At 39.1% G+C, this 288,358-nt stretch overlaps 4 protein-coding genes and 1 pseudogene across 7 annotated transcripts; all 5 read right to left on the bottom strand.

Moving 5' to 3' along the window:
- Nucleotides 1–52,441: 52,441 nt before the first annotated feature.
- On the bottom strand, nt 52,442–168,592 carry si:ch211-1i11.3 (mitogen-activated protein kinase kinase kinase 5). Of its 3 annotated transcripts, none has more exons than XM_039739906.1 (29): nt 168,120–168,592; nt 155,896–156,023; nt 154,074–154,097; nt 143,435–143,622; nt 133,612–133,780; nt 128,262–128,368; nt 123,317–123,487; nt 121,568–121,680; nt 120,707–120,866; nt 116,695–116,845; nt 112,216–112,326; nt 111,655–111,707; nt 110,861–110,956; nt 110,688–110,772; nt 109,515–109,648; nt 109,090–109,217; nt 101,615–101,751; nt 101,362–101,467; nt 100,533–100,690; nt 95,280–95,478; nt 92,045–92,210; nt 91,379–91,544; nt 89,397–89,582; nt 80,074–80,179; nt 79,281–79,518; nt 76,952–77,070; nt 60,394–60,500; nt 58,814–58,890; nt 52,442–53,214 (listed from the first exon to the last, which is right to left on the bottom strand). In XM_039739906.1, exons 1-29 carry the CDS (start codon nt 168,445–168,447, stop codon nt 53,124–53,126), a joined length of 4,002 nt encoding a protein of 1,333 aa, XP_039595840.1. In that variant the 5' UTR covers nt 168,448–168,592; the 3' UTR covers nt 52,442–53,123. The 3 variants fall into 3 exon arrangements, with proteins under 3 accessions (XP_039595840.1, XP_039595841.1, XP_039595842.1); XM_039739907.1 differs by having other exon boundaries at nt 111,655–111,704; XM_039739908.1 differs by having other exon boundaries at nt 143,435–143,616.
- Nucleotides 168,593–173,965: 5,373 nt separating this feature from the next.
- On the bottom strand, nt 173,966–190,027 carry LOC120517915 (ficolin-2-like). The gene is made up of 8 exons (XM_039740427.1): nt 189,895–190,027; nt 189,203–189,340; nt 188,415–188,495; nt 184,521–184,559; nt 183,637–183,764; nt 183,239–183,368; nt 174,466–174,600; nt 173,966–174,235 (listed from the first exon to the last, which is right to left on the bottom strand). The coding sequence occupies exons 1-8, from the start codon at nt 189,977–189,979 to the stop codon at nt 173,994–173,996; spliced, it is 978 nt and encodes a 325-aa protein (XP_039596361.1). The 5' UTR covers nt 189,980–190,027; the 3' UTR covers nt 173,966–173,993.
- A 12,778-nt stretch (nt 190,028–202,805) lies between these two features.
- On the bottom strand, nt 202,806–240,300 carry LOC120517786 (cytochrome P450 2K1-like). Its single transcript, XM_039740277.1, has 9 exons — nt 240,040–240,300; nt 234,500–234,662; nt 226,304–226,453; nt 220,326–220,486; nt 215,144–215,320; nt 212,653–212,794; nt 211,688–211,875; nt 211,158–211,299; nt 202,806–203,056 (listed from the first exon to the last, which is right to left on the bottom strand). Exons 1-9 carry the CDS (start codon nt 240,238–240,240, stop codon nt 202,872–202,874), a joined length of 1,509 nt encoding a protein of 502 aa, XP_039596211.1. The 5' UTR covers nt 240,241–240,300; the 3' UTR covers nt 202,806–202,871.
- Nucleotides 240,301–242,740: 2,440 nt separating this feature from the next.
- On the bottom strand, nt 242,741–244,548 carry LOC120517188 (annotated as a pseudogene).
- Nucleotides 244,549–245,097: 549 nt separating this feature from the next.
- LOC120517867 lies at nt 245,098–274,815 on the bottom strand. Of its 2 annotated transcripts, none has more exons than XM_039740370.1 (5): nt 274,478–274,815; nt 260,844–261,009; nt 257,207–257,246; nt 252,419–252,506; nt 245,098–248,405 (listed from the first exon to the last, which is right to left on the bottom strand). In XM_039740370.1, the coding sequence occupies exons 2-5, from the start codon at nt 260,975–260,977 to the stop codon at nt 247,645–247,647; spliced, it is 1,023 nt and encodes a 340-aa protein (XP_039596304.1). In that variant the 5' UTR covers nt 260,978–261,009; nt 274,478–274,815; the 3' UTR covers nt 245,098–247,644. The 2 variants fall into 2 exon arrangements, with proteins under 2 accessions (XP_039596304.1, XP_039596303.1); XM_039740369.1 differs by having other exon boundaries at nt 257,198–257,246; nt 274,478–274,814.
- Nucleotides 274,816–288,358: the final 13,543 nt, after the last annotated feature.

Below are 288,358 nucleotides of genomic sequence, written 5' to 3'. Positions count from 1 at the left end.
GGCATGTCTTTGGACTGTGGGAGGAAACCGGAGCGCCCGGAAGAAAACCCATGCAGACACGGGGAGAACATGCAAATTACACGCAGGGAGGACCCGGGAAGTGAACCCAGGTCTCCTTACTGCGAAGCAGCAGCGCTATCACTGCGCCACCGTGCCGCCCCCTTTAGTTGTTTCTTTCTCCTTAATTAGCAGCCAAACAATAATGAGACACGAAACAAGCCGCCACATCACACAATATCTGAAAATAAAGAAAGGTGAAGGTCTCAGTAAGGTTGATCTCTCAACTCACCAAAACACTTTGACAATGTCCTTATGAATAACAGAAAATCAACAGTTTTGGAAATGTCGGCTGTGGCAGAATGAGAGCAACAACAAGCCGTGGAATTAAATAACGAGTTTAATTAACAGCAAGAATTGGCTTCTCATTAAGAAACTGGTTGGAGTTTGAAGCCCCAGGTTAGCTGGTCATCTGTTGGCTCATTTCACGTCTCATTTCTGTTTGGCTGTATTTTAATGAGGAAATGAATCAATTCAGAGGACTGAATCCTTCTAACAGGGCTATTAAAAAGTGAATTAGCAGTGAAAACTGGTCACTGATTAGGAAAAGGGTTAGAATGAAAACATGTAGCCACTGCGGCCCTCCAGGCCCGGAGTTTGACACCCTTGCTCTAGGAGATATTTTGTATTCATTTATGTACATTATGTATGATGTAATATATGGGGGGTTAGTATTTGGATGTGTTCTGGTGCCCCCCAAGTCATGGCACCCCCTAGACCAGTCCCTACTAAGCTTTTGCCTAGATTTGACCCTGATTATAAGGAAGCCCCAAGAATCACTTCCAAGTTCTGGAATAGTGAAGTGTGTCCTGGATCCACGGTGTGATCAGCGGACCAGAGAAGGTGCAGGATTTGTTTTTTAACAGTGCGGCTCAGATTTTGAGTGTAGGTGTGTGCAGTAGAGACGAGCAGCCACTGAGCGCATAATGGAGGAACGGATAAGCATTTATGTCCATGAGGGTAATCTATTCAGCCATCCCTCATTAGTGCACCTACAATCACAAGGAGTATAAAAGGTCTGAGTAGGAGAGGAAAGGGAGAGAAAAAAAAGAAAAGAAAAACGAGTGGGATTGATGGAGAAAGCAGAATCAGGCAGTTGAGGCAGTGAGGATGAGAGGAGGTGAGCCAGGTGGAGTGAGGTAAATGACACTCCAGGAATGAATCACTCCTATTGAGCCGTGGGAGCAGAAGGGATCAAGGGCTCTAGAGACCTGCGGTGATGGACTGAAGTGGCAGGATAATGGAGTCTGGCTCAGTGAATGAGGTGGCTGGAAAGTGAGCCAGAAGGTGGTATGTGTTGACTGGCATCTCAGCCCTGCTGCAAGACCTGGAGATGAATGAAAGAGAGAGAAGTACTGGGGCTTAGGGAGATCACTTTGACTTTGATTTCATGCTTCTATTCATCGTATGTTTTAACTTTCTCATGTCACTATTTGTTTGGACCCTTTATTGATGAAGATTTTGAACTGCACTGTACTTTTTACACACGGTACAACTGATAGCACCCTGTGCATCTGTAACTGCTGCTGTGTCTTTGGTTACGAACTGCTGAAGTTCTGGTAAATGAGTGATGCCCATGGCAGTAGGCACCCAGGGCATCACAAGACCCCAGTTTTCTTTTACGGGCCAGACAGACAACATGCATTTTGCTGTCTGAAACATGCAACAGGGTTAAAGAAACAGTACAATGGACTTGCCTCCTGCTATCTGTTTTATTAGGTGATTTCTGTATAATTTCACCTTCTATCATATATTTAACTACACTGATATGTTTAGAGAAACATCCTCCATTGGTGTAAATATTACTTGGGTGCCTTTTCAGTCTGGATCTCTTCCCAAAACAAGTATAAGCAGTAACAACTCCAGGCCTCTATTCCTAAACAAACGTTTATTCTGCGTATCCACAAAATGGCACTCATACTGTTGTTGGCAGCATTGCTTTACTTTTTTTCCTTTGTCACAACTTATCCAGACTTACATAGGATGTACTTATGTACTACCATGGCCTTAGTCCATCCATGCCAACCAATGTAATACCATACGGCAATGCTGTCCATGGACTGTGATTTGTGTAAAAGGAAATGGGACATCTGTCTATGAGGTCCATTACATTTTGATTATGAACTTTCTAAAACACCTTGATGTTTAGATGTTCTTTAGTGGGTGTAGGGGCCCTTATGTTTGCCAGGAAAACATTCCCTATCTCATCCACTGCCATTACTGGCCTGTACCAATAGAATGCCCAATTCTGGTCCTTCCAGAATCCAAGAATCTCAATCTGTCCAACCAAGCAAACAACTTTTTCCCACTCCTCAATTGTCCAGTTTTGTTGCTTGTGTTCCCACTGGAGAAATTCTTTCTAGTTTTTACTGGCAACATCAGCACTGAACATGTTCTTTGGCTGTTTTAACCCTTTTGAAACAAAGACCAAAAAGTGGTGCATTCTGAGGTGAAATTCTCCAGACCAACATCAAATTCAGGTATGATTGGCCTTGTGAAGGCCTATCTGCTTCATTCCTCGTCATTCTTCTTTGACCCCTCTGATCTATAAGCTGTTTTTATCCACCAGATCACCAATCATTGGTAGTTTTTTTGCTTTCTGCACCATTCTTGGTAAACCCTTGAAAGAATTGTGTGTGAAAATCTTGTGATGACAGCCATTTGGGGGATGCTAGAACCAGCACACATAGTGCCAACTATCATGCTACATTCAAAGTCATTGAGGTCACTTGTTATGCCCATTCCAGAGTGCAATTGAACACTAATTGATGCTACAAATGCCAGACTGCCTGATTAATACTATCATGTTCTTATGGTGCAACCAGGATGATTGCCTTGGCTTGAGTTTTTTTTATTGTTCCTTTGATATTTTTGTTTTCTGAGTTTCCATTGTTTGATAATTCTGCTTTTGGTTTGCTTTTATGTTAAATTATGTTTTTCTTTAACATTGTATCATTTGCAAGCATTAAACTTTTATGTCTTTTGTTTAAATTTCTTATGTTTTGTAGGTAGAACCCCAAGAGGTGTGGCCACGCAGACATCACTGCTGAAGGACCGCCCTCAGACGGGAAAGCGGATCCTTCAGTTGTTCATTGATGTTCAAAGAGTACACTTCATGGTAAGCATTGATTGTTCTGTTTCCTGGAGTTGTTGGTCCTGTACAGGGTTTTTAATTTTTAAACTGGCGGTTGGCCTTTTTAAGCATGTCTTTTATATTTTTTTGCCATTTTTTGGTTTATTTAAATGAAGTCTTTATTTATAAAGACTCCTTTTTGGATTTTTCTCTGTAGCCAAAAGTCAACCTCTGCTGAAAAGAACGGGGCTGGACCACTCTGCTATATTTAACTTTCCAAGCTACCTTTTTTGTCCAAACTCTTGGAAAAAGTCATCTACAGTATACCCAACTGAAGTCTTTTATGGACGAACATGCAATTCTGGAAGTGTTCCAGTCTGGGCTTGAAACTCACCACAGCACGGAGTGCTCTCTGTTAAGGGTTTTTAATGATATTCTTTTAACAGTAGACTCTGGTGACTGTGTACTACTTATGCTTCTGGATTTAATAGCTGCCTTTGACATGATAGACCATGAGATCCTCATCTCCAGACTGGAGCAGTGGGTGGGCATCACAGGTTTAGCTCTCCAATGGTTTAGGTCCTATCTCTCAGATAGAAGTTTTTGTGTCAGTATTGAAGATTTTACTTCCACCTCTGTTGCCCTTCCCTAGGGTGTACCACAGGGTTCCATCCTGGGACCTCTTCTGTTCTCCTTATATCTGCTGCCACTCGCTGCTATTTTCCAGAAACACGGTATTTCCTTTCATCTTTATGCAGATGATTGTCAGGTTTATTTCCCTCTGAAGCGCCAAGGTCTGTGTTCTGTCCAGCCCCTGCTTGATTGTCTTATTGACATAAGGAGTTGGATGGCATTAAATTTTCTAAATTTTAATGAGAACAAAACAGAAGTCATGCTATTTAGACCCAATAGCACCAGCGGGACACCCTGCATCGACCTTTCCACTGTGGCTCAATTTGAGAAATCCATGATCACAAATTTAGGTGCGAAAATGGATCCCACTTTAAAACTCGATAGCCATGCGAACGCAGTGGTAAAATCTTGCTTCTTGCAGTTGAGGCAGCTGTCAAAAATCAAGCCTGTTTTGTCTAAATGCAACCTTGAAACAGTGGTACATGCTTTTATAACATCTCGTCTAGATTACTGCAATGCTCTTCTTTTTGGAATTAGCCAGGCCTCCACTGCTCGCCTACAGCTGGTGCAAAACGTTGCTGCTCTATTTTTAACTGGCACAAGAAAGCACATGAAAGCACTGGCACATGTTACCCTGATTTTGGTTTCCCTTAACTGGCTTCCAATTCGTTTTCAAATCCATTTTACGATCCTTGTATTTGTTTTTAAATTCTTTAATGGTTGTGCCCCTCTTTATTTGTCGGAACTGCTGCATCCTTATGTACCGTCTCGCTCTCTCAGGTCAGCAGACCGGATGCTTTTAGGTGTTCCCAAAGCACGATGCAAACTCAGAGGTGATCAAGCTTTTTCAGTTGCAGCCCCAAAACTCTGGAACGATTTGCGGTTGCACGTTAGGCAGGCTCCTTCGCTAGCTGTCTTTAAATCCTATTTAAAAACACATTTTTACTCTCTGGCTTTTAACCCAGTATGATATGTTGGCTAACTGTATAATTTTAATTAAGAATCTCTTCAGTTCTAATCTGTTTATGTGTTTCTGTTTCATTTACCCTTTGGTTATTGTGTGTCTGATATGTTGGGTTTTTATTGTACATCACTTTGGTCAGCCTTGATGTTGTTTTTAAAGTGCTTTATATATCCATCCATCCATTATCCAACCCACTATATCCTAACTACAGGGTCACGGGGGTCTGCCGGAGCCAATCCCAGCCAACATAGGGCACAAGGCAGGAAACAAACCCTGGGTAGGGTGCCAACCCACCGCAGGGCACACACACCCACATACCAAGCACACACACTAGGGATAATTTAGAATCGCCAATGCACCTAACCTGTATGTCTTTGGACTGTGGGAGGAAACCGGAGTACCCACGCAGACTCTGGGAGAACATGCAAACTCCATGCAGGGAGAATCTGCGAAGCGAACCAGGGTCTCCTAACTGTGAGGCAGCTTTATAAATAAATAAATACTCTTTCCTTTGCCATTTTTTAGTATATGCCAGTAAAGTTTCGGGTCAGGCCGCCTGGGAAGAGGACTAGAGATGTTGGTGTCCTGCTGACTACACCTGTCTAGCTAAGCTCAATGGCAGAAAGAGTGAGGCAGAAATTAAACAGAATGTGCCTATAAATTATGGCTGGATTGGACACTTGTCAACTGTAATTAAACTAGTTACATTTTAGCACTTCTACACTTTAAAAGGTGACATTTTAAACATGGCAAAATGGGATTGAGGCTTCCAAAAATAAGCCAAGAACCAGGTCAGGAGCTTCAGTGACCAATGAAGTAGCTCACCCAGCTCAACCCTTAGTCTTGAATGCTGCACTGAATGTGGTGCAAGTTTATAAACCAGAGCACCACTGTTGTGAAGCAGCATGCCTTCTGGGAGTAAAGTCCCTAGCAAGCATGCATTTCATCTTGACAACACAGATATTACATGTTGAAGATTACAAAGGAAAAACAAAATGGTCACATGAAAAACTAAAAATAAATGAACAAATAAATAAAATTCTTTATGGTTATATGGTAAAAGAAAAACATTCAAATGCTAAAAGTTTGTTTAGAGTCTCAAAAAGTCTGAACAGTGCAACAGAAAAAAGTATTTGCAGCAACCTGTTACATAACAAATGGCTATCTTGAAGATTGGAAGAAGTCATTTTAAAGCTATCTATTATCTTGGTAAAGGTTATAGGTAAGTTCATTTGGAAGGAAAATCCCAAGAATGCATAGTCTATAAATCGATAAACCCCACAGTGTGTTTGAATTCAATAAAATGCCTTTTGGTTCACATGAGGAACCTATTTCAGCATCTCATGGTCAGTATGCTTGAAGGCCATGAAAACTGCTATGCTTCAAAATGAGCTAGTCACTACACGTCTCCTACACGTAGTCCTGATTTTCAGAGTGAGATATTTACTTATTATGGGATTATTAATCTACACCCTTCTTCATTTTATGTTCACCTTACTAGATGTGCTTCATCTGTGCACTTCTAGATCAGCTGTACATGACAAGAGAGATCTCTGGATCACCTACAGTACCTTTTTTTTATATACTGTATATATACTATCATGTGTGTGTGTGTGTATAGTTTTTTTTTTTCTTAAACCAAATATTTGTTATTTTAGATTTAAAATGAGGGCTAGAGACAGACTTCAAGATGCTCAGACAAGGCAAGATAATCCTACAAAGAACGACCGCCCAGGGAGTAGTGGGGAATCATGACAGAAATCCTCATTATTCCTCACTTACCGGATTAGTTCCACTGCTTTAAAGTTGTCTGGACCCAAGATATGTGATTCATTTGGGCAGCAAAATAAAGAAAGAAACAAGAAAGAAAGATTCAAATACATTTTCAAAGCTGAGCAAAAATGTCTGGTGCATGAAAAACAATTTCAAAGTTGTTTTCTGTTTCTTCAGTAGAGTCCTAAAATAAAACACCAAGGTGAAGACATTTGATCTCGCTGGAATCCATTATTGCCATAAAAAAGAAAGAAATATGTTGAAAATACAGAGAGCATTCACCTTGAATGACAAAAAAAAGAAAAAGTGGCATGAATTTAAAAAACTGAAAAACTTATTTTACTAAATGATAAAAAATATGTTGGAATTAAAAATATACATTCATTTAACAAAATTGGAAAACACATAGAGAACTTCTGAGCTCCCAAAGACCAGGTAAATGACTGTCTTCTTGACCACAATATGGAGTTATTGACAGAATCAGGGGTTCAAATTTAACACCTGCATTCATCAGGGAATGATGTCCTCTAGTGGCCATTGGAAGTTCTGCATTGCTAGTGATTAAAGCAGCCAATAATTCTAAGGCTGGGTTTATACTCACGAAACGCGACACATGCTCCAGCGGACGCTACTGCTACACAAGCATTGTACTGTTTATACTCGTGCGTGTACTTTATGTAAATCTGGAAGATTCCACCCAGTGGCTGTGCGAGATATCATCACGGTGAGGACAGGTTCGGTTTCGCTGTGTTGTGAATTGCCTGAAACATGCATTAAATTCCGGGGACACCTTGCCACAATTTCTATGAAAAGAATGTTTAATGATTACATCCGTCAATCCAGGGATGTGCCCATTCCAGCAAGCATTGGGTGCGAGACAGAAACAAAATCCCTGGATGGGGCATCAGCTCATTGCAAGCTGAACACAAGCAGACACACACACTAATGTCATTGTAGTGCCACCGAAACCCAAAACCTTCATGTCTTTAGAAGGAAACCGGAGCACACTGTGGAAACCCAACAGGAAAACATGCAAACTCCAGGCAGGGTAGACCAGGGACGTGACTCCCTGCAAGACAGCAGCGCTACCTCTGTGCCACCGTGCCACCCCCCTATGTGTAATTAATAATAGTATTCATTACTTAAATGAAGTTAACGATTTATCTGTAAAACGTAACATACATACTTGAATGCATTTCATCATGAAAGTGATATCAGGTATAAATCTAAGGATTCTAAGTGTGCAGAGAGCTGGAATATCATAAATCTAATGTGTTCTGTGTGGCGATTGCTATTTGCCGCTGCTGTCAGGTCAGGAGGAAGCCCCAGAAGCATGTAGTGATTAACAAGTGGGTCAGTTTTACAATGACGTTTACGATGGTCTACTTTAATAATAAAATAAACTAGGGGGTTAAAGTGGACATTTCAAGATTTAAGTAGAAATTTCCACTTTAATCACAAATTAGACTCTTTCACTGTGTCCTTAATTTTTTTCTCTGTGGCTCAAATGCGCTGCTGTACATTCTGATGCTGTTGTGAAGGTGCATAAAGACAAAAAAAAGACAGCGCAGAAGATGGTATATGTGACTTTTAAAATGTATTGTGTCATTACGATCGGGAATATGCGATGCTTGAATATAAAAGCACCATAAATGCATGTGTATGTCAGCATTTTGCTTCACCACATTGAACAATTCATCAAACATTGAAGCGCGCACATCGATCCTGTAGGATCCGCGAAACGGCTTTTTGTCAAATGTAGATCGCAAACAGAGACCCCGACGTCACATTTCGACTTTTATCACACTGCGCCCCCCGACTTTTTGCTTGTACTGCAACTCCCGCATGCATTGCGTTAATTTCTGAGCACCTGCTCAGGGGACTCGTTAAATGAACACTGGGAACGCATGGCAGCCGTGATGCGTGCGCGTGTGCATTCTGAGCATGAAGTATAAACCGGCCCTAACCTGCTTCTCTGCATTTTACTTTTTATTGTATTCTCCAAAGCCCACTAAACCACTACTGCCTCCTTGAAAGTACTGGATTTTAACATATGTGGGAATATACAGTAGCACACAGTGGTATAAGATTTAGATAGATAGATAGATACTTTATTAATCCCAAGGGGAAATTCACATAATCCAGCAGCAGTATACTGATACAAAAAAATATATATATATATATATATATATATATATATATTTTTTTTGTATCAGTATACTGCTTTGAACACTGCTTTGAAAACTTTGAACACATCAGAATTTAATGGAAAAAAGAAATCCTCCTGACATAGACTAGGTAATGTGTTAGGAACGAAAGGATGCCACATCGTTTGATGGAAATGAAAATGATCAACCTACAGAGCCCTGAATTCAAAGACGCCCCAAAAATCAGAGTGAAAAAAATTATGTAGCAGGCTAGTCCATTTTGCCAAAATTTAATTGCAGCAACTCAAAATTGTACGCAGCACTTTGTATGGCCCCTGTGTTCTTGTATACATGCCTGACAACATCGGTGCATGCTTCTAATGAGATGACAGATGGTGTTGTGGGGGATCTCCTCCCAGATCTGGACCAGGGCATCACTGAGCTCCTGGACAGTCTGAGGTGCAACCTGGTGGCATTGGATGGACGAAAACATAATGTCCCAGAGGTGTTCTATTGGATTAAGGTCAGGGAAGTGTGGTGGCCAGTCAATGGTATCAATTCCTTCATCCTCCAGGAACTGCCTGCATACTCTCACCACATGAGGCCAGGAATTGTCGTGCACCAGGAGCCACTGTACCAGCATAGGGTCTGACAATGGGTCCAAGGATTTCATCCTGATACCTAATGGCAGCCAAGGTGCCTTTGTCAAGCCTGTAGCGGTCTGTGTGACCCTCCATGGATATGCCTCCCCAGACAATCATTAACCCACCACCAAACTGCTCATGCTGAATGATGTTACAGGCAGCATAATGTTCTCCATGGCTTCTCCAGACCCTTTCACTTCTGTCACGTGCTCAGGGTGAACCTGCTCTCATCTGTAAAAAGCACAGGGCACCAGTGGTGCATCTGCCAATTCTGGTATTCTATGGCGAATGCCAATCGAGCTGCATGCTGCTGGGCAGTGAGCTCAGGGCCCATTAGAGGACATGGGGCCCTTGGGTCACCCTCATGAAGTCTTTCTGGTTGTTTGGTCAGAGACATTCACACCAGTGGCCTGCTGGAGGTCATTTTGTAGGGCTCTGGCAGTGCTCATCCTGTTCCTCCTTGCCCAAAGGAGCAGATACTGGTCCTGCTGATGGGTTATGGACCTTCTATGGCCCTCTCCAGCTCTCCTAGAGTAACTGCTTGTCTCCTAGAATCTCCTCCATGCCCTTGAGACTGTGCAGGGAGACACAGCAAACCTTCTGGCAATGACACGTATTGATGTGCCATCCTGGAGAAGTTGGACTACCTGTGCAACCTCTGTAGGGTCCAGGTATCGCCTCATGCTACCAGTAGTGACACTGACTGTAGCCAAATGCAAAACTAGTGAAGAAACAGTCAGAAAAGATGAGGAGGGAAAAATGTCAGTGGCCTCCACCTGTTAAACCATTCCTGTTTTGGGGGTCATCTCATTGTTGCCCCTCTAGTGCATCTGTTGTTAATTTCATTAACACCACAGCAGCTGAAACTGATTAACAACCCCCTCTGCTACTTAACTGACCAGATTAATATCCCATAAGTTTCATTGACCTTATGCTATACTCTGATTAAAAAGTGTTCCTTTAATTCTTTTGAGCAGTATATATATATTAAATTAAATAGTAATAAAAATGCATGTAAAAACAGACAATAACTTTGTATAATGTTAATGTTTACTCCCCCAGGTGGAACTGAAGAGTCACATAGTGTGGGGGAGGAACGATCTGCTCAGTCTGTCAGTGGAGCAAGACAATGACAGCAGTCTATCACTGAAGCTGCTCCTCTGCCTGGAGATGACCCTGTTCAGTGGATGCAGTGGATTCTTCATGATTGACAGGAGTTTGCTCAGCGCCCGTCGCTCTGTTACAGATGTTTAAACTGTCCAGCTTTATTCCTACAATAGAGCCTGCCTTCTTAACAAGTTTATCAAGGAGTGAGACATCCTTCTTCTTTATGCTGCCTCCCCAGCACACCACCGTGTAGAAGAGGTCACTCGCCACAACCGTCTGGAAGAACATCTGCAGCATCTTATTGCAGATGTTGAAGGATGCCAACCTTCTAAGAAAGTATAGTCAGCTCTGACCTTTCTTACACAGAGCATCAGTATTGGCAGACCAGTCCAATTTGTCATCCAGCTGCACTCCCAGGTATTTATAGGTCTGTACCCTCTGCACACAGTCTCCTTTGATGATCACGGGGTCCATGAGGGGCCAGGGTCTCCTGAAATCCACCACCAGTTCCTTGATCTTGCTGGTGTTCAGGTGTAAGTGGTTTGAGTCACACCATTTAACAAAATCTTTGATTTGAAGATTTGAAGCATCACTCAGCTCATGAGACAAAATTGTATGCTCCATTTCCAAGCACCTAGAGGATCTCCATCCTTCTGTCAGACTTTGTCCCCTCCTTTAGTTTCCAAGCATAGGGCTCTGTGAATTCTACATGGTCACAATTCTGAAACAGTATCAATAAACTGGTCTGCAGAGGGAGAAAGAGAGAAAGGCATTAGTACACAACGCCAACCTGTGGAGCGGCGTAAGAATTGCAGTTACTAGAGTCCTTTAGCTGTCCACTATGCACACATGCATGACAGCTGAAATTATTAAGAGTAATGGTGGTGGAGTGATATGTGCCTATTAGGTACACCTCCAAGAGTCTGGGTTGGAAGCCTGACCCATTCACTTTCTGTGTAGAGATTGTGAGTTTCTCCAAGTACTTCAGTTTTCATTCCACATACTATAAACACACAGAGTAGGCTGTTTGGTGACCCCACATTAAGCGTTAGTGGACACTGTGAAGAACTGGCATCTTGTTCCGGATTAACTCTTGCTTTGTACCCAATGCTGTTGGGATATGGTCTGGCTTTCATGACCCTGGACTGGATGAAGTTGGTTTGGAAAGCAATGGTGGAAAAATTTGATAGTCAGAACTGTCAAAAAGAATAATAGTGGCCAAGCAGCCATGTGGTGCGCAGGAGATACAGAGAGTGATGACCAAAGATATCAAATGAGGAATGGAGTGAGAAGGTAGTGAGAAATGGAGGAGTCTCAAATGGTTCATACTAGAAAGTGATGAGGCAGCTGATCAGAGAAGTGAAGCATACTAAGTTTAGGAGGAGGGAGGATTGTGACCATCCAGACTGGATGACATATAGTATCCAATTTTCTTTGAGATGATGGATCTGGAGTGGCATGGTGGCGCAGTGGTAGCACTGCTGCCTCATAGTAAGGAGACCTGGGTTCGCATCCCGGGTCCTCCCTGCATGGAGTTTGCATGTTCTCCCTGTGGGATTGGCTCCAGCAGACCCCCGTGATCTTGTAGTTAGGATATAGTGGGTTGGATAATGGATGGATGGATGATGGATCTGAGCAAGTCACTCAGACAGTTTTGTTCATCATTGAGCACTCAACAGAAGTTCTCTATACCTATGAACTCAGGGACCAGATGGTAACCATTTTGGCTTCAGTCCTCCACTAAGAATATTGAGATGCCTTTCATAGTTTATACTTGTACCAGAGACGTAACTAATATGTCTATGCTCACACAAAGGCACCTGAGAATTATTTTGAGAATTAAGCAGATCAGAAAATGATAAGTGCATGAGAGACCAAACAAAGTCAGACAGACTTAACTAATGAAAAAAAGTTATAGGGCAAACCAAAAAGAAGGAGTCCAAGTCACAACCCAAACTTGAACCATTCTACTTATTTTTGGTGCAGTGGTAGTGCTGCTGCCTTGCAAGTAAGGAGATCAAGGGTTTATGGTTGGGGTCTTCCCTGTGTGACAGAGCATTGAGCACTATATAAATGTAATTAATTATTATTATTAAACTACCAAAATACGCAAGCATGATTTTTATCGACTGAGGGATAACTCTGAGTCGCAACACTGCCATATTTATACTGTAACCTCCATTACATCATTAACATGACAATCAAGGTCACATGACAACCTCATCCTGTGTTGCATAAACACAAAGAAACGTAACATTAATAATAATTAATAATAATAATAATAATAATTAACCTTTAAATGACATGGAAATCAAAAATGAATAACAGCATTGGATACTCCATAAGAATATATTATGCAAGGTTACATAAAACGCATATACAAAAACAACATTGCAAGAATTAAAAATAAATCACAATTATCATTGGGCACTATAGAGTTGAGCTGTACAGCTGAGCAGCTTCTTCTGAAGGAGCTGCTCACAAACTAAAACAAAATCCATGCAATTAAACATAAAATAGACAGAAGACGCCTGCAGCCGCCACTGCCCATGATCTGCCAAGGAAGCAACTGGAAGTGAAACTTGGCAACGGTTGTTTGCCTGTGTGATCCTGGAGGACTTAAGTAACTTATCTGTTCTCAAGTTGTTGTAAAATGAAAACAAACTTTTAAGTTATACAGAGACTTATCACGAAAAGCGCACAAGTCTAAATCAAAATAGTATTCATGTTCAGCAAGCCACCACGCTAGGACTGATCTTCAATAAGAGACTGATTGACAGATACGTCAGAATGAACAAAGGCATTTTAATCATTTACTTACTGTTGAATTAAAATGATCGTGACAGCGATGCCAGCCACTGTACCAGTCTGCTGCCCTTTAATTTAACTCCACTGTCTGAAGCAAGCAATGCAACATTTGGCCAACATTCCAGGTGAAAACCTCTTTGGCTGTGACCTCCACATGAGCCATTGAGATGCCTAGTAATCTTTATTTTGGCCTTATTTTAGTTAAAGCCATTCAGACATCCATTTCTATACTGGATTAACCCAAATTTAGGGGATCACCAAGGTTGCTTGGGTGCACAAGCAAAAATGGGGTGCCAAATCATCGCAGAGGTGTGTCAGTGAAATGAATGCTCCATTTCTATTTGGCTGGTTATCTAATTAACTATGCCCTGCGTAATTAGACAAATCAATAAAATTAGACAGTGGGGTGTTTTTGACTCTGGGTATTGGATTATAATTCACTTTAAAGTGATATCTGATTAAGATAAGCTGTCTGTAATTACAGAGACCACAATTCAATTAGGCCACTGCAGGAAGTGCTTTAATATGATCAGCTGAAGAGGCAACAAACCTCCACATCCAAAGGAGCTGACAGCATCCAGCAGGCTGACCTACCGAGAGACATTGTGCTTGACTTTGAGGGTCCTCAGATTGTTTATTATGTTCTGCCCATTAATCTGCTAATGGAGGTAATTACGACCTTTACATCTGATGGAGGGCAGTCAGCATGACCAACTGGTTATGACATCGGCCTTGAAACAGCAGGGATGCCAGTTCAGTTCCCCCTGCTGTCTTGCTGTGCGGCTTTGATTGAGTCTCTCTCCAGATATGAAAACTGGAAAATACGTGAAGAGAGTTGAACTATTTGGACTTGCACAGAGATTCATTAGGCACTGAAAATATGAAACAGATTATTAATAATTTTCAGGTTACTGTTTGACACTGTGTTAATAGGACAACCCGCACACAGACTAAATAAAGATAAAAATATTGATATGAATAGCATTATATAGGATAGAGTTAGGTATAAAAGGTGCTATATAGATAGAGACATATATAAAAAACAGTATTCTAGATAAGGGTGTCACAGTGGCGCAGTGGTAGCGCTGCTGCCTCGCAGTAAGGAGACCCGGATTTGCTTCCCAGGTCCTCCCTGCGTGGAGTTTGCATGTTCTCCCCGTGTCTGTGTGGGTTTCCTCCCACAATCCAAAGACATGCAGGTTAGGTGCATTGGCAAATTGTCCCTAGTGTGTGTGTGTGTGTGTGTGTGTCCTGCGGTTGGCTGGTGCTCAGCCTGGGGGTTTGTTTCCTGCCTTGTGCCCTGTGTTGGCTGAGATTGGCTCCAGCAGACCCCTGTGTTAGGATATAGTGGGTTTGATAAAGACTGACTGTTCTAGATAGATAATCATATGAAAGGCTCTCTAAACAATATATTTGTATTATCATCTTTGCCTGTGCTTGACTAAGGTGAAGTGAAGAGATATCTGTACAACTTCCCTACAATACTGTGCTATAACTGTGTTCTAGTATGGTAGTCACAGCAGAAAGGCATTTGATAAAACAAAACATTTTTAGTTGAATATTCAGCAGTACAGTGACAGGGAGTGACATTTCACACCAGCCTGGTTGCTGTCACTCCTTATGCTTTCTCTCCTTTTAAAAAGAGCAACTGGTGACAAAAAAGTCTGCAAAATGTGAAGAGCTGAATTCAGAAACTTATTAGCATTCATAGGTGCCACAAGAATAATCCAATGCCAGTTTGCTGTGTGCCATTTCCCTTAGGTAACAGGAAGGTCTCCTTGGCTTACTGGTTATATTAATAAAATAATCTATTTTTTGGTTCTGATCTAAGCCTCTAAAAAAGCCATAGTGTTCTCTAAAACCACAAACAAATGGAGGGGAAGGCCCACAGCCGCTGCTGTGCTTTAGGCATTCCAAAATAGACAAATGTTGCGGGTGTTTCATTACATTGCATTAGCGAGCTTTAAATAAATAGCATCAGCACCACAGGGAAAACACGTCAAAAATATCTTTGTTTGAATATTGATTTTTATTCAGTATACTTTTTCAAAGAGTATTATGAAAGGCACTACATTCAACTTAATCCACCATGCCATTTTGAGGACTCAGTTAATTCAGAATAAGATCTGGTGGGTGGTGGTGTAGGTTTTTGTTCCAACCAGTTTCTTAATCAGTCAGTCATTGTTACCTTTAATTGATCTCATTGTTTAATTAGCTGACCCATTTTTTTCCCTTTTATTTTGCAATTAAAAGAGTGCAGTAGTGTCATATTTACACTTACAGGACATTGTAACATATCTGTATTTATCTGGATCTTGAAATGCTTTTTTTTTTTCTTAATTCTTAATTCACTTTTTCTGTGTAGTTTGCCCCCTTAATTTTATCTGAATGCAGACAGTTAATGTCGAGCAGAGCAGACACCAGGGCAAATGAAAGGAGCAGGTACTTCAGTGTCACCCACTTGTGTGCTTATTAGTAATTAAGTATCTAAATAATCAGAACATTCAAAAATTAAAAATACAAAATAAAAGGAAAAAGAATGAATTCTTACCCATCATATCTTCATTCAGTTAGAATATAGCATAACCAGTTGGTAATTTCAGAATAGTCTCGGAAAGAAAGACTTGCTTAATTTAAGTAGGAATCCATTTAAGAGAAGAAATGGATTGGGAAGAAAAAACTTGCAGCCACACGGAGGGCAGAAGGCTGAATATTGAGAGCCACTGATCTACAGTATGACGTGAAAAGAATGCAGCTGGAGCCTGTAATATTCTGTGCCTCCTCCACCACCCTCTGGAGTGCTTTATGATCTTGAGCTGAGCAGATTCTGTACCAGGATGTGATGCAGCCAATGACAATGGACTCCACCGTCACCTGTAGAAGTCTGTGAGAACAGATGGAGAAATGTGAGCGTCAAGAGGTGCAGGTGGTGCTTTTCTTACAAGAGCTGAAATGTCCTGTACCCACTTCAGCTTGTCAGTGTGTTACTAACTTCAAGAAAATGAAATCTCCTCACCCTTTCGACTGCAAACCTTTGATATAGATGTTAGTGTGATCTGCTTGCTCTTTGGTTTTGCTGACATTAAGGGTGGGGTTATTGTCCTGAGTCAGCAGATAGACCTCTTCTCTGTAAGTTGTCTCCTCATTGTTGGTGATCAGCTTCATGATGGTGGTGTCATCAGGCAGTTTAACGATGTATGTGGAGTTGTGTCTGGCCACACAGTCAGATGTAAATAAGGAGTATAGAATGAGGCTAAGCACACTACCCTGTGCAATGCCTGTCTGTCTGCATGTGTTGAGATCTGCGTGCTTGCAAGTCCAAAATCTAGTAGCAGATTGTGGTGTTGTGTCCTACATTGCTTTGCTGATAAAACGTTTTCAAATGCTGAGCTGTAGTGTAACAGTTTTTATTATCCAGATGTGCTAGACCGGTATGAAGTAAAAGGGATATGATATCCTTTATGAACCATTTGTGATGATATGCAAACTGTAGGCTATCACATCTATCTGGGATATTCTGCTTAATGTGTCCCAGCACCAGTATCTCAAAACACTTCATCCTAGACAGTTATGCAGAAACCTGGTCACCTGAGTGCTTCTTCTTGTCAGCCATTTTTACAGATATGTCAACTGCTGGACCAGTTCAGCCCTTTCCTATGTCAGAGATTGCAGTTCCCTTGCCCTCTGCTTCCCCTCAACTGTCAAGATATTCTGTCTAGCTTGGCAACTGCCATTGCATACTAGTAGGTGTAAAGAACACCTCCTATGAAGGGATGTCACATGTAGGAGTTTGCTGGTAGGGAGGCAACACTGAGCCTTCAGTGGAAGCCCTCAAACTCCATGCTCACTCACACCATCTAGTGAAGAATTCTGGATCTGCAACATTCCCAAATGGCAGGCCAAGCAGTGCTTTTTGGCATTTGGTACTAATTATTTATCCCCGAGGGGAAATTGTCTTTTCATGTGACCTTTGGAGATCAGCGCGCAGGGTCAGCCATTGTGCAATGTCTCTGAAGCAATTTTAAAGTTAAGGTCCTTGCTCAAGGGCCCAACAGAGTAAGATCCTTCTGGCAGGAATGGAACCGGCAACCTTGAAGATACCAGAGAAGATCATTAGCCTTAGAGTCACCACTCCACCTTTCACAGTATACAAGTAAAATGAGAGCATCTTCTGTTGTTTTGCAATTTGGGGAGATGTCTAGAAAAACAATAATCAAAGAAACCCAATGCTCTAGGGACGGAAAGAAACAACAACATTTATTTATATAGCACATTTTCATACAAAAAGTAGCTCAAAGTGCTTTACATAATGAAGAAAAGAAAATAAAAGACAAAATAAGAAATTAAAATAAGACAACATTAGTTAACACAGAGAAGGAGTAAGGTCTGATGGCCAGGGTGGACAGAAAAACAAAAAAACTCCAGACAGCTGGAGAAAAAAAAAATAAAATCTGCAGGGGTTCCAGGCCACAGGACCACCCAGTCCCCTCTGGGCATTCTACCTAACATAAATGAAATAGTCCTCTTTGTAGTTAGGGTTCTCACAGAGGCACTTGATGTGATGGTCATACAGACTTCTGGCTTTTAATCCTTAACTTTAAGGATTTAAAGTTGACAAAAACAGAAAATACAAAAATTAACAAATCTGTCTTCACCCTATCCGTGTTGATTGGGGATCGTGCAAAACAGAAAGGACTTCATTGTCAAATCCATTGATTTTCTAAACTTGTTCTTTGCATTACATTGCTGGAATGAGCTGACATCCCTCAGTGCAGAATTTGGTGTTAATTGAGAACCCATCCTTGATGGGATGCCAGTCCATCACGAAGCACACTTACATGTTGTCTCATCAATTATCCTAACATGGATATTTGGGGGGATGCAGCTAAACCCCAGAGCAAACGGTAAGACAATGTAAACCTCACAAAGTGAGTTATCAGGGCCGGCCTAGAATGGAACCCAGGAGGTTAGGGTTAGGGTTAGGGTTTAGAATGGAACCCAGGAGGTGCAAGGCAGGAGACCAACCATTTATCACACTTTTGAAAGGATGTGAGTACTTTCCTTTTGAAATGTTCTTCTAAGAACAACTCTTATTGGACACACTAAAGTTATGAATGAATAAAGAGTGATCATTGTAGTATGATCTATGGAAGATAAGGGGTGTTGCAGGATTTTGTCTTAAGATAGTGCTTCTCAGAGCTTTGAGTTTGGATGTGTGTGGGAGAAAATGGTCTGCCATGGAGTGCTTAATGTGGGAATTGACAGACTGATTAGGCACATACAGTATATGGGCATGGATTGTTAAGAGGAGCACCTAATCTTACAGGGTTGCGAAAGGTCTAAGTAAGTCAGGGGGGCAAGTGAAAAAAATCAAAGCAGAATGCAAGGTAAAGCCTGGATAGAGAAATGGGATGAAAGGAAAAGGAGAGAAGGGGCAGAACTGTGAGTGAAATTGTCTCCTCGGAATAGAAGAGATCTTTAAGGAGAGCAAAGCCAAACCCGTTCCATTGCAGTAAGGGGCAGAGGAGACATTGTGATCTTGTAATGTTTCTGCAGGTACAGACCAGAGGTGGCTGAGGGAGAACCAAATGGACTGAGTTTAAGGACAAAGGGCGTATCTGCTTACATGGGACAGGACTGATGTGGTGCTTATCCAAGGGGAACGACGGACAGGTGGAATTAAAGCATTAAGAGCAAGGATGCCATATACAGAGCAAGTCTGGAGTCGCTAATGTTCTCGATTGTATAGTGCTGAGAGATGCGATGGGGCACACTGAATACAGGGAATACATTTTTAACAATTGCTGCTCTCTAGAAAAAACAACCATTTTTCTACTGATTTTATGGATTGCCACCACTTTGTTTTTATGGACATTACTTGCACTGCCTTTTTGTTCCATTTTGCACCCTCAAATTTCTTGTTGTGTGCTCACTTTCTCTCTAACATCCACAGCAATGAAATACTGATACCCAAGGCTATGGGTACGGAGAATCACAATGTTATCTGCATACCTAACTTAGTTAATCCCAGAACATACTAGAGAAGAAGGCTGTAATTAGCATGGAGTTACACCTTAAAAAGCCATGAAGGACAGGAGTTCTCAAGGAGAAGGATTGATGTAGTTTCTGCCCACTAATTACATACAATATGACTTGCTGCCATATGCCACAATAGTTACAAAATAGTTAGGCTATGCCCACCACAGTCTTTCAACTTTCTTGAACCCATATAGTATCCAATCCTTCAGAGCTACACATTTGCAAAGCTCATCAATTTTTCTAGAGTAAGAACATCTGCATCCCATCAGATCAGTCAAGTTTTCGACCACTATGAAGAGCTTCAATATTCTGCAATGTGTGGCGAGATATTCAGCCAGCCCACCACAGCATTTCCAGGCTGTTTCCTCTTAGCCATCCCCACCTCTCAATAGCAGCTGCCCTGGCTTGATGCCCATCCAAATGCCAAGTTTGCTCAGTCAGACATTGCTGCACACAGCTGATTCACGAACAGTTATGCTCACCAGCTGATGTGCATTTGGAAATGATTAATACAATGAAATATCGCACGCATGCAGCTGTATGGTACACTCGGAACTTGTCTGGGGAAAATCCTGTTGTGTCAAATGATCCACATGTCTCAAGGCAGGTAGCAGAGATGAAGTATTCTTATACAGCACCTCACATGTCACCATTAAAACCTGTACCAATACAGCAACACTGGGCACAGGACAGGAGACCACTGCCTGTAGTCCTTGTGCCCTTTTTCCTGTAAAGGTGCATTTTCACACCATGGTGCTCTTCTGTGTGCTGCCTGTTCTTGATCAGACTTTCTTCTCCAATTTTAGCCTGACATTTGAAGTGAAGACTTCATATGAGTTACATATCTAAGAATGAGCATCATAGTCAAGGAATTGTGTGCTTTTATTAACATTCACCCATAGCTGATGATGTCTGCAACTGACACAAAGCAAATCCAAAACGCTGATCATAATACGTTTTCCAGATATCTTAAGTCCAATGTCTGTGTTCTTTGGCCCATTTCAACAGTTTGTTTTAATTTGCTAGGTCCAGAAATGGCTCTTTCTTTGAAATTCTGCTTTTTAGGCCAGTGTCTCTGTTTGACGTGTATTAAATTATGAGCAAACGGAGGTTCTTAAACTACAGATTCAGATGTCTGTCTCTTCTTACTGCAGTTGTCCATCTGGGCCTTCGCCTTCTTTTTCTGTACTGGTTAGATTCGATTTGCTTTCTTCTCTCCAGACAGTAATAGACAGCTCTGTATGAAATCTTCAGCCTCTCGGCAATCTGTCACATAGAAAAAATAAGAGACTAATATGTTGTTTTTAAGAAAGTTATTTCATTTTAGCCATTTTTGAACCCAGAACTAAACTTTAGAAATGCCAGTTCCTTTCAACCCAAGTGAACAGAATAACACATTCAGTAGTGCTGATGCAATTGCAAATACACACACACACACATTGGTCTGAACACACACCAGAATGACTATAAAGGAAGAAAATTAAAAAGAAAACACGTCTGACTTGGCAGTCACAGTCACAGTGAAGTATTATGCAGACATATTGCTTTTGGTATAAAGGAGTCCCTGTAGCATTTCCTGACACATGAGATGGAACCAGGTACCTGTGAACCCCAAAATGCAATCAAACAAAGGCAGTTCAGGGTACAAACAAAGGATGGTTTATTAACCAAAAAAAAAATACCTCTCCAAAGTAACTCAAACACAAATTATCTCTCTCTTCCACAATTCACTCCACAATACCTCTACTCTCACCACCACACTAGCTTCCTCCAGCTAAGTGATGCTCTCTGTCCTCCCAGGTCCAAATTGCCTGGATAAGGGATTGCGGTCCCTTTTATTGAGGACTCGGGAGTGCTTCCTGTGCCAGGGCTACGGCCTGATGGAAGCACTTCTGGTTCATATAGAAGTCCCACATATTGGGGAATGCATCTCCCTGCAGTGTTCCCTTGCCGGACAACATCTCCCAGCATGCCTTACAGGTTCCGTACTGGGCACCACTATCTGAGGCCGCTCTCATCAAACGTCCTGAGGGAGTAAACAGTCCTCAGCAGCATTTTCTTCCTTCGGTGGGCTGTCCATCCATCCCTTCTGGCTATTACTTCTGGGTCTGGAACCTTTCTCTGTCCCCTGGCTGGGATGCTTGTTTGCCTGCTAGGAGCCTCCTGTCCGGGTAAAGAACTATCCCTTCTTCTGGTCAGGGTGCCCATACAACCCAAGTGGCATTTACACACACTCCAGCTGAGTAATTCATTGGCTGAAAGTCCTCAGTGTTAGTGTGCCAGAGAGAGGATGTGCAGCATTGTTGATACAGTAATGGCAATCAGTTTGTTTTAATTCTCTCTTTCACTACGACCTTCATGGGGTCCAGAGTGTATCCTATTAATGAGCTTGCCTTTTTAATTAGCTTGTTGATTCAGTGCGCCTCTCTTGAAGTGATGTAGAAAATCACACTGGCCATCAGAGTTATACAAAATTTGAAGGATGTCAGGATAGAATTAAGGGTGTAGAGGTGATTGAACCACTAGGGTCAAGTGACCATAATGTAATACAATTCTCAGTATTTTGTAAGAGTGCAGACGCAAAGACAAAAATTGTTAAGTTGAACTTTGGTAGGGCAAATTTTGAGCAGATGCGACAAAGTCTAAGTAGGATACACTGGGATAAGCTTTTAAATGTGGAGACAGTTGAGGAGCAGTGGAACAGGTTTAAAAATGTTTTACATGTAATGCAGGACAGATACATACCTAAATTTGGAATTAATAGGAAACTAAAAAAACTCCACAGTGGATTAATAAAGATTTAAAAAAGAAGTTGCAAAGGAAAAAACTGCTTTATAAGGCATATAAGACTAATGACTGCAAAGTGAATCGTAAAGTGTATTAAAACATGAGGGCAACCATTAAGAAGGATATCAGGGAGGCTAAAAGACAGTTGGAGGGGAATATAGCAGATAAGGCGAAAGAAGACCCCAAGAGATTCTTTCAGTATTTTAGTAGTAAAAGAACAGTTAAGGAGGAGGTCAAGTTCATCAGGAATAGTAAAGGGGAATTAAAAGATACAGACAATGAAATAGCAGATGCCCTAAACTTACATTTTTCTGAGGTGTTTACAAGTGAGCAAGTGGATAACCTCCCAGAGGTAAACACGACTACTAAGGAGGTACTGAGGGATTTGGAAATTGTAGAGGGAGAAGTGCTGCTCAGATTAAATAAGATGAAATCAAACAAATCACCAGGACCAGATAATATTTATCCTCGTGTTCTTAAGGAGGCTAGTGAGTACATATATAAACCCTTGACGCATATTTTTAGGAAGTCACTGCACTGGAGAGATTCCGAAGGACTGGAAAATGGCAAATATCATCCCATTATATAAAAAGGGTGACAGGGCAGATCCAAGCAACTATAGGCCAGTAAGCTTAACAAGCATCACAGGAAAATTAATGGAAGGAATCATTAAGGATAAGATTGAATAACACCTGGCAAGGTCAGGAGTTATTCTGAACAGTCAGCATGGGTTCAGAAGAGGGAGGTCGTGTTTTACTAACATGTTGGAATTCTATGAGGAGGCAACAAAAGGATACAATCAAAGTGGAGCTTATGATATTATTTATCTGGACTTTCAGAAAGCATTTGATAAGGTGCCACATGAGAGGTTGGGCATCAAATTAAATGAGAGTTCAGGGTGATGTTTTTAGATGGGTGCAGAATTGGCTCAGACACAGGAAGCAGAGGGTGATGGTGCGAGGAACCTCATCAGAACTGGCCGATGTTAAGAGTGGTGTTCCACAGGGGTCAGTGCTAGGGTTGCTGCTACTTTTAATACATATAAATGATTTAGATAGGAATATAAGTAACAAGCTGGTTAAGTTTTCAGACGATATCAAGATTTAGAATCCGTTATATCATTACAGAAGGACTTGGATAGCATACAGGCTTGGGCAGATTTGTGGCAAATGAAATTTAATGTCAGTAAATGTAAAGTATTACACATAGGAAGTAAAAATGTTAGGTTTGAATACACAATGGGCGGTCGGAAAATCGAGAGTACACCTTATGAGAAGGATTTAGGAGTCATAGTGGACTCAAAGCTATCAACTTCCCAAAGTGTTCAGAAGCCATTAAGAAGGCTAACAGAATGTTAGGTTATATAGCACGATCTGTGGAGTACAAGTCCAAGGAGGTTATGCTCAACCTTTATAATGCACTGGTGAGGCCTCATCTTGAGTACTGTGTGCAGTTTTGGTCTCCAGGCTACAAAAAGGACATAGCAGCACTAGAAAAGGTCCAGAGAAGAGCGACTAGGCTGATTCCAGGTCTACAGGGGTTGAATTATGAGGAAAGATTAAAAGAGCTGAGCCTTTACAGTTTAAGCAAAAGAAGATTAAGAGGTGACATGATTGAAGTGTTTAAAATTATGAAGGGAATTAGTGCAGTGGATGAGACTGGTATTTTAAAATGAGCTCATCAAGAACACGGGACACAGTTGGAAACTTGTTAAGGGTAAATTTCGCACAAACATTAGGAAGTTTTTCTTTACACAAAGAACGATAGACACTTGGAATAAGCTACCAAGTAGTGTGGTAGACAGTAAGACGTTAGGGACTTTCAAAACTCAACTTGATGTTTTCTTGGAGGAAACAAGTGGATAGGACTGGTGAGCTTTGTTGGGCTGAATGGCCTGTTCTCGTCTAGATTGATTCTAATTCTAATTCTAATACCCACATTAAAGGAGCACAGTCTCTGTTCTGCCCTTTCTTATATGCAGTAGTTCCTCTGTGAACAGTGGCCAGTCCAACCTCTGATTAATGTGGACCCCTAAGTACTAGCACCTCCATTCATGTACTCCATCCATTATGGCCTCCCGACCAAGTATGAACCTATCCCCAACCCCAGTCAGAATGCCAGTCCATCCAGTAACAACTAAAGTGAGTTCAGCCACAATCTCTGTCCTTGCTTTTCTTTTTTTGTTCTGTCATGGTACGTAAAACACGAGACAACAGACAGACAAGCCTTTCTTCTATGGAGGAATATTTCGGACAAAATGAAATAAATAAATAAATGCGTAAATAAATAAAAATACTGTGAAATGTGAACATAAATAAATAAATGTGTCATGAAATGAGAGCCTTAATAAATAAATATGTCATGAAATGAGAGCATAAATAAATAAATGTGTCACGAAATATGTTTTTCGTTGCTTATTTATTTATTTCATTTTGTCCGTAACATTCCTGCAAACCGTCATGAAATACGACTTGAAATAAAACTGTCACTTTCACTCGTCAAAGTTGAGAGGGTGGGCTCTAACACGCCCTCTAGTTACTGATTGGTGAATCGATAGCACAAGAATTAATTAGAAAAATGCTTACTACTGCCGATGAAATGGATTCTGCCGAAGATATTACGTATTTCAGAGAGAGAATTGAAGATTTATCGGAAGAAATTACAAATTAAGAAAAAATCATACCTGCTTGATCTTGTACGGGGCTTAGACTGGTTAGACTGATTCACTGGGTAGGTCAGACTGCACGACAAAATATCAAAAAAAAGCATGCTGCGATTGCCTCTGGCTCATTAAGATTACGTAAATGAAGTCTGCGACTACAAATTACTGGAAATGTGTATTGTGTAGTATAGCATGGGCTTTAGCAAGCAGCTCTAATGAGGGTAAGTTAGACTCAGTTACATCTGAAATGCTCATTTGGCCCGGGGCTTCCATCATTTTGTCACATAGCTGACTAGAAGAGCCGCCATGAATTGTTGTAAAACACCACTATCCCTATGACATTCAGTGTCTTTGAGCTCAAGTAACATAATGAGTACCTGCCAGAGTAGAAATACCAGAAGGGGTCACAAGTTTCCTAAAAATATTCAAGCAGATGGTCAGCATGTATACAGCAGCTTCTCTATAATTAAAAAAGTCAAAGCAAATAAGCCTTTGAAGAAACAAATAAAGAAACTGTGACTGGGCTGGAGAGAAAATGGTAATTCAGGTAGGCTATCAGGTCCTCATCTGAAGTGAACGTTGAGCCCTAGGCCGTAGAAGTAGCCATCCAAGTGTCGGCACAGAAGCCAGGCCAGCCACAAAATATGCACAAAATTCACAAAAGTTGCCATGCTGATTATAGCTAACAGAAAGACGCCAATGAGGTCACATCATGTGAAACTGCACAAGCGGAGGACTTGTCACTCCATTGACACCATTAGGTGACAGGTTTCACTTGTAACTTCGGGCACTGAGGCCACCAGACCAGCCAAACAACATGTAACATGAACTACCTGCTGGCAGGATTTGGAAATGAGCCAGTGCAGGGCGATTCAAATCTTCTGGACCCCTAAAGTTAGAATCTGTGCTCAGCAGCTTGAAGCACATGTCCTTTTCTACCAATCATGAACTTATTATACTTCCCAACAGTCAGAGTGACCTGTCAAGATAAAAGACCTGGTGGCTGAGAGCATGAACAAGCAATTCATTTTCTTGTATTTATAAAGGTGTCCCCTCTAGGATAGGTTACTACTTTGTTGTCCAGGCTGGTTGGTCAGGCTTCATCATTCACAGATGGGTGAGAAATGGATGGTTGGATGAAAAAGACAGTGATGTTAAAAAAACAACAAAACAAAAACAACAGCATTTCATGATATGCCAAATGGAGGACACTGAACATCCTTCTCATATGCAAATAGTGTAGTTGGGAGACTTAATAGCACTGGAGCTCTCTGGATGGGCAATGATCCATTACAAGAGATACATCTTTAAGATAACTGAATGATGGATATCAGCAAAGGTCCCTGCATTTTGCCTTAAGTGACGACATTTCAGAAGAAAGGATCTGGGATGGCAGCAGGACCTCAGAAGACCCAGTGCGCTACACAGGAATTGGAAGCTACTCAATCCATCTGCCTACTCAAACCGCTTCAATTCAAAGACCTCCAAGGGGGTGGAGCTTATTAAAGGCCAATCCTTAGGAGGAGAGTTAAGTCAACAGGGTGCACTCAACCAATATCGGACCAGTTTAGAGATACCAATCAACCAATCCTGTACAACGAAAGTCCAGAATTTATTACAATAGATTGGAAAAGATCACAAAAGGAGTGCAGGCACCATGCTGATGCACCTGCTTTCACAGACAGCCTTCTTCATGTATGATCAGAGACAATGAATGCAGTTATCTGAAAAGGTTGCAAAACAACAATTGGCCCTGGAAGAGGTGCTTGACCACCAGAGGGTAGAATCACTCATACCAGGCCAATTTTGAGTCAACCTCATCTTCATGTCTTTGAAATACGAGAAGGTCCCCATGGACAGCGGAGACAAAAAAAATGCCACCCAGACAGATTTAGACATGGGGTCTGGAGCATAGCCGTAGCAAATGGGTAATTACAATATTTTAAATATCACTGCTTGTAAGGTTTGGTACAGAATGTGCAACTTTTAACGGTTGTGGTAAGCAGCCCGGACACAGACAGGTAGACATGATTTTATCCCCCACACACGTTTATTTACACTTATTTACAAGTATGAAGCACACACAAACCCAGAGCCGCAGCACCAATCACCCTTAGTCCGGGCCCTCAATGCAATGTCTTTGCCTCTTCAGGTCCGCCTCCACTCCTCTCCTCTGAGTGCTGTCCTCTTCCACTCAACTCCAGCCATCGAATGGAGGGAGGTGGCTCCTTTTATGATCACCCAGATGTGCTCCAGGTGCCTCCTGACAATCTTCCACTAGCACTCCCCAGTGTGGCGCAAGTACCGGCTCTGCACCCAGAAGCACTCTGGATGTCCCTGATCCTCTTCCCCCAGCACTTCCAGGTGTGGTGGAATTGCTGAGCTCCAGGGCTCCGTAGGCATTGGGGTGCCCATTGGTGGTGACCACGAGCCCTAAAAGGGCTGAGTTTCAAAGCTCTGTACCCGTGGTCCCCAAAGCCACCAGGGCAGTCATCCCCGCATGGTCTGGAGGAGGCGTAAGCCCTCCTCCGGTCCTCTTGGGCATCCTGGCTGGGTACCATCCCCAGCCACATGCCACACAGTTAAATGCCGGTAAGAAAAATAAAATGTAAAAACACAAAAGAATAAGAAATATCAGTGGCACTAAGAAATATAATGTAACGTAATAATAGTAATAATACTTAATAATAGTAATAATACTTAATCATAATAAATATTATATGGAATACTCTCTGTATGGGATTCTTTAGAGGTTTGTAAATTAACATTATCTTGGCAACCTTAGAACAGACAGTATGTGCCTCAAATAAAATGTCTCATCAAAACATTTTTTATGACATGTAAGTTACAGAGTTTGCCAAAAGTAACCTGGCCGAGTTCCCTCGCAATCTAGTAGATTCTCATTTTACACAAGAGTAAATTCAAGCTTGTTTCCTATCCACGTACAACAATCACAAGTACAAACTGATTTGCATTTTACGTGAGAAAGTTGATGTCAGATCTTTATATAAACACAATGCCAATGCTGTAGACATATCTTAATGTCATGTGTAAATGTAATGTGACAAAATTACAACTGGATGCAATCCAGATGTAAAGGGCTCCTCCGATTTGTAATTTATTCACTGAAGTGAAATCCTTAAATTTAAGATAAAAATCTGGAGTGCCGTGGTGCTAGAACCTAATATTGTAATAAACTATTAAAGGACATTTACATGCTTAAAGTGCAGCAGTGCTACGGTTTACATACATTTATTGTGTTGTGGAGTGCAAGCGACTTCCTAAGTGTCAAATACAACAAAGTGTGGGCAGAAAGGGAAAGCCTGAAAGTCCAGGAGTTTAGCCACTACACGTTTGTCCAATAATGAGAATAAAAAGGCTGTCAGACCAGCAGAAGCACAGATTTGCACAGACCTACTGCACTGGAGCAACTAATGAATGAATACAGTGCAGAGGTGGACAAGTGGATGTACAGAATCAGGAAGAAGACCAGCCACCTCACCAGGCAGACCAATCACGTTGAACAATGTGCTTGTTCATGTTCTGTATGTTTTGAACGTCTTTAAAAAACTAAAGCAAAACATCCCAGGATGTAGAAATGAAGCAGGGAATGAGAACAAAACAAAGCTACACATCTTCTCTCTGACACACTTACACTGAGGACTTTCAGCCAACAAATTATTCAAAAAAAGTGTGTCAAGAAATGCAACTGGGGCTCTTTTATACTAACAGTAACACATCTGCATAATGCTTGACTGTGACAGCCAAGTCAAAAGTTTACTTTTTTTTTTTTTTATTTATTTTATTAATTTTATTACACTTCATACAAAGCAATCAAGTTTTTACAAAAAGAAAAATAGAGTTAAGAAAGTTTACTTTCTTTTTAAATTTTCTTGCTTTTTAGTTATTCTTGTGTGTATTCAGACCATAGTGTAGATGTACATATACATATGTATAGTATATATAGTACTAGGGGGGCAAGTACCCCTGGTGCCTTCGGCGCCTCAACCTTCAGCTAACTAAATCACCTAAATACAAACGCTGGTGTTATAAATAGATCATTTTTTTAATAGTTTGTTCCTGTGAAAGAAAGTTTACTCGATCAAAAATAAAAACCACACCTTTCTTGATATTAAAAACCACGGCTTTCTTGATATTTTAGTTTATAATTTAAAAACAGAATAAGAATCTGAAAATCTAACAACATCATATTAAAGTTCGATAAACTCTGAAATGAATGATACCAAACATATATATGTATATATATATATAGTGGCCTGCAGGGGGAGCACCAATTCTCCAGACTAACACAAGCAGACATAGACACAAGTTCTTTGACACACACAGGCTTTTATTCAGCTGTGGGAAACGCTTCCTTTTCATTTTCCCACCTGCACCAAAGCACAGTACAGCAAAGCACAATAATTAATGCACACAACATTTCTTTTTCTTCTCTTGACTCTTGTCTTTATCTCTCCTTCCGCCTCCACTCCTCCTCCAGCAAGTTTTATCCTCCACCTCCCGAATCTGTCTTCTGCAGCTGTGGCAGCGGGCTTCATTTTGTCCTGCACCTGGGAGTATTTACGGTGGCCCAATATCATAGTCAGGAAGCAATTCCGGGTGAGGTGGAAACCCGATAAAGTAGGGCTCCACAGTAGCTGCAGCACCCCTGGTGTCACCCACGGAACCCAACAGAGCTGTACCAAACTCCAACTCCCATGAAGCCCTGTGAGAAGTCTCTGCCAGTTAAGGGTCCTGGAAGTCCACCACAATATATACACTTATATATGTTTACTCTCCATACAGGGTGGTCCAGCTCCAATTATGCAGATCCAGATGGTCTGGATGACTTTGATTTATGCGGGGACAATTCCAGTTCTGCATGAAGACGATTCTTCATGTCGTCAGTTCGCACACTTCTCGATGGTCCAGGATTTTTCAGGTGATTTTCTATGTAATAAACTTAATAAGTTATAGCATAATGAAAATTGCATAATTAGATCTGGACCACCTTATATATAAAATCCTAAGCCTAAAATGGCAACGATTTTCTGCAAAAATTTTATGTGACATTTTTATGTCACTTTTTTTGTTGCGCTTTAAATCTGGCTTATTTTAAAACCTACTTAAAATGTGTTTGGTATCATTCTTTTCAGCATTCATCGAAATTTTAGGTGATTTTGTTAGATTTTCAGATTCTTATTCCGTTTTAAAACTATAAACTAAAAAATATCAAGAACTCACGTCCCGTGAAACGAGACTTTGTGCAAAAAGATTTAAACACGCCCGGGGCCGGAAATAACAAGATAACAAGACAAAAAGTAGGACAGCTGCTGTACAGGCTTTTAAATGTTCAAAGCGCCATGCCAGATGCAGATCTTCATGTGGCATGGCAGCAGCCGCAAGCCAGCAGCTGATCAAGCAAATAAAAGGTAAAAAAAAAAAAATATTGTTTCCCATTGTATCACTTTTTAAGAGGGGTTTCGGAGGAGTGACCGCATTTCCTTGGGATGCGTTCAGCCCCCCTCTTCACAACGTGAGCGGCAGACACATGAAGTGGCTGGCGCGTAGCGCAGGCCGGGGGGTTTGGCAAGCAAAGTGAGCAGGGGAAACACCCTAGTATGTATATATATACTGTATATATACACTCACCTAAAGGATTATTAGGAACACCTGTTCAATTTCTCATTAATGCAATTATCTAATCAACCAATCACATGGCAGTTGCTTCAATGCATTTAGGGGTGTGGTCCTGGTCAAGACAATCTCCTGAACTCCCAACTGAATGTCAGAATGGAAAAGAAAGGTGATTTAAGCAATTTTGAGCGTGGCATGGTTGTTGGTGCCAGACAGGCCAGTCTGAGTATTTCACAATCTGCTCAGTTACTGGGATTTTCACGCACAACCATTTCTAGGGTTTACAAAGAATGGTGTGAAAAGGGAAAAACATCCAGTATGCGGCAGTCCTGTGGAAAATGCCTTGTTGATGCTAGAGGTCAGAGGAGAATGGGCCGACTGATTCAAGCTGATAGAAGAGCAACTTTGACTGAAATAACCACTAGTTACAACCGAGGTATGCAGCAAAGCATTTGTGAAGCCACAACACGCACAACTTTGAGGCGGATGGGCTACAACAGCAGAAGACCCCACCAGGTACCACTCATCTCCACTACAAATAGGAAAAAGTGGCTACAATTTGCACGAGCTCACCAAAATTGGACAGTTGAAGACTGGAAAAATGTTGCCTGGTCTGATGAGTCTCGATTTCTGTTGAGACATTCAAATGGTAGAGTCAGAATTTGGTGTAAACAGAATGAGAACATGGATCCATCATGCCTTGTTACCACTGTGCAGGCTGGTGGTGGTGGTGTAATGGTGTGGGGATTTTTTCTTGGCACACTTTAGGCCCCTTAGTGCCAATTGGGCATCGTTTAAATGCCACGGGCTACCTGAGCATTGTTTCTGACCATGTCCATCCCTTCATGACCACCATGTACCCATCGTCTGATGGCTACTTCCAGCAGGATAATGCACCATGTCACAAAGCTCGAATCATTTCAAATTGGTTTCTTGAACATGACAATGAGTTCACTGTACTAAAATGGCCCCCACAGTCACCAGATCTCAACCCAATAGAATATCTTTGGGATGTGGTGGAACGGGAGCTTCGTGCCCTGGATGTGCATCCCACAAATCTCCATCAACCTCAAGATGCTATCCTATCAATATGGGCCAACATTTCTAAAGAATGCTTTCAGCACCTTGTTGAATCAATGCCACGTAGAATTAAGGCAGTTCTGAAGGCGAAAGGGGGTCAAACACCATATTAGTATAGTGTTCCTAATAATCTTTTAGGTGAGTGTATATATATTTATCTATCTATTAATTTGTTTAATGACTTTCTGTAACAATCCAATAGTTCCCCTAGGGATAAATAAAGTTGTATCAATCTACATGTAAGAACAATCACAAGGGAACAAGACAGCATAATTTATTGAACTATTAGCAAACTGAAAGCACATTTTATATATTTATGTTAAATGCCATGCCTCAGGCTTTCAGCTCTAACCAATCTGGTTCGACTGCCATGCTTGTTTTTCTTTGTGAAATGAGATACATCTGTGATACACGGTCCTTGTCACTCCTTGTTTGGTTCATGCTAAAGGTAAATTCAGTTTAAAGCATGTTGAATAAATGGCATTCTCATGATCTTTGTATCAAATCAGGCACTTCTCTTACCTTTTTTGTCCTTTTCCTTTTTCTCTCATCAGTGTTTCTCCATAAGACCTTATAATCATGGAGAGTGTCAAATGGGCCTTGACCGGGGGTCTCATTTATAAAGCTTGTGTCTGCACAAAAAGAGGCTTAAAAGGTGTGTACTCACTTCTCACACAAATGTATAAAGAACTTTTAAAGGAAAACTTAACACAGGAATATATATATATATATTTAACTTCAACTTTGACCACATTTTGGAAAAACTGGGAAGTGGACTCTCTTGAGCAAGTTGGGAAATGCAGCCAAAGCAGCTAAATAATGACTCACACGCATAATAATTCATGTCACTGTGACATTATTATGATTTGCATAGAAGTGACAAATATATTACACCTCAAAAATGATTAAAATAATGCAGACTCTATTTTAGCTATTTTGTAAGATAGCCAATGCTGTGTATTCACACTGAACAGCCTTTTTGTTTTTTTAATGAGTTTACATTGCCCAGCTGCTGCTACGTATCGGGGAACTGGCTGACAGGAAGGCTTCACACCATCATGCCCACTGTCCTGTGAGGTGCTACATCCAATTTTCGTATGATGTAGGTGCATGTTCATATAACATGTTTTTGCCAACATAAAACGTCAATTTGCAGCAGTGTCCAGTTCTCCTAATGTAATCAGAACACTTAACTGCACTCACATTGCAATGAGGGCACCTAACAAAAATGGTGCTGCACAAGCAGTGACACTGCATTAATGCACAAGTCATATGTGATGCCGAGATTTGGCTGACAAATCACAGTGGCCTGGGTCAACCAACAATTCATTTGTTTTGAGGCTTCGAGAGACTTGACAGTACTGTACACGGTGAATGGCTTGTTGGTAAGTTAACTACCTGAACCCTTTGTGTTTTAAATGGCCTGTATGATTCATTGTAGAACCCCAGAACACAGAGGAGCAGCGATATAATGCTGTGTATGATCTTGCGTATCCCGGCAGAAGAGCAAAGCCAGATAGTCTTGATTGAATGTGGTGGGGTCTCGATGCGTCAGGTGGAAGGCTAATTTATCAGCCAATAAAGTTCTGCAGCAGCAAGTCTGCATATGTATGAGGTTTAATTAGCATGCCCCATATATGGATGCTTTAGGGCGGAGTTTGAGGTGTATGCACATCTGCTTATTTACAAGGTGTGATTTATACAGTACAGCAGTAATGTGCAGGTGATAAGTTCCATAAATCTTATTTTTTTGGTGTACACATTTTCCATTTTTTGAGGTAAATTGCATATTTCCACGATTGACTCTACTCAATGTTTTATAAATTAGGCCTCTGGTCATTGTCTCTGTGGACTTTGTACATTCATCCCATCACCATGTAGGTTTATTTATTCATGTGCTCCATGTTTTTCTCCACATCATAAAGATGTTCACGTTCAGTTTATCGCAGCCCTAAACTGGACGGAGATGGGTAGGTGTGAGTGTGGCCCAGTGCCCAAGACATCAGGGTGAACATCTACAATTAATCTACAGTGTTTGTATATTTAATCCATACACACAGACACTCAAAGATCTAGACAGGTAAATATTCTTCTGTATTACACAGTTAATATTTCTCATAAAACCAATTAAAATACTTCAGGAATGTGCTAACAGTGTTGCATCACATGCTATACCTTAAGTTATTGTGAAAATATGTTCAAAAGGTAAAATGCCTGGTATTCCTGGGTAATGCCAAGATGCCAAGATGCCTGTATTTATAATTAATGGTGGCAATCAAGAGGCCGGCACTTGTATAATAATTCAGTAGGACATACCAGACAGTACAAAGTCCCAAGTGCGACCAGCACCTCTAATCTACAAAGAAAAGGCCTGTCACAGCTGGGTACTCATTAAGCAAAAGAATATAAAACATGAAAATGACTACAATTATACATTATTTTAATAATATGTTAGGTCGTACAAAAATCCTTCTATAAAAATCCCCCCTTAGCAGCAGATGTGTTAGGAGGCAGGCCTAGTAGCGGCTCACCACACCAAGCATATGCTAAAATAGTGCCTTAGCTGAACCACATGGAAGGATATGACAATGTGGAGAACAATAAAGTATAAAGCTAATGTGATGTGTAAGGTGATGTGCAGCACTGTTTATGATGGCCCTCAGTTTTGTTTTAACTCTCTCTTTTGCAACAATCTCCTGGGGGTCCAGAATGCATTCTATAACTGAGCCTGCCCTTTTAATTAGCTTGTTGATTTGTTGGGCCTCTCCTGAAATGATGTTACCAGCCCGGCATGCCACAACGTTGAAAACTGCACTGACCATCACAGAATTATAGAAGATGTGAAGAATGTCACTTCCCATATTAAAGGAATACAGTCTCCTTAGGAAGAAGAGCCCGCTCTGCCCTTTCTTATATATAATTCCTCTGTGTTCCGAGACCAGTAGAACCATCATTGATGTGGAGCCCCACGTACTTGTAGGATTGGACCACCTCTACATTCACTCCTTAAATGGTGACTGGACATGGAGGCCCTTTAGTGCGGTGAAAGTCAATAATCGGTTCCTTGATTTTGCTGATGTTGAGATACAGATAATTCTTTTCGCATCAAGAAGCAAAGTTCTTCACCGGACTCCTATACTCTGTCTCATCCCCTTTATCAATACACCCCATAAGTGCAGAATCATCTGAGAATTTCTGCATGACCTGGTGTTTTATTCATAGTCTGTGGTGGGCAGAGTGAAGAGAAAAGGAGACAGGACTGTTCCTTGTGGTGCTCCAGTGTTGCTTACATCCATATCAGAAACACAGTCTTTGAGTCTCACAAATTGTGATCTTCCCAGCAGTGTGTTACCCAGGACACCATAAATCTCTGAGTTTAACTGGGGTGGCTGGGTGGGATTGAACAGAACTGGAGAAATCAAAGAACATAATCCTCACAGACCCAACTCCTGTGGGTCCAGGTGGTCTACCATCCGAGGACTTGTATAGTCCAGGACCAGTCTCTCAGAGGTCTTCATGATGTGAGACATAAGTTCCACTGATCTGTAGTCATTAGCTGAAGATGTGCCAGCCTGGAACAGGAACGATGTAGTTCAGAGGGAATGAAAGATTATTATCATTTTATTTTATACTAGCAACTTGGTGCGCTACGCTGCGTGTTGGATGTCCACAGTTGAAGAACTCCCTGTTTAAACGCATCTGCCAGTCATGAACTGGGTCCTTCATCGCACCACATTTGATTTTTGCATGGGAAACAAAATTTAAAAACAAAACCCATGATTCGCAAAGTGTGGGACGCAGACTAATGAGAATCGTATACATTGTGTAAAAGGTTGTAAGGAAGAGGAGGATGATACCATTGAGGACGTCCTGTGCTTGTTGAGGGGGCATGTAGTGGTAGTTCATTCTGAAGAGCAAAGTGATGTAGGTCATTTGAGTGGTCTTCATTAACTTCGTCAGTGACATGCAGCACTGTGTTATCGTGTCCACCACCTTCATTGCACATAGTAATATCTGTGGAGTCACAAAATCCTGTGGCATTCGAGTGGACAGAGTCGAGTACTTCTTGGTAAACAACGTTCTGTGTGAAGTATTTATTAGTATCTTGTATTAATTTCCCTTGAGTTTTGGAAGGCAATATTTTTACTTTCACTTTTTGAAAACCTTTTCCTCTGGAGAAGGCGACATAGAGCTGGCCATGTGTGAAGACAGGCTCTGGTAGGAATATACCTACAAGATCTAGTGTTTGACCCTGCACTTTATTTATTGTAATAGCATATGCCAATCTGAGTGGGAATTGCCTTCTGTGCATGTCAAAAGGCAGGTCAGAGCCATCCATAGTATCGAGACCTATCCTGGGGATGAAGACGTGTTTACCAGAGTGTTTACCAGTGATTATGTTTGCTTCAAGTAAGTGGTTATGCATTTTGTTTATAATGAGTCTAGTGCCATTGCATAGGCCTTGTTTCGTATCTAGGTTTCGTTGTAGCATCACTGGTGCACCTACCTTCAGACTTAGTGAATGTGGTGGTAAACCTGATGGACATAATGAGTGTAGGAATTCTACAGGATAGTTTATGTCATCCCCATCATGTGTAACCTTAATCTCATCAACACTGAGATAGGTTTTCTGTACACCTTCTAATCTCTGAATAATAAGATCATTCAAAATCATAGTGTCCTTATTTTTAGGCGCAAGTATTGCTCTTTGGCTTATAGCTTTGACTTGGTGAGGCTGAATGCTTGTACCAAAGACTGCATCAATGAGATCTCCGTCAACAATCCATTCAGCAGGGATGTGAACGACGTCATCACCAAGATTGTCTGTATTTAGTAGGGACCCATGGCCAAGCTGGAGTATCCAATTTGCGAATTCTTCCTGAGAAACATCTGCACGCATGTTTCTGTGTAGCCGTAATGTTTTGAAATGCTTCCATAGTGGGCTTGTTTTCAGACACACGCTTACGATAGAAGTCCTGTCACCTCATTTGACAATGGGTAGTGTTTGGCAGAAGTGGCCACCTAATACCATGACTTTGCCGCCAAAGGGAAAGTCTGTGTTGTTCATGAGGTCTCGCAACAAGCTATCAACTAAATGGAGGAGATGCGTAGAAGCCATGGTGAATTCGTCCCATATTATGACTTGGGTATCTATCAGCTCTTTTCCTTTATAAGAAGTGGCTGTAACACTTGACGTGGAATCTTCCGTGAGCTTCAATGGAGCTTCAAATGTGGAGTGAACAGTTCTACCATCAAGTAATATTTCAGCTGCTATTCCAGTCAATGCGACAGATTTGTATTTGACACCTTCGGCGCGGAACGTGTGAATTAGGGCGTTATATGTAAAGGATTTTCCACTTCCTCCAGGTCCATCTAAGAAGAGTGGCTTCTACATTGTCAACTGCAAACTTAATGTGATGAAAGGCATCGCGTTGTTGTTCATTTATCTGGTTGTACAGGTCGTTAGCTATACGCATTTATTCTTCTAGATTGAATGTAACTTGCAGTTGAATTGCTGAGTGTTGTGGAAGTCCCATGTCTATGCAACTTTTATTGTGTAATCGTAGCACTTGTTCAATTTGATTAATTGCTCTATTTTCGCTGTCTTCCTGGTCATAACTTAGCATGAAATCTTCAATCATTGCTTCCTTGTGCAAATCCCACAGTTTTGGTGGGTACGTTGGGTTGCATAATGCACAAATGATGGCAAATAATTGTCTCAATTGGTGTGGCATTTGCAAAAGAGTTGCCTCTTGCAAACATCGTTGCCACTCCGTGTCATCTCGAAGGAGGTCGCACTTTTGCGCTGCTTCTTTGAAGGTGCTACAGAAAACACCATTAACAGATCTAATGGCGTCAAATGATTCTCCTCCTCGTACATGGAGTAGAAGAAGGCAATACCTTTCCGTATCGGAAGGGCTGACAGCGTACATTCGGCTGATGATAGTTGCATGTCCTTTTTGTCTTGGAGTCCACATTGTCGATTTGGAGTTAAATACATAATGACTTGGTAAGTCTTGGTAAAGGTAACCACGTGCAGCAGGAATAGTTTTGTTTAACTGAAACCACGCTGTTAGTGTTGTATTTCTTGCACTTGCTCTAGCACATGCGTCCATTTCCTTTCCTTCTTCGAATACCACACGTTGCTGATTAGGTAGGTGAACTGCGAGACGATGATTGAATGCGATTGGTCGTACATTTTGTGTTCTCTGATTCACCATATCGCTTCTGGAGCACTAATATACCTGCTGACTATGAACATTGATGGTTCGTCCAAACAATAATCATTTGTTGTGTTCTTAAACAATGTAGCACGATCGTGGCCCTTATACACATATTTGAAGAGGTACTTTACACTCTTTATAGTGGAGCATATTTCAAAATTAATATGTCCATTGTATTTCAACAATAAGTACTTATTATACGGAACCATCCATCGGTTGTCTATTTGGTAATTACCAACATTCATATTTGTGCCATCTTGATGTCGTTGGTAAATTGTATATCCACTGACATTGTCGCGAGTTGCAACTGAGAAATCCTTTGGGTATCCTTTAGTGCATTCATGCTTCTCATTCATGCATGGACTTTCCATATTGAAGTCTATCCCACATGGGCCATGGACCATGTTGTTTTTTACTATTTGATATAACCTGGGATTGCAATGTTGGTCAGGTATTTCAGCACAAATGATGTTATCTATGACATTAGTGGTTTTTGGGTTGTCGTCATTAGCAAGGATGAGGAGTAAATGACAATGTGGTAAACCACGTTTCTGAAATTCAATGACATATACATGGGCTACTGCACATCCAAGTACTTTGTTTACCAATAAGTGTCGCATTAACTCTTTCAATTTTAGCTGAAATACTCTGGCTACTAGGTCTGGCCGATCATGTGCCTGTTCGCCATTCTTGAGATTACGCTGTATCTCTGCTTTTGTTTTTTTGTTGTTGAGCTCTGGGGCTTCCTTGAAAAGTCGATGGCAGTATGCATATAGTACCAGGATTTACGCCCTCGTTCGCTGTGAGGTTGTTAAGGTGGTCCATTAGACCTGAGTATAGGTCACTTCGTAAATGTGTCTGATTTTGTCTATGGTACTGCAGTCTATTTCCTTCGATTTTTACGTGCGCATCTACGGAATATTGCTGAAAGAGCTTTCTGGCACTTAGTATTGGATGAAAATCATCTCGAGTTGCAAGTCTATATGAATAGTATTGTAAGTGAGTTATGTGTTTACGTTTCCCATGACCTTGTAGTGGAGTGTCCTTTACCCATCCTCTATCCCCGTAAGGGAATAAAAGTGGGTATGTCATTGGATCAGCATGTTGACTGAGGATAGAAATGGTATGCATGTGTCCGTCTTTCGGATGAACACATATGTCTCATTCGAATGGTGGTTCACCATCACAGGTCTTGAAGACAATCGCTACTTCGTTTGCTGTAGGTGCATTATATCGGCGTTTATCAGTTCTATTATCTTGATGAATCCACATGTAAACGTCCTGAGGAACTCTCCCGGCAACTGCAGCTGACTGAGTTTCTTCGCTTTCGAAATCTCGCATCATTCTGTACGCTGCTACATACGGATTGATTTCATGTAGCAATGAGGCCAAATCATTCATTAGGGAAGGAAGACAGCCAAAGTTTTACAACATACCCATTCGTTGGCGCAATGCGGCGTCCGAGTCAAGTATATAAATTTGGGCAAATTTTCGTTGCTGACTATTTGTTGGGTGTAAACTTGACGTCTTGTGATAGATTTGACCATGTATTTTGTAGCAATATGGTCCACGTCCAGGTACCTTGTCAACTTGTGCCCCCATCGAGGCAAAGGCTAAGGCGCTATTATAGGAACGTATGTGATCTTTAAAGTTTTGAGAATGCTGATGTGTATTAGAAAGTAAACGTTGTATGAGAGGGTGTGTACGCACAGCTGGTAACACTACCTTACCTTTGTGACAACATGAATTAAATCTGCCGTCTTTTGGTTTCTCATCACGGAAATTTTTCGAACCACAAAATTGACATCGCTCAGTCATTTCACCACAGAAGTGTTCTGGAACATGAACTTCCTGAAATGGATGAAGTGCAATCCCTGAACGATGTACCATGGAGACGCGTTGTTGCGGTAATGTCTGTAAGTGGTGAGTGTCAGTTTGAGAGCGTTCACTCGGAATTTCTTGCGAGACCATACGTTTCTGTATATTACGGTTGTTTTGCAATCGTAAGGACCTCTCGTCGGGGGTCTCATTGGCACGCTTTTGTCTCTTTCTTTAGCGATCACGGCGTAATCTGTCTTCTCTCTCTGTAGGGGTTTCAGTTGCCTTTTGTTGTGCGGAAGAGACGCGTCGTTGAGCTAATTTGTGTGAATGCTGAGTGTCCGTTTCTTGCGAGCGACTGTCACGCCTTTGCCTCTTTGCTTCGTGATCACGCTGTAATGTGTCCTCTCTCGCAGCAGCAGGTTTAGTTGCGTTTCGTTTCTGCATTGTTCCGTAAGGTCTCCTCTGTACAAGTGCACATGGGTAGCTGAAGACGGAAAGGCATAGTGGGCATAGTGAAACACACGAATTGGTGACCAAACCATCCGACTCAGACTCGGGGCTTGAAATGCTATTTATAATTTAATTTTTTTTTTTTGTTATGAACTTCCCCAAAAGAGTTGATCCCTGTAAATAGTTAATAGTATATCAATAATATAATCTGTTGTAGTACGGGCGTTAATTAGCGTCACACCTCATAACCTGCATACACCATGTGTTTGGCTGTAACGCCAGATGCGCGGTGGACGCCGTAAGGGCAAGTTGTGGTTTCTGTTTCTTTCGTGATTTTTTTATTTCATTTTATTGATTATTTAATAGGCAGAGGGGAGAAGATGTTAATGTGATGCTCTGTCTATTTCTTTACTTTTGTTTTGAAAAGCAAAGGGGAAAGAACGGAGAGGGGTAAGCAGGAATTCTGAGAGGGGACGGACTGGGGCTTTTCTACGGGGCGGCTATACAGCCAAAAGGAACGCGGACCCGGACACCGCTCTGGGCTTTTATCATATAGATTTATGGGCACCTTTCAAAACACTCAAGGACACTTTACAAAACACATTAATAGCTATAGCTGCAATAGAGAATACATTAAAAAAATTACAGTTACAATAAAACCAATCAGTTAGGTGAGCAGAAGGTATAATAAGATTAATAGAGGAGAAGGATATAAGAATAGAGGAAGGAGTAGAGATATGAAGAAGATCAAAGAGATATAAAGGTGTCAAATTGTGAAAGGTCTTGAAAATAAAAAGCACAATCTTAAAATCAATGTGGTATCTAGCAGGGAGCCAGTGAAGATGCTGAAGAACAGGAGTAATGTGTTCTGTGGAAAGGATTCTGGTAATGAAACGAGCAGCAGCATTCTGAACCAGATGAAGTTTGAGGAGGAGTTTGTGAGGAAGACCAGAAAGAAAAGAATTGCAATAATGAATATGAGATGTAACAAGAGCTTGTACAAGAATAGCAGTGCTATTAGCTGTAAAAAATAAGTGTGGATGGCTAATATTACACGTAGGTGGAAACATGCAGACCGAGTGATATTTTTAATATGCGTTTCAAATTTTAAGGTACTATCGAGAATAACACCTGAACTCTTAACATGAGAGGAAGAGTAGGGAATTATCCATAGTCCAAGAAATATGGTTATATTTGGCCAAAACAGTTTTATTTTCTACCAGAAGAACCTCTGTTTTATCTCTATTTAATTTGATAAAGTTAGCAGACAACCAAGCAGTCAGAGTGAGACGTGGGTGGAAGAGTGGAATCAGGCTTAGTAGACAGATAAAGCTGGGTGTCATCAGCATAACAGTTAAAATGAAGATCAAATTTCCTAAAAAATATCACCGAGAAGCATGAGGCAAATGATAAATAGAAAGGGGCCTACGACAAAGCCCTGGGGTACACCACTAACAACTGGGCAAACTTGTGATGTCGAATATTTTAACTGTACAAACCGAGTACGATCCGAGAGATCAGATTTAAACCAGGCATGTGGAATGACAATGATATCAACTGATTTTTTTTCCATTGGGTACTTCTTTGAAAAATTGTATGTTTAAGAACTTTGAACTCTAATTAGGCACAGAATCTCAACATCCAATCTTTTCACTACTTCAGTTGGACTCTGCTGCCTATGAAAGTGATGTCAGTCATGTCAAATTAAAAGAAATACATTTGCGTGAACTACTGATAGATATAATTAGGTTCTACTATCATTGGTATTTTTGAATACGACTCACTGCTAAAAAATATGGAAAACAAAATTGAGATAATAAACTCGGACAAAGTGGCTAGAAAGTTAAAAAATGTGCCAAATTTCAAGCCAGCTGGCCTGAAGGCCACGCCATGTGTGCATTTCTTACTTGTTTCTGCTGTGGTGTTTAGGTCTGTTCTGCCTCCTGGGCACACAGGACATTCACAGGGCATATTGCCCTCTAGTGGTCACTGCTATCCCAGACAGACATGTATGGAGGTTCTGCTCCTGCCCATGTGGCGCTCTCTCACAATGCTGGAGATCTTTGTGAAGTGGGACTTTTGAATTCCTGGACTTACTCGCTGGCCATCCCCTTCACCCAAATACAAAACTAAAGAAAAAAAATGTAAAGATCTTGTGATTAAAAATAAAATCCAAACAATTTTCTTCTTTAAAGTGAGGTTCTTGTCCATTGCAAAATAAAGGTTACAATGTGCAGGGCCTACAATGTGACACCATTGTTAGAAAATGCACACGCCCCTCAAAAGACAAACAGGAAGATGACACAGCTTGTAACCATGGCAATGTTAAACAAGCCAAAAGAATGCTTTTAAGAATGTCTGGTATGCCCGATTTACACTTGCAAGTCATCCCCAAGAGTGCAGCGCATCTTCTAGACTGCAAGCTGACCTAAATTTCATGATCAGATGGTATGCACTTAGAAATGAGTAGTAAGGATTCTGACAGAAGCTGTACAACACTAACATAATAAATAAATAAATACATACAACTGGCACATCTGGAATCGGCCCCGAAAGAAACGCAGGGAATCAAATGAGGTGCTTGAATTCTGGAGGATGTTACCAATGAATACTTGTTACTCTGCACCAGTGAAAACATGCAGAACTCTGTTGTTATGGTTCTAATATTCAATTTTGAAAACTAAATTAAAATTCATAAAATGTTTCTGTGACCAAAACTCCACACGTCCTTCTTACAAAAGGTCCCACTTGTCACATTTATGATGTATTGTTGTATCAGGCAGTCCATGTTTCTGAACCCTGTGATGGCCCGGACATCTTTCCAATTCTCATTTGTCTGTAACTGCAGCCCTCGGCAACTCTCAACATGACAAATGAGTCATAAAAATGCTTGGATTTGCTATTGTGAACGGTTAAAAGCATCTTTACTGAGAGGCGCTGCTTTCGTTGATCAGTACACTGGAGCACAAGTGACAGAGCCGAGGGGGAGTGTCGTAATGTGGCTCACATCTTGAGGACTTTCAGACCAGGGCGATGAGAGAGGACACAATAACACCGTGTTTAAGGAGGACAGGAGGCTTGCTTAAGTGTAATCATTTCAATATCCGGCCATTCTCTTTGAGAACCACGCATGGGAAGCTAGTTAAATAAGAACACATTATAATAAAGTAATTAATCACATTTGTAAAAACAAAGAGATGGGCTTTGAATTTTTCTTGTAATCAAAACTCACAAGTAAAGGTTCTGAGGTTTTCGATTATAATCTATTAAGGATGTCCTGTTTATCTAATGAGAGGCAAAAACATTGCAAAGTTCTCCAAAACTGCTAGTATATTGAAAGTCTTATTTTTAAATATTTAATGCTTCAATATTGTATATTCACACCCTGGCAGGTCTGTGGATCACTCAAATCCTCAGTAATATTTTTCCTTTTTTTTTCAGGAATGTCCAGAATTAAGAACAGCTAACCCAAAATCAAATTCTTACTGCTAAGGGTCTTACAGTGAAATCCACAAAAGCTATCTACACCTCAGGGGGTCTCGATTCATGACACCAATAACCATATCCATTTCTGACTTACTTGATTCTGCTCCAGATTTGGGGTCAGAAGAGCACTGAGTGCAAAACAGGAGCCAAATCTGGATGGGGTGCCAGGCAGGCAGTGGGGCACAGTGTCCGCAACATTGTGGGTTCAAACTCCACCATTGACACTTTGTGACCATGCACAAGTCACTTCACCTGGTCCAGTTGGAAAAAGAAAAAAAAAATGGAAGCAACTGTATCTCAAATATTGTTGGTTGCCTATGATAAGTGGCTGCCAGTTCATCACTGGGCAACATCCATCTTAATTAATTAAGAAAGACTGGAAACGCTGGGCTCTGTGAGACCCTGTATGTGAAATTTCATGGGGCAAAAATGAATAGAAAAATACATATTTGGCAACATGGTAAGGCACATTTAATTAATAATATCTTTTGAGCTTTTTTAACTTCAATATTTTAGAAATATTACAGACCCTGTCTGGCATCCACTTTTAAAAGATGTATGTAAACAACTGTACCATATCCTGACCCTGAAAGCCACACTGGCTACATGTGCCAGGCCAGCCCAAAGTACAATAATCGTGCTGTTCAGCACACTGGTGTCTTTAAACTCTTTGACAAACTGCTGTCACTCCTGCCAGGAGCTTATACCCCTTGTGGCTGACACAGACTAGCTCAGACACAAGTGTAAAAACCAAAAAATAGTTTTTATTCATGAGATACCCTTCTCAGGTAAGTGTTTCCCACGGCACCAAGCACAGATACAAAGCACAATAAGCACACAGCAATATTTTAGCTTCCTCTCTCTTTCAGTCACTTCTTTCCCTCCTCCGCTCCTTCTGGCCTGCGTTGTCCTCCAGCTGTCGACTCTGGTTGCCCAAATGAGGCCAGAGGGCTTCTTTTATACTTCTTGTGGCCCGTTAGCATGTTCCAGAAGCACTTCCATTGGAGGTGGAAGCCCAATGACGTAGAGCGCTGCAGTGCCCACAGCACCCCCCTGAACCCAAAAGTGCTAAGCCACCAAACTCCAACTCCCAGCATGCCCTGTGGGAATCTGAGACACCACTGCAACCCAGGGGGGCTGCCATCTAGCAATCTGGGAGAAATATTGCACTGTGCATGTTGTCTCCCCTGGTCATTTAACTATGAAGGCATCCTAGCGGGGGCCCTCACCTGGCCCTCCACACACCCTACACAGTACAAGTGTGTTTAAACAGATGCATTAATGGAAGAATGAAAAGGCCCTGAGCTGCAGTGACAGAGAAATTAAGAAACAGATTCACAAGTTTGTTTCTTGAGTGGTGGTGTTATGACTATGCCCTTAATCAAGGCACTCGACTCTGCTAAAATAGTTATGTATGCAGTGGATTCAGAAAGAATCCAGACACCTTCACTTTTAGCACACTTAACTGTGTTGTAGATTTCATTTGAAATTGATCATTTTTACATTTTTGCCCATCAATATACGCTCAATAAACCATAATGACAAAATGAAAACATGAAAATGCTTTCAGAAAGGTTTGCAAATTTATTAAAAATTAAATACTGAAATCTCTCATTCAATTACTCAGCCCTTTAGTTCAGCCCCTTTGTCAACAATTACAGATTCAAGTCTTCACAGATGAGCTTTGCACACTTTGCTTTGGGAAGATTATCCCATTCTTCCTGGCAGATGTTCTCAAGTTACGTTAGAGGGATAAGAAACATCTGTAAGCCACCATCTTCAGGTCTCTCCACAGATACTCTAAGAACCTCAAGTCTTAGGGACAGTTGGAGACTCGCCCCAAAGCCACTCCAGAGCTGCAGATCATTGGACCCTTGTTCCAGTGCTCTGTGCCACATCCGTTGGTACCCCAATAATGGTGGTGTGGTGATGGAGATCGATCACATCCTCATAGGCAAATGCTGGAGCACCCTAAAGAACTGCAGTGTCTACAGAAGTGCCCAGTTTGTGAATTCTGAGCACAGACTTGTTGCTACTCCGAGTATCCAGTTTAGGTCCAGTAGGCTGCCATCTACTAGGAAAATGAGGCTGGACCTGGCCAGACTCCAAGATCAAGCTCTTTCTAATGAGTTTGCACAGTTTGTATGAGGAAGTTGCAGACTTGGGTGCAACTGTTGATCCTAAAATGACATGGGAGACTTTCCATAAGTCCCTGAAGGTTGCTGAGGGTTGTGTTGGGGTTTCATCTCGCAGGGCCCTCTGGATATCATTACGAGGAATTGCAGTGACAAACTTGATGGCAACTCCGGTCTCTACCAGGAACTGAGAAGGATGGTTGCAAGGTCTCTGAGGGCAGATAGGGAGCATTTGTTAGAGGAATCTATGAGCAAGTGACACACCATCTATGGTCTAGTGATCCATGTCCTGCTTAAGGAGCAATCGAAGCATTACACACATCAGAATCTGTTCCTCAGACAGTCACAGTCAGGGTGGTTGATGGGATGGTCATTACGGATGACACTGTAGTTGTGATCGGCTGGGCTGGCTACTTTGAGCAAAGCTGAACTTCTGGTTAGGGCGCTGGACATCTCTGGCTCCATGGTTTTAGAGGCTGCTCCTTTAATTAGATGTGAACCAACCAATCTCACTAAGATTGCACGGGTGGTGAACCAGCTGAGGATAGGGGAGGCTGCAGAGATCTGTGATATCTGGGGAGAACTTCTCCAGGCTGGTGGTAAGGCTTTCCTCCTTGCAAGCAATCTTTGAGAGACAAGAATCATCCCAATTGACTGGAAAACGGGACTTGTTGTCCCTATCTGAAAAGGGAAGGATGGATTGGAGCAACCACAGGCGTCATCCTCAATTGAATCTGTGATCACATGGATGCTATCCAGTGACCTGAGGCAAAGACTGGACTCCTTTGGTACTGTATCTCTTTGGAGAATTCTTGGATACCACTGGATTGACCTGAATGAGGGACATTACCTGCATTGAAAGCGAGAGTCAGTTACGGCACTACGGCCATGTGGTGCGATTGCATGAGGGTGATCATCATTCTTGAGCACCCAAGCGGCAGGACCAGGCCAATGGGACGCCCACGTAACAACTGGTTGTAGCAGATAGATGGTCATTTCCATAAGGGGGCTTGAAGCCAGTGTCTATCTGAGGATTTGCCAACCAGGATACCGAGATGTTTCATCATGTGGTGGGAAAGGCAACATGCTGTACCAGTACATGCTCCCCAACATGACTTGACCTATATATACCGTATGTACACTTACATTAACTTTAATCGTTAATTTTAAACATAAACTTTACAAATCCTTGACTTAGGGCCACAATCCTCATCAGGGTTCTGGAAGTCCAAACGAGAAGACCCAGGCATACCTGCATCAGTTCCTCCACACCAGTCCATAACAGTGTCACCTGGCTTGCTGGGGTTTGCCTTGTGCGCCTACAACTTTGTGGCAAGACACAATTGCCTTCTAATCTTCAAATCGGTTGATGGCGACACCTCCAAAACAGACTGACAACCAAATATAATCATATGGCTTACACTGAAGGGGTTTATGTGCTGACTCAGTGGTGCTGGGACAACAGTCTTGCTCTTAATGACAACAGAAACAAAGTACTGATCAGAGACATCAGGAAGAAGGAGGAAGCCCACACTCTAATCTACTGTACATCTGTGCATGACATTACCTGTAGAAGGAAAGCAGCTTTAAATTTCAATATCTGTGATGACAACATCTCAAGCTGTTAGTAAAGGTAGTTGTGAGCCGCCTTTATTTCTTAGACGTCTCAGGAAGGCTGAGTATCTCCATCAAGGCTCATCAATGTTTATATGTGCACATCTGAGGCTATTGCTCACTGGCGTCATGAGTGAGCTCAAGTGAGCGGCAACGTAGGCACAGAACAGTTCGGCCACACAGCTCCTTCTGTACTGGACATAAATAACACACAATACCTTAGAAAAGCAAACAGTGTTACAAAAGACCTCAGGCCATTCTGGACAGACACTTCTTTCTCTTTTCCATTCTGGCAAATGGTACAGGGTCACCAATACTCGCATCATGAGATTCAAGGACAGCTGTAATCTTCATGTCGTAGAGCTATTTGACAGACACTGAATGACAGCTGCATGAGTGTACCTCAGGGGTCCTCAATCACGGTCTTGGAGGGCCGCAGTGGCTACAGGTTTTAGCTCCAGCCTAATTGCTTAATAAAAAAGCACTTATTGCTCAAGTAACACTTCTGCTTCACTTGAGTTGTCTAGCTTGTAAAGATTTGAACCCTTATTGCTTATTTTAGTCCTAAACAGTTGTATTCTCAGTTTTTAATTGCTCCTACTTAGCAATAACATGCAAATGACAAAAGAGACCAGCATTTCTCCATTTAGGTTGTTTCCATTTACGCCGGTGTGTATTTATCATGCACTATTGGGTTTAATTAAATACTTAAAAGGAAAGTGAAAAGAAAAAAGTGAAGGACTGAAAATTAGTCATCTATTTTAGCCTTCAAATCTTTTGGATGATATTCTTAGAAAGGGGAAGAAAATCTAGGATATGAGAATTACCTGACATAGCCGAGTTAAAGCACCAACAAGCCATGAAATTAAATTATTGGCAAGAACTGCTTTCTAATTAAGCAACTGGGTTAGAACAAAAACCGGCAGCCAGTGCGGCCCTCCAGGACTGTGATTGAGGACTCCTGGTGTACGTGATGTGTATTTCTTGTGTACATCATCTGAGGTTGTATTTAGTGTATGGGTATGCGTTGTGTGGTGGTGATATTGTCAATAGACTGAAGGAAACAGTCAAATTAAAATTGCAGCATACTATATATCCCTACTGCAATAATTCTGAACTTGAAATTGTAAATATTTTTGTTTATGAAGTTAAGTAAACAGACTTTTAGGTTAGGTAAAGAAGAAGACAGTAAACGTGAAGTATAGGACAATGTGTGTTCTATCATATTAATAAAACTACTCTGTTGATCAGTCAGTCAATTTCCAACCCGCTATATCCCAATACAGGGTCACGGGGGTCTGGTGGAGCCAACACAGGGTGCAAGGCAGGAACAAATCCCGGACAGGGCGCCAGTGGCTGAGATTGGCTCCAGCAGACCCCCGTGACCCTGTATTAGGATATAGTGGGTTGGAGAATGACTGACTCATTTGATCAAGAAAACAATAAGTGAAATACTGATGACAGAATACTTACACTTCGACAGAACAGGGTAGGAATACCTAGAATTAATTACAAATTAGCTCAACAACAGCCCAGAAGCTAACATGACAATTCAATGTAGTACAGTATTTGCTTGGTTCAGTTTATGTGAAGCACTGACCTCTAAATAAAAAAGAGAAGAAAAGCTTCTGCTTGCTCCACAGTTTCCATCCAACACTTCAAACCAGCTCACTTACTCAAGTATTATTTATTATACTATGTGTACCACTTCTTTAACAGTTATAGGGGTGGGTCTTTGGTGCACATTTTATATTTTTATTGTTGAAAATTGAAGTTCACAAGCATTTATTCATTTCTACTATGACTTCACTTAATTTCCAATGTCCCGTCCATGAATTCCCCTTTGGTCTTTCACTGCAGTTTACAGAAAATTACCAGTGACTGCTGTTCACCCGTCTTCTTCAACTGCCTGCCTGACATTATACATCGTTGCACATTTGAGTATACAACATGAACATGAATGCGTATCAGATTTTTTGGTGTGTAGTCAGCTTTCTGATACTGCACACCCAACGTTCTCGTGGATCACAATCAATCAGTGCAACAACAATTTCTACTTGCAGAGAGCTCTGTCTCACACTTTGGGAATAGCAAATGGAGTAAGGGCACTGGATGGTCCAGGTAAGCATATTGCATTTCTCCATATGCACTTTAATAAAACCAGCTCTCCTCGTTATTCTATACTTATTTGGATACAAATGATAATCAAACTGATTAGAAAGAGAGTGAGTTTATCGGGTCATTATTGTCACCAGCAATGCATTGATGAATTTCACAATCATTTTTCGTAGCAAATTTACTGGGTTTGCCGGTGACCGTGTTCACAGAATTTTTCCCTGAAAATTCGTCATGTAGCTAGTGATTCAGAAAATGCTTAGTAGATAAAGAAGAGTCTTGAGCCATTGATATTATGAACTCCATTATGGACGTACTTCAATGAATTCATGAAGGCCAGCTCCCTAGAACTGAGTTTCTTAAATTTTTTTGGACTGCGGAGCCCTATGTGAAAAAATTTAAATCCGTGGAACCCCAAATGAAGAAAAAAAAAAAGGAAGTTACAAAAGAACGAGTTATCTGAAAAAATGTTAATCAAAAAGAAAATTACAAATATATGCAGTGTGAACGATAGGGGGCGCTCTCGCTCCCTTGAATCCCTATCCACGACTCCAGACACCAGGTAAAAGTCCTCAAGTTGACTTTATTTTGTCGCCACAGTGTACAAAACACACTCTCCACCACAATACTCATTAAACCAATAAACAATAAATCAATCCTCCAGCTCCCAGACGCGTTGGCACCCTTCCACCCAGCTCAGCTCATTGTCTGTGAGTTCCCATAGTCCTTTTATACTCCCTGACCCGGAAGTGTTTCTGCCCAACAGTCCACAAGTCCTTATTCCTTCCGGGTCAGGGTAAATAGTCCTTTCTTCAACCCGAAGTCCGTCGCTCTTCCTATGACGAACCTCCGGGTCACAGGGCACAAAGAAGCCCTCGGTCCTCCCTGCAGCTCCCTCCTGTGGCCCCCACGGCATCCAGCAGTCCTTTGCATAAAAACTCCATTGTCCGTGATGCCCTGCTGGTCTTCTGGGGACCTCCATGCTGCAAGGAGGGCTTCACCTGGCGGCTTGGGGGTATTGGCCGGGATAAATGGCCGGCCATCCTTCACAGCAGTTACAAAATAAGTTTATGCGAAAAGATGTAACAGTAAAAACCATGTTTCATGCATGATGAATGTAAATGAGATTGCATGACAAAAATATCAATATTTGGCGTAAGGTTTGTTAACGAGAGCCTTAATCTAGGTTTTAGATAATCTATAACCAATTTTGATATTTTGTTTGGATTGCAGTGACAATCAAAAATCAACTTTCACATACGTATTTTGAAGCAAACTGGAGTAGGATCCTAAATGCGTGCACATTTAAAAGTCCACATTCTATATAATTTTTACCTAAAATGTATGACAAAATAAACTTATCTTCAAATTTAATACATCTGAGGAATGATCAATCCACAAAAAAACCTTTGCTTGATGCCTATTAGGAAAAAGTCTTCAAATTTAACTAATGACATTTTGTAAATGATTGATCACAATAAATTTTAGATGATACAAAGAATTGTACTTTTCAATTCCCTTTTCTGCCTTGTTATTTTGGTCAGATTAGTTTTGATGTTGATAAAGAAGTTGTTTTCCATTCTTTGTATGCAGGGTTTCATTTTCTTCTTTGGGTCATCTATTTTTATTATAACTGACAAATATTGTTTTGTGTGTTTCCCGAAGTAATAAGTTGAACTTTTTTAAAAGCTGACATATGTCTGCAAGGTAACAGAACTTCATAAGTTCTGATGAAGAACTGTTTGATAGGAATATAATTATTATTACTCTCAGACCATCACAAAGCCTTTTAGAAATGTAACCATAAAAAAAAAATCAGCAAACATCTATATTTAGCAATAATTAAAAAAAAATATCTAACTTGAGTTGTTTACTCCTGTTAGCAACAGAACAAAAAAAATAACCACAATAATATTAATACATTATTTTAGTTAATGCACACAACTAGATGGCGGTGATGAATGCAACACTGAATCCATCACACAACAGGGACGTTTAGTAAATAACACGTCAGGCAGCACAGCCTCTGCCTTCTGCTTTAAGTGAGCACCGATCAGGGAGGCCAGAGACACATTCAGTGTTATGTCAAATTCAGGCTATTCATTGATCACTGGAAATTCATTATAAATTCATTATAACAGATGGCTCACAGAACTCAAATTAGTCAAACATATTTTATAGATACCAGGTTAGAAGAAATTAGACTTCTTATATGTAAACTGTTATCAGAGAACAAACCAGATTAACCAAACTGCACCCTACCCCTCCATAGTCCCATGATGCTTTGCAAGGCTTGTGTGGAATCACAGAGCTGTAACAGCCAAAGTTGAATAAGAGTGTCCAACCTGCTCAATTTGTGCTGTGCATATGTGAATAATTTAGGTCATATAAAGGCATACATGATGTCATCAGCTGGATTTACATTTCATTTGCATTTAGAGAAAAAAAAAAACAACAAAAAAAAAACACTTCCCTCAACATCCCACAATCTTAATGTGCAGATACGCAACTCATAGCAAATTAATTAGAGAGGTGTATTAGCTGACGATAAAGAGAATATTGTGAAACACTCTGCAGTTCAGTATAGATTCATTGTAAGTTGTGTCTTTACTGTTATGCTCCTCACTATGTAGCGCAGATCAGGTCGCGACAGGGACAACCCACTGAGTATGTAAATGCTGGTAGTTCACTTCACAGACTCTGTGGGTGATGGATAGCTGTTGTGAGAGGAGCTTGGAAAACAGAGAACGAGAACTTGGGGTATTGTTAGGGAAGCATGGTGGCACAGCACTGCTGCCTCACAGCTCAGGACACATTTTTGGGTACAATCAGTACGCCATAGTTGGCAGACGCTTCCCTAGCCCTCAGGGACACTTCAAAGACCACTGCACCATTATAATCCTACTTCAGTTTCTCCTTCCACACTGACTTTAATGATTTCGCCAAGTTCCTGAAAATTCCCAAACCTGTCTGCGTTTTTGCTGAAAGGCAGTATATGATAGATAGATAAGATAGATAGATATGAAAGATACTTTATAATAGATAGATAGATATGAAAGGCACTATATGATAGATAGATAGATAGATAGATAGATAGATAGATAGATAGATAGATAGATAGAAGCAAAGAGAATTTAGCTTTGTACATGTGACATCATTAATTATTATGTATGCTGATTTTAAAGCAAACTTTTAATAAATAAACAGACAAATTAATGAAAGTGTGTAGACTTCATTTCAATTTAAAAAAATATGCTTTTGAACAAGATGCATATATATATCTATGCCTTCAGAAATGAGTCCAGCAATATACATATAGTTGGACAGCAGAATATACATGGCACTTGGGGTTAACTTTAAATAACACAGCATTTAATAGGTAAAATATATTTTCTTCCCATATAAATTAAATATTAGTTATTACTTTAATTCTGTTGCCTGAACCAGTAGGTCCAACACGCATGATATGTACACCAACTACGTGTAAAATCTTACTTACTGATGAAAGCACACAATTTTCTGCCAGTCAGGAGGGCCAGACATGTTTTGCTGAACACAGGGCCTTTCAATAGAGGTCAATGTCTGTAAAATGAAGGACTTGCAGAGCTGCAGTGAATCCATTCAGCTGATAAAACAAAATGTGGATGTCAAATGAAGTCAATAAATCTTGATTTTGGGGTCACTTTTATTATTTCATTAAAATATATTGAAAAGTCTCTATCTTTATGCGTTTCAGTGGAGTATTTTGATGTTTGTTTCTAGCTTTCCGTGGGCTCATCAGAACATGATTCCACTTGCACAGTCTTGTCTCTCTAAATGGCGTCTTCAATTTTATGTTGTCCAAAAGATCTTTACACAATGAAGCTGTCAAGTGGCCTGTGGTGCTCCACTCAGCTCTTTGGTGTGCAATTTTCTGTAAGACTCTATTGTTGCCCACAGTCGACACAGCATTCCACCCCTGAAGGAAAGAAGGTACAACAAAAGGAATTCTTCATTATCCACACTCAATGCCTGTGTTACACAAGTGCCACAAATGTGAGAGACAGAGAAGGAAATTAGAAACACTTAGTGTTGTGTGAGGACCGATCTTGGTTTTTTACCACATTAGATTTGTCAACAATGTGGAAAATGCTTTAAATTTCACCATAAATTTTTGAGAGATGGTATTATCTTTAATATGGATTATCTACAAATCTAAAATGTTTGTGAAATAACCAAGTAATCCATGCCATTACATACTGTCAGAAGCCAGCATAAAGCCCAATTTTGTTTTAGTAAATAAGATAAATGTAACACTTAGCACATAGCAAAACAGAATCTGTACAAAAAGTGAAAAAAAAAAAAAATACAATGCATATTTTGTCACTTCTTCTTCTTTTGGCTGCTCCCGTTAGGGGTTACCACAGCGGATTATCTTGTTCCATATCTTGCTGTCCACTGCATCTGTCACACCCACCACTTGCATGTCGTCTATCACCACATCCAGAAATCTTCTCTTAGGCATTCCTCTTTTCCTCTTGCCTGGCAGCTCTATCTTTAACATATCCAGCATCTCTCCTCTGCACATGTCCAAACCAATGCAATCTCGCCTCTCTGACTTTGTCTCAAAACTGTCCAACCTGAGCTGACCCTCTAATGTTCTCATTTCTAATCCTGATAGATAGATAGATAGATAGATAGATAGATAGATAGATAGATAGATAGATAGATAGATAGATAGATACTTTATTAATCCCAAGGGGAAATTCACATAATCCAGCAGCAGTATTATATTAAATTAAATAGTAATAAAAATGAAAAAAATTAAAATAAAATTAATGTTCGCATTTACTCCCCCGGGTGGAATTGAAGAGTCGCATAGTGTGGGGGAGGAACGATCTCCTCAGTTTGTCAGTGGAGCAGGACGGTGACAAAAGTCTGTCACTGAAGCTACTCCTCTGCCTGGAGATGACACTGTTCAGTGGATGCAGTGGATTATTCATGATTGACAGGAGTTTGCTTAGTGCCCGTCGCTCTGCCACAGATGTTAAACTGTCCAACTTTAATCCTACAATAGAGCCTGCCTTCTTAACAAGTTTGTCCAGGCGTGAGGCGTCTTTCATCTTTATGCTGCCACCCCAGCACACCACCGCGTAGAAGAAGGCACTCGCCACAACCGTCTGGTAGAACATCTGCAGCATCTTACTGCAGATGTTGAAGGATGCCAACCTTCTCAGAAAGTATAGTCTGCTCTGAGCTTTCTTACATAGAGCATCAGTATTGGCAGTCCAGTCCAATTTGTCATCCAGCTGCACTCCCAGATATTTAAAGGTCTGCACCCTCTGCACACAGTCACCTCTGATGATCACAGGGTCCATGAGGGGCCTGGGCCTCCTAAAATCCACCACCAGCTCCTTGGTCTTGCTGGTGTTAAGGTGTAAGTGGTTTGAGTCGCACCATTTAACAAAGTCTTTGATTAACTTTCTGTACTCATCCTCCTGCCCACTCCTGATGCAGCCCACAATAGCAGTGTCATCAGCGAACTTTTGCACGTGGCAGGACTCCGAGTCATATTGGAAGTCTGATGTATATACATTGAACAGGACCGGAGAAAGTACAGTCCCTTGCAGCGCCCCTGTATTGCTGCACACAATGTCAGACCTGCAGTTCCCAAGACGCGCATATTGAGGTCTGTCTGTAAGATAGTCCACAATCCATGCCACCAGGTGTGAGTCTACTCCCATCTCAGTCAGCTTGTCTCTAAGGAGCAGAGGTTGGATGGTGTTGAAGGCGCTAGAGAAGTCCAAAAACAAAATCCTGTCCATCTTTGTCACACCCAACGCAAATCTTAGCATCTTTATCTCTGCCACCTCCAGCTCTGTCTCCTGCTTTCTGGTCAGTGCCACCGTCTCCAACCCATATAACATAGCTGGTCTCACTACCGTCCAGTAGGCCTTCCCTTTCACTTTTGCTGATACTCATCTGTCACAAATTACTCCTGACACTCTTCTCCACCCACTCCACTCTGCCTGCACTTTCTTCTTCACTTCTCTTCCACAATCCCCATTAATCTGTACTGTTGATCCCAAGTATTTAAACTCATCCACCTTTGCCAGCTCTACTCCATGCATCCTCACCACTCCACTAACCTTCCTCTTATTCACAACACATGTACTCCGTCTTGTTCCTACTGACCTTCATTCCATATAATCACCTCTTCAGGGACTCCTTGACCTGCTCCCTACTCTCGCTACAGATCACAATGTCATTAGCAAACATCACAGTCCAAGAGGACTCCTGTCTAATCTCATCTGTCAACCTGTACTGTCTAAGTTTGCTTCTTAAATTCCTTGCTACCATAAAGGGGAAAAGGCGTGTTTTACTTTTAATAGCAAAAAGTGTGGGTGGTTTGAAAAAAAAAATCACGGTATGAAGTAATGCAGCAATTTCAATATAAATCAGCAGAGGGGGTGGACAGGTGACATCACTGGCCTAGTGTTTGTGAACAAATCAAATCACAACAGCTGACCCGGTTAGGGGTTGGGCTGGCCAAGCACACAATTGAACTATTGTTTAATTCACTTATTTATTTTATATACTGTGTGTATGTATTTGTCAAAAGAATATTTTTGACAAGAAAAGCCATTCAGATTCAAGATACTCATCCATCCCTACTTATCTAATTTTTACAAAAAAATCAACTGGGCAAGTCCCCAAGGTAGAATCATTCACACTATTTCATAAGGCATTCCATGTCTGCAGTTCTTGGCGTGAGGAAAACTTTAACGACTGTGCAAAACGTATGCTTAACTAGTTTCCATCTGTTCTTGTGTTGATAAACTCACTTCATAGTAAAAGCACTCTAGTAATTCTTTTCATAATTGCAAACACTTCTAATGGGTTTCCTCTTAACTCCCATTTCCAACCATCCATTTTCCAACCTTCTGAATCCGAACACAGGGTCACGGGGGTCTGCTGGAGCCAATCCCAGCAAACACAGGGCACAAGGCAGGAACCAATCCCGGGCAGCGTGCCAACCCACTGCAGGATGTACACAAACACACCCACACACCAAGCACACACTAGGGCCAATTCAGAATCGCCAATCCACCTAGCCTGCATGTCTTTGGACTGTGGGAGGAAACCGGAGCGCCCGGAGGAAACCCACGCAGGGAGGACCCGGGAAGCGAACCCAGGTCTCCTAACTGCGAGGCAGCAGCGCTACCACTGCGCCACCGTGCCGCCCAACTCCCATTTCCTTATATTGAAATGATTCAGCTCCTTCAATGTTTCTTCATACCTCTCACCCCATGGTCCTGGAATCACTCTAGTCACCCGTCCTGGCTCTCTCTAGTGCTGTTATATCTTTTTTATAACACAGCTCTAAATCGAACATTCTATTAAAGCAAACAAACACATTCCACCTTTTTGATTTTGCATGTCTTTTCTAAATAACGTGCATTTATTTACATTATACTAATCTTCATTTGGACTTGGCCAAGGTTCTGTTTTGCAGTGTTATCATAGCTACATATAACTTCAACTCATTTGTGTTATTGTTAATAATTCTAGCATTAAGGCAATCAGTTTTTGGTGTATTAGTTTACTTTGTCTTGCAAAACTCCCAGTTAGGTTCTGTATCAAAACAATATTATCCTTAAGTAAAACCATAAAGCTCACAATTGCTCAAAACTAAATTTAATGTGGCACCACGGCTGCTGATGCGCACAAATCTGGGACTTTTGAACTGCTACCTCTACTAATCTTGAACACTCCAGATTTTTGCCCACTCCTACAACATCTTGAAGAAGATACACAACCAGAGCACCAAGAGCACCTGCACCAGCTGCATTTCTCTATTTTGACTTTTACCTTGGGTCTTCTGATACAGCCTATTTGTGGACTTATGCACTGAAAGATTCTTTAATACAAGCTAAGCACAAAATTATTATGCGAGTCCTGGTTGATTTGTGGTGTTGTTTTGGTTATTTGTCACCTTAATTCTTTTTGTGGGTTTGCACTTACTTTTTTTTAGAATAAGCAGCAAGGGCAGCAAAGAATTAATTTCTTAAATTTCCCTCAGGATCAATAAAGCATCTAACTATCTATCTATCACTGCCTTTCATGTCTACCTATCGATCTATCTGTCTATCTGCAAGCAATACACACTTTGTAAGTCAGAAAGCTAGCAGTCAAAAGCTGTGCCTTGTGCAGCATGATGCCATAGCTGCTATCAAGACGTACAGTATATGGCTTACCCTCCCCTCCATCTTTTCCCTTAAAAATGTATTAATACCGATACATCAGGTAACACATTGCCATTTCAGCATACAGTAGAGGCTTTTTAAAAATTTTCTAATTAACTAAAAGTACTGTAGCAAAGACAACCCTCAGCTTTAGCGTCCTTGACCTCTGGAATGGCATACCTATCAATATTAGAGAGAGATGCTTTTAGCCTTCACTTTTAAAACAAGACTAAAGACGTATTATTTTAATTTATAACAACTATTGAACGTGGTCTTGATATTACCAGTTCATACTGCTTTTTATTTATTGCAGTGGTTTTCACAGTTTTTAGGTCTTACATATTCGTTGTATTTTTGGCCACCTGCAATGACACTTCATGTATCTTTCTTTTTATGACCTGCCCAAGCTGGATTCAAGTCCAAATGTCTGTTAATGGTGTTTTCACTAGAGAGCCACAATTCAGCTAGCTCTCTGGAACTCTTAGTATTGAACCTGAATTTTACTTTCTCAGTGTAATAGCTAAACGTGTGTCCAGTGGAACTATGTGTGTAAATTAGAGACTGTGGGTCTTTCTTTCTGACAGTATTTCGATATTCCTGTATATGTGTTGTGTTTTGTCCCATGTTTTTAAGCATATGCAGGATTAAAAAGAAGAACACCCAAATAATAAAAAAGATACCACCGTATTAATCCACCCCTCTTACAGCCACCTACCTTTCTGTGCTTTCATCAAATGCTATACATTGCCTTTGCTTCTTGTATATCTAATCATTATCCCCTGATGATGACACCTTGTAGGGTGTCGAAAGCTTATCGATAAAAAACTTTTAAGATGCGACTCATTTTCTCCCTTTGTGATCTCTAGCTACAAATATGCAAACCGTATCACAGACCTTTGTTTCTGTTCCACTGTACAGTATATAGTGAATGAGTATTTCTTTGAATATGAGTAATCTTTTTTATTTGATTGTGCTTTAATGTTGTATTTTATTGCTTTTACTACATGTCATGACCATAGTGTGCGAGTGTGTGTGTTTATTTATTTACTTATTTAATAAGCTTCTGTAAAAAGCCAAATCTCCTCTGGGAATAAATACATTTTTTTTGTTTGTTCATTCATTTGTTCTTTTCTCTCTATCATTTTATTTTAACTGTACAGCATATTTAATTACTGTCCATTTTTTGGGCTTATAAGTGGAAGTGCGCTTTAAAAAAACAATTCTGAATTGAAAAAGATTTTTTAAATGATCTATTAAAAATTAAACACAGGTTTATTAAAAAGGTTAAATCAATGTGTACTTAAAATATTGCACATACTTATTTGCTTTTACCTTATTCCACAGTATTTCAGATCATCCTTTGTGGCAACAAAAAGCAAACTCTGCAGAGTAAATTCATGAGCAAGCAGCTGAAAAACATAAGTGCTTGTTAAAGCTGGGAAATAAAAACATGATTAAAAAACTTAAAATTATCTGAACAAACATTAATGATGTATTAGCTAACTTCATATAGTCCTCTGTATGGCTGATTTAGAAATTCAGCCTCAGTGTTTCCATCTCAAAGAGGAATAATTAAATTAAGACCCCAACACTTCAAACAGTGCATTAGGGTAGTGGCAAGAAATTCATTTGCATACAAAAGCAATTGTGGGAAGCAAATAAATAAAAAAGTTGTCTGGCAGACACCGAGGACTCTCCCCCGAGGATGACGCATTTCATTAATGGCATGCAAGCAAACACATTGTATCTCTTCATTTATTCATTAAGGATCCATGATTGTAGTGGCAAGGATCTTATAAGTTATACCCCAAAGATTAAATTATCATTCTTGTTGTTAGTCAATACAAAAGAAGGAAAACTCACATCTATATAAACCTGTGAAAAAGGCAAAACTTTGTTCTTTTTTTCCTTCTCCATTTAGAAAGACACAGAGACACAAGGAAACAATTCACTGAGTACTGCTGGTTTTGTGCTCACTTAACTGCTGTAGCGGACCTTGTGATGCCAGTTGCCACAGACAACACAGAAATGGCAAAGGTTAAGGAGTAAACAAGGGAGTGGGCAAACTCCAGATTTAAGCTGTGAAAATCTTTATTTAGACAATGTAGTAAATTATACATAAACTAACAAATATAAAGCTGTCATGTTTTTGACCAAAGCCCAAATGTACTGAATGGCAAAATAACAAATTGAAATCCTTTTTCACTCTGCAGACAGAGGTTAAAAGGAGAAATTAAGTGAAATCTGGATTTGTTGTAGAAGCTGGCACTGACAAGAGTTTATTACAGAGGAGTGTTAAAACACATTTCACTACTAAAACCGATCTATTTTTATTTTTATAGCGTATTACTTCCTGGTAGGATGTAACTTGTATGATAGGCCTCAAGGAAAGATTTTTCTGTCTCCATGATACCATAATGCATAGCGCAAAGAGAATTTTTTTTTTTAATGAAACTGAAGCCTTGATGAGTTTTTTTCCTCTGCTCAGTGTTCAAACGTTTACTGGCCAGCGGCAACTTTAACTCCTCATCTCTTAGACAACCCAGCCTATAGGAGAAAATCATCTCAGTTAACTCTTGTTACCCACAGAAATGAAAACTGCAGATACTGAAGCATTGATCCTATGGGAGGAAATGGGTTTAAGTTCCCATGGACTACATTCACTATACACTTTTGTTACCTGTTATCATAAACACATAATTTTGTGTACCAAAAATCAACTAAGCTTATCACCGTGCATCTTGACAAAACTGCTTGCAACCGAGCTGGCTAAAGGTACTGAACAGGATCAAAACAGATGGCCAACATTCCTACTTCGCCTTTGGCTGCCGGGTACATTGGTAAGGCAGTGGGTGGAAAAAAGCAAAACACAAAGAGCATGTTACAGCATGATACACTCCCAATTTTCTTACTCTGGATGTACTGTCTTCATCTGCACCCACAGAAAGAAGCCACTTTCTTAATGCTGAGCTTTCTAAATCTTCTGATTCCTTGAAATGGTTGGACCTGAAGGGAATGTCTGAAAGAAAGAAAATTATCCCAATTACTTATGTTTTTTGTATTCCTCTCCTCCATCGTCAACTTGGCCATATCTCAATTAGAACACTAACATATTTTTTATTCTCACAAACTGTTAATCAAATCAAAACTGCTGTTTAGCCTAGTATGTGTGTTCGTGTATTTAAATTATATACGGTTTAATAATTTCTGTTACTGCATTACAGCTGTACACCTGTGCAAGCAATGAAAATCAAGATGTAGACAACTCATTAAACTCAACAGGGCAGAACACTTAAGAATGAAGACGCAAGACAAAGAGAAAAGTAACTGTTCTTGATTGTATTTGAGATTAAACATTTCAGAATACAGAAGCAGCTATGTGGGCCTGAATCCTGAAACTTTAAGAGTTGAAGTACAAACATTATCAGAAAGTCCATGAGATTTATATAGTAGGCCTTTAACCAAAGAAATGATTTCCACAGCTTTTCAAAACAATAGCAGGGCAATGAAAATATGTTTAAAATAGTAGTCAAAAGAAGGTTATCTGTGGGGTTACACCCGAAATGTAATGAACGGAAAACAAAGTAGCGCAGTGCTGATCAAAGTCGAAGGTAGTCAAAATGTACAAATTCAATGAATCTCTGTTGCATTTTTATATTTCATCTCCTTTACATGATGATCAGGCCAACAAAAATCCACTGCTTGCTAGATGATACTTAATGTTTGCCAAATATCAAGTGAAAAGGGTCGACCGCATATATTTTCAAATGACTTTCAACACTCTGGTGTTGAAATTCACTGTCAACCCCTACTTTATTCCAAGAATTTCCAAAGCAAGTTAGTTGAGATTCTGGTTTTGCATTCAATATACAGTAGCATATATGCATGCACTTGTATCTCATAAAGAAAGCATTTTAAACTTTGTAAAACACTTTGAGCTGCGTTCACTGTAATACATGAGAGTATTTGTTACTATTGTTGAGCTCAGGAATTAATTCTTTGTAGTTTGGACAGGTGACACTGAACAAAATTAATCAGAATGAAAGAATAAATGTCTATGAAGTGTAACAGATGGTTAATAACAAAATAACTGCCCTCAAACTTGTACAATTCTCCTAACTTCCTGAAAAAACACACTAACGTATTCACTGTGGGATTTGAACTTTTAACACAGCCCAGTCATTCTCTGACCTGTAGATATAAAATGACATTCTTAGCCACAGGCATGTCTACTGTTAATTGACTACCGAAAGCATCAATATTTAACCATTAGAGTAATAGTATTTTTCATTTTAATTAGCATCTATTTGCATATAGACTGGACTGTCTAATGATGTCATTAAAGGTCAATCTTTTAAGTGCTGTTTATAAGAAACTCAATATATCTGCAACATACAACAGATGTTTAAGATGGCCGGGGCTGTTTGGCAATATAACAACTAATAAAGCAAGGTGCCCTACAGGAGTGGATTAATTTTATATATTACTATATTCCATTTTTAATTACCGAAAATGATTAATGCTAATTTCTGAAGCAAACAGTTGCCATAGCTATCAGAACTGTGACTTGTTTTTAGAATGAAGGATAAACCACCTTCTCATGGGCTCACCACCTATGGGAGGGGCCAAGGAGGTCGGGTGCAGTGTGAGTTGGGTGGTGGCCGAAGGCGGGGACCTTGGCGGTCTAATCCTCAGCTACAGAAGCTGGCTCTTGGGACGTGGAATGTCACCTCTCTGAAGGTGAAGGAGCCTGAGCTAGTGCGCGAGGTTGAGAGGTTTCCGGCTAGATATAGTCGGGCTCACCTCAACGCACAGCTTGGACTTTGGAACCAATCTCCTTGAGAGGGGCTGGACTCTCTACCACTCTGGAGTTGCCACCAGTGACAGGCGCTGAGCGGGTGTGGGCATACTTATTGCCCCCCAACTTTGAGCCTGTACATTGGGGTTTACCCCGGTAGACGAGAAGGTAGCCTCCCTCCGCCTTCGGATGGGGGGTAAGGGTCCTGACTGTTGTTTGTGCGTATGTGCCGAACAGCAGCTTGGAGTACCCACCCTTTTTGGAGTCCCTGGAGGGGGTGCTAGAGGGCATACCTTTGGGGGACTCCCTTGTAGTGCTAGGAGACTTCAATGCTCACGTGGGCAATGACAGAGAGACCTGGAAAGGCGTGATTGGGAGGAATGGCCCCCCTGATCTGAACCCGAGCAGTGTTTTGTTATTGGACTTCTATGCTCGTCACGGATTGTCCATAATGAACACCATGTTCAAATATAGGAGTGTTCATATGTGCACTTGGCACCAGGACACCCTAGGCCTCAGTTCAATGATTGACTTTGTGGTTGTGTCGTCAGATTTGTGGCCACATGTCTTGGACACTCGGATGATTAGAGCTGTCAACTGATCACCACCTGGTGGTGAGTTGGCTTCGATGGTTGGGGAGGATGCCAGTTAGGCCTGATAGGCCCAAACATGTTGTGAGGGTCTGCTGGGAACGTCTGGCAGAGTCCCCTGTCAGAAGTAGCTTCAACTCCCACGTCCAACAGAACTTCGACCACGTCCCGAGGGAGGTGGGGGTCATTGAGTCCGAATGGGCCATGTTCCGTGCCTCTATTGTTGAGGCGGCTGACCGGAGCTGTGGCCGCAAGGTGGTCAGTGCCAGTCGTGGCAGAAATCCCCGAACCCACTGGTGGACACCGGTGGTGAGTGATGCCGTCAAGCTGAAGGAGGAGTCATACAGGATCCTTTTGTCCTGTGAGACTCTGGAGGCAGCTAATAGGCACCGACAGGCCAAGCAGAATGCGGCTTCGGTGGTTGCTGAGGCAAAAGCTCGGGCATGGGAGGAGTTTGGGGAGGCCATGGAGAACGACTTTCAGATGGCTTCAAGGAGATTCTGGTCCACTGTCCGGCGTCTCAGGAGGGGGAAGCAGTGCTGTGTCATTGACCATTCTATTTTACTGCACAGGCTAGAAAACAATGTTGGGCTTACAGGCCCCGTGCTCGCTTGGTTCAATTCTTATTTATCAAATCGATTCCAGTATGTACAGAAATGTGCAGACAGTACTCCATCATTATACACAGAAGTTCAATATGGTGTCCCGCAGGGCTCAGTACTGGGACCTTTACTGTTTTCACTTTACATGCTTCCACTGGGATCTCTCATTAGGAAACATAATGTTAATTTTCACTCGTATGCAGATGACACCCAGTTATACCTTTCATTTAAATCAAATGAAGTTTCTCCGATGTTGTCTTTAATTAGTTGTGTTAGTGAATTAAAGGAATGGATGAATGAGAACTACTTGTCTTTAAATACAGATAAAACAGAGATGTTAATTGTTGGAGGGAATGACGCTGATCACAGCAATATTTTGTCATCATTTAACTCAGTTGGAATCCCAATTAATTTTACTGAATCAGCCCGCAATCTAGGTGTTATCTTTGACTCTAGCATGTCATTTAAAGCGTATATTACAAAGTCGTCCAAAACATGTTTTTTTCATCTTAAAAATATTAGGAAATTAAGGCGCTTTCTAAATAAACAGGATTGTGAGAAATTAATTCATGCATTTATCTCTAGTAGGATTGACTACTGCAATGCGGTGTTCACTGGCTGTTCAAACTGTTCTCTATACAGCCTCCAGTTAATCCAAAATGCGCTGCAAGAATTATTACAAGAACAAGAAAATATGAACACATAACCCCAGTTCTTAAATCTTTACACTGGCTCCCAGTTAAGTTTAGGGCAGATTTCAAAATCCTCCTTTTAACATATAAAGCATTAAATGGCCAAGGTCCGCTTACTTGTCTGAACTTATCATGACTTACAAACCTGAGCACATTAAGATCTCAAGATGCCGGTCTGCTTAGGATTCCAAGGATTAATAAAATAACAGTGGGAGGTCGAGCTTTTAGTTACAGGGCCCCTAAACTGTGGAATGGTCTTCCTGCTTCCATAAGAGATGCCCCTCGGTCTCAGCCTTTAAATCCCGGCTGAAGACTCACTACTTCAGTTTAGCATATCCTGACTAGAGCTGCTGATTAACTGTACATACTGCATCTCTGTTGTTAGTCATTAGCACTATAACATAAGTAACATGATAATTATATTTGAATACTAACCCTCACCTATTCTGTTTCTTTTCTCGGTACCCAAATGTGGCCATTGGTGCCACGGCCCATCTGCCAAGTTGTTTTCCTGCCTATGGTAAAGTCATCCCTGATGGAGGATCACAGGAATCATGGGAAAGAGGGTCCTTTCATCGGAGCAACGTTTCAGCCGTGGCATGGCCAAATGGAGATGCAGCTAGATGGATGAGGTCTCCAGGACTCTAAAAATATCCAAACCTAATTATGTCATATCATCTACTGTTAAACCGTAATTCTAAAATTTTTATTATGCTGTCTTAAGGAATTGTTCTGTTGTGTATATTGTATTGTATTGACCCCCTACTTTTGACACCCACTGCACGCCCAACCTACCTGGAAAGGGGTCTCTCTTTGAACTGCCTTTCCGAGGTTTCTTCCATTTTCCCTACAAGGTTTTATTGGGAGTTTTTCCTTGTCTTCTCAGAGAGTCAAGGCTGGGGGGCTGTCAAAAGGCAGGGCCTGTTAAAGCCCATTGCGGCACTTCCTGTGTGATTTTGGGCTATACAAAAATAAACTGTAAACTGTATTGTGTCAGCACCATATATGGTGGGGATGGTGCGCAGCTGACCTCGACTCGGGACGTTGTGGGTTGGTGGGGGTTCTCTGAAGACCTCCTCAATCCCACTAACATGCCTTCCAATGAGCAGAGTCTGGGGACTCGGAGGTGGGCTCCCCCATCTCTGGCAGGCAGGGCCCCAGGGGTGGATGAGATACGCCCGGAGTTCCTCAAGGCTCTGGATGTTGTATTACTGTCGACACGTCTCTGCACAATCGCATGGACTTCGGGGACAGTGCCTCTGGATTGGCAGACCTGGGTGGTTGTCCCCCTCTTTAAAAAGGGGGACCAGAGGGTGTGTTCCAACTACAGAGGGATCACACTCCTCAGCCTCCCTGGAAAAGTCTATTCCGGGGTTCTGAAGAGGAGGGTCCGTCGGATAGTTGAACCTCGGATTCAGGAGGAACAGTGTGGTTTTCATCCTGGTTGTGGAACAGTGGACCAGCTCTACACCCTTAGCAGAATCCTGGAGGGTGCATGGGAGTTTGCCCAACCAGTCTACATTTGTTTTGTGGACTTGGAAAAGGCATTCGACAGTGTCCCTCGGGGAATCCTGTGGGGGGTGCTCCAGTAGTATGGGGTACTGGACCCCCTGATAAGAGCTGTTCGGTCCCTGTACAATGGGTGTCAGAGCTTGGAACGCATTGCCGGCAGTAAGTCGAGCCCGTTTCCAATGAGAGTTGGACTCTGCCAGGGCTGCCCTTTGTCACCGATTCTGTTCATAACTTTTATGGACAGAATTTCTAGGCGCAGACAAGGTGTTGAGGGGGTCCAGTTGGGTGGACTCACTGCTATTTGCAGATGATGTTGTCCTGTTTGCTTCATCAAGCCGTGATCTTAAGCTCTCTCTGGAGCGGTTCTCAGCCGAGTGTGAAGCGGCTGGGATGGGAATCAGCACCTCCAAATCCGAGACCATGGCCCTTAGCCGGAGAAGGGTGGTGCCCTCTTGCAGTTGGGGGAGAGATCCTGCCTCAAGTGGAGGAATTCAGTATCTCGGGGTCTTGTCTACGAGTGAGGGAAGAATGGACCGTGAGATCAACAGGCGGATCGGTGCGGCATCTGCAATGATGCGGGCTCTGCATTGGTCTGTTGTGTTAAAAAAGGAGCTGAGCCGTAAGGCAAGGCTCTCAATTTACCAATCGATCTACCTTCCTACCCTCACCTATGGTCATGAGCGAATGCAGGTGGTTGAAATTAGTTTACTCCGTAGGGTGTCTGGGCTTTCCCTTAAAGATAGGGTGAGAAGCTCAGTCATCCGGGAGGGGCTCAGAGTAGAGCCACTGCTCCTCCACATCGAGAGGAGTCAGATGAAGTGGCTCAGGCATCTGATCAGGATGCCTCCTGGACGCTTCCCCGGTGAGGTGTTCCAGGCACGTCCAACCGGGAGCAGGCCCCGGGGAAGACCCAGGACACGCTGGAGGGACTATGTCTCCCGGCTGGCCTGGGAACACCTTGGGATTCTCCCGGAATTGCCAGAAGAAGTGGCCGGTGAGAGGGAAGTCTGGGCCTCCCTGCTCAAGCTGCTGCCCCTGCGACCTGACCTCGGATAAGTGGAAGAGGATGGATGGATGGATGGATGGATGGATGGATGAACCACTGTGCCTCAGGTTTTGTTTCCTAAACGAATGTTGCTGACTAGAGTTCAGGGAGTTTTCTCTCTTTGGATGTCAAAATGGGTAGGTTTTAATTCTAATGTTGATGGACCATATTTTCATATTTCATATTTTCACTGAGGTTATGTTTCACTATATTGTTACCACAATTTGAGAGTTTAAGTAAATATTTGTTTAAGATGTACATTTTGAGCATTGTTGATGTAAATATGAGAATGTGCTCTAGAGCCTATAGTAAAGTTATTAATTATATAGGCATGATATCCTGGTAATACAGGGGAAGATGAAACTATGTGAAACATATGAGGGCCTAGAGGTGTGTGCTTATTGATAGAATGCTATTAACATAATACAGGAGCAACATAATTTGTTTAATTTAGAAATTTATCTTACATTTGAAAAGTGAACTAGGCATTTAGGAAGGTATTAAATAAGAGATACCTGCAATGCTGAAATATCCGTTTCATAAATTTGTTTTACAAAGGGGCTTTATTTACTTGGTTTATCACATCTGGTCCAGACCAGATTTAACAGAATAATATGCCTTTTTTTACATCATAATAATGATCCTCTATCAAATTACAAGAAACATAGCTTTTTATTTAAGAATTTCAGCTTCCTTATTTTTGTATGAATCCATAGGGTAAAATAAACGAATATGCTGTCCTTTTTGCCAGATCAGTTTTTGAAAGTAAAAGTCAAGTTCTTAAGTAGCAGAGTGGTTAGTACTGATGTTACACAGCTCCTGGTTTAGATATCAAGCCCATTCACTGTCTTTGTGTGTAGTCTGCACATTTTCTTTGTGTGTCTGTGGATTGTCAGACACCAGTGCTTATGGAATTCATTTTAGGGCTCTGATAAGATAAGCAGTACACAGTCGATAATACTTTCTCCACCATTTATCTGTGGGAGAACATGGAGACTGGCTAACATCACTTCATTTGTTTCCTCGGAAGTACCTTTTATTCCGGATCCCACCGCATATAAAACCACCAACCATTGGAAGAAGACATTCAATATTGGTCCAGAGAGAGCAGGAGACACAGCTCCTACCTTGAGACAGTTACAAGCCTAACCCTTTTGTGTAAACCAGCCACGGCCATTTATCTTTATAGTGGCTTTATTACTTTAACTGTTTTTCTTCTTTCCTCTTTTAAACGGGGTTCACAATGGAGCTGCCCCAACTCTTCTCTTGTCTCATTCCCTAGTGTTACAGAAGATTATCAGCAGGCGCTACAGTTTTCTCCCTAATCCTGAAAACAAAAGTGTAGCATTTTTTGGCTGCTTCAAACTGACTTTATATGAGTGAGAGTGTGAATGTGCAAGTCCTACAATTAAGCAGAGTTTCAATCAGGACTGTGTACTAGAATGGGGATCCAGCTCCCCATGTTCAGTCTGTAAAAGATAAAGACCCAAGGCTCATTGATGCACGTAGGGAGCAAAGGCTAGTTTGTCTTTTCCGATCCCACAGAAAAGGGACTGCATCACAAATTGCTGAAAAATGCAATGCCGGGCATGGAATAAAGGAGTCAGAACACACAGTGCATTGCGGCTTGCTGCATATAGGGCTGTGTAGCCAAAGACCGGTTAGAGTGCCCATGTAGACCCTTGTACACTGCCAAAAATGCCTACAATGGACATATAAGCATCAGACCTAGACCGAAAATTGTTCATGAATGCAACAAAGAGTCCAAGGTGTTGACATGGCCTCCAAATTCCGCAGCTTTCAATCCGATCGAGCATGTGTGAGATGTGCCAAGGAATCCCCACATTGCAGCTTAGTGGGCTTAAAGGTTTTGGAAACTTAAAGGGTCTGGCACTAATGTCTTGGTGCCAGATACTGCAAGACACCTTCAGAAATTTTGTGGAGTATAGGGGGACAAGCAAAATATTTGATAAGTGGTTAATAGCTATAGCTAACTTTTATGGACAGAATTTCTAGGCGCATCCAGGGTGTTGAGGGGGTCCGGTTTGGTGGACTCAGGATTGGGTCACTGCTTTTTGCAGATGATGTTGCTTCATCAGGCCGTGATCGTCAGCTCTCTCTGGATTGGTTCGCAGCCAAGTGTGGAGCGGCTGGGATGGGAATCAGCACCTCCAGATCCGAGACCATGGTCCTCAGCCGAAAAAGGGTGGAGTGCCCTCTCAGGGATTGGGGGGGGTGAGATCCTGCCCCAAGTGGAGGAGTTCAAGTATCTCAGGGTCTTGTTCACGAGTGAGGGAAGAATGGAGCGTGAGATCGGCAGGCGGATCGGTGCGGCATTCGCAGTGATGCGGGCTTTGCATCGGTCTGTCGTGGTGAAAAAGGAGCTGAGCCGTAAGGCAAAGCTCTCAATTTACCAGTTGATCTATGTTCCTACCCTCACCTATGGTCATGAGCTATGGGTAGTGCCCGAAAGAACGAGATCGCGAATACAAGCGGCTGAAAGGAGTTTCCTCCGCAGGGTGTCTGGGCTTTCCCTTAAAGATAGGGTGAGGAGCTCAGTCATCCGGGAGGGGCTCAGAGTAGAGCCGCTGCTCCTCTGCATCAAGAGGAGTCAGATGAGGTGGCTCGGGCATCTGATCAGGATGCCTCCTGGACGCCTCCCTGGTGAGGTGTTCCGGGCACGTCCAACTGGGAGGAAGCCCCAGGGTTGACCCAGTACACGCTGGTGGGACAATGTCTCTTGGCTGGCCTGGGAAAGCCTCGGGATTCCCTCGGAAGAGCTAGAAGAAGCGGCCAAGGAGAGAGAAGTCTGGGCATCTCTGCTCAAGCTGCTGCCACCGCAAACCCGATCTCAAATAAGAGAAGAGGATGGATGGATGGTTAATAGCCAATAGCACGCATCATCACAAGGTGATTTACAAAAACTGAACAATACCAAAAAAAACAAAACATAACACAGCAATTACAAGAAACATATCAATAACAGGTACATCCTGGAGCTTGCAGTTATCCTAAGTCAAGTCAAGTTGGGGAGCATGCACTGGTACAGTGTGTTGCCGCACACATTATACTACGAAACAACTCGCGATCCCGGTTGGCAACCCCCCCCAGGCAGACGTGCAGTCCAGTCACACCCTCCGGAAATGACCCTCTATCTGCTGCAGCCAAGTGTTACATGGGCGACCCCTTGGCTTGATCCATCCACTCAGGTCCCCAACAATGAGAATCTTACGAGCCAGATCACCCTCAGGGAAACGCGCCACATGGCCGTAGTGTTGTAACTGACGCTCCCTCACAACGCAGGTAATGTGCCTCATTCGAGACTCCATGAGCAACCGCTCATTCAACACAAAGTCAAACCAACAGCATCCAAGGATTTTCAGGGGACACAGTACCAAAGGAGTCCAGTCTTTGCCTCAGGTCACTGGATAGCATCCATGTCTCGCAACCATATAGCAAGACAGGAAGCACCAGGACTCTAAAGACTTGGACCGTCGTCCTTTTGCATAGATATTGGGAGCACCACACACCCCTTTCCAGCAACCTCATGACCCGCCATGCTCTCCCAATCCATCTACTCTTCATGGGTAGAGTTACCAGAGACATGAATGTCACTACCAAAGTAAGTAAACCTCTTGACAAGGTTGACACTCTCTCCGCAGACGGACACACTGCTAATGCCTGTGCCCAAGAGGTCATTAAAGGCCTGGATCTTGATTTTTATTCAGGACACTCGCAAGCCCAGACACTCAGACACCTTGCTCAGTCTCTTGAGCACCCCGATCAGAGCCTCCATTGACTCCGCAAAGATCACAGCATTGTCAGCAAAGTCAAGATCTGTGAACCTTTCTTTACGAACAGATGCCCCACAGCCACTGAGCCCCAGTTGCCCAACACCCAGTCCATACAAGCATTGAACAGAGTAGGAGCAGAACACACCCCTGATGAACCCCAGAATGAACTGGGGAAAAAACACAGAGTTCCTGCCTCCACTCTGCACAGCACTCACAGTACCAGTGTACAGGTCGGCCACGATATCCAGAAACCTCGAGGTGATCCTGTGAACCCTCAGGATGTCCCACAGGGCAGCTCGATCAACTGAGTCGAACGCTTTACGAAAATCAACAAAAAAGCTGCAAAGAAACTCTGTTGAGTTTGCGCTCCATGAGAACACTCAGTGGCAGGATGCGGTCGATGGTAGACTTCTTAGGTGTAAAACCAGACTGCTCTGGTCGCTGGTAGGTGAGCAAGTGATCACGAATCCTATTGAGGACGACCCTGGCAAGGACTTTTCCCGGCACTGAGAGCAGTGTTATCCCCCTGTAATTGTAGTAATCCAGGCGATCACCCTTCGCTTTCCAGATTGGGACGACAAGTCCTGTTTTCCATTCAGTTGGGATGATGCCAGTCTCCCAAATGGAAGCAAAGATTGCTTGCAATGCCAGGACGACAGCCTTACCACCAGCCTGGAGAAGTTAACCCCGGATACCACAGATCCTAATTATCCTTGACAAACTTTAAATGGGTGTATCAAAAGGAGCACATCTAAATCCAAAAGAATGGTGGCAGGGTGCACAGCACTAGTGACACACAAAGTATAATGCATGATGCTGCACAGATCAGGTATCGCTAGAGAGAAAAATTACAAAGTAGGGTACACTGAAATACTAGTAGACAAATTAGTATTAGGTAATAAAAGCAACTATTTCCAATCGAACACAACTACAATATAAAACTACAAGTAGGGTACAAAGTAAAAGAGCAGAGTGACCTTTTTAAGGCTGGTGGACAAATCTATCGTCATGCACTGAAGTAATGGCAGGACATTCACTTGAGTTTAACAGAGCAGGAGCTACAAAGCTGAATGGGTGTTGGCCAAAAGTTTCAAGTAGAGATAAAGACAAAATTAAATAAATTTAAGGATTAAATTGGCAGTCAATATTATCTGAATACTGTGCAAAGCAGCAGGCATGAAATACAGGAAGCTAGACTAAAAATAGCTGTTTCTAGACATATTTATTTATTTGCTAGTAACACTTTAAAAGGGGTGAGACTGGCTTTTTTGAAATGCAGTAAATACAGTTCTTTGAGGTTCTGTAGATGCTGTGTATCCAAGCAAATTTCTAATTACTTATTAAAATATTAAGTTGCAAGTTACTACAGTATTTAAATATATAAGCAGCTAAACATACAACAACAATGTGTTTATAGTCGATTTTTCAGCTGGGGCTGCTAATGATTTATTTTGCATTTTATGTCCTTTCCCTTGAAGAAATTATAATATCTCATCAATACAATCTGTAAAATAAAACAAAAAAACAAAAACAGAGAAACAGATTGGCACAAACATCACAATGACAACGTGGTGAAAAATGCACAAGTAATTTACATTTTTTGCTTTCCATTCAATAATGGGAAAATGTCTCCACCTAATGGTATAAAACAAGAACTGCAATTTTGCACCTTTAGTGCAGGGATCTTCAACCTGGTCTTGGTTTTTATACTGTTTTTCAATTAGTGACATGTTGCTGCTAATTACCTTCTTTCCCTACATTATAATTTAGTTTTTTTTTTTTTAAGATTATGTCATCTGAATTACAAAAACAAGAAGGGAGCCAAAAGATGAACAGCTAAGTCTGGTCTCAAACTCCAACTTATTTCACTTCAACTAGTTTCTAAATTAGAAGCCAATCCCTGCTGTTAATTAAACCAGTTATTTAATTCTGTGGCCTTCTGATGCTCTCATTTTGCCACAGCAGACATTTTCAGAACTGTTTATTTTCCTGTTCTAAGGACATTGTCAAAATGTTTCATAGAGAAGAGCAGATCTGAGACCTTTGCCTTCTTTTATTTTCAGATATTGTATGATGGATACATTTTGGCTCATTTTGTATTTTATTATTGTTTGGTTGCTAATTAAAGAAAAAAGAAACAATTAAGGGGTCAGAGCAGCAAGCCAATTAAAATAAAGGCAAAAGAGTCAATTAGCAGCGAAAAAGGGCCACTAATTAAGAAAATGAACGCCTGCAACCACAGTAGCACTCCCAGACTGGTGTTGGAGACCTATACATTAGTGCAACCAACAGTGTAAAATAAACCAATTTTAAAAAGACAGGTCAAAGATTTACTGCTGAAATTATGTCTCTGTCCAATAAATGTTTTTTAAGCAATGATGTGATTGAGAATCATTTTTAAGCCTGGGTACAGCACACATTTAAAACTACATTGGAAAAATGTTCAGATTTTCAGCATTTAAAAACACTTTAGACAATTCATACAAATCTATTTTCTTTAAGCAAGAAGTTAGCATGATTTCAAAATAATAGAGCGTAAACAAATCCAACATCTGCTCCTTCCAAATGAGGCAATAGTATGCTTTGTCCAATAAGATTACTACTTAATTTTAAATATATTAATATTGAAGACACATTAAACAATTTTTGGCACTGGTTTACAGTATTAAACCATAACCTCTAATGGCACGAAGTGTGTTCTGTAAACTGGCTTTAATTAAAATCAATTTAGTATCAAACATATACAGAATTAGCTGTCCCCCGTGGCTTCGCCTGAGTAGTAGTAAATTAGGACAGTTTAAAAATAAATAATAAAAACATAATTTGTATTGAGAAGAATTTATAATGATAGCTTTTGTATCGGGGGACCTCTTGATATACAATATTTTTGGTTTTGCTATCAGGGGTGAGAATATAGCTGTGATCTCTTCGCCAAAAATGTAAAAAGTTGGCAAGGTATCTCTGGCCAAGCGGAAGGTAAGTACGTTCACATGTCACACTTTGGTACTGTATCTGATCGTGTTCAGCTGTGATGGGAGAGCATCCCCCACATGGGGAGAACAGCACATGGCCGTGATATCTCTGCTAATGAGCAGGTACGCTCTAAAACACATGTAGCTCTGATCTTGCTTGCAAAAACGTCAAACATTAATCTTTAATGATCTTTAAATGATAATATCTGCAGAACAAACCGGTATCGCTAGCTAAGCGGAGGCAAGGTACGCTCGAACACGTGGCGAGAGCTAAAGCAACTCAAATAGAGGCTAGCGATTGAGTGTCCGGCTCCCTACTCCTGAGGTCCAGCTTGCCCCTCCCCTCGGCCTGTAGCATGTCTCTTGGATTTACACAAATGAATCAGTGCAGCAATCAAAGTATAATACTTAACCCGATGAGAAAAGTCGCAAAATCAACCGGAATGTCAAAGCAAATTATACAAAAAAAAAATCAGATCTAAATCCATTATGTAGTTCTCTTAACTACAGACAGATGTTTGATTTTATATTATACTAGCAGAATACCCGCGCTTCGCAGCGGAGAAGTAGTGTGTTAAAGAAGTTATGAAAAAGAAAAGGAAACATTGATGATTGTTAATGTAATTGTTTTGTCATTGATATGAGTGTTGTCATATCTATCTATCTATATCTATATATATATCTATATATATATATATATATATCTATATATATATATATATATATATATCTATATATATATATATATATATATATATATATAGCTATAGCAAAATACCGCAGCAGAGAAGTAAAAAGAAAAGGAAACATTTTAATGATAATAATAAGTAATAATAATAATAAGTAATTGTTTTGTCATTGTTATGAGTGTTGCTGGCATATATATATATATATATATATATATATATATATATATATATATATATATATATACACACAGACACACACACACACATATATATACATACATATATACATATACATATGTACATATATACTGTATATACACATATATATACAAATCTACATATATATATCTACATATATATATTAGGGGTGGGACTCAATTAAAAAAATTAATCCAATTAATTAGAGGCTGTGTAAGAATTATTCTTGATTAATTGTATGTAATCACACATGAAAATTTGCCCCAAATCGCAAATGTTTTTTTTTAATTTAAAAGGGTTTTAGTGGGCTTACAGAATCAAATAATAGACATGGACATGAATATTGTAAACTCAAGCTGTTTTAATTTCTGAAAAAAAAAAAGCTTTTAAACTGCATTTCAATTCAAAACAGAAACAAAAATATCATCTCTGGCTAAAATTGGGCAGACTTAAAAATAAAGTGGTAGTTTAAGTACCTTAAGTACATTTTCAGAATAGTATTGTCTTTAAATAATAATAACCAAAATTTCAACATAAAGTGCAGTTTTCTTCTTAAAAAAATAAGTCAGAAACATAAAAAGTTAATTTGACCAACTTAATCTTTAAACTCTGAGTAACCTTACTAACTAACTTACTAACCTTACTAACGGTCATGGAAGTCCAATGATCCTCAGCTTTCTGTAATGCATCTAATTTTGCTTGCTTTTCAGTGTGCACAAAACCATGCTTTTATCAAGGCTTCGCTCAGGTAGTCTTTTGAAATGAAATTTCCCTCCGATCAGTCGTAGGAACGCGCTTTATTCCGACTCTAACATTTTTGTAGCTGTGATGTGTGCATCAGTGTAATCGATGTACCAGGAAATCATGCATTGACAAAAGTTCCCCTTTGCTTGGAATTGAAAGTTTGATTAAATGCGTTATTTTTTAACGCGTTATGGAGTACATGCATCTAAGCTTCGCAGCTGTGCTTGTGCTAAGAAAAGGAAACATTTTAAAAATAATGTAACATGATTCTGCGTTAACCGCATATTTTTTCATATGTCCCAAACCAAGGAGATGCGAGGGTAAAATGAATCGGGAAGCGCGCGTACATACTCAGTGCATCCATTCTCGGGAATCGAACCTCAGATGTCGGCGCTAGAGGCGAAGCCTCTACAATTGCACCACGGCGTGTGGCTTGTCTATTTGAGAGTATGTAGATCGGGATATATATATATATATATATATATACCCGCATTTCGCAGCGGAGAAGTAATGTGTTAAAGAAGTTATGAAAAAGAAAAGGGAACATTTTTAAAATAACGTAACATGACTGTCAATATACAGTATTTGTTTTGTGAGTGTTATTGAGTGTTGCTGTCATCAAGGATTTGATTATCATTATTTCTTTCAATCAGGTTCGTATTTGTAGGATGTGTTGTGTTCAAGTTACATTCCGTGTTTGTCAATCGTTGTTAAGATAAGAGGTTTCATTCATTGATTCGTTTCTTACTGCATCAATAAACAGCTCGTCTTCCTCTTTATCCGAGATGTGACACACTGCATGCACGGGTTTTTTTTTTACACTGTCTTCCTTTAGCGGGACATTCACTTTTTCCACCGTGTGCTTTGTTTCCGCAGTAGCTGCACTTATGAATATGCTTGTATGTATCAGACGCTTCATATTTTTTTGCTGTCTTCTCAATTGTTTAAATTACTCTTTGGAACTGTTGCTTTTTGTCTGTGCACTGCGTCAGTTCACGTGAGCCGCTTGGTGTTCATGCATCGAAGGTTCCCAGCTGTGCTGGTGCCATCTCGTGTGATGTCCACGGCTGTATGTAATGTTAGCTAAGACCCGGCACTTAAAAGTTTCTCTCGCAGTTTCGCTGAGTTTGTGCCAAACACTACCTTGACCATCTCATCTTCCTCTGCATAAGCACAGTCCTTCACCCGTGAATATTTAGCGGCAGTGTTTCTATTGGATTGCCGCTGACGGACGGCCTTATATGGCCAGGCACTAAATTACAAACGCCAGCAGCAGCCTGTCTATGAACTTAATTTAAACTGTAGGTTTACACCGTGTTTTGTTTCCGAAGTAGCAGCACTCATAAATATGGTTGCATACGTCAGTCACTCGCTTCTTATTGTTTCGCTGCCTTCTCAATTATATAATGCATGTTTTCTTCAGCACTTATTTGAGCTCTTCCTGGTTTTCTACGTACTAAATTGATAGTCAGTTCACGTGATTACGTGGGAGGCGTGATGATGTCACACGAAACTACACCCCCCACGGCCATCCAGCTCAACTCCATTACAGTATATATCTAGTTATGACCATTACGCGTAGAATTTCGAAATGAAACCTGCCCAACTTTTATAAGTAAGCTGTAAGTAATGAGCCTGCCAAATTTCAGCCTTCTACCTACACGGGAAGTTGGAGAATTAGTGATGAGTCAGTCAGTCAGTGAGGGCTTTGCCTTTTATTAGTGTATATATATATATATATATATATATATATATATAAAGAGAAGAGAGAAAGAAGAGCAGCACACTCCAACTCCCACCACTGTGACTGTCCAATTTGAGAACTGACCCGTACCTATAGGAGCGGAGGATTTCTGCCTCTGAAGATGATCAATCTCTTCATCCTTTCTCTTCACCATTTTCCTCAGCAGATCTTGGTATTCCCTTTCTTTCTCAGTAAGCTGAGCCAGTAATCTGCAAATACCATATAAAAGTCTCTTAATTGAAATGAAAAAATTTAAAATTATTTCTTTCAATAACAGGCTCAGACAAAACACTTACAGGCACTACAAGCCTTTTTTATGCTAGGAAATGTATGGGGTCTAGCCTTTAAACAAGCACATTAATACAGATTTGAAAGTTAATTTGCATGAAGTCATATTTCAGATTTATTCCACAGCAAAGAATGAAAGGTAACATTTGCTAGAGAAAGTCACTTTCTATTTTTTATCAGTATAAGGACACAGAGGGTGGCATGTGGCATAAGACAGAACACTTTAAACACCTACAATAAGTGACGGAATAAGGAAAATAATAAGAAACACCAGAAAAATGTGAGAACAACCTTTGACATCAAAAGTACATATTAAAATATTTTCTCCCTGTAAAGGATCATTGGGAGCTCCCAAAATATGTGGGTGATGAATGTGGCTTGGACAAGCAGTCAACATATTTTAGGGCTATACAGTATATTGTATGAAATACTGTACCATTAAGTTCATGCAAAGACATTTATGACATAATCACATTAAAAAGTGCATCAATATAAATAAAAGGGTTATTAAAACTGTGAAAAAAAGCATGATTAAATAAAAATCACATGAAACCACTGTAAAAAGTGCTGGCTTTAAAAGAAACAAAACTGCTGTCACAATGCTAAATAAAAAGTCTTTAAAAATAAGGCCATTTTAAAATAAAATGTACAAAAACTAAATTTAATGTAACTAAATTATTGAATGAAAAAAAAGCATACATTTCTTTTACATAATAATTAGAGGACATTTATTTAAGTATGCCTTTTTCACAATTTAATGTCTATCAAAATATCCTTTCTAAAAGAGGAAAAAATTCCAATATTTTATTTTATTTCCTTCTCTATTATTTGGGCAATAGTTTTAAATGGATTGAAGGTCTTCTTTTCTTATCCCATCATCTGGTGTTTCACATTCTACAATGCAGATGAATCTTCACTTGTAAGAGCTTTACATTTTTGCTTCTAGTAAAACTATAGTTCATCATTTTCTGATATCCTTAATTGAAGTTAATATTATTATTATTTACTACTTCTAAGTTCCTTCCAATATAGTTAGCCACTGTATTCTTTTAAAAAGCGGAAGTTAATTATTTGATGGCATCATTTTGTATGGTCATAAACAATTCATATAAGATTCTATCTACATTTTTTATTTAATTTTCACCTTTAAAATATTCCAACATTAAATTCTAAAATATAAACAAGGTTAGTTGCCTTTTAATGTGCTACTGCAATTAGCAACCTCCTAGGCCGGAGAATGACATACCTTCTTGTGGTTCGGCTATCATTTGTTAAGACTGAGATGTCCTGTATGTGCACAACTTACAAGACTCTGCTTTCCTGCTGAAGAGGCTACTACTGTACCTAGGCAAAGTAGACTGTATAAACCGTAAGTAAACGCTGTGAAGCACAAATAAAACTGTATTGTACCAAGTAGTCACTGTACACGGCTAGCACACATGCACGTGAAATGTTGGTTTTGTTAAAAAATAAAACAGTGGGAGAATTGCACAAATTCTTCTAGTTGATATATCTGTAGGTCACGTCTTAAAAGCCTTTTTGGGTAACAAAATGTAAGTGAAAGACTGGATGCTTTGATATGTCAACACAAAATATAAAGAGCAGACGGACCACAGGATTTTGTTTTATATATTCATGGTTCCTTAACTTTAATTTCAAATGTGCTCATTCGTGGATGTGGATGGTGGCAATGCTGCTTAGTAGATAAAATTCTACCACAGGATTTTTGACACACTATACCAGTCACTTTACCTTCCTCTGTTCCAGTTTTAAAAATACGGTGTAAGTAAATATATTTGGGTGTGTGTTTGTGTGGACACGAGTGAGCTCTACAATGCACACAAACCCGATTCAGGGTCATTTACTACCTTGAACTCAGGACAGCCAGGATAGGCTCCAGTCTACGGCAACTTGAGTTAGCATTTGAAGTCCTGATCAGTGACGTTGGAATATGTTTGCCCTACCAATATAACTAATAATATGTTGAAGAACTTTTGCTAAGCCATCTTCATAACTTTAAATAACCACTGTGACATTTTTAGGGATGTGCTATACACACTTATACAATAGTGCAGAAAATTTTTTGACAAAAGGTCTTGACTAAATTAAATCAATAGAAATGCACTCTTACTTGACTGTTTCTGCTCTAAGGCCATTTAACTGAAGTACCAGTGGGTTGACATTTACTGAGGCACTCTGCAATGTACAGGTACCGACAGTGTCTCCGTTTAACTCATATCGGAGTGTACTGTCCTGACCGTCTTCTATCGGAGAAGGAGAAACTATGGCTTTTTCTTTGACATCCTCATTTTGATCCACTGTTTCTTGATCATCAGTCTCAAAAGACGACTGGAGATGCAGCTTGAGTTCTAAAGAACAAGGACAGACAAATAACACTAGTGTTAATACCTATACAATAAAAATACAGTATGAAGGTCCACAGAAAAAGAAAAAAAAACAAACTTCCAGACACAAAAGAAACACATTTTAAAGAGCAAAATTTGTGTCTATAGTTGGGCAGTGTACAATTAATTTACTCATTTCAGCAATTTTTCACACCTGCTTATTTCATTGCAGGAGAACAAGCAACGGCACTGGGTAATTCAAAATAGCACCAAATTCTGAATGGAGCAGTCACACAGGCACTAATCAACCTAACACACGTTTCTTTGGTAAGTGCGATCGAGCTGCGGTATCTGGAGAAACGTCCATGTAGGCCTGAAGACAATGTCCATAGCTCTGATGTGACCTGAAGCTATAAGGAAATGCTGATCTCTGTGCCAAAATGACACCTTACCTTAATTTAATTGGACATAAAACACATGATTTTATATTCTCCCTTCACTTCATACACATTTTCAGTGGTCAAATTATTTCCCTCCCTTTATAACTGTTGCAGAAATTGAAGAATGATTTTACTATACCTGGGAGGAGAACAGCAATTGCAACTTGTACAGCTTTTCTGAGAAGATTATCCAGTGCAAACATCCAATGTGGCTTAATATTCTGCTGTTTCAAAACCTTCTTTACCTATATAACAATAACAAAACTACATTTTACACCTTTTTCAAATAAAACCCATATACAGCACAGGAATATTTGTTCTATTTGTCCTAACTCTCAATGTATAGCTTTGTCAACTAGAGGTTTGCTGTAAATCAAAATTAAGAAGTCATTTAAAAAAAAAGTCTGTGTCTGGTTAGGACAGGATATTGAGAGCAGCCTGCTCACCCAAGGATACAAGGATTTACTAACAGACTAGTAATTTTAGCAGCAACATTTCCTCTTCTAAGAATGCTAAGTAACTGCTCATGAAGCTGGTTAGTTATGCAATTTGTCTTGTGGCATCGTCACTCGTCAAGTTTGAGAGTTTCGGCAAGACAGATTTTATTCAGGTTAAAGTCAGAGAATAGCAAAAAAAAATGTTTCAGTTGCTTGCTGTCATATGTTTTGTGTGTGTTGTTGCTGGGATGCACTTTAAAAACCTCAGTCACTGTAACCGTACCAATGTTTTCCCTTTATTAGAAGCATGCGACCCTTAGCTATTTTCTCTTCTATTGCTTCTTGCATTTTAGCTATTTCTGTGTTTTCTGTTGAACATAATTGGAAGTCAAGCAAAAGGACACCTTTTATTCACTGTTACTGTGGCTGCTTTTTTCTTTTCTAGCCAAGTAAGAAATTTTCCTTCTTTTTATTCATTCCGATGTGCATTAGGGGTTTAAGGTTTGATGTTTGTTATATTTATTTATTTAGCTTCTCTAAAAGCTAAATTACACCCTTGGTACAAATAAAGTAGTGTCTCTCTGTCTACTCAGAGGGGCACCAGAAAGTAGTTAATTACCAAAACAAATGTGCTATGGACCAAAGAGCAGGACTTGCTTACACACTTTAACTGCTACCTGAACATGATCTCCATATAGGGACACATTTATTTTAAATGTGCGTTGGAGCTGGGTAGTCCTCTACAGTGCATCTTCAACCTGAGCCTGGAACAGGGGAGAATCCTGAGGTTTTGGAAAACATCATGCATCACCCCAGTCCCAAAGGTATCATGTCCTAGTGAGCTGATTGACTTCCGGCCTGTTGCTCTGATGTCACATGAGATGAAGACCACGGAGCAGCTGCTGCTTCACCACCTGAGGCCACAGGTCCACCACACCCTCGACCATCTGCAGTTCGTATACCAGGAGAGGATGCCATCATCTATATGCTACAACAATTCATCTCCCACTTGGACAGAGGTAGTGGTGCTGTAAGAATTATGTTTTTGGACTTCTCTAGCACCTTCAACACCATCCAACCTCTGCTCCTTAGGAATAAGCTGACAGAGATGGGAGTAGATTCATACCTGGTGGCATGGATCGTGGACTACCTTACAGGCAGACCTCAGTATGTGCGTCTCGGGAACTGCAGGTCTGACATTGTGGTCAGCAACACAGGAGCGCCGCAGGGGACTATACTTTCTCCGGTCCTGTTCAGCCTATATACATCAGACTTCCAATACAACTCTGAGTCCCGCCATGTGTAAAAGTTCGCTGATGACACTGCTATCATGGATGCATCAGGAGTAGGCAGGAGGAGGAGTATAGGAACCTAATCAAGGACTTTGTTAAATGGTGCAACTCAAACCACCTACAACTAAACACCAGCAAAACCAAGGAGCTGGTGGTGGATTTTAGGAGGACCAGGCCCCTTATGGACCCCGTGATCATCAGAGGTGACTGTGTGCAGAGGGTGCAGATCTATAAATACTTTGGAGTGCAGCTGAATGATAAACTGGACTGGACTGCCAATACTGATGCTCTGTGCAACTGAGGACAGAGCCGACTATACTTCCTTAGAAGACTGGCGTCTTTCAACATCTGCAATCTGCAGATGTTCGATCACACAGTTGTGGCAAGCGCCCTCTTCTACACGGTGGTGTGCTGGGGAGGCAGCATAAAGAAGAAGGACGTCTCACGCCTGGACAAACTGGTGAGGAGGGCAGGCTCTATTGTAGGCATGGAGCTGGACAGTTTGACATCCGTGGCAGAGCGACGGGCGCTGAGCAGGCTCCTGTCAATCATGGAGAATCCACTGCATCCACTGAACAGGATCAACTCCAGACAGAGGAGCAGCTTCAGCGACAGACTGCTGTCACCGTCCTGCTCTACTGACAGACTGAGGAGATCGTTCAGGCCCCACACTATGCGACTCTTCAGTTCCACTCGGGGATCAGTAAACGTTAACATTATACAAGAATATAAACTGTTACACTTGCCTTGCACGCTACACCTTGCATTTTTTAACTTGCACTGCGCTTTTACTGCTCTTTAATTAATATTGTTTTTATTAGTATGCTGCTGCTGGAGTATGTGAATTTCCCCTTGGGATTAATAAAGTATCTTTCTATCTATTTATCTATCTAAATGCACTTTAAAATGTTTATGAAGATGAAATCTAAAATGCAATGACAAAAATATTAAGAAATAGACAGTTTAGAAGCATCATCTGTAAAGTTTTGTACTGGCAGGCAAACTGATAAAATTATTAGCTAGCAACTGTGTCCTTAGAGTAGCACTGACATTTCAGAATAATATTTCCCAGAAGGGCTATATTAGCCTACTCATGATGTCACAGAGAATTTAAAAGGGGATTCCAAGAATAGAAATGACGGCTTTAACGGAATAGAGGAAGATAGAGTAAGCAAGAAATTGAAAATCTGGTGGAAGAGAGACAAAAAGAGTGACTGCTTTCACTACAACCAACTAACAGAATACAGTAACTGAAACTAACCATTTACAAGATCAGATGGAATGCTTGTATTTGTTGTTTAAAGATTGGAAGTTGAGCAAACCTACTTGAATAAAACAAACACACAGCCAATAAATGAAGGGCTGAGCTATTCATTTTGACTAGTGTCACTGTTGTGCATCTCAGTGCTCACTATATTGCACACCATATAGTATATAGTATACACATCTATGCAAAACTATTGGGTCACGTGTGAAAATGCATAATCAAAGGGCAAAAGTTTACAAGGCTTATTTTCTTTTTAATTCCGTGTGGCGTCACTGTTTCCATCCTGGTGTTAGCTACAGTACTGTATACACATTTATGCAAAAATATTGAATCAAGATTAAAAAAATGAATAGTGAAGGGCAACGTTTCAAGGTTTTTTTTATAGAATAACACCCACATAAAGAAAACCGCTGATACACTGAGTCCTTTTAACAGTTTGGAAACTTAAGTTCATTAAAAAAAAGCACAGTCATGAACTTGAGAGTGAGAAGAAGAGAGAAGAATGTTCTGCGTCTTAACTTTTCTCCTATTGCAATCACCTTTGATAAGTGACCCATTTAAGAAACTGTGTCCTTTTAAAACAGCAATTGAATCAAATCTCACAGATTTGAAGGAGACGAGAATATATAATACACCTTAATAAAAGGATGAGTGTCTATTTGTGTGTCTGTGTATTCGTGCATTCATCCATTTTCAACATTTCTGTTATATAGCTAAAGTTCACTGGGAATATGCCTAACCAGTTTATAAGTGTTTTATGGACTTCGAAAAGAAATACAATCACGTCCCTCAGGGATTCTTCTAAGGGGATACTTTGGCAATATTAGGTTCTGGGCCTGCAGCAGCAGACTATTCAGTCTTTGTACAACTGGAGCAAAAACTTAGTCCACATTGTCGGCAGTAAGTCAGACTTGTTCCTGGTAAGTGTGGGACTCTGATAGGGCTGCCCTTTGTCACTGATTTTGTTCATAATTTTAATGGATAGAGTTACTGGATGCAGCCAAGGAGGGGAAGGTGTCCAGTTCAGTGGCATCTGGATCACATCTCTTCCTTTTTATCAGGTGATGTGGTCCTCTTGCCTCAGATGTGTACTGGTACAGTTTGCAGTGGAGGGTGAAGTGGCCAGGATGAGGATCAGCACCTCCAATTCTGAAGTCAGGGTTCTGACCAAGAAAAGGGCGGAGTGCCCTCTTCAGGTTGGGGATAAGGTGCAGCCTGAAGCAAAGGAGTCTAAATATTTCAGGGTCTTGTTCATGAGTGAGGTAAGAAGGAAGTAGGAGATACAGTAAGTCGTGTGGAAATAACAGAACTGAAATATACAATACTTTACCATGTGGTTTTACTGTTTTTAGAACACTTAATTCATGTATAGGATTACAATGATTTATAAGACTAAAAATCAGCCAGTTTGTAAACAGTAAAATAAAAATTCAAGCATAAAAAATTAAAAATGCAACAAATACACAAAACTGTGTGTGTGACAGTGAAATCTAATAGGAATTAACAACTCATTATCTGCAGAAACACAACACCAACAGAAATATGACTATACTCCTCTTTAAATATAAGAGTACACAAGCACGGGAATTGAAAAACAGCAATATATCACAATCTGTGAGAGTGTGAGTCAAATCCACAGTAGGTTGATGATGATGGAAAAGACACAAATAAACATGATAATACAACGGCTTGCTAGGTGCACTCCACAAATGTACAGCGTTATTACACATATGCAGAATGAAATATTTAGCTCTTTCAAAGGATGAATAACTACTGTTTTTCACAGTTGACTATATTTTGACACTGCAGGGACTGCACCTAATTTTGTTGTATTTGTTACAATGACAATAAAGATATTCTGATTCGGATTCCGATTCTGAGATGACAGTTTAAAAAGACTATCCTGAAATCCTGTTTGGGTTGGTTTATGACTTTACCTAATCTTCTTCTTGCAATTCTAGTTTGAGTTAACTGATTTTGAAAATTAGTAGTGGGACTGTGAATGTGGGTGTGTGAAAAAGTGAGCCCTGTGATATACTGGTGTCTTGTCTGGGAAATGTTATGGTCCTAGATATCTCTGAATTGGATTAAAGGGATTTGAGAATGTTTTGTTAAGTTTATAATTTTGAAATTGCATAAATGGTGTGGATATATTAGCAACAACTGCAATATTCAATTCATGGCTTGGGGAATGCAGACTGCTCACAAAAATTAAAGGAACACTTTAAATAAACACATTAGATACATCAGATCTCAATATGAAGTTGGAACTCTATACAAATAACGACAGGGCAATGTCTTAGGAACAAAAGGATGCCAAGTCTTTTAATGGAAATAAAAGTTTTCTGCCTACAGAGGGCTCAATTGTGTAGACACCCTAAAATCAGGGTGAAATGAAGATGTGGCAGACTAGTCCACTTTTTCAAAAACTTGATTTCTGCTACTCAAAATGCTTTTCAGTATCTTGTGTGGCCCCCACGAGCTTGTATGCATGCTTGACAACGTCGGGGCATGCTCCTAATGAGACGACGGATGGTGTCTTGTGGCATTTCCTCCCAGATCTGTATGAGGGCATCCCTGAGCTGTTGTACAGTCTGAGGAGCAACCTGGCGGCACCTAATGGACCGAAACATAATGTCCCACAGATGTTCTATTGGGTTTAAGTCAGGGGATCGTGAAGGCCATTCAATTGTTTCAATTCCTTCATCCTCCAGGTACTGCCTGCATACTCTTGCCACATGAGGCCGGGCATTGTCGTGCATTAGGAGGAAACCAGGACCTACTGCACCAGCGTAGGGTCTGACAATGGGTTCAAGGATTTCATCTCGATACCTTATGGCAGTCAGAGCACCATTTCCTACGCAGTAGATGTCAGTGCGTCCCTCCATGGATATGCCTCCCCAGACCATCACTGACCCACCACCAAACCTGTCATGTTGAACGACGTTGCAGGCAGCATATCGTTCTCCTTGTCTTCTCCAGACTCTTTCACGTCTATCACAGCTGCTCAGGGTGAACCTGCTCTCGTCTGTAAAAAGTACAGGCGCAGTGGCGGACTTGCCAATTCTGGTGTTCTTGAGCAAATGCCAGTCGAGCTCCACGGTGCTGGGCAGTGAGCACAGGGCCCACTACAGGACGTCGGGCCCTCAGGCCATCTTCATGAAGTCTGTTCCTGATTGTTTGGGTAGAGACATTCACACCAGTGGCCCTCTGGAGGTCATTCTGTAGGGCACGAGCAGTGCTCAGCCTGTTCCGCCTTGCACAAAGGAGCAGGTATTGGTCTTGCTGATGGGTTATGGACCTTCTATGGCCCTGTCCAGCTCTCCGAGAATAACAGCCAGTCTCCTGAAATCTCCTCCATGTTCTGGAGATTGTGCTGGGAGACACATTAAACCTTCTTGCTGCAGCACGTGTGGATGTGCCATCCTGGAGAAGTTGGACAACCTGTGCAACTTCTGTAGGGTTAAGGAATCGCCTCATACTGCCAGTAGAGATAATTACTCAAGCCAAAACTAGCATGAGTGGAAAACCAGCCAAAAAAGATCAAGAGGGAGAAACTTGAAATGACCTCCACATGTAAAACCAGTCCTGTTTTGAGGGTTTTCTAATTGTTGCCACTTTAGTGCACCTGTCGTTAAGTCCATGAACACCAATACAGCTGAAAGTGATTAACAATGACCTCAGCTGCTTAACCAAACAGAAAATTATCAGACAGGTTTAATTGATTTCATGCCAGGCCCAATAAAAAAAGTGTTCCTTTAATTTTTGTGAGCAGTGTATATTGTGGAACTTGCCTTCCACAAAATGTTACCACAGGTTATCAAGTTCCTGACAATGTATACAGCTTCACTTTGTCTCATGCCATTTTCTGAATTTATGACATGTCAAACAAATCTCTTTATGAAAACTTAGTAAAAGAGATCATGAATCTTCACTACAAGTGCACTTTAACTGTGTGGTACAGAAAATGGAATGCATGTATGGCATGAAAAAAATATACAACATTTATCATTTTTAAAAGATGACTTGTAAACCAAAGTGTCTGAGAAGTGCTAAACCATCTGTGAAAACAAGCAAAGAAAGAGGCCTTTCTTAAGTATGAGTACGAAGGTTTATGTTGCAGTGTGAGAAGTACTGGTAGGCCATGAATGAAAGAGCAGTAGCGAAGGATAAAATAAACGTCCATGCAAAAAGAAAACTCTTAGGAACTATTCCTGGCAAAGTAATATGATACCTTAGTAATGGCTGTGAGAATGGTGATCTCAGGAAAGGAGGGTATTCTGGTGTGGAAAATCTTCTAATTTTTAACTGCAAACTGTTTGCATTAAATTTTAATACTTCAAAAGAACCATGATGAACTGAATTTACAGGCATTGCAAGAATCCTTTTGTACTGTACTTGTAATTTATCCATTTGTTCCAGTCAGCTTATTTTCAGTTATTTTATTATTATTTTATTTTTAGTTTACAGCTTGGGAAAGAAATGAGCGCAGAGGTATTTAAAAGATCAAACACTTTGACCAGCGTCATTCGTCATTAGGACAGGACGGTCAATCAAATGTGTGCAAGGTCACATGTCCCAAAACCTAATGTGTGCATTATAACTTAAATATGGCCAGTCTTACAGCCCAAAAAGAGGAAAAAAAAGTGGAGGGAGAAAAACAACAGAAGGGCAACATGAACAATCAAGAGATGTGAGATCATCTCATTTGGACGTCAGAAAACGTAACTATTAACAACCCAAATTACTAAAACAAAAATCGTCAAGAACATCCACCACTTGACACTTCTGATTTTCAGTAAGATTTTCTAAGACTGCTTATATCCAGACTTTGTTATTTATTTTATATTATATTTTCTTCAATTTGGGATTGTTATACATTAAATACAAAGTTGCTTTTATATTTTCTATACTTTGTTTTTTTTATCTACAGTGATTGAAATAGTAAATGGGTATAAAGTGTCAGTTGGATAGCTACTGTGATAATTACAGAGTTTATCAAGGCTATTGAGGTAGCTCCTCAATAATTAAAACAACTGCAGTAAAAGACAGACATAGTTTGGTTAGTAAGTAGCATGTAACCAAAAGAGTTGAGTTTTTCTGCGTGTTTTGATGACAGCCATATATTTGTTACGCTGGTTATCGTGAATCTCTGTATCAAGTATCTTATGCAGAATATTGTGGAGTGACTGGCAATTGACACAACTTGAGACTTTGTCTAGATAGGATTGTTATGTGTGTGTATACTTCTATCTGTGGGTGTTAATCTTCAAGGCGAGAGTAGATGAACCCGATAAGCATTTCTGGTAAGTCTAACAAATTTACGATAAACCAGAAGGGTAACATTTACAGGAGATGTTCTAGGGAGGTGGGAGTAATACTTTGAAAAACAACTTGTGAACCCTGTGCTCATATATCACCAGAAGCAAGTGGTGAGACTGTGAGGATTTCTGAAGTCAACACACTGGCTGGAAAGCTCCACCATGGTGAGGTTACAGCGGCGAATCAAATTCAGCTAGAAATGTGATAAAGACAGGGTACTTTTAGTCAGTCTTGGTTAACATTCTTCTTGAGAGCTACACTAGGAGAAAATTTAAATCGTAACTAGGAAGAATGGAGTGGTGGTCTGCTTTTTCTGAAAGGGAAGACTATTTGAAATATTCCCAAAAAGTAAACACTGATATTAAATACTCCCATGCATCTAATTTAGTTTAATGTAAAACTCTTTAATTTAACAAAAAAAAAAACAAAAACACAAATGGAGACAAATGACCTCTAGTGAAGAAAAGTTCTGTCTACACATTCTTCACTTATATTGTTTTCACCCGAAACTGCACCATGAAGTATGTACACTTTTTTATTTTTTTGCAAACGAGGGGGCTCTGCCCCCTGCTCGTCAACCCCTGGCTTACGCTACACGCCAGCCACTTTTCATATGTGGATTTCAATTTCATCAAATAACAAATCTTTTAATTCTCACGGATATGCCTCATCATTGGAAAGAAACAAATTTTCCCTGATGAAAACATGAATTAGATTATCTACAAGTCTCCGACTTAAAGTTTAAATCTGAACAATATATTCAATCTCTTTTCGCTGTTCTGTTACTTCACTGAGCAATAATTTCCGGTTGTTTGCGCTAATGTGATCTTTACTGTCATTTTTTTAAGACTTTCGAGTTTTAGTACTTTAATTACCTCTAACCTGCTCTGCATGTGTATCGCGTAAACGTTGTGGAACCTCTTTACGATGTTCTACGTTGTCATCTACTCTTTGTCTTTTATTTCCGGCCCTGGTCTTGGCCAAATCTCTTGGCACAAAATCTCATCTTACGGGACTTGAAAGTATCTCTCTAAAAAAGTCACATCTCGTCCCAGGGTAAAAAGTCTCATCTTGCCTCAGGATTTTTTTATATAATAGAGAGATATGTATAAAAATACAGTTAAGTTAAAAACAAAATACTCACTGCATCTTGGAAACTAAACAGCACCACCTGCAGGGAACTGACGGGAATACCATCCATAAACAGCTTTTGATTAAGCTTTTGAAGGGTACCAGTTAGGGCTTTTTGATCTGAGTTGCGGATATACTCCTTCAGGCCAGACAGAAGCTGACTGATGTGTTCTGCAGTGAAGCCAGGCTCCTCTCCTCCCTTTAAGTATATGAATATGAAGCAGAGTAATGTAAAAAAAATTATATAAACATAAGTGTTTCCCACTGATTAAACCATTGAAAGTTTTAACTTGTACATACTTTACAAAAATGCATTAGAATACAAGAATCCCTAAATATTGTGCAAAAAGGCATATTGTTGTGTTCAGCTGTAGTTTACATATTGCTATTCCCACATTCAACATCAGGTGCTAAATGGCATTCAGTAAAATGCTGTATCTGCTGTTGGTTGAGCTTTATTTTAAATAAGAAGTGCAGCATAACTTTCAAAAATGCATTTTCTTCCAGTATGAGCATAGATCACTTCTTAGGTATTAGTCCAATGAACAGTACACTCAAATTTAGATCACCTCTTTTAACCAAAGCAAACACATGCTTAAATGAGAACAAAGGCAGCCTAAAATATTCACATTTGTAGTTGAAGAAGTGAGCCTGCTAAAAAAAGTATCAATTAAAACAGAAGTGACAATAAATCTCAAAAACGCAAACCAGATGGAAACTTTATGCTTTGTGCCACATAAAATAGACCCCCTTGGCCCAACGTAATTAAATTTCACTTACATAATAGTAGCAGCAATTGTGATATGTCTTACATGTTTATCACTAGTGAAGCAGGATACATTTTTGCACATTACGATATCTGTATTTATCCAATTTCATCATTAATGGCTTTGACTTGAAGAATCAATGTGAAGATTAAAGGTAAGATTTTTTTAAAACAGTGGTAAGACCGGCAAAGGTGCATGGAGCTAGAACAAAGGGCAGTGAAAAGGAGTGCAGGAGAAGAAAATGGATGTGGCAGAAAGGAGAATGTTGAGATGGATGTGAGACGTTACAAAGTGAGACAATCAATCGGAAGTACAACAAAAATAGGAGAGATATCTAAGAACGTGCAGAAAATTAAGCTGAAGTGATATGGACATGTGATGAGAAGAGACAATATGTGGGCAAAAGAGTGATGGGAATGGAAGTACAGGGGAAGAGAAAGTGAGAGAAACAGAAGTGGAGGTGAATGGATAAAAGAACAATATCTGAAGGAAAAGGGCTGGACGGGTGAGGCAGTACAAGTGAGGGCTGCATGCAGAAGGTTAATCAGGCAAGTTGACCCCATACAAAAAAGTCAAAAACAGGTGACAATCTCGAAAGCTAATTTTTAAGTGTACTGTATTTTTCTATTCACTATAGATATTAACACGTAAGCAGCTTTTACTATAAGGAATTGCATTAGTCCTTTAATTTTCAAGCTTCTTCTTTCCACAAATCTCTTCTTCGGGTGATGTACATTTTTTGAGAATGAGCTTTGAACATTTTCATTTTTGTTCATTTTACATACTTAGAGAAAGACTTTTTATTTAAGCGACATCTGTCACTGCAGTTGCAGTAGATAGCAATATTACTTATACATTCATCTAAACCTTCAAAAGTATTTTATTTGTTACCCAATCCACAGCAGTGTATAACCTGATTATCATCATTAATCAAACTGAACAGGTTTGTGTATCTACGACACATGGAGTTTGGCATTTCTTAACATAATCTCATATCTCAGTACAGAGCACAATGCAATAAAGATATAGTCGTTAGTTCAAAAAAAGTTTATTTAGTTCTGTTTTAAGACCTTTCAATTTAGCACAACATTATCTGCAGCCAGGAAAAAAATGCACATGTAAAACAAGTCAAGGTCACATGAAGTACCGACCAACAAAAATTTCAAACAATAACTTAATAATGTTAAAGCTGACTATCTATCATGGAGTTAGTAACCAGCCTACATACCTGAACCTGAGATTCAAGCATATGTTGAATTACAGTCCGACTGTCCTCGGAGAGAATCTTGTGCAATGTTGCTCTGCGCTCGCTGTCCTTCCGGAGGATGAACATCCCCAAGTTTTCTTCTGGAGCAGCAGGACTGCTAGTATCATAGAGGGGCTCATCTGGAACACTGCAGATAATCGATTAAGGTTTATATGATACATTTAATAGTGAAAACCCTAAAGCAGTAAATTCTAACTTAATTCAGAAAAAAATGTATATATCAAGTTTATGAGAAATGTGGCAACGCTGTCATGTAATCAAGACTACTATTCTAACCAGAATCGTAAAGATAAAGGACGCATCCCTTTTGAAAGCAATATACTTCAATTTCCCGCACGTGTTGTATTGCAATGTCCATAAATAACGCGCAAGGACAACCACTTAAAGCCACTTGAGTTTACCTGAAAGAACCATACTTTTCACATAGCCAGATATAGGTCACATGTTCCAGAGTAGGATCAGGAAAGAAAACATCAGGGAAAAAGACCATTAAGTGGAAGAGCAAACAACAAGGCTAACATATAATTAAAAGTAACTGTTACAAAATTAGAAGAGTACACTAGGACCTGAATGTACAGTGATGGATATCCCCTTTGACTAAGTAAAAGATGAAGGCATACCACATACCTGAGAAAACTGGGTGAGAGATTATTTTCATTGATAGAAGGATTGGTCTCACATCTTGACCAATTTAAAGCAACTTTTTTATTGTCAAATGATGATGTTTCATTGACAAGATGGGCATTTTGCACCATGGTTCTTGTTGGAACTGATAAGCTTCTTTGATAGTCACCTGAATAATAAATACAATACAACTGTTAAGAGGTGTGTTGTATTACAAATCTAGCAAAACATTATTTCAATATATACAGTATTTAACCACATATATATCATATTAATGATAAGGGTAAAGCAAAGTCATTAATTACATCTGTATTGTTTTCCTTAAAGCAGAGGAGGCCTATCTGGGTGAACTCTGGCAGCAGCTCTCCTCCAGAGGGCATGGCTCCAGCCCTTCCACCTATGTTGCTAGATTACCAGTGAAGATACTGGAAGTCAGCATTCAATCTGGACCCTGATCCCATGGAGGACAGATCACTGCAGCCAAAGTTCATTATAAAAAGATCTACTGGTCAACTTTGTATACATACATACATACATTATACAGGGTGCGGCAGAAATAACTCCCACATTTCAAAGGGGGATTGAAAAAAAATGCTACGAGGCATCACCAAAAACTTTTTATTTCCCAAATATAGATATAAAAATGTTTTTTTACTTTAAGTTTTAAAAATTATATCATCCAAATGGTGGCCTTGACGGCTGATACACATTTGGAGCCGTTCTTGGAAGTTTTCAATCACTCTCACTAGAATGTCGGGCGAAATTCCTTCAATTTTTTCTTGAATAGCCTCCTTTAGTTGATCCAAGGACAGAGGACGATGTTTGAAAACCTCCCGTTACCCTTACTCTTTGAACCCACAGCAAAATTGTTTACCGGTCTGAAACACTTTTATTAGCACGTAAACCGAACCGCGTGCGAAACACCCTCTGCGTCGCAGCTACAGATTCGCCATTTTTGAAAAAACCCTCCACTACAAAGCCTTGATGCTCACCCGACCATGGCATGGTGACGACTGAAAACTTTATTATGTACCATACCTAATGGAACGGACCGCACCCCTCTACCTGCTTTGGGGACCCCAAAGTGATTTTTCGAAATGTGGGAGTTATTTCTGCTGCACCCTGTACATTAACAAATGATAAAAAAAAATATAAAATATCATATAAAACATACAATTGGAAAACAATGCCAACTTTGAACCTTATTAAACAATCTTACAGTATCTTATACCACAGACAGTTGTAGTCACCTCTTCTTGAGACCACTGTCACATAGAACCAATAAATGTCTAAATCTGCGGTTGTGTAATGTTATCCCATTCCTACAAATGTTGTTGGCCATTTTAAGGTTGCAATTCAGAGCAACCCAAAGGTTCTCTGTGAGGTTAAGTTCAGCAGAGAAGACAGGCCAAGGCAGCACTCATGTCTGTTGTGACCAGAGCACCTAGCTATGGCCTGATGTTGTCCTGATGTAGGATTAAATCATGTAACAGATGTCGGCATACAACCACTTACACTACTTACTAAGGACAATAGCATAGAACTTGAACCTCTCTGTTATTTCCATCGAAGCTAGCAGTTTTTACAGCAGTATGGGTTGAAATCTAATGTCTTAATTCTGTTCTGTTGTACTCAGTTGAAGGCAAACATATCTTGGATGTTCATTTGTTCTGTGGCCCAACTAAAAACTTGCCTACTGTCGGCACATAATGGTTGCGGGTTAATCTATATATAGTCTGTCCATGCTTCTGGTTACGTTCAAGGTATTTTGGAATTCACAGAAAACTCCCTAAGTACGTCATCTGTCTAACTTAAGTTTTGAATCAAGGCCCTTTTACAAGTGACTGATCATGCACTGTTCCCACACTGGAATTTCTTAGGTAAAGGAGCACCTAACAAGCATTCACGTTTGGGAAGTTTCAATGCCTCTCTGTACAAGTTATATTGCTGCTCATAGGGATCAAAACAAATTGACAGATGTTTATGAAAACATGCACAAGTTACAACTATGATTGAAAAATGTGCTTCTGTTTCCATCAGTACACACATACAGTAATCCTAAAATATATTAAAACACACTTAAAGCAAACTGCCTCACTCAGAAGGACTAAAAACACGGCAAAACTCATAAAAACGATAAATTATACTATAAAATAACTAGATGGGAAGGAACAAAGAAATACAAATTATAAAAAAATTAGAAGCATATCCCACCATCTACTACCTTAGTCCTATCTGCACACATCTGAAAAAAGGTTGAATAGCTCATCTAAAAGAACCACATCCAGAGGTGCTGTACAATGGCTGGTCCTGCACTCTGACCTCATTTCCCCCCGGGCATTAACAAAGTATAACAAATCAAAAATCAAATTAAACATTTGTTTTTCTCATCTCTGGTCTCTCTCTCTGACACTGGCATTTTTCTCCCACTGGGATTGCATTTGTCCTAACTCTAAACTTGGTACGCCTCAGACTGTGAAGCCATTTAAAAGGTCTTCCTAGTAAGGACAGTGCACTAGAAGGCTCTGGTGGTCAATCACCTCTCAGTCCTAAAAGGCAGCTTGCCTGACCTGTATATTCTGATCTGGGACACCCTGGAATTACCTCCTTGATCATTCTGAAGGGTGGCTCAGGCAAGTCTGAAGTCTCCTGTGTCACCTGCCTTCTGGTATCCTCGGAAAGTATACACTCAGGTTGCAAGTCTCTCTCAGTTGTACTGGCACACAGGCCTATTGCCCTGGGTGATGTGGTACATGCTGCCTCTTACCTCAGCCTTTGGTGACCCATTACATATATAAGTTAAAATAAAAAATAGAACAAAACGGGGAACTGGAAGCTGGGTCATCATGGGGCCTTAAAAAATGCATACTTTTGAACCCAGAATTCCAAATATTATGTTATTTTGTCCCAGCTTAATAACCTGGAACATAAAAACCATAATACCATACACAAACTACTGTTTTTATATTCTGACAACAAGAAACTCCAAAAACCCTGTAGTTAATAAAACAAATGACAGATATAAAGGCAGTGTAGCATGTGGAGTATAGTGCCTATAATCTATTGCTCTAAATACCAGGAATTAGTATGGTATTAAGACGATTCTAATTTTTTAACTTCATTTACATTTTATTTTCCTCCTGCATATAAAACCCCACCAAAAAAAAAGTTAAATTCCAATTCTCTTTATCCTCAGCTCTGGTAATAGCTTGTGTTAAATTTTCTCTGTGAAACGCACCAGCTATTTTTTCATTCAATGTAGTCTGTGTAACTCCTTTATTTTTCTTCCGACTCACTGTCTTCAGGAATGAATCCTGCAGCAAGTCTGTAGCAGTAGTTCTACGGTCAGGGTCTGGCTCAAAGCACTTTAAGATGAAAGCCTTCGCTTCTTCAGACATGCATTCTGGCACTGGCGGGTGGATCTTAAACATTCCCACCTGGAAAAATAAAAGAACCAGCTGATGGCCACAAATCCTTTACATGTTTTCTTTTGACAGAGCACAAAAATGCAGACTAAAAGCTTTTTCTGACCACATGAATCAAAAGATCAGATCCAGTTTATGTTGCTGCATTAATTTGGAAACCCAAAGACAGAAATTATTTCAAACGTTAATGTTACAATAAACACATGTTTAAGGTGCACAAAACTTCTCAATATAGTTAGTTGGTTCAGTGTGATCAGTTATTAAACAAGCAACAGAATAAAGGAAGAGTAAAATATCTTTTTAGTACTGATTTCATGTATAAAGAAACATACAGATAAAAACCACAGCTTGTTTCAACTTAGCTTCAATCTGTATGCATTAAAACGGTATAATAATAATAATAAATATATATATATATAAAATTCGCTCTACACTTTACAGATATTAATAAGAATTGTATAACATGAAAACTGCTTAATCTATAGTAAGTCAGGATCACAGAAAAGCCAACACCTAACCCAGCAGCCAAGGCAGGGAAACAGCACTGGACATCGCACGCCTCACTCACGCACACAACTGCACTAAGCAATTGTTTACCCACTATTACTCCTGTGCTTGTAATGTTCAGTGAGACACAGGATTATACTTTTTAACTGGTAGAAGTAAAGGGTTCGAGGTGTAGTTTGTGCAGCATTAATAAGAGAAGAGGAAGGGTGTTTCAAGCATCGAGGGAAGACAATATGGGCAGAAACACCTCACACAGATTTCTTAACAGTCTACTTAAATAAAACACCAGCTGTCATTTCTTTGCACAAACCTCAAACTGGGTGTGTTCACTTTTTCTTCTGCTTCAGTACAAACAATGAAATTCAACCAGTTCACTAAGAGACAGCTTCTCTCCACTCCTTCAACTATCTACAAATACTTGATTACTTTAATTATGGAAGGAGAATTGGGTATCACTGTACTGGCATATGCTGCATTCAGCTTTCTAGGGTGAGCAATATGATCTACTTTCATAACACAGTATGCTTCAAATACTTTATAATAGGGTTTATTTTTTGAGACAAGCTAGATGATACATACAAAAATTACACTAAATACGATAAATACAACTTATGGCTTTCTAAAAGACTTGCATGCTTAATATTTTGCATGCGTATGTGTTCCTTCTTATGCTACAATTCATATGATAAGAAAAACAAGGGATTAAAAAATAATAAAAAAACTAATTCACTATGAAACACAAACACAATAAACATAATAAAAATCCCTATCTTGACAGAAAGGAATAATTTCACCTGGCTTAACCAATGTAAGGGTTATATGATGGCACAGGGGTTAACTAATTGGCCTCACAGCTTCACAGAAATTGGTTAATTTCTTATTTTGCAAACACAGTGTGTTTGTACATTCTCCCTGTATCAATGTAAGTTTTTTTACAGTTACATTTGATACACACCTACTGTACAAAACTGGGTTTAACCTAAGAGAGTCAAATGAGACTGATCACTAACCAAACCACTAAGCCTCTCACTTTATCCACAGTCACCCATCCTTTGCTCCCATCTTTTAGGCCTGTCAGAAGCTTTAAACACAGTTAATTTTCTGACAGTGTTGGACGTAGCACATACTCATGTCATCACTGGACAGGCAATACTATGGCTCACCTTTTACCTGCATGAGAGAGCTTGTATAGTTTCATATAGTTTCATAGAGTAGTGCTGTGCCGATCAACAGCAGATTCATTAAAGTTGTCAAAGCTGGATCCTTTCCTGTTCATACTACAGTTTGGTCCATAAATATTCGGACAGAGGCAACTTTTTTCTAATTTTGGATCATACATTACCACAATGAATTTTAAATGAAACAACTCAGATGCAGTTGAAGCGCAGACTTTCAGCTTTAATTCAGTGGGGTGAACAAAACGATTGCATAAAAATGTGAGGCAACTAAAGCGTTTTTTTTAACACAATCCCTTCATTTCAGGGGCTCAAAAGTAATTGGACAATTGACTCAAAGGCTATTTCATGGGCAGGTGTGAGCAAATCCGTCATTATGTCATTATCAATTAAATAGATGAAAGGCCTGGAGTTGATTTGAGGTGTGGTGCTTGCATGTGGAAGATTGTGCTGTGAACAGACAACATGCGGTCAAACGAGCTCTCCATGCAGGTGAAAGAAGCCATCCTTAAGCTGCAAAAACAGAAAAAACCCATCCGAGAAATTGCTACAATATTAAATTGGTGGTAAAATCTACAGTTTGGTACATCCTGAGAAAGAAAGCAAGCACTGGTGAACTCAGCAACACAAAAAGACCTGGACGTCCACGGAAGACAACAGTGGTGGATGATTGCAGAATAATTTCCATGGTGAAGAGAAACCCCTTCCCAACAGCCAACCAAGTGAACAACACTCTCCTGGGGGTAGGCGTATCGATATCCAAGTCTACCATAAAGAGAAGACTGCATGAAAGTAAATACAGAGGGTGCACTGCAAGGTGCAAGCCACTCATAAGCCTCAAGAATAGAAAGGCTAGACTGAACTTTGCTACAGAACATCTAAAAAAGCCAGCACAGTTCTGGAAAAACATTCTTTGGACAGATAAAACCAAGATCAACCTCTACCGGAATGATGGCAAGAAAAAAGTATGGAGAAGGCATGGAACAGCTCATTATCCAAAGCATACCACATCATCTGTAAAACACGGTGGAGGCAGTGTGATGGCTTGGGCGTGCATGGCTGCCAGTGGCACTGGGTAACTAGTGTTTATTGATGATGTGACTAGGGCTGGGCGATTAATCGAAAAGTAATCGAAATTGACATTCAGAACCTATAATCGATCAAATTTTTCCAGGTCGATTATTTTGATTACTTTCCCTTTAAAAACACTACCGCGTGTGGAGTCACGTGACCCCGCTCCGTTACGTTACGTTACGTTTTTCCACCGACATGTCGAGCATGGAGAGCTTAAACACTGACACAACTGAGCAACAAGAGCAGCTTGTACCAAAGAAAAACGCAGTCTCTGTCATCTGGACACATTTTGGCTTCAGTAAGGATGACAACGAAGAAAATGAAGTCAGATGTAGACACTGTAGAAAAACAGTTTCGACGCCCAAAAGTAACACCACCAATTTGTTTCAACACTTGAAGCACAATCACGTTACTGAATATGAACAGTGCATGGCTCAAAAAAAACAAAAAGAGACTGACAAGCACCCAGCAACAAGTGCCTCCGCAAAGCAGATGTTGATAACACAAGCGTTCACAAATGCCACACAGTATGAGAAGAGTTCAAGGAGTTGGAAATAACTGACACAATTTGTTATTACATCGCAAAGGATATGACTCCCTTGGTTACAGTGGAGCCAAGCGGGTTTAAACACCTCGTTAAAACTCTCGACAGAAGATACACTGTGCCATTGACATTTTTCTAAAATTGCGCTGCCAGACATTTACAAGACATGTTGTAAAAATGTAGCTGCTGAACTGAAAAATGTTCAACACTTTGCAGCCACATCTGATCTCTGGTCAAATAGGACGATGGACCCATTCTTGAGCCTTACTTTGCACTACATTGACAACGATTGGAAGCTGCGCCAGAGATGCCTTGAGACGACATATTTTCCTGCCGATCACACGGCAGGATATGACTGCGCAAGGTCTGAAAGATATGCTTTCTGAATGGGACCTCGCGGAAGAAAAACTTTCAGCCATTACGACAAACAACGGTGCAGAGATGAGCAGCTATTTGGTGTCCCCCATGCTGGATAGTGAGGTAAATCCACTGGACTGGTAGAGGAAGCATCATGTACACTTTCCCACTCTCTCCCAAGGTGGCAAAAAAGTATCTCTGCATACCAGCTACTAGCTCCCCATCAGAGCGGGTTTTCAGTTCGGGCGGGAACATTGTTACATGCCTCAGGTCCTGCCTGAAACCTGAAAAGGTTAACATGCTCATGTTTCTTTGTAAGAACTTAGAGTAAATTCATGTTCATATAGTGACATGACAAGATCGCTAAGATCACCTCATGCAACAGTGTTTAGAGAGTTCGATTTTCATTACAACAATCTGTTGTTTACATTGATACATTGCACATTAAAATATTCATTGTTGGTTAATAAAATAAAAGAGACTCAAAATTTAAATTTAAAGTCACATATGCAGAAGAGGTAGAGGGCCAGCCTCATTATATGTAATAATGGCATTGACTAAACAACAGTTAGTCAGAAAAATGGTGAGGAGCACAATTCCAAGAATTCAAAGCAGGCTGTCACACCCTTTGAAGCTTGAAGATCACGTATGCAAGGACGAAGTACCCTGCTGTCTTGCCATTGTAAAATTGCTTCTATTTCCATGAACAAAATATTTATGATTGCTTTAGTATAGGCTTTCTTTTGCCATTTATATTTCAGATTATATAACAGAATTGGAAGAACCAGCTAACTGCATCATTACAAGCACTGAGCAATCAGAGGGAATTTAGCTGTTTATACAAAAAAAAAAAAAAAATGAAAATGAAATGCACTGCAAAAATTACAAGACAGCTGCAACAAATGCAACTTGAAGAGGCTTTATGACCGAGTAGGGAGACGCAGCACGGTTGTGCTTATAAAAGTTGATTCATATACAAATGTATGCAAGATGTCTCAAACCAACTTTTATTTAATATATAGTGCCTACTTTCTATAGTGAAACACCATCTAGACATACAATTACTTAGATGTACAGTAGTTCAATGTATTTATATATTTTCTTTAATAATTAAAGCACAGTACATGGTACAGTCACACGTTGACTCAAAGGTGAAAACTGAGCTGGCAGCTTTCGGTTTAAAGGCCAGTGCCTTAGCCAGAAGACTGGACTGTAAGCCTACAAACAAGAAAACAATTTCAATGGGCAGTTTACTTGTAATTCTCGAAAAGCAGCAGCACACACTAAGTACTCCAGCTGATATTGGGAAGTACAGCTCCTGGCATACTTCAGCATAAAGGGCAACAACAGAAGTCATTTATTTTTCAACAAAAACAGTCACATATGTTACACATCCTAAACTGGATTACCTTAAACATTGCTGCTTGTGGGCTCCCAAGCTCAAAGAAGGGTGGCTTCCCCGTTGCCATTTCAATTATAGTGCATCCCAGAGACCAAATATCTGCAGGCTTCCCATAACCTCGAGGGCCCTTGTCAATTATTTCTGGAGCCATGTACTGGAGAGTTCCTTAGATACACAGATAAATTATAAATATACAACACTCCTTAATGTTTCAATCAGAATATCTTTCAGTAAGATTTCAGTAGTACTAGGGTGTTGTACCGTGTTAGCCATTATGAATGTAGAGAAAAGCCAAGCAAAATGACACCTTTTATTGGCTAACTAAAAAGATTACAATATGCATGCTTTCGAGGTAACTCAGGCCCCTTCTTCAGGCAAGATGTAATCAATTACAGTAAATATACTGTATAGACTTTAGCCAATAAAAGGTGTCATTTTGCTTGGCTTTTCTCTACAGTAAGATTTCAGTAAAGTTAAGCACAAGTTGTTTAATCAGTCATTTTAAGAAAACACTATCTAAATTAAATTCAAAAGGAGATGGAGAACGTTAAAAAGAAAAAACAGATCAGACTGGAAGGCAACTATTAAACCACTGGTGGTAGTTCAGTGATCATATACTATTTATACCTGAATAGGGGTACTAAAGCACTAGTGAGAATTAACTCTTGTCCAAGTGGAGCAGCTAGTGTTAAAACAATGAAGGTTCTTTATTCACACTAGCAATATTAACAGCCAGTTATACAATGTTAATTCAGATAAGGGCTTCCATAAATTAAGTTGCCAATGCATCTGCTGACCTAATCTTTTTGCAACTTCTAGCCGTTGTACATTCTAACCTGTAAAGGTCTCCGTGCAAGGGTTGATTCCAGCCAGTCTTTTAGATGTTCCAAAATCTGAAATTTTCAGAAGTCCACTGTAAGTATTAATAAGCACATTGTCACCCTGAAAAAGAGAAATAAAAAAATGGAGCATGTTTCTGAATTTCTAGGACAAGAATGTTATGAACTTTGCACCTTTTAACAAAAGAAAAATGAGCATTCTTGTTAATCAGTAGAATAAACACTTTATACAAAAATCAGTATGCAATACCTTAATGTCTCTGTGTACAATCTGATTGTCATGCAAGTACTTCAAGCCTTCCAGAATCTGTTTTGTATAATAAATAATAGTGGCTTCATTATCCTTAAGTGGTCCCCATTTGGCTCTCAGCAGAGATGACAAACTTCCTGAGAGAAAGGAATCATTATTGCCTCTATGAAGTACAAATTAATCCAAATGAAAAGATATCACAATTTACCCATTTATAGAGCTGAACATGCTCAAACAAAAGACAAACTAACTAAGTACAGAGACTATAAAATGTATATAATGTATATAAGGTTTTTACATTTTATCATTAACAATGAATCACAGGGGATTTAATTTGGCTATTTTGAGACCGATTAATAGAAAAAAAAAACTAATGTCCAAGTGTACACACGGCTGTGCAAAGTGATCCGAATGTGAAATGTGAAAACATCTAAGCAAGTGAATACCTTTACAATATGCACTGTTTAGAGAGAGAGAAGAAAAACACAACTAGGGAATAATGCATTGTGATTAATAAGTGAACATGAAATCAAAAATTCACCTCTCGAACCACAACACATTTTACTAGGTTTCTGGATTATGTATAAGGCGGGCAGTGTGTTGCACTGTCCATTGAGCATTAAATCTCAAGGCCCTTTAATCAATTCCTGACTCACTCTATGACCCTAAGCTAGTCATTTAATGCTCCAACTCTACAAATACCAATATATAAAGAAATAAATACAGTATATACATTACGTATATGAAAACAATTGTACTGTATCCTTATTTTGCAAGTCAGTGTGAACATCAGCCAACCATATTATAATAATACACATATACACACACAATATCTGAAACAATCCAGAAGTATGTTTACTTCCAAAGGTTTTAGTACACAAAATGTATTATGATAGTTTAAAGTACAGAATGCAACAATTCCAAATTTAGCACAATTAAATAAAGTACAGTATATATCAAAGGGCAACTTAATGTATTTTAGGTACTATTTGTGGTGGCACAGTGATAGCTCTGCAATCTTGTAACAAGGAAACCCAGATGCTCCCCAACGGTGTTCTGCAGTTTGCATATTCTCCTTGTGCCTACATGGGTTTCCCCCCACAGTCCAATAATATGCAGGTTAGAAGGACTGACAATGGTAAATTGGCTCCTGATATGTGTGTGTTCATCCTGCAATTGTATATTATTTTTTATATATATATATATATTTATAATAATAATAAAAGGCAAAGCCGTCACTGACTGACTCACTCACTCACTCACTCATCACTAATTCTCCAACTTCCCGTGTAGGTAGAAGGCTGAAATTTGGCAGGCTTATTCCTTATAGCATACTTACAAAAGTTAAGCAGGTTTCATTTCGAAATTCTACACGCAACGGTCATAACGATCGATAACGTTCGACAACGTCCGCCATGTTGAACTTTCTTATTTATGGCCCCATCTTCACGAAATTTGGTAGGCGGCTTCCCTGCGCTAATCGAAACCGCTGTACTTACTTATTTCGATGGTATGACGCCACTGTCGGCCGCCATATTGAGCTTTCCAAAGTCACCAATTTTCAAACTTCCCGTGTAGGTAGAAGGCTGACCCCATCTTCATGAAATTTGGTAGGTGGCTTCCCTGAGCTAGCCAAAACCAATGTACGTACTTATTTCGGTGGTATGACGCCACTGTCAGCCGCCATATTGAACTTTCCAACATCACTAATTCTCCAACTTCCCGTGTAGGTAGAAGGCTGAAATTTGGCAGGCTCATTCCTTACAGCTTACTTACAAAAGTTTAGGTTTCATTTCGAAATTCTACGCGTAATGGTCATAACGGTCAATAACGTACGCCATGTTGAACTTTCTTATTTATGGCCCCATAATCTGGAAATTTGGTAGGCGGCGTCCCTGAGCTAACCGAAACCAATCTACGTACTTATTTCAGTGGTATGTTGCCACTCTCGGCCGCCATATTGAACTTTTCAACAGTCTTTGTTACTTATGGGCCCATCTTCAAGAAATTTGGTACACGGGTTCCCAACGCTAACTGAATCCTACTTACGCATATATATCGTCCATAACCTGCAGCTTCGGTCGCCGTGTGAGGCGGCGCTGGGTCCCCCATCCCAACGCCTCCCACGTTGTTGGCTGCCTGCCTATATAAGACCGTCCGTCGTTCCGGTCTCTACATTCCCTTCCTTGCTTCGCCACGGGATTCACGTCTCCCTACTGATAACTACAGCCTTTTTGTTTAATCCACGGCTTCTCCGCTGTTTTATTGTTTGTTTATTACAATTATAGTTATTGTGTAGGTATTTTACACTTACTTTACATTGCTCAGGTACCCATTTCCTTTATCAATCCAACCCCCATTACCATGTCTATCGAGATGATCATATTGCACGGCCATATCAGGCTCACACTTGATATCCGAGGGAACATTGTGTCTTATGTACTGAATGACTGGGGCAGGTTCAAGGTGTGGACTGATGGCGGTACAGGAGATAATTATACTACACAGGAGCACTATAAGAGTGAAATGCTTAAGCCCTTCACCTATGGTTTTGCATGTGAGTTGATGGCTGCCACTGAATTGTTCCGTTGTTGCTTTCAAGTGTACCGAAATAGCCTTCTCCACTGCGAAGCTCGGGTATTTTGCTAGTATATATACACACATATAAACATATATATACATATATATATATATATATATATATATATATATATATACACACACATACATCCACATATATATATATATACATACATATACACACACACACACAAATATATATATCCATGAAGGAAGAAAAATGAAAAACATTACTTGTACAAAATCTTAATTTATTTATCCATTCCTAAATAATTAAATGGGCAGGCTATTTCGTATCAGTACAATACGCTGTTTGTTAAAATGGATGACTCCCGCTCTTACGTGCAAGTCTGCGAGGATATTATAAACTATCGTTTCTGTTCAAGCTCTATTTTAATTTTAAATAGAAGGAATTTTTATTTAGTCGACAGAATATTATTCCGGAATAAATCAACTCAAACCTTAAATAACTTATAATATTTTGCTCTCCATAAAAATATATCCTGTCTAAATTATACAAGTTAGAAATAAAGTAAACGTTAAAAGAACAAACATTCAAATTTCTTTACTCTTATGTAATTTTATATAAAAATAAACTTAAATTTTAAATATCCCAAAAGATTTTGGTCTCCATAAAAATATATCCTTTCAAAATTATACAAATTCAATTATGAACATGGTGCATAACAAAACCTGGAAATATAAATAAAATTTGTTCTTTTCAGCAATAACAAATCAAATCATTCAGTTGTCTTTGCTCTTATGTCATTTTATCAGAGCTGGACGCCTGGCATCTTTTTTTGGCAACAAGTTCGTTTATGTTTGGTGTGAGGTTCTGTGTTGTGGAGATTCTCAGGATGGACTGCAGGTGCTCATCAGTGAAGCGACTCCTGTGTGCTGTTTTGTTAGTCTTCATGACTGAGAAGAGCTTCTCACACAGATATGTGGCACCAAACATACACAAGGTTCGAGCCGCATGTAGACGGAGCTGGAGCATTTGTGCGGGAATGGAGTGAATAAACTGTGCGGGCCGTGCAGTATCGTACTTTGCCTTCAGTGTGCCATTACACTGCAGCTCAATCACCTCCATCTGAATCTGCACAGGTGCAGTTTCCACATCGACGGCAAATGGGTTGCGAAACAACTCAAAATTATTTTTTTGTTCTTCAAAGTCACCAAAGCGCCGTGCGAACTCAGTGCGCAGTGCGCTCAGTTTATCAGCAAAATGCGTATTTGGGAACACTGTAGTGCCGACTTGGTTCAACATTACTTGGCAACAGGGAAAGTGGGGCAAGTTGCACTGGTGCATTTGTGTCTCCCATAAAAGTAGCTTTACTTGAAATCACTTTGTGATTTTGCACGGGTAAATACGTCTGCTGAAGTGTCAGATTCTTCTTTAACTCTTCTGCTTTCTGTATCTTGTGCATTGCATTCAGGTCTTTCAGGTTATCTTGATGTTTTGTCTCATAGTGCCGTCTTATATTAAATTCTGTAATTACAGCCACATTAGCTCCACAAATGAGACACACGAGTTTACCGGCAATGTCAGTAAACATATACTCAGCCTCCCATCGGTTCTTAAAGGCTCTATATTGAGAATCACCTTTTCTCTTCGGCATCGTGTGGGCTAGCTTCAAAATAACTTGCAGCATCATAAGCTAGACTTGATTAACGTGGTAAGTGTTCGGCAAGGCAGCTGAAGCGCTGCATTATGGGATCTGTAGTTTATTGTGTTACCAGCGCTTCATATCCCCGGCCATTAATAACAATAATACAGTATATAAAATGATCTCGCGGGCCGGATATAATTACATGCTGGGCCGGATGTGGCCCGTAGGCCTTGAGTTTGACACATATGGACTAAATAGAACTTGAAAAGATATATTTTTTCAAATGTGATCGTGCAATTCAGATCGAGTTGAGGCGCACTACAGTACATCGAGCCCGCGTGCCTCAATAAGTTACCCTCCCATCGCTCTTACTTTTTTACCGTTCATCTAATGAATACGCCGAGTATGGCATTACCAAAACAATCATTGATCGCGAATAAAGTATCCATTATTCATAAAGCTTCAATTGGTAATCTGTCTTTCTGCGTTAACTGCATATTTTTTCATACATCTCAAACCAAGGGGATGCGAGGCTAAAATGAATCGAGAAGCACGTGTACATACTCAGTGCATCCCCTCTTGGGAATCGAACCTCGAACGTTGGCGCTAGAGGCGAAGCCTCTACTATTGCGCCACGGCGTATGGTTTGTCTATTTGAGCGTAGCAGTGTAATTTGGTTTTTGTTCAGCACTCTTTGGAACTGTTGCTTTTTGTCTGCGCACTGCGTCAGTTCACGTGAGCCATTGAATATGGTTTTATATGTAACTCGCTTGCTTCTAATTGTTTCGCTGCCTTCTTAATTATATAATGTATGTTTTCTTCAGCGCTTTTTGTAGCTCTTCCTGGTTTTCTACGTACTGCGTGATTACGTGGGAGGCATGATGATGTCACATGAAACTCCGCCCCCCACGGCTTTCGAGCTCAACTCCATTACAGTAAATGGAGAAAAATAGCTTCTAGTTATGACCATTATGGGTAGAATTTCGAAATGAAACCTGCCCAACTTTTGTAAGGAAGCTGTAAGGAAGGCGCCTGCCAAATTTCAGCCTTCTACCTTCACGGGAAGTTGGAGAATTAGTGAGGAGTCAGTGAGTGAGTCAGTCAGTCAGGGCTTTGCCTTTTATTAGTATAGATATATATATATTTATTATGTATGGTAAGCTTGCCAGGCATTTACCCCATGAGCTGGGAACTTCTTCCAAAAGACTAGGGTTTCTGGTGACACGCAATTTGAGGAGGAGTCAAGAGGGGCAAAGAAAAGCGTAAGCAACAGCTGGAGGACAGACAACAACGCAGAAAGCGGAGACAGCAATCTTAGCCTTTGTCTGCAACACCTGTGGGAGACTGCCACACCAGGATTGGGTAATTCAGCCACTCCAGACGCTGCCCACAATAGGACTGATGAAGACTATCCAAGGCGCAACCATTATCTATTGAGATAGACAGATGCCAATGATGTGGGTACTGCACACTACAGCTCGGATCACAAAAATACAGTGGTACCTCGGTATACGTCCTTAATCCGTTCCAGGTCCTTGGACTTATACCAAACAGGACGTATACCAAACAAATTTTTTCCATAAGAAATAAATGGAAAAAATTAATAATCTGTTCCCATTAAAAAAAATCCTATTGTTATTGGCATATTATACATTGATAGGGTTGTATAAAATTTAAACACTGCTTAATACTAAAATACATAAATAAAAAAGCAATTAGATGAAACAAATGAAAATTTAACCACACTTTACTTTTTAATAACGTCTTTGTTTTTCACAATCGTAGATACCGTCGTTCTCTGCATATGGTAGGCAGCAGCTATGTCCCAGATATGTATGCCACCTTCATACTTTTCAATAATCAATTCAAATTTACATGAAAAAACACAAAATCACGTTGTGATGATGCGGGTTTGTTGTATGCTCCCATCTGTTGTCCGGGAGCCCTTGAACCCTACACCGTCGGTAATGTTACCGATGAGCTTAGCAGTGAGGCACAACAAAGAACAGGATGGTGAAGAAGTGCAAAGTGCTTTTATTAAAACAATCAACAGAACAAGGTGTTCAAATTAAAGTTCCAATAAATAAATCCTTAAAATCAGAAGTGAAACGTGGAGGTTAAAAGCAATAGAAAAAAAGTCTTCTTAAAAACAACGAGGTTAAAATACAGCAGGAAGCATTCTTTATAATAAAAAAAAAAGAAAAAAAAAGCAGGTGGCCCCCCTGCTTCCCCCCTCTGGGATTCTCAACAGGGGAGTCACCCTACTTGCAGCTGACCTTCACTCTGCCCACTTCAGCTGTTCAGTTCACCTCTCCGATCTCTGGCTCCAGTAGACCCTCTCCTGACAGTGACTTGTTGATCCACAGCAACCTCCTTCCGGTCAATCAAGCTCCATGATCACTCAGCGGGAATGACCACTACTACTACTATTCCCCGGGTGTCGGCCCAACACCCAGGCTCCCTGTTCAGCTGAAACGCAAGCCTGCCTCTGCGCTCGCGCTCTCTCTCTCCTGTTTCCTCCTTTCTCCTGCAACATTCCGTCCATCCGTTCTTTCTTTCTCTTTTTCTCTTTCTTTCTTTCTTTTTCCTCCCCTTATAGCCGACTCGCGCTTCTGTTTATCAAGAGGGTATGGCAGCTGAAATCAGCAGCCCTAGGAACAATCATGAATGTGGATGGTCTGTCACCTGTATACTTAGGTGAGCAACACCCACGTCGCGAATCGCCCTGAGAACCGCTTCAGCCCAATACTATCCACTTGCAGAGTCACTACTCCCCCTCACTAAGCCACAAACGCGGTGATTATTTATTTTAAAACTGGCCTTTGACGGGAGCTGTGGACCCACTATACCACACACGTGAAAATTCACAAAGAGTTATAGCGCGGGTTGTTCACTGAATGCTAGGAACTGACGCTCATGGGCATACCTTATACCAAGCAAAATTTTTCGCGTCCAAACAGGATGTATACCAAGTTGGACATATGGCAAAGCGGATGTATACCGAGGTACCACTGTATTGAAAACAACAGCAGAATACAACAAATGTCACATGTATTATGCCATTCAATAAAAACAACAACTCCATATTGTCTTTTAATAGATGCCTGTGTATATTTTACTAGTATGTTAGACAGACTTATAACTACTGTAACTAAGAATTAACAGCTGTGTGGTAAAAGAAAATAAATTGGCAAGAGGTATGAAGATAACAATTCATCATAAAAAAAATCTAACAAGGGGAGTAAACAAAAAGATGCAGCAGATTGAATTTATAGTGGAACATACCTCCAGGAACCTCTTCCATAAATATTTTTATAAAACCATCTTGGCTAATGGAGCCCAAATATTGTACAATATTCCTGTGCTTCAAACGCTTGTGCAAGACAATCTCTTCATGAAGAATCTGGGAGTATCTGTAGGTTTCACATTACAAATTTTAATTAAAAAATAAGCTTCCAGCCACATGCCATTCATATAAAGAAGAATCAGAATCGAGGGAGTGCTATCTGTTTTGTAAAAAGGACCAAACCTTAAAATTGGAAAACATTTAAGGATAGAATTAAAAATTATAACTGTGCAACATTAACTATATTTTATAAAATATACACGACATGATGTATTTGAAAATAATATTTTCCCAAATAAAAACAAGCCACAAATTCCCAGCAATAGTCATCAGTATCACAATTTAAAAACGTATCCTTCTTTACCGGCTGTCTTTTTCAGGAATCTCTTTGATCGCAATGCGGACTTGTTTACTCAGATCTCGACCAGCATATACTACTCCATATGTTCCTTTACCCAAAACCACTTTATCACCACTGTCTGTGTACTCATAGTCATACTGCAAATAAAAAATATCTGAAATTAATTCCACTTAAAATATAGACTTGCACTCCTAAGTGAAAACATCTCATTTATGGTCTTTTGGATTGAATTTGATGTGGTGGGTGAGCATAGATTATTGAATGTAATGTTCTAGTAATTAAAATTTATTTTACTGGCACCCAAAGAATTAGCAGACCATATTAAAAAAGGGCACTTTGCTGCAATAATGAGTGATTCAACATAAACACAAACCAGATAAAATGCATACAAAATAAACTGCACAATTCAGGAAGACTCATGTTTTTTCAAAATAATTGAACAGGTCATGGTAAGTTAGGTCAAATGAGAAAATAATAAAGTTACAAACAAAACCACTAGAATGTAATCTATTGTGCATTAAATGGGAGCATGGAAAGTCTCCAGCTTAGGACACATTTAATTTTTCCCTTTCTCTAGAATGTGTTAATAACTCTCCTGCCATGAGAAAGTTTTCAATCAATTGCATCACAGGCTTCTGTCCATTCTAAAAAAATATGGGATTTCTTATTTATTGTGGTATTTAATAAACCACAGGCAAAGTGCATATTTATAATGGAGAGATCAGTTGTCTCAAATGGTCATCTTGGGATGTTGCTATTTGGCTCCATGATTTCTACCTTTTATCTTTATGAAAATTAGCACGACCTAGAGCACCTAAGGCAACAGATTACTAGCTGACCTCCACACTGTTGCAGCTTACAAATGTCCACTCATGATCTCTTCCTTTATTGGCTCTGAAGACCACCCTCTGTTGGGGTACCCAAGTCTTTTGGAAAACCTTAGATTACTACTCTCTGTATAACTTTAAAAAAGAAATGGCACAAAATAATTTATATCTTGTGTCTCTCCCTTTCATTACAAATTATAGATCTAACAATACATTTTAATTTAGTGTTTCCTTTTTGATTGAATGTTCGAGGTTAATTAAGCATGTAACTACAGTATATGTATAATGGCCAGTTATTGTTCAGTTTCCAGTTTATTACAAATTAATTACACAAGAGACAGTATCTCACCTCTAAAATGCCTTCAGAACAATCCCCTGAATCATCCAAACACAAAACATTGTCTTTAACAAAGGAATTTACATTGCTGCAGAACCTAGAAAATAATTATTACACAATGAACGTATTGCATTTTCACTGTTGCTGAAGCTGCACATATGAAACTTTAAATATACCTACTGTACCTTTTGCAGTGCTGCTCACTAGGAAAATAAAGCTGGAAGTCATCAGAGTTTTGCAACACATAGAGGAAACAGCAACGTTCATCGTACTTTGAAATGCTGTGGATGAGTGAAAAATGAAATTTATAACTTTTTTTGTCATGCATGACATAAAAGAACTGCGGTGGGTTGGCACTCTGCCCAGGATTGGTTCCTGCCTTGTGCCCTGTGTTGGCTGGGATTGGCTCCAGCAGACCCCCGTGACCCTGTATTCGGATTCAGCGGGTTAGAAAATGGATGGATGGATGGATGACATAAAAGAAAATCTGAACAAACATAAAGTTCTTCTCAAAGGCAATGAAGTGAGTCAAAACAGGGTGAACAGATTAGCAGCAGTAAATATTGCCTTCAGAAAGTATTCAGACACATTCACTTTTTTCCATATTGATACAGCCTTGTGCTAAAATAAATTTAGAGAAGCACTCAGTAACCAGAATTAAATGTCAATTTATAGCTAAGAGTGACATAAAAGTGACCAAGACCAAAATGTCTTTGTTTTATTCAAATTGAACAAATAAATAACATATTGCTGAAGAATAAGGAGCAACAGACAGGAGATATAAAAGTGTGTGTTTGTGAGAGACAGAGAGAGAAAGACAAAAAAAAAAAATCAGACTATTAGATTATTAACTAAGCAAATATTAAAACTCTTGTATAAAGCTAAAATGGGGAATCAACAACAAATGTTTATCTCTATGTATAACAACTGACAAATAAGGAAAAGATTAACTTCAGATCATAGCAAGTTTATCTCCTACCTCACACCCCGAATTGAGGATGGAGGGAAAGTCCAGCTGTGTGTGCCTTTCTGCTAAAAATAAAATAACGCAAAAAGAAAAATTGAATAAATAAGTTAATTAATTTAAAGGTAGACAGAAAAGCATGAATGCCCAGAGCACAAAACCATAAAAAGATCTTTACAGGATAAACAACTTTGTATAAATATCTATATATCCTCTGTTAAATGTATTAAAATGATTTAAGAACCCTCACTTTATTTCTGCTTTAATTTCACACTCACTGACATGATGAAACTGATAGTGTGCACAGTAATTATTGTTTTATATTAAAAAAAAGATGTACTGTATGTTGGGGGAAAAGTGCAGACCATCTTTACAAAACCAATTTTAGTTACCAATTTTAAAGCCAGTCTTTCTCAACATTTTAAAATATACTAATAGATGATGACTACACACATGACTGTAGGCACACATGCACATGCTCAGGTTTAAATGCACAAATGAAACTAAAATGGAAACAAAGTGCTCTACTCTTTCAAAAGGTAAAGACTGTTTACTTTCCCTTGGGAGGACAGTTACCTTGTCTTGAGAGGAGATGTGCCAGAGTTTCACAGTTCCAATCTCTTTATCTTCATTTGAAACACTGAGGTAGGAGGGCTGAAAAATTTTAGTTGGTTCCAAGATGAGAATCTGCAAATCAATGTCAAGTTATCAGACGAGCAACCCTTATAACTGCATGTCTTTATATGTATCTGTAATTAGTATTTAAAAATGTACATCAAAGGAACACTTTAACTATAATACCTTGACAAATAGTAAATGAGGTAACTACAATATAGATCCAACTAAAGTAGCAATAGCTACAGCAAAGACTTTAAATGGTTTGGCAGCTTTACCGGTTGTTGCAGGCTTGTTAGAGATCTGTGATCTAAAATCATAGGCCAGAATAAATATGGATCAAAATAAAAAGCAAAGTACAACCTTCAAAGATTAAATTAGGAAAATTAGAAAGGACCAATTGTTACTCAATGATTATGCTGGCTAAAGTTAGCAGCAACACAGAATTGTTAACTGTATTATATACAGTATGTAGACTGTATTAAAGTAAATAACAGGTTCACTTGAGGGGAGTTTCCATTAGCAAAGGACACTGCAGTGCTCAATCAATTAGAAAGTAGCTCACTGATAAGACTGATTTACTATGTGAAGACCTTACAGAATATTTATAAATATAAAAACCAGATGGTTGTTTTAAATTCATATTTAACATACTTCTCAGGGAAGCCAAATCTGATTTTTTTTTTGCTGCTAATTCAAGGTTTTCCACTAGAATTATACATTTAAGATTTTTTTTAAATAAAAAGGTAATGCATGTATTGTAAGTGTGGTAATTAAAACACATAATACTGTTACAACATTTAAAAAAAAGTTTTAATTTAAAAAACCTTCCTACAATAAGTATGCTAGAGAAGAATGTCTGTGTAAAACAGGTTTGTGCTTATGATGTTGGGACTAGTGTACTCAAAACAGTGTTACCCTTTGCAAATTTGCCTTAGGGACAAGACCAGCAAAGAGCAATTAAAAACACATTATTAATGATTCTCAAAAATTAATCAAAAACTTAATCTGCAACAATGACTTTGGGTTCTACTCCTAAATTTGGAAATATTCACCAAAGAATCCATTTTGGCCAGATGTCAATGAAATGCGAACAGTTGGAACAAGTAGTTCAAACTAGCAATCCAACATCATCAAATTTGCATCAAATATACAATTGCAATCAGAAGTCTATTTGCGTAACAGCTTGACATTTCCAGGAATTTTCCAAGCAGTTTAAAGGCACAGTTAACAAGCCGTACGTAAACTTGTGACCCACCGGAATTGTAATATGGTCAAGAAACAGTGAAGTACTCTGTCTTGAACATTGTTGGAAAAAAATTACTGCTGCCATGCACAAAGTAGATGTCTTAATCAATATGCCAAATTTATGGTTTGTTAGTATAAAGTTTGAGGAGGGGTTATAAAGTGAGTTTTAAAGAAATTCAGCCTGTGTATGTAAACTTCTTACTTTAACTCTAGGTTGTATACTGGAGAAGAAAAAGCATCTCTTCCTGACAGTTTCAAGAGTTTGTTGAAATCATGCACTGATGATGTGTAAGTAGGTTACCTAATAAAATGGCTATTAGGTATACTGCCACTATTTCCTTTTTAATAGATAGCTCAAAAGAGCAGAATGCTTTTCATACTAGCTAACAGTGTTTCTTAATTTCTTAGTTTAGTAACTATCAGTTCTTCTGTAACTTTTTGCCTGTAGTCCAGAACACCACAGTAAAGATGGCTTTTGACCACAGTAGAAGTTGACAGGCAAAAAGCTGGCTGCTAAGCTTGTCCTGAGCACAGGATGGGTTTTTATCATTTGAAACAAATTTTGAATTAATAGTTTAACAAGTATAAAAAAGGGGCAGCACGGTGGCGCAGTGGTAGCACTGCCGCCTCGCAGTTAGGAGACCCGGTTCGCTTCCTGGGTCCTCCCTGCATGGAGTTTGCATGTTCTCCCCGTGTCTGCGTGGGTTTCCGGTTCCTCTCCGGTTTCCTCCGACAGTCCAAAGACATGCAGGTTAGGTGGATTGCCGATTCTAAACTGGCCCTAGTGTGTGCTTGGTGTGTGGGTGTGTTTGTGTGTGTGTCCTGCGGTGGGTTGGCACCCTGCCCGGGATTGGTTCCTGTCTTGTGCCCAATGTTGGCTGGGATTGGCTCCAGCAGACCCCCGTGACCTTGTGTTCGGATTTAGCGGGTTGGAAAATGGATGGATGGACAAGTATAAAAAAAAATCACAATGACAACTGTACTAATGCAATTAGATCATTTTCTTGCAGTATAATGCTTACAAGCAGAATAAATGCTGTCCAATTTGATTTACAGTGTTCCAGAAACAAATAATACAAAGACTGCTCTCTATTCTTTAAACACAATCAGATTATTTACACTGCTAACTTGAAAGAGCTCAACACCCAGCTTGCAGCATTTACCTCCTACATTGCCCTTTGTACTGAGTCAAACATGACAAAAGCAGATGAAAATGTTTGCCAGACTCAAATGTTGATCTACAGTTGTTCACTGCCATGATTGTTTTGAACCCTGTAGGCCAATTTTTTTAGAATATTTACTTTTGTAATATATTCATCCTTTTCATATCTGAAGAACTGTAAAGAGTCAAAAGCTTAATCCCAGTCAATATTGCCACAGGGCAACTCTGGCAGATATTCCAGTTTACTACTGGGCATATATTCAGAAATGCTCGTATTTATTCCTGTACAGGTCTCAAACAAGTTACTATTTAAAAAATACAAACAAGGAATGATTAATTTCTTTGACTGTCAATACAGATCATTAAAACTCATAAAAACTGGACCAATTTATTATAAATTGTAGTCTGTTCTAACCAGGTAATTATAGGATGGTCATTATAACTAGAATTGCAAGCACATTATGAGAAAGTTGCTATATTAGAAAAACGGGGCAAGGAATTACACATACAGGGGAGAAAGTGGAAGCATTTGGAAAGCTGCCACAGATTTAGTTATGGAAGACCTTATTTTAATACAGGGTGAGCCCAAAAGAAGTACCACATTTTAAAAGTTTATTCTACAAAAACGCTACAAGATAAAATAGATTATATTCTGACACAAGAAAGGGTATACAAAATAGATTTTTTTCATTGTGCTTTAATAATGATGTCTTCAATGTGGTGGCCATCATACACTCTTCAAGACGATTCCCGAACACTCGCATTACTCGTTCAGACATTTCAAGGGGAATATTGCCGATTTCGTTTTGAATAGCGTCCTTGAGGACTTCAAGATTTTGAGGTCGGTGTGTGTATACCTTCGACTTGAGATAGCTCCACAAGAAGACATCACACAGAGCGAGATCAGGCGAATGTGAAGGCCATCCGACATCGCCACACAGGGAGATCAACTTGCATGGATCTCCATGCGATATGAGCTGTTGCATCCATCAAATCGATTTCTTCCAATTGTGGCGACAAAAAGTTCTCTAGCATTTCAATGTAATGTTCTGAAGTGACGGTGACCATTGCTCCACCCTTCTCAAAAAAGTAAGGGCCTACACTGCCAAATTCTGCACTGGCGCACCAAGCCATAACACGCTCACTGTGCAGGGGTTTCTGATGAAGTTCACGAGGGTTGGTTTCATCCCAATAGCAAAAGTTTTGCATATTTATGCAGCCATTCAAATGGAAATGTGCCTCGTCGATGATGGCATCTCGACAAACAGTTTGCAGAATGTTCGCACACAACTCTCTATGGCCCTCCCAGTCTCTCTCAGTGAGTTCCCGCACTACCATCAATTTTTATGGATGGAAATTAAGGTCCTCATGCAAAATCCTCCTGAAAGACGTGTTGGAAATGCCTAAGCCAGAAACATGTTTGCGTGCTGAACTTTCTAGGAGACTACAAAATTGATGCCCTTACAGCTTGGATGTTTTCAGGCGTTTGTACAGTCCAAGGACGGATTGGAGATTTTCTGTTCAATGTTGTACCTGTTTGTCTAAATGTAGCCACCCACTGAAGAATTGTTTTCCGATTTGGGACATCACCAATAGGAGGAATGCTGAAGTGCATTCAGAAGGCACATTGTGTAGTGATGATGGATTTGTTGTTTTTTGAAGAATGCTTTAACAGCAAAAGCACAGTGTGCATCAGACCAAGGCATGTTGCCAACTGAAAACCACATGGGATCGCCTATCAAAGGACTCCCAACCCCAACCCACTCAGCTGCCTCTACCTCGCGCAATGACCTTGAGAAATGTGGTACTTCATTTTGGCTCACCCTGTAGTATGCTGTAGTTTTATAAGGAAGCAACAAAAGCACTCTATTGATATGCTTTACGGTTCAGCACAGTTTTATTAAAATGCAGACATGTAGTCATTACAAATGTTACCCCTAAAATACAGAACAATGCAGCCCAATAGAGTCATTTCATAAATATTCCTGTATAGTTTTTGACCGACCACAAGATTATTACATTTGCCTTACCGGCCATGGCTTTTCAGTAAGCGTAGGCTTGCATGTTTCAAACAAGAGATTCATCCAAAATTCAAAAAGATCCTGTTTGGAGAAATTGTCTTGGGGCACTTTAGCAAACTGCTTATATAGATAATACGTCTCTGTTAAGGAGGCCAGGTACCTGTATGGTAAGTAACAAAAAAAAAACAACAAGAAGATGATACCAAAAAATGCCTTATCTTTATCTTGCTATCCTTCAAACCAGCTTCTTCCTTGTGTTCCCTAATACATTGTTCAAACTGGTAATGCAATCTTGTCTGTGCAGGTTATACATTTTAAACATTTCTATAGTAGAAAGTAATAAAGGTCAGCCCTTGAAAGTCATGGGTTTACAATTTGTGGATCCACCTATTCGTGGGTTTGTTATTAATAGTTAAATGTACAGTAAATTGTTTTGTGAGTTTTGTGATCTAATTGCAAAAAAATTGCAGATGACGTTGTAGCAGCGCTACTTAAATGGACTAAAAATTCAGAAACCCCAGAAGTACTAAGTCATTGGGCAGCTTCAAACAGTTACCATGAGGGATGCTGGGTGAAAGACGGGTGCACTGGTTCAGTGAGCCTTTAGAAACTGACTGGCTGGCAATTGGTAGTGTATTTTTGTTTCAACACTTCACTGCACAACTGGATTATATTACGCCCATTGAATTACAGTTTTGTCTGGATTTATGTTCTTATCTTGTTCCTGTTTTTTTGTGTGATTTTGTTTGTTTGTCTGGGGGCGCTCCAAACGTCTAAAAATCAACACATACATTGGCTTCATGGTAGGACAAACACTTTACATAACTTTTAAGAAGCTATTCACTGGGGATTTCATTTCATAACTATACCACCATCCTTTGGATTTGCAAAACTGTACTGTGTTATGTTTATTGTTAATCATTTTGTGCTTAATGTTTTGTTTGCTTTTTAATATCTGTAACATTAATCCTTTTTGTTGTTTATTACCATAAATATACACACAACTTTATTATAAAAAGTAAAATTTTGTAAAAAGTTACAGTCTGCGGTGGTTGGTGCCCTGTCCGGGGATTGGTTCCTGCAATGAGCCCTGTGTTGGCTGAGATTGGCTCCGGCAGACACCTGTGACCCTATGTTCGGATTCAATGGGTTGGAAAATGGATGGATGGATGAAAAAGTTACAGTTCACTAAAGAACTGTTGAATTATGCACTTTGACTAGTGGAAGTCACGCATCTTTGTCTCAGCAGCCAACCTCACACACATGATTACCATGCACAGTGATCATTTTACCTCACATTTCTCACAATGTTTTACATCTTGTTTAGTGCAATACACTAAGAGTATACAGTAAACATGGGCCCAAAACTTGTTTGTGGGGGTCCCGTGCCCGTAACCCCTGTGAGTTGCAAGGGATAACAGTATTTCTTTTTCTCAACATTCATGTCATTTTGTACTTTATCTGTTAATAACTTTTAGTTGATAATGCATTTTTGTTCAATGGGAACATTTAGTAATATTTTAGATTTGACAAGATAAACTTTATTAATCCCAAAGGAGAAATTCAGATGCATACTGCAGGAGAAACATAAAAAACAAAGATACAGACTCACAAGTCAAATAATACAATCAACCAATCGAGTGATCAACAAATAATAAATGTGTACTGTGCAGAAGTAGCAAATTAATACATTTGTATTGTGAAGAAATAGCAAATTGAGTATAAGTATTTAATCTGGGATGTCGGTTGGGTGGTGCATGGAAATGCCTGATAGCAACAGAGACTAAAGGTCCCCAGAGGAGCTATTTAGCACACCATGGATGAATGACCCTGTAGCTGAAAGTGCTCAAAGAGAACGCTTCCTGGAGGAGGAGATGGAGCGGATTTTTCGAAATGGCACAAATCTTTCCCCCATTCTCTTTTGCAAAATTGCTTCCAGTCTGTCCTGGGTTAGCTTTGTGATGGAGCACGGTTTTGTGATAAATCTGTTCAGTGTCTTTTGAACTCAGGTTGCTTTCCTAGGAGTCCGCCGTGTAGAACAATACTGGGGCTACTATGGGCTTGTGAAACATTTCCAGTATTTGCTGCAGGAAGTACGGAATCGGGTCTCCTGAAGTTTCAGAAAAGGCAGGTTTAAATAAGGATTAGCTTTCACTGATGGAATTATACAGTACAATGTTTTAGTCACATTGTTGTTTAATGTGGACATACTTGTATCACATGCTTTAAATTCACACCAGTATGCAATGTGTTCCTCTTTACCCTTTGTAAAGATTTTGGGAACATCTGTATTCAACCTTTGATAAACTGCATCAGGATACTATTCATCCAAAAGATGCATAATACACAAAAGTCAAAGATCTCACTGTGTTTAAAAGAAAAAACATCAATAAAGATTCAGTTTTCATCCGTAAATCTCATTCAATACTTTAAAAAGGACAATGGTGAGTGGAGATGTCTGGAACTTCACACCATACAACTTTAGCTTTAAAAATATATGGGCAGCTACAAGTTACACATAAATGAATACTGTTCCTTACATTATTTCCTCATCCTCCTGCTGATAAAAAGAAACATCTCAAATTTAGAAATCAAGAAAAAAACTAGATAAAAACTCATTACTAGCACAAGCTTCCCCTAACACCCCACATCCATTTCTGACATTTTTATTAGTTGCAACATTGCTTCCAGTAATTTTGGAACAGGAAATGAATGATCTTCTTGTTAACTATGAGACAAAAGTTGCAACACATTCTTAAATTTAGTGTAATAGTGACTTTTAATAACTGGCTAAGGATTTTATTTTCAGCTTTATTTGTTGAAGGTTTCATTTCCATTAAAATTAGGCACTACAGTACGGTTCTCTTACTCACACACTGTCACTGACACACTTAGGGAGAGTTATGAATGCTAGCAGATATGGAGTCAATCTGATTTTATTACATTTCATTACATTTTGTTTTTTTTAGCTAGATTTAGGGACAGACTGACTGGCCATTACAAGACAACTCTTTGACAGACAAATTACGTGTGTAGACCCTGCCATCTTTGGAAATCCCCAGATACTACAGGTTTTTCATTGCTTTCTGTTAATGTGAAGCTCATTTGTGTGCCTCACTGACAAGTCATTACATGATTTCTGTTTTTAGGATTTTATGAGTTCAAAGTGACAATTCTGAATGAACTGCAGCTTTACATTTTGTTTTTATATGACAACGAGCTAATCCAAGTTCTATTCAAGAACTCTTGTTATCAGAATGATCTTCGGCTTTTTTGTGTTCTGCCTATTTAAAATGAATGAGTTCAGTTTCAACAAGTTGGTATGATGGAATTAGAGCACTGAGCTATTTTCAGGCAAATGTCTACAGTTTATAAAAAAGATGCATCTAATTACTATCAAACCAATGTAGAAAATAAATGAACTAAGGTGATCCAACCCAATAGTAAGTTGCTTTATTTCTGTAAAGTATAAACACAGTGTCATATAGCTCCCACTAAATTCATTACATAATAAAAATGTACATGTTCCAGTAATTGATAGAATGCATGATATTAATCATTCCTTCAGTATTCGTTGGTGGTATGTTAGCCAAAGTCCAGGAGATTAGCTCCAGCTCACTTGTGACAACTCAGTTAGCAGTTTGCTTTGTTACGATGTGTTACAAAATAAGTTTTATAAAGACTGCATTTTTCTTAATTAATAATGAAATATTAAATGTTGTGTGGAAGCATATATTTACTATCTGAACTGAGTTAGTGATGAAGAATATTCTTTGCCCAGTCCTACTTATCCATATTTTCTAGTTGCAAAATGTTTTATTTAGCTTTGTTAAATAATGAATTAATGTGTAATACCAAATGAGCTTCAATATTTGTTGAAAATTTTAAAAGTGCAGAACAGATCAAAATTTAGTCAGTTATGAGAGAAAAAACAATATTAATTTCATTTGGTGTGACCTTACAGTAACATAGCTGCAGGGTAGGAGGTGGGTTTCAATTAGTAAAGTGCAGACTTGCTTACCATACTGGCACTTTTAATCTGTAAAGCTTCTCTGAGGCTTGTATTGCTTTACTGTGGTCATTTGACAGTATGCTAGCCCCAAGGTAGAAGCCAACATCCCAGTAAAATTCCATTTTTTCCAGGCTTCCCTTTCTTCCTAGGAGACTGCTCAACCTCACACCTGCAAAGAAGAACAAACATACATGATTAATTTAGATTTGTGTGCAAGGCTGTGGGTGCATGCATGAATGTACCCAGCAAAAAACAAATGCTCTGCTAAGGGCTTGGATGTAACATACATCTAATGCTGCTAGAAAATGTTATGGTTTCCAACAGGTCCCCAAACGCAGTGTTGAATGGATTTTTCTGAATGCACTATTGTATACTTTACATAAGGAAGACTGAGCATTGTCCCACAACACTGGAGGAGTATCAGGCTCATTTAATGACAGGAACCATCTCCCTCACAAATCCACCTTGCTTGCATTATCTGTCTTTTGATCTCTCTTTTACTTGCCTTGATGATTGCTTTTGTTATTTCACTCTTCAGCCGTCCCTTCTGCTCACTCACATTATTCTTGTATTATTCATCAGTTTCCTTCGGTTCAGCACACTCATTCTACCTCTTGTTCACTTACTCATTTCTGTCAATCTCTCCTTTACTTATAAACAGTCTTTCAAAATTAAAATCATATCTAGTGGTTTATTTACTTGATAAGTACCAATATAGCAAGAAGTCAAATGGCATATAAACTATACGCATCCTAAAATTAAAATTAAAAAAATTAGTATTATAGCAAAGTAAAATTTAAGTATTATGTGCACACACCTAACTCTTCCGGTATACTTCAGTCTCAGAATGCTATGCTTGCAGTGCCTTACCTATTTTACGCAGTCTTGCTGAAGTTTCAAACTGGTGACCAGCAGCTATTAGGAGGACAGCTGTGTTGATTCCCGAATGGAGTGTAGGCTCACTTTCAAAAGCAGTTGCATACCTAGGTCGAGATGGGAGTCAGTCAAAAAAACTACCATTCTTTCTTTAATCTCCATAGAATTACATTTAAAAACATGTAAAAAACATTTTCATTAGAGGTCATCTTTCTACAGTAAAAGGTGCAAAACACCAAAAGTACAAAGTCACAAGTTTAAAAAGTATAATCATGATACAAATAATAAAATGATGAATAATAATATGAAATGAATAACAATAATACTATATATAATGTCAAAATATGTATTTTGCGGGGTATATCTTTGAACGAGAAAACTGCTTAAGTGTACAGTTATTTACCTGACACTGTTCGGCATAACTGCTCGACTCAACAATTCTTTTGATCGTGTCACAATCTAGAAATAACTTCAAGAAAATAAGTGGATCTTGGCTGTCAATGTTTACTTTCATTTCTGACTGCCCCACAAAACCAAAAAAGAGGTGGTGCAGGTTTATTTGAAGCAGGGTCAACAGAAGCCCGAATGCAAGCATCATTTTCAGATTCATCAGAATCACTTTTGGCTTCACTGTCTGTTTCAAATGCACTGCCTGAAGACAGATTCACTTCATCATCACTGCTGATGAGAGGCTCCTCAACGTCACTGCTCATATGAGTTTCAACAGTGTGCAACACCTGGGCTGCTACAAAAAGTTTCTTACAAGATGCCATTATGAGGCTGAGAAGATGCATTCTCCACTGTTGCCCAGGTAACGCTTGGACCTGATGCTTATGTAAGACACACCATAAGACATTACCTGAGTAATGCTTGAGACTAAAGGTGTTAGCATTTACAGCCTGAATTATCCTCGGGTCTAACGCTTACACAAGTTGCGTCTGTACAGTTGCCGGAGTGATGCTCAGGTCTAACATTAAAGATGTTAATATAGCGCCTCTTCATACAGCACACAATCACAAGGTGCTTAATAAACTACAGCATGGAAAACAAGACACTAAATTGTACTCTATGTAAAGCACTAGTGATCAAAAGAATTTTAAACAGACAATATAAAATCCTTTGCTTAATAAAATACAATTAAACATAATGTACAAGAAAAAATTATTTTTCAGCAACATGATTGTTAAACATTTTGCCTTCATAATAAATAATCAATGTAAATCAACCTACATTCTTTTATTACAAGCTTGTAATAAATCCTCTGCAGTGATCAGGGTATGTTAGATACACTGACTGGATATTCAATTACAAAAGAAATGTATATTTACAACTTCAGTTCAGTATACGGTGAAAATGTAATCAAAATATGTCTAAAGTGCAACACCACTAGTGCATTTGACTATCTTGAACTATAAAAGTCAAATCCTAAGCTTTGACCTCAAAATTCATTAGTCTTTCTTTTAAAATCCAAAATACATAAAAAGTATTTTATGAAATTCCAAGAAGTTGTTTGCCATTAGTATCTGCACTTAAAACCTTAAAGATGAATAATTGGAATTCATGCAAGACCTAATCAGCTTATAAGACTATTGAGTTCCAGTCAAGCATAACACTTTAAAACATTTTCTAAGGATATTAAAATGTCTATTTCCACTGTAAGTTGATTTTTTCATAAAAATAAAGCATCACTCACTTATTTTTTGCTTTTTCAACCAAAACCATACTTAATAAAATTTCATTTACCAGTGACAAGCTTTGTCCCTGCTTTCATAGTCTGTAAACCCAGAGCTAATAAACATGTCTTTATAAATTCGTCCACACAGGCAATACAGGTCAGATGCAATCCGCTCCCCATTTTCCACCACAGACAGAATGACATTCAAAGCTCTCATTCTGTCTCCAGATTGATTCCTCCTGGGAGAAAAAAAAAGTTGAAAAACCATCAGAGATTTCTGATCAATGGTAAAGAACAGACCATTAATTATTTCAATAGTGGGCACTTCTCCTTTATCTGTCCACATTTATGAGTTGAAATAAATTATCTCAACAGCTTTTCACTTGTGAGTCATTAAATTTTTTTGCTGTCCACTGAATACTATGCTGCATATTTTATTTCCAATTTTCAAATTAGCTGAAAGGGCAGCACGGTGGCGCAGTGAGTAGCGCTGCTGCCTCACAGTTACGAGACTCAGGTTCGCTTTCATGGCCCTCCCTGTGTGGAGTTTGCATGTTCTCCCCATGTCTGCGTGGGTTTCCTCCGGGTACTCCAGTTTCCTCCCACAGTCCAAAGACATGCAGGTTATGTGCATTGGCGATCCTAAATTGTCCCTAGTGTGTGCTTGGTGTGTGGGTGTGCCTTGCGGTGGGCTGGCACCCTGCCCGGGGTTTGTTTCCTGCCTTGCGCCCTGTGTTGGCTGGGACTGGCTCCAGCAGACCCCCGTGACCATGTAGTTAGGATATAATGGGTTGGATGATGGATGGATGAAATTAGCTGGACTGCATCTGTGTTTGAAAAGTGCAACAGTGATATTGCATGGTGTTACACTTTACTCCTGGACAGCAGTAGCAGAGACCAGTTTCTGTTAGTTAAACTCTAAAGCTTCTTAGGTCTGTCTTTCTGACATGTGGATTTTCCCTTGTCTAGGAACTGGAATAGTTAAGTACGTTCAAGTTTCTCAGATATTGTGTTTTTATTTATTGCCAAATATTTTATTGAAATAGGCACTTTATGTTGAGCATCAAACAAGTGAAAAGTTAAACAGGTTAACTGTCAGTCTCCGTGTTATTCAAATTTCAGTGTTAACAATCAGATGGTTAACAGAAGAGCAGAAATTAAAAGATGATAAATGAAGTTGTTCAAACTTAAAAGAAGAAAGTAGCTCTCTGAATCTTAACAAGTTTGTGAACTAAAATTACAATAAAAGTGTGCATCTTTAGCAGCTGTAACTTCTAATTATGAAAAATGTGAAACAAAAATCTGCAGCCACTTTAGCTTTCCTAGAACCAAAATGTCACAAATTATGTGGTATGTGGTTTTTTTTTTTGGACTGACTATGGGGCACTGTTTTCCTGATAATCCTTGCTCTGTATCAAGTTTCGTGCATACAGTAGAACATGTTGATTTCCTGGATGATATGCTCAAATTCAAGTTCAAATTTATTATAATGTGTACACAGTACAACAAAATTCTTACTTGCATGCCTCCGACAGACTAGTGACGGTAGTGCGATGATAACAAAAATGAATGCAATAGCACATATTAAATACAATAAAGATAATGTACCTAATAAACAGTCACACAGTTGTCAGCAGGAGTGACTGGTTTATTGCCTAATAACCTGTGGATAAAATTGTCCAGGGGATGCTGGAGAAAGGCATCAAAAAAGTTGATAAGACCCCAGAACTTACAGGCAAGGAAGCTACTTCCCAGAACCTAACTCTAAGTCAAAGCCTACAGAGCCAAGGATCAAGAATCACATCCGGAGACCCTAAACCAACTCCAAAGCACACAAGACCACAGGGGAGACTGGAGAGAAAGACAGCAAATAAGCCGATAACTCTAAGGACCTTATCCGCCACCTGTAACCAGATATGGCCTATAGAACAATATTGTACAGGAGTTTACCACACAAAAAACCTAACCTAGTGCTGTGTGCTAATGTTCCTGTAAAATTTGTGTGAAGGAGTAAAGAATCTTTCAAAAGCCTTATTTGTGGTTTAGTGCCAATGCTACAATATATTATACAGTGGGATGCAAATGTTTGGGCAACCTTGTTAATACTCGGGACCACGGTCCGCTATTAGAGCGAAAAGGGAGCGAAGGTGCGATCGTGAGTGCAGATGTGGATAGCTCTTGGAGAGGATTACCTGAAACTGGAAAAGGCGGAGGTCCGCGGCTTCAGTTACGCAATCACGGGACTGGAGCAGCGGGACACCGGCTTCAGCAGAGTCTGCTGCTTCATCTACGGTACAAGAAGGCACATTTGAGCTATCTGAACTGAAAGTGTTGCTCGCTGACCTCAGGCAAGATATAAAGAAAAGCGAAGGCTAATGAGAAAGCAACGGCAAAGGCACATGAGAGACTGAAACAGGAGATGAAACAGGCAATGAATGTCTGCGACAGGAAATCCAACAGGCAAATGAAGGCTCGTCAAGAGGTACAACTGAACTTCGACAGGTGCTGGGTAAAATTGAAGAGCGCATTGAGAAAAACTCGGCTAAACTGAGCACGCTTGCTGATCGATTGGAGCATCTTAGTGAGACATTCACGAATCGGATCGAAATAGCGAACATCTAGCTGCCAGTGCCGAGGAAAGAGCAGTAAATGTCAGTTCGAATGTAAAAACTCGGAGAAAAACTTGGAGACAGACTGGCTGCTTTAGAAGATGGGAATAGAAGGTATAATGTCAGAATTGAAGGCCTGCCGGAGAATCGAGAAAGTTTAAACCCGGTGAAATTCGCAACTGAACTTTTTCTAAAATAATCGGGGCGACTTTAAAGCAGAATCTGAGATAGCAGCGGCTTACGTACGCGTCGGATCAAACACCGTCAGACCCCGACCAAGATCTTTTATAGTTCGTTTTGAACGATTATCATTTAAGTTAGAGGTGATGGAACTCCTCAGGAAAAAAAAGGAAGATATTATATATGAAGATTGCCACATTCGCGTCTTCCCTGACTTCTCTCCAGCAACAGCTATCAAACGCCCGCCTTCTATAATATTAAACAGCGGCTACGGCAAGCCAATGTCAAATCGGCCTCCTGTATCCGGCAAAACTGAAAGTGGAATGGCAGGGTCATTTCTATGTTTTCGCTAGCAAGGAGGAGGCAGAAAATGAGTTAAGAAAGCTGATCCCGGGACTATTCTGATACATAATTGTGAGTCATGGCGGTAAATGATAAAGCTAGGATTAATAATCTACTGTCTGATCTATAGTCATTATTTTCCTGTATAAATCGTTGGTTGTTACGATAAAAAATGTCAGTTAAATATATCATATAGGAGACACACACAGTGATATTTGAGAAGTGAAATGAAGTTTATTGGATTTACAGAAAGTGTGCAATAATTGTTCAAACAAAATCAGGCAGGTGCATAAATTTGGGCACCGTTGTCATTTTATTGATTCCAAAACTTTTAGAACTAATTATTGGAACTCAAATTGGCTTGGTAAGCTCAGTGACCCCTGACCTACATACACAGGTGAATCCTATAATGAGAAAGAGTATTTAAGGGGGTCAATTGTAAGTTTCCCTCCTCCTTTAATTTTCTCTGAAGAGTAGCAACATGGGGGTCACAAAACAACTCTCAAATGACCTGAAGACAAAGATTTGTTCACCATCATGGTTTAGGGGAAGGATACAGAAAGCTGTCCCAGAGATTTAAGCTGTCTGTTTCCACAGTTAGGAACATATTGAGGAAATGGAAGACCACAGGCTCAGTTCAAGTTAAGGCTCGAAGTGGCAGAGCAAGAGATTTTGGATAGACAGAAGTGACGAATGGTGAGAACAGTCAGAGTCAACCCACAGACCAGCACCAAAGACCTACAACATCATCTTGCAGCAGATGGAGTCACTGTGCATCGTTCAACCATTCGGCGCACTTTACACAAGGAGATGCTGTATGCGAGAGTGATGCAGAGGAAGCCTTTTCTCCACCCACAGCACAAACAGAGCCGCTTGAGGTATGCTCAAGCACATTTGGACAAGCCAGCTTCATTTTGGAATAAGGTGCTGTGGACTGATGAAACTAAAATTGAGTTATTTGGGCATAACAAGGGGCATTATGCATGGAGGAAAAAGAACACAGCATTCCAAGAAAAACACCTGCTACCTACAGTAAAATATGGTGGTGGTTCCATCATGCTGTGGGGCTGAGTGGCCAGTGCAGGGACTGGGAATCTTGTCAAAGTTGAGGGACGCATGGATTCCACTCAGTATCAGCAGATTCTGGAGACCAATGTCCAGGAATCAGTGACAAAGCTGAAGCTGCGCCGGGGCTGGATCTTTCAACAAGACAACGACCCGAAACACTGTTCAAAATCCACTAAGGCATTCATGCAGAGGAACAAGTACATCGTTCTGGAATGGCCATCTCAGTCCCCAGACCTGAATATAATTGAAAATCTGTGGTGTGAGTTAAAGAGAGCTGTCCATGCTCGGAAGCCATCAAACCTGAATGAACTAGAGATGTTTTGTAAAGAGGAATGGTCCAAAATACCTTCAACCACAATCCAGACTCTCATTGGAACCTACAGGAAGCGTTTAGAGGCTGTAATTTCTGCAAAAGGCGGATCTACTAAATATTGATTTCATTTCTTTTTTGTGGTGCCCAAATTTATGCACCTGCCTGATTTTGTTTGAACAATTATTGCACACTTTCTGTAAATCCAATAAACTTCATTTCACTTCTCAAATATCACTGTGTGTCTCCTATATGATATATTTAACTGACATTTTTTATCGTAACCACCAACGATTTATACAGGAAAATAATGACTATTAACAAGGTTGCCCAAACTTTTGCATCCCACTGTATTTCCTGATTTCAACTGAAAGCGTTTTTTTTTCTAAAAGATGGACCATACAGTATGTTTTATCAGGTTAATGGCATGACAAATTGAGAATGATTAACTTTAAAAATAGAAGGAATGAATTCAGAAACAATATATGGATAAGCAAAACTCACCTATTTAATGCAAAGGCATACTGAAACTTAACATTGTGCTGTTCAGCCACATCACAAGTTGGAAGATCTTGTAGCATCTCAACCAAATTTATAATGGCATCATAATCCTATTAAAAAAATTCAAGATACACACTTCATGACTTTAATAGAAGAAGAAAAAGTTAATTTGAGTTAGAATCAACTACATTCAGTTTATTCAGTATTTTTCTTCTTCATGACATAAGATTGTGAGGAAAAAGATCTATGTCAGCTAGGTAGGAAAAAAACATAGTTATTTGGCTAAGTGCTTAAAAATTCAAGAATAAACCATACTGCTTACACATAATGATTCACTGTTATAATATTCAGCAACACAACCTAAATCATTCATACCAGGGTAATTTGGAATAAAAACCTAAACATTGACATACTTTCCTTGCAATTTAGAAGAACAATGGAGGCCCATAAGTTAAATGTATGAACACATGTTGAGAATACATACTATACACCAAGGCAGACAAAGAAACAAGTCTGAGTCTACCATTCATGCATCCAGTAACAGGTTGTAAGAGCCACAGCCCATGCAGGCAGTAAATGGTAGAGGTCCATCACAAGCCACAAGCATGCATAACTCTTTGGGTCAGTTGAGAGTCAGCAGTTAATATAACAAGCAAGTCCTTAAGACATGAGAGAAAAACTATAGTAACCAGGAAGAGTACCCCATAAGCATAAGGAACGCATGTGAAATCCATGGAGGCAATGCAAAGGAAAGAATTTCTACTCAAGACCCTGGAGTTATGAAGAAGCAGTGATGGCCACTGCATCCCCATGCTGCTCAATATCATATACAGTATAAACGTAGCTCAAAACAGAAATGTGATCCATGACATATAAATCAAATTATATAGTTAAAAATACAGACACATTTAAATCCAAAATATAGTAATGTATTAAAGAGTAACAAATGATAAGCTGAAAAAATGAACTGTGAAGTTCTAACACTCAGGCAAATGATTGCCAACCCATGATTTAAAAAGTGACTTCAAGTCATACAGTAGCAAAACAATTAAAGAATTCCATTTCAACAGACATTAAGTTTACCCAGTAGGAAAAAACAGGAGTCTATAAACAAAGGGCAAATAATCAGAAATTAGCCATTTAAAGAATCCCACAAACACAAGTTTCAGGTATTGCTTCATGTTCCTACTTGTTGATGACACAATAAAGACCTTTCTTAACTTTCAAGATGCCCCCAGGAGCAGAGATAATGGTATGTGTGAAAGACATAAGTTTTGATTGTAAACGCCCCAGGCTATCCTTTCTTTTTCGTATCACAACTCCACTACAGAAACGAAACTAGACAGAAGACATATAGCTAGGAAAAATTAAGACTGAATGAAAAACTAATTATAATTTGAAGGGAAGTGCATAATCCTTTTTAATGGCTCATTTCTTCTTTAAATTGCTTTTACACCTACCTAGACATTACACCAAGCAAGACGTTTAAACAGATGCTAGTTTTTACAGTTTGGAACTGAAAAGTTTAGCTTACAGACAGGGGAACTTGTGATCACCAGACAACTATGATTCTCCAATGGTGGTGCAAATTATCAAGCTATCAGATAAAATTGTGATTTTACTACTTAGTTTCTTATTGAGTAATGAACATTTGTCAAATCTTATCAGTTATAGGCCTGTGATACAGCTACATCAATACAGAAAATGATAGGAACAAAAAATGAGTTACTCATTTATTCATGATAGCAGAATACCCACGCTTCGCAGCGGAGAAGTAATGTGTTAAAGAAGTAATAAAAAAGAAAAGGAAAGATTTTAAAAATAACGTCAGATTATTGTTAATGTAATTGTTTTGTCATTGATATGAGTGTTGTTGTCATATCTATCTATATATATTGTCAGGGATGCCAGGGGCCATGACCCGGCCGGGACGCCAGGAGGGACCGGAAGAGGGTCAGAGCCCGGCCTGGATCACGTGGGGTTCGCCTTCCGGGTTGCTTTGGGGGCCACGGGTCAAGGGCATGGAAGCCTTTCCCTGTAGGGGCCCGTGGTCACCGCCAGGAGGCGCCCCAATGCCTTGGGGACCTGTTAACCCAGCACTTCCGCCACACCAGGAAGTGCTGGGGGGAAGATTTATGATGGCGCCCGGAGAGCAGCCGGGAGGACAGCCAACACTTCCGCCACGCTGGGGCGTGGTCAGAGAAGGAATGCCGGGAACACCAGGTGCTCATCCGGGTCATCTATAAAAGGGGCAGTCTCCATTCATTCGAGGCTGGAGTCGGGTGGAAGGAGGACGAAGCAGTGGAGAGTGGAGGCGGCCCGAAGAAAGGCTTTGTGGCCAGGACTTTGAGGACTGTTTGGGGTATTGTGCACTAAACTGGGTCTGAGTGACCAAATAGACTGGGTCTTTGTGACCATAATTTGTACATATTGTAAATAAACGTGTGGTGGTTGTGCAAAACAAGATGTCTGCCTGTCTGTGCCCGGGTGCAGTTGACAATATATATATAGGAAAATACCCGCGCTTGGCAGCAGAGAAGTAAAAAGAAAAGGAAACATTTTAATAATAACGTAACATGATTGACAATATTGTTTTGTCATTGTCATGAGTGTTGCTGGCATATATATATATATATATATATATATATATATATATATATATATATATATATATATATATATACACACACACACACATACATATATACATATACAAATATAGACACATAAATACATATATACATATACATATACACATATATATATACAAATCTACACATATATATATCTACATATATATATTAGGGGTGGGACTCGATTAAAAAATTAATCCAATTAATTAAAGGCTGTGTAAGAATTAATCTTGATTAATCGTATGTAATCGCACACGTAAATCTGCCCCAAATCTCAAAATTTTTTTTTAATTTAAAAGGGTTTTAGTGGGCTTACAGAATCAAATAATAGACATGGACATGAATATTGTAAACTCAAGCTGTTTTAATTTCTGAAAAAAAAAATGCTTTTAAACTGCATTTCAATTCAAAACAGAAACAAAAATATCATCCCTGGCTAAAATTGGGCAGACTTAAAAATAACTGGTAGTTTAAGTACTTTAAGTACATTTTCAGAATAGTATTGTCTTTAAATAATAATAACAACCAAAATTTCACCATAAAGTGCAGTTTTTCTTCTTTAAAAGATAAGTCAGAAACATAAAAGTTAATTTGACCAACTTAATCTTTAAACTCTGAGTAACCTCAGCCAAAATTATTTTGTACATTAGACTAAAACAGTGTGATCATTGAACATTTTGTAATTAGATGTAATTAGAATTACTAACGGTTACGGAAGTCCAATGATCCCCAGTAAGAGCCACAAAGTCCACTTTCTGTAATGCATCTAATTTTGCTTGCTTTTCAGTGTGCACAAAACCACGCTTTTATCAAGGCTTCGCTCAGGTAGTCTTTTGAAATGAAATTTTGCTCTGATCAGTCGTAGGAACGCGCTTTACTCCGACTCTAACATTTTTGTAGCTGTGATGTGTGCATCAGTGTAATCGATGTACCAGGAAATCATGCATTGACAAAAGTTCCCCTTTGCTTGGAATTGAAAGTGTGATTAAATGCGTTATTTTTTTAACGCGTTATGAAGTACATGCATCAAAGCTTCTCAGCTGTGCTTGTGCCAAGAAAAGTAAACATTTTAAAAATAACGTAACATGATTCTGCGTTAACCGCATATTTTTTCATACGTCCCAAACCAAGGAGGTGCGAGGGTAAAATGAAATGGTAAGCGCGTGTACATACTCAGTGCATCCCTTCTCGGGAATCGAACCTCGGATGTCGGCGCTAGAGGCAAAGCCTCTACAATTGCGCCACGGCGTGTGGCTTGTCTATTTGAGAGTATGTAGATCAAGGTATATATATATATATATATATATATATATATATATATATATATATATATATATATATATATATATATATATATATATATATATATATATATATATATATTCGCAGTGGAGAAGAAGATGTGTTAAAGAAGTTATAAAAAAGAAAAGGGAACATTTTAAAAATAACATAACATGACTGTCAATATACAGTATTTGTTTTGTGAGTGTTATTGAGTGTTGCTGTCATCAAGGATTTGATTATCATCATTTCTTTCAATCAGGGTTGTATTTGTACGATGTGTTGTGTTCAAGTTACATTCCGTGTTTGTCAATCGTTGTAAAGATAACAGGTTTCATTCATCGATTCGTTTCTTACTGCATCAATAAACAACTCGTCTTCCTCTTTATCTGAGATGTGACACACTGCATGCTCGGGTTTTTTACACTGTCTTCGTTTAGCGGGACATTCACTTTTTCCACCGTGTGCTTTGTTTCCGCAGTAGTTGCACTTATGAATATGCTTGTATGTATCAGACGCTTCATATTTTTTTGCTGCCTTCTCAATTGTGTAATTCGGTTTTTGTTCAGCACTCTTTGGAACTGTTGCTTTTTGTCTGTGCACTGCGTCAGTTCATGTGAGCACCTTGGTGTTCTTGCATCGAAGGTTCCCAGCTGTGCTGGTACCATCTCGTGCGATGTCCACGGCTGTATGTAATGTTAGCTAAGACCCGGTACTTAAAAGTTTCTCTCGCAGTTTCGCTGAGTTTGTGCCAAACACTACCTTGACCATCTCATCTTCCTCTGCATAAGCAGTCCTTCACCCGTGAATATTTAGCGGCAGTGTTTCTATTGGATTGCCGCTGACGGACGGCCTTATATGGGCAGACACTAAATTACAAACACCAGCGGCAGCCTGTCTATGAACTTAATTTAAACTTTAGGGTTTACACCTTGCTTTGTTTCCGAAGTAGCAGCACTCATGAATATGGTTGTATATGTCAGTCGCTCGCTTCTTATTGTTTCGCTGCCTTCTCAATTATATAATCCGTGTTTTGTTCAGCACTTTTTTGAGCTCTTCCTGGTTTTCTACGCACTGCGTTGATAGTCAGTTCACGTGATTACGTGGGAGGCGTGATGATGTCACATGAAACTCCGCCCCCCACGGCCATCCAGCTCAACTCCATTACAGTATATGGAGAAAAATAGCTTCCAGTTATGACCATTACGCTTACAATTTCGAAATGAAACCTGCCTAACTTTTGTAAGTAAGCTGTAAGTAATGAGCCTGCCAAATTTCAGCCTTCTACCTACACGGGAACTTGGAGAATTAGTGATGAGTCAGTCAGTCAGTCAGTCAGTGAGGGCTTTGCCTTTTATTAGTATAGATTTGTTACATGTGAATTTCAGCAGCTATCTCAAATATAATTTTTCTCTGTTAAAACTATTCCCGACACATACCTGCACATCTCTGTAGGACAACAATAAGTTCATAACTATGTCAGGACTTAGAAGCTCCACCGTATCCAGTCGCTGCTGTATTTTTGCCAGCTCTCGACTTAGTTCCACTCCACTGTACCTTTCCCTGGCACTGCGGATATCATTTCGGATCATTTCCCGGAAATATTCACTGTGAAGGTAAGGGACAAAGAGCAGTTTAGTAATATGCAGAGACCAAAATGTTCCTTACTGCAGTATATTTTTGCTTGTCACCTAAAAAGTAAATATGAGGTAAAAGAAATTAAATTTTGTATGTTACATCATTATTTCTAAAAAATATTATTTTCCAAAAAAGAAAACATTTAATAATTTATCTCAGCATGTTTTTGTAATAGCCAATACAGTTAGAAACCTTATACACTGACTAGGTAGATATATGCCTATTTAACAAGTATTGTTTAAGACTTTAGACAGAACGAATTTGTTTTCCAAAGATGACACAAAAATGTTATTTTCTGTTTCTATTTCTATTTCTCTTAAATGTCTGAGATGAATAGTGTTAATTCTATCTCAAAGGAATCTTTATGTAAATAGGTCTAAGGGCTTGTTTATACTTCACGCTCAGAACGTGTATGCATCATGGCTGCCACGTGTTCCCAGCATTTGTTTGGCACATCCTCTGAGCACATCCTCAGAAATTAACGCGACGCGTGCACGAGTTGCAGTATCATCAAAAAGTCAGGGAGCGCAGTGTGATAAAAGTCGGAATGTGAAGTCGGAGTCTCTGTTTACTATCTACATGTCTACTTGTGACAGAAAGCCGTTTTGAGGATCGGTGTGCATGCTCCGATGTTTGATGAATGGTTCAATGTGAGAAGTAAAGTGCCAACATATAAATGCATTTGTGGTGCTTTTAAATTCAAGCGTTGCATATTCCCCAACGTAATGATACAATACATTTTTAAGGTCTCAAATATCTTCTGTGCCGTCTTTTTTTTTTCTTTTTTCACCTTCACAACAGCATCAGAATGTACAGCAGTGTATTTGAGCCACACAGAAAAAAATTAAGGACATGGTGAAAAGTTGTATTTTGTGATTAAAGCGGATATTTCGGCTCTCTAAATGTCTACTTTAACCTCATAGTTTACTTTCTCATTAAAGGAGACCATTGTATACCCAGTTGTTAATCGCTACGTGCTTCTGGGCCTTCCTCCTGACCTGACAACAGCAATCGCCACACAGAACACATTACACTTATGATATTCCAGCTCTCTGCACAATTAGAATCCTTAGATTTATACTTGATATCACTTTCATGATGAAATGCATTAAAGTATGTATGTTACATTTTACAGATAAGTCATTAACTTCATTTAAATAAAGAATACTGATAATAATTACACATGTTGTGGCGGCATGGTCTGCCTCGCAGGGAGTCACATCCCTTGTGTTCACTGCCTGTAGTTTGCATGTTTTCCTGGTGGGTTTCCACAATCTGCTCCGGTTTCCTTCCGAAGACATGAAGGTTTGGGGATTTGGTGACGCTAAAATGACGCTAGTGTATGTGTCTGCTTGTGTTCAGCTGATGCCTCATCCAAGGACTGTTTCTGTCTCGTGTCCAGTGCTTGCAGGAATGGGTGCATCCCTGGATTGATGAATTTAATCATTAAACTTCCTTTTCAGGGATATTGTGGCAAAGTATCCTCGGGATTTAATGCGTCTTTCAGGCAATTCACAACACAGCAAAGATTTATATAAAGTATGTGCACAAGTACAAACAGTACGTTTGTGTAGTGGTACCGTCCTCTGGAGCACACATCGCGACGTGTAAAGTCTAAACCCAGACCCAGCCTACAGCATAACTCAGGCATTGCTACCCACCAACATATCTTTTTTTTTTTTTTAAACAAAAAAAATAAATAAATTTCAGTCAGGAGGCAGTTTTAATTCTTGCCTCCTTTTCTGCCATGACATGTTCTTCTATGAACATTACTGACCCAGGAAATTGTCAGGATGATGCTGGTATTCCTGTTAATTTAGGAAATGGTGTAATTTACATACTTAAAATGGGATTTAGGTACATGATAACCAATTCCAGTTCCATGTGAAGGTCCTTATAAGACACACATTTTCTTTGGAAGTGGAGTAAAAAGAGAAAAAAAAAAAAATCACTACTTGCATGTATACTATGGCTGGATCCAGATCGAAGGCGACTGCAAATAAATGGTAAACAACAAGACAAATTATGCTTACATATTAACCCAGATTGCATTCAACAATAGGATGTCAAAAGCCTTCTTATGCCCCCTGATGATAGTCTGAGGAAAAAGGATACCTTTGATAATCACGTTTAATACCAGGTAGTTAGAGAGATCTTACATTACAAAGGGAGCTGAGAAGTGCCGTCTCTAACAACTTTTATTTCCTAGATTTTGCAGAATTTTCTTGCCTCTGGAGTCAAATGCATCTTTCCACCAACTTTGTCACACATGTACTATATTGAGATTTGTAGTTAACTTAATCATGAAATGCTACCATTGCTTCATAGTACATAATAGGTTGCTGCTCCCTGTGACCTTAAAATTAAACTGCATAAGGATGATAAATATATGAAAAGTAATCTATAGATACTGAATCTCAAATATTTAGTATTTAAGGTACATTGATAGATATTCGATTTTTCACATAAAAAATAAAAAGAAAAAAGTTTTAAGCATGACTAGAGGCCACTCAATTCATGACAGCAGTAATCATTAATATACATAACAAACAGACTGTAGGAATGGTACAGGCTGTCATTAGAAGTTGCTCTTCATGTTTTTAGCCCAAGAGGGGAATGTCCATAACATTTAATTGTGGCATTTGGCTTGCATATGAGGTGTTCCTTGATGCAAAGAAAGCCATAGATTATTAATGTAAAAATCTGCCATTATTCCCCCCAATAGGAGTCATTTTTATCATTCCATTGATTCCAATTTGCAACCAATAAAGCAAACCTTGAGCTTGTGGTTTGCTGGTACACAGTATGGCCCCATATACAGCATAACACCAGCACAAGGTATTTAAAAACCAACTATAACCTCCACCAGACAGACCAGACGCTTCCTTCATCCAGTCTTAATAACAGAGACTATGAACTGTTCAATTTACCATTGCTTGGTATTTTAGCACCATCTTTATGTACATGCATGATGGATTACTGTATTATTGAAGGACTGTTTGGAATCGGAAATATATATTTTATGGGTTGTTACATCAGATTATTTAGTGATGACTGCAGATGTCAAGGCTTTACTGACAACTATATATGGCAGTATTTGGTGGCAGTGATACACAAAAAATTTGGGGACAGAGTAATATATACAGTAGCTCAGTTGATGTCACTAAGAAGAACTCTTCTTGCAACTGCATTGAGAATGTTCCTGCACACGCAATCATAGGAGTTTTCCTGTTAGCACATGGCATAATGGAGCTACTCCTCAGGACCTCTGTTATCAAGACATTGCTGGTTTGTGGCTCGTTAACGCCAGTTACCACAGTATAAATGTCCAGAAAGGGATGGATTGTGGCGCGATTGATTCCATGGCAAGACATTTACAGCTGTTGGCAGAATTTTCACTGTGCATGGTTGAAATGCAGCAGCAGTGCTATGCAAAAAGGTGGGGTCTGCGTAAGAGAGAACTCAGTCAATGTCACCAATAAGAACTCTGCTTGTAGTGCTTAGAAGTAGTCCTTAGCGTACATGTGTGGGAGTTCTCCTATTAGCTCTCAGAATGAATGGAGATGCTTCAGAGGGCCTTTGTAATTTGGACATAGTGTATTAACGGCTGGCCACCAGTAGTTAGCACAGCACAAATAAGAAAAGTATCAACTAGAATACTACGGAAATAGTGTTGTCTTGTGGGATAGACTGGTGCAAAGCCACGGAACAGGAAAGAAAACACCAAAAAGTAAAAGAAGCACACCAGAACAAAAACGCCAGAACATCAGGCATCCTATCCTTTAGATTTTCATAGTCCTACATTGGCTTTAATTAACTGACATGATTCAATGAAATAGCTCTCACCTCCTTGGTAATGACATTAAAAGGTTGACACAACAATTACGAACAATAAAATAAAACAATCATTTAAACAAAATAGTGCAGCCTTATCATGCACATACTGCTTTTTTTTAACCCGTCATTTAATGCTTTAAAAATACACATACAAAAAAATTATGGCAGCCAAGTAGCAAAACAACAATGACATAGGATAAAAGGCTTTGCAACGAGAGCAGGGTGTGATACTATCATACAAAACATCAAAACAAACAAAACAGCAATCTCATTCCATGGTCCCATTTTCTTTAATCCCTAATAATACTCGTCTGAGACTCATAATTATACCACTGAAGAAAGGGCACTTTGACAGCACACTGTACACACACTCAAACCAATTCATTCAGATCTTCAATCCACAACAGAAGCCTTTGGTTAGAAAAATGAAAACTTAAACACTTTATAGTAATCTATTTTTAAACACTGCCTCAAAGTTGAAATCAGTTGGGATACAGTATTTCAAAACTTGTTCATTTACCAGCTAGCTTCAAATATTTAAATCACTTTCAAAATGTTCCACCTTAGACTTGGGCTTTGAGAGAAGGGTGAGAAATTTAGAGCAGGCAAGCCAAAGTCCAGAAGAAAGACTCAGCAGGATAAACTCAAGCAGTTTTAAAAAAATGATGGCTGAAAAGAAAAAGCTTCCAAAAGGGATGCCTTTTAAAAAATTAATTTGTTTTCTGTGGTGCAAATCTGTATACATATCTACATATACACACATACATATACATACAAACACATATATACACACAAATACATATAAACTGCTCAAAAAAATTAAAGGAACACTTTGAAAACACATCAGATCTCAATGGGAAAAATAAATCCTCCTGGATATCTATACTGATATAGACTGGGTAATGTGTTAGGAACAAAAGGATGCCACATCGTTTGATGGAAATAAAAATGATCAACCTACAGAGCCCTGAATTCAAAGACACCCCAAAAATCAGAGTGAAAAAATTATGTGGCAGGCTAGTCCATTTTGCCAAAATTTAATTGCAGCAACTCAAAATTGTATGCAGCACTTTGTATGGCCCCTGTGTTCTTGTATACATGCCTGACAACATCGGTGCATGCTTCTAATGAGATGACAGATGGTGTTGTGGGGGATCTCCTCCCAGATCTGGACCAGGGCATCACTGAGCTCCTGGACAGTCTGAGGTGCAACCTGGTGGCATTGGATGGACCAAAACATAATGTCCCAGAGGTGTTCTATTGGATTTAGGTCAGGAAAGTGTGGTGGCCAGTCAATGGTATCAATTCCTTCATCCTCCAGGAACTGCCTGCATACTCTCACCACATGAGGCCAGGAAATGTCGTGTACCAGGAGCAACTGTACCAGCATAGGGTCTGACAATGGGTCCAAGGATTTCATCCTGATACCTAATGGCAGCCAAGGTGGCTTTGTCAAGCCTGTAGCAGTCTGTGTGACCCACCATGGATATGCCTCCACAGACAATCATTAACCCACCACCAAACTGCTCATACTGAATGATGTTACAGGCAGCATAATGTTCTCCATGGCTTCTCCAGACCCTTTCACTTCTGTCACGTGCTCAGGGTGAACCTGCTCTCATCTGTAAAAAGCACAGGGCACCAGTGGTGCATCTGCCAATTCTGGTATTCTATGGTGAATGCCAATCGAGCTGCATGCTGCTGGGCAGTGAGCTCAGGGCCCATTAGAGGACATGGGGCCCTTGGGTCACCCTCATGAAGTCTTTCTGGTTGTTTGGTCAGAGACATTCACACCAGTGGCCTGCTGGAGGTCATTTGTAGGGCTCTGGCAGTGCTCATCCTGTTCCTCCTTGCCCAAAGGAACAGATACTGGTCCTGCTGATGGGTTATGGACCTTCTATGGCCCTCTCCAGCTCTCCTAGAGTAACTGCTTGTCTCCTAGAATCTCCTCCATGCCCTTGAGACTGTGCAGGGAGACACAGCAAACCTTCTGGCAATGACACGTATTGATGTGCCATCCTGGAGAAGTTGGACTACCTGTGCAACCTCTGTAGGGTCCAGGTATCCCATAAGCCTCATGCTACCATACACACATATATATAAACATATATACATACATATACACACACACATACATACATACATACATACATACATACATACATACATACATACATACATACATACATACATACATATATATATATATATATATATATATATATATATATATATATATATATATATATATATTGTAGTGACACTGACTGTAGCCAAATGCAAAACTAGTGAAGAAACAGTCAGAAAAGATGAGGAGGGAAAAATGTCACTGGCCTCCACCTGTTAAACCATTCCTGTTTTGGGGGTCATCTCATTGTTGCCCATCTAGTGCATCTGTTGTTAATTTCATTACACCACAGCAGCTGAAACTGATTAACAACCCCCTCTGCTACTTAACTGACCAGATTAATATCCCATAAGTTTCATTGACTTTATGCTATACTCTGATTAAAAAGTGTTCCCTTTAATTCTTTTGAGCAGTATATATACATACACACATATATATTTTGACCTTTTTTTTGTACATATATACAATATATATATATATACATATACACACACATATACACACACACACATATATTTGGGGTGCGAGCAACTGTTGCTATATGGGTGGCAGAATCCATGAAGGAAGAAAAATGAAAAACATTATTTGTACAAAATCTTAATTTATTTATCCATTCCTAAATAATTAAATGGGCAGGCTATTTCGTATCAGTGCAATACGCTGTTTGTTAAAACGGATGACTCCCGCTCTTACGTGCAAGTTTACGTGGATATTATGAACTATCGTTTCTGTTCAAGTTCTATTTAAATTTTAAAAAGAAGGAATTTTTATTTAGTCGACAGAATATTATTCCGGAATAAATCAACTTAAACTTTAAATAACTTATAATATTTTGCTCTCCATAAAAATATATCCTGTCTAAATTATACAAGTTAGAAATAAAGTAAACGTTAAAAGAACAAACATTCAAATTTCTTTACTCTTATGTAATTTTATATAAAAAATAAACTTAAATTTTAAATATCCCAAAAGATTTTGCTCTCCATAAAAATATATCCTGTCAAAATTATACAAATTCAAATATGAACATGGTGCATAACAAAACCTGGAAATATAAATAAAATGTGTTCTTTTCAGCAATAACAAATCAAATCATTCAGTTGTCTTTGCTCATACTGTATGTCATTTTATCAGAGCTGGACGCCTGGCATCTTTTTTTGGCAACAAGTTCGTTTATGTTTGGTATGAGGTTCTGTGTTGTGGAGATTCTCAGGATGGACTGCAGGTGCTCATCAGTGAGGCGACTCCTGTGTGCTGTTTTGTTAGTCTTCATGACTGAGAAGAGCTTCTCACACAGATATGTGGTACCAAACATGCACAAGGTTCGAGCCGCATGTAGATGGAGCTGGAGCATTTCTGCGGGAATGGAGTGAATAAACTGTGCGGGCCGTGCAGTATCATACTTTGCCTTCAGTGTGCCATTACACTGCAGCTCAATCACCTCCATCTGAATCTGCACAGGTGCAGTTTCCACATCGACGGCAAATGGGTTGTAAACAACTCAAAGTTCTTTTTGTTCTTCAAAGTCACCAAAGCGCCGTGCGAACTCAGTGCGCTCAGTTTATCAGCAAAGTGCGATTTGGGAACACCGTTGTGCCGACTTGGTTCAACATTACTTGGCAACAGGGAAAGTGGGGCAAGTTGCACTGGTGCATTTGTGTCTCCCATAAAAGTAGCTTCACTTGAAATCACTTTGTGATTTTGCACAGGTAAAAACGTCTGCTGAAGTGTCAGATTCTTCTTTAACTCTTCTGCTTTCTGTATCTTCTGCATTGCATTCAGGTCTTTCAGGTTATCTTGATGTTTTGTCTCATAGTGCCGTCTTAGATTAAATTCTGTAATTACAGCCACATTAGCTCCACAAATGAGACACACGGGTTTACCGGCAATGTCAGTAAACATATACTCAGTCTCCCATTGGTTTTTAAAGGCTCTATGTTCAGAATCACCTTTTCTCTTCGGCATTGTGTGGGCTAGCTTCGCAATAACTTGCAGCATCATAAGCTAGACTTGATTAACGCGGTAAGTGTTCGGCAAGGCAGCTGAAGCGCTGCTTTATGGGATCTGTAGTTTATTGTGTTACCAGCGCTTCATATCCCCGGGCCATTAATAACAATAATATATAAAATGATCTTGGGCGGATATAATTACACGCCGGGCCGGATGTGGCCTGTAGGCCTTGAGTTTGACACATATGGACTAAATAGAACTTGAAAAGATATATTTTTTCAAATGTGATCGCAATTCAGATCGAGTTGACGCGCACTACAGTACATCGAGCCCGCGTGCTATTGTGGTTTTGCCTGTGTGCCTCAATAAGTTACCTTCCCCTCGCTCTTACTTTTTTACCGTTCATCTAATGAATACACCGAGTATGGCTTTACCAAAACAATCATTGATCACGAATAAAGTATCCATTATTCATAAAGCTTCAATTGGTGATCTGTCTTTCTGCTAACCGCATATTTTTCATACGTCTCAAACCAAGGGGATGCGAGGCTAAAATGAATCGAGAAGCGCGCGTACATAGTGCATCCTCTCTCGGGAATCGAACCTCGGAAGTCAGCTCTAGAGCCGAAGCCTCTACTATTGCATCACGGCGTGCGGTTTGTCTATTTGAGCGTAGCAGTGTAATTCGGTTTTTGTTCAGCACTCTTTGGAACTGTTGGTTTTTGTCTGCGCTCGCCAGTTCACGTGAGCCGCTGAATATGGTTTTATATGTCACTCGCTCGCTTCTAATTGTTTCGCTGCCTTCTTAATTATATAATGCATGTTTTCTTCAGCGCTTTTTGTAGCTCTTCCTGGTTTTGTACGTAATGCGTGATTACGTGAGAGGCGTGATGATGTCACACGTAACTCCGCCCCCCACGGCTTTCGAGCTCAACTCCATTACAGTAAATGGAGAAAAATAGCTTCTAGTTATGACCATTATGCGTAGAATTTCAAAATGAAACCTGCCCAACTTTTGTAAGGAAGTTGTAAGGAATGAGCCTGCCAAATTTCAGCCTTCTACCTACACGGGAAGTTGAACAATTAGTGATGAGTCAGTGAGTCATTCAAGTCAGTGAGGGCTTTGCCTTTTATTAGTATAGATTTGTGTGTATGTATGTATGTGTGTGTGTGTATATATGATGTACATAGGTATATATATATATATATATAAAGCAAACAATCAAGCACCGCGCGAGTAGCACATCGTATATCATTGAGGAGTTTTAGTTAATATGTAATACATGCTCTGATTGGGTAGCTTCTAAGCCATCTGCCAATAGCGTCCCCTGTATGAAATCAACTGGGCAAACAAACTGAGGAAGCATGTACCATAAATTAAAAGACCCATTGTTCGCAGAAATCCGCGAACCACAAAAAATCCGTGATATATATTTAGATATGCTTACATTTAAAATCCGCAATAGAGTGAAGCCACGAAAGTCGAAGCGCGATATAGCGAGGGATTACTGCAACTACCAATTATTTTAGATATTAAAAGTATTTCATAGATAATAGATAATTTTATAGATAATTTTGCAAAATGCTTTACAACATTTACCCTCCAAGTTCCAAAACCAATTAAGCTTTATACAGAAACCCAAAATACAAGGTGTTGTGCACGCTTGCACCAGCAAGTAAAATATAAACCAAGTCTCATTTCTACTCACCAGGAATGAATATGGACATCACCCAGATGTTTAATGAGGCGTTCAGAAAGCGATGTGAACAGAGGATCCAGATTAAAGCCAGGCTGGCAAAGATCTGGTAAACATTTCACCATCCCTGCTTCACAGGCAAGGACCTTTCCTTGATGAGATATTATGTAAGGAATGAATGTATAGGTACCACACTGCTCCTTTGAAAAAATAACAGAAAATAAATAGATAGATAATTGCACATTTTTATTACATTAAATGACCAATGAAAACCAATTAACAATATGAATTTAACACAAAGGGTTTTCAGTATGTACTGGTTTTGAATTGGTCTCTCACCTTCAAGTATAAACTGCCATTGATGAGGTACGTGAAATATTGCTTTGTGCTACTAACTCAAAACCAATCTGAAATCCATGAAAGCAGTAAAACATGACTGTACGGCACTATGTCAGTAATTGGAGATATTGAAAGTTCTTATTCTGATGTCACATTTCATGCTCCAGAGGTCTAAAATTACAAAGGAACTGTACAACATATTTTCATATTCGTGTGTTAGATCCGTTTATCACCCATGGTGCTAACATTCAAAATGCAATATTCACTCTGTTAATTAAATCATTTTAGATCAGTATTTAAATTACATTTCTTCTGTTCCTGCCATGTGAAAATGTGAAGACAACAGCCAAAAGTTGTGTGTGTGAAGCCTTATTAGCAACAGCAATTCAGGGTCTGTGATATTTTGTGGACCGTAAGCCTAACCTTTGTGAATAACTAAAATGTGCCAGTGAAACAGGATTTAAATGTGGAAATTACTTTTAAAAAATGTAAATAAATATTAAGAGTTCTGAAAAAATTAATGCTGCTCCCAATTACTTTATAAAAATATAAATTGCCCGCAGGTAGTTTTTAATAACTACAGCCAATTAAGATTAGCATTGACAGCTAATATTGATTTTATGTCATAATTCCAACTGGTTGCTTTGATTTTATGGATTTTATTAATAAAAAATACAGAACATTAGTTGAGACTATTTTCAGATATTTCTTTCAAAAACCTTAAAAACTACTGTCTGACCTCTTCAATCGTATTTTATTAGCCACACATTTATGATAAATTTTAGCCTGCACTTTGTATTGGACAAAGCAGAAAAAAACTCTCTCTTTTGATAGTATATAAATAAAATCATTACACTCTGTCTTTTGAATTTTTTTGATGTTATTTATCCATTTCATATACTAAGGACCTCCTTTCAATACTCAGATCACATCTTATCTGCTTCTTTTGTGGAAGTTCATGAAATTATACCTGTATGGTACATCTAACACAACTTAAGATGTAGAGTATCAAAAGTTTCATCATAAATATGGGGTTCAATAGAGGAAACAACACAAAAAACTATAGTCGTGCTCAGCTTACATGCCATATCAATAATTAAATTATTCAATAAGGCATCCCGTGTATTATGTGGGATTAAGCATCGATTCATAAAACCACAGTACATCAGGAAATACAAAGAAGTAGCTTTCATGGTTCCAACCCAGTAAGGAGTTACCACAATCCAGTCATCCACAAAAAGAAAACATTCTAGGCTCGTGACAGCACAGAAATTAATAGTTATAAGAGAGGTAGTGTGGCTAACCGATGGGACCCTTGCATTACAGCTACCAAAAACAAAACTCATCATTTAAAAAAAAACAAAATATTTGCTTTCTTAACCAAGATACAAACACACCCAGGAAATTCTGGGTACTTTAGCAAGTTAGTTACTGCACATATTCTAGTATACTTAAGTTTATGCTACAGCTTCCATGAAACTTCTTTTTTTATCACATTTTAGCAATGGTAATACTGTAAATACTGAACATAAAAGAAAATAATCAAAACTACTGCAAATGATATAAGAGGTCACCAGAAAAGGCAGAAGCCAAGAAGCAGACCCGAGGAAAAAATAATTCAGTTAAATGAATCAATCAGTCCTCGGGCAAAATTCTCACAGAGATTTCTTTGAGCTCAGCCAGGCAGAACACCAACCCCCATACCCCCGGCCCCCCTCGACCCCAACACACTTTAACAGGCACACCTCTCATACTCAGTACTGAGCAATCTAATCCCATCATCCACTCATTCATATCATCAAATACTGGAAAGTCATTTGTTGCTCCTGAAAATCCAGTGGTTATAACCAATCATATAACTTTTCCTGATTTACCAGAAAGTAACATTCAGAATTCTCAAGTCAAAATGTTTGAAAAGGAAAACAGATGCGGAAGGAAAAGACAATATGCCTTCATAATGCATTCTTTCCAAAAAGTCCAATGTGAAGTGCCACTATCTTCACCAGCATGGCCCTTTCAGTGAATCCTATACTCTAGTCTGATGTTAGGTACAAGAAAAACAAAACCTTAATAGCAATCGGAACAGAAAAATACTCATCCATTCACTAACTCAACAAGAAGGAGAAATAAAGGCTTTCCTCCAAACTACATGGATACTGACTAAGCATATGTGGAGGCATTAAAAACTGTATTACTTGAGCTTGCTAGTGGTAAATCAATGGGTAATGTTTCAAGTTGTGTTCACATTTGCACAAACCATACCCAAAGCTGAGTAGTAGATGGTGTCAGTCTGCTCACATACAGCTAGCTAATGAGGAATCAACAGAAAACACAGATATGGCACGTCTGTACATTAATTTGGTAGAGCAGTATTCATCCAAGGGGGGTGGATAGAGAACTGAAGACCTTTTGCTCTAAGTGCTGCTTTCAAGCTGTTTGTGTTTCTTTCTTTTGAAGGATAGCCTGCCTGTACGCCACCTTCCCTTGAAGGTGTAATGTAATCAAAGCTGCACACATGGAGCAAACATTTAATTACCTTGTTGTGAATTGTAAGGTGGGCAGCACGGTGGCGCAGTGGTAGCTCTCCACCAGCGTCTTTTGTCATCTAAATGTGTTGATAAAATCAGGCTGCGAGCAGATGGCCATTCCATCCCCCCACCGACTTAGAATGTGCACAAACTTCTCCAAGCTCATGCCTTGATTGATTTTCTGGGAGTGAAGTGGAGTTTCAGAGTGGAAATAATAGATCGTTGTTTGGAACACATGCATTTCATGTGTGTTTCGTTTCTACAGTAATCTGTGTAAACACATTGTTAAAACAGAAACGTTTTTTATATTCTAGTAGTAGATGACAAAATGTAGGCATAAACTATATAATGTATGAAGCCTGAAGTATCAAAGAAATACTTTCACAAAAGGTACAAATCTAACACAACAATTGCGCTTTTATTCAAAAATATAACTGCAGAAACAAAAAGCCGCCTTAACATGCGACATTGACACCCATATATTATGACCACCTCCGTAGCGCAATAGAATCAGCTGCCGACTGGGAATCAAAAGGTCGCGAGTTCGATCCTGCACCACTCCGTTTTGAGAAGTAAACTGCTCTTAGTCTTACTATTTTAGAATAAAAACATACATTTGATTTCAGTCTGTAACAGCCAGTGTAATTTATGATACTTGTAAAGGTTAGCTTTGTTTTTTTTTTTTTTTTAAAGTCAGTTTCATTATCTCAGCCGCTTTCAGGAGCCCAAACACACCCCACCCCCGCATCTGATACTGCTGTTTTCACATAGACGCGCTGTAACAGAGGTAAACTTAGCTCCCTTCTACATCGGAGCAAGAATGCACATACCATTGCTTGCACACTAAAGTGTCAGCAGGCACTTTTCGTGGCATTACACACATTTTTGAACATGCCCTCTGCACACTACTTGTGACTTTAGGCTTTAGGAAGTAAGTAAATAAATAAAGGTAAATTGTGTCATAAAATGATTTCTTCAAAACGTCGAATGTTATTTATTTGGCACGGACATGTCTGCATGCACTTTTTGTGGCATTACACGTGTATTTTTTGAGCATGTCCGTGCCAAATAAATAACATTCGACTCCCAGAAAATCAATCAAGGCATGAGCTGGGAGAAGTTGTGCACGTTCTAAGTCGGTGGGGGGATGGAATAGCCGGCTGCTTGCAGCCTGATTTTTATCAGCACATTTAGATGACAAAAGACGCTGGTGGAGAGCTGTGAACGATTTTAAGAAGTGATTTAAGGTGGGACGGATTTACGAGTTTTTTCGTAGGCTCTGGTAATTCTAGTGTTAAACAAAAAAAGTGCATTTAACTTAACCAAAAATACATTGTTAAAACTGAAATGTTTCTCATATTTTAGTAATAAATTAAAAAATGTAGACATAAAATATATAATGTGTAAAGCCTGAAGTGCAAAGATCAAATAAACACTTTCACAAAAGATTCAAGGACGATACAATAGCTTCCGTGGTGCAGCGGTAGGAATTGCTAACTTATAATCAAGAGTCCCCTGGTACAATCCTGACTGCCTCGTATATTTACCGTTTTGAGTAGTGAGTTGCTCTTATCTTTATATATAACTAGCAAAATACCCACGCTTTAGTATGTTAAAGAAGTTATGGAAAAAAAAAAGGAAACATTTTAAAAACAACGTAACATGATTGTCAATGTAATTGTTTTGTCACTGTTATGAGTGTTGCTGTCATCAAGGATTTCATTATCATTATTTCTTTCAATCAGGTTCGTATTTGGAGGATGTGTTATGTTCAAGTTATACTCCGTGTTTGTCAACCGTTGTAAAGATAACAGGTTTCATTCGTCGAAGTGTTCACTACCCAAAGCGGTACTCGTGAATCTAAGATAATACCGGGAATGCCTGTTAAACAAGTTGTGGATTTGCCTGCGAATATTTAGCGGCAGCGTGTCTATGAACTTAATTTAAACTTAAGCTTTACACCTTGCTTTCCTATTGATATGTCTACAAAGGCTTGTTCAGATCCAGAGGGCTGTTCCTTTCTTACTGCATCAATAAACAGCTTGTCTTCCTCTTTATCTGAGACATCACACACTGCATGCACGGGTTTACCTCTCCCAGTCCTGCAAAGTCAGTTCATGTGAGCCACTTGGAGAACATGCATCGAAGGTTCTCAGCCATGCTTGTGCTATCTCGTGCGATCTTGCGATTTGCACGGCTTTATTTAATATTAGCTCAGACCTGGCACTTAAAAGTTTCTCACGCACTTTTGCTGAGTTTGTGCCAAACACTATTCTATCCCTGACCATCTCATCTTCGTTTGCATAAGCACAGTCCTTCACTAGCAATTTTAACTCCGTTACAAAGTGATGAAAAGTCTGATTTATACCCTGCATCCTCTCACTAAACTTGTATCTCGCGAATATCGTATTCGTCTTAGGCATGACAAACGCCAGCGGCAGCGTGTCCATGAACCTAATTTAAAGTTAGGCTTCACACCTTATCTTCCCATTCATTTGCATAAGCACAGACCTTCACCAGCAATTTTAACTCCGTTACAGCAATTTTAACTCCGTTACAAGCTAAGCAAAAGTCTCGGTTATACCCTGCGTCTTCTCATTAAACTTGTATCTCGCGAATATCGTATTCGTCGTAAGCATGACAAACGCCAGCAGCAGCCTGTCTATGAACTTAATTTAAACTTAAGATTTACACCGTGCTTTGTTTCCGCAGTAGCTGCACTTATGAATATGCTTGTATGCGTCACTCGCTTCATATTCTTTTGCTGCCTTCTCAATTGTGTAATGCGTTTTTTGAACAGGTTTCATTCATCGAAGTGATCACCACCCAAATCGGTACTCGTGAATCTAAGAGGTTTAACAGGCATTCCCGGTATTAAGTTGTGGATTTGCCTGCGAATATTTAGCGGCAGCGTGTCTATGAACGTAATTTAAACTTAAGCTTTAGACCTTGCTTTCCTATTGATATGTGTACAAAGGCTTGTTCAGCGGCAGAGGGTCATTTCTGTCCTACTGCATCAATAAGCAGCTCGTCTTCCTCTTTACCTGAGACATCACACACTGAATGCACAGGTTTACCTTTCCCAGTCCTGCAAAGTCAGTTCACGTGAGCCGCTCGGAGTACATGCATCAAAGTTTCTCAGCTGAGCTTGTGCTATGTCGTGCAATCTTGTGATGTCCACGGCTTTATTTAATGTTAGCTAAGACCCGGCACTTAAAAGTTTCTCTCGCACTTTCGCTGAGTTTGTGCCAAATACCAGTCTATCCCTGACCATCTCATCCTCGTTTGCATAAGCACAGTCCTTCACCCGCAAATATTTAGCAGCAGCATGTCTATTGGATTGCTGCTGATGGACGACATTATATGAGCAGGTACTCAATTGCGTGGGAGGCGTGACGATGAGGGACGCAACTCCGCCTCACACAGCGACCGAGCTGCAGGCTATGGCTGTATATACAGTATGTACATAAGCAGGTTCCAGTTATGACCGTTATGCATAGAATTTCGAAATCAAACCTGCTTAACTTTTGTAAGTAAGATGTAAGGAATGAGCCTGCCAAATTCCAGCCTTCTACCTACACAGGAAGTTGGAGAATTAGTGATGAGTCAGTCAGTGAGTCAGTCAGTCAGTGAGGGCTTTTGCCTTTTATTAGTATAGATACGCAATCGTGGCTGTTAATTTGTCTGTCCAGGAATTTAAATCACTTGTAGCTCGCAAACCATTTGAACTACTGACCTGAATTTTGGTACACATATACTACGTGACATCCACTGTCCGCTTTCTAGGTGATGATTGACCTCCAAGGTTATTCCTCCTTTTATTTTTATTTTATTGTAGAATTAACTCTCCGCTGCGGCCAGCAAGGTGGCCGTGCGGCGCATACGTACGGGCACCATTCTCATCCCTGCCACCATCACCGTCACTTCCCCTACCTTTTCATATCTTAAGTCTTCAATCTGCCTCAAGAATGATTTAAGTGCCAGCTTAAGTGAAAAATTAAAGAAAACGTACTAAATAATTGGAACACAAACAGTGACTTAATCAGTTTTAACGTAAAAAGATGCCGATGAAAGAAGAGAAGAAGAGGGCCACTAGGGTGGAGAAAAGAAGAGCTGCTCAGGAAGCAGCAAGCGCATCAACCTCTGAGCAAATGAATGATAAACGTACAGAGAAAGAAAGAGGATGAAAACTAGGAATGGTCAAGTCAAGTGGATTCACTGCATGTTATTGTGTAGTGCGCCGTTACTCGTTGTTAATATTATACAATAAACACATACATTTGATTTGTGTCTGTAACAGCCACTGTAAATGTATAGAACTTGTAAAAGTTACCCTTTTTTTTCACTTTTATTCTCTCAGTCATGATCACAATACATACTACCACCCTAGGGATCTGATGCTGTTACTTTTTATCTGAAACTGGGAATAACTGTAGATGCGAGTGGTGTTTTGAGACAATCGAAATGGAAATTCTCTGATCTGGATGGATAAAAGCTGACACACAAACGCTGGCGAATCTGCCTTATTCGTATCTCATTGTCACTTGATTTTTTTTATTCAGTTTTATTGAGTGTTCCTGCTTACGCTGAATTAGTATGCACCTTATCGCCCGTTATGTCAAAGCTGCACTGACAAAAAATACAGAGACATAGGTATATTTGGAATTATTCATTTTATGACCTTATAGTACATTTCGGAAAACGTTGCAGCACGGATGCAACATTATTCATATTCATTCGCATACCTTCTTGTGGTTGTAATCAGTGAAAATGTTTATTTTCCCCCCCGATCTTGCCCACTCTGCACAGGACTCCAGAACATGCAGAGGAAAGAATGATCCTCTGAAAGGTGAGCCACGAACGCTCTTCTTTTCTCAGTGGTCCCCGTACATGCCTTGCACAGTACATGTGCTTTGATTGCCGGTAGGTCAAGCTTCTTATAGCACAAGCAACTGGCCACATGCATGCTCCTGCTAGCACTAAATAAGCTTACGCCTTCTGGTGTCAGCGTGCAGCACCGGGGAAAAAAAAACGAAAGAGACAAATATATGTAACATTTTGAAGAAATCATTGTATGACCTGAATAGTACCAATCAGAAAACATCATCGCACTAATGCAATATTATTTGAAAACAGGTGGGTATAAATTTGTTACTTGTAAAAGTTTTTCACTTGTTCGTCTCGTTCACGGTCTCCCTCCCGTCCTGATCTGACCCTAACTAACTAACACCGGCAGCTTAAATTCTCAAGAGACGGCAGCATCACAGCTCCAGGATGCTTGTGTTTCAAATGCGCCTGTATTGTGGTGGTGCTGCCGTGAAAAGAAAGCTCCGCTTTGCATTATCTGCATTCAGCTTTTTTTTTCCTTTTTCAGTGAAGTGCTCCCTCACTTTAGAAAGTTTCTTTCTAAATTTTTTTTTCTCCTTCCCCCTCCTCTATCCGACTCGCCATTGCAACCATGTTTATTTTCCTCTACATTCTTCTTCTCCTCAGACGTTCTTCTTCGTTGGTAGGACTGTGTGCAGTCTTGACAAACAATAACAAACGATTCTGCCCCCCTACTCAAGTAGTGCATTGCAGTTACAAAAACCTATGTGGTTCTTTGTGACTGGAGCCTCTATTTAAGGTTCTGCTTAAGACATGTCGACAATAAAAAATCTGCGTCATCGATTTTTTGTAGTCGACGTCGTCGATTACGTCGACTAATCATTGCAGCCCTATTAAGCTGAGGTGGCATGAGTGGTCAAGAAGCAGCACAGAACCTCACAAGTGTCTTCATGTACTGTATATAGGTGCAGACCTATTGACTACTCTGTAGGCAGTGTCAGTGCTAGGTTATTTTGTGCCCTAGGCCAAGATTATTAGTGTGCCAACTAATTGTTCGGTAGATAACTTGTGCGGCTGGGTCACACTCACCCCCCTATGATCTGCACCCTAAGCAAATGCCTAATTTGCCTTAATGGTGGCACTGGACCTTGTCTGTAGGCAAGCAACAAAGATCTTAGCTTAATATGTGTACAGTGTAGATATCTGAAAAAAGGAGTGACGTGCCCACCGCAGGTGGTTCAACACCAGATGTGTTGCTGCATTTTGAATCATCAGAAGCGACTTGATGACATATGTCGATGCTCATGCCAGCAGAGAGTTGCAGTAGTCCACATATGACAAGACTAAAACTTATTCTGTCAGATAAAGTCTGATCTTGCAGATATTGTACAAAGTCAACCTGTAAGACTGAGAAACTGTAGAAACATTGTATTGAAAGAAAGCTGATCATCAACCACCAAAACATTTTCCATGCTGACTTTCCAGGTGTTTGTGATAGTGAGATGGGATTCTGAATAGATGAACAAGTAAGGATAATAAGAAGGCCTGTCTTTGACAGGTTGAGTTGGAGATGGAGTTCCTTCATCCAGCTTGCAATACCAATGGTACATGCAGTGATTCTAACCTATACCATGTGGTCCTCTGGAAGGAACAACACGTACAGCTCTATATCATCAACATAGTACTCACAGGAAAAATAAATAAATAAATCACAGGACTGGATGATACTGCCTATAGAAGAAGCACAGAGAGAAAAGAGAGCCCAGTACTGATTCTTGGGGTACCCCAGTGTTCACCTGTTTCACCTTTGACATTTCTCCACACCAGGACACGCAGTAGGATCTCCCCAAAAGGTAGAACTCAAACCATTTGGAGGAAGTCCTGGTTATGCCAAGATCGGAGAGGGTGACTGACTGTGTCAAAGGCAGAGGAGAGATCCAACAGGATGAGCACAGATGACTTGTTGCTAGCTTTATCCTTGCATAACATGTCAGCAACATATTATTAATACAATTTAGGCAACACTGATCTATAGAAAGCAAACCAAAAAGAAGCGAAAAGGCTAAAATATGACACATGTGCTCTCTGAAACAGACACTGTGCTGTATATGGACCAGTGAATGAAAAATGAATTCTGAGGAGAAGAAAATGCTATTTGCATATGCTATAGTCATTTAAATAGATTGCTACTCTTTATCTGTTTTAACAGAAATAATGAAACTAAATCTTTACTATACCAGCCTAAACAGAACTATATTTGTGTGCGCTAAATGAAGATTGATTTAGCAAAAGGTTCAGTGTAAAGCAGTAACTGACATTTGCTTAACACAGAAAACAAACACTCTAATGACGTTAAGGAGCTAAATTTTAATATGGATTGGTTAGAAAAATAAAAAAAAGATACTTATTTCTATTTAAAAAATAATCTGTAGCTTGAAAAAAAACCTTTAGCTGACCTCTCACCAATAAAACTTCATGTAAGCTATTACCATTCTTCCCATCAAAGAAAATCTTTGAAACATTAACTTACTGTATCACAAAAACATTAAAACTTAGCAATACCAAAGGTCGTTTGACAGGCCTTTTAATTGGACCAGTTTATAGTCACTGGAGGATAAATGCTACAGCTATTTCATCATGTTTAAAACTTTACAAGCACATGATCTACTGTTATTAATTTCATATAACTCTTACTCTTTTCTATTTGAAGCTCTCTGATCAAGAGCAAACCAAAATAAAGAAGAAAGCTTTTTAACAAAACAAACACTAGGAATTTCACACTATGCTTGGTTAATATTTTATAGGGATAAATATTCAAAAGCTATTTTGTTCAAAGGTATAGGTTACATTGCAGTCCTATATGTTTAAAATGCTTTTAACAGTTTCATATTTATAGTATTTCACAAAAAAATTCTAATGAAAGGTCAGTTAAAACAAATCATCTTATTAATACATACCATAATTTTCTGCAGGACATCCTCCTGTAAAACAAACACAAAGACCATAATAAAGCAAACAATTCAGAACCCAAATCAAATTCACATATATAGTATTTTAACTGAAACAACATTCAATACTTTAATGGTGAGTAACCATTATTACCTTTCTCTAAACAAACTGACATTGCACAAGGGTTAGAGCTCTAGAGGTCTGGCTAAATTAATCTCTGCAATTCATTTCTTTAGCAAAATAAAAAAAAGTATAAAATTGCATGTACATTTAGTGTTTGTTCCATTATTTAATAAATATGTTGATTTCACAAGTGGTTTGCAGGGAGTCAAGCCTATCTGAGAGGATTTCTCCACATGACCGAAACACATTCAGGATGGGACGCAGGTTTACTGTAGTGGGAAAACTCTTGCATACAGCCACATATGTCCTCATACACTTTCCAAAAAACCATTTACTATTTTTAAAACGATGCAGCTGGGCCTTACATGTTTGTTTGTTCATAAACGCACCATATAACATTAGAATATGTTTCTGGCTCACAAAGATGGCACTAAGTTGAAAGAAGGTGTTGGTGAGATGTACACGTGATGGCCTTCTGCAGCCTTCTGCGAAGCACAGTTGTACCTCTGCCTAGGGTACATTTTGGAGGTATAGGGCATCTAGTCCAAAATAAATGGAATGGGTCACTGCTAAGAAAAATGTTAAAACAGATTTGATTTCAGCATTGTGTACCTTTGAAAAACTATTTTCTGTATGATTAATGACCCCAAACACAATACAAAGACAACTAAGACTATAGATGAAACACTTATGGCATTAGACTGGCCACTTTAAAGTTCCAACATCAACATAACTGAAGCTGTCGGAGATCATCTGGACATGGAAAAGAACAAAAACAGCCAAAGTCAACAGAGGACTTGAGGCATGTCCTGAAAAAAAGCACTAGAAGAATTTACCATAGGACTTTAAGAAAAAATAGACAGTATTGTACCAAAGCAAAAAGTTGTTTCATTTCTATACCCCAAGTGAGGTTACAAAGTATTGACTTATTTGAAAAACTCAAGGCATACTTGTTACTCTTTATTTTATCATAGTTTACTTGTGCATATTCTCATGTTATATGGTGTTTTAAAGAACAAATAAGCACTTACTGTTCAGATACTATAACTATCTTTAAAAGTAGTTTACTTGGGTGACCCAAAACATAACTGACAGACAAATGTACAGTATGTGATGTTCATATTATATACATATCTAGAATTTCAGTAATTCCATTACCAGCTCTTCAAATTCATTGGTATTAATCAGCATTAATTGCAATCTGATTACACAAAAACAGTTTATAGTTATAGTGACTATGAAACATTTTATACAAAATAAGGGCAGCATAGATAAGAGCTTCTTGCATGTGAAATAATAAGCTGTAAATGTTGTTTGTGAATCATACAGATGCTAGCCTAACCCAGAGGGAACCAATAATTGAATTTCATGTTATTATAGGCTCAAACACTGACATGGCATTGCATGTTATATCTTGCAACAGCACTTAGTTGAGGTTTTATTTAAAGGATTATGACACCAGGTGGCTGTTTTGCAAAATGAATGATGCAAGGCTGATGAGTGAGCAATCTGTCCTATAGGGCTGAGTCAAAATCCCTTCACTTGTGGGCCTAAATGGTCTATCCCCTGTGAGATGCTACTAAACCTAAAGAAGGAACAGTTCTTTGAAAATCTGTGCAAGCAAAAAGGAAAATAGATTCCAAAATTCCTATGCTGGCAGTCTGTGTGTGTGTGTTTAAGATTTCAATTAACTTTAACCTTTCTTACCTTGACAGAATCCTTTTCATAACAATACAAAAGAATATTGTTTGTCATTTGGAAGCTCTCCCTTACACCCAGGTGATAAAAAATGGATGGCTGACAAAAGGAATCACTCATTTCCACCACAGCAACATCTGAAATAATGTTAGAGTTTATGGTTTATTTCCAATAAGTTTGCATAACACCAAATACTAAAAAAGAATTCATTGTTCCTGTTCATTTGACTAAACTTAAAGTCATATTCCTATAGGCAAAAAATGTGTCTGTTTCCAACAACAGGAAATAAATTCTTCATTCAATTCATCCCACTTGGACATTTAAACACGGGAAATGAATTTCAAGTACCTCTGCAGACCTGTCATATTTATAGTAGTTGCAGGACATACTAAACATAATGATTCATTGTCAAAATTCAGCTTCTGGCAAGTCCCTGTGAGATAATTGTTTGTTTATAGTCAGGCTCAGGAACAGTAACTGAGATAATAATGCGTCATATTTAAAATATTGTTTGAATATACAAATGTGTGTTTAAAATTCTTTTGGGCTACATAAATATACATTGACATGAGACAAATTTTCATAATAATTATTAAACTTATATAAACACAGAAAGCAGGTGCCAGGCAAGCAGCCTCACCAATGCATTTACTTCTTCAGATGTCTGAGAAAATGTGCTCCCCAGATTCTATGGGTTCAGTGTGGAGTCCTTCATGACTAGTCTTGGTAATTTCTGGTAGAGTATCTGCTCAAATCAGTAAACCCTGGGCATCCTGTCAATAACTCATTTTGTCTTAGATACATTTTTTTTCTGTTCATTTGTTCTGAATTTTCTAAAAGCCTTATTTTCAACATATGCAGTGTGGTGTAGTGGTTAAAGCTTTGGACTTCAGACCTTTTAATTGTGGGTTCAGATCCCACTACTGAAATTCAACTGTCCACCTTTGCAAATTATTGGCCAGACTGAGTCTGTTGTTGGTCGTTTAAATTCCTAGGGACTACTTTCATTAATACATTAAAATAGGACAAGCACATCACCTCCACCATGAAGAAAGCCAGGCAGAGATTGTTCTTTCTTAAGAAGCTTGGCATATCAAGACGTATATTGTTAAATTGTTACTCAGTCATCATTGAGAGTATCGTGACCTCCTCAATGACCGTTTGATTTCCTTCTGCCTCCTCGCTTTCTAAGGCTCGGTTGTAGCAGGTGAATTGTTCAGCTGAGAAAATCATTGGCTGTTGTCTCCCAACATTAAGAGATCTGTTCATCGCTAGAACAAAAAAGAGCTGGAAAGATTGCAGCTGACTCCATCCACCCCAGCAGCCATCTGTTCATTTCATTTCCATCACAGAGGAGGTGCAGGTCTATTGCGACTTAAAAGTATATTCCATCTCCACAGCTCCTTTCTTCATATTATTCAGATCCTAAATAAACTTGCATAGGGTTACTCCTAACTGCTTTTGCAACATATAACTGGTAACTGTGCTATCAGTCTATTCGTAAATACTTCATAATTGCTCAACTTGTACTAATATCTATATTATTTTGTATAGTTATTCCATTTATTTGAGTTAACTATTGAAGTTTGTAACTGTTGGGTTCAAGAAACTGTTGTATTTGTATAATGGTTTGCACAATGTCAGATTAATGGTGGGATGAATTTGTGTTGTCTTGAGTTGGTTATGTCTTACATCTCGTGTTTTATACCTAACCAAAGTCAATCCTGGTATGTTTCAAATGCTAGCAATAAAGTGATTCTGATTCGGAGTTTGATGCGACCTTGAGTAAGTCACTTCACCTGCCTGTGCTCCAACTGGAAACAATTGGAAAAACAAAAGAAATGCAGCCAATTGTATTTCAAATGTTGTATGTCACCTTGGATAAAGGCATTAGCTAAATACGTTATTAATAACAACATGGCCACATATGTGTGCTAGACTATTTTTTTTACTGAGAAAAATATTAATGTTATTTAATTTTACATGCATTATAACACAAGTTTAAAGTCTCAAGATTTTCTTGAGTTGTATGGACACACTGCACTGTCGCTATGGAATACCTCCCAAGAGGCACTACAAGTCACGTTACAATGGCAATGCTATAAAAATCATTTCAGCCCTCTGTCTGAGATTACATATTTATACCCTGAACAGTGTTAGAGTGGAAATCAGCATTTGGTATTCTGGTTAGTACATCAAAGCCATTCCCTTATGGATTTGATTTATAGTCTCAGTGCTTTGGTTCTGGAAATATTAATGTAGTTTATATATAAATTCCGGCAATTTTTGTTTTAACTTTGTTTAAGGTGTTAGATTCTTGGACTTTGTCTTTGGTAACAAGACTTCTGTAATCTAAAAAAACAATTGTTGTTTCAGTTTCTTGAAAATTTGCACATCTCCAGGATCATTTTTAAAAACATCTTCATAGTTGCTCACAATTCACCAAGAAAGCAGAAAACTACAGATTTGATAGGCTGGTGGCAAGGCCTACCATAATCCTGATGGTGTGAGCACCGATAGATCAGGAAGTTCAGTTGTCCTGTGAAATTCAAATACAGCTCTACTCCAGTGATGTCTAGTCCTAGCACTCTGGCACTGCAGTTGCAAATGTTTGCTCCAAATATCCTTAATTTGAATCAATTTCTTTCAGTAAATGACACACATCACTCAATTGCACATACTCCTCCGTATTTACAAAGTCATAATTTATTATTCTGTAGCACTGAGAAGATATGAGCCCTTCAACAAGTGGGCTGCAGCAGTACCCACTGTGCCACCCTTGATTAAATTACACAGAAACTATAAAGAAACATGCAAGCAGCACTGAGTTATCACTAATGAGGCCCACTAACTTTCACCTTGAGTTCTTTCTTTGTAGAGTACAGCTTTTAATTATTGAGCTGAATAAATAAATTTGACCTCTTTATAAGCTGCATATCTGAAAATACTTGGTATAATGTGGTACTGGTCTTCAAATACAAAACAAGTACAGAAATTATGTAGAAACTCACCAGAAGGAGACCATGTCCATTGATTCAATTTCTAAACCCGCTTATTCCATTTTTGGTTCACAGGGGAGCTAAATCTAAGCCCAGCTGTATCAAGCAGAAGGCTGGAATCATCCATGGAATGAACAGGACTTACACGCTCACTTACGCTGACTGGCCAATTTATATTTGTCAATCACACTAATGTAATTCACACACTGTCAAGATGAGTGCAAAGGCCAGAATACACAAAGGAAACTCTCATAGAAATAGCAAACACATGTGCATTGCACACACTAAACACCAATGAAGCAGCAGCGCTACCTATTGTGCACTCACACAAATGGCCTGAAAGAAAATGACACTTATAGGTACAATAACCTACTGTATATACTGTACATACAAAAAACAGGCTGGGCGCAGTTCAATTAGCTGTGATCCAGAGATATTTATGCATGTAAGAATAATGCCCAATTAGTTGGTGAGAACAGCTTACCCTATCCTTCTTTAGAAATACTTTATTCCACCATTAAACTATTCCTCTTACTTGATATTTAAACACACCACCAAGAAATGAACTCAAACACAATTGTAATTTTATTTTTATACTATTTTTTATTTTGAGAACAGTACATAACAGCAAAACAGAACCTGAAAATAACACAATAAGAACAACAGTGTTCATAGAAACTCAAGAAATTCAACACTCATCCCCACACCCACCATACTGACCTACACAATTAGAAAGTCTTGTCTAAAAAGGCTCTTTTTATACAGTAACAAAGCAAATAAAACAAAAGGATTCAGCATACTCCCAGCATGTTAACATCAGAATTATATTAAGGAGTTCTTGCCAAGTTAAAAACAAATTTTCAACTGCTCATCATGGAGGGAATTTGACTTTTTTCCCCCATTTCAGATAATATAGAACATTACAGTTGCCATTGAGTTTTAGGAGTAAATTGAGTTTTTTCTCCTGAGTAAACTGTTTTTGTGCTATGCAGGCACTTGACATCACTCACTGGATAGATCAGCCTGATGATATTGACAATTTTAGATGAGATATATGTGACCAATGAACAGTTTTAGTTGAATTATGATGCGTTTAACACATACTGAACTAGAGTGTGTTTTGTTAATGACTGAATTTCAATTTTTCAAAAATATTAACTTCATAGTTCAATAGCACTCACAAAACACATCAGCGATAACGGACACCCTTGCAAAGTTCTGCATTTTACCTTGAAATAATTGAGTTCTTATTATTAATACAGACTGAGGCCTCTAGACTTATAAAAAGTACTACAACCTATATAGTAGGACCAAACCTAGATATTCACAGTATTATTAAACAGATAAGCCAACTCAACTCTATGAAAAGCAGACCCCTGGAGATTCTGATTCTGCTCAGTATATATAACATTAGGCGAGTGCTGAAGATCGTATAGCAAGCATCAGATTAAATAAACATAAGCATAAATCTGGCCTGACCTTTTGATAATAAGAGGAATGCACTTATTACTCTTTTGGCTCGTTTTCACAAAGATCTTACAGGCCTGTTCAAAGGAGTGACATGTCATAGGAATGACATAATGAAGGAGTGAAACCTCAGATATAAATTTCAAAGGAGTGACAACCATCCAACCAACCATCCCAGTGGAAGGTGAGGCGACAACGTTTTTTCCGGCAAGCGTTCTTTCAGTTGTGCGTGGTAGGTGACTCGTTATGTCACTCCAATAAACTGTCACTTTTTAATACAGTATTTATGTCACTCCTTTGTTATGTCACTCCTTCGATACAGACCCAGATCTTAACACCATTATTGAGAAGTTAAATTGGTCTATATTTTTCTTTGGAAAGATAGTAATTTATACTTGACATAATCTTTTGGTAGAGATTTATTTGATCGAGCTTCAATAAACATTCCGAACAATGATGGCACAAAACAAGATGAAAGTTTTATTTATTTTTTTTTAATAAACTCCAATGATCAAGTATTTGCTACATTAAAATATTACTGGCTTTTTCTCCCGGTTAATAATGATCCTTATATATAATTTGATACTATCTGTATGTATGGTGTTCTCATCAATACCCCGTATGTATGGTGTTCGCATCAATACCTCGACTCAAAACAAGTTAGAACCATGCAATGGGACTCTGCCTCTGTAGTTGGAACATAACGTGGCAAACGCGGCTAAGAATGTTCAAATGCTTCAGTGATGCCACTGGACGGCCGAGTTTAGTAAGTCAGTGTTGGTTCAAGCAGATAACAGTAAGTTCATTTGGTTTTTGGAACATTGGTTTGGTGGGGTGTACTTTCCAGGACTAACATCGTCGACTGACTTAAACCCTTTGACAGCTTCGGAACCGTAACTAATTTAGAACGTATCGCCATTTGCTTGGTACATCGAAATCTATCTTTGGCCAGTTTGGTTTTGGCATCCGTTCTTCTGACATCTATTGGCAAACTGGGTAATGACGGCTGGGTATTATCAACGGTCATTGTTTAAATTTTAGCCAATCTCAGATCTAAAATGACCACGCCAACATAATTATTACTCCGACTCTGATTAGAGACATAAAATACGGTTTGTCTTGAAAATTTGTTTGCCAGAAAAAGTCAAATGAGGTGCACCGAAGAGCCGAGTTCACGTCTCGCAGCCCAGTTTAAACAGGAAGCTCTTCATTACATCGGACGAAAAGGTCTATTTTAAGCACAAATCAGTGCCATGATAACAAAATCATTTCAAGCACTTAAAAAAACAAATAATTCTTTGCAGAGAAAGTATGGATTTCATAAACGTAGAATTTGTAGCCTGTTTCGATCGGGCTCCCAGTCGCTAGTAATAATATAACTTAATGATAAACTGTTGTGTCATACCACCCAAGTCAAATGATACAATTCCAATTGCAGAGCCAACCTTTTCCTACAGAGCAATCAGGCATAGAAAGCATAATAATCAGCTCCAATAACATTCTAGCCAGCAATTTATTTTTTATATGAGACATAAGAGATCATTTCTCCTCTTAAACCTGCTTTCAGCATTTCTCAGACTGTTCCTGCAACAGTCTCAGAAGAAGTATTGCTCTATAAGAAAACATCATATCTGAAAATGAAATTTATGAAGTCCTCATCACGTATATATAAAATGTATTAACGAACAGAAAGAACATTCTCTCGATTCTGAATAGAGAAATTCCCACCTTTTAGAAAGATTGCAATCTGTAAAGAAATACATGTACTAAACTACAGTCAAAGTATTAGATAGTACTGTATAACAGCAGTTGCTGATGACACAGCTAAGTCTGGACTTAATACACATTTAAAGTGTCCTGACATTATAAGGGTATGAGTGCCATACTTGGAACTAATGCAAGTACCTTAGTATCTGGTTTACATTACCAGGCTGAAGTGACTCAAATCCAATTTTTTTACCTCAATGTGACACAAATCTGATGTTTTCAGGGCTGTGTGGACACAGAAATCCAATCTTTTCAAATCAGATTTCAGTCATTTTCATATGTGGTACTAGGTCGGATACTTATCAAAATGTGGCCATGTGCCATGAATGAGAACAGTCAGACTGGCACTCGAGCTGTTTTTTTTTTGCCTATACACATGGCCTGAATGCTGCCATCTTCAGCCAGCACCAGCAGCATGGCTAAACAACAATGGAGGAACTTGTGACACCCACACTTCTCTTGGTGCAGAAGTGTAGCAATAGCTGTGAAAACAACAAATCCTAGTCATCTGGCTTTTCTCGCCTTTTCGACCTAATCATGTACAGTCCAGAGCAAAATGCAATGCGTACACTAGCTCCTATTCCATTCATTTTGTCAGTTTCAATTCCATAAGTTGTCTCACAAATATGAAGTTTTTTGATACAAATGTATCAATGTGTACATGCACGCCATTTCAGAGGACAGATGCCTTCACATTACACATAGGTACAGGTCACTTGTACTGATGAATATAAACTGCCAAGATAGGCAAATCTGATCTGAGCTAAAAAAAAATCTAAATTGAGCAATGAGGCTTGTAATGTGAACATGGCCCTTAAGTATAAATTCTGTGTCATAAATATATGGTGTGTACACATTTTCCAGAATTAATTTTGATTAGTACACATCCATACCACCATAATATACCACCCTTAGAGACAAACACTACATCAGTGGCTACAAATTTAAATTTCCTTACTTCTGGTTTTTGTATCAAACTTATTATGCAAAACCTGACCAACCGAGTTTCTTTTCAGACCAAAATGATCATCCCTTGTAATGTACGGCTTCTGTAAAAATGCTGTCTCAGCTCTTAAGGATGCGAGGGCACTTTACTTTTCTTAAGGGCATGACTTAGACTAACAAAATTTATTGAAAGATCAGAATTATACCTTTTCTGCCTTCTATAAAAAATGTCTTCTAATATTATATGTAAAAAGGGAGATTATTGAAAATTAATGAAAAGTGAACAGCTGTGATTTTATTCCCATAAATCTCTACCACTGTGTACTATTGCAGTTCTGGCCAAACTAATTCATTTAAATGAACTGAAAGGCCCAAGGTCAAATTGCATACACTGCCTTATAAATAAGCTTGCCACTGCTGTCTCCTGAAAACAAGCATAACAGGAACTGACCTATTAAAGTGTGTATAGAGAAGAATCACCCCCCTTCAAAATATTCACGTTCTGTTGGTTTTTAAGCTGAAATGAAGACACACAGACAAAAAAATATTTATCCACCTGCATTTACTCAATGTAACTTATAACAATTAAGTAAAAGATATAATAGCAACAGTTTAGAAAAAAAAATAGAATCACGGAGATGGTTAAAGGATCACCCTCCTTTGTCAGTGCTTTGTGGAAGCACCTTTTGCTTTGATTACAGCCATGAGTCTGTTGGGATACTCGCTACTTCTCTACCAACTTTACACATATAGCGGGAGAAATATTTTTGTGTGTGTGTCTTCATTTCAGGCTGCGAAGCAATAAAATGTGAATATTTTGAAGGGGACGGGGATTTTTTTCTATACATACTGTATATATGGAGTATGACATATAAGGACCCATGCGTTGGCCTCTGCTTCTGTATCTGCAGGGTCTTAGGGAGAATCAGAGAGCCCCACTAGTATCTGAAAATCATTTGTCCAATATGGGAGTTTCAGCAGACCTTGCTTTTACTGGAAATTACCTATAATGTGAGATTTGGTATATCTGCAATTGCAATAAAATGAGTAAAGGATGATTTTTACTACTGGAAACCAGATGAATGATCCAAGTACAGTACCAATGTATACACAGTTTTATTAAAGAAATATGAACCATCCTTTATAACTACTATATTAGTAGTAAACATGGGCACCCAGTTTATTAAAAATGTGTGTATTATAGATATATTAGTAAACAGAATAATAAGATTGTGTTTTATTGTTGGAGGTTGTGTTTTACTTATATGCTGGAATACTATGAAGAAGCAATAAAAGCTTACAATCAGAAAAGTGCATATGATATTATTTATCTTGATTTTCTGAAAGCATTTGATAAAGGTCCCACATGAGAGGCTGGGCATCAATCTAAAAGAAGTGGGAGTTCAGGATGTAGATGGGTGCAGAATTGGCTAAAGCACATGAAGCAAAGTGTGTGAGGAATCGTATCTGAATTGTGTGATGCAGAGGTGATGCTGCTATTTCTAACACACAAATGATCAGGATAAAAATATATTGAAAAACAAGCTGGCTAATTTTGCAGATGATTCCAAATTAGGAGGGTGGTCAGATAATCTAGAATCTATTGAATTATTACAGAAAGACTTTGGGTAAATTTGTAGCAGATGAAATTTAAGACAAGGATGTAACATATTACATGGAGGAAATAAAAATGTTAGATTTGACTACACAATGGCAGGTCTGAAAATTGAAAGTACTGCTTATGAGGAGGATTGAGGAGTCATAGTGAACTTGTCACTATTAAAATTCCAGGCCGCATTTAGACGCAATGAACAGGGCTACTAGGATGTTAGGTTAAATACTACGATGTGTGGAATACAAATCAAGGAAGATTATGCTTACATTATAACTTCTAAGTGATGCCTTACCTAGAGTATGGTGTTTAAATTACAATAAAACGATACAACAGTGCTAGAGAAGGTCCGGTGATTAGGTAGATTCCAGGACTAAAAGGTAACAGTTCTAAGAACAGAGAGAAGTTTAATCTTTTCAGTTTAAGCAAATTGAGATTAAAATGTGACACGACTGAACTTTTAAAAATTATAATATGAATTAGCAGTGTGGATTCCAGCATTATAATATGAATTAGCACTGTGGATTCCAGGTGTCACTTTAAAATAAATTCTGTAACAAAAACATGGACACATAGTTGGAAACTTAAGGGCAGATTTTGTACAAATGTTAGAAATACTATCTTCATTAAATGAACCACAGACACAAAGAATAAATAACCACGTAATGTGGTAAAGAGTTGATCTTTAAGGACCTTTAAATCTCAGTGTTATTTTGGACAGTCTAAGTGAATAAGATGGAAGAACTTTTTTGTGCTGAATGGCCTGTTCTTGTCACAATTGTTCAAATCATCCTTTGGAGTGTAAAAATGTGATTCTGCGGGATAAATCCATTCTTCTGCTCTCTACACCAGAATTGCCTTTATCAGGGTTACAGGAATCAGCAACGAGAGCATAAAGAAGTAAACCTTGTGGCCCATCAATGTTAATTTATTTGTAGCGCACATTTAATTCAGCATCAGTACCGCTGAAGCGAAAGTGCTTTACAATAAAACATACAATAAACATAAATAAGATAAATAGAATAAAATACAATAAACCACAATACAAACCAGCAGTAAATTGAAAACAAACAAATGACTATGAGGAAGGAGCCATCAGTATCATTGAAGGCCATGAAAAGCTAGAGAATAGAAATGTGTCTTCAGTCTATGTTTTAAACAGTTTGATTGAATTAACTGTTGATTAATTAAATTAATTAGGTAAAGAATTCTTAGATGAGGTGCAGCAGCTGCTAAAGCCCTGTCCCCCTTAGTTTTGCACTTAGTACGAGGGACAACAAGAGACCACTGACCGGTAGATGTAAGCTCTTTGGATGACTGGTGTATAACACACAATTCAGATAAATAAGTGAGATCATAACCATGTACTGATTTAAAAATCAGCATGAAAATTTTAAAATCAATTCTGAAACTAACAGGCAGCCATTGTAAAGAGGCTAAAATTGGAGAAACAGAATCAAACTTTCTTGCAATGACCATAAAATGGGCAGAAGCATTCTGAATCAACTGTAACCTGTGTATCAGGGATCCCAAATTACAACAAGCTCTAGTAATAAAGCCGAGAAAAGATGAAAGCATAAGTAACTTTTTCAAGTTCCCTAGGAGATAAAAAAAGGCTTAACCATGGCTAAAAGACAAAGCTGGAAAAAACAACTCTTGACCACAGAATTTATCTGCTTCTCAAAAGAGAAGTTACTATCAAAAATAACCCCAAGATTCAGAACATGGGGTTTGCAAAAGTCTGTGCAAGAACCAAGGAGTTGAAAACCAGTTTGAGCTTTGGCAGGAGGATCAGCTATCAGCACTTGTTTTATTTTGATTAAGATTGAGAAAACTCTCAGCCATCCAGGATCTCAGTTCTACAAGACAATAGTGCATCCGATACTTTGCTGAGCTACACAGAGAAATATACTCTTGCGTGTCATCAGCATAACATTGAAAAGAAACATTAAACTTCCTAAAAACAGCACCTAAAGGATAAAGGTAAATAGAAAATAAAATAGGAGTCAGAATGGATTTACAAGGAACACAAACATTTAACAGGAGCAGTAGATGAAAAAGAGGAATTTGAAGTCACTGGAAAGTGTCTATCAGTAAGTTATGACATGAACCAGACAGACAGTTAAGAGCAACCCCTTTAAGCCCCACCAGATGCTCAAGGCGCAACAGCAAGATCTCATCAAAGTATACATTCATGCTCATATTACCATTGGGTCAATTTTGTCTGCCAACTGGACTACCTGTCATTTTGATTTTAAAAATTATTACAAAATGTCAAATACACTTTAAAGATGACAGATATACTTTATATTTTGCAAAGTAATCTTTAAGAAGAGTCTACAACTATCCTCCTATTCCTATGACCATTTTATAATCTTCTGGGTTCATACTTTCCACAACAGGGCAGCCATTGCCTAATTTTGGCAGCACTGACCACAAGGCAGGAGTCTACAGCTCACTGCGGGGCACACTGACTTACACCAGCCTACTCTGGAGTCGGTACTTACCATAACACATCTTTAAGATGCACAGGAGAAACACTCAGACACATTTGGTAAGATTATGCAAGATCTACATTGTGGAATGGAGCCCAAGTGCGTAGAGATTTACATAAACAGCGATCGCCAATGTGTCCCACGCTCCTCCATTCACCTTGAAAATGAGTTAATTTATGAAGTTATGCAGAAACTTTAAAAAGACACAAAATGGAATATTCAAACGCATGAACTGGATTAAACCGGATTGAGATCGTTATATTATGCATCTTGAATGCAGGATCTTTCACCTCCATTAACTCACTGGAAGCCCGGCCCCAAATGGATGAATCTGTACTTAGTTTTATATATACTATATTTAATAAATGTATAACAAACTGCAGAGCATGTAAAACAATTTAGGACTATATTACTACAGCAGTATTATATATATATATATATATATATATATATATATATATATATATATATATATATATATATATATATAAAGGTTGACTGCCAAAGTAAAAACGGCGCCATGTCCAGCATACCTGTGCATAGACTCAGCACAGGCAGTAACTGTATAATTATCTGCACCACAATACTGTACACTAGCAGTCCTCAACATGATATTTTTATGTTTACGTTTTCTGTGTTAGTGTACAGTAGTAGTCCTCAAAATTATATTTAGGCTTACATTTTCTAAGTTACTCTACAACTGCAGCACTCCAAGTGATCTTTTAATACTTATTAGCTCTTGGTTAAAGTCTTATTCCGTACCGATCGCAAACAATAGGACATCGCGTCACTTTTTAGTTGTTGCGCTGCTTACGCAAACTTTACAACGATCAAAATACAGAAGTTTCCAAATGTCATCTGCCATCATGTGTGCATAACCCCCCACCCCCTCTTCCCTCGTCCACCAGGTAATTCTGCAGACGGAACACCCCTGACGCCGCTTCTCACCTGCATTGTAAAAACAATCCAGCACCTCCGTTGTCCCCAGGGCCAGACTCTCGAAGGGTATGGCTTTCCATTCGGCGTGCACAGCCGCACAAGCCTCCTTCAGACATTTCAGGGAAGCGATATCCTCCTGTTTCTCGGGCGTCACGCCGTCTTCCGTTAAAATGTATACCACCGTTAATGCTCTCCCTCGGCTCTTGGGGGACAAGGGATTTTTTGAGGTGCTGCTGAACGCAATGGCCAGGGAATCCTGCCATAAACTACCAGCTGCTGCACTATTCGAAGTGTCGACAGGCTGGCGGGGTAACGAGGCATAATCGAAAGCATCCATGTCCCCGCTTCTCTCACCTTTCCTCGCTGACAGGTGATCCAGTAAATGCACAGTTCCCAGCACTCGGGCTCATTACTAATCTTTGATGTCTTCTCAGAAGAACTCTGATATCACGTGGCTCAAACTTCTTCTTTCGCACTTTACTTTTATTTTAGGTTTTCTCGCTCAATCCTGACCTCTACCGTCTGAATAATGTTACTTCCACAAATAGGCGCAAATACCCCGTCAATAACCTGCACCTCACGAAAGAAGTGTGCCATAGTTGTCTATGTACACTCAGTTACCAGGGAAATTACAGACCCTCTTTTAGCTCAGTCTGAGTTTACCCTGCAATGATTAGGCACCCAAAATACGGTGTCAGGACAGGATCAAGTCTAGCATTAAGTGCTGCTGGATTTGGGATAACCAATGAGCCGTCCTGACTCCCTTATGAGCTCCAGTCAGTGCTGCTGGACACACTCTGGCTCACTGTGTCCCTGACTCTGGATTAAATGGATGATAAAAATAGTTTTTACACTTTACTGTATTTACTTGATTGGGTAACCATAGACATATATAGGTAGACGCCGCTTTCACTGTGCTGCCCAGTCGACACGATACGTCAGCACGTCAGCCTTATTGCGAGTGGCAAAAGTGCCATTTAAACTAATACAGGTAGACGTGGAAGCCGGGTTTTCTGATTAAAAAACAATAACGTTTAATACAGTATCGTTTGCATACAACAGATTTTGGCGAATCGCTTAAATGGATTTATTGGATCGATTTATACACTAATAATGGCAATTATTAAATAATAATAATTATTATTATCATTAAATAATTCCTCCCATATAAGTAACATTTCTCGGACTGCCTTCTTCCATCTCCGAAACTAGACTTCGTCCTATTCTTACGCAACACAGTACTGAAGTATTGATTCATGCCCGAGTCACCTCACGTATAATACTGTACTGTGATGCTATTCTATCTGGCATCCCACAAAAACGTATCCATTGCTTACAACTTCTTTAAAATACTGCTGCCAGGATAATAACCTGCTGTTCTAAATCCACTGAACATACTACACCTACTCTCTCTCAACTTCCTGGCTCCCTGTTAACTAACGAATACAATTCAAAGTACCGTTCTTTACATTTAAAGCTCCCCCCTGCCTCTCTCATCTCCTCCAGACTGACACTCCTCTCGCTCACTCAGATCCTCACCTGCAGCTCCACTTTCTGTACCGCACATCAAACTCAGTTCTATAGGAGCTCGAGAGTCTCTCCTATGTTCTTCAACTCGGGAATTCTCTTCCCTCTCATATTCGTCAGCTCAATTGGATAACACATTTTAAAACTGTCCTCAAAACTTATCTTTTCAAACTGGTATACCAATTGTGAATTTTGCACTGTTACTGCCTGTTATCTTTGTTTGTTTGCTAATTATTGCTTTTTGATTTATACTTCTCGTTTTAATTTTGCTGATGTTGTTTAATTTTATTGCAAGGTGGCCTTGAGTGCTAAGAAAGGTGCCTATTAAATAAAATGAATTATCATTATTATTATTGAGACGAAAACTAGACCAATGTCTGAAAGTCAAAATAGTAAGACTGTAACTGGCAGTCTGGTCTTTCTTTTAACAGTGAAATGATACACTCAATGACAAAAATAAACAATTTTATTGTATACAAATTGACTTAATAATTTCTGGAAACATTTCACTCATTCCTCTCTCAATCTGTCTCTCTCTCACATAAATGCACACACACACACAATGTAGTTAATTAAATATATACAGGATAGGATCTAAAATCCATGAAACAGAACTGTCTTACATAGCTTTTTCCATGTGTTGCCACTCTGTAATTTGAGAGTATTCAGTCTGGCAATATGGTGCAGCCTTAGTTTGTGGAAGACAGACAAAACTAAAGACATAAACATGAAATGATGGTTGTCAATTTCAAACTGTGTTTCCTCAATGTGCTTCTTGAGAAAGAACACATCATCTGAACAAATCTCAGTCCGTACAAACTGATTGATCAAAGATACACTGACAGCTTGCCCTAATGTCGACTGTCAGATAACACGCTCAGCTACTTTGACCACCTTGACTGTACCCTCAGAAGGAATCATCAAACCTCCTTTGTTTTTTAATGTGAGCAAGTGGTAGCTTTGATCATATGATGCTGGTACAGCATCTGCTACCAGACTAGCACTTCACACATCACAGGACAGCTTTCTCAAAATCCCGTCTAAGGACTACCTCCCACTGCTTCTTGAGGTGGATTTCTTTGGGAAACCTACAAAGTTTGAGAAATGTTAGCAGCTAACAACAATCTACATAGTTAGTGACTAAATACATTTAGCCAAAACATTGCTTGGAGGCTCACTTGAGCACATAAATGCATAGCTTTGCTAGCTTAGCCTGGCGTAACTAAAGTTAAGACTATAAAACAGTATTTTCTAATGGCAAAATATAACCAAAACAATTGGTTAGCCTAACCAATGAAACGCAATCCCCTGGGATCTGGTTTAAAGCGTACAGTGGTCTGTACAATCCCAAGCAGCACTTGCGTGAGGCATCGTTATCCATTACTTCACTCCACAGCAGTGCCACGCTGCCATGGCAATATGGCAGCGACGTTGACGTACGATGCTGTTGGTCATGCGGCGTCTAGTAATTCTTTGTCTATGTGGGTAACTACTACTTACATCAGGGATCGCAAAGTCCGTTCCTGGAGGACCACTGTGACTGCAAAATTCTAACATTTTTTTTAATGAGTGCCCTGTTTGGGCTGCTAATTAACTTCTTGTGAATTCATTTTAATTGAATTGCCTTTTTACTATTTGTTCCCCTGAATTTCTTCATCGTTCCTCTGAATTGCTTCATTTCTTTCCTTAAACGGCACCCAAACAGAAATGAAATATGAAGTGAGGGAGCCAACAGAAGACCAACAATGTCAAGGCCTCAAACTCCAACCAGCTGCTTAATGAGGTGCCGATTCTTGTTGTTAATTAAACCCGTTCTTTAAGTCCATGACTTGTTGCTGCTCTCATGGTACATTAGTAGATATTTCCAAAATTGTTGATTTTCTCTTTCTAAGAGCCCTGTTAAAATATTTTGATGACCTGAGCAGACCAACATTCCTGAGATCCTTATCTTTCATTATTTTCAGATATTGTAATTTGGGCACCAGTTGTTTTAGCTTAGTTTGTATCTCAGTATTGTTTGGCTGCTAATTAAGGAAAAAGAAACAATTAAGGGGTCTGAGGCTTCAAGAGCAAATCGATTACAATTAGTTCAAAAGAAGTTAATTAACAGCAAAAACAGGTCACTTGTTAAGAAAAGGGTTCAAGTGAAAACCTGCAGCCATGGTGGTCCTCCAGGTCCGGAGCTGGCGACCCCTGTCTTAGATAACATAAAATTGTCAAATTTGTTTAATTCAATTCACTGTTTAAGGGAGCCAAAGGCTACTCTAGCAATGCTGTGCACAAGGCAGTAACCAGCCTTGGTTGGGACACCAGTCCATCACAGGCTCCACTCAGGCAGAAAGAACTTGGAATTTTCAATTAACCTTATAGGACAAGAACAGGCATTCCAGCCAGGGAGGAGCATGGGATATTACCTGGACCTGGACCAATACGAGAGGAATGATGGGATGATTGGCAGGGTGGGCAGAAAGATAACTCTGTGCCCAGTTGCTATAAAATAATGGATGGACCAGTGGAAGCCAGAACTTGGGAGTGGTTCCATTCCCCATGTTCTAGGTGGTAGTGTTCCTTGTATGAGAACCCAGCTGGGACACCTGCAGGGGTGGTAGGGAAATGGAGTCCAAGAAGTGCAGTCCTTTAGGGGTCCCTTGGAATTGGTAGAGGGTGCTGTCGAGGGAGGACCACCCTTTTTTGTCTGTGGCATGGAAGTGCTTCCTAGAGGAGACAGAATGGCACCGGAAGCATTCCTGGGTCCAACATAAAAGGAAGCCTGCTGACACACATGGTTGAGTCAGAGTGGGGAGGCAGCAGGCAAAACACAGCAGAGGTGGAGAAGGTGGATGAATTGTTGGTTTATTGTACCTTATTGTATTATTGTGGCTTATTTTGGGAGAGGTGATTGTGGAGCATTCTTTGGTAGAATAAAAATCCTTTATTTTATTCATATAGTTTGTGCTGTATTACAGTGTCTGTAGTTTGGAGCTCTCTGGTGCCCCCTTCTGGTCACACCTACAATTCTTTTGAATGTGGGAAGAAAACCCATACAGATGCAAAGGACATTTGAAATCTTCAAAAACTGACTGGTGTGGTATTTGAACCCAGGATACTGACTCTGTGAGGCAGAAGTGCTGTCCAGTATGCCATTCATTCATTTATTTTCCAGGCCTGCTTTACTCATTTTGGAGCCATGAGAAACCAGATCCAGACTCTCTGTCAACAGCACCAGGCACAAGGAAGAAAGACACAATCTTGTACAATGTCAGACTTTATTCTCCTCCATTTTGTAACTCATTTATCCAGTTCAGGGAAATGAAGAGCTTGTGTCTATCCTGACAGGTTTGAATACGACGCAAGACCCAACCCTAGTGGGTCTACCAGACCATTGCAGGGTACACCTGCCTAAATGTAAAGTGCATGTCTTTAAGATGTGACAGGAGCCCTCAACAAACTATGTAAATTTCACACTGGCGGTGCTTGGACAGGGATGGCAACTTTAAGGTAGACAGGTGTAAAAAAAACACTTTACCTGTATATAGGGTGGTACAGATCTAATTCTGCAATTTTCATTATGCTATAACTTATTAAGTTTAAAACATAGAAAATCACCCAAAAAATCCTGGACCATCAAGAAGTGTGCAAACTGACAACATGAAGAATTGTCTTCGCCCCAACTGGAATTGTCCCCGCATAAATCAAAGTCATCCAGACGATCTGGATCTGCATAATTAGATCTGGACCACCTTGCATGCTCATTTTAATTAATACAATTTGGTTTTATTGAGTTACCAAGCAGTTCACAAAATTCAAAAGGATATGAATATAAATACTTGTCAAGGACTGGCGTTCCATCTAGGTGTAGTTCAAGCCTTTTCTGTGATGAGTCTGAGATAAGCTCCTGATTTAAAGATTGTATCAGTGAAATTAATGGATGAAAATAAATTGAAAATCTAGTAATTAATTAAAACTCAGTCTACTCTCATTGTCCTATTGTATATAAGTAAGTTAGGAAAATGTTTAAATTGTACAGTTTGCAGAAAATTCAATTTTTAGTGAAACGTTTATTTTTAGTAATACACAATAGAATTATACACATTTTAGGCATATAAATAAACAATACAAGTATAATTTCAAGAAAGCTAAGTAAAAATATATTTTTTCAGCTATGGAAGTATGATAGAAATGTTTCAAAAAGTTTATAGTTATCTGAACTACAGAAAACAAAGAAGCGCAATTCGCCATATTTGTAAAGGAAATGTATTCAATTCAGAAGCTGGCGATCCTATAATGCTTTACATTTTGGCATTTGTTTGTGGTTTCCAAAAAAAATATTGGATGTCAGAACAGCAGGTGACAAAATCAGCGAAACTTCATATCAGTGTACTTGTAAGAGTAGCCGACCCCTTTCCCTGATGCCCAATCAATGCCATAACTGGAAGGCCCTCCTTGGCCCTTCAAATATTTCCCATTTAAATTGGAACCATAGCAGTCTGTGTACCACCATGCTCCACTCACAATGACCGCACAGTTTTGAGTGCCTTCATCGTTATCTTTGTCATATGTGGAGAATGGCTTGTTGTTATGAAGAGCAAGCGAATCACCTTTGAACAGAACAAAAAATAGGTATAATTTACTATATGCACCTTTGAAAACATCATACTGCATGAGGTTGTCACAGCTCTATAATAGCTCACAAAATACAATAAATTAGCCCTGACAAATAACCTAAAAAGAAAGGAATGCTTTACTTTGGACTTGGAATTTATTACAAAAGCTTGGGTTGCATGTCTGTTTTTTTAAACACAGACATTCCTTAGACTGAATGACATACCTACAGAGCCTCCCGTGTATATTCCCAGGCGAAGTCTGTATAGATCTGTCTCCCCCTCCAATTTGAAAGACTCATACTTTGCATAGACTTTATTATTTTCAAAGTCTTCTAAATCCACTCGCAGTTCATAATTACCTAAATAGAAATAAGGAGTAAAAAAGGCCATTTTTTAAGAAAAGTGGAAAGGACAAAAGAACCTACTGTACTGGTGATGTCTGTATAACAAAGGCTTATGAGTACATCTGTCAAATTTCCCTTTTCAGATCTATCCATCCATCCATTTCCTGAACTCACTAAATCCTATTTACAGTAGAAGCTTTACCACCACATTCTGTATGAAACAACTGTTAATTTTACAGATTGTTTAGTGTTCCTAACTTGCAAATCCAACATCCTAGGTTTGAACCCCACATCCTGTTATTTTCACTCCACCTTTGTTTATGTGTGTTTTTTTCCAATACTCAGGTATTAGATCAGTTTCCCAAAGGCCTATGTGTTAAGTTAATTAATGACTCTAAATTGGATGCCCCATATCAGGTTCCCTATCCAGGTTTGGTTGTTGCCTTGAGTTCAGTGTTGTCAGGGATGTTTTGGCCCCTTGCACATTACAATCTAATCACATTTTAGAATTTATCTAAAGTGCCAGTATTGCCATTACTGCCAATGCATGAAGTTATCCTATGCTCACTCTAAGCCAGGCTTTGGAGTGATTCAATTTTGCCTTCAGAAAACACATCCAAGTCAGGCAGAATCTCTATTAGACTGAGGGGTCTCCCTCCTGCGGCACCGAAGAATTTAGACATGGCTGCCCATGAGCCTATAACTCCTATGTAACCCTTTGGGTGCCCAAATGGAAGCTTGATCAGAGGGATGTGGTCACCCAAAGAATGGCCCAGTAGACAGTCTCCTACTGCCCATCCTTTATTTTGGCTTCATGACCAGGAAAGGGATCGCCAACCAAGTCAAGGTGGCCATCAAACCCTGCCGTCCATCCATTACAGTGGCCTCCCAGCTGGGCAAGTATTCTGTTATGTTGGGATCATAGGGTGACCCTTTTCTCACCTTTATTATGTAGACCTTAACAAAATGTCCCCAAATCCTTGTTATATCCCTCATATTTTACATTACCTTTTATATTTTTGACCTCAGGTAGGAAGACAGAGTATCGGAACATGCAGTAGAAACTGTTACACATTTACTCATGTATTAAACATTAAATCTTATAACTAGTGCTATAAACAAAAAGCGAACAGAATGTTGCATTGTATACCTTACAGCTTGATAGTGCTAGATGTGTAGTTTCAGGCGTCACATAAACTTGTAGTTACACTCAGTTGTCTTCTTAGCTAACGCATCATCTGCATTAGGCCAAGCAGCTTGCCCATCTGAATGTGACCACCGAGAGAGATGGTCTTCTCAAGATGATAAAATGGCAGTTAGAGAAATTGTGAGACAAAGATACCAAACTTATGCCAATCCTTTGGTTTCCTGTCACACATCAGGAGCCAATGGGGCATCGTGGTGACTCTCCTGATTCAATAACCAGTCCTGTTCAGCTGTAACTCAGTATTCCAACTCTATACTTCATACCAGCTCTTCTACATTGGGAATGCGGTTGTGTTAGGTGACCTACCTTAGGGTACCCATGGAGACAGTGACGGGATCTGAAAACAAGTGCAGCTTATTAGCCACTAGGTCACACAGAAGTTAAGAAATACGTTTGTGTGATTTAACACACAGCAAAGCAGTCATATACAGTATGTTTATATTATATATATAAAAAAGACAATTCTCTGAATATATGGTCTGTTCTGAAATAGAATGAAGTATAGTGGATCAGACAGTATTCAGACCCCTTCACTTTCTGCATGTTTTATTGTGTTACAGATGGAATTTTAATGGATAATTCTGCCATTCTTCCCATCAATGTACACTCAATAAATCTTAATGGCAAAATGAAAATGCGGGATCAGAAAATTTTATAATTTAAAAAAAAAATCAAAAACTGAAATCCCTCATTTCTATAAGTATTCAGGATCTTAGCTATGGCTCTCCAAATTTCTGTCAAATGAATCCTGTTTGCTTTAATTATCCTTAAGATGTTTCTAGAACTTGATTGGAGTCCACATGTGGCGCACAGAATTGACTGGACATCATTTAGAAAGACACACACACACACCTCTGTATATAAGGTCCCACAATTCACATGGTGAATTGGAAGAAGTTTAGAACCATAGGGACTTGTCCAGCCAAACTGAATACCTGGGCAACAGGGGCCTTGGTCAGGGAGGTGATCTAGAACCCAATGGTCACTCTAACAGAACTTTAGAACATGCTAGAAATATGGCTGTCTCAGCACCACTCCATCAATCAGGTGTTTACTGTAAAGTGGCTAGCAAAAGTCACTCTTGAGTAAAAGGCGTATGAAAACCCACTTGGAGTTTGTCAAATGGCAATTAAAGGACTCTGGTCTGATAAGGCAAATATTGAAGTCTTCTGGCAGAACTCCAAGCACTATGTCTGGCAAAGAACAGGCACTGCTCTTAACCTGCCTAATACCTTCCCTACCATGAGTCATGGTGATGGCGGCATCATACTATGGAGTTGCTCCTCAGTAGCAGGGACAGGAATTTTGGTCAGAGTTGAGTGAAGGATGAATGCAGGGAAATACAGAGAACCTGCTCCAGAGAATATACAGACTGGGGAGATGATTCACCTTTCATAATGACAATAATCTGAAGCATATACAGCCAAGGCAATGCTGGAGCGGCATCTGAATCCAATGTAAACACAAAAATATCCATCCATAAGCAGTTCAAAATGTTATTTAGGAAAACTAATATCTACTCAGCAGGGGCCTCATGTATAAACGGTGCGTAAGAACAGAAATGTTGCGTAAGAACTTTTCCACGTTCAAATCGCGATGTATAAAACCTACACTTGGCGTAAAGCCACGCACTTTTCCACGGTACCTCATGCCTTGTCGACGCAAGTTCTCCGCCGGTTTTGCAAACTGGCGGCACCCAGCGTCAAAGCAATGGTACTGTTCTTGTGTGATTACTCATTATTTTCATGACGCGGCTTTATAAATACACAGAAACTAACCGCATATTGTTTATTAGTGTAATGCATCTGATTGTAATTAACTCGTAACAATATAATGGTCCAGAGAACAGCCATAGTATTCCAAATACCATAACTGCTTTAGTGTTGCTACTTTCACTTCTTCTTCTTCTTCTTCTTCTTTCAGCTCCTCCCGTTAGGAGTTACCACAGCGGATCATCTTTTTCCATTTTACTCTCACTGCACGACTAGGAGTATTTATATCACTGTATCTGAGTGTGAATCACAGCAGCAGCTGATCGGAAAGAGAATTATCGGTATACAGCTTTAAGGGCACGCTGTCTCAGCCACTGCAAAACGTTTTAAAGCCTTTCCTGTACAGACCTCGCAGTTCAGAAACAGTTTCATCCCAAGAACTTTAAATGCACTCAATCAAGTGCTCCTTGTAGAACTGTTGGTACTTATAAGTACAATCACCACACTGTAAACTTGCACTACAGTTATAATATCTCACAACCTGGGCCACTTTATAAAGCGCGTATTTACATATGATGACGATATCATTTTTAAGGTGAAATGCAGCAAAATATGTTTGTTAAATTATACACATAAAACTTTAACTTCATTTAAATAATCTATATTCTTCACTGGGAGTGTCGTGAAGGATAGAATAATTAAACATGTACTACGAAGATATTTCAATGTTCTTTAAACGTTTTGAAGAATCGGCGCTAAGCTTACAGATGGCTTAACGTCTATTACAGAGCTGATTGTGTGGCGATCGGTTACTTGAGGAAAGAAAAGCACTGACTGCAGTGACGGCTACGCCAATATATATTGAATATAAAACAGAAAGAGAAAATAACAACACAGCTAAAAACGCAGCGACAAATTTCGACAAAAGATAAATGCTTGTCATGAGCACGAGGCTCATGAAACACATGTTTAATAATGTGCTTTAGCTCCTATCATCATGAAAATGACATCACGTATACATCTCAGTATTTTAGTTATTCAGAGAGCTGTAATATCACAAATGTAATGGATTCTGTGTCCAGTTGGAGGAAGAGAGCCAGTTTAAAAAGCAAGTAGTGATTCACACACATAGATCACATACGTAGAAGATCAAATACAAAACAAAGCATTTAACGTGCTACTTTAATTACGATGTGATTTGAGAAACTGGTTAATTAAACGATTTTAAGATGAAGTTTATAATGTTCTACTAAATGACAAAATAAACTACGTGATTAAAGTGGAAATGTCGAGATTGAAGTTGACATTTCGTGCTTTTTCCCCACCGTGTGCCTTTTTTCTCTGTACCCTAATAAACTTTCATATGACACTCAGACAGTGGGCTTACAACTCTTCTTTTCACGGCAACTTTGATATGTGACTTCTTTTTATTTCCGGCACTGTGCGATTTTGTGAATGTGAGCTTTCAAGTTTCTCCAACACGCTATGTCACTCGATCAACTTCCTTTTGTTGATTATACCACGGTTTATTTGAACAAATAGTATGTTTTTCCTTTGCCTCCACTTGGTATTCACTGAAATTCTTATATTTTCCCCGTGCTTTTCCCATTGTCTTTTCACAGAAGGCTGCGCTTAAGGGCGATTTATATTGATTTGCATATTCAAATAGGCGTAATTCTGGGAGGATTTGGGGCGTTACATAATGCGCGTGCACGAGCGTTAGTTTTCACGCTGATCGGGATTTATGTAACGGAAGAATGTGGAAGTTGGAGTACGCACAGATTCCTGCATCTGGATTTTTCTGTGCGTAAACACATTTCGGCTTTTGTGCTTACGCCATGTTATAGTGCGAGTTCTACGCACGGCGTTATACATGAGGCCCCAGGTGTTCCTGGGGTCTTACTTGTGACCGCCATAGCCAGATTAAGCCTCAGCTCTTTGAGACACTTAAAAATGACATGTTACTCTTGTAGTTATTATAATTACACACATAATGACTCATTTTTTAATTATTTGTTTTCTATATTACTTTTTTTCTTCAATATTACAATAGATGACATTTAACGTGTCTGTATTTCATCTTTGTCAACATTTAGAAAAGCTTGGTTGTAATGACTATCCATGCTGGCAGACATATGGTGCACACATTCTGTGATCTATGACTATTGAAACTGCTTAATTAAAACCCCACACAAATACAAAATACCAAACTACTGTGGGTTTAAATCCCTCTGCTGATGCTGTGTGACCATAAGCAAGCCAATGTGCTCCCACTGTCAGTCAGTCATTTTCCAAACCCGCTATATCCTAACACAGGGCCACGGGGGTCTGCTGGAGCCAATCCTAGCCAATACAGGGCGTAAGGCAGGGCACCAGCCCACCACAGGGCACACACACACACATACACCAAGCACACACTAGGGACAATTTAGGATCGCCAATGCACCTAACCTGCATGTCTTTGGACTGTGGGAGCACCCAGAGGAAACCCACGCAGACACGGGGAGAACATGCAGACTCCACACAGGGAGGACCTGGGAAGCAAACCCAGGTCTCCTTACTGCGAGGCAGCAGCTCTACCATTGTGCCAACTAGAAAACCAAAATAAATTAAACCAATTGTATCATAAATGTCGAAGTCAGCATGGATAAAGGCATCAGCCAGTTAAGTAAATGTAAATGTAATGTCAGTTAAGTTAATTAATTGAATTAATAATTAATCTTACTTAATTATGTGGCTACTTAACATATATACTCAGCAAAAAAAAGAAACGTCCTCTGACTTTCAACTGTTTTTACTATCAGTAAACTTAATGTGTAAATATTTGTATGAACACTAAAAGAGTCAACACCATAAGACATAAACTAAAAATGTTTCACAATGTGTCCCTGAATGAAGGGAGGCTCAAAATCAAAAGTACCAGTCAGTATCTGGTGTGGCCACCAGCTGCTTGAAGTACAGCAGTGCATCTCCTCCTCATGGACTGGACCAGATTTGTCAGTTCTTGCTGTGAGATGTTACCCCACTCTTCCACCAAGGCACCTGCAAGTTCCTGGATATTTCTGGGGGGAATGGCCCTAGCCCTCACCCTGCGATCCAACAGGTCCCAGATGTGCTCAATTCCTTCGACGATAAACACAAATCCGTCCATCACCCCTGGTGAGACAAAACCGTGACTCATCAGTGAAGAGCACTTTTTGCCACTCCTGTCAGGTCCAGCGAAGGTGGGTTTGTGCCCATAGGCGGCGTTGTTGCTGGTGATGTCTGGTAAGGACCTGCCTTACAACAGGCCTACAAGTCCTCAGTCCAGCCTCTCTCAGCCTATTGCGGACAGTCTGAGCACTGATGAAGGGATTGTGTGTTCCTGGTGTGACTCGGGCAGTTGTTGTGGCCATCCTGTACCTGTCACGCAGGTGTGATATTCGGATGTACCGATCCTGTGCAGGTGTTGTTACACGTGGTCTTCCACTGCGAGGATGATCAGCTGTCCTTCCTGTCTCCCTTAGGCGTCTCACAGTGCGGACATGGCAATTTATTGCCCTAGCCACATCAGCAGTCCTCATGCCTCCCTGCAGCATGCCTAATGCACGTTCACGCAGATGAGCAGGGACCCTGGGCATCTTTCTTTGGGTGTTTTTCACAGTCGGTAGACAAGTCTCTTTAGTGTCCTGCGTTTTTAGAACTGTGACCTTAAATGCCTACTTTCTGTAAGCTGTTAAGGTCTTAACGACCATTCCACAGGTGCATGTTAATTAATTAATTATGGTTAATTGAACATGCATGGGAAACATTGTTTAAAGCCTTTACAATGAAGATCTGTAAAGTTATTTGGATTTTTAAAACATTATTGTTGAAATACACAGTCCTGAAAAAGGGACGTTTCTTTTTTTGCTGAGTATATATTAATAAACAGAAATGATTCAATATGATCTGCTTCTTTTAGTCTCAGCTTTTAAATCAAGACTGAAGTCTAATTATTATAGTCTAGTATACTCTGACTAGAGCTGTGGATTAGCTATGTTAATTGCATGTCTGTTTGTTAGTTATTTGTACAAAAATATCAGCATTACAATAATTATAAACTGCTATTAACCCTCATCTGTTTTGTTTATCTTCTTGCTATTCTGGAGTGGCTCTTGGTGCCACTGCTCTACTGCCCAGCTGTTTTCATGTCCATGGAGAAGACATCTGAGATTTTGGGAGCTTTGGAAAGTTTCTGTTGTCAGACTGAGGGACCCAGCACAGGCTCTACTCTGGAATGCCCAACTAGTTGATTGACTGTGACTGTGACCGTGACTGATTTGATTTTCTCTGTTATAATTGACCATGAACCCAACAGAGGTTGATTTTTCTCCAGGGATGCTGCTGACAGGGAGTTTTGTTTTCTTCTCCTGTTTAACAAACTGGCCTCAGTTCAACATTTGACAGATACTGTATTGCTGGGTTCCATTTATGTTAATCAGTTTCAGACTACTTTGTTTAAACAAATGTGTGTATTTATTATCCATCCAATCCCAGCCAACATAGGGCACAAGGCAGGAAATAAACCCCATCACAGGGTGCACACACACACACACGGGACAATTTAAGATCACCAATGCACCTAACCTGCATATCTTTGGTTTGTGGGAGGAAATCAGTGTACCTGGAGGAAACCCACACAGACAAGGGGAGAACATGCAAACTCCACACAGGGTGGACCCAGCAAGCTAACCCAGGTGTCCTAACTGCAAGGCAGCAGCACTACCCACTGTGCCACCATGCCGCCCCTGTGTATTTATTATATAATTAGTAATTTGTAAAGTTTGGTTTTGTATTTTACCTGAGAACTATGCACTTGCACTCACTGTAGACTGCTATACAAAAATAAACTGAATTAAATGAAAATGAATTAATAGAGCAAGTGTAACAATGAAATGAAAAATAACTAGGAGACCTGATTAACAAGAAAATAATAAATATATTATGATACATTTTGCACAAAACTTGACTATATCTCTATTTACAAAGAAGGATTTAACCAACCCAAATACTAAACGAGTTAAATATTATAAAGGACTTAAATATTAAACCAGAAAGCTATTAATTTCCTAAGCACAAACCCAAAATTGAACACTACAGGCAAATCCTAAAATCTACTGTGAATTGATCAATCTCCTTCTGCTATGTACCAGTTGATGAACTGCCACCGTTCACCTTGCAGTTTTGGTGAAGTGTGGCTTGAAAGCTCCAATCCAAGCCTATTTTAGTGTCATTTTGGGAATCGCTGCTGGGATTGGGAGCATGTTGTTTGAAAACACTAAAGCTGTTATGCTAGTGCATCGTCTGGTGGAACTAGCTACTACTACGCCTTTGAACATCAATTTACCTCTTAAAGGTCATTCTGGGGTCCATAACAGACAGAAGAGCTCCATTTGTTTCTTTAAAGGGAGATCTTTCTGTCATCCACTGAAGGACTGGAGGAGGATTCCCTTAATCCTTTAAATTTCTCCCCTACTATTTGGGATTTGTAATGCCCTACTCTTGTATTATGTCTGTGTTTCCAATGGGTATAATGTTACCCTCTTTACTGGTCTCAGTGGGTTTGAAAACAGATGGATAGGATCATTTGCACATACATATTTACTCTGCATAAGACAATATTAAGCTAAATTTTGCAATCACCATTATCTCTAAGCCCAAAGTTGCACCACCCAACTACTCAGTTTACATAAGTCTACTTCAAAATTATTACCATTTCGAGTCAGAATATGAATGTTTTCATTTCCAAGCCAGAACTCAGATTGCTGTTTTCCAAAGCCAATTTTGTATGGATTCCATTTTCGATAGAAATCCACTGAGCCATCCATGCGTCGTTGAAAAACCTGTGATGATCACATTATGGAAAGCAAAAAACATAATAAAAAGACTTGTTTACCTTCTTCATGGCAGTAAGAAATTAAACATCATTAGCAAATAAATATTTTTTTACTCACCATAATTATTTAATTACAGAATTTTGTTTAATAATATAATAAAATGGGTAAATAGCCTAAATAGCATAACACATTTGATGAAAATTGATACATCCAATTTTCTGCTAACTGAATTAAGTCATATAGCCTTCAGCATTTGTAGTGTGAGAATACTTACTGTCCAGCCTCCACCCTCGGTGTCCATGTCACAGTAAACTGTCACTGCTTTGCAGGTGTCGGAGTACACTGTGTACCAGCCACTGATTGTGTATCCCCGCTCGAGATGCTGCAGGCAGTTCCGGGCACCTGTAATGGGAAGTAAAAAAGATTACTGCAGGATGGCTGTAGCCTGATCTCACGTTCACTTGTTTGATGTTTAAAGACAAAAAATGGAATTCTTTTTTAGGTTTACATAGCACATAAGTGAGTGAGTTTACCATCCATCCATTATCCAACCCACTATATCCTAACTACAGGGTCACAGGGGTCTGCTGGAGCCAATCCCAGCCAACACAGGGTGCAAGGCAGGAAACAAACCTCAGGCAGGGTGCCAGCCCACCGCAGAGCGCACACACACACACACACACTAGTGACAATTTAGGATCACCAATGCACCTAACCTGCATGTCTTTGGACTGTGGGAGGAAACCCACACAGACACGGGGAGAACATGCAAACTCCACGCAGGGAGGACCCGGGAAGTGAACCCGTGTCTCCTAACTGCAAGGCAGCAGCGCTACCGCTGTGCCACCTGGTAGTGAATTTACCATGATTATTAAATTAACATGATTTTTACACTTTAAAGAAATTCTGCTTGACTGAAAAATTACTTTTATGAGTGTTTTTGAGATAGCATTTATTGATTAACTTTACTGTAAATACAGAATATGTGCACTACAGTAGTAGAATGATGGTCCATATTCAGGAAAGAGCTTTATAAAATACTAATTGTCGGATATTTATGCAAACTCATTCAGAGTCACCACATGGCCATATCTTTAAATCCCCTAAGATGACATTCTCAAACCCCGTGGTGCATGTTGAATGTAAAAACTGTCTTACCTATCTGACAAAGAGAATCATTGAAGGTCGCGCAGATTCCTGTGTACATAAAGACAAAAGAAAGATTTAAAATACAAGGTGCCTTTATTTTTAGGATGCCATATTACAGTTTAGAATGTAACACGTATGAGTTTAGAGATACAATATTGAATAAATGCAACCACAAATAAATTCAGCTTTCATTTTCACATATGCAGGTATGTGTATGTAAGTATGTAAGTATGTATGTGTTTATAAGAAAGTTTGTGCAAGTGAGCCTGTGACAGTTTTTATCTCAACATTCAATACATCTTTTAACATGTTAGTTAAAATAAGAACAGTAGATGGCGCTAACATTACAATACTCAACAGAACTAAAAGAAAACTGAAAAACATTTTTTCTAATCTACTGACAAACAATTTTCATTTTTATCAGCTGCTACACTTTTTAAACGATCAGGTCAAGCCATTTCCATTAGCCAGGGTGCAATAACATAACTAGATGATTTTTGACCTTTCCATTCATATATTTGTAAGTTAAAATGCAGCGTACTGTATATAGTACAAAAGATGTTAAGGAGTGAAACTTTTACAAGAATGGTGCAGTGAGCTAATGCAGTGGCAGAGAAGTACGTAAGAGTTGTACAGGATATGTAGAAGGGAAATGTGACCATGGTGAGGTCTGCAGTAGGAGTGATAGATGCATTCAATGTGGAGGTGGGATTACATCAGGGATCAGCTCTGAACCCTTTCTTATTTGCAATGGTGATGGACAGGTTGACAGATGAGATTAGACAGGAGTCCCCATGGACTATGATGTTTGCTGATGACATTGTGATCTGTAGTGATAGTAGGGAGCAGGTTGAGGAGACCCTGGAGAGGTGGAGATATGCTCTGGAGAGGAGAGGAATGAAGGTCAGTAGGAACAAGACAGAATAAATGTGTGTAAATGAGAGGGAGGTCAGTGGAATGGTGAGGATGCTGGGAGTACAGTTGTCGAAGGTGGATGAGTTTAAATACTTGGGATCAACAGTGCAGAGTAATGGGGATTGCGGAAGAGAGGTGAAGAAGAGAGTGCAGGAAGGGTGGAATGGGTGGAGAAGAGTGTCAGGAGTAATTTGTGACAGACAGGTATCAGCAAGAGTGAAAGGGAAGGTCTACGGGACAGTAGTGAGACCAGCTATGTTATATGGGTAGGAGACAGTGGAACTGACCAGAAAGCAGGAGACAGAGCTGGAGGTAACAGAGTTAAAGATGCTAAAATTTTAATTGGGTGTGACAAGGATGGATAGGATTAGAAATGAGGGCATTAAAGGGTCAGCTCAAGTTGGATGGTTGGGAGACAAAGTCAGAGAGGTGAGACTGCGCTGGTTTGGACATGTGCAGAGGAGAGATGCTGGGTATATTGGGAGAAGGATACTAAGGATAGAGCTGCCAGGGAAGAGGAAAAGAGGACAGCCTAAGAGAAGGTTTATGGATGTGGTGAGAGAGGACATGCAGGTGATGGGTGTAACACAGCAAGATGCAGAGGACAGAAAGATATGGAAGAAGATGATCCACTGTGGCAACCCCTGACGGGAGTACCCGAAAGAAGAAGAAAGAAGGAAAGGTGTAGTGAGCTTATAAAAACCATTCCAAAAAAGGAGTGATTGTAGCATCAGAAGATACAAAAATTTTTTCTGCTCAGGATTTTAAACCATTTCATGAACAGAATTGGTGAATAGGGATGACTTATAACAAACCTGTTACATTGGTGTTTGTAAGTGGTATGTGCTTCTTGCAGACGGTAGCTTTAAGTGAGGGTAGTAGAGTTAAGGAGTGAGGGTTTAATGACAGTGTTTCTGTGGTGTTATCACCATTGTAACTTATTAGATTAGATAATGCCTTCCCGGGCTGCTGAAATGTTCTTCCAGCTACACTGAATTGGTTGCTGATTTCTGTAGCCATAATCATAGATTTTAGTCCAGTAGATTCTCTGTTTTTGTGAATATCTGACTGCTTTTTATATGTGTAGGAAATCATAATCGGGAGCAATAGGTCATGTATTTATTATAACATGCCTTTCACATTTATATGTGTAATAATGTCCGTTATATCTATCTATAGCAGTGGATCCCAAACTCGATCCTGGGGACACAATGTGGCTGCAGATTGTTGTTCCAACCGACTTCCATTTTTCATTGGAGTCTTAGCCTAATTAAGTGAGTCATTATTTCCCACTTTCTGTGTTTTGGAGTCAATGTAGAAATTACAAACTAAGTTTGGTAGATTTTTATTAAAATGTAATGAGCAGTTATATGGGGAATATGTAGTTTTATTTTAAGTCATTAACAGTATTTTCAGTATTCTTCTTTTTGAGGTGTTCTGGTTATTTCATTATTTACTAATTAGCAAGTCTGACACTGAAGTCATTGCTGCTTTCATCATTCCGAGTGTCTGCTATGCTGGTTGCTAATTGTCACCATTAGGGTTAAATGAAGGGAGCAAACTGCACAGGAAAAGGGGAAAATAATAAGAAAACAACAAAAGAGAGGAGCATTTATAACTTTAAAAAAAACTGAAATATTTATAAATGTCTTATAAATGTAAAAACCATACTGTTCTGCTTTTCTGAATGCAGAATAAGAGAAGAATAAAAGCTAATTAAATGAGATCAGTTGTTATCGATTATTATCACCGATTGTGAATCTGGTTGGAACAAAAACCTGAAGCCACTGTGGGTCCCCAGGACTGAGTTTGGGAACCACTAATTATATAGTATTATATAGTGCATTTCAAATATGTTTACATTTATCTATGTATTACATCATACCTTTCATACTTACTTGTATATAGTGCCTTTCATATTTATATATTTGTCATATCAAGTGATTTCTGACACCGGAACAACTCATACAGACTACATTTGCAGACCTATAACACTGTGATTATTCATGACCAAAAGAAATTAAAGAAATTAAAGAAATTAAACCATTAACATTTGAGAATGTACATAAATGACTGAAGAAAACTGAAGTTATAGACATTTCCAGACCTTATTATTTGTTTTTTAATTTTTATATCACACATCAGATTTAGTGATTGACTTAAGAGTGAACTTTGAACCCACACCCTCAAAATAAAGAGTGCAAAGCCATCCATCAGACCGCTGGGCTTCCATAAAATAACTTCACTCATTCAAAATAAATAAGTAAAGTGTTTTTGCTCTATCATTTGACAAGACTAACTAGATAATATGCTAGAAAATACATTTTCATGATATATGGTAAAGTGAATTTAGACAGCAGATAACACTCAAGAAAGAAGCACCATGATGCAAAAATTAAGCAAAGATTAATGCATTTTGCTAAATTATTGAACATATCATAATAACCTGTAAACCAGTCAAAGGTCACCATAGGTACACTGCAAGTGGTGACATATACACCTTAGAAAAAAAGTTTTTTACGTGTTTGTTTTGTACATTCTAGTATATCTTAGATTGCAAAAACATAATTGTTGAAATTACCACAAACACTCTTCTCTAAGGCAATTATTTGTGTCACAACTGCAAACAAACACCACGTCCTTTGCAAAACACCCCATAAAGAGCACATGAAATGGATATTTGTGTTTATTTTTATCTCTCCCTTTTCTTTAATCTGAATATTTGAGTTTTAGCCCTGTTCAGGCCATTTTTAAATAACCGGCTCAGCCTTGTGGAGCACAGCTACTTTGGTGGTGTATTTGTAACAATTACACCACTTCTACAAAAGGCAAACCAATTATGAATGCTTAATATTGATTGGGATAAATCAAATTAAAATGATCGAAAACACTGTATTTTCCATTTTCAAGAAATCACTTACCTTCTATCCAGAGCGGAGTGCCCTAAAATAAAATAATTTGCCTTCAGAAATGAAGGCTGCGTTTTACCTTGGCTTCCTCTGTCTCCTTTGTCTCCCTTCTCTCCTTGAGGACCTATCTTGCCGTAGGTACCTTGCTCCCCTTTCTCTCCTGTACCACCAAAAATGACCACCATTAAGATTCAATTCTGTGAGTACTAGGCCCACCATAACAATTTCTACTTTACTTCAACATCACCTCAGTTCTCAATATGTTTCTTGTCCCAACATTTGTACAAGGATCACTCAAATGCAAGTAAATTTCTGCACAATCACATTGAAGAATACGTGTAAAATGGTGGCACTTTATTACGTTTGTTAATGATAGTGACTGCTGTATATATTATCTGTTTAGTCAGGCCTGACAGGCCAGGAGCCTATCCTGGCAACATCAGATGTCAGGCAATAACTAACTCTGGATGTGCTGCCTGGCCATTGCAGGGGACACTCATGCACACACTCCCAATCATTCTCAAATATAGGGCTAATTCAGGGTCACCAATTAACATATCACTCTGGATAAGGGATTATCTGAAGAATATTCAACACAGATGCAGGAGAATGTGCAAATACCACACAGTTTCTACGTCCTGGACCTGTGAGATAGTAGCCATAACCGCTGCACCAATAGAGACAGGCGTTTCGATGTAAAGAAGACAGAAGTTTCCAAGTAAAGTAGTAATATTCACTGGCCATAGCACCAGACAGTGTTGATGCATTGCTTGTTGATTAGAATTTCCCTCAAGTCTGTAACAACATTGATCCTATGAACCTAAGTACTGTGGTGTGTGTTTGATATTAAATTTGCCAAGTGCTCACCTTTAATCCCTGGAGTGCCATTTTGACCATTGCTTCCAGGATAACCATTTTGTCCCGGTGTACCAGGTGTGCCTGCAGACCCAGGGCATCCCTGCAAGACTGTGAATTTTTCAGAGCCCAAGTTGAGCACTTTTACCTCTGTGAAGAAGATTGAGTACACAGTTTATGCATGCTGTATATTCAGAGTGGCTTTCAAGTCTTTTAGACTAACCATCAAAATGGCTTTTCTCCAACACATTCTTGTTTGTCACTGTGCCACATACCATTAGTTAGACATACAAGTAAGAATTCTATTATCCCCTGTACACATGATAATACTAATAGTACTGCTATTATTACTACCTTACCACTTCACCCATACCTGTATTTTTAAGGTGCTAGAAAAACTTGCTCTGCTGTAACACATTTGAATGAAAAAGATAGCTTAAATTTTATTTATGCAGAGCCTAAAAATAACAGCTTAAATAGTCCAAACAGTTCCAAAGGTTCTTTTGCACCCAGGCTCAGGCTCAGCACACATGCGTCACTGTGAATGTGACTCTGGTTTCAAGTTTGTTCAAAATACGACACAGCACGAGAATGAGCAACAAGATACATATTCTATGTTTAATTGTTATTTAAAATATTCAATATAGCCTAACATTTTGTCTTTCATGCAAAACGTCTTTGAAAACAGCACTTTTTATACTTACCTGGACAATTGGTGCCACTTTCACACAGTACAGCTGGAAAAAGTAGAGTAATGACCAGTGTCGTCTTGACCACTTGAAGCTGCATGACTGAAATGACAATATAATCTCAAAGCACGGATCCTCTGAGCGATGCCACCAGCTAGAAGGAGGAGGAGAAGGAGGAGGAGAAGATGGGGGATTGCCTTTTCTACAATAAAAACATTTTCAGTCCTATCCCTTGTTTATTGTAGTGTTTCTCATCACAAGCAATCCATCATCTTCATGACAGCCTATCTGTGTTTTCCCAAAAATGAGTCCCAAGAGCATATTCTTTGCATTTATGTGTCAAGAAGACAAAAAACACAGCAAACATTTTAAGAGCAGAAACCTTTTAAGCATTTTTTCAGGAAACTTTTTATTTTGTAAAGTCGGATATTTCACTATTTCAACTGGAAAACAGGATGTTACAAGTACTGAGTGCTAGTATATCTTAACATGTGCTTAAACTCAGGGCTGCTTCTGGGCATAGGCTGTCCAGGCAAGGGCCTAGGGTGCACTGTAGTGGTCAAGGCACATTTCTGAGATTCCTGTCTTTATTTTGTTTAGAAAAACGTTGTCTGGACTGGATCGGTGCAGAAAGAAATGTTTATTTTTTGCGCCTCAGCAGCGCCTGAACTGTCTGCACTATGCACAGCACAGTCTGTGTGCTGTTGCATACACTAGTGCAGGGAGCATGCCAGGCATCTTGTGCAGCATGCAGCCTCCTTACTACCTGTGCGCCATGCATGTAACAGTGAAGCAGAGCCACTTCACCTCCTACAGTTAGCCGCTGCCAGGACCAGGAGTTACGACTCACCCCCTGGTCTTCCCACGTGCCGTGCAGCCTTCCAGACAGACACAGTCCCAGTCCTCTTCTTTTCCTCTTCAAGCGTGGCACCTCAGGGTGAATGATGGCCAACCCGGGTGCAGTTCGGGCAATTTCCTCCTGTCATTGCTGCTGCCCATTTAGCTCGTTCCTTGGGTCTGGAGGTGCTAAGGTGGGAGAGTACGCCTGAGGAGAGGAGGTCTTGGAGTCAGGAGCATTGGCACTGCAACAAGGAAACTGTGGCCACTACAAATATATCATGCCAGTTATAGCACACTGCATGATAATGTGCACTGAATACACTTGACTTGAGTTTTCATTCCTAGTTTTCAGACTCTTTCTCTGTACGTTTAGCATTCGTTTGCTCAGAGGTTGATGTGCTTACTGCTTCCTGAGCAGCTCTTCTTTTCTCCACCCTAGTGGCCTGCTGCTTCTTCTCTTCTTTCGTTGGCATCTTTTTGCATTAAAACTGATTAAGTCTGTGTTTGTGTTGCAATTTCTTACTACATTTTCCTTAATTTTTCACTTAAGCTTGTATTTATATCTTTGATCTGCCTCAAGAATGAATTAAGAGATGAAGAGGTAGGGGAAGTGACGGCGAAGGTGGTAGGGAATGAGAATGGCGCCCGTACACATGTGCCACACGGCTGCCCTGCTGCAGAGAGTTGATTCTACAATAAAATAAAAAGAGGAATAACCTTGGAGGTCAATCATCACCCCAAAAGCAGATAGTAGACATCACATAGTATATGTGTACCAAATTTCAGGTCAATAGCTCAAACAGTTTTCGAGCTACAGGTGATTTAAAATCCTGGACAGACAAATGGACAGCCACAGTGGCATATCTTATGTATAAAGATGATGATATTATAAAAGATTTTGCTGCATGAAAGTCAAGGCATTTCTGATTTTAAAAAGACTTTTGTTTGTAATGTTAAGTCCCTCCATTTACCAGGGATGTGTTTCTAATATTATTCATTTATTGTACTTTCTTATTCTATATAAAGTTTGTAGAATCAGTTAAATAAGTGATTTACATGCTGAGTGGTTCTATTTTGTTATCTTATTGTTCTATATAAGTTATGTATGTTTTGGTACATACACAATTTACATGCAAGAGTTCTGTTGTTATATTATGATTATTATTTTATCATTCTAGTTACATTTATTTATTTTTAATTAAATAAGTGATTAACCATATTTGTGTGTGTGTCTGTGTATGGTGGTATGAAGGCAGAGGTGACAGCTTGTCTTGCCTGGGGCACCAAACAGGTCAGAAACATCCCTGCTTATACTCAGTATATCCTTCTACATCCTCAGAGTAAATGCATTTGAACACTTTATTGTGAGCGTGCTTTTATTTGAATGCAGCTGAGTGAGTGTTCTTATATTGGATGGTGTTGATAATCCAAGCCATTCAGTGTGGTGTGAAGGCTAACATACTGAACTATAACCCACATAGTCGATGTGTGCCTGTCCCTCATTGTGACCCTGTGTAAGTCACTTATTAGTAAATAGTAATCCATCATCTGTAGGTCTGTAAAAAATTGTAATGTTTCCTGACCTTGTAACTGTCCTTTAATAAACCACTTAATTTAGTTCAGAATTACATGCCAAACCCCATCTCTGCCACATTGTATTTTTCAAACGTTTATAGCAAACTCACCTTAGTCATTATATTATTTTTTAAACTTTCCATGACATGATCAATCTCTTTCTTTTTTCGAATATGTGAAATGTTTTTTGCTTATTGCTTCTAGCTTCTTTCCAGGTTGCTTTGGCAGGCCCTTCTACCCAAAGCATACCTCATGGGTACACAAGTGTAGCCTAAACATTTCAGTTCTAGCTTGGGGTCTGTTAAAAGAGACCCATTGATTATTTTTTTTTGTGATGCCATTTTAAAGTATGCATGAACTTTTACATATTGTTGTTTTTGAGTAGTCATCATCACCACCATGAATCATTTGATTGCTAATCTCCAATATGACATAGCACTTTCACCATAAAACAAAAAAAATTGATATTTATGAATATCATTTACATTTCTCTTTTAGTGTTCAGTATCTGATAATAATTTTAATACTGTTCTTGTTACTGTATGAACATATTTTTGATTGACCATGAAATGTGGTGTTCCTCCCCTTCACATGACATTTACTGAAGGCCATCTCCTTTCCTGACCACCCTTCCAATGGTGCTGCCAGTGCTGTGATCTTCAACACCACCTTCCAAGTGGCTCTAATGATATTTTTTCTGCTGTGTTCCATGCCTGCTCATTCATGCTACCAACTTACATCACTCACTTGTGGTCAAAGGTAACACCGTCTACAATCACCTGCCCAACTCTGTGAACTGATCCAAGCCAGGATCCTCCCTGAGATTAATGGCACTGCTGCTCTTTAGTCACATCATCGTCTCACACTGACATACACATACACAAAAATTCTCTCCCAGGTCTGTGTGACCCCAACAGAATTTTGAATGTCAAAAAAACAACTGGCTGTATGTTTTTTCTTTTCCACTATTTAATAATAAATGCTAATAGTACATTTTATTTATATAGCACCTTTCCCATGCTCAAGTTGTTTACCATGACAAACAGCTGAAATGTTAATGTACAAAGGTCATGCCGAACATAATGAGCAAATTGATGTTACTATGTTTCTCTAAATTGATAGGAAATGACTTCCTGTCAGTCAAACCCAACTTTACTTTTCTAGCCAATCTCCATCCTAATTAATGTATTTTTGCTGTTGTTCTAAGTTTGAAGATCCCTTGCAGTTGAACTCTGTTTTGGAAGTGAATAAGCAAAAAAATGCATAGTGTACTGTTAAAATCTTTGATTTTCATACATCAGTTATCTCTAAACATCCATCTATCCATCCCACTATATACGAACTACAGGGTCATGGGGGTCTGCTGGAGCCAATTCCAGCCAACACAGGGTGCAAGGTAGGAAACAAACCCCAGGCAAGGCGCCAGCCCACCACAAGGTGCGCGCACACCCATGGGACAATTTAGAATCACCAATGCACCTAACCTGCATGTCTTAGGACAGTGGGAGGAAACCGGAGTACCTGGAGGAAACCCACGCAGACACAGGGAGAACACGCAAACTCCACGTAGGGAGGACCCGAGGAGGCGAACCCGTGTCTCCTAACTTTACCCACTGCGCCACTGTGCCACTCTATCTCTAAACAATTTCATTTTATTTTATTTTATGTATTAACCTTTTGCTGCACATAGGAGATGTATTTCCTTCAAGGTACATCTTGCAAAAAAATGTACCCATTGTTTGTTACTCATGATGGGATCATATAAAGTGCATTCAGAAAGTATTCAGACCCCTTCACTTTTTTCAGAATTTGCTATGATGCAACCTTCCGCTAAAATCATTTTAATTATTTTTTTTCCTCTTCAAGCAACACTCTTAGATATTCAGTTTTTCAGTTTTCATTTTAATATCTTTGCAAAAATGTCTAAAATTTTTTTTTTTTGCTTGGCAAAATGTGAAGAATGTGAAGGGGTCTAAATACTTTCTGAATGTACTGGACATGTTCAAGTCATATGTGATTGTCAGATTCAGGAACTGCTTCTTTTAGAAATGTCAAATATTTTTTGTCTGAACCAGGAAAATGTAAATATGGCCATTTTTCATTTCTTCTGTGAAACAATTGATGCAAGCACCATACTTGTTATTAATGCTAGTTTCATGGCATTTCATAGTGTACATAGTACAGAATCTGCTTTAATAAATGCAACAAATGATATTCTATTAACTTTGGACTCGGGTTCTTATGCATTTTTAGTTCTATTGGATCTTAGTGCAGCATTTGACATGGTGGACCACACCATTCTCTTAAAACGGCTTGAGTGTGAAGTTGGCATTCCGGGCCATACATTGAAATGGTTTGAATACTTTCTTAAAGGTAGATCTATGTCTGTTAACTCTAATAGGGCGGATGTCGACTTTGTCGACAGCAGGGGGTGAGAGCAGAGGGTTAGAGGGTGATAATCAGCTATGAATGCCAACAAAACTCATTGTTACATTATAGGTAGACCCTCTTTGCTAGGAGGACTGTTAGACTCGTTGATCTGATGTCAAATGTTTGCATGTGTATGAGTAGCGTAGAGGAAACAACGCCTAGAATGGCATCGACATCAGGCAAGACAGCAAAATGAATGCACAAAGGAAAATACTCTGTGTGTACTATTTCATTATTTTTTTGCTTTTTGTGTATTATCACTGAATCAGACTGGTTTCTCAAACTTTGATTTGAATGCAAGAGATCTGGAAATCGAAAACAAAAGGCAGGTAGCCTTTCAGCTTTTGAGTGATGAGACAAACAGGTCTCATCAGCGCTGGGAGAAAAAGAAAATCAAATAAATAGCCCTAAAAGAGTTAACATAGATGGTAACTTCTCTCAGCCAGTTCCTTTCATACAAGGTGTTATACAAGGTTTCATTTTGGCCCCTCTTTTATTTGCCCTATAACTTTTGCCCCAAGGACCGTCTTTCAAAAAACATGGTGCTGCTTACCAGTGCTATGCTGATTATACTCAGCTATACAACAACAACAACAGCAGCAACGTTTATTGATATAGCACATTTTCATACAAATAATGCAGCTCAAAGTGCTTTACATGATGAAGAAAAGAGAAATAAAAGACAAAGTAAAAAGTAGAATAAGACAACACTGATTAACATAGAATAAGAGTAAGGTCCGATGGCCAGGGAGGACAGAAAAAGCAAAAAAAAATCTAGACGACTGGAGAGAAAAAAATAAAATCTGCAGGGGTTCCAGACCATGAGACCGCCCAGTCCCCTGTGGGCATTCTACCTAACATAAATGAAACAGTCCTCTTTGCATTTAGGGTTCTCTTGGAAGGACTTGATGATGATGGTCATGTAGACTTCTGACTTTTAATCCATCAATGTAGGAACGTCACGGTGCTTTGATTAGGTGGTGATGGCGCAGATCGCCACCATAGAAAACCGGGAAAAGGAACAGAAGAGAGAGTAGGGGTCAGTAGAGATTTGAAAGCCACCATGAATACTTATTATAATGAATTGAATATACAGAGTATCAGGATTAGATGAAGGTGAAGTTATCAGAAAGCCATGTTAAATGAATGTGTTTTTAGCAGTGCTCCACCGTATCAGCCTGACAAATTCCCATTGGCAGGCTATTCCAGATTTTAGGTGTATAACAGCAGAAGGCTGCCTCACCACTTCTTTTAAGTTTTGCTCTTGGAATTCAATACCTCAAAGTCAGACCTGACATCATTTCATTGGTAAAAAAAGCTGATGGAGTGCAATGATGATATTAAATATTGGATGGCGCAAAATTTCTTACAACAAAATGAGAATAAAACAGAGGTCATTATTTTTGGTCCTACCTAATCCAATACTGAAATCAGCATTTATGCCCCATACAACAACTATTCATAATGATGTCAGGAACCTGGGGATCATCTTTGAGTCGTCACTAAGTTCTGATAAACATGTTTCCATGGTAGTAAAGTTCAGTTTTTCCCAACAGAGGCAAATCTCAATACTAAAATCTTTTCTCTCACTGAAAGACTTGGAAACAATCATTCATGCATGCTTTTATCACATCTCGGCTAGACTATCGTAACTCTTTAAATGTGGGATTGCCAAAATTAACTCTGTCGTGCCTTCATGTGGTTGGTTTAAAATGCTGCGCTAGATTTTTAACTAGTTCTATAAAAAGGGATCATATTTCCCCTGTACTAGCCTCTCTCCTCTGGCTACCAGTGACATTTAAAAATTTAGCTGTTTGTTTTTAAAGCCTTGAATGGTCTCGCTCCAAAATACGTCTGCAATCTCCTTCATCCCAATTCAGTACCGAAAGCACTGAGGTCATCTGGACAGCTATTCCACATAGTTCCAAGACCTCGGCTGAAATCTAGGGGAGACAGAGCTTTTTCAGTTGTTTCTCCTAGGCTTTGGAAGTATCTGCCTCTCCACATCAGGTCTTCTTCTTCTATTGAGGTTTATACACCTCAGCTTAAGACCTACTTCTTCTCCTCCACCTTTAACTGTGTGTAAGCACGTGGGGGATAGTTTTAATTCATTGTTTATTAATCTGTTTTTATGCTATTGGCTGTATTGTGTTTATTTTATGTCCCATTTGTACAGCACTTTGGTACATCTGTTGTTTTAAATGTGCTTTAAGAAATAAATCTGACTTGACTTGACTAATGCTAGATTTTCCACTTTTAAAGGCACTTCTTGGTAATTTCAATTTGCTCATTCTTTTTTCTCTGTAACCTCACATTCATGTGTTAAAGTATCTTAGTGGGTTTAGTCCATGAAAAGCAAAGTGTTATTTCCTTCAGTTATCAGCATGATTCTCTTTCATGATTAAATATATCACAATGTGTGCTGAAAAAGGCAGCATCAGAATGGGTCAATGATTAAGATCATTCCACTTGGAAGAGCTGCAACCTATTTAGAGGATGGGAATGATGTATTAACACAGAGATTTTAATATTATTACAAAAAATAATGACTCATTTTTGCTTTACCAACAATTGAAATAATAGGTTGATTTGCACATAATCTTCCTCACCAGAAAATTACATGAAAATGTCAACAGAGAGTCTTGGAGAAAAAACAAACCTGCCCTGGGATTCCAGGAAAGACATTTCTAAAGCAATAAATCTAAATTCTGTAGGAATTTGCATCATGAACTTAATTTACATTCTGATGAGTTAATAGCATGCAAATAATGTCCAAAATTTATAAAGAATGAAATCTTGTGTCGCTGTTGTGCTAAACAACAAACTTTTTTTCCCCATCTGGAACTTTGGGAATTGACTCCAAATATGAACTTATTTGTTTGCGAAAACTGGGCTCATTGCCTAAAAATCCTTGGACACTGAGAACAAGTTTGCAAACAAGCAAAGGAAGCATCAGCAGTGTAAGTGTATGTGGTATGAACAGCACACTCCCAGGGAATATGAACCCATCAGGCAGATGTTGGCATTATGCAGCAGCAAACTCCATGTTAAAGCTTGTATAACTGAGGCATTTCACTATCCAACTCCATGTCTTTAAAAAACACCAAGAAATCAAACAGCTTAACCCTGTTGCTCTGCAAGTCATGGTTTGAATATAGGACTTGTGGTTAAGATCTCAGTCTCCTCTCCCTGAATCAAAGAAATGGCCATAACGTTTCAGAACACTTTGGAATGACTCCTCAGGAAACACCTGTCTCATTTCATCAAATTTCCCTGGATTGATTAGTTCTAGGAAGCGCATACTTTCCAAATTTGAAAAATGCTGAGAAATCTGCTCCATAAGATTGTCTAGGATGGCCATATACAGATTTCTGTAACGCTCCTGGGGATCCTGCAACTGTGACAGACACTGATGCTTTTGCCAAGGCTCAATGAGATGGTCAGACATGAGACTTGCCGCTTTCACAAAAACAGCTTTGAAAGTCTCCTCTGACCTCTTCTCCTTTGTTATGGCAAGCAAATTCTCAATTCTTTGTTTGCAGTAAAGAACATCCATAACTCTCTACTGCACAATGTCAAAGATCAAATCAGTTTCTCAGAAGATTTGTTCATATGTGTTCAACATGAAAACACACTCAGAATCAGTTTCCTTAAGAAGGCTTTAGCAGCATTGAGTCTCATCCTCGATAATCTTTTCAGAAGTCCACAGTAGCCCATCATAGTTGCTCACCACAGTGCTCACCATTTGTGATGTAAAGTTCCACCAAGTAGTAACATTTCTGGGCAACCTTGAACATCCTGCATACTAAAGAAAAGACACCCTGTTGGTAGAGTTTGAACAAAGTGTAGCAAACCCAGAGGGAGATACAAAAAGCATTCTGGATTCAGACAAGCATTTTGCTTCCTGAGACAACGCCAGGTTCAGACTGTGTGCATTGCAGTGTATAAATATTGGGGCTATTGCTTTAAGTTTAGCCTGAAGTCCATTCAGAGAGAAAGCCATGACAGCAGCCCCATCATAGGTTTGAGCCACAAGTTTTTCTTTGCAATTGTAGCCCTGCATATTTTCATTTAGACAGACTGGGCATCTCCAACAAATTGCTCCTGAATTTGACCTGCAGTGTCAGCATATCAAACTATAACAGACAGTTGTGCATGACATGAAATGTCAGTTGTCTCATCTACTTGCCATGCAAAAAAGGGAGCAGTTTGAACTTGATCTTTGATTTCACCAACAACAGTGGCTGCAATAGATATCAAATAATTTTGAATGGAATGGGGCATACCAGAAAACACAGACGTTGACTGGAAGTGTGTAGCTGAAACAGAATCATATTTGAATAATGTTTCAGTGAATTCTCTACAATTCATCTTATTATCAGATTCACTACCCTCATCGTGCCCTCTGAATGCCAGCTCTTGATGGCCAAGCAGTGAAGTGACATCGATTAGGCGGTAAAGAAAGGCCCAGTTTTTTTTCACTGTTTTATTGTGCGTTTGCCATCTGACTATGAACACCATCATTAATTGCATGTTCTACTCGGACCCTGCCAAGACAACTTAACCGTGCACATGAACTAACATGCTCATTGCTTTTCTCATGTCTTTTGTATGCCTTGTCAAACTTAGCCAGATCCCCAAAACCCAGTTTTGACCAAACACCCTGACATGGTTTCATTAAGAAACATGGCCAACAGTATATTCTCTTTGTCACTGTACTTCCAGTCATACCAGAGAGTTTATTTTCCCTGACCTTTGAACCAAATCAGTCTTGGGTGTTGATCTGCCCTGCTGTTTAACTCTGAGTCTCTCATAATAAGGAAGACTATCAAATGGCTGCACTTCAATGGGTTTTAAAAGATTGCGCTGCCACGGGAATGTATGAGAAAAAAAATCACGTTAGACGACCTGCAAGAAATTATTTGCTGATTCTGAATGATGTTGAACGCATTCTAGCACATTCTTTGTAACAGCATATTTGTTGATTTTTTGTGACATTTCAGAGGATGTAAAGCTTCCATTGTAGTCTTAGTGCAGTCACCTCTGACAAACATATTTTATATATATAAACATCTACACCTGGAAGTGTGAGTGTCTGTCCGGCCCGGAAGTAAGAGGTGGAGTTAGGGTAAGGGATTCGCCTCAGAGAAAACAGAAAACTTGCTTAGCTGCTAAAACACAAGCAAGGCAAGCACGTCTGCAAAACAAACCTCAGAAGAAATGCAAAGTCGCTTAGTCGCTAACATCATTTTAATTTTCCTCCTGCCACTAATACAAAAGTGAGGCGAGCACATCGGCAAAACAAAAAAACAAAAGACTCCAAGAATGAAAGCAAATTGGGTGTATTAGACAATAAGCCACAAGGATGTGCATAACATACGTGGCCGGAGTGTGTTATGCAACAGAACAGCAAACATGAGGGGCGTCTGAAGGAAAGTTTGATCAGCATGAAAGATTACTGATCTGGATCTTAATTGTCTGATTTTGCTCCTGATGTTTCCCTCGTTAAAGCATCTTTGAGTTTCTTCTCAAATAAACACACTTTTGTGGATAGTTCACCAACTCTGACCCACCTCCTAATATTTAGATATTATTGTCACTTTACATCAGTGGTTCTCAACCTGTGGGACGGGCAGTAACAAAAAGGGGGACGCGAAGATGTGAAAAAGAAAACAAGAATCAAAAATATAAAAAAAACATCTGTTGAAACCAAAACAAATTAACTTAAACTACATTCTGATACTAGAACAATATATATAGAGTTAGATAAATGTCGATAAAAGTTAAGTAGATATAATAAAATATGCATCTACATTTTAAAAAAATGTTGGGGGGGGTGCGATTAAAACTGTTATGAAAACTACTTAAAGATTTAGAAACGCTACTTTGCATGAATAAATCATTTAGAAAAGATTTGTGTGGAGTCTTGGCTCTCTTCCTGTGTAGATGTCTTAAGAGTTTACTAGCTCTCACTGTAGCATTCCTCTGCCAAAGTGTAATGTTTATCATATGGACTTGCTAAATTTTTGTTTCTGTCAGTCATTTTTCAAACCTGCTTAATCAACGTCAGTGTTTGTAGTGTTTAGGACCATGACACAATTTTCATAACTTTGGCTCTGTATGTGATTGAAGTATATACTTTAATTCAAGGGGTTTAACAAAAATTTTGTATGAGCTGTTTAGAAAAAACAGACATTTTTATACATAATCTCCCCAAACTAGCATAATTATAAATATAATGATCATAATTTAATATCTGGTTCAAAATCCTTTACAGTCAATGACAGCCTGAAATCTGAACCCATAGCATCTCCAAGTGCTGCTCTAATGATACTTTGCTAGGCCTTTACTGCAGCTGTCTTCAAGTGCTGCTTGTTTGTTGGACTTTCTGCCATCAGTTTTGTCTTCAGAAATTGGTCTGAGGTTGGTGGATTGACTTGGCCATTGAAGAATCTTTCAGTTCTTTGCCTTGAAAAGCACTTGGTTTGCTTTCACAGTATGTTTGGCTCATTGTTCATCTCTACTGTGAAGCATCATCCTGTCAGTTTTGCAGCGTTTGTCTGACTCTGAGCAGATAGTATAGCCCTGTACATTTCAGAATTCATCCTGCTACTTCTACCAGCAGTCATAACATCAATAAACACAGTAACTGACTTCCATTGGCAGCCATGCATGATCATGTCATAAAACTGCCTTGACCATGTTTCACAGATGATGTGGTAATAATCTGTTCATAAGCCATTTTTCTGTTCTCCCAACTCTTCTCTTTCCATTATTGTGATACATATTGATCTTAGTTTTCTTTGTCCAAAGAAAATTGTTCCAGAACAGAACAGGCTTTTAAAAAATGCTTTCTGGCAAAGTCTAATCTTCCCTTCCAATACTTGAGGTTTACCTTGTGGTAAACCGTATATCTTTACTTCCATGAAGTCTTCTTTTGATTGTAGACATTGGCCATGATAGGTCTACCCTTTGGAGAGTGTCCTTGGTTTGGCTAAAGGTTGCAAGTTCTTCTTTACCAAGAACAGAATTCATCAATCATCCAGCACAGTTGTCTTTTGTTGCTTTTTAGAACTTCTAGCTTTGCTGAGTTCACCAGTATGTTCCTTCTTTTTAAGAATACCAGATGATTGATTTGACTATTCTTGATGTTTCTACTGTCTCACTGATAGGTTTGGTTTGTTTTCTCTGCCTAATGATGGCCTGTTTTTACCTCGATGGACAGCTCTTTGGACCTCATATTGAGAGTTCACAGTGATGGCTTCTAAATGCTAATTCCACACTTGGAACCAACTGCAGGCCTTCTGCCTGCTTAATAGTTAATAATCAACATCTGCAATAAGATGCTGCAGATGTTCTATCAGATGGTTGTGGCGAGCGCCCTCTTCTACGTGGTGGTGGGCTGGGGAAACAGCATAAAGAAGAAGGACAAACTGGTGAGGAAGGCAGGCTCTATTGTAGATACGGAGCTGGACAGTTTGACATCTGTGGCAGAGCGACGGGCACTGAGCAGACTCCTGTCAATCATAGAGAATCCACTACATCAACTGAACAGGATCATCATCAGACAGAGGAGCAGCTTCAGTGACAGACTGAGGAGATCGTTCCTCCCCCACACTATGCGACTCTTCTATTCCACCCGGCGGGGTTAACGTTAACATTATTCAAAGTTATTGTCTGCTATATGTGCATTTTTATCACTCTTTAATTTAATATTGTTCTTTATGTATGTTTCTGCTGGAGTATGTGAATTTCCCCTTGGGGTTAATAAAGTATCTATCTATCTATCTATCTATCTATCTATCTATCTATCTATCTATCTATCTATCTATCTATCTATCTATCTATCTATCTATTTCAAATCCATTGTGGTAGCATACAGAACCAAAATTATGAAAATTGCAACACTGTCCAAATACTTATGGATCTAACTGTATATTATGGTAGCAACGGGTACAAGGCAAGTACCAGCCATGGAAGCAGGGCATCACAATCAGACCTCCAATCACTTATGGAGGAAATCTTTGGCTTTGATCTTGTTTTGTGTCACTCTACCATTCCAGAAATAAAACAGGAATTCATGCAGTCAAACAAAAAATGAATTTATTTTTAACCATCTAAATAATGGTATCACTGCAGGCTGCGTTTTAATGGCTCACAGCACACATTTTAAAGTCCTTTGGAGTTAATGTTAAACCAGGCACTGGTGAAAGATCCAGCTGTTCTGGAGTTACTCCTGCTGGTGGCCGAAAGACAAACTTCTGCAAAAGCATGGTGAAGAATAAAAACAGTTCCATTTTGGCTAGGGTCTCACCAAGGCACACTCTGCGACCTGAAAGATAAGAAGGTAAGAAAAAATGAAGGAATTTAGCATGGAACAAATGATCCTAAAATATTACTGTATCAGCAGCAAATAGACGACAAGGCGTGGTACCAGCAGAAGACCACCCTCGGCTCTCACTCCAGGGAGCAAGTGAAAGAGATAAGGTTCAAATCTAAGGTTATGGTCCTCTTGTGGTGCAAAGTTTATTGTTTGTGCCATAAGCCATGGATTTGATTATGCAATAACCTAACGTAAGCCTTACAATTAATTATATTTTGGGCTCAAATACATTTCTGCTGAAAAGTAACAGTAAAAGTTACTTTCAGTCAAACACGCTGTCCTGAATTGTCCTCATCTCCGCTACCATATTCTCTACAAGAGTGACTCAGCACACACTAGCAAAACAAATCTGTAATTTGTTTGTATCACTTCATTGATAGGTATTGTGAACTCAGTGTTCAATAGTGGTGGTTCATTTTTGATATAAAGTCAATGCAGAGTAATAAAATCAGTTCAAATTTATTGTCAGGTATAAAGAGTTCAATGAAATTATTATTTTCATGCTTAACCAATACGCAATGTGTGCCCTTCCTCTTCTCTTGAGTTCCTCAGCTCATCACTTTTCCCCACATTTCCTACAATTTCCCTACTTTTATCTTTTGCTTCTGTCATCCTGATTCTATGTGTACCTATGGAAAATAAAATTAGTATATTCATGTATTAGCATAAATAAATATAGAAAAATGTATAAGCATTAACCTTAGTGCAGATATTAATGCAAGTCAGGTCTGCCAAGCAAATGGTTAAATAAAGGCACACACCATATTTCTTTTTAATTAAAGCTTAGCTCTGGCCACCAATATAAACTAGCTCAAAGGCCAAGGAAGGAGAAATGATAAGATAGAGACAGCTCAAGAATGGAAGAGCGGGAACACCTGCAGGCTTAAGACCGACCAAAAATATGTGAAGCAGAAAAATAAAGATGAACAATAGACAGTAAAAATACTGATGCCCAGCTGCAGAAGGGAGTCAGGGGAAAGCAGCAAATGAGTTGCTTCGAGCGAGGTCAGAATTATAAGAAATGATTATATAAACTGTGATTTTTGAACTGTTCGGGGCTCGACTCGATTTGGCCGAATTGGGTTGAGTCCATGATATTGATTTATTGTAATAAAATATATACTCTGTTTGCCTATCCTCCGAATCCTAGAGCCTTCGTTTCAGGTAAAGTCCTGACGATTTTCGTTTTGACATACCTTAAACTTAAAATATTTTATTCACTGATAGATATCAAATAGATTTCAGAAAGAGCTGAAACATATAAATAACAATCAGGTTATCACCACTAATATTACCACAATAATTTTACAAAAGGCCAAAAAGTTTAAATAAATTCACATGCTGCATTTAGTGATTTTTTAATAATGGGTGTAAAATAATTTGCTAGTTATATAAGTTATATTTAATGCTTGCCTAAATATTAGTGTATAGTCTATGGGAGGTTCTTATAACCCCCACAAGTTGAATTGAATTGGTATATTCTAACTACTTTTGGCCCCACTGGCTATAGAATAGACTCAGTTAGTGACCTGCTTTGCCGTGTGTAAGGCATGGAGGGCACACGGTTTTAAACCATGCCTTACGTGCTCAATAGTATGAAGGCTAACATGCTCTATTAAATGTGCAGTTTCGTATGTTAGAACGCACTTAATATGAAATAAAGTATCTTAAGTATACAAAAAAACTGAGGTTTGACAAGAAAAGATAATTTTATAGAAGAAACACTTTCTCATTTTTTTTTGCTTTTTATTTTACGTGTGTAACAACCTTTTTTCTTTATTCTTGTGTGGATTATTTGCTTTGAATTTTCACTAAACTTTTAAAATGAACTTTCAGACTGAGAGATTTCTTTCGGCATGCTTGAAACTGCCTTATGCACCCGCAGCTACGACAGGAGTCTACTGTATTCTTTGCATTTTCAAATCTAACTGTTATTCATATCTAAATGTTAATAGTGGAGGCAGAGTGAAGTGGAGACAGACATTTTGGAAATGTCTGCAGGATGTGATCATCTACAGGAAACTATCCCCCACATTGCCAAGAACACTCAGGCTGACAACTTAAAGTCAATTATTATATTACTAGCCGAAGCCCGCCGTAGCATAAGGCGGTGTAAGAATAGGAAAGGAAAACGGTAAGAAAGGAATTCAGAAATCAAGAAGAAATAAATACTTCTTGAAAGACGCAGTTGTGAATAGGTGTTTTGGTGGTGATGACAGATAATGAGTCGAAAGATCTAACCCTAGAAAAAGCCACGTACAACTGACCGTGCGCTGAAGACTGGTTGTTAGAATTATTGTGAAGAGTAAACAGCATGTGGGTATGAGGAAGGCCACGCTTCTGAAATTCGATTACGTAAATATAATCAATAACAACCTCAAAAAGATGTTGTTGTAGAATGTCTCTAAGTAGTTCCTGCAGCTTAATCCAAAAGACTCGTACTACAATATCAGGTCTGTGCTCTGGGTATCCGACAGTGCATGTAGAATTTCCGGCCAAGCAGGATTACATGTGAAAGTGATAAATAAATAAGGCTGTTCAAATTTACGTACTATGGCCATGGCATCCTGATAGTTTTGTTGCATGTATCTTGGACTTCCTGGAAATGTGGACGGTAATATGATCATTTTGTCTACACGAACGTTGTTATTTTAAGTGTTTGCTTGCAGTACATCTGACAGTCCTTTGTATTGTTCCATGTGCAAATCTTGTTGATCTAATCTGACATAGTTGAGACGCGCGCCCTCTGTTTTAACATACGCATCTACTGTTGGAATAGTTCGCCGCTGGAGAGCAAAATACTAAATATATTCCTCATTGCTAATCTGTACCCATAAAATTGGCATTGAGTAAGCCTTCATCTTATGGCGGTTCTTTTATCGGGAACATGTTGTAAATCTTTGTGCCAGCCAATGTCTCCGTAAGGGAATAAAAGTGAATAAACCATAGGATCGCAATTCATATTGAACATGGAAATCTGTTTACAGGAGTTGCCTATGGGATAGATGCAAATGTCCCTTTTGGCAGGCGGTTCACCATCTTCTCCGACAAAAATCACTGCAACATTGGTGTGACATGTCGGGGCATTGTATCGTCGTAAATCCTGCCTAGGGTTTTCCTCGAAAAGCATTCGTACAAATGCTGTTGGATTGGATTGAGCGATTTCATGCATGTGTTTGTATGATTTAGCGAAGGCTTTGATGATTCTGAGCATTGAATCTAGCTGGAGAAGTAAATTTTCGCAGCATTTAGAGTTTGCTTTATTTTGTAAGCGTACTTGAGAAGTTCGGCGAGAAATGCCGTGCAGGCTGCGTGTGGGCGGGACCGGTTTTGAAGAGGAGCCACTGGCAGCATGGGGAGGGGTTTGGAAGAGGACAAATAGGAACCGAGAAATGCTGTGTCGGCTGCGTGTGGGCAGGACCGGTTTTGAGGTGGAAGCAGAATGATGGCCCTAGCTTCCTAGCTCTGATGGTATGAATCAGGGTTTTGTAGACAAAGGTTTTCCCTTTTCCTGCAGGACCATCTAAGAAGAAGCATGTTTGTCGCAGATGGGAATCGCTATATGCAGCGTGTAAACATGTGTTAGGTGAGGTGTTGGGGTCGGGCACATTAGCAGGCAGTGCGCATGCCTCGAGAGCGAGAGTGGACGCAGGAGGAAGGTTAGAGTTGGTGGGCGGGGCTCTGTCGTGCATATCCCATGATGCGGGAGGAGGGTTAGAGTTGGCGGGCGGGGCTTTGTCGTGTGTACCCCATGGTTGGGCGACTTGGTCAATTATATATATAGAAAAGCATCCGGAACCGAAAAGAACAATGAAAAATCATCGTGGCTTATGGGTGCATGTGGACTGTAGCACAGACGAAAGCTACAGAGGCTGTGTTTGGTGAGGTGTTGCATGTGGGCACATGAGCAGGCAGTGCGCATGCCTCGAGAGCAAGGGTGGACGCGGGAGGAGGGTTAGAGTTGGCAGGCGGGGCTCTGTCGTTCGTATCCCATGGTCGGGTGACTTATTTAATTATATATATAGATTGGCCAACTAAAAAGATTACAGTATGCATGCTTTCGAGGCAACACATGCTCCTTCTTCAGGCAAGATGTAATAAAGGGTGTCATTTTGCTTGACTACTCACTACATTCATAATGGCTAACACGGCACAACACCCTAGTACTGCAGGTTTGATAAACCCAAGGTCACACCCCACACTGGCTTCAGCTCCCTGAGTATTCAAACAATGATAACCATCACCCCTACAGCTTCTACCATTCAACCTGCAATAAATCTCTGAGAAGAGGATGCAAAGAGGATGTGTGCCGTCTCTTCAAGAGACACAACACCAAGACAGCAGCAGATCCAGGTGGCGTCTCATCCTCCTGCCTGAATATCTGTGCTGATTAAGTGGCTTCGGTCTTTACATAACTGTTCCACAAGTCATTAGTGCTGTGTGAAGTTTGCTTATGCTTCGAACAAGTCACAATCATACCAGTCTCCAAATAATGCTGCATAACTGGATTGAATGAATATTAGCCTGTTGTTTTGACATCTGTGGTCATGAAAAACTTTGAGAGACTGGTGTTAGCTCACTTGAAGGACATCACAATTTCCTTGTTGGTCTTTGTTCAGTTTGCCTACTGAGCAAATGGGTCAGTAGATGATGCAGTCAAAATGGGTCTGCACTACATCTTGACAACCCAGGGACCTATATAAGGATTTTGCTTGAGGACTTCAGCTTTTGGTTTAATGTAAGTATCTCAAAACTCTAAATTCACCCAGTTTTCTGTTCCTGCCTCAACTTGCCAATGGATTACCAATTTCCTGTCAAATAGGAAACAGCAGCTGAAACTGGAGAAAATCACCTCAGGCTCATATTCAGTTAGCACTGCTGCCCTCCAGGGACTTGTGCTCCCCCAACCTCCTTTTCTACCTCTGTACTAATGACTGCACCTCCTGGTGTCAGGAAAACTGCCTCTAGCTCAACATCAGCAAAACCAAGGAGCTGGTGGAGGACTTCAGCAGGAGACAGCAGCGGGACTATAAACCCCTCATCATTAACAGAACTCAAGTGGAAAGGGTGAACAGTTTTAAATACCTGGGGGTTCACATCTCTGAGGACCTGATATGGTCTGAACACATCCAAGTTCAGACCAAAAGGGCAAAGAGGAGACTCTACCATCTCAGAGAGCTTAGGAAGTTTGGGGTTTCTTCAGGGATTCTAAAGACTTTCTATTCTGGCGTTGTGGAAAGTATCCTGACACAGAACATTACATCCTGGTTTGGAAACTGCTGTGTTCAGGACCGTAAAGCCCTACAGAGAGTGATCTGTGCAGTGGAACGCTGCTGCAGGTCAGCTCTACCATCTATGCAGAACATTTACACCAGAAGATGCAGGACCAGAGCTCTCAGAATTATCAAAGACTCCTCTCATCCCAGCAATAGCCTGTTTCATCTGTTAAGATCAGGCAAAGGGTTTTGTAGCATCCTGGCCAGGACAGAGAGACTGAGAAGGAGTTTCTATCCTCAAGCCATAAGACTGTTAAATCAAAACATGCCATCTCATCCATGACTGTAAGTTGTACTATGCCGTCTGCCCTTACCTTGTTTTGGAATTGGTCTGTCATTTAACTATGCACCTGTCTAACTTTGGTTTTGCACAATAATCACTGCACTATTGCACCTTAACACTTAATTCTACTTCATTCACATAATTTTGCTTATTTATTATGTTCTACTATACTGTTATCTTTCAATCTATGACTTTTTGTTAATCTAACTCATATTCTTCTAACTTTGCACAGTTTTTGATAAGTGGATCATGATGCATTTCACTGGGTGTTGTCCTGTATAACTATGCATGTGAGAAATAAAGAATCTTGAATCTAAGGATCTCTCTGTCAAGTTCTACTAATATGTGGTCGACACAAACATTATTGGACTCATCAGGAGCTGTGGCAAATCTCCATAGACAAGGGAGGTTGAGCAGCTGGCTCTTTGGTGTGCTGAATAAAATCTGGAGGAGGAGTACAGAAAGTTAATTAAAGACTTTGTTAAATGGTGCGACTCAAACCACTTACACCTTAACACCAGCAAGACCAAGGAGCTGGTGGTGGATTTTAGGAGGCCCAGGCCCCTCATGGACCCTGTGATCATCAGAGGTGACTGTGTGCAGAGGGTGCAGACCTTTAAATATCTGGGAGTGCAGCTGGATGACAAATTGGACTGGACTGATGACTGATAATACTGATGCTCTATGTAAGAAAGGTCAGAGCAGACTATACTTTCTGAGAAGGTTGGCATCCTTCAACATCTGCAATAAGATGCTGCAGATGTTCTACCTGACGGTTGTGGCGATTGCCCTCTTCTACGCAGTGGTGTGCTGGGGTGGCAGCATAAAGATGAAAGACGCCTCACGCCTGGACAAACTTGTTAAGAAGGCAGGCTGTATTGTAGGAGTAAAGTTGGACAGTTTAACATCTGTGGCAGAGCGACGAGCATTAAGCAAACTCCTGTCAATCATGAATAATCCACTGCATCCACTGAACAGTGTCATCTCCAGGCAGAGGAGTAGCTTCAGTGACAGACTTTTGTCACTGTCCTGCTCCACTGACAGACTGAGGAGATCGTTCCTCCCCCACACTATGCGACTCTTCAATTCCGCCCAGGAGAGTAAATGCTAACATTAATTTTATTTTTATTTATTTTTTTATTTTTTATTTATTTATTTATTTATTTTTCCATTTTTTCATTTTTATTACTATTTAATTTAATATTGTTTCTTTGTATCAGTATACTGCTGCTGGATTATGTGAATTTCCCCTTGGGATTAATAAAGTATCTATCTATCTATCTATCTATCTATCTATCTATCTATCTATCTATCTATCTATGTACAAAACTGTGGAGATGATAGTTGACTTCAGGAGCATTCCCCCCTCTCTCATTTCATTACCTCACCATATTTAACAATAAGGTGTCACTTGTGGAAATCCTCACGATTCTGGGCTCTATAATCACCTGAGAATTGACCAACGCAGACTCCATAATAACAAACGCACAGAAGCAGATGTACTTTCTGTGAAAGCCGAGGGAGTTCAATGTACCACAGGAGCTGCATAATTAATACTACACAGCAATCACTGAGTCTGTTTTCAGCTCATACACAGTATGGTTTGGATCAGCAACTAAATAAGATTTAGAACTGATCATTGGTACCAGTCTTCCAACTTTATAGGACATGCACTATACCAGAGTCAAGTGGGCAGGGAAGATCATCATCAACCCCACACATGCTGGCCACAACCTTTTTGAACTTCTCCCATCTGGCAGGTTTTATAGACTAAACTATGCCAAAACAAGTAGATACAAGAATAGTTTTTTTCCATAAGTCATGAAGCTCACCAATGCTTAATTTGGCAGTCCTTGCTCACTATTCCTCTCCCCAATATCTCACAATAGTCTTACATATAGCTAATGTATATTTATTTCAGTATTTCTAGCACTGCCTTGCACTTTGTATGCATTATGTTTACACTGTATTTATTGCATTTTTCACAGGTGTGTACTTATCAGTTATGGGTATGTCTGTCATCTAACTATACTTTGAGAGTCATCAAAAAACAGAGTCAAATTCCTTGTGTGCAAACATCCGACATACTTGCAAATAAATGTGATTCTGATTCTGGTAAAGATGTTTTCTCAATACTTTTGGCTCTTTTTTACTCCTCTTATTCTGTTTTCCTTTTTTACTTTATGCACTATTTTATTTTATTTTCTAATGCACTTATCCAGGACAGGATCACAGGGGTCTAGTGACTATCTAAAGCAACCGAGAAACTAACCCTAGATGGGGATTTTGTTCATCACAGGGTGAACTCACACAAACTCACACTTACTCAAACCAAGCCAATTCATTCACCTATGATTTTCAAAGATAAAATCTTTAAATTGGACTTTAGCTCTAAAACACAAAAGTTTCTGACAGAATAAATATCTCCTTTAGAAAATCATCTCTGAAGGCCGATACCTGCAAAGAAAAACAACAAATACTGTACACTCACCTGCTGAGAAGGGCAAAAATGCATCTCTCCTGATGAACTTTCCCTGGTCATCCAGGAAGTGGGCGGGGTTGAACTTGTAGGGTGTGGCCCACTGAGTCTTGTCAAAGAGAACAGAGGTGAGCAGTGGGATCACAGGGGTGCCCTACAGAAACACAGAGAATAATGTGCATTGAAGGCTGGGATTTGCTCAGCTGCTCTACTCCTTAAGAATATTTGCTTCAAGTTATTTCTAGTAAAGGAGTCCATTTTGGGAGAGTCTAATCTGGGATCCTGAAGTGGTTTGTCATGTGATGGGACAGACAGAATGTTCAAATATTAACACACAACAATCCAGAGGAGGATTCAAGCCCAGTTTCTCTGAGCTGTGTGGCATGAGTAATAATCACTACACTACTGCTCCACCCTGGGAAATGCTAGCAAATTTTTACTTAGTAAATATTCATTCAGAACTGAATTGTTGCTCCTTATTGTCTGAGAGACACAGACTTTGTCATACACAAGTAGAATTGAGATGTAGGAAATGTTCTCACCTTGGGAATTCGGTATCCTCGAAAAGTTGTGTCCGTGGCAGTCTGATGCAAGAGGCTCATAGGAGCCACATTGCTAAACCTTTGGATTTCATGTATAACTGCATCTGTGTAGGGCATGCTCTTCCTGTCTTCAGTCTGTGGGCAGCGGTCCTTCCCTATAACATTTTCTATTTCTTGATGAACTTTTGCTAAAGGGATTAAAAAATAAAACAGGAAAGTCAGGTGACTGCCTATGTGTCCATACATTTACAGTACCAAATTAATCTATTACATTAATTTTAGGGCGATAGCAACATTGTCTTAAGACAGAGGGAAGCAGTCACAAATCTGTTTAATGTTCACATATGAGAAGAAGAACTAGAGAAAATCCACATGTACATAAGAAGAATGTGCAAGCACAACACCCAACTAGCCTGGGATTTGAACCACAGCATCACCATGCTGCTGGCATGTGAATATATTGTTTTAGAATAATCTAGAATCAAAAGAACCTTTGGTGGATAAAAATGGGTAAAAAAAGATTCCTTTTGTTTCTAGTTGGGCAAAACTAAAGCACATTTATAATTCAGAGTGCTGTGTGCTGTTACGAATACAGCATTATTAAAACAAAACATTAAATTACATGACATATAATAATAATTACAACTTCTATTCATTTTTATTCTCAAACCACGTCAATACCATAACCTATCCTGCCAGTAGCGGGTCCAAGGCAGTAGCTAAATCTAGACAGAATGAAACAGCACTGTTACCGGGTCAGTGTAGTTTTTCCAGTTGTCTGGGGCATGAAAGAAAACACAGAAAGCCCAAGTCTCTTTAGCTGTAATGCAGAAGTGCTCTGGATGACATGCATAAAAATAATAATGAGAATAATAACAGTAGACACAATGAGCAAGCAAAGAGCTAAAAGGTATATCCACATGCTAAACAGGGATGTTGCCAGACATCTGCATAAACAGACTTACCCTGCACTTCAGGATGTTTCATCATTAGCAGCAGGCCCCAGCGCAGGGTGGTAGAGGTGGTCTCTGTTCCAGCCGCAAACAAGTTTAATGATGAAGCAATCAGGTTCCCTTCATGAAAATGTGACTTTGTGTTTTTTACTTCCTGTTAAAAAGTACAAAGGCATACAATAAGATGCAAGGCATGGAAGCAAATCTGAAAAACCGAAAGGTTACTACAACTAATACATTTGTTCATTCTCTGAAATATGGGAGGAACCTGTCATGAATGACAAATGTAAAAACATCTTCCTACTAACTCCATCTACAGGTAGTGGGAAGATGTTTTAAGGACATTGTGCTGCTCTAATAATTTACCAAGAGCAAACTACTGAAACAAAAGCATAACAACCAGTTTATAGAGATATGGGAGTTTTAAAAATATATATATATATAAACAAAATTAAAGGAATTTCAAAATATATACTGTATAAACAAAATATATAGTAAGCACAAGCATTAGGTGAATAGCAGATGACAAGCTACAGTATGCTAGGCTGAACAGCTTTTTCTTGTAAAAATTGTTCATAAATAAACATGTGACATGTTTAAAATATTGGTATAACCATATTGTATCAACATGTTTGTAGACAGTATAAGTGAATTCATCCATCCATCCATTTTCCCACCCGCTGAATCCGAACACAGGGTCACGGGGGTCTGCTGGAGTCAATCCCAGCCAACACAGGGCACAAGGCAGGAACCAATCCCGGGCAGGGTGCCAACCCACCACAGGACATATAAGTGAATTGAAATGTATAATATATCAAAAGGCAGCCATAAGGAAGAAGAGGAAGCAATATTCCAGTTTTCAAAGATTCCAAAGAAGACACCTTGGGGCCTATAACTATGGGGTTGAATCATTGATCCACCCAATTCCTAATTCACTTTACCCTGAGCTGATCCAAGCAATCATAGGGTACAAGGCAGGAATAATTTCTAGGTGGAGTTCCAGTCCATTGCAGGGTGAGCACATGCACATACACACCTCACTATGGTCACCACATCACCTGGAGAAGAACATGTAAACTCCACTCCATGATGTGAACTCTGGTCACCTAACTGTGAACCAACAGTGTCCCCCTAGTATGGTGATGAAAGAAAAATTGCATTCTGAAATGTTGTGAAAATGTTACTGTTTACATAAAGCAAGAACCATTCAGTGTAGTCTCTTTTCTACTAAAGTCATTCATACATGATACCTGTTGATTAAATTCTGTCTCCACAAGATCGACAACTACCTCTGTACAACTAAAATGATTTTACTTTTAATGACATAATAAGTGCAGTTCTATATGTTGTTATGATGTTTTAGTTATGCATTGTGCAATGTGCACATCTTCTTCTTCTTCTATGTGGGGTTGATGTGCTTGCTCAACCTTCACCATACAGCTCAGTCCTGCACCATCTCCCCAGTCAAGCTCTTTTCCTTCACATCTTCTTTTACTTTATCCATCCTCCTCTGCTTTGGCTTCCCTTACTTTCTCTTCCCCTGTATTCACATTCTCATTACTCTTTTGGCCACATATTCTTTGTTTCTCCTCATCACATGTCCATACCATTTCAACCTGCCTTCCTATAGTTACTTAGATATCTCTCCCACTATTATTGTACCTCTCATTGTCTCATTTCTTAACCTGTTCTTTTCTGTAACTCCATACACCTATCTCAACATTCTCATTTCTGTCACATCAAACTTCTGCTGCCATACCAGAATACTGTATATTGTTTTGTGTTTTGTATAATACTGTTATATCAGTGACTGTAACAGAAGACAAGTTCCTGTAACTTAAACTAAACTGAATAAAAGCAACTTTGACCTAAAGTAGAAGTTTTCAACATGGATTAAACTGAATGTCCCATTATGAAATGTATTTGCTTGAAGATGACGTGGAGAACAGTCAGTAAATTGAAAATAATTTTTAAGTACAGAATGAATCTCTTCAGTTACACTTATTGTCTGCATGGAGGAAAAAATATTCCATATAGTTTGGGAAAGTGGTAAAATAAGAACATAAGGAATCGGACAAACGAGAGATAAAGAGGCGTGGCTGTGGGAGATGAGGCCCTCCAAAGAGGCGAGCAACACAGACGGGTAAAAGCCGATTGCACCACACAATCAATCAATTATAAAACATTTTACTACCGTGAGTTATGAGAACTGTGCTGATCCTGCACTTGTTAAACTGCTATCTGTGTGAAAGTGTGCCTTCTCTGTAGATAATGGCTCTAGAAAGTGAAAACGGGGCCTGATATGAGACAATCTGCATGGGTGTAACAAAGGCCCATATGTTATATTAACTGGCACTGCTAAACTAGTTGTGTTTCTGAGTGGAACAGTTTTCTGTTTCCTGCACTGGGTCCATTTCTGTCATGATACACTCTAGCTGCTCATGATCCTAATTTGGATTAAACAGCACTTTTATGTTACATTACAACCTTAACACAGTTTTACCTCTTCTTGCTGTCTAGAGATGAAGGAATCAATAAAGCTGCGCAGATCGTTTTTGTCCACTTTATATTTACGGTCTTCAAAAACACTGAAAATAAATTTTCGGAACTCCTTGTTGATTTGTGTTGCTTTCTTGTAATCAGAGAATAAGAACCCTAAAAATGGAAAAACGTTGTAGAGCTAAAAAAGAAAAAAAAAAGTGTATTAGAAAGGTGAACACATCACCCAGCCACACAAGGGATGCACAAACCAGTGTGTTTCTTCGTGTCGGTCCCAAGCCCGGATAAATGGGGAGGGTTACGTCAGGAACGGCATCCGGTATAAAACAGGACCTGTACCGATCGGCTAGACAGAGGGACCAAGATGGAAAGATGTGCAGCAGGTTATGGTGATAAAGGATAAAGATGGAAACATACTCACAAGCGAGGAGAGTGAATAGAGCAGATGGAAACAGTACTTTGAGAGGCTGATGAATGAAGAGAACGATAGAGAGAAGAGGTTAGATGATGTGGAGATAGTGAATCAGGAAGTACAATTGATTAGTAAGGAGGAACTAAGGACAGCTATGAAGAGGATGAAAAATGGAAAGGCCATTGGTCCAGATGACATACCTATGGAAGCATGGAGGTGTTTAGGAGAGATGGCAGTGGAGTTTTTAACCAGATTGTTTAATGGAATCTTGGAAAGTGAGAGGATGCCTGAGGAGTGGAGAAGAAGTGTACATTTAAGAATAAGGGGGATGTGCAGGACTGCAGTAACTACAGGGGAATAAAATTGATGAGCCACAGCAGGAAATTATGGGAAAGAGTGGTGGAAGCCAGGTTAAGAAATGAGGTGATGATTAGTGAGCAGCAGTATGGCTTCATGCCAAGAAAGAGCACCACAGATGCAAGGCTCTAAGGATGTTGATGGAGAAGTTTAGAGAAAGTCAGAAGAAGTTGTATTGCATCTTTGTGAACCTGGAGAAAGCATATGACAGGGTGCCTCGAGAGGAGCTGTGGTATTGTATGAGAAAGTTGGGAGTGGCAGAGAAGTATGTAAGAGTTGTACAGGATGTGTACGAGAGAAGTGTGACAGTGGTGAGGTCTGCGGTAGGAGCGACAGATACATTCAACGTGCAGGTGGGGTTACATCAGGGATCGGCTCTGGGCCCTTTCTTATTAGCAATAGTGATGGACAGGTTGACAGATGAGATGAGACAGGTGTCCCCATGGACTATGATGTTTGCTGATGACATTGTGATCTGTAGCGATAGTAGGGAGCAGGTTGAGGAGACCCTGGAGAGGTGGAGATATGCTGTAGAGAGGAGAGGAATAAAGGTCAGTAGGAACAAGACATAATAAATGTGTGTAAATGAGAGGGAGGTCAGTGGAATGGTGAGGATGCAGGGAGTAGAGTTGGCAAAGGTGGATGAGTTTAAATACTTGGGATCAACAGTACAGAGTAATGGGGATTGTGGAAGAAAGGTGAAGAAGAGAGTGCAGGCAGGGTGGAATGGGTGAAGAAGAGTTTCAGGAGTAATTTGTGACAGATGGGTATCAGCAAGAGTGAAAGGGAAGGTCTAAAGGACGGTAGTGAGACCAGCTATGTTATATGGGTTGGAGACGGTGGCACTGACCAGAAAGCAGGAGACAGAGGTGGAGGTAACAGAGTTAAAGATGCTAAGATTTGCACTGGACGTGACGAGGATGAATAGGATTAGAAATGAGGACATTAGAGGGTCAGCTCAAGTTTGATGGTTGGGAGACAAAGTCAGAGAGGCAAGACTGCATTGGTTTGGACATGTGCAGAGGAGAGATGCTGGGTATATTTGGAGAAGGATGCTAAGGATAGAGCTGCCAGGGAAGAGGAAAAGAGGAAGGCCTATGAGAAGGTTTATGGATGGGGTGAGAGAGGACATGCAGGTGATGAGTTTAACAGAACAAGATGCAGAGGACAGAAAGATATGGAAGAAGATGATCCACTGTGGCAACCCCTAACGGGAGCAGCCAAAAGAAGATTAGAAAGGTGAACACAGGTCTGAACCATACTGCTAGTGCTTTAATAATATACTGTAAATAATGAGTGTTTTGAAATAGTTTCGATTGTGTTATATATACATAGTATATACAGGCCTATACTGTATATATCTATTCTCTATATATAAAATCCTAAGCCTAAAAGTGCAATGATTTTGTGCAACAATTTTATGTGACATTTTTATGTCACTTTTTGTCACGTTTTAAATCAGGCTTATTTTAAAACCTACATATATTTGTTTGGTATCATTCTTTTCAAAATTTATCGAAATTTTAATGTGATGTTGTTAGATTTTCAGATTCTTATTCCTTTTCTAAATTATAAGCTAAAATATCAAGAAAGCCGTGGTTTTTAATATCAAGAAAGTCGTGGTTTTTATTTTTGATCGAGTAAACTTTCTTTTACAGGAACAAACTATTAAAAAAATGATCCATTCATAATACCAATGTTTGTATTTAGGTGATTTAGTTAGCTGAAGGTCGAGTTATGATGACCCACTCCATACCATTTTAAGTTTTCATGTGATTTTTCCTGTTATTTAAATTAGTCATTCTTTAATTTTTTTTTCATCTATAAGAATGTCAGTTAAAACAAATGAATTGTTTATTTAGTCTTTTATAAATACTCATCGAGCATAGTGGACTTCAGTTTAACAAGAATATTCCGTTAAATAATAGTTAATTTTTCTTTTACATATTTATAGAATTTTGTGATTTTGACTCCAATAAATAATAATTTTTGTTTTGTACATTTACAGATTTTACTAATATTCTGGCCACAACTGGGGATATATATATGTATATATATATATAGTACCTGCCAAATAATACAAAGAGTACACAACACGTGTTTTGCCCTATTTGGGGCTCATCAGGGGTACAAACTTGCACTCCACAGCGGCTGTTTCGCTTTTTTGACAGGGTAGATTTAAGTATTACATTCATATGTCTGATCACAAGCTGATATTTGGGTTATAACCTACCAGGTAACAAGTGTGGTTGGTCAGCCAGGCAGCAGGTATCCACCACATTTGTTCGGGGAAGCAGAAGTGTGAGCTTTTACTCTTTGTCTTATTTGCCAGGTACTATATAACATATGTATGATCTGCTATAGAGAGTCAGGTCCATAAATATTTGGACAGTGACACAATTTTCATAATTTTGGCTCTATATGTTGACAATGGAATTTAAATAAAGCAATCATTATGTGATGGAAGTGTAGATGTAAACTTTCAGCTTTAATTTCAGGAGTTTAATAAAAATATTGCATCATACGTTTAGCAGTCACATACATTTTTATACATGGGTCCCCTATTTTCTGGGGCACAAAAGTATTTGGACATTTGACTGACAAGCTGCTCCATAGCCATGGGGGAGCAGTTCCCTCATTATTTCATTAAGTATTAAACAAGTAAAAGTTCTGGAATTGATTCCAAGTGTGAATTTGCATTTGGAAGCTGTCACTGTGAACTCTCAATATAAAGTCCAAAGAGATGTCCATGCAACTAAAACAGTCCATCATTAGGCTAAGAAAACAAACACACCTTTAGAGAGATAGCAGTAAAACATGAGGAGTGGTCAAGTAAACCATCTGGTACATTCTTAAAAAGAAGGAACACACTGGTGAACTCAGCAAATCCAGGTGGCCTGGACAATCATGGAAGACAACTGTGCTGGATGATTGCTAAATTCTTTCCTTGGTGAAGAAAACCCCCTTCAAGACATTTAACCAAATCAAGAACACCTTCTGGGAGATAGACCTATCATTGCCAAAGTCTACAATCAAGAGAAGACTTCATGAAAGTAAAGACAGAGGGTTTACCACAAGGCGCAAACCACTGGTAAACCTCAAGCATAGGAAGGGCAGATTAGACTTTGCCAGAAAACAATTTTTAAAAGCTTGTCCAGTTCTGGAACAATTTCATTTGGACAAAGGAAACTAAGATCAATATACACCAGAATGTTGGGAAGAAAATTGTGTGGAGATGAGAAGAAACAGCTCATGATCTGATGAATACCACATCATCTGTGAAACTTGGTGGAGGCAGTGTTATGACATGATCATGCATGGCTGCCAAAGGAGGTCAGTCACTGGTGTTTATTGATGATATGACTGCTCGCAGAAGTAGCAGAGTGAATTCTGAAGTGCACAGAGCTATACTGTCTGCTCAGGGTCAGCCCAATGCTGCCAAACTGATAGGATGAAGCTTCACAGTAGAGATGGGCAATGAGCCAAAACATACTGTGACAGCAAACCAAGTGCTTTTCAAGGCAAAATAATGGAAGATTCTTCAATGGCTAATTCAATCAACTGACCTCAACTCAATTGGACATGCACTTCACTTGTTGAAGACAAAAATGGCAGTAAGTCCAATGAACAAGCAGCAACTGCAGACAGCTTCAGTAAAGGAATGGCAAAGTATCACTAGAGTTAAAACCCAGCAGTTGGTGATGGCCATGGGTTCAGACTTCAGGCAGTCATTGACTGCATAGGATTTTCAACCAAATATTGAAAATAATCATTATATTCATGATTATGTTAATTTGTCCAAATACTTTTCAGCCCATGAAATTTGGGAGACCATGTATATAAAAATGCCTGTCTTCAAAATGGCTCATACAATGTTTTTGCTAAACACCTTAAATTAAAACTGCAATTCTACATTTCAGTCACATCTTGATATGCAAAGTTATGAAAATTGCATCACTATCCAAATATTTATAGTCCTAACTGTATGTAAGGCACTGAACAGTTATGCACAAGGTTGTCAGTTAAAGTGAGTCTCATGATAAAATTTCTTATCATGATTATGCCAATATATGGTTGAAATGGAATGGTTATTATAGCTGAAAGTGGACATAATAAAGGAATGAACCCTATATGATGTCAGCAGCCCCGGTTGTAGACCAAAATATTAAAGGGGTATCTGGAATACTGGGTGGATGCATGGTGGAATAAAATCCCTAAAAGTCCAACAAGCAACATTATATCAGAGAGCATGAAGGGCAGAGCTTGGCATGACATTTTTAGTGCTTAGAACCAGGCCTGGGTGTCAGTGTCAATAGGGTGTATTTGTTAAAACCTAAAGTGGTCCAGTTTAGAACTGCTACTTAACCTGGCATAGTAGAACTGACTTACTTAAAAGACAAAGCTATAGTGTCTTTACCTGAATCTGTGGGCTAACACTTAATTTGAAAGATTCATTCATAATTGTTTGCAGGTGGAGGAAATGAGAATCCTGGTAATCAAAACGGTCCCCAAAAATGATGGAGCAGATGATATTGGAGACGGCAGAGTTGATGATCATTTTTGGATTAAATGGCTGACCTTTAAATAGAAAAAACAAATAAAATAAAGTCGTCTTTAACTACAGTAATAGGACGCTGTCATCAATTTCTTTAAAAATATGGATTTTCTGAGTACCAAATTATTCTGAAACAATCTGTGCATATACAGTACATACTATATTTAAATATAAGTCATAAATATGTCTATGTATTTACACTATATATACAGTACATACAAATACATATACATATACATATACATTGTGACAGATAGGGGGCGCTATCGCTCCCTTGAACCCCTGTCCACGACTCCAGACACCAGGTAAAAGTCCAAACTTTGACTTTATTAAATCTCCACAGTGCACAAAACACCCTCTCCACCACTATACTCATAAACTACATAATAATAATAAACAAATACAATAAACCAATCCTCCAGCTCCCAGACGCATTGCCACCCTTCCACCCAGCTCAGCTCGCCGTCTGGGAGCTCCCACAATCCTTTTATATTCCCTGACCTGGAAGTGTTCCAATCCCCAGTCCATGTGACTCTCAATCCCTTCTGGGTCAGGTACAAGTCCTTTTCTTCACCCCGGAAGCCTGTCATTCCCCTTGTCTACGTGTGCTTCCGGGGCGTAGGGAAAATACCCGTTATTCCTCCCTGCAGCGTCTCCTAGTGGCCCTCATGGCATCCAGCAGGGCTGCGTATAAAAACTACAATGTCCATGATGCCCTGCTGGTCTTCTGGGGACCTCCATACTGCAAGGAGGGTTCCACCTGGCGGCTTGGGGGTATTGGCTATTGGATAAACGGCCGGCCATTCACCACAACATATACATATATACTCAGCAAAAAAAAGAAACGTCCTCTGACTTTTAACTGTTTTTACTTTCAGTAAACTTAATGTGTAAATATTTGTATGAACACTAAAAGAGTCAACACCATAAGACATAAACTAAAAATGTTTCACAATGTGTCCCTGAATGAAGGGAGGCTCAAAATCAAAAGTACCAGTCAGTATCTGGTGTGGCCACCAGTTGCTTGAAGTACTGCAGTGCATCTCCTCCTCATGGACTGGACCAGATTTGTCAGTTCTTGCTGTGAGATGTTACCCCACTCTTCCACCAAGGCACCTGCAAGTTCCTGGACATTTCTGGGGGGAATGGCCCTAGCCCTCACCCTGCGATCCAACAGGTCCCAGATGTGCTCAATGGGATTGAGATCCGGGCTCTTCCACTGTGAGGATGATCAGCTGTCCTTCCTGTCTCCCTGTAGCGCTGTCTTAGGCGTCTCACAGTGCGGACATGGCAATTTCTTGCCCTAGCCACATCAGCAGTCCTCATGCCTCCCTGCAGCATGCCTAATGCACGTTCACGCAGATGAGCAGGGACCCTGGGCATCTTTCTTTGGGTGTTTTTCACAGTCGGTAGACAAGTCTCTTTAGTGTCCTGCATTTTTAGAACTGTGACCTTAAATGCCTACTTTCTGTAAGCTGTTAAGGTCTTAACGACCATTCCACAGGTGCATGTTAATTAATTGATTATGGTTAATTGAACATGCATGGAAAACATTGTTTAAACCCTTTACAATGAAGATCTGTAAAGTTATTTGGATTTTTAAAACATTATTGTTGAAATACATGGTTCTGAAAAAGGGACGTTTCTTTTTTTGCTGAGTATACATGTGTTTGTGTTGGGTAAAGCCTGAAAATTGGACAACCTAGCATTACCCACGTAAAATTCACATTATCCAGCAGACATGGGTAAAGCTGGAATAAAATATGATATATATATATTTGTGTGTGTGTATATATATATATATATATATACAGTATATATATATTGTTGTAAACCGCCTGGACACAGACAGGCAGACATCGCTATAATCACCCACACACATTTATTTACATGACTATTATTTACAAAAGTGCACACAACCCCCAAACTCCCCAAAAGTCCAGGCCCTCACACAATGCCTCACTCTCTTCAGGCCGCCTCTTCTCCTCTTCACCTGAGCTCTGTCCTTCTTCTCACCCGACTCCAGCCATCAAATGGAGGGAGGCAGCCCCTTGCATACACACTCGGACGTGCTCCATGTGCCTCCCGATAATCTTCCACCAGCACTCCCTAGTGTGGCGGAAGTGCTGAGGGCCAGGGCTCCTCAGCCATTGGGGTGCCCCCTGGCGGTGACCACGGGCCCCTATAGGGTTGAGCTTTCAAGCTCAGTTCCCGTGGTCCCCAAAGCAACCAGGGTGGTCTCCCCCATGTGGTCTGGGGGAGGCATAAGCCCTCCTCCGCTCCTCCTGGGTGTCCCAACTGTGTACCACCCCCAGCCACCTGTGACAATATATATATATATATATATATATATATATATATATATATATATATATATTGCATAGCTTTACTGTGAAATAATGCACAGAGTACTCAACACGTGTTTCTACCTATATGTTGTGGTCCCGCCGGGAAGCTCAGGAGGACCAGAGGAGGGCTTGTGCCTCCTCCAGACTGCGAGGGGGCGTCCGTCCTGGTTATGTTGGGGGCATCGGGTACAGGGCTTGGAAGCCCAGCCCTGTAGGGACCCGTGGCCACAGCCAGGCGGCGGCTTCCGGGTGCGCAGCCGGCACTTCCGCCACACTGAGGTGTGGCCAGGACTGATTGCCCGGAAGCAGCTGGAGCCCATCCGGGTTCCCTCCAGCCAGCAGCAGAAGTCGGGTGGAAGAGGAACGAGCTGGAGTGAGGACTAGAGGCGGCCAGGAGAAAGAGAGGCACAGGACTGTGTGGCCTGGACATTGGGGGAATCGGTGCCCGAAGACCAGCAGGGAGTCATGGGACATGTAGTTTTTATACAAGACCCTGCTGGATACCACAGGGGCTGCAAGAGGAGGACCAAATACTTATATGACCCGGAAGTTCGTCAAAGGAAGAGCGACGGGTTTCCGGGGTGAAGAAAAGAACTTTTACCTGACCCGGAAGTGATACAGAATCACATGGACTGGGATTGGGAACACTTCTGGGTCAGGGAATATAAAAGGTCTGTGGGAGCTCCCAGACGGAGATCTGAGCTGGGTGGAAGGGTGGCAACGCGTCTGGGAGCTGGAGGATTGTTTATTGTAGTTATTGTGTTTATTATATGAGTATAGTGGAGGAGAGGGTGCTTTGTGCACTGTGGAAATTTAATAAAGTCATCTTGGACTTTTACCTGGTGTCTGGAGTCGTGGACAGGGGTTCAAGGGAGTGAGAGCGCCCCCTTACTGTCAATATATACATATATATATAAATATATATATATAGTACCCTCCACTATTATTGGCACCCCTTGTAAAAATAGTAAGAAGGGTTAGAAAAAAAATCCCTGTTTCCTGAAGGACAGTCATCTTGCAATAAAAAATGAGAAACATCTGACTTTTAATTGAAACAAGTTCATTTAAAGAAAACAAAGTCCTCATCAGCAAATAAATATTTTTAACAAAAGTTTTTTTGTAACTCTTCTTACTAATTTTTACAAGGAGTGCCAATATTGAAGGGCACTGTATATATACAGTATATATATATATATATATTCCACATTTGTGGGTCTACAACATTAGAAGTTGGAAAAATCTTGTCTTAGTTTTCGACTAAAGAATAAACTTTTTGTGTAACTTGTCCTTTACCAGTATGCCATTGTGCTATTTTATGAGACTTATTCCTCTTTCAGCTGCATCATTCACTACTGTCATGCGTGGCAAGAGTTCACTAAATTCATTGAAGATTGAATCATCTGCTCAAAGGTCTGCATGTGCCCCCAAGGAGCTCATATTAGCAACACTAGGTTTCCATGCAGACTTCTCCCAACCACAGAGTGCAATTGGGGAGGGCCAGTCTATCTGTCCTCCCCAATACTCCTGTGGTTTTAACCTTCAGTGCATTGTAGCGGTCTGGGGGACATTAACAAGGGTAACAAATTGGTTGTTCCCCATCCCCTATATTTATATACAGTATTTTATAGCTAGATAGACAAAGTAGAAAATTTATGTTGCTCTAGCATGTGATTTTACATTTTCATTTAACTATATTATGTTTGTAACAGGAGTTGCAGTGTGGCGCAGTGTTTGGCACTGCTGCTTGAGAGATCTTAGTTCTCTGTGCTTGAATCCTGCGAATGGTGACTGTCTGTTTAGAGTCTACATGCTCTCCCTGTGCATGTGCCACTTGCTTCCAGTCACTATAAATTTGCTCCTATACTATCAGGAACATAAATGTTAGATTATTGAAATTTTTAAACTGGCCTTGTGTGAGTGTGAATGCCTGCATGAATGGTCTCTGTGAAGCATTAAGAATGTTAGAGAATCCACCTTAATAAAAGCAAAAGTGCCTGTGTGTCCATCTGGTTGCTATATTGCTGTTATTCCAACAGAGAGTGCAACTCAAACATGTGTAGCAATAAAATGTACTGCATTTGGTATTCCACATACATTAACACTGCTTTCATGAATCCCATACCAGATGGCACATATCAGACAAATGTGCATTGCATTTGTCATTCCAACAGATGGCACATCACATACATTAACATTGCTTTCATGTATCCCATACCAGATGGCACATATCAGAGACATGTGCGTTGCATTTGGCACATTACAAACATTTGCAAAATGCATTTTATTTCTACAAATGTTTATTATGAGCCTTCTGTTTGAATGACAAATGCAATACATTATATTACTTCATGTAATATAAGATACATTCCAACAGATGGAGAACTGTAAATGTTAATGCTGAAGCTTATGTCAATTACTTAGATTTCAACCCATCTTTGATGGGTAGTACAGCTAGAGAATATCTAAATTCATATTTTAATATTCAATGAGTTATACATATAATTACAATGATATTTTATAACAATAATGTAAGATTCCCAAACCCACTTAAACCAATTCAGGGTTATGAGGAGCCAAAGCTTATTCTGGAAACATTAGGCAAAAGAGCAAATGTCAATGCCTTTATAAGGTGCCATTTCAATATAAGAATATATTAAAATGAAATAAATTGACATTTAGGGGCCAAATTCCTGTTATGGTAAGGGTTAATACTTCTGAGGAGTCTAACGGAATGCATAAAGTCTTTCAGAATGGTGCCATCAAAATTTTATTAAATCATCGGAAAAAAGTAATCAAGGAGCAACTAGCCTTGAACATTCATTTATTCATTCACTTTCCGATCCTGCTTAATCCTAAACTTGATGGCAGATTGCTGGAGCTTATCCTGACATCACTGAGGGCAAAGAAGGAGTAGCATATCATAGGACACACTCCTGCCCTTACATATTTAGGGTGAACTTAGAGCTGCTTGACTGTACAAATCAACAGAAAGAACATGTAAACTTCACACAGACAGTGCACTGATAAGATTTGAATCTAAGGGATGTAACGTTTAACTAGTGTGCTACTCTTATTAGAACCAGTTTGATTCAGAATCTTTATTTGTGTACTGTAATAAAAAAGAAAATAAAACAAATGATATATTCCTTGCACATATAACATTAAGAGGTTTACTTTAGATTTAAACATTAGTCTTATCTCAGTACTGATGGAGACAGGTGGTTAGCTGCACAAGTAAATTGTTGATCATTTACTGAGTTCTACTAAAAAAAAAGAATGGCAAAGTTCACAGAAAATAGACTCTGCCATAAGACGTGCAGCACCTTAAGGGCTGGGAGCTTTGGAAATGCAGAATGAATGCAGATGTGACTAAGTGCTCCACACTAAAACAAGTTACATTAAGGTGTGACTGAGTTTATTAATATGAAGTGTAAGACGAATGTAGAGGAATAGACCAAAACAATTTTGGAAACACTTCTAGTTCCAGGTTACCTTTGTGAGACTCAAAAACATCCATTAGATTCTGGCATTCTTCAACAATCCTGTCTTCAATTGTTCTTTTGCCCATTCCAAAATCCCGGAGGGTTGAAAGGGTAAAGCGACGCATAGTCTTCCAGGACTCTCCACGGCCAAAGACAATGCCTGCAGAATAGCCGAGAGTAAAATCTTTATGATAAAATGAACTAAGTTGACTTAAAAGTTAGAAATGACCTTGTTCTCTCTGTTATTTTATTGCTTTATGATTGTGATTGGATTGTTTTATGGTCATAAGCTTTTAAAATTCTTTAGTGTCAGTTCTGTGTGAATAGTCTGCTCCATATTACAGAACTGTAACTTTTCCCCTAGTCAGGTCAATAATAAAAAACGTGATACTGTAACTTGTGAAGGTGATTAAACTGTTATTCTTCTGCATAGTACAGTATCATAACTTCTCCCCTAGTCATGTCAATAATAAAATGTGATACTGTAACTTCTAAAGGAATTGAATGAGGTGTTTGTTTTAGATGATAAGGCCACAGTGCTGTAAAACTACAGAGAAATGCTGAATCAAGGACATCCACTTTTACATCAAAAAAGACAAACTGTGTGTTGATTTCTTATCACATAATTAGTCAGAGCCAGGAAAGTGATACGGTAAGTTAAACAGTCACCTTTCTCACATAAGTAGGAAATATGAGTATTGAGTGAATTTTGTGTCCAAAAGAACATGACGACCTATGGCAGATTATTTGTACCAAAATTAAATGCAATCCAACATGTTGACTATATTGTAATGCAATGTATATGCACATGAGCATTTAATTATGCATAATCGCGTCACAAACTCATCAACCAAACAAGTGATTGCTTTTCACTACAGCACACAACTTTTGTATCAGTTTAAAATGCAAATACGGAAGCATTGTACATTTTATTTCATGTCCATAAATTGCATGTCATAATTAAAAGCAAAGCAAAGCTTAGCAGCTGTTCCAAGTGTATTGAATTTCAATTCAAGACCATATGTTAACCATGCAAAGCTGAATGTAATCAAATGACCAATCAGCATCAAATGATTTGGCAAAGGGGTGTCAACAGTTGGGCAACAAGACATTCCACTTCCACAGAAAACATTATTAAGTATTTTTTTGGTCTTACTGAAAAAGTGTACTCTTATGTTGATTTGTTTAAATATTGTATTATGCTTGCCTACCTATATCATATTGTTTTATTCTTCTTCTTAAAGTCTGGACCAAAAGTCAAGAAGTTTAGCAGTAGCCGGTATGGTCATCCCCCTCTGCAGGCATTTACACATTGTATTTAGGGGAGTATTTGAGTACGACACCCTGGCTGATGACTCACATAATCGTATGCTGCAATTCTTTGGGACATTAGTTCTTGAATGTGTTCTATGGATGTCACTGTAGGAGCTGGAAATCCTTTTCCTGTTGCTGTTTTTCTTCCCTTTCCAGCATCCAGTTGACACACAAAAGAATGAAATTGTCATTTATAGCACCAGTTCATTGTTCATTGTTCATTGAGACAGAGGATCTCCTGTCTTATCAATACCCTAACTCTCCATCTTTAGCACTGGGTGAACACACTCATGATTGAAATGCCTATTACTCCAACCATTGACATCCCTTGCCCCACTATTTGACACTCATTGGTCAACTGATTTCATTTTGTTTGGGCATGATTAACGTGTCTGCGGTGGGCCGGCGCCTTGCCCGGGGTTTGTTTCCTGCCTTGCACCCTGTGTTGGCTGAGATTGGCTCCAGCAGACCCCCGTGACCCTGTGGTTAGGATATAGTGGGTTGAATAATGGATGGATGATTAACGTGTGATCTTCAATCAAAATGCAATACACTTGGAGATGCTGCTAAGTGAAATGCAATATGTTTGATTTGTGTTAGTTATGACAAAAAAATTAATTAAAAAGCAATACGCATTTAAACTGACATGACAATTGTGTACCATAGTGAAATGCAATCAAACATTTGCTTGATGTGTTTTTAATTATGACACAATAAACATTAGCTAAAAGTAAGTGTACTACATGCATTGCAATGTAGTTAGCATGTTGGATTGAATTACATTTGACACAAATGAGCTTCCATAACAGCCTTTTACTTTTATCTGATATTTCAAATGAAGTCCAGTTAAATCAGTGAGCAAACAAGATGGATCTTTATGACATTTATATGCGGACAGGTTACTGGTTAATACAATTACAATTTTGTGCACATAGAAAGTGAAAAGATTAGGTTTAATTACAAAATGCAACTTCTGGAAAAAGTATACTTTAATGGAAAAATGGAAAAACAAGTATCTACAGGTAGACATTGAACAGAAGAAATTAAAAAGGCTAATATAATTCTTGGTTATATAGCAACGTACAATGAAAATTGAAGACAAGTTCTGCTCGAGTGGTATAATGAGCTTGTGAAATGAACATTCCATTCCTTTACTCTCTGATGATCTGGAAATAGCATGTGTTATCAAATTTGACATTGAGGGCAAGATTCAGCCAGTGAACGCTGCAATCGAGCTCCAGCCTCACTGGGCCACGTGTTCTGGGTGTTCACCATATTAACAATATTTTGGACAAAAATCTTTGCATGCCTATCAGAAAGCCTTGGTGTCACAATCACTCCTAACCCAGCTGTGTTTGGTGTCCTCCCAGAGGGCCTCAAAGTGGAGGAAGACAAACAAACTGTAATTGCCTTTACTACATTACTAGCATGTAGACTTATCTTGCACCACCACACTTAAGTCTGTAGGTAGCTAATGTTCAATACTACTTGAAATTGGAAAAAATCTAATTCTTATTTAGAGGATCTGTTCAAAACTTTTTAAAACATGGCAGGATCTAATCAATAACATTTTGGAATAAGCTTTCATCTCAGAGGAATAGGATACCCTTCCTTTCTCTTTTACAGAGTAGCTTCATTTGCTGGCTCTTCTCTCTTTCTTTTGGGTGGGGTTGAATTTTGATTTGATTTGATTTGTTAAGTTTGCCTTGACTGTATGGAATGTTATGTGTTTCTAATTAAAATCAATTAAAAAAAATGACATGGACTTTAACCATTAATACCAATAAAGGCTTACAAGCGTGGGTTATTCTTTTTTATCATTTGTTACATTTTTTTCTCCTTCATAAGTTTACCTTATCTTTAAATACTAGGAAAACAGTTTGAATTACACTAATGTATGAAAATATGGTATATGCTGTACTAAAAGATGGTAAAGAGTGATGAATCAGGAGAAGAGACGTAGTAGAAAACAAAGCTAAAATCATAACCAAAGGATTAAATAAAAATCTTGGTAAAGACAGTACATTAATCAGAAATTGTAGTCAAAAGAATGGAGCAAAAGATTGTTAACCAAAAGAGTGTCTTTTAAGAAAACAAATCAAAAATCTCTAGTCAAGAGCTGTGATTTATGCACAATGTCAGATGCTGGGGCTGTCCTTATGAACCATTGCTTCAATGATGTCACACACTTGTAAATCCAGTTAGCTTCCCAGGTAACAGTAAACAAATGATGGTATCTGTTCAAAAATGGCACAAACATATGAGGAAGAGAAAACATTAACTGTAATGATTATAAGTAGCCATCTATCCATCCATTATCCAACCTGCTATATCCTAACTACATGTTCACGGGGGGTCTGCTGGAGCCAATCCCAGCCAACACAGGGCACAAGGCAGGAAACAAACCCCAGGCAGGGCGCCAAACCACGGCAGATGATTATAAGTATTTTACTCACAAATACCAATGATTGTAGTTTGTATTAATCATGCTGCAGAGAGTTATATGATTTATTGCTTCCATATGATTTGTTCTTCATTTTAGGTAGAAAAAGAATTAAGCTTGTGCACAGAATATGAGACTGACTTGCATGAGAAAATGCTGACCACTTGATACTAATAGAACACCCTATGATATTATAAATCAATGTGATAGTTTCTGAATCCTTGCTTAAAACTTTAAGAAACATGTCATTTATGAATTAATAAATAAGGATTTATTAATATAACCAGACAAAATCTAATGAAGATATTAAAGCTATAAGAATGTAATTTCTTTATAACTAATGTACTGAACTATAAGAAACTGCATTAAACTGGTCTTGTGTCTGTGTGCTAATAATGGCATATTTTTAGGAATGTGAGTGCCCTGATAACTCTTTATTTTGGTAAGAAACTGGGCACTCCTGTATAATAAATCAGAATGTAATCGTAACTTACAGCAATCTAGGTATGACCTCAAAATGAACTGTCATGTTTTTTTCTCTTTGGCTAATGAATAAGCGAGGTAATATAAAGAGGATTTTTTTTTAAGCAGGACTGTTTGTTCTGACCAGCCTCCAGTCTCCTCGGAGGTGTGGGGGGCAGCAGTCTCTTTAACTCACCAATAATAAAGAAATTGCTTTTTATTTTACATTGGTGTTTGTTTTCCTGTTGTTTTCGACTTCAGCGTTCATATATATATATATATATATATATATATATATATATATATATATATATATATATATGTTATGTGGCAGATGACCAGGGACCTTGCCCCACCGGGACACCTTGAGAAGGGAAGGACTGGGAGAGGGGCAATATCTTCCCTGGGGCACAAGAGGGCAGCACCCCTGGATAGCATCCAGTCCATGGAGCTGGGACGCGCAGGTCCGTGGCCAACGCCAGGGGTTGCCTGGACAGCTCCGGAGCCTTGGCATACAGCACTTCCACCACACCCGGAAGTGCTGCCAGATGTTAATTAGGAAGCACCTGGAGCACTTCTGGGTGCAGTATAATGGAGGCCGCCTCACTCCACTCGGGGAGCCAGAGTCGGATGGAAGAGGACGGTTAGAAGAAAAGTAAAGGAATGAGTTTGCTGGTGGTTTGTGAATTGGTTTGTGTGCGCTGAAAAGAAAATAAACGTGTGTGTTTGTGGACATCTGGCTGTCTCTGTGTCTGTGTCTGTATGTGTCCGGGCATCTTTCACACTTAATAAATGCCCTTTATATTTAAAAATGTAAGCGTAATTTATGATTCAAAACCCCAATGAGGAGCAGAAAGGAGGGTCATCTTTCAGAAAAAAAATATGTGAGAAAAAAAATGAAAAACCAAGACAGAACATTACAGTATATAAATAAATGTTTTTGTTCATCTGGAATACTCTACACAGTTATGGTCTCCTTAGTATTAAAAAGACATAGCTGCTCTAGAGGACGTCAACAGAGATTGTGGGTGCTGTAAGGAACATTTATTCTGATGACTTATTCATTTAAGGGTATCCGACTCACTTCCTTGGCCATCACACAATTGTTGATTTCTTGTTTTCTGAAAGTCTGGTCACAATGGTCTCCAACCAGCAATAAAGTAACCACAGGCCAGGAGAGCAGATACCTTTTGGTTATTTTTGTGCATGTATGTATTTTATTGTTGTTTTTGTTAATCATGAATAATTATGTGTCTTATTTTTATATTTTTTTCGGTTGATTTTGTTTATTAGTAGTTTATATACTGTGTCTTTAAATGTCAGTATGTTTCTTGTGCTTTGTGGCCTCTCTGACATCACTCTTACTGAGCCCTCATTCTGGATATTTAAGCTGAGGAAGCAGGAGCAGGCGAACATTGTGACTTTTTTTGTATTGTTATTTCTTTGTTGTTTTGCTGGTTTTTGTCATCATTTTGCTCTATTTAGTGAATCCTGGTTCTAGATTATGTTTTGAGAGTTTTTTATTTTGGGATTGCCTTTTAGGCAACTCCTTTGCCTTTTTTGCAATTAGGAGCATGACCTTGTATTTGTTCATTTTCATTAATAAATTCTTTTTGTAACAATTTTTGTTTGCCCTTTGTCTACAAGCCAAGGTTGATGATTATCCTACTTTTTGATACATTTTTGTGACTCTTAAGTTCTTTTGAGGCTAAAATCCATTTCTCAGACTTTCTGCAAAGTCTAAGGCTGGACACTGGATCAGGGATATACCCCAATGTGATGAGGCCTGGCAGGCCAGTAAAAATATATGTTGGGCATTTTTGGTGGCCTCACTCAAATCTTGCCTTGTTTGGGACCCTTTATCAAAGCAATGAAAAATAGTGAATTGTATGGTAAAGTGAAAATCTATGTATTAGCATGTACAGTGCAGCCAGAAATTATCTGTGTCACTAAGAAAAACTAGTCCAAAATGGAAATGAAATTGAGGATATTGAAGAACAAACTAAAAACTGTCTAAAATGTTACAATTACTTGTGTGTTATGCAAAGAAACAAGAAAAACATTTATTCAAAACATATTCTGGAAATGTTTCCAAATTATGCAATTTATTATCTTCAAACAATTATTTGTACACCTGGCCAGTGGAGGTACTGCTCAGTATTTGGTAGGCCCTCCTTTGGCATCAATAACATCATGCAGCCCCCTGGGCAAGTTTTCAACAAGGGTGTTGCAAATGGCTGGGTCAAGGCTCTCCCATGTGCACTGGAGCATGTCTTCGAGTTGTGTTTGTTGTTTGGTTGGTCTGCAGGGTAGTTCCTTTCCATTTCATCCCAGAGGTGCTCAATAGGATTGATATCCAGACTTTGTGGGGGTCACTCAAGCATTTTCACCTTTTGTTTGGCAAGGAAGGCTTTGAAATGCTTTGCTGTGTGCTTGGGGTCGTTATCGTGCTGGAAAACATAGAGATACCCAAGCCATTTGGCAGCAGATTGGAATTCATGATTTCTACAATAAAATGTAAATTGCTAACACCAGAAGCTGCCATGCAACCCAAACCAACATGCTCCCATCAGTATGCTTGACGAGTGGATTTAGGCTGACGACCATCTGATCCAAATATGTTCAAAATTGATTTCCAGAAGCAGATGGGCTTGTCAACATGTTCTTTGGCAAATTTAAGATGTTTCGGTTTGTTTTTTTTTTTACTTATAAATGGCTTGTTACAAAGAACCCTTCCGTACAGCCCACGTTAGTTCAGCCTGTTCTTTATTGTTTTTGTGCAAACCTGAATTCCTGTAGCCTCCTTGACTTGCTTTGCAAATTGTGGAGAAGAAAGCTCTTTGATACTCTTTGATGTACCTGTCTGTCCTTGAACTGGTCTTTCTTTTTCTCCCTTTTCCCTCCAGATTAACAATTTCACCAGACTTCTTGAATTTCTGAGTGATGTTGTGCATGGTAGTGTGCCTCATACCAAGTCTTGTTGCAATTTTTCAAACAAAAACACTCTGAATGTGTAATTTTATGACTTTTTCCCTCAATGCATTGGGTATTTCAGCAGTTTTAGCCATGTTGGAAAACTCAACAAACCCTACAAATTCTTGTGTGGAGAATGACCACCAAGGCTGCTAGGTGGCTACTAAGGGCACCCAATTACTTGCCTATTTAGAGCATCTGCTGTTATGTGTTGTAGAGTATTAAATAATTTTAATTGTCACTCAGCACTCCTCCCATTCTGACATATTCTTTCAACTCTATGAATGGCCAGTTGTACAAATTGTAAATAGGCAATAAATTACATATGTTGAAAACACTTCCTGAAAATGTTTTGAACAACAGTTTTTTCTTGTTTATTTACATGGAACACAAGTAATTGTAACATTTTAGACCATTTCTAAAGTTTGTTCTCCAATATCCTCAATTTAATTTCTATTTTAGATAATTTTTTCACAGTGTACAAATACATTTTGGCTGCAATGTATATAAAAGGGCATATCAGACATGTTTATATAGAGACAAAGGACAACAACAAAATCTAATGCTTAAAAGGAAGAATAAATAATTAAATCCAAAACAAAAGATTAGTATTAATAGTAAAGAAATAATGTACAGCACACATACATACCTGCAACATAAATGTATGAAACAGTAATGGGAACAACCTCACCTCCTTCACACAATTGTGGGAGAAGTTCAGACATCTGAGTGTGCAGTGGAGTGTTGGTTTGAAGTGCTTTCTAAGATTCATGGAAAGGACACCAACCCCTTATGTTGCACACTCTTCCTTACAACCATTTCAACTCAGTTTTAAGTAACCTTTTAGTTTTACACCTTGTCTGTAAACTCAAGGAAAACCTACTTTAGCATAAGGAGGAATGGAAATTTTACCCAGTGTTATCTTTATCTTTTAAAAATGGAATAATACTAGAATTTATCATTTTATTATAGCTCTCGGAAACATCATATGCTGATCACTTTTCAGCCTCTTACCATCTCCTCTGGAAAGCTCTTTATTAATCTTTCTTAAGCCTCGATCTCCAAAGTCATCTGGCTGATTGACTAAGGCCTCCTTCACTGCATCATATCCACATAAAATGACGAACTTTGTGGAGCCCACGTGGAAGGTAAACACGCCACCATATTTCTCAGAAAGCTGAAAAAGGAAATAATAAAAATAAAAGTAAGGAAGAAAAATCAATACAGAATGACCTCCATTTTTTTTTGAGAAATATAATTCTTCATTCATAAAAGATTTCCCAACAATGACAGAGTTTGGGTTGAATATTACATATTATTCAATAAGAACATAGATTAATATCTGCATTGTGTCATTCTGCCAGCATTAATCTGTCCATTTTACAAACTCCATTTCTCATGTTAGGATGCTGGAGTCAATCCAGTAATCCTGAAGCATTAAACAGGAATCCATTCCGACTGAAGTGCTGGACTTTTGCTTTCTTTAGATGGTCAGTTGTGGAAGAAAATCAAACAGAAAAAAAAACCCAGGCATGAAGAAAATTCTCAGCATGTATTTGTTTCCTTCTCCTGAGAAGGAAGGGAACACTCCTTCACAAAATCTTATTTATAACCACATTGTTATCAGAACAGGGGTACACAACACATGATATAAAGCTAACCTTTTACTTACAGTATTGATCCTTTCAGGAGAATGGCTTAATCACCTTGCGCAGTTCTTCATTGTTTTGCTTGTTTCTTTCATGCACGTGGTGCTCTGCATTGTACGTGATATCTAATTAGTTCAAGTCCATTCCCCCTATGTCAAACTTTTGCAGGAATGTGTACATGCAGTTATCATGTTGAGCATTGTGTTCCTTCTTATCTTGCACAACAGAATTTACAGAGATGTTAAATTTTAACCTTACAATTTACAGAGACATTACATTTTAACCTTACTTTTTCTTAGCAGGCTATTCCACAGCGCTAAGGCATGCTATCAGTCCCATTAAGGCAAAGTACTAAACATTTTGTTCCACACAGTACAAAAATAAATGCAAAAAGTTTTGGAGATATATTTATATATTTGGAGATTTTTTTATTTACATTTTACAAAAGTACTTTATGCTAGTGATTGCTCGAAGCATTTCAATGAAGCTTAGAATAACAGTATGTGTCAGTGTCATTGTGTCAGTGTTGTACCAAACAGAAAATGTAAAAATCTAATACTATATATCAGGGATTCTTGTATTAAAATGTGTAAAACGTTAGTGTTTTAACTTGACAGAGGTAAATGGTTGTTGATGAGTACATGTTTTATTACTCTATGATAGCCAGTGTGATTCTTTACATTGTGATGGTGGTCCACTGAATCAATAAACTAATTAAAAGGGCTGGCTCAGGTTTGGGACACACTCTGGACTCCCTGAACATCATAGAAAATAGAGATTTAAAACAAAACTGAGTTCCATTATGAACAATACTGCATATCCTCTCTATGACACACTACCACTGAGGACTTCAGCCAACAAATTATCATCCTTTATACCAACAGCAATGTAATTTCGTAAGGCCTCACTGGGACTGCTCTTTCATCTTTACACAAATCAGCAGTTTTCTTCTTTTTTGTAGTTCCTTTGTGTGTATTTGAGGGAATATGATATTGCTGTTGTTTGTTATAATATTTCTAGAGCTGCTGTAAAAAGCTAAATTTCCCCCTTGGGACGAATAAAGAATATATGTATGTATGTATGTATGAATGTATGTATGTATGTATGTATGTATGTAGGTATCTATCTATCTATCTATCTATCTATCTATCTATCTATCTATCTATCTATCTATCTATCTATCATATAGTGCCTTTCATATCTATCTCTCTGTCTATCTATCTATCTATTGTAGTGTGCAGCCAGGGCCCTTGCCTGGCCAGGACACCCCCACAGTGGGAGTACCGGGGGATCTGGCATCCCCTGGGTTACTAGATGGCAACCTCCCTGTGCCAGCCTAGGTGGTCCACACTATCTATCTATCTATCTATTGTCAGGTATGCCAGGGGCCATGACCCGGCCGGGACACCATGAGGAACCGGATGTGCATCTGTGCCCACCCTGGATCACGTGGGGGTCGCCTTCCTGGTTGCTTTGGGGGCCACGGGTACAGGGCATGGAAGCTCCACCCTGTAGGGGCCCGTGGTCACCGCCAGGAGGCGCCCCAATGCCTTGGGGACCTGTTACCCCAGCACTTCCGCCACACCAGGAAGTGCTGGGGGGAAGAATTAGGACGGCGCCCGGAGAGCTACCGGGATGACAGCCGGCACTTCCGCCACGCTGGGGCGTGGCCAGAAGAGGAATGCCGGGAAAACCTGGGGCTCATCCAGGGTCTGTATAAAATGGGCCGTCTCCCTTCATTCGAGGCTGGAGTCGGGAGGTGGAAGGACGAAGCTCAGGAGAGCTGTGGAGGCAGCCCAAAGAGAAAGGCATTGTGACCGGGACTGTGATTGGGGTATTTGTGCACGTGACTGGGGTCTGAGTGACCAATGGACTGGAGTCTTTGTGACCAGTATTTGTAAATAATATTGTAAATAAACGTGTGGTTGTTGAGAAACAACATGTCCGCCTGTCTGTGTCCGGGTCGGCTCCACACTATCTATCTATCTATCTATCTATCTATCTATCTATCTATCTATCTATCTATCTATCTATCTATCTATCTATTTTACAGTGACATTCACACTACTCTCCAGACTAAATAAGACAACATGTCTTAAGGAAAATCACTCCCAACACAGCAGAGAGACATGGCTGGATCTGTCATCAGGGTTACTTCAGTGCATACCCTTTGGCTCTGCGCACAAGAGAAATAAATGCCCAATAACAGGAAAAGTTAGAGTTTTCATTGACAGTACAGACACCTAAACCAATCCACTATTCAGCATACATCTTCAGTCATCCCAATAATAAATCTATCTAATCAAACCTAAATAAGCAACTTTTTAATAATAAAGATAATGAAAATAAAAAAGTGCAGGTGTCTCATAGATTACTTTTATGAGGTTGTACATTTGATATGTTACTGTGGCACAAAAATCCAAAAGGATGGTCATTCAACAAGAGAACCAGTGGTACAATGAAAGGAAAAATTAGAACAGTGAAAGAAAACCAAAACATGTTGTTTTGTTGAAAATTATACTTGATATTTGCAGCTTAACATAAATAAATAAATTACCAAAGTAATGATCTGAACAAATTGTACATAGCACAGTTGAGACTAATAAACCTGTCATTACAGATAGTCAGGAAACTGCAGCACAGTCTGATAACATCAGCATAGAAATAAATAACAATGCAACATACAACAAAGACGCACCAAACAGCGCCAAACTCAAATTAAGGATTCTCTTTGGCATGTCATGTCATGTCATTTTCTTCTTGCGGGTTCTTGTCACAAGTTGTATTATCCTTTTAAAATGTTTAGTTGATGTACACTAACTGTGCCATCAAAAGAAAGTTGATTTCTGGCAGATGTGATGTTGCACTTATCAATTAGATTGTAACATTCATTGCAGTACACTAATGAATGAATAAAAACTGTGAGTTAGCATAAACTGCCCTCATTCGGGGTGTTCATAAGGAATTTAATGATTCATCTAATTAGGTAGAAGTACGTAATGACCAAGAATAGCTGTGCTAGATATTTTAAATATTAGAATGTGTGTTTGAATTGAATTTTTTCAAGTCTAGATATTCCCAATTGTAATAGAAAAAAATTAAAAATAGTATCATACTAATCATCGCTGACCATGAAATAATCTAAAAAGTTAACCCACACTCATATTTTTGAAATTGATTATTTTAACCTGCTGGTAAAGAATCAATTATTAACAATTTTATCATATGTGTAATAAGAAATTTCAAAATAGAATATAATGACACTCCACATGCCTATATTACCAATCCCCATTTTTTAAAGTTTTGCAAAAAGGAGTACTTTTAATTCCTTATATCCCATTAGGGGGTAAACCCCTGGGGACAGTTGATGTGCCATGTACAACTTCAAGTCCTACTTGTTGAAGACACCTATTGGTTTACTCTTTATTATAAGGGTGTAATTCCCTGCACAAATGCACAAACATGGTCCAACAATGGCATAAAAATAAGGGGTTTTGAGTCTATACTACCAAAAATATGGGGGATTCCCAAAATGCTTGATGTCTTGCATAACTCAAGACGAGTCAAACAACACATCATATTGTGGGGGTTTTCTCATACTACCAAAGGGCAAAATAAAAACTGAAGTGTTTTCAAAACCTTCATAAATAATTCTTATGAATATAAAAAGGGTCATAGAAAGTTTATTGTTTTTCTATTTTGATACCTGCACCAGATTTATTTCTGGAAAATGTGCTGTTCATAAAGTGTGAGTGTATGTACCTGGTGTGGCTAGTGGAGTGGTTTTGGAGTCTGGGGTCTGTGGGGTCTTAATTTGCCCTTGCACAGAGAAGCTGAAAGACGCACATTAAAAGTCCCCGTTACAGTCAAAGGAGAATTGGTGTGAAGTGGCAAGGATGAGGATCAGCACCTCCAAATCTGAGGCCATGGTCCTTAGTAGGAAAAAGGTGGACTGTCCTCTCCGAGAGGAAGGTGAGTTCCTGCCTCAAGCGGAGGAGTTTAAGTACCTCAGGGTTTTGTTCATGAGTGAATGGAAAAGGGATACTGAGATAGACAGACGGATTGGGGCAATAAGTACAGTTATGCTCTCAATTTACCAGTTGATCTATGTCAATACCCTCACCTATGGTTATGAGCTTTGGGTAATGACTGAAAGAATGGGATTTTGGGTGCAAGCTGCTGAAATGAGTTTTCCCAGCGGGGTGGCAGGGCTTTCCCATGACAGGGTGAAAAGCGCTGACATCAAGGAGAGGCTTGGAGTAGAGTCGCTGACCCTCCACATCAAGAGGTACCAATTGAGGTGGTCCAGGCATCTTATACTGATGCCTCCTGGATGCCTCCCTGTGGAGGTTTTATGCATGACCAGCTGGGATTATATCTCCCAGTTAGCCTAGGAATGCCTTGGGATCTCACAGCATGAGTTGGCAAGTGTAAAAGGGGTAAAGGAAGTATGGGTCTCTCTGCTAAGACTGTTGGCCTCATGACCAAATTTTGGGTAAGTGGTGGAAAATTAATGAATGAAATTAATCTAAGGTTCTTGTGAGCAGGAGGCATGTCCACCCTTCCATTCACTGAAGCCACTTTTTGAAGTAAAGGGGCCAAAGATTGCCCCCAAAAGCACTTGGCACAAGGCAGAAATGAGGTCTGCATGGGATTCCTGTCCCTCTCACAATACATATCCCCACACAATGATATTTTACAATTTGCTATAATAAAATACTGCACAAATTCAGCTATGTCTCTCTCTATAATAAAAACGAGCAAACTTTAATGTACATTATTCTCGGTTTCACTTCGGCTCAGAGAGATTCCCTGCCAACACTGCAGCAGCACATATTCATCAATCCATCATCACTCCAAGGACTGCAATCATCTGGCACTCCTGCACTCGTTCGTACTACTCACCTTGTGAAGGGTCAGATGTGGAAACCACATGTTGAAAATGTTGATGTTGCCCAGGACAGGCAGAGGTGTTGGTCCAGGAGGAAAGCTGTACTCTGAGTTTTGGGTTTTCTTAGAAAAGAAAAAGTATAAAGCAAGAACAGTAAAAACACAAATCAGACACGCAGTTGAAGTGTCTGTGAGAAGCAGGCCGGAGAGTGGCATGGTTGCTATTTATTTTTCCAACTACAGCTGCAGGACTGGAAGAGCAACGTTTTATAGTGTGCTCCGAGCAAACCTGGAATGTGAGCTATGTAGACAAGGATTATTGTCTGCAAGTGAGGCAAAGGTTGTATTTAATAGTTTGCTTTAACCTTATCTACCTTTAACAGAAGTAGGGACTGCATTATGCAAACAATATATTTACTGAATACTTCAATATTTTCAGCAGTTAACATGATATACTTTTTAAAAGCACAAACAAATCAAATATAAATATGTAATTAGAATGTGTCCATTATGTCACAGTTTAAATAAAAAAATGTAAACAAATTTAATTAAAATGTAATAAATTACACAATTTAATCATGTGTGTAATACTATTCTAATTCCACTTAACATCAAAATATTCAGTCTGTATAATATTTATAAACATATAAGTAAAGAAAACCATAAAACATTTTCATTGACTTTACATATAACTTCTAGTTCTTAACACTTCTTAGTTTGAATGAGGCCAAACTTTGTTGGTGGCCTGTCATTTGTACACTTTCCTATGAATCATGCAGAATACCGACATCCCGACGTTCCTGGCGCCTTCTTTGCTGGCCCTTGATATCCTGATGGAATCTTTCACCCTGCACTCCATTCACTGCTCCGAGATGTTCAGGGAAAAATTCCAAATTCATATTCAAAAAGTGAACTTTGAGACTCATGTTGCAAACCAATTCCTTAAACGTAATTTATACATTTTTCACATTTTCTTTAACAATAACAATAATAATAACACATCTTATTTATATACAGTATTGCCTTTACAACTTGGATCTTTATTTCTATCAAAAAACGTAAAAATTAGTTCTTTGAACGATACCCCTGCCTTTCATTCCATGTCGTCTAATGCACTGCCAAAATCCTGCATCAGAATTCAGTTTTCAGGTCTGGTCAATTTAGCTTCAGACAAGCCTGGAATCTTTGAGCACAAATCCATAAAACAGGCTCCGTCCTTTGATAGGACTGCTTCATTAAGGCAAGTTTAATATTGAGCAGTGGTGGCAGCACTTTATCTGGTTCCACCAAGCTGGGTCTGATGATGTTTTTGGCACCAAGCTGTAGCTTTTTTCTAGCTTGCCATTCCTTCTGAACCCCAACATCAATCTTGGCTCTGCAGTCCCACTCACAGAGAATACCCAGGAATTCTGTATGGCCTGATTGCTGACCCAGAAGTTTCAGGTCTCCATATCTGAACTAATGGGGCTCGTTCTAATTAATAACTATTAAAAAATTGGTTTGCGTAAAACATAAGTTTTAATTTTAGAAAATCTTAAAATCATTCAAATATTGATATTTAATAAAATGTAATGAAAAAAATTATGAAAAGACTATATTTTACAAAAAAGCGTGTCTTATGAAAAAAAAATTGTGATATAGGAAAATGGTTTCAGTGCCTAAAATTATATAAAAGTCATATTAAATAATCAAAAAAAAAAATTCAATGGATATTTAAACCAATGTCCTTAATATGAGGGCATTAGTTAGCAGGGTCTTTATCCAGCACTTTTAAAGGTTCCCTCCAGAACGTCATCGAATTGTGGTCGAGGTGATAAAAATGCCACATTTTTGTCTTTCTGCCAGTCATTTATATTCAGGTCATTTTTGTTAAAAACTTGTTTCTTAAAAACAGATAAACCTATGTGAAATTTGTTTAAGAATTGTTTTTGGGGAAGCAAACATTTTCAGGATATGGGGTCCTAGGCCAAAAAACATATCCCAACCCCCCATGCCCCCCTTACTCTCCACTCTCCATACCGACTGAGTTTTTACCTTGCATTGCTTTGTTCCATTTGATGAAATGCATTTATTACTTCTCTTTTCTTTTTTTTGTTCCTTTTTTATTTTGATAGAACACCATTGTCACATGTTTACTGAAATGACTGATGAAGTGTCTTCATGCCACACCCCCATTTAGTGGGACTTCAATGTTTTTTGCATATGCAGGAACCTTTCCTAGCTCTTGATGTACTGAAGACATAAAAAAGTGTGAGTAATTGCCACAGTCTGTGCGGAAATTCCAAATTACCTCCTCATTTATCTTTTGGAATGTGTTCATGTATCTGCCAACCATCCATTAATTGTCCCTCATCTACATGTTCCTATTGGTCCGCTAGTAGAACTTTTGATTTCATTGGGCTTTTGATGTTGACGTGGCTGGTTTGCATGACGAGGTTGGGTGTGTCATGGTTGGGTGTTGAATCCCAATCCCTGTTTATCCAGGTCAGGGATTGAACTCAAGTCACCCGATGTACCACTACCCAAATTGTCAGAGCTGTGATGTAACGCTGACCTTTCACCTTTGTCAGTTGTTAAGAATTAAACAAACAACCTGGTTAGCCAGAAATGTCATTTTTTGGTCAAAATGCATTTAGATTAAAGCGATACATATTCAATATGTATAATTTGCTCTTTATTTCTGCTAAAAATGGCATTTATTTTGAATTTGTTTTTTTTTTGCAGACCAAGTAACAAATCAACAGTGACCTCACATTTTTCCGAACAGTCCAAGCTGAAACTCCCATGAGCACAGTGAAGTGGAAAGGTGAAACATCAAACCTGAATACAGCATTTCTGTTTTGGTTTTCTTGCAGTTTTACCCAGGCTCAGTGCAAGAACAAATTGAGCATGGGAGCATGGGATTTTCAAAATGTGGTGGGATTGCGGTGCAAATGATGTCCATATTATTTTCAACTCAAATTTTTGAGGCAGTGCCTCCACTACAGATTATAGAAAAAGAACTCCATCCTGCCCAATATAAAGGCACAAATTTGAAGTAAATCAAAATCAATCACTTAAAATCTAAATTGCGGCTGACAGACAAAAGCACTGTAGACAAATGCAATCAATGCTTTTTCATTATTTATTGCGAGGAAAACACTCTACCAGTGTATCCTTTTCGTATACCATATACTTAAACCCCAAAATAAGAAAATATGTCATTGTTGAGGATATCATTTAATTCGATGGTTAAATCATTGCTAAGGTCCATCTTATTAATGCATCTTCCCAATGCTGCAGCTCTTTGTTGTCCTCCAAATATTTTCAGTGTATTGCAGATATGACTATCGTTGATCAACGTCTCTAGTCTGCCTATCATGCTAAATACTTCATTTTCTTCTTTGATTGGTGGGCACTGGCTTTGTGGCTACCATCCAGATGTAATTCAATTCCTGGTAGACACATTAGGGTTTAAAGCTTTCTCAAAAATGTATAGAGGAGTTTCACTTGTGTGGGACACATAGATGAGTTGGTCTTCCTTCATCATGGCACCCAGTAATGAATTTGGATCTAATGGCATCTTTTCTGAATCTGCACCATTGTTTTACTCCTAACTCCTTTGTCTAGAACAGAAAAGATTTCTCCTTTGAGGCCATGCTCATCTAGGACTGCTTTCCTGTAGTAAAACAGAAGGGCAACCGCAAGGAATGCTGATGCAAATATTCCCTCCCCCTCATCATTTGTTGAGGCTCTTTGACAAGCAGTAATATAATCTGGCCTTCCCCCTTTGTAGGCCATCCTGGCATTGGCCTGAACTCAAATCCGCACTCTGTGCTTTGTCAGCAGGCTGAACACCATCAGGCCACTCTCTGATATGGTTTTCTGCACAATACATCATGTCAGCTGCATGAATAAACTGGTATATTTCTGAAAATCCCAGCACCTTTCTCCCCCAGGCACAGCATTCAATTGGAGTAAAGTCCAGCTTGTGATTTGTTTGAAATATCAAAGTCTTAGTTCTGATCTCAAGGATGGATGGTAGTTGCAGTGGTGTAGCAATTGCAAACAGCACCAGATGGAAAGGTAACATGGTGCCATCTTCAAAAATATCTTATTTTATCCAGGAAGAATTTTAGCCATCCTTGAAAATTAAGAGCCAGGAAACCTAATGAATTGTCTAAAGGACACTCAGCAGTAGAAACTGTACTCCAGAAAAGAAGACTTCTCTGGTGGTATTTGATGAGAATCATAGTTGACAATACTATTAGAAATTCCAGGGCCATTTACATCTTGTACCCCTTCAGTTCCTGGTTCCCCTTTGAAGGGATCAGGATTTAGAGCAAAATGTATTTGGCATCTAAACATAGCTTGGTCATTTGTGTGGATCAGTTCAAAAGCACTTTGGTAAAGCATGTCTGACTGGTGAAAGCCAAGGTGATCATGTGTTGTTGGTGATGTATAGAAAACATATCCTTCTGCTGTGAACTCAAGAACAAAGCCATTCAGCACCTGAAGCAGCAATTCCCTAATGAAAAGTTGACTTCATTGAACTGGACAAGTAATCCACCTGAAGCTAAGAATGTTTGGAAGACCATCTAGGAACAGCTTGGGTTGCTGCTAGAAGACGTGTTGGTGAAGCCAGCATGAGGCACTTACCCTGTGGTCTGAATGTGGATCCTAATGCCCAAGTGCAGTGATGAGATGTAAAACTGAGTTTCAAGCTATTTGTGGTCATAAAGATCCCTGGGCATCTTTCATAAATAGCAAGGTATATCCTGATGTCCTCGCTAAATTACCCACCATGGCCTAGTCATTCTGGCCCTATAATCACCCCCTGTCTCTAATTGGTTAACTGTTTCTCATTACCTCACCATAGCTAATATGTGGTGAGCGTACTGGCACAAAACTGACTGCCATCATATCATCCAAGTGAGTGCTACACATTAGTGGAGGTAGAAGTGGCTCCATACTCATTGAAGTGAGAAAAGTGTTATATAAATGTAAAGAATCATTATTATTGCTATTATTATTATTATTACGATAAATATAAATTCAATTATAAAATAAATATCCCATATTGAGAAGTGATTTTACTACTTAATAATTTACCACAGAGACATTTAAATAATCATAAAAATGAAAATGGTGTTAAAAAAATACATATCTAAACAGGAATAGAAATGCCATTATACAAATGCAGAGAAAACACAAAGCCCTGAGAACAGTAAAGTAAGTACTGTATATCAAATGTGCAATCAAGTACGCAAATACACTCAAAGAAATTAACTAATAGTGATGTTTGCTCATATTATATCTTTTACTTGTTATATTAACATATTCCTCTTAGATGTCACATTAACACAATTGATTAAATATGCTTATTTATAAAGAATGCCTGTTGCCTTTTGGTTACAAGTCACAGTTTTCCCGGTTTTCTCCCTTTTGAAGGGCAGTTCTATATATTTTTAAGACTCTTAAGAGCATTTTGAACTTTAAAGGCCAGTTCCCTCATGCTGGGCCTAGTCTGGCTGAAGCCTGCAGGCAGTGGTTAGCGGGCAAGTTGCTCAGATTTGGGCTTTTTCAGGAATGGCCAGTGAAGGTCCTGGCTTGCTTTTTGGGTCTTTTAGGAGACCTTAACACACTTTTGTCATATAAAGAACTGAATGCACCATTCTAAACTAAAAAAATCCCTGGTTGTAAGACAACACTAAAATAGTATTGTTAAGGGATTCATTTTCAAATGATAAAGGTTTCAGAATATTTTGGCTGTCTTTCTAAAGTAAATTATATTCTATGAATACCATTTGGCCTATATAGGTTGTTCCAGTCTGATTTGAGCTAGAAATAGAAAATGAAACATTTCAAATGACAAGAAAATGTATTAAAGTACAGATTAAAAATTCTGACAACTACTGTATGTGTATGTTTGTATTTCTGGAACATGACTCTAGTGGGAAGATTAATATGTAGTCCTTACATCAAATTTTTACCAGCCTCTCATCAAGTGGTAGCTCTACTCTTAAAAAAGTTCTTAACTCAGGTTATCAGCATTTGCTGATGTGCGACAGAGACAGATAATCGACTGTCCTCACACCAAATCGATAATTATGACTGCAAAATACCATGACGCACACCATGATGACTGAGTGATAAAGAACTCGAGTATCTAGCCAAACACAGCATGCCAGACATACTCCACAATATAGAATGCAAGAACGACAATGACAGAGAAATGCATGCTGACAAACAAGGAGATCGTCCAATATTCACAGCCTCTGCCCATATACAAACATTGCTTTGACATTCTTGCATCAATGTTTGGGGAAGAACATGATGTGCAAAGGTTTCATTGGTGGGCCGTGAAAACAACAGAATGTGTGACCAAAAGGAAAATTTTCAGCTTGCCTTAACTGAGCCATCTTTATTTGATGACCAGAAGTCTCTGTGTTTATTTGCCTCAAAATAATAGGCTATATAATAATAGGAAATGCAGCCTCAGATAAGAAGTTCCTATTCTGGAAGATCATGTCTGTTCAGTTCAGAATGACAATTGCTGCCATGTATTTAATAAAGAGAGAGAGAGAGAGAGGTTGGGAGCATGCATTGATAGCTCGTAGTTGCACCCACCACACAATGAACCATCTAGATTAGGACCCAAGTGTAGCGAATGACACCTCAGCAACACACTGAAACAATGTGAAGTTTATTATGGCGGCTGGAATGGCAATCCTGCCACCAAACTCCAATTTTCCCTGCAGGGCTAGATGCCGATTAATGTCATTAAGAATTATGGGCCTTACTCAAGGGCTAAACAGGATAGAGTCACTTCTGGTGTTTACAGGATTTGAACCGGCGACTTTCATCTTTAGCACATTTAACCAAACTCTCCTCTGTCTCTGGAAATAATTCTTTACATGTATTACCGGGATAGGGGTTATCCCATAGTTTATTTCATTGTGTGGTTCAGAGCTTCTGTAGATCTTTAAATAAAAATTGTCAAACATAATTTGCCTGGCATTCTCTGGCCTCTCATGCATTCATTAGTCTATGCATTTTCCATATCCATATTCCATAAATAATTCTGAGTAGTGGATCCAAAATATCATTCAGGCAGCACTGGAAACCAACTCTGGATGGTACTCCAGTCCACTGCAGAACACACCACCACATTCACACTTGGCTAGTTCCCAATTATTTACATCTTTAAGATGTAAGAAGAAAACCAGAGTACCAAAATCACACCATATAGAGAATTTTTTTTTTCACAGCCGCATCACATTTGGTAAATGCGCTGATATAATGACACAGTTCAGTATTTGCCTTAATGGCTGATTCAAGCCTTCAAAATAATCATATTCAGCAGAGAGGACTCCTGCTGCATTTGATTGGACAGTGAAAGAATTTACATCCATCCATCCACCCATTATCCAACCCGCTATATCCTAACTACAGAGTCACGGGGGTCTGCTGGAGCCAATCCCAGCCAACACAGTGCGCAAGGCACGAAACAAACCCCGGGCAGGGTGCCAGCCCACTGCAGAAGAACTTAAATGCTAACTGTAATTTAAGCATCATTTCACATGAAAACAACGATTTTGGTTCTTTTCAGAATATAAAAGAAATCTATTAAAATGCTCTTTAAATTTCCATTGGAGTGTTTGACAACTGTGTCATGTCCTCCGAATCCTTGGGCTTGGCTCTTAATTTGTTCACTTTCGCATAGAGTGGTATCTTTTTCACTCCAGTAGTCATGTCTGATTCAACACTTATGTTTGAAACACTCAGACTGTCAATAGCTTTTGCCACATCTCCAGGTTCAGCAATTTGTGTCAGTGTTCCAAGTTCACAATCAACTGGCACACATTTCTTTGGATTTCCAATTAGAGAATAGTGTGAGCCAGTGTGCTCATCACCGATAGTGCAGTCTTCTACTTCTATTATAACTGGAAGTTCATCTTCCCTTTCCATTGCCTTTTCATGTCCGCCTTCTGTTGTCAGTACTTTTTCACTGAAGTCTTCCACTTCCACTGTTATTGTATGCTTGTTTTTAGCTTCCACAACCTTTTCAAAAGCATCCTTTGACTGTACAATTATTTCTTTGCAATCTTCCACTTCCACTGCCAATTTCTGATCATCTTCAGTTCCCATAGCATTTTTGGTGTAATTATTAAGTTTTACATTTGTCTCCAATGCTAAGTTTATTTCTTCATACAGATTGCTACACTCTGCCACTGGAACAGGTGGTACCCGGGTGTTTAATGGCAATTCATTCTCAATATCATTGATGGATTCATACAGGTTGGGAGCACTTTGGCTGCTTTTTCTTTCAACTGACTGCCTTTTTCCATCTGGGAGCTGTGGGAGTTTCCTTTTATGTGACATTACATGGTTATTATCACCTGCAATACCACAAACAATAAGAGGAAAGTAGATCAATAATTAATTCATTTTAACAATAGCCCCTAAACTTAATAACTCTGTTGTTTATACTGTACATTTAAAGATAAGTTTGGTATTTTTCTGTTATTTCATCACAAATGTGGTATATGTGTATCCAGCTGGGGGCACATACACCCTAGGTATATTTTTGTTAGAGACTATAGATTCACTAAACCAAAAAATATATATTTATTATATAATTTAAGAAAGAACGCATTTCTTAAAGAACATCCAAGTTAGAAACGCATTAAAAGAAAAACATCATCGCAGATGCAAGTCTCAAAACAGGTGGACACAAAAAGTGACATCAAGTTTGTTAAATCTGTCAGTCTTCCAGTCTTGCAGGAAGAGATAAGGTGTTAGTCAACAGCGCCATCTTCTGTTCCGGTGGGAAATTATCATCATCTGAGCCTTTAAGTTTCCCCCAGTGCACACTCATGTAGCAATATAAATATTGTGGATGTGTGAGGTACGGCACTAGATCCCAATAAATGTTGGGGCACCAGCTGGTTTACCCCTTTTGATTAACAGAAAAACATTAAACAGAAACAGTGCACAATGGCACATACAAAGTAAAGCAGAGCATTGCTGTAGCAATCAAGTCTGGTTAGTAGCCCATTTTTCAAGTCAAGAAAGTTATCAAGGATTGCTCATGTCTTTAGATTACACACACATTGTAGTTTATACATGTCATTTTTTAACTAAAAAATGGCTATTTTAAAAGACGACCAGATGTGTACACTACATTAGCGTTTGTCTTCCTTCGCAACAACCTTTCACTCCCCGTGGCATGCTTTTCTCTCGAAAGACAAAATCCCACTAAACCGTTTGTGGTAGGTGGCGCAGTGGTGGCAGTGCTGCCTTACAGTAAAGAGATCATGTGTTCGTGTGCTGGGTCCTCCCTGCATGGAGAGAGAGCACTTTGAGTAGTGAGAAAGGTTCAATATACAGTAAATGTAAAGAATTATTATAATGTGCTTGGTATCGTTTTGATTTACCTCTGTAGTTACTGTATATGAAAAATCCTCACAGGAAGGCCACACTTCTATCGCACAGCAAATCGAAAACATATCCATACCTCAAGCAAACTAGTACCAGGAATATGTAATTGTCATGATTTAGCCAGGGTTCCTCACCTAACTTGGGTTTCATGTTGGTTTGTTTTTGTGCCTCTTATTTATGCTAATGTTGCTTTTGTTGATTACATGCATTGTTCTTTGTTTCTGATGCTATCTTTAAGCTACCTCTGTTATGGTCCATGTATTTTGTAGGTGGACCCCCAAGACTAGAGCCACCTGCCAACCACTGCCAGGAACCACCCTCTATCCTATAGATCATCCTCAGTTCTTTGTGGTTCATTTTAAATGTGGGAGGGAGAGGTGAGTTTACTGTACGTGTGCATTTTCTGTGCTTTTGTGAATTACTGCATTTTTGACCAGTAATGCACAGCATTTTTGTATTGGGAATTTGTTAACCTGGATTGCCTTCTATTTTAGACAGCTCCATTTTGCCTTTTGTGCTATATGGAACTTGCTTTTGTTTCAGAACACGTTTGTGGAAATAAACCTTTCATTTTATAAAGTTATGTGTTTCCTTGTTACTAGCTGGGTTTGATTTTTTTTCCCATTTAGTGGGTATGTTAGGGACTGGCATGCTTTGGGACTCCTAGTTCATGACACTGATAAAATGTTTATTTCCAGGTCGTTTTGTTGTCTCATATATGCATTGGAAACACAGAAGGCATGTATTCTAATGTTGAAACCTTTGCCACTTCAAAGAAGATGTATTCGGTAATTCAGGCTTTTATTTTCTGGTGGCTCCTCGTTCCTCATAGCTTTCATTATAAAATTCCACGATTGGCTATGTATTTAAAAAAAAAAGGTATAGAAAATGCTTAACATTTCAGTTGACAAATACATATACATGTAGTGCAGTGGGTAGCACAGCTGCCTCGCAGTTAGGAGACCCGGGTTCACTTCCCAGGTCCTCCCTGCGTGGAGTTTGCATGTTCTCCCCGTGTCTGCGTGGTTTCCTCCCACAGTTCAAAGACATGCAGGTTAGGCACATTGGCGATTCTAAATTGTCCTTGGTGTGTGTGTGTGTGCACGCCCTGTGGTGGTCTGGGGCTCCTTTCCTTTCTTGTGCCCTGTGTTGGCTGGGATTGGCTCCAGCAGACCCCCGTGACACTGTAGTTAGGATATAGCGGGTTGGATAATGGATGGATATACAAGCAGAGTATGCTTGTACTCCCTGGCCATCAGACCTTACTCTTATTCTATGTTAATTAATGTTGACTTATTTTGTTTTCTTACTGTGTCTTTTATTTTTCTATTCTTCATTATGTAAAGCACTTTGAGCTACATTTTGTGTATTAAAATGTGTTATATAAATAAATGTTGTTGTTGTTGCAAAGAAAATAACTTCAACTTGAAAAATACCAAACTTACTGTACCCTTTCAACAGATTTTCCATACAGTATATTATGTCAAATACAATTCGATTAGAAATAATCACAATATTTTATTATATATATTGTCTTTATATAAGAAACACCAGTCCTAACACAATTTACAAGTACAAATACAGAGTACAACTGTTTACATATCTTAATTTATAATTATCTATCTATCTATCTATCTATCTATCTATCTATCTATCTATCTATCTATCTATCTATCTATCTATCTATCTATTATATAGTGCCTAACATATCTATCTATCTATCTATCTATCTATCTATCTATCTATCTATCTATCTATCTATCTATCTATCTATCTATCGCACAGTTATAATGGTCCTGGTCATAATTACTGAAAGATATTTAGGGAAGTGGAGTACGCAGTGTAATAAGACTGTGCAGGACCAGCGGGACACCCATGGGATGGAAGTACCAGAGAAGAGAACATGCATGGAGCATTATCTCCCCTGGAGCACTAGATTGAACCAACATCTGGCCCAGATTCCTGTATGGGTGCCTACAAGGCTTGTTGAGTATTGTAGTCCCACGAGACAGCCTTGCTGAGTCCCCTGTGGACTTCCAGGTGGAGCTGTAGGATTTGGGAGTCCCTACTCCGTATGGCTCTAACCTCACCTGGAAGTGCTTCAGAGTTGCAGCGTTGTATCACCAGAAGTACTCTTGGGAGGAAGATAAAAGGAGCTGCCTGCCATAGATGGATGAGCCAGAGTTGGGTGGAAGGTGAACGAAGCATGCAAGGAGGAGTGGAGGAGGTAGTGACCGGTGTGAAAAGGAAGAAAAGAGTTGTGTGCTTATGCTTACAGTTGTGCTTTATTGCATGTACTCATGGTTGTGGTGGTTGAAAACACTTAAAAAGAAGAGTTTTCCCACAATAAAAGACTCTTTGTCTTTTAACTTGTGTCCAGAGCCTGCTTGTTTTGGGTGTTTAGGGAGCTGGAGTGCCCCCTGGTGTCCACAGAGCTTTCAGAATGGATACCTTGCTAAAATGTTTTAAGACTGAATTCAAGAAGGACTTCTTCACTCAAAGAGCAGTGGGAATCTGAAACAAACTACTGGGTCATGGAGTTGGAGCAGAAACTTTAAGAAGTGTCTGAATGAGACATTGGGACATCTTAGCTTTTAGCTGAACAAACGAGCTTAACGGACTAAATGGTTTTCTCTTGTTTGTCATATTTCTTTTGTTCTTATATAGCCTGTCTGAATTTTAGTTAATAATCTTCAGTAAATAAATCTGAGGTAGAGGACTAATGAACAAGTATTTACATTGTCTTAAACCATTTTAGCATTAATGTTTATGGCTAACAAGTCATTAAAAGGATGAAGATAAATAGCATTGCCAGGCCGTTTTTACAGCTGACATAAGTAGTGAAATCCCAAATTTGGGAATATTGAAAGTAATCTGAAAGTTGCTAGTTTGGAAGGACCACACAATCTAATTAACTTACTGCTTAAGAAAATATAATGTACTGTAGAGAAAAATAAAGGTGGCTGCATACCCCTTTCAAATCCCGCAGTGTTATCTAAAATGCTCTCTGGGGATGTTGAATTGTCCACTGGTGTATTGGCCACATTTCTTTGCTGTGTCTGAAATGGAGAATATAGTTAGCAAAAAAGCACAGATAGTAAAATGTGCAGAATGAAAACACTTGCTTTCTTAAGACAGATTAAAAACTGATACACTTAATCAATCTGTCATTTAATCTTTGTTATTTGGTGACTTTCACCACAAACAACCTCACAAAGCACATGCAAAAAAATATTCTGAATTACCTGATTTTAGCTTGCATTTCCTCCATAAAATTCTTTTTTTTTTATTGTTTTTTAAATGTTGTTAGGAGAATTTTTTTTGAATGATCAGAACATAAAAAATATGCATACACATTAAAAATGTGCATTTATTTTGTCAGAGTTCACTAGTGCATAGGATGCATAGGAAAATCCTCTGAAAATCTATCTGAAAACTGAAGACGCCTCAGAGTCTGTCCTGTTCTGTTTTAAGAGGAGATCAAGCGTGAATAGGGAGACTGGTTACTCAGGAGTGCTAGCCTAACTCAAACAGGTTAGAGGGGAGACAAGAGGATCGCCCCCTCCAACCACATGGACCCAAAAGAGTATAAAAGACATCTCCACCACAGAGATGGCAGCTCATCATGCATTGACAAAGCAGAATAGACTCTGCCTGAGAGATTGCTCCAGGCACCCAGCATGGAAAATCACTAACCACTCGGGGACTCACCTGTAAGTTAATCTGCATTCTGGTAAAAGGAGAAGGGAATTAAAAACACAAGCCAGTATGGATTTATGTGGTCTTGTTACTTGGTTTTCTAACAAACCAATGAATTGACAAGATATTAGCAGCATACTGCATGTAAACAGTAAGATTATTTAATATGACTGCCATCCTCACAAGCCATCTCTCAAATTTATTGAAAGAGCAAAGGAGTTTAAACTGTAGGATGTCAACATGGTATTTGCTTTATAATGTTTATTTTCTGGATTCTTATCACATCAGCCTTTCTTTAATATGAAATCATTCACATTTAATATAACCAAAGTGTATAAATCATTAAAAAAATACAATACAAGATATGGAGTTTCCACATCATCCCCATGTTTACATGGATTTTCCTTTGGGTATTTTGGTTTTCCTCTCATATCCTTTTGCAGCTTAAGTTAACTGATAACTTCACAAAAGGAGTCAGCATGTGTGCACTGTCTGCATGGGTTAACAGGAATCACAGCCATCTCCTGATTCATTACCCCCAGCCCTAACTATTCAATCCAATAGATGAATTTATGTGTGCTTGAATTACCAAGGATGATCCCCTCTATCCCACTCTTTGATATAATAACATCACAATCGAAACTAAGGAAGGTCAAAACCAGGAAAGCAAGATTTAAGAAAGCAAAGCCCAGAATGTCAAACAATAGTCGTATTCATGTTTCAAAAACAGAGTCAGTCAGTGATTTTCTAACCCGCTTAGTCCTGAACAGGGTCCAACCACACACCAAGGCCAATTAAGAAATGCCAGTACACCTAACCAGCACGCCTGTGGGAGGAATTCTGAGCACCAGGAGGAAACCCATGCAGACACAGGGAGGACCCGGTCTCCTTACTGGGAGGCAACAGTGCAACTACTGTGCCACCGTGCTGCCCTAAAACAGAGTCACAAACTGAGCCAAAACAGTGACTAAGAACAAAATCTTGGGGCACCCATAAAAGAATTAATTTAATGCAATAACAATGCTTAGACATGTTAAAGTGAAATTTCTAACCAGCTTATCTATGGAAAGAAAATGACACATCATATAAAATTGATCAAAGTATGTAGTATAATGGTTATAACTGGAAGCATTTTCAAATTGTAAGAGTTATTTTTTTGGAATTATTTAAAGAATTGTATTCACATGTGACCAACAAAATCTTCGTACAAGAAAACAAAGGTTTTGAATAAAATCATGTCACTTAAAAACCTTTATATATATATTTTTAGCCAACCTAATGCCACACAGTCCTCGGCACTTTACAAAAATCTCGACTCGGTGAGAAGATGATTTGACAGAAATGACGTTAGCAACAGAGTGGAATGGAACCTACGGTCTTAAAGTGAAATGGAATATTCATTCATGATCATTTTTCATTTCAGAAAATCCTAACCAAGGTGAAACCTTACACGTGTGAAGTACTGGAAATGTCCAACATACTAACCACTTCATCAACACCTTTAATTTTTCATACATACAGTATGTGTGTTGGCTAAAAGCACTATATATATGTAATCACTAAAAGTATAATATAAGGAAAAGAAATATTTAAATTTGACAAAATTAATGTACACATTCTGGGTCAAAACTGATGAAATATTGCATTGTCACTGGAGATTAGCATGAATGCAAAGTTTAAAGGAAATCAGTTTGGTATAAGTGGGTAAATAATTTATTGCAAAATTTAACCCAGACAAACAGAGAGGGCAAGTTGAATAAAATCATGTAATAATAAAAAAATATAAAGAATAATGTACATAATCAACAAAAATAGAAGAATAAAAAACGAACAAAGGAGACACTAAATATGAAGTTGGACACCATCCAAGGGTGAACCTGGTTGAGACATGGCTCCCTTAACACAGTAGATGACTACAGCGAAGAAATGCGAAAAATGATAGAATAGAGACAGAACTGAAGCCACTTAGTGAGAAGGTCCTCACTGCGGGTCTTGGACTGGGGCAGGGGCAGAGATTGGTGGGTGGGATGGAGCACGGGGGGGAGTTGATAAAACACAATCAGTCCAATGTCTTTGTATTAGCTGCAGTGAAGTACGTGGTTTCTTAACCTTAGGGCAGCAGCCACAACAATAATTCACAATAATGTGGAAATGTGTCTTAAAATGTAATGCATTACAGTCCAAACCTTCACATAAAGAAAACTTTGAATTAAAACACCATAACTTATGTGAAATAAAGTAACATGAGATAGGTGTTACCTTGGTTCAAAGCCCATAGACTATAATGATGTAACAAGTTAACAGTTCACGTACATTTCAATTGAAGACAGCAGAAAGAAACACATTCATAAATATGACTCCAAAAATTATTTAATAACTTAATTGAAGCCTGAGCAACTGCTCTTTTCATATGGCTATTTTGGAGCTTATGCAACATTTGATGAACTGACTATTTTAAGAGGAAAATGAAGAAATGCTTTAGCAGATCGAGTAAAGCTTCTCACAGACATAAGCGGGATGGCAAATAGCAGCTAACTGCAACCCACCCACCTCTAACCATGCAAAATGAGGATAACGAGTATGAAATCCTAACCCCGACCTTGTCTGTTCTTTTTGGTTTGAGCTTCGTTCTTGTCCCCTAAGCTCTGTCTCCAACCCGTCCTGTGTGCCCCAGAGAAGACTACGTGAGTTTAATGTCAGGCTTGGTGCTTGTCTCTTAAAAATAATCAGTCAGGGGTTTCAGCTTCAATAAGTCCAGAAGTCACTAGTGAATTGAATTTTGGGCACAACTCTTTACCCAACCTATTGATCTGGCATCTTGTAGTCAGGAGGGAGTGAATACATTTGCGGCTGGGTGTTAGAAAAGCTAGACTATTACTGGAAAACAACAGTGCGTAGGTGAGAATTTTGTGGTAGCGCAACAATTTCCCAATCCAACAATGGTTCTACAAACATGCCCACACAGGACCATTAGGTGTTTCTGATATGACGGTATGGTGTTTTTTCAATTGTTTCTCTCATTGAATTTATTTTAGTTTAATTTTTAGCAAAGTCTGGTGTAAGAAGTGTAGATTAATTTTGTGTCTGTTTCAGTTCTGATTATCAGTCGTAAGGCCTTCTGTGTGGAGTATGCATGTTGTTTGAGTGTTTGCTTGTATACTTTTCTTTTCAGACTCAAAAATGTTTTTATGTTGCTTACAAATGTAAACTGGTCCATCCCAAATGAAGAATGACACAGAATGTTTGGGTGTGCTATGTGATGGACTGGTGATACCACATAGGATGGGTTCTACTGATGCATTAGCTTTAGAGTAAGCTCCAGTTCCCTGCTGTGAGCATTCTGAAAATGAGTAGAAAAGTTTTGCATAAAGGACATCTCCTTCATGTTCCTAATGTTAGATATATTTGTCTATGTCATCTATAATAGAAGGAACTGTTTATTTTTATGTCTCCCGATATAGCTATGGTATTTATATATATAGATTGTGGTTCCAAATGTCCACAATTATTGTGCAGTGGCTAAGACCACATTTTCCAAGCTCAGTATGTCTGACTAAAGCTTTTATGTTGCAGTTTTTCTGTGGCTTCTACAATGTTATCCTTCATTTTAAAGATGTAATGGTGAGGTAAGCCATTCTTAATCTGTCCAGTATGTGAATGTGAATGTGGATGTATGTGTAAACGTTCTCTGTGATGGAGTTCCAGGTTTCATTCCTGCCTAGCATCCACTGCTGTAGGAATAGGCTCTGGCTTCTCACAACACTGGAAGCATGAAACTTTTTGACCACAAGTAGATGGACAGACAAATGCATCCTAATTTGTGATCACATCCTTAAATGGATAAAGAAAAACAGAACAGACAACAGACTTCTTTCAAGATACTACTGCAAAAGACAGATAAAGAAGGAGGCTTGCTCCTCCAATTGAAACTAGGAGTCTAGAGGTTTTAATTAAGGGGTGAAAATAAGGGTGTTGTGTCCTGAATTTTAATTAAAAAGTGGTCTCTATTTGATGTTCCTAATTAAAAAAATGGAAAATAAACTTTACTCACGAAACTCACTGGTAAAACACCATTGGAATCTGCAAACAATCGCATTTTCCTGAAAGAGACAAAACATCAGCTATTACATACTGTCCATGCTGTGATTAATGTCTAAAGGCACCTGCACCAATTCTGAACGCACATTGTTTTTACCTTGTGAATATTATTATACATTTATGCTACTTGAATCAATACTCCTTTTTAGTACAAGGACAAGTCAAAAAGTAAAGGCAATTTGAAAATTATACAGTAACCACAAAAGATAGAAGCTGACGCAATACAACATGTTTGTGATGGCTTATGAGTAGTTGGAAGACTCACTGTGCAGGGCTCTGTTGTTAATCTAATTGAAGCCAAGGTCAGATGAACATGGATGCTATGCTGCATGATTGCAACATTGTTGAACAATATGCAGGAATGAGATTTCTTCAGGCAGAGGGAATGAAAGCTGCTGAAATTCACCAAAGGATATTGGCTCAGTATGGAAATAAAACAGCATGATTCATCAAAACGTTTATGAATGGGTAGGAAAGTTTAAAGCAGGAAGAACAAGTGTAACTGACAGAGCTCGATCTGGTTGACCATCAACCTCATATAAGCCCACAATGATGTGGTGAAAGCTGTCATCAGTGAAGTTCGATGGATTACATTGCCCACTGTTCTTGCACATTTGGATATCAGCTATGGATCTGCACATGTCATAGTGCATGGCCACTTGGGGTACCATAAAGTTTGTGCAAGATGGGGACATAGACATCTTACTGATCTGCATATGCCAACAGCTTTTGGTAAATTTCAGAAGGTTTCACTCTCTCTTCTTAAAGAAATCTCACTACAGCACATTGTTCAACAATGGTGCAATCCTGCAGGGAATTTTTGTGCTTAGTGCTGATCCTTGTTTTTTCCTTGTTGTGGCGGGCGGCTGGGGGCTGTGTCCATCCGGGATGCCTAGAAGGACTGAGAGAGGGACTATGCCTCCCCCGGACCACAAGAGGGCAGCCACCCTGGTTTGTATGGGGGCCACAGGAATTGAGCATGGAAGCTCAACCCTATAGGGGCCCGTGGCCACCGCCAGGGGGCGCCCGGACAAGTAAGGAGCCCTGGACAACAGCACTTCCACCACACCCGGAGGTGCTGGCGGAAGAAATACCAGGGACACCCGGAGTGCTTCCGGGTGCTGGCGGAAGAAATACCACTGCACCAGGAAGTGCAGCAGGAAGCTCGTCAAGGGGCACTTGGAGCACATCAATAAAAGGGGCCACTTCCCTCCAGTCATTAGCTGGAGTTGGGAGGAAGAGGACAAAGCTCGGAGGAGAGGAGTAAAGGTGGTGAAGGAAGGACGGACCATTGAGAGGCCCGGACTTGAGAAGGGTGTTTGGTGCAGGGGCACTGTGTTGTGTGCGGGACAGTTTTTATTGTAAATAAACTTGTGTGTTTTTGGACTTACGGTGTCTGCCTGTTTGTTTCTGGGCTGGTTCTCCACACTGTATATAAATCTGTATATTATCCCAGTGCCTGCATCAGGTTTTTATGGGTCGTCTGGTTTCTTACTGCTACTCAAGAATGTGCAGGTTATTTTTACAGAAGAGGACACTATAGTTCTCAGTGTGTGTTAGTATAAGCGTGCAAATAGGTGTGCACTGAGATGGACTCGATTCCTGTTGGGTCTTCTGGGATAGTTCCTATATTGTGTCTAATGCAGTCAGAACAGAATTTGGCACTTGGCAACTTTTAACTGAAATTAGCACTTTTCAAGAAAAATGAATGAATTATTTTTATTATAAGTGTTAATTAAATAGCAATGTTGCATATTGAAAATGCCACAAAATGGTAATTAAAAAGTACTGTGTATATACTGTGAAAGGCGTCAGTCTCTCTCAATCCTGAATTGGATGTATCCAGTTTAATGTAATAGCAAAAGAAGTGAATGAACTATAACTTGCTTCATTTTTTCCTATAACCTTATGCAAATCACTTCACCGGCAGATGTCTGTCAATTTTCAGAGAAATGTAATAGAGAAGCAGTGAATGAACTGCATACTGGTTCAGTTGTTGTTTGAAATGAAGTAAGGTTAAGCAAATCACTTCCTCTAATGAAGTTCTAGTTGTAGAAATGCCAGCTGTCCCCGGCAGCTCCACCCATGTAGTAATGAAAAAGGATAAACTTTAAAAATCAATAAAAAAAATGTTAAAAAATGTAATTCTGGCCAAGCAGATGGTAGGTATGCTCCAACATCAAACGCTGGCACTGTATCTGATCAGGGCTGTCTTAACACATTGGCACTCTGGGTAGTTTCCTGAGGGCCCCACAATCATAGGGGCCCATGTTGTTTCTGATGCCTGCCTCATTGTGGAGTAACATGGTGATGTAGGGGCTAGTGCTGCTGTCTCAGAGGCTCACGGTAGCTATGCTTGAATCTCAGGAATATTTTCCCCAACTCAGTGTAAATGTTTCTTTGGGTATTCTCATTTTTTTCCACATTCCAACAAATTGCATTTTAAGTTAACTGGCAGCACTAAATTGACTCCATAATACCCATTCCTTGAGCTGGGCAAAGCAGATACAAAGAACAGAAATACAGAGTAGATTTTACTGTTGTAGATAGATAGATAGATAGATAGATAGATAGATAGATAGATAGATAGATAGATAGATAGATAGATAGATAGATAGATAGATAGATAGATAGATAGATAGATAGATGCTTTATTTATCCCCAGGGAGAAATTTATTTAAGCTAATATGCTAAATATGGTTAATATTTTACTTAAAACATTAAGGTACATTTCCTTAAAGAAGTCTAGTTTTTATATACTGATAATCTATATTCTGTTGCTGATTATCATATAACTTATACCCTCTGTCAGTAAGATATTACGTCAGCCCAAAGTGAGGCCGAATTAACTTACTGCAATTGGAACTCAGTTTTGAAGCTAAGTCACATGTTAGATGTGCAATAAAATTGGTTCCTAATGGCATTCCCTACTCTTTTGAAAATGTGTCCAAAGTCTGGGTAGAATATGAAAAGGAAATAATGTCTATTGTGGACTATGTCCGGCTTGTCATCACAGCCAATACCCCCAGGCCGCCAGATGGAGCTCTCCCTGCAGCATGGAGGTGCCCCGAATACCAGCAGAGAATCATGGACAATGGAGTTTTTATTTACAGCCCTGCTCGATACTACAGGGGCCAACAGAGGACGCTGCAGGGAGGCCCAGAGAGTCATATGTGCCCTATAACCGGGAAGTACGTCTTAGGCAAAGCGACAGGGGAAATGACGTACTTTCGGGATGAAGACGAGGACTTTTTACCTGACCCGGAAGTGATAGGAAGTCACATGGACTGAAGGATTGGAAACACTTCCAAGTCAGGCAATATAAAAGGACTATGGGAAATCCCAGACGTCGAGCTGAGCTGGGTGGAAGGGTGGCAACACGTCTGGGAGTGGAAGATTGTGATTATTGTAATTGTATTGGAGAATCATATGAGTATTGTAGAGAGGAGGGTGCTTTGTGCACTGTTGATTAATAAAAAGTCAACATATTGGACTTTTACCTGGTGTCTGACGTATTGTCTGAGGGTTCAAGAGGATGATAGCGCCCTCCATCTGTCACACTATATGTTAGACATTTGAATAAAACCTACATTACTCACCCCTTTTCACACCAACTGCAAAGCAGAAGCAGGCTGAGTGCCACAAGGACTAAGATGCCCAAGAAAATTGATATTCCATCTATTCGAAGTGCAGCATAAAGAGGCAAATTGTGATGAGACGTTTCTAACAGCATTTTTTAACTGTTACCCTTGTTGTCAGTTGGATCTGTAAAACAGCAGATTTAAATTGCAGCTCAAAAAATTTAAAGTAAAGAAACAGTTAAAGAGCATTTTTGCATGATAAATTTATAGTCTAAAATATGTAAACACTCCAGTAGTAATTGAAAGAGAAAAATTTTACAGAAAGTAGGTGGTTACCCTAGTGGTCCCATCTACAGAAAGGAGAATCTTTCCCTAATGGCTCCCTAGTAACTGAAGTGACAGAAGGGCTGGCTTCAAGTGTAATTATGACTGGATTGGCCAAGTTATTGATATTTCAACGTAACAACAGTCACAGACGTCATCCCCATGAGTTCTATTTATAACTCTACATATTCAGGGTTGACATGGATGAAACCAGCTCACTTAATGTCCTCGGAAAGAAAGCATGAGATACTTATTGTATGCAAAGTAATACAGGACACATTTTTAGCTTTCTCTGACAAGCAGTATTTTATCTTTAGTTTATGGAGATATTTTTTTAATTGGAGTAAACAATTGCTGAAATAAAACATTAAAAAACATGTTTGATTTTAGAATTCAAACCATAGTGGTCTCCGTCATATTCATAGGTATGCACACTTCTCAGCCCTAGTTGACTCTGCCTCGACTTACGTGCTGGCAACTCCATAGCACCTGAGTATTCCCAGCATCCTTATGCTCCTTCCTGTCTTCACCAGCTCACCTCCCCATCCTATACCGATAAGAGGCATTCAAAGCAGCTGTCACCAGCTCTTGATGGCCAGACCCATCCTATGTCTTTCCCATTGTATTTCCAGTGGAACTTAGCACATCCCACTTCCCGACCTCCTCAACATATTCCCAGCAGACACTTGCAGCCCCACTCATACTTGCTCTCCATCTCTCATAATTTAAAGTCCGTTACAAACACCCTAGCTCATTTGAAATAATCTTCCTCTCTTTCCTTATTTCTTTCTGATCACGATTGTGCTTTACCCTGATTACACCTGTCTTACTTCTTTTCCTCATCCTGTCTTTTCACCACCAATCTTTATTACCATCCACAGTACCTGCCACTGTGCTTAAAAGTGTCATTACAGTATGTTGTTTAACAATCACCCTCATCCCCTCCCCTAGTGATTATTCCATTTAAACAGGACCGCTAGGGGCATAGAGCTTCCAGAACGATGAGCACATCTTAAACAACTAAAAGCAAGCAATAAAAAAATCACATCACTTGCCACACTGCCATTTTGGACTTAGCTAATGTATGGCTGCTAGACAAATTGCTCTGCAGGACAAGCAGCAGTCACAATCTGTGATGTTACTCATTGGAGCATACAGTACAAAGGTCAGGGGTTACACATTTCCTGATTATCTGAGATTGGATGGGAGTCTAAATACAAAATACGTGCCTGTATTTCATAGTCTTTTTGGTTTCAGAATTTGTGTAACCTTATTTTGTCTACGGGCAGCATGGTGGCATAGTGGGTAGCACTGCTGACTCGCAGTTAGAAGACCCAATTTCACTTCCCGGGTCCTCCCTGCATCGAGTTTGCATGTTCTCCCCGTGTTTCCGTGGGGGTCCTCCGATTAACTCCCACAGTCCAAAGACATGTAGATTAGGTGCATTGGCGATCCTAAATTGTGCTTGGTGTGTGTGTGTGTGTGCCCTGCGGTGGGCTGGTGCCCTGCCTGGGGATTGTTTCCTGCCTTGCACCCTGTGTTGGCTGAGATTGGCTCCAGCAGACCCCCGTGACTCTATAGTTAGGAGACAACATAGTGGGTTGGATAATGGAAGGATATTGTCCACGTCTTTATTTAGTGATTTGGCTGTGATAGAAAAGATTCAGTGTTTTGAACTTTGCTTATTTTGTGACTTTTATTTCTCAGTCTCCCTTTAAAAAATATCTGTGCCTTTTTCATCTTAAGACATTACAGGTGCTAGATATTTTGGTTCTTCTAGTTTTGACCTTTGCTCATTATTGAATAAGATTCCTCTGTTTTGTCCCTTAGTATTTTGACGTCACTCTTTATATTAGTCTTGGCTGTGCTCCTTTTGATCTTCCGAAACACTGAAAACATTTCTCTGCCTCTTTCCCTTATGAGTCACAATATACCCATGAAAAGACCACAAATGAAAATAACACTAACATGATAGTAAAACAGGAAAATCATTGAAGTTCAATATAAAGAACTATAATAAAAATTATGCACAAAATGTTTAAACATAAGCCTAGAATAGTTCAAATGAATTATAACCGCATTAAAGTTGAACATCAACTATGTTCAGCAAATTGTGCCTTTCATTTGGGGTCTCTCTGTCACAGGTGAAAAACTGGCAACTCCTTACCATGTAATGTCACTAACATTGCTTAATTATTGAGTTAGTGATTTTAGAACTCTTCTAACTGGGTAGATCTAAACTTGCCCTCAGTTCCTGTTATTGAAGTTTTTCACTTTAACCAAGACGATCCAATAAATATTATACACCTTTGTTTAGGCCAGCTACCAAAATAATGTGACAAATTAGCTGGGATGATTCACAGAAGGACTGACATATATTTCGGCTCCCTAGTGTGTGCGATATCTTCCCTAAGCAAAAACTGGCAGTGGCACAAACTGAGAACTTGACACACTGTAGTTTGGGAAAGTTAAGAGTAATCAGTAATAAATAATGAATAAACGATTGACTTTACTGAAGACTGCAACATTTCTGTCCTTTTTTAGGAACTATTTTTTAGAATGACAATGACCCTACGCTACAGAGCATGTCCTCAGTTGTTTTGACCATACCCCATTTTTATATTATTTTGTAGTCTACTTTGCAGGATTAGCATACGTCTGGGTTTCTCTGGAAATGCCCTCTTTTTAGCTGCCTATCCGGGCGTCCAGATGGTTTTTACAAAGCTGGACGTTTTTCACACTATGACGTTTACGGTTTTTCAATTCACATTCTTTTTTTTTTTTTAGTTTTGTGCAATTCTTAACAAACATCATATGAACTAAATCAAGAATGCTGTAGATCAGTGATTTTCAAACATTAAACTTCATACATTATGGAAGCAATTAATCAACCACCTCCCTGCTTTTACACAGAAGGAAATTCCAAGTAGGAGCATCAGCAGCACATACATGCTCCTGAAGCAAAGACAGATGTGCTGACATGTCGCTCGTACGGGTGTAGGCCGAATTCCCAGAAACCTATTGTATGGAGAACTGGCAATGGGAAAAGGCCTGCAGACAGACCACAGTTGTGATTCAAAGATGTCTGCAAGAGAGACATGAAGGCCTTAGACATAGACACAGACACATGGGAAACAACAGCCTCTGAGCAGCAATCCTGGAAGCAGGCGGTGCAAAAGGCATCTCCCATTTCAAATCACTCGCTTGACAGACAGAGGTGAAATGTCTATGAAGAAAGATCAAACTCGGAACACAAAAACCAACATCAGACTTTGTCTGCAACAAATGCAGTAGAGACTGCCATTCTCGCATAGGCCTAGTAAGTTACAACAGATGTTGCTTTAGAAGCTGAACACAGTGCTCAACTCCATGGTCTCCCGAGACTGACGGATGCCTGCTTGTATGGTTAACATCCATCCAGGTTTCACGGTCCTCTTTTTACCTGCCTATCTGGGAGTCCAGGTGCTTTTTACAAAGCTGGCAGTTTGTCGGGGTTTTTCACACTACCACCCATCTTTCCCATCCAGGTTTACTTTGTTTTTTTTCAATTTACATCCTTTTTTGTAAATTGTTTTGTTTTAAAGTTTTAACTATCGTACAATTCTTAACAAACACCAGATGAACCCACGGCTCCGACGCCATAGATCAGTGATTCTTAAACATTGCGCTTCACACATTAGGGAAGCAATTACTGAACCACCACCCTGCTCTTGCATGGAGGGAAATTCCAATTAGGACACCCCCCAATTTATACACAGAGCGACAGAAACAAGAACATTTTGAGAACTACTGTCACAGATGCTAATAACCTACACAGCAATGTGTCAAAGCGCACTTATATCATTTGTGTTGTGAAGCGCACTGCCACATTTTAGTTATTTTTCAAGGCATTGTGTGAACTTGTATCACCAGAAGTCTGGTTCTGTCATGCTGCTCGCACATCAACATTATACTGTAGTGCTGTATGTAAAGCAAAAGTCAACTGAAAACACCAATTATTTACATATTGCTGTAACTAAATATTTGACTACTCTTTTGATTGTTTAAATTTGTTTTGTTTCTTTATTTTATTACTTTTTGTTTCATTTGCACAAAGTTATTTATTCATGTCTTGTTTTTGCTGTCTTGATAATTTTCAATTTTGCATTTGTTCAATGTGTCATTTGAGTTTATGATTGGGTTTTCATATTTGCTTATTTTTAGTTCTGTGACAGAGTCCTACTGCCATCAATCTGGTGATATCCTTCTTTCATTTCTACAGCCATCTTTTCTGAGATTTAAGTGAACTTTTTTTGGTCATAATAACCCAGACTTTGTGATGTGCAACATCATCAATGACAACATATATAAAGATGCCGCCACAGCCTCTGGATATCCTACTTTGGGGATTTTCAAACGAAATCTTTGCTGAGTGTCCTTGGGTCTTATTTTTGGTTAGTTTGATTGTTGAATTATCCTCAGAGTTTTAACTTTAAGTCTTCCTTTGCTTCAAAAACCTACTTATTTTAATGTTCTTGTTGGTGTTGCTGGTTTTGAGCTCTTCTTATCCTTTACCTGAACCTGTTTCTCTCTCTGTCAAGCCCATTTAATCTCCTGATCAGAATATTCATAATAATATTAATACAGAATGTATCTCTTCCTGACAATTGCTAGGCACCATTTTGTTTTCCATGGGCACTATTATTTAATGATCACTTGCTTTTGGTTGTTTGCCCTTTGATTAAGTTGGCATTCTCTACTCTTTCAATGTAATAATGCCTGCTATGATTAGACCTCTGCCACTATAAAAGAAAAACAAACACAATTTTAATCATGACCTTGCTTGGAATTGATCAAAATGGGAAATCTGAGCCATTGCTAAAATTTTGAATATTTTATCATGTTTGTATAGTTACTTCACATTAACTCATTTTCTATTTTTGTCCTTTAGATAGTTAGGGGAAAACCTGTGTGATCAGACTTGGGGAAAACATGTGAGGTCCACATAAATGATACACTCAAGATGGTTTTCTGACATTGCAAGGTAGCACTGCACCACCACACCACCTCATTGTCCATTAAGCTTTCTAAATTTTAACAGATCAAAACTTAGTGAGTCGCCAATAATAATATGATTTGAATAAGAGGAGTTGCTTCAAGGCTCTGTAAAGCTGTAACTTTATCAGGTAGGAGCTCCGTTCAGGGGTCCTGCTCTTCCCAGAATAGGACGACACTTGCCGGAAGCACCTTGGCTTTACTGTCACTGGACAGGAAGTGGTAGAATCATTTGCCTTATTGGGTGGTTCCTCTGGGTTGTGGGTGAAAAAAGAGACAATACCATCAGTGACAGTGCCCCCACGTTACTCAGAGTGGCAGAGGGTATGGAAGGTGACCATCAGATGTGCTTGCATGACAAAAAAATGAATAAAAAGAGTATTGGGATTTCCATCAGGAAAATAACCTACTCAAAGATTAAATCTTAGATTAGTTGAGAATATTGTGGACTGTAAGGGCACACTTGAACTGTCCTTGAGCATCAACACAGGAATTTAAAATAACAAATAAAGAAGGATTTCATTATTAAATGAAGGAATAAGTTACATAGGAGAAACACAAAGTATAAAAAGAGTGAAAAATAAACAACACCTCTGCCCTCGTTGTCTAGCAAAACACTAATTTACCCTGGCTATTCTGTTGTGTGTGCTCTTCCTGCTCACTTTACAACACGCTGGCTTTTTGTTCTCCCTCTGGCTATTTAACTCCATGTTACTAACTGCCTCCTTACTCTTGAACAACTCAACCAAGGGAATCAAGGTCATATTAAACTGTATCTCAATATAAGCACTTTCAGAGTCCTGGATTACATAATCAGACCCTGGTGCTGCATTGGCAGAACTCCCATGCTTGTAATCTACTATATAATAAAACAGTGTGTGTTTTGTTAGTCCCTCAGAGCAACCTGATTGGTCAGTTTGGCCTTGGTGATTCAATCAAAAGAGGAACTGTGAGTATGAAGCACACAAGCAGGAGAAAAGGCATGGAATGAGAGAGTCACCTTCAAGGACGGGTCATATACTGTAAAACTGGACAGGAGGTTAGAAAGGGGCTTTGAAAATAATGACAGAGTCTAAGAAGCAGGCTTTAAGGGGAATGAGGTTGAGAGATGTAGTACCAGAGCCACATGATTCAGACGCATGTGAATATTGAAGAAAGAACCTGAAGGTAAATATATACACCTTCAGCTTCTGTAAAATTTTAATTTCCCATTGGGGAGAAATAAAGTACAGGTTAGCCCTTTTGATTTGTGGGTTTACAATTCATGGGTCTGCCTATTAATGGGATTATCATCAATAATTAAAAGTAAATTATTTTGCGAGTTTTGCAACCTGTTGTAGGAAAACGCTGGCAACACTGAAGCAGCACTACTTAAATGGACTGCAAATCCCAGTACTACCCCGGTAGCACTGTGCCATTTGACAGATTTATTATAAGAAGTAAAATTTTGTAAAATGTTAAGAGTTTATTAAAGAACTGCCGAACTACATATTTTGTCTGGGGTCTCGGCAGCCAACCTCACACACATGATTTGCTTGCACAGTGATCATTCTGTTTTGCGTTTTCTCAACTTTTTATTTAGTATAATAAGCTTAGAACATAAACTTATGGGCCTAAAACATATTTATGGCTTTTTGCATTCATAGGTGTCCAACATCATGAATTGCAAGGGATATCTATCTATCTATCTATCTATCTATCTATCTATCTATCTATCTATCTATCTATCATATAGTCCCTCAAATATCTATCTATCTATCTATCTATCTATCTATCTATCTATCGATCATATAGTGCCTTTCATATCTATCTATCTATCTATCTATCTATCTATCTATCTATCTATCATATAGTGCCTTTCATATCTATCTATCTATCTATCTATCTATCTATCTATCTATCTATCTATCTATCTATCTATCTATCATATAGTCCCTCAAATATCTATCTATCTATCTATCTATCTATCTATCTAAGCATTTACCAAATACTGTCCACACACCTGATATTTATTCATTCATCGGGTGAACAGCAAAGATCAAACTTTTTTATTTTTTATTAAGTTGTGCACATCACTAAAATTAGTATTATTGGCAAAGCCCAAAAGAAATAACCCACAGCAGAGAGCAGACAGCAACACATTGCTCTTCCATTAACTATATGATTATTATAAAATTACAGTAGTAGAATGTACAGATATAGATCATCTCTGTAAAATATTTCCAACTGAAAACATGATATTTTCTGATGTTTTTAACGCCTTATAATTATCCTGTTAGAGGATCTACATACAGTGTAATAAAAGATTCCAATTGCTGTTTTAGAGTTTTTTTTATTTGTATTTCTTTCAGTCCATTTTCTGAACTTTCTTTGTTCAATCCAGGGTCTAACTTGACAGCATTGGTTACAAGGTGGTATACAACCTTGGACGGTGTACTAGCCACCAACTGAAGGGCATACACACACACTCACTCACAATGGACTCAGTATAGAGATGGAAGATAAACTTACCTGAAAGTCTGTGGGGTGGCAGGGCAATGTGCAATGTACTGCCAAGTGACAACAACTAAAGATCATGTCTCATTTCACGACTTTTCCAGACATTTTCAGTCATAGCCTTAGGGACTCAAAGACAATCAGCGATACACTGTTGTGAAAACAGCCACATAATGTGACATACCCAGTGACTCGCTCCAACTAATCTGTGAATCGCCCTAATATCAAACTGGTTTAATTTTGTCTTTAATTATAGTGGTGGGCTCTGTATGCATGAAAGCTAACAAATAATGAATGCTTCTCCAGAAGCATAATTCATATAATTCAGCCACAAGGAATTAGAACGTGGGTGTTTTGGACATCACAAATACAAGAAGAACTCATCTGTATAATGTTTTTCATACCATGGAGGAATGGAAAAATAAGAAAAAGCACAGAGGTTATGGCTAAATTTGTTGTACCTTTTAAACCTTTGTATAGCACCAAGTCTGACATATTCTAGGATTAGAAGTCACATAATGTGACAGAAACTTAAATGAGGCATCTGAATCCAGGAAACAGCATCAATGAGAATAAATGGATACAAAAATTGATATAGTCATGTGAATATTGAAAAATTAATCCAGGGAGAATAAAAAAGTATCCAAATATTGCTTTTCTTCTTAATAACAGAAAATGTGATTCTTATTATTCACTCAACCAATGTTTTGTTGCTTACTGTGAACAATATATAATGTAATTCAATTGAATTCTACTTATATTTGTATAGTATTCTTCACTCAGTGAAGTTCCAGGCCACTGCAACATATTTATAGCTCTATGCAAGTTACATTATTTACATGCATAAAAATGCAAATTAAGTAAACACATAGAAAAACAGTAAATTCAATGTGGTGAAAATAGCAATTATAACAACATACAGTATGTCCATTACCGTGATATTTGCGACATGGCCAATTGACAATGAATGAGAGGAAAACAAAATATCCAGTCAACAGCCTTCAGGGAGAACATAAACCTCTGAGGGAGTTGACACGGTCACAGTTCTGGTGATCTAGACCATTTGGCTGTTAACCGCCTCTTTGGCATATTGCAGCATTTTACTCATTTATGTTGGGTGGTCTAATAAACTCCTTTCCAAATATAAAGTGACATTCTCACTTATTGCTGTCCAGGGTCATGGGAGGCTGCAGCGTAACATAGCAATAAAGCAGCAATGAAACATCACAGAGTCCACTCATTAATATACCCAGTCAAACAGGATCAGACTGGCACTGCCAATTAACCCAACTGAGAGGTCAAGGGGGATGATAATGAAAAGGTATCCACAGAACAGCCCACCCAGACCCAGGGAGAATATACAAACGTGACACAAACACCAAGCAGGCACAGGATTCTCACCCAGGATGCTGGAATCATGAAGCAGTAATGCTTACCACTGAACCACCAACAAGCAATATGTACTGACAAACGAGAGCTGCAGTTAATAGAGAACAGTTTTTAATTTACTGGTAATTATTATAGCCACATACATGAGGATATCAGTAGAGGTCAAGAGGAAGTAGGTTGAGCAGGTTATAAAGTATCATATTACATGATATGTCAAAATAGAAATAATGAACCTCTTCCTCATGCAAAGGGCTTATTGACTTTGAAAGAAACTATGAGTCATGAAGATGAGATGGAGACCCTGACAGCTTTTTAAAAAATCTGGATAAGATACTGAGAAAACATAGCTATTGGTCACCAAACAAACTTGATGGACTGGACATTCACTTCTTGTTCACAAAATTTCTTATGCTCTTATACTCACAAGGTACCAGACCATAAGCCATGAGACTGCTGATTCAAGAACCACCATCAAACCACAGAACATGACAGTACCCCATTACTAGGAACAATTGTATCATGTATTAAGTGCGCAGAGATATTTTTAATACAATTATAGACCAAGTGGAAAAATGAGGTTATTGAGATGGGTTTGCAATGCCTACTAAAAAACATTCACTCCCTTAGACATTTTCACAATTTATTATTATACAACACTGAATCACAGTGGATTTAATGATGATCAAGCGAAAAAGACCCATTGCCTACAGTGTGATTCAATGTTGTATAATGATAAAATGTGCAAACTTTGAGGAGCACAACTCCATGGCCCTCAGCTGCCGATCCTCAATGTATGTCACCAAGCCCAACCATCAGGGCAGGGCTGAGTAGGAATATGTATTTCTGCTTTTCACAGGGCCACAGCCCTGGCAAAATATGCAAGAAATATTTCTTTTAGATCTGATAATGTTAATAGTTTAAAAAAAAAAAAACAAAGCAGACACACAGGCAGGTAGCAAAAAGAAGAGCTACAACATTCTCAAATCCATTGAATTCAATTCAGAGATTCAGGGAATAGAGCCTGTCCTGGTGTCACTGGATAGAAAGAAGGAACCAGTAGTGGTGAGGACTCCAGTTAATCTAATGATCCATTTACAAACAAATTCACTCCGACTGACATGCACGTCTTTGGGAATGTGGAAGGAAACCTGGAGCACCCAGAAGAAAGCCCACTCAGCCATTAGAAGAATAGACGGTTTATGGGATTTTAGCTCAGGACAATCCACTGGTGAGGCAACAGGGTTCACCACTGCAATGAACAGGGATAATTTAAAATCATATGAAATTCTGTGTTTTTTCCACAAACACCAATCCATCTAACATTTTTCCAGGTATCTTTACCTCTGAAAGGTGTCTCAAAAAATCTAAAGCCCATCCAAGAAGCAGTGAGTACAAGGCAAAGTTGGTCCAGGCGTAGCACCACTGTAATTTATGAAATGGTGTGCCCTCAAATTGTGAGAAAAACAAAGTCTTTAGTGGAAGAAGTCTATGCAAGTAGAGAATGGATAATCAATCTCTAATCACAAGGTAACTCAACTGGAATCGAACCACAGATCAAGTAATATGTGGTGGCAGTATTGCCTGCTGCACCATTTTTTGCAACCCCAAAAATTCCACAAGTATCAGTTGATTCACAACAAAACATTTGAACATGCGATTAGGTAATATTAATCCAATTCAAGGCTGTGGTGAGCCAGAGCCTGTCCCGGCAGCACTAGACACAAGTCGGGATCTAACCTTGGTGGGATGGTGGTTCCTCCTAGGGCCCAGTCACAAGCATACACCCACATTTACACTCTTAAAAATAAAGACGCCAAAGTGGTTCTACAGAGTGACACCATAGGATAATCATTTTGGGTTCCCCAAAAACCAAAAAAAAAGATCAGTGACACCTCTCTGCCCTCCATTTAAGATATCTTTATAAAACATTGCAACTGTAAAGCCTATAATATTAAAAAGGATTGCTCCCAATTCTTCTAGTTTCTTTGGCACACTTCCATTTGGCGGAAGGTGCAGTAGCATCTGATGCAGTTCTGCCAGGTTCTGTACCAGCTTCAAACCCTTGGATGTTCGGACTCTGAACTCTGTGATGCCCCCCTGATCTGTTCCTAGAAGCTTATTTATACATGTGTTATAACTTTTCCTACTGTTGGCTTTTTATTAGCTGCTAGATGTTGTTATTTATTACTATTTCAAAGTTATTACTATATTTTTCCATCCAACCCGCTGTATCCTAACTACAGGTTCACAGCAGTCTGCTAGAGCCAATCCCAGCCAACACAGGGTGCAAGGCAGGAAACAAGCCCCAGGCAAGGTGCCAGCCCACCGCAGGGCGCACACACACACACACACACACACAATTGAGAATCACCAATGCACCTAACCTGCATGTCTTTGGACTGTGGGAGGAAACCGGAGTACCTGGAGGAAACCCACGCAGACACGGGGAGAACATGCAAACTCCACGCAGGGAGGACCCGAGAAGCAAACCCTAACTGCGCCACAGTGCCGCCCTTATTTTCACTTATTATTTAGTATTTATTTATCTGTTTATAGTATATTTTTGTTACATTTTTTGCACTTGTCCTGTGTTTATGTAAATGTTACACTGCGGTTCTGAAAAATGTTATTTTGCCACTGTATGCTGCAATACTCTGTATGGATGTTATGACAATAAAACCACTTCACTTAACATAAGAACCATTCATATAAAGACTCCAGAAATAACCTTTATTTACTTAGATCAGTAAAAGATTCCATAACTAGTGCAACCATCAATAGATGGTAACAGCTTTGTGAAATTCCAATGTGTTCCTACGTATAATACAGGATAAGATCAGGTTTTCTTGATTTGTTGTATCCTGCCAGATCTCAAGATTTCTATTTTGTCCACATATTACTCGCAAAGAAGGCTTCCCAGAGTGAAATGACTGTCTCTCAAACAAAAGTGCTACAAGGAGCCACACAGCCCAGTAAAGTGCCATTTCAGAACCAGTAATTTTATGAATGCAGGGGGCAATTTGGAATCACCAATTAACCTAACCTGCAAATCTTTGAAGTACCCATAACTAAACACGGAGGATGTTCAAACACTATACAGACGATGATTGGTAGTAAATTGCAAATACCCAGGACCACTGAATTCATGAGGCAGTAGCACTAACCATGATTTTACCGTGCCACCTGTTTTATGATTAAATTGATTTTACATGTATGTTTTTATCCAGCAACACTCTAAACTGCTTATTCCAATTCAGAATTGCAGGTGCCATATACCATCCTAGATGTTCTGGACAAGAGGTAAGAACTATGCTTGAAAGGATTGTAACTCCATTGCATGACACATTCAAAAAGGAAACAGAGAAGAGCAAACTGCATGCTAATCTGGAGTTGAACCCTGGAACCCGGACCTGTGGGCAAGCCTTCTTAATGCAGTTTCAATGTTGCAAGTAAACGCTTTCAAGAGAAGAAAACATGTTCAGGATTTCCCATTGAAGATAGTCGGACAGTTTTATGATGACCCCAGTCCTTTAGCCTCTCACTTACTCAGTCAATTAATGTACATTTTACTTTCGGTGTTGGTAAATAACAGAAGAAACGCACTTCTGTTAAATATTCTCCTAAAAACAAAAGAATTATAACACAAATGTATCCATCTATATGTTCTCAATTTTCTTTAAAGGTACAGGATGGTGGTCTCAGGCGACATTGATAGCAAACAAAATCAGTCCCAGGTAGGGTGCCAGCCCAACCAGTCCAATCAGGGCACACTCGCCCACTTACGCCAATAACAGACATTGTTGGCATTTTGAACACCTCGAGAATGACCACCCGAACACCACATCTATCAAATAATCAGTTAGATATGGAAGTGTCAAGTTGAGTTGTGTTTATTTATACCTTTTTAGTGTGCTCATGTTCGCGGAAAAGTTGAAAACTAATTCAGAAATCGTGTCATTTCTGGATACGTTTTTGCAATTGCACGATTGCCAGGAATAGGTCAACACCGACTGCACTCTCCAGCAATAGACATTCTGGTACAGAATCACATCAAGAAAACCTACTTTGGAAAAATGAGCATTCTTTGTACTACGACAACGGGTCAAATTCAATGTCCACAGAAGTCACTCCGCACTACGATTAAACTTTTGTTAATACACAACATCCGCCACCTACTGCCCTACTCTATTAGCTGTAAGAAAAAATAAAATCGAAAAAATCGTCCTCTGACGTTTATTGCACTGGACTTTGTCACCTGCTACAAACACCTGTTGAAATCTAAGTTTACGGGCTGGGGGCTCCCGGAAATACCCTGTTTCCATGACGACGCACGCTAACAAATTGAACTTGAATCTCGTTAAATAGCAAAGATCAAGAAGTAAACTTCGAGAGCAGACGCTCGTACTCACCTATTGCTTTGTATCGCTGGCCGGAATGAACTTTACTGTAAATGAGATGCGATCCATGTGACTCCGCTGTCAGTGACTGTGAAGAAGTCCGCCTGACGAGGAAGCTACGGCGTATTGTCTACCTGCTTGGGAATGAGGGGGAAGTCGCTAAAAAAGTAAATCACCGATGTACTTCCTCATTGCTGTTTGCCCTGTCCATTAGCCGAAGAGGTGTGTGTGTGTTTGTGAGAAAGAGAAAGAACAAGAGAAGTTAACGCCTCCACCACCGCCATCACTTTCAGCAGTGCATCGAGAAGTGCAGGATAATTCTCGGTCAACTCCAAGCTCTATCTCGCCATATTAAATATTATGCTAAGAGAAATATGCAGTCTTTCCAGTCTTTGTGCATTTTGTACAACTTAAGTAACCACTATATGCATTTGACGATTTTGGAAGGTAAGTACACATCATCAACCCTGCATAACGAATGTTTCTCACCAGATTCTCAGCAAAATTCACTTGTCACATCTTATATGTCAGGGCCATGACTAAGGCTCAACTAAACTGAATTCATATTTTTTTAACGTCTGACTTACGTTTCATTGCAGTTTCATTTTATTTTTAAAAGTAAGCTTATACTGCAATTTTTTTAAGCTCAGCCCAACATTGAAAAAGTAAACTTAGAAGGTGAAACACCCTGGTATATTTAGTGGGCTAAGAAGATGACATTGTGGTATGTGTTTAAATTAGAATGCTTGTGACATAGAAAATATGACCACGTATACAGTATTTGGGGTCAGATATTATTTTGGGTGTTTACCTATAATATTTTAAATTAAGTAATGTTTTGAAATTTCATTAAAAATGAAAGGAATACGCTTGAAAATATATTTTCCACATGTTGCTTACCTGGTTTTGTATGCAGTTATGACCAAGAAAAAAATGTAATGGCATTTTCTCATACAGAGCGGAGATTAAAAAATAAAAAACGTTTCTGATGCAATATAAGTCGGTGGTGACCAATTTATAATCCAATATCAAAACGTCCATGAAAAATTCTTCATAATTCACGTTAAGCATCCAGTCATATGCACACAACTTTCCAATTATATGTATTTTTATTAACATTTTGTTAAATAAACCATCTCTGGAAAAAAACTTTTGTGAATTAAAACAGAATGTGCTCAAATTAGACAAAGAAGTTGAACTGAAGACCCGCCACTTGTCATTAATTGGTCCCAAATCCAACCCAGTGCTAGCGTTTTCATTGGTTAATATTGCTTGTCATATGATACTGAGAGTGTAAAGTTCACCGAGAGACATGTATAATTAAAGAATAAAAGCGAAAGAGAACATTATTATGCAGGTAATAAATAGGCTTCAGACTTGTGTATATGAGATGCGTCAAGATTCAGAAGGTCAATTTACCCTGCTGCTAAATAAACCCAAAATACTACAGTTGTGGATATGATAATTAATTATGATGATGGGAGATGGGTCTTCAATTGAAGTTCTCAAAGGCACCTGAACAAATTTCATTTTTGTTCACAAGAGTGTTTTCCATAAATGGTTTATTTCAGCCAGAAAACCTACAGCAACTAATTCTCCAAAGCTGCCTGAGTTAAGCAATAATTGTACATCTTCCTACCTACAGAAAAGATGTAAAATATATGGTCACCTTTAAAATGCAGATTGTGTAATTATATCACACTGGCGACAAGAACATTGCATAAAGGGATCATTTTCCTGCAGATCATCTAATGAGGCCTATGTAATCATGTGTATAAAATGTCCCAACATTTTACAATATATGGGAGTAACTGGACAAACACACCACCAAAGAATGAATTTACACAGGTTCTGCATTAAGCATGACAAGAGAAATGTTCTTACGGGAGCTCACATCAGCAGCAATGGACACTGTGAGAAGGACTTTAAGCTCATAGTACTTATGGGCAACCTCAAGGTACAGCAGGAGAGAAAGGAATGGGAAGTTAAACTGATGCTAACATTTAACATATTCCAATCTCTCTGACTGACCCAGACAATTTGACCACAGATCCACATTTTATGGAAAACTCATCAAAAACTTCAAAACACTTTTTCAGATAGTTATCTTATCAAATGATCTTCACTATACATTGTTCTTCTCTTCTTCTACATGAATCGTAGCCTGGAGAGGTCTATTTTTTATTACTATTATTATTTTATTACCACACCTCTTTTAACTTCACCTGCTTGTTGTCTGGTACAAATCTTGTAATTATTATTTAACCCACTTCCTATTGTCCAAATGATTTGAAATTTTGCACACTTACTCACTTCCGAGGACAATACATCGATTAATCGGTTTCACTAATTTATCAATTAATCCATGTTAATTAAGTAATGAACTTTTCATATGAAGAATAGTTAAAGATTTCTCCAATAGATGGCGTTAGTAACGGACAGAAATATTAAAGGAAGTGTTAAAATATTGATTTCAAAATTATACGATAATAAACCCAAGACTAAAAAGTTGAAAATAATATATATATATATATTAAAAATACTTTTTAAAACCATGCTTATATTAAGTTAAAAAGTGTACTAAAAAGTAAAAAATAAGTCTCTCATACATCACTTGTAAAATAAAAGCATGGGTGCTTTTCATCAATCAATACAATCTTAGCAAAAGCAGTGCCAGGGGGTGCGGCAGCAGGAGCTGTTGAGCCCTTATGGGCAGCGTTTTTGCCACACCTGGATGTGCAGCAGGAAATGGGCAATCAAGCACCTGGAGCACTTCCAGATGCCTTATAAAAGTAGCCAGGAGCCACCACACGAGGAGCCAGAGTCGGGAGGAGGGAGACAAAGCTGCCCGGGAGAAGTGGAGGATTGAAAGGAAAGAAATTGTGCTTTTTTGGGACTTTGTTGTGCCTGAGGGACACGGGGAAGACGTGGACCCCAGGTGAAGAAAAATAAAATGTTAATTTATTTTACATGTGCCTCCGGTGTCAGTCTGTGTCGGGTCGGCGCTGATATATCGCCTTTATCACGCTGCTTAATATATGCAGTAAGAGATAATATTTTAAAACTATGCTCATAAATATAGCATTCTATTTACTGCTTAAATTTAATGTGCTGCAGCAAGCCAACAGGAGAAGGTACTAGTCCACCGCAGAGTGCATTCACATTTATTTATACTGGGCCAGTTTGGAGTAGCCAATTAACTTAACCTACAGGTCTTTGGGATGTTGGAGAAAAACCAGTGTAGACATCCACAAAGATACAGGGAGAATATGGAGAAATTGAATATGCCAGGATTTACACGCAAGTTTCTGGAACTGGGAGGCAACAGTGCTAACTGTGCTTCAACACAAACCTTCTATTTAAGCATCTCTTGACCATCCAAACTAGTCACAGTCTAATGCCTGTTCACAAAGCACCTTGGAATTCATTAAGCTTCCCACCCTCTCTTCTTGATATGCACTGCCTTTCTAATCTTATCTGCTGTTAATTATCTAAATTCTCCTCATTTTGCTAGTTTGTCATTTAGGCCTAAGACTATTGCATTACTCAGATTCTTGTGCTTTGCTTTAATTTCTATTCTTTATCACCTGTCACTTTTTACTGATCATTTGTGTATTGTATACTTATGACTTTTGCACAATGATGTGAGTAAAGGCATTTATTAAATAAATATATATACTAATTTAATAGAACATAACATTCTCCAAACTTCCTTAAATCATTTCAGTGCAACAAGGACTTAAAGCCTGTCCCACAGTACTAGCCTCAAGGAGGCAGCTCACACCGACTCAAACAAGTCAATTTGGAATAGGCAGTAAATCTGACGTTCACATGTTTGAAGAAATGGAAGGTAAAAGACAGTAACTTGGAAGAAAACCCAAACAGACACAGGAAGAACTCCACAAAGTAAAATTTTGGATATATTTGTCATGTCATTTTCTAACCTCCTTAATCCATATCATGGTCACAGTGAGGCTGGAGCTTATGTCAGCTAGCAAAGGGCAGGAACAAACCCTGGAAAGGGCACTGGCCCATCACACACCAGGACCAATTTAGTGTCATCAATTGAGCTGGCCAGCATGTCTTTGGACAGAGGGAAGACACCTATGAGGGGAACACTCAAACTCCACAAAGGGAGGACCTGGGATGTGAACCCTGGACTCCTTACTACAAAGCAACAGAACTACCACTGTGCCACCCTTGGGTGTATTTGAGTATGAAAATATGCAAAAGGCAAAAAACAGGAAAATATGTATGCCAAAAACGTCTAATTTATAAAACCTTCCATATTCACATTTCCTCTCAGTTTACCTTTAGAAAAACTTGTAAAAGTGCATATGTGAACATTCCTGGGACCTTGCTAGGTTGCCACGCTAAAACTACCATATGTTCATTATGCTAATCAACCACATGCATATTTAGTCACGATTGTGCAGATCTTCATTGGCTGGTAAAGCAGCCTCCCACTTGATGCATTGAGACGCGGCCGCTTGTAACTATGATGTGCTCAGCATGACATCGAAGCACAGGGTTTTGGAAATGTGTAAGGTGCCAGGTAGCTACTATCACTTGACACATGTAATGATTTGATTGTTATTACAATAAATAATATAAGCTACATGATAAACTTCAAGTTCAGCCAATAACCTTACCAACGAGCCAACTATAACATACAGCAGCATCATAAGCAGATTGTCTGTCAGTGTTACTTTGGCCTGAAATAAGATAAATGAATCATGGGCTGACCCAGGCCAAAGATACGTAATATTTGTCAGGATTATCTTGGCATTACAGATGACTTGGATGTAAGTGGAATGTCACTGCTTGCAGTTAACAAAAGTAGTGTGATTCTCGCTCTGTGCCCTTATTGCTGTGAGTGGTATCAATTGGCACAATTATATTAGGAAAACCAAATGGCTCTCGGGAGTCAGCTCATAAGCCAGCCATTATCATGAGCAAAAAAACAACAAAGTTCTTTAGTGTAAATACACAGTATTGGTTGTCTTAAAACAGAGTTTGTACATTACTGTCATCACTTTTGAAGTTTAATATGTTTGTTACATTAAGACACATTATAATAACAGCTTGGAGATATTAATTATTATACATGCAAGCCCTCATTTCATATTTTGACTGCATTTCCCTGCCTGATCACGGGTGTCGTCATTTTCCAGATAATCTGAAATATTGTATACTGATAGGTCAGAGTTGTAAATATACGCCAGTTCTCCTTTCAAATTGTTACAAATTCCGACTTTTGTGCAGAAAGCTGCATATGCCCACCGCTAAGACACTTTTTGTACGTACGCAAGTTTTATAAATCTGACCCCAATTGTGCTTCAAATCCAGAACTCTGGATCTGTGTGGAAACAGTGCTAACTATGGTGCCATATTGCCACCAAAGCATTATTTTACTGCAAGAAAATTTTAAACTGAGTAAACTTGCAAATGCATACTTGTCCTAATCTCTCATTTTGAACCTCAAGTAAAATTTAGACAATATGAGTACTCTGTCTTCTTGTAAGTGCCTTAACTCAAACTGGAGCCAGACAAACTAGGCTGTGAATGGAAAGCAAAAAGTCTGTTAGCAAATGGAGCCTATGCAAACTCTACACAAGAAGTGAACTGAAATAGGAGTCAAATTAGAGTCAGGTTAACAACCATATCTTCTTCTCCACAATGCTTGTCTTGTATTTATTGCTGCTTTGAAAACTTCAGGTTCCTGGATCCTGTACTCAAATAAATTAATATACACTGTACATTCATAGACAGACAGCTCTGCATATGAAGATGACCCACATACAGCTATGACATTCTACCAGACACATTTTCTAGCTAAGTGGTTCCTTCAGGATTTTAGGAAAGTACAGCTAGTCATGATTCAATGAAGAGATATGAATATTCTTATTGAACCTGTAATTTCTTTGGGCTATATTATATTCACTAAACCAGTCTGACAAGACTTAGGTTGTCTATAGTGTTGCAACACAAGTGGCATCCTCTCTTCAGCAAACACAATATGTAGAAACTGACAAAATTGTGCTAGAGGCATAGCAAGACAATTAAAAAAGAATGTTAGTGAGAGAATCTCATTAAACATTTACTGAAGATATGGTGAAGGTGTGTCTCTTTTTACCACAGGAGAATACTGAGGCAAATAAGTAAAATGGGAAGTATGGTCTGCTGGCTAAGCTGTAGAAAGAGTTCACCCTTTGTGTCCAAGGTTTAACAATATCTGTGAGACAAATTGTACTAATTAACATTTCCAGAAATATTCCCTCCAACAGGTTAGCACTATTAAGCTATTCCTAATATGAGTCTGTTTGTTCAAGGATTGTCCCCGTCTTGCATCCTATGCTTGCTGGGAATGGCCCCAGTTTCCCTGCAACCTGCCTAGGAATTAAATTGGTTTAGAAAGTAAATTAATTAGTTAAGTTAAACGTCTTTGTTAACTAAGGACCGGCAACCTGTCCAGGCTCAGTGTCTCAGTGTCTGTTCAGGATAAAAACGGGTTTGGAAAATAGATGGATGGGTGGATCCCTAGAAATTTTACTTGGATCAGGCGCTACTATGTAGGTTTATATCCATTCCTATTTTTTTAAAAGCTGCACTAAAACTCTAACAGAAGGACTCAGCCTAAAGAGAGATTTTGATGTGCTGAATTTTTTTTTTTTTTGCAAATGGATTGTGAAGTTAGCTTTCATGCCTTTAAGCCTTAGACAGGACATAGTGTAGATGAATATGTCTAGTGTCTCAGTTATTTCCAGGTAAGAAGTGACAGACCTTATGTAGTCCTGGGCTCTGAATCTAAAAAGTTTGCACCTACAGCCTGCTGACTTACTATGTGACTCTAGAATTGTTACTTAAACTGTTATGACAAGCCAGTATCATTGGTTAATATTATCTGTTGTAAAAAAAACTTTGGGGTACCACCTTAGTGACCCTGTATAATTTGACAGTTGTGAAGAATAAATTTGCAATTATTTGCTGTAACGTCTTTACGACTCAAGTCCAAATATAACCCAAAAAGAAAGGGGCAGATCCGAGGAGGACGGACACTGGAGATGATGTCAGTGATGGTACAGCCATCAATCACCCAGTCTGCAGCGGGAGAAAGAGATAACAGATCAGATAACAGTGCCAGCTCCTGGCTCGGGGTACATTTCTTGGTCTTCCATGCACAGGATCGGAGTGGTGGCTCTGAGGCTAGAGATCTGCACTGACAATCAGAAGCATTGCCTGGTTGAAATCCTGTACATGCCACAAATAATTCCACTCCATTGGGCCCTTGAGCAAGGTCCTTAACCCGTAATTGCTGCATCCTGGGTATGACATTAACCTGCATCATGCCCAGCTAGCAAGTCAATCAATGCATGTTCCCAACCTCTCTCTCTTTCATGCACATGTGCGTGACACTGTTTTTTTTATGCTGGTGATGTAAACTTATTTTAAATATGCAGGGACATAAAATGGTTGTGTGTGCATTCACTTAGTGATGGACTGGCACCTTGTCCAGGAATTGTTCCTGCTTTGTACCCAGTGCTTGCTGAGATAGGGTTCAGATCCCACCATGACCCTGATCTGGATAAGCAGGTTTAGAAAATGGATAAATGGAAGAACAATGAGAGACAGAGACTATTGGCCAAAAAAGATGAGATCATTCAGCCCAGCAGCTAATAGTTTAGTTATCCTATTGTCTCACCCACAAACCTTTAAAAGTTGTCAAGGTTTTTGCTCCAGAGGAATGGCTCAGGAAGCTGTTCCAGATTCATTTAGTTGTACTGAATGCACTTTCACTTTATTTCCATCAAAGTCCTCAAAAAAGTTGTTTGTTGCACTGCAATACTTTAACAGATTTCTCTGAGAATTCTGAAGATCTGGATAAGATGTCCATGTAGTTGCCTTTGCTCAGTACTCACTTTTATGTCCTGTCAGAGTAGGACATAACCTTTAGATCCAGGATGCAGTTGGCTGCTATACTCCACATGGTTTCTAGTACTGCTATGTATTTTTTATAGTTTAAGTTTTTTTTTCTTTTCTGTGCAAAATGGGAAATATTAAACTGAAACAAAGAAAAGGGCAGATAAATATTATAGGGATCAGAATCAACAGGTCAAGGATCATTTCTGACAGTTCTGATAAGCAAAAAAGCTACAGTAAGTTACTACATCAAAATTATATTAAAATTGAAAGCAAAAAATCTAAGCCATAAACACTAAGACTTGATAACCATAAAGAAATCTTTGGTTTCAGACAACTAGGAAGTGTACAGAATTAGAGATGGTCACCCACCCATAGAAACAACATGGCCCATTCAACAAACAACTGCCAATATGATAGCAATCATGAAAAAAGAAATGTCATTGCTTGAGAACATGAAAATAAATTAACAGCTAGAAAATTAAGCTGAAGGAAAAAGTAAATTCCACACAGTCAAAAATTCCTAAAGTGCCTAAACAGGTTCTGCAGAAAACAAATGGAAAGGCAGAAAAAATATTTTAAAACATTGCAATTGTCACTCTTATATGTGACATTCTCATAGTAAAAATATTCAGCCTATATGCAAAATGCCTGCCTTATGTTATAGTGTATAGTGTATAGACAGTTTTATGCCTGCCTCAAGTTTTTTCTTTTTTTAGTTACTTAGTTTAATGTCTGGTGTGTTTTGTAGCTGAATGTGTCGCTGCTCTCTTTCACATGTGTTTTATTTTACTTCAGTTAATATTATTTTGTCATGCTGTTTATGAGATATTATGCATGTATGAGTCTTCTATTTTATGTTGTTTTTTATATTTTGAGCCTGCAGGTGGGGATCGCAGTAGACTTAACATGGCTGCTGGGGCATCAGCATTAATCTTCTCTCTTTCAGCTCTTCATAGGATTCTTCAATGTTGTAAGTTTTTTTTTTTGTTTGTTTTTGTTTTTGATATGTGATGTTCTGGTTCTGGACTTGGGCTTGTTTGAGATTCATATTTTTGGAATTGTCAAAAGTGTTTTTTATGCTCTGGTTTGCCTCTCAGGTATTCCCCTTTTGTGGATTACTTTTTGATTTTCTAATTTTAGACCACATTTTACAGTTGCCCTTCTCCAATGTTGAAAATTGAAATCTTGTCGGTTTGTTGGGCCAATTCTGTTTTGAGTTTAAGGAAAAGATAATTTTGCTTCAGAGGAGCCCGAGGGTGGAGTTTCGAGGTAAAACCTCATTATGAGCTGGAGAGTTATCTTATATGGCTAATATCAAGCTTATATAACAAGTACATCTTTTTTGGTGAATTTCTAGCTTTTGTGTCAAATACCCAATTTAAATAGCAAAATGTCTCACTTATACTGTATGTCACAGATACAGTTAAATTGTCAAATATACAGCTTGTTTGACAAATACCTTGCTTAAATGTCAATTTATTTGTTATGAATTATCTTAAAACCCAAATATCTAGCGTATATACTCAATATACTGTATCTGTTAATATCTGTCCAAGATCAAGAGTGAGGTAGTTACCAGAAACAGGATAATAACAAGCAACCCTAAACCAAAGTCTTCTCCAAAGTACCTTTTAGCTTCCTGTATTCTAAATAATAGGGGATTGAAGTGTTACGTTACAGCCAGGGCTTGTTCCCTGGCTTATTTTTATTTTCCTTTATTGCATTTTCTTTGTAATTATGTGCTTTTGTTAATATTCTTCTTTGTTTATTATTTAGTATCTATTGTATGTGTAGTGCTTCTGTGTTCTCTTATGTTCTTTGTTCTTTGTGGGTGGAACCCTAAGAAGCAGGACCAAGGACCACCCTGAGGTCACTACTAAAGGACCATCCTCAGCCTGGTAGTGGATCGTTCAGTGTTTCATTGGAGTTTGGAGACTTCTGTCCTACTGTGAATATTGCTTTTCAGATGCTGGAATTTTGCTTCTGTGTTGTTTTTTCGACTTTGGATTTTGTACCTTCTCCCAGAGCAGATAATAATAGGTTGGAAAGGACTGGGAAATGGACAAGAAGTATGAGACATGTACAAGTGATAACAGAGAACAGAAAGGGAGGATCAATAGGTGCAAGTACCAGTGTCAAAATGTAACCCAGAGAACAGTAAGCAATAATAAGCAAAGACACAAAAGGATCAAAGCCAGAAATTCAGTAACTCATGACCATTTATTTTCTATTAATAGACAACAGTGCATTGAGAGTAATGTGTCTAGGTTATTCTAGAGGATCAAGGTCTGCCAGCCTTTATGTTATATTCAGGGAGACCAGTGTGTTGTTCATGCTACAGCTAGTGGGTCCGTATGTGGAGTACTGATGCATGATGATCAGGTGCTTAAGTGGATAGGATCTCTGTGTGTGTGTCTTTCTATGCATATATTAAGCTTAGGGGTTGTGAGTAGGTCAACCCATAACAAACTTGATGAGTTTCACTAACACAATAATAATGTAACGGAGACCCAGCTAGAGCCTATCTTTGAACATGCAGTTGAACCTGAAGTGAAAGCAGATCTTGTATCCTTGAAGCTGTGTTTAATGTCAGCATCAGCTTTAGTGCTGCAGTTCCTGTGACTTGTAAATTCTTTTCAAAGGACTTGCTGCATCACTGCCTTATTCTCCTTAGTAGCCTTCTAGCTTTCTCATCTCCTTTTCTCTGCTACTTGCCCCTGTTAAAACTCATTCTGCTGTATCAGCTGTGAATTTCTATACTGATCTACTCATAGTGCAAGTGAAAGGGGTATATTGGCCAAGGCAGCAGAGTTTTCAACAAAATTGCACATTACATCAAATACTTATGTTACTGGCTATCAAGTGTTCAACTTACATGTTCCAGTAAACTGGGGACCATTTTAAAAAGAATTTACTAGTTGTATTGACAACAACACCTAAGCTGGTGTTAACATTAAACACAGCCACAATCTGAAGCCATTTAAAACCAGAAAAAGAGCATATGTGATAGCCCTTGGTGGTATTACATACCTCAGGTGAGCCAGGAAGATGATCCCATGGTATGCATGTGTGTCTATATATTTATATACTATGCACTGACAGCTATTTGCTATTTCTCCATGGGATGGCAGTCCATTGCATGGCACGTTCATATACCCCAACCTACCCCACTGACTGAGCCAATCTAAAGTCATCATTTAACCTAATCTGCTTATCTTAGGGCCTACAGAGCAACAGGTGTCACTCAGAAAATATCCACACTAATATGGACGAAAGAATGTGCAAACTTCACACAGACTGTGACTCAATCCCAAGTTGATGAGGTTGATGTGCAGCAATAGTAAACTCCATGACACAGAGCCACACCAGTATCCAGCCAGAGTCTATCCTTGACAGCATCCATTCATGCATCCGTCCATTTTCTAAGCCTGCTTAAAAAGGGCAAAGTTGCAGGCAGCTGGAGCCTATTCCAGCAATCAATGGGTTATAAGTCAAGAACAACACCTAGATAGGGCACCAGTCCATCACAGGTACCTGGCAGCAGGTACAAAATAGGAATCCGTAATTAGCAGGATATTGGACTATTTAAAGCCAATGTCATATTACATTACATGACTTCAGTTCCTGATCTTCTTGTCTGACTTTTTCACAACTAGTACACAGGGTACGTTAAATTAATTCCCTGTCACATTATTTGACTGTCCCAGTAATTTTCAGTCACAGACATTATTTACATAATCTTGGTGTATCAGAGACAGTTGTGCCATGCTCCCGTTAATGCTACAGTCATGTAGTCTTAAATCCCCAGTGGCTCAGTCTAATCTGTTGCAGATTTCATTTTGTCTGAAATCATAGGGATGTACATGTATTGGTGAAAGCTGACAACAAATGAAGCACTCAGCTAGAACATAAAATGCATATAATGTAGCTACTAGGAATAAGGAACACAGATGTTTTGGACCTGACAAACAATAGAAAGATTTATCTGTCTAATGTTGCATGTTTTATATACCACAACTGTATGGGAAATACTTTAACTTTTTCAGTTGACCGTTTTAAGGTAATAGGCCTTAGGCTGAAAAGTCTTGTCATGCTAAACAGAAGTGAAGTGTATTCTGGGGAAGGTTCAGTGTATTTTCTTTAGTTAGAAGTGCAGATTTTGATTCCCAAGGGAACATAACCTTGAGTTTGTGATAATGACTTTATATCATTTTCTATGTTTTGAGACACTCTCTGCACTGCTGGTAGAAAAAGCCGGGTGTGTGTCATTTTTTTGGGGGGGCAGGATGTGCAGGATAGTATGGTTGCCTTTTCATTAGACTTTTTCCAAAGAGTTCTCTCAGTCCAGCTGAAATGGACACTTTCTGCATATCTGACACTTTTGTAAAGAGCTGAGCTCAGTGGCAAAAATTGACACATGTAACCTTGCTCCATCTGCTAAGATCTGAAAACGAACACTTAAGTGGCACTCTCTTAGCTACTGGACCCTTGGAGAGCAGCTCTCTATCTCTATAAAGAATCTTTTTTTCCTTTTTTATCAAAGGTCTATAATTTATAAGTAAGGGCCTTGGTCACTTAGATCATCTTGGTGATATGAAGACAGATATGATTATTTGTATTGCTTATATTTGCTGCTATTGGATTTGTTAAATTTGTAAAATGTTAATTTCATATAGTTACACAGATAATAGAAGATTCCCTTATTCTTTATAAGCTAACATGTAATGTAACATCCTTATTGCTCAGTTATATTTGAATGTTTGTCAGTTACTATTGCTAAAACCAAGTCTAATTAGACTTCTTCAGTTATTTTCAGTCCTAGCCTTCTTTTACATAAACTTAGTGAGTTGGAGGCAACTCACTCAGAAGCAACCATGAATGTAGAGCCAGTCCATGCAAGGCACACTTACCTCCGCAGCCACACTCTCTTATCCATGTGAAAGTCACCAATCATCGTAACCTGCCTGCCTTTGGTATGTTTAAAAACTACTTGGAGAAAGGCACTTTCAGGCATGAAAAGAACATGTAAACACCAACACATGAAGAAAGTGTTCTGGTGGAGAATGAAATCAGGATCCTTGGATTATTAAGGGAGTTGTTCTAGCACTGTGTGTCTGTGCCACCTCTAAACTTACATTCTTTTTATGAATTTAATTGCAGCTTGGTAAGCACTGAGCCCTCTATAACTCTATGAAATATTTCATGTTTGCATGATTGCGCAGTTTAATTCAGTTGCAGATTTTGTATCAGTTAGCTCTTCTCTCCAGAAAAGAATCCTTATCCATTGCTTTTCATATAGATGGCGGTAAGGCTGCTGCAACACAAACTGTCCACAAACAAGACAAAGTAAGAATACACAACATCTTACCCAAGGAATCTCACAACAAGTTGCCTCCAAGTTAGAAAATCTAAATGCGATGCCTCAGTTTGGGACCTTGTGCACATTGCTCAAAGAAATAAGAAATCTGGTAGCCGTAACCCACAAAGTTGCACTGTCCTAGAATTAATCTTTTAGGAATCTGCTAGACCAGGGGTTGGCAACCTTTTTAAAACAAAGAGCCATTTTATCCTAAATGTTTGTCCCAAGATTTACAAAGAGCCACAATGTGTAGAGAAGAGGGTTTGAGATATGATTTTATAACGAGATATGGGTATATATGCATTTATCACAAGAACAAAACTTCAAGTACTTATAGGAAATAAAAAAAAACATTTTAATGAGACTTCTGACACTGCATATCCACAAAGTCGTTTCATGACAAGGTGAGTAGTTGGAAGTTTTTCATTTTAAACATGATTCCAACTTTACATCATTAAGCTGACTTCTTAGCTTGCATTTGATATCATTCATGTTGGAAAACGTCTGTTCACAAGAATAAATGGACCCAAAAATCATCCACATTCCAAACACTACTATTTTGAGTTGACAATAATAGTCTGGAAGGCTGTTTCACGTTTTGAAAATCAGTT

This window comes from Polypterus senegalus, chromosome 17 (assembly GCF_016835505.1).
Source record: "Polypterus senegalus isolate Bchr_013 chromosome 17, ASM1683550v1, whole genome shotgun sequence".
Lineage (NCBI taxonomy): Eukaryota > Metazoa > Chordata > Cladistia > Polypteriformes > Polypteridae > Polypterus > Polypterus senegalus.
This window is presented reverse-complemented; position numbering and strand designations above follow the sequence as displayed.

Bases quoted from the DNA above. Each gene is read 5' to 3' on its own strand.
- si:ch211-1i11.3 (XM_039739906.1), bottom strand. From the start codon at position 168,447: ATGGATGCTTTCGATTATGCCTCGTTACCCCGCCAGCCTGTCGACACT. The intron at 110,773-110,860 runs GTACAGTAGGTA...ATTATTTTCTAG, and splicing joins AGTGAGCAGCACTGCAAAAG to GTTCTGCAGCAATGTAAATT. The intron at 79,519-80,073 runs GTATAGTAAAAT...CTTGTTCTTTAG, and splicing joins AATTGCTGTTCTCCTCCCAG to AACTCAAGCTGCATCTCCAG.
- LOC120517915 (XM_039740427.1), bottom strand. From the start codon at position 189,979: ATGCAGCTTCAAGTGGTCAAGACGACACTGGTCATTACTCTACTTTTT. The intron at 189,341-189,894 runs GTAAGTATAAAA...TCTTCTTCACAG, and splicing joins AAGTGGCACCAATTGTCCAG to AGGTAAAAGTGCTCAACTTG. The intron at 188,496-189,202 runs GTGAGCACTTGG...TTGGTGGTACAG, and splicing joins TGGCACTCCAGGGATTAAAG to GAGAGAAAGGGGAGCAAGGT.
- LOC120517786 (XM_039740277.1), bottom strand. From the start codon at position 240,240: ATGCCACTCTCCGGCCTGCTTCTCACAGACACTTCAACTGCGTGTCTG. The intron at 215,321-220,325 runs GTAAAGACACTA...TTTCTTTTTTAG, and splicing joins GTGTTAGCCCACAGATTCAG to CTCTACAACGTTTTTCCATT. The intron at 211,876-212,652 runs GTAAGTCTGTTT...TAATCCCTTTAG, and splicing joins GAAACATCCTGAAGTGCAGG to CAAAAGTTCATCAAGAAATA.
- LOC120517867 (XM_039740369.1), bottom strand. From the start codon at position 260,977: ATGCTGTTAGAAACGTCTCATCACAATTTGCCTCTTTATGCTGCACTT. The intron at 257,247-260,843 runs GTGAGTAATGTA...TGTCTCTTTCAG, and splicing joins TGCAGTTGGTGTGAAAAGGG to GAAAATGCGATTGTTTGCAG. The intron at 252,507-257,197 runs GTGAGTAAAGTT...TCTCCATTTCAG, and splicing joins GTGTTTTACCAGTGAGTTTC to ACACAGCAAAGAAATGTGGC.